The 288,358-nt window shown below is 37.6% G+C and overlaps 2 protein-coding genes across 6 annotated transcripts; one reads left to right on the forward strand and one right to left on the reverse strand.

Annotated features, from left to right (window-relative positions):
• Positions 1–20,979: 20,979 nt before the first annotated feature.
• On the reverse strand, positions 20,980–42,945 carry DDX1 (DEAD-box helicase 1). The gene is made up of 26 exons (XM_054822003.1): positions 42,848–42,945; positions 40,871–40,922; positions 39,850–39,913; positions 38,220–38,249; positions 37,864–37,960; positions 36,299–36,346; positions 36,062–36,145; positions 35,083–35,166; positions 34,568–34,644; positions 33,240–33,312; positions 33,048–33,124; positions 32,143–32,257; positions 31,459–31,597; positions 30,384–30,444; positions 29,146–29,244; positions 28,373–28,462; positions 26,600–26,788; positions 25,486–25,537; positions 24,887–25,033; positions 24,074–24,165; positions 23,446–23,518; positions 22,923–22,995; positions 22,752–22,794; positions 22,450–22,545; positions 21,563–21,683; positions 20,980–21,305 (listed from the first exon to the last, which is right to left on the reverse strand). Exons 1-26 carry the CDS (start codon positions 42,861–42,863, stop codon positions 21,175–21,177), a joined length of 2,223 nt encoding a protein of 740 aa, XP_054677978.1. The 5' UTR covers positions 42,864–42,945; the 3' UTR covers positions 20,980–21,174.
• A 3,133-nt stretch (positions 42,946–46,078) lies between these two features.
• NBAS (NBAS subunit of NRZ tethering complex) lies at positions 46,079–229,553 on the forward strand. 5 transcript variants are annotated; one of them, XM_054821998.1, is made up of 53 exons: positions 46,079–46,251; positions 50,518–50,572; positions 51,201–51,237; positions 52,861–52,938; positions 54,028–54,075; positions 55,231–55,274; positions 55,679–55,812; positions 56,578–56,711; positions 56,812–56,910; positions 65,368–65,506; positions 66,369–66,434; positions 69,973–70,101; positions 72,426–72,489; positions 73,919–74,112; positions 75,211–75,468; positions 76,616–76,741; positions 78,109–78,260; positions 79,154–79,288; positions 79,556–79,634; positions 80,390–80,494; positions 80,787–80,923; positions 95,524–95,607; positions 96,311–96,464; positions 97,509–97,694; positions 98,705–98,878; positions 99,812–99,945; positions 100,629–100,691; positions 101,259–101,381; positions 102,838–102,940; positions 105,237–105,460; positions 106,877–106,989; positions 109,766–109,879; positions 117,454–117,567; positions 119,956–120,113; positions 122,133–122,231; positions 129,450–129,617; positions 130,220–130,333; positions 130,581–130,704; positions 135,965–136,041; positions 136,589–136,726; positions 155,617–155,846; positions 161,935–162,045; positions 165,351–165,601; positions 167,377–167,711; positions 177,235–177,453; positions 177,701–177,903; positions 183,824–183,913; positions 186,148–186,343; positions 204,407–204,546; positions 207,421–207,441; positions 210,983–211,127; positions 217,530–217,658; positions 226,881–229,553. In XM_054821998.1, the coding sequence occupies exons 1-53, from the start codon at positions 46,108–46,110 to the stop codon at positions 227,154–227,156; spliced, it is 7,167 nt and encodes a 2,388-aa protein (XP_054677973.1). In that variant the 5' UTR covers positions 46,079–46,107; the 3' UTR covers positions 227,157–229,553. The 5 variants fall into 5 exon arrangements, with proteins under 5 accessions (XP_054677973.1, XP_054677974.1, XP_054677976.1 ...); XM_054821999.1 differs by lacking the exon at positions 207,421–207,441 and having other exon boundaries at positions 46,101–46,251; XM_054822001.1 differs by lacking the exon at positions 129,450–129,617 and having other exon boundaries at positions 46,101–46,251.
• Positions 229,554–288,358: the final 58,805 nt, after the last annotated feature.

Below are 288,358 nucleotides of genomic sequence, written 5' to 3' on the forward strand. Positions count from 1 at the left end.
TTGGTCAGCTGAATGGATTATTTTATCACTCTTCTCCTAGAAGTCCATGATCTCAGAAAACCCCAGTAGTCTGGGAAAGAGCAATGGCGAGAGCTTTAGCCCGACATGCAGCAATTGCAGAGGAAACCAGAACCTTCCTCACCATCCCAGTTCCTTAACTAGACCCTGAAACTCTGTAACAAGCTCATAATTGACTCACAGTGCCAACATGTTATGTCAGACGTAATTCATGGCTTCTGGAAAGAACTCACTTTTCCTGCCAGCCAATAGAAATGAACAGAATTGAAAAACTTTCTCCTAAGGAAAATTCAGAGCCATTAGACAATGATTTCAGTGGTCCAGATGGGTTAGTTCTCTGACAGAGCTTGAGCCCTTTATTTGAACCGAAGTCATAGAAATCTTAAAAACTCCTAAGCACTCTGAAATGAGCCCTCACCATATCTAGTAGCGAAACAACAAGTCCCACAGTTTCTGAGGTCCCAACATCTTCTCAAATTAATGCATCATCTGACTTGAGAGACACATACACGTGACAGTCAGTAAACAGCAGCAGTTATATTCTTGATTCCACTTTCCCTTCTTTTGACATCACCATTGAGAAGACGGCAGCATTCAAGATCCATCTCTGAGGAAAAATCTTTTGCTGCTCGGGGTCACGGGTGAGCAGCAGGGACCTTTCCTACAACCTCAGTACCACATTCCAACATCTTCACATATTTTGTTCTGATGGCAGTGCAGAAATAAGTGAAGTCCCACTGCACTGGACGCAATGAAAACCTAAGAACTCATGAAGGCACCGATTTCTGGGGCAGCAGTGCTACAATTGTTCACTAACGGTGCTTGAGACAATACAAAGCACTGGGACAGAAGCACCTTATACCTACCCTCAATATAGATTCCTTTGTCATTTGTCTATAGCCAGTCTTAATTTTCTCATTGCAGATATCTCAATATCTGAAACAAATTAATTGATAACAGCAACTGAAGTTTTCCTTATTTTTTTTTCCTCTGATTGATCTTTGCTACTGGGCATGGGGGAAAAACAGACAAAAGAAGGGTATTTTGGAAACACTGTTATGTGCAAGGAGAGAGCTGTTCTTTGTTTTTATAGGTGATATTCATTCCCATTGTTAGATTTATATAGGAGTTATATCCTTTACACTGATATGTGTTGGAGTCATCCACGTACAGCCTTAGCCATAGCTATAAACAAAGTGCATTTCCTAACTGTACAATTGTTCTTTCCATGTCTATAAATTCCAAGAAATATATCAGATTTCTACATTTAATATATATAATATATTTCATATATTTCCAAAACTTTTCTTGCTAAATTGAGTATACTACTATACTGTAAAAGCAGTAGAATTGAATATTTCTAAATAAATATAAAAAAAATCAGTAACAGAGGTTAATATCAGAATATTTACACTCAGTTAAGCTAACATAATGAAATGTTCTTATTCTTGTATCTAGACCAACCATGAATAATAGGTTTTAACCAGTCCTCACCAGTTTTAGCCAGCATTTAAAATTTTAGTCTGTCTTTTCCATAGTAAATAGCTATCAAATATTTCTCTGTGATGATTCATTTTAGTTGTATTCATTAATTGTTTAGATAATTGCAATTGTAAATGGAGTGCTTCACTGATTCTGTAATTAGGGAGTCTGAATTTGAAATAATTTATTAGGTCTTAATTTATGTGCTGTGAAATCTGTTAGATCATTTGCTAGTCAGTATGTTGTCTAGAATAAAGGCATTTCTACAAAGGGATTTTAGGGTGAGGGTCACCAGCATAATCAGAAACATACTCAGTCTGGCCTCCAGCTAAAGATTATATGCTTTTAAGTGTATTTCTGTTTTGCAAAATGGCCTTTTGAAGACTTAGCCATTTCAACAAAATTCCTTTTTCCTATATAAAAAGAGAAAGAGCAATTATTTTGCACTGTTGTTTGACTTACCACCACCACCCCCCTTTCCCCTAGATAGAGATGACCCAGCTGATCAAGTTAGAGAAGTACATAGCTCTCTGGACTGACTTGTCTGAACCTCTGGAATAAAATCTTCAAAGTGAGGAGCAAAAGTTGGCATTAAGATTAAATAGGGATTTGATTAAAGATTTGGATTTACCCGCACAATAAATTGAGCCAAACCAATTCTTGTCTCGTACAAAGGCACACTTATGTTTTTCACAATGTAGGGAAGGAAGTGACATTGGTTGGCTTTCAATTGTAATTTATTGTATTCATCCATACACTTATTATAACACAGAGGATTTGTCAGTATGTCCATTATACAAAGACGACTGGGGCTTTTTTGTTGCTGAGCTCAGCTGTTACAAATGATATTTGACTGAAGTCTCAAAGCTTGTCTGCTTGTACATGCTACTCTGAAATTGAAACCTTATACTTTGAATGTCTTTAGAAATGTACATGAAGGGGGCTTTAGGGAAAAAGGTGGGGCTGCTGAATATATTGCTTTGGGCAGTGTTTATCTGACCAAATATATATGTTTATATATCAATAGATATAGTAGAAGTCTATATTGTAGACTTATATAGATGTCCATATGTAGATGTCAGCATTTCAATTAATCAGGTCCTACATAACCAAAGAAGAAAGGAGGTGTGATTCATTTCAACTCAAAGACATCAACTGTAGAGCGAGATAAATTATGTTATAGGCACACATATGAGTACCTGTAAGAAGGGAATTAAAGGTGACCAAAATGTAGTCATCTAAGGCGAGGTGAGATGAATTTCACCCCCATCATTAAGGTAGACTGGAATGACCCAAAGTTTAATGCTCTCACGGTACTTCTTTTATCTCAGTAATGATGTGTTTAGGATTTTTTTCCCCCATTGTCAATGGCTTTTCTTTTTAATAGTCAAGGAGCTTATTCTCCATTAATCTCTTCTACAAATATTCTGCCTCTAGACAAGGATGGAACTTACCACATTTGGATCTATGACCAGGGTCTTGAAATGTGTGTATTCAGTTTCATTGTCTTTAGTATAAATAATATACTTAAAATACAGAACAGGGGCAAGAGTCTGAGACTTTCACTCTTTTTTTTCTTTCCAAAAATAGCTCTCCACATACTTACATTCATGACCTACTAAACCTTCTTTTACTCTATAGCATGTATTCAGAGGAAATTCCTAATGGACACCAACTATCCAGGAATATCAATGCTTCAATAAGAAGAAGTGATAAGCAGGTTGTTTTCTCTCAGGAGTCTTTTCCTTGAACATTGAGAAAGTTAAAAACAATTGTAGTGGAATATTAGGAAAAGGAAGAAAATGTTCGGAATAGTAATACAGTAGGGTAAAAACTAAAGTGAAAGTAACATATGTAGAACAATTTTAAATGGGAAAGATAAAGAATATATAAAAACATTTAATTGAATTTTATTTGTGCAGTCATTTAAAATTCCCTCAAATGCAATTCAGCTCCTGGTTACATTAATAGGTTCCACTGAAACCAGCGAGATAACAATGAAGAGCACAATTTCTCTCTCAGACTAAATGAGATGTTTTCAGTCTCAGTGCAATCTGCAAGCAGTGAACTCTTCTGCTGTAGGAGCTCTAAGATTAGTTATTAAAAGGATATCTGAGAAGGCAGGCACAGGAGAGACATTAATAAGTACAAAAGACATCATCAGATTCCAAAAGTTTACTTTATCAGAATAAGAAAAGCAAACAAAAAATAAAATGGGTTGTGGGTAGCAGTTGTCAGAAGTGTCCTTTTGGACCTTGTGAACCACAGGTGAATTTTACTCCATAATTTTACAAGTAATTCCTTAAAGACTTATTCTTTTGCCATTATGTCTCTTTTAATGTTACTTTCTTTAAGAACATCTAGGCAAAGCTATCAACACAGCACCAAAAGTTGAAGCAACAGTATGGTTTACCTCAGGGCCAATAAAACGCTTATCAGAAGACAAAAACCACCTTTATTATTTCTTTTATATGCTTGCTTTTATTCCCTACTTGACTTGCTGCTTTCTACTCTGTTACTATATTACCTGGATTCCCAGGAGTTTTCTAACTCGCAGCCAATAATCCTTACCGGGGAGGAGCAGGAGGAGGAGGAGGGAGTGTTACATGTCTGTGAGAACCTTTGCAGTTTGTTGCCACCAAGTGAATTGGAACAATTTAGCTTTGAGGAAGTGATTTATACACATACATCCATCACACATAACCTGCTCTGCTCTGTTAACTCTCTGTTTGATCTCTGGAGGGTTGAGTAGATTAGGGAGGGTCTTCACACGGAGGTTTCATTAACAGCCAATCGGTTAGCCTGGCATGACTCCTGGTTGTGCATTTGGATACTTTAAAGAGGGAAGAAAAGGGGAAAAAAAAATATTGTTAATTGGTATCATTATTTCCCAGTTCAGGAAACACCAATCATGCTGTTAGAGAGAATTTGCTTCCTATTTCCTTGATTTTTATTTTATTTTTTATTTTTAACCAGTGTAGAAAACAGAATTGAAAGTTACAATTTAAGTCATTCAAAACCGCTGATCACAATATGTGAATTCTGGCAGCTTGAAGGACATTGGTAATCAAAGAGCACATTAAATATCCACCCAAAAGCCACAAAAATTTGGATATTACAATCCAGTTTAATGAGATATGGAATGCAGGCCAAGCAGTTGCACTTTTTAAAGATACCAGATTAATGGGTCTCTGCTTAGTATCACTTGTTTGTCTGTTTGGAGGGGGAGGGAGGAATCTGATCAAGTCACATGGTTGATACAATTATAAAACAAAGTTAAAAAACAAAGTCTGTATCATATAACAATACAATAATATGACTATGATTGTTATCGATGGGAAATTTTGAGGTATTAGTAGCATATGGTTTTGGAACAGAAAAACCAGAGTTCCAGCAGTGACTCCCCATGCGAGCACAGTGCACCGTGTCTCTGTGGTTTACAGAACAGGGATATATTATTAATGAAAAGATTAAATTTATTACTTCATGATATCCTTAGAAACCAAATGGCTGGTTGCAAACCAGTGAGGTGCTTACAATAGTTTTACAGTTTATAAACTGATGAAAGTACGTAAAAATTGCTAGTTTCTTATTTGACTCAAGAACTTGGAATAAGATAAACAAGTATGAGTAATTTTGGGGAAATAAATGGAAAAAGTTGACACAGGAACCGTGTGGGCTTATTAGTTGTAACTACGGCAACAAGATGGAAAAAATTTGCAATGGTTATTGGTATTTATTTCAATAACGACACACAAAGGTCTGATTCTACCTTCTATACAAGCTGTCACAATCTTTGAATGTTTAAATATTTATCTGTTATTAATGAATACAAATAGTCCACTGTATCTCAGACTCTGTCCATCCCATACTCTCTCACTCCCCACCCCCCACATCCAGGAAACCAGATGTGCTCTGCTACATGCCCTGCTATTTAAATGATAACACACTGGTTAGTACAAAGTTTTGGAAAAGTACTCTCTTTCATATTCAGGTTACAATTCAAGCCTCAGTGGCATTTGCAAATGTGGTGATAACACACACGAGAGAGGGACTGCTGGAGGGAAAGACTAGATTTAGGGCTTCATGAATAAAAAGCAGCAAACTTAACTGCATACAGAATTTTATTGGTAGCAAGATGCTTTTCCTGCTGAATTGTTTCCTGTATTTCCTTTACCTTTCATTACCTTTCTCTTTTAAGCTTTTGCAAGAAACACATAACAGTGCTATCATCAGTTTCCCAAAATAAGCAGTCTCTTTTCCATGATGGCAAGGATATGAGCACAGCTACTGCCTTATCTGATCAAACTAGAGATTCTTCTAATCCAATAGAAAACAGAAAATGTTGTATCCATCACAATGTTTTTGTTATTGCTAGCAATCACATCCCTGGATGTATGTTTATTATCCATATACAGATATCCTATATATCCAAGTACTTTTCATGATACTTTGAATTTTTCTGTTTTCTATGCTGATGAATTCAGCACTGTCAGCAGCAACAGCCAGAATGCCCCTCCGCTGCTAACGTGCTGCCACTGTTCCTCTGATTTTTATGTCTTACATACTTTCTGCTGTCTTATATTAAAGTTACATCAAAACTCTGCGTACCTGGGGCTGACACTCTGTTCTGGACCAGCACACTACCTGGGACGAGAGGCTTTATCCTTTAGCAGGACACGGAGTGGCATGATGTAAGTTCATTTCCTTTTCGGTGAAAGTAAGTTGATTCCTGTGCTGGAAAACATGGAAAGAAAAAGGTTGTGATCTATGATTTCTATATTTAATTAATATCTCTTTTATAGCTTTGTATGAGATTGAAAGGCGTGTAGGGACGGGGAATTTAAAAATCTTAAAAAGTGATTTTTACTAGTCTTGTAAAAGGAGTATATTTCCCCTCATAGGGTCTTTCCCTGGTCATGTTGTTCACGTCTCCACGCTTTTTAATGTGCTTTGACTTCACGAAAAGCACTGTATAAACAGTATTTGTTTGTCTGTTTGTTTCCTGTACTGAAATTGAACTTTCCATGATGATTAACGTGAACAGAAGCTATGTAAATACCATGTCTTTGGAGATTTTATTACCAGAATAAGGAATGCCTCCTCTGACCTCTCCTGGCTGTAGCAGGCTTTGGATCTAGCCCCTTAGAAAGAGAAAGTACATCGCCATTAAATAATGGGGTTTATTTTCATTATGAAGTTACCAAAGTCAGACTCTGAATGGTATGTATTTCTGGTGAAATCTGAACCTTTTGTTACCTTGTTTTAACCCGAGATTTTATAGTGGTTTGTACAAGGATTACTATTGGAAGTTGAGCAGTAGGATGCATTGGCTTCTTAGGTTTACCTCTACCTGCGCATGATGCCGCAGTCTTAACAAAAAGGAACTGGGGAACAGACTGGAAGCTGGTAACCCAGCTGGGCAGACATAGCCAACAAAGAGAGAAAGTTACTGCCACAAAGTGATATAGCACGCACGTAATCTTCCGTCTGAAGCTAGGTGCACTCACCCTGGGCTTTTGCTTTGGAGATCAAAATAAAGACAGCATCCATTGTGTACAAAAGGCGGTATAAGATTTTGCTTTTGTTGTTTTTCAGACGGACACCCGCCTTCACCCCCAGCCAGCTCACACTGTGTTGAAACAGGGATTTATGCAGAGATGGAAACAATCAAGTGAAGCAACGAACGCTGCAGCCCATTTCAAAAGCATTCCTTTTCCAGGCCATCAGCCGCAGCAGCAGCGCGGGAAGCCTTCCCTGATTTTACCACTACTGAGCAGCAGCTTGATGGTGTTTATGCATTGCAGGACCCCACTGGCAAGGAGACCTGCAGCTCCGGAGCACCAGAAGTGATGTTAAGAGACATGGGCACAATTGACAATGGAGCTGTTCACGGCACTGAGACCGTGAGCCCATCAAGCATCCCCTCTATCATGTTTATTGCTCTTTACTCAGTTTCAAAGAGGCTTTTCTATCCTGGAAAATTTAACTGAAATATTTGCTTTTCTGATATCTTTCTTATTCAGCAAAAGAATATCAAGTTCGACAGACATCAGCGGGTCTAAGAGTTCACGGCTTACATTTATCTTAAAACCATGCTACAAGGCTTATGCAACGCTTCAACGCAGGCTGTCAAACATGCTTGTCCTCCCCATCACACTAACTAAAACTGTTATGCCACTGGGCACTTTGTGTCCCCTTTTCAGCTCTATTAGGAGTCCCTTATCCTATACTTTGCCTGTTATCCGATGCCAAAACCATAGAGAGACTTAATTCTTGTTTGTGGCCCCCAGGTGAGCCTATAACACCATAAACATAATGTTTACCTCAAAACTTCATCCTCTTTCACTCTTGTCCTCTGACATGGCAGCTCTAGTGCTAAGCCTGGGATGTTAGAGGGATTTCCATGGCAAATGGACGTCAAACACGGGAAAAGGGTTTTGCTTGATCCTGCGAGGAAGTGAGACTAGGAATCAGAAAATCTTTATCAAAAGATTAAGAAAAGATCTCTAACAGAAAAAAAAAAAAAAAATCAATAACAGTAGTGGAAAGGCAGAAGCTTTCCCCAAATATTTCCAAAATACATTAATGAAAAATGCCTCTCAGTATGTTCAGTTGATGATGACAAAATACTTTCCATTTTAATAGTATCTCAGAAAGATATTAAAAAATAGCTCCTAAAAGCACACATCTGCGTGTCCAAATAACTTCTATTTAAAGGTTTCAGAGACAGCTTGCAAAGGAACTCTCTGGGCCATTATCGTTGATTTTCAATACATTGTGGAACACTAGAGACATTGCAGAGAGCTGAAAGACAGCTAACATTGTGCCAATATTTTAAAAGGGCAAATAAGACTACTCGGGTAATTATAGGCCTGTCACACTGACATTGATCCTAAGCAAAATAGCTGGCTGATACAGGACTTGATTAATAAATTAAAGGAGGGTCATATAATTAATGCCAATCAACATGGGCTTGCATCAAGCTAAACTGATATCTTTTATGATGAAATTACAAGTTTAGTTAAAAAGGGAATCATGGAGAATCCATGTATTTAGACCTCTTTGCGTCATTGATTTGGTACTCCCTAATTTGTTTGTTTATTTATTTGTTAACTAAGAAAACATGGTGACACAAATACAGCATAGCACATATCAGTAAAACTGACTGACAGGTCTCCAATCATAACTGCAAATGGACATGCATCATTGAGAATGTAGGGGTTTTTTTGGATCCCCATAAGTTATTTGTATCAAAAACCTCAAAAAATACTTCATCTATAATTATATACTCATACTCACATAGGTATATGAATCCATCAGGGTTTGTAACTAATGAAGAGAATGACAAAGTGGTACAAGACACCTCATAATCTAGCCATAAGCAAGCACTTTGATCCTAAATATGGTCATATGTATAGTAGTACCTCTGAGAATAATCACTAATTCTAGGCTGCAACCTCAAGCAGTCTCTGAAAAAAAAAAAAAAATAGAGAGAGAGAGTAAGAAAGAAAAAGAATGAGAGAGAGAAGTATCAGTGAATTACGAGCTGAGCTCAAGTTTCCAGTATGATTCTCTACTTGAAAGGGCAAATACAATCACTGGGTACAGAAAGAGTGTGTTCAAATAGAAAGGGAGGTTGCATTAACTCTGTGCGTAGAAATTGTGCTGCTGAATTTGGAGCACTGCCCAGCACTGGTACCCAAAGGTAAAGAACCATCCTGGGGAATTAAGAGTTTAAATAGAAGTCACGAGAATGATGTGAGGATTAGAAAATTTACTTCTTTCTGAGGTACTCGAGAGCTCAGTTAAATAATTTATGGCACAGAAAGCAGACATGACCATACCATACTCTTTAGGTGCTTATTTAAGGAACAAAATTGAATAATAGAGGGCTTTTCAGTACAGATGAAGATTTAACAGGCTCCTATTTATGAGCTTAAGTTGGAGAGGTTAGACTAGCAATAAGCTAAAACTGAAAAAAAAAAACTTAGAGTAACTCATTGTTACGGAGTCCTTCCTTTTCTCTCTGTCTTCTCCCTCTGATAAATTAATCTTGAACTCTGTTCTGCACAATTGTGCAGGGAGGTGGTCGTGTTCTTCCCCAAAACTAGCCTACAGCTGATCAGGTGGTGTAGTCTCTTGGGACATAGGAGATAAGGATTGTGAGCCCTCTACACGGAAGGAGGGATGTGCCTTTCATTCTCCTGTACCCTGGCTAATGCTCTAGCCACCCACAGCTATAGGGCAAAAGCTATCATTGGTGATGATGCTGCTTTCTGAAGAGAAAGCAAAGCATGCTGCTACGTTTGATGTGGAACACGGTTCTCTAAGAATTTCCCTACTGGCTATTCTCTAAGAGCATCTGCAGATAATTTAGATGGAGAAGGAAGAAATATTTAATTTGTGGCTCTTGAATATGCACTGAACAGTCTCCGGTTTCTCCACAGTCCTGCCGATCCTCCCTTGGTTACTCACTGAAGGAAGACTTCAGGCTCCTGGAAACCTTGCAGTTCCATATGGAAATTATTTGCAGAACTGAGGCACCTTAGACTTAGCCATCACCTGAAAAATATTGTTCATGACATCAGGAACTTAACTTAAAAAGTAACCTGCATTTCACTGCTGTTCTAGATCTAGTCTAGAATCCCTTATGCTCTATCACGGGTGCAATTCTTACCTGGTAATCAATTCAGAAGTGTACTGAAGTTTTAAGTTTCTTTGCTTTTACATTTTAGTCAGAGCCTTAACTGTATTGAAATTTTTTTGATTGCATTCATAAAATATTTAAGTTTTAATATATACATCATGATTATCCTACACTATGAGAAGCATAAAAGCATGTGAAAGTAATAGCTTCCTTGACATACAAGAAGATTCATATGTATGAATTGAATTTTTCTGTATTCCATGAACTCACATTTCATGGGGAGACCAAATTTATAGATAGGGAAAATCCCTCATCCAGTTTCAACTTCATAGGAAGTTAACATAGAAACATGAGGTATGTGTGGTCCTAGTAGCACCTTTGCAAATTAAATTTCAATATGGAGATCATTAGAGAGTATTGCTTGCAGGAGTGATTTTTTTTTTTAATTTTATAATTTAAGTTTTAAACCTGAGAGGGTTTTGTGGTTTTTTTGGTGGTTTGTTTTTGGGTTTGGGTTTTTTTTCTGTGCTCTTTCAGAAAGTTGTAGTGCCTGTTATGGAATAAAGTGTTTTAGTGTTTTAGCAACACAGCCAGCAATTAGAGTTAAAGAATGACCACTTTTGGTGATCAGCATATTAGTATCTTCTAGACTTCTGTGACTTAAACTTTCCACTAAAAATGCACTGCTACAGACACAAGCATTTAAAATTGATTGTCATTAGCAACGTTAAAAAAATACACCATATTTGTAGAACAACAACAATACAAACTGCCAGTATTACACAGCCCTTTTGGGGTATCTTCATGATCCAAATGCCACCCATCTATAAAGTACAATAGTATGCAAAGACTATTTCAAAAGTGATCATACAGACTGGGTCTTACTGTCTGAAATAATTTTTAGAAGAGTTATTCCTGTATTTTTCTGCCGTGCTTATACAGAACAGCAACTGGATTGGTGTTGCTTTACTGCTCTCGCTCAGCATGTCAGCAAGAGAAGGGTTTTATTTGACTACAATTCCTTAACTAAGGAATAATTTCACTCAAATTAGATGACAGCAAGGTAATGTTGAGGTCAACTAAACTGTCCAAAGGCAATTTTTGAAATTTGCCATTTTGAAAACTTTGGCAAATATATATGGCTATAATTAAAAGTCAAATCCAGTAGAACAGCAGAAAATGGTGCCTAAAGAAGAGTGGTGGCTATAATTCTGCATGAGGGTCCCTCTCCCAGACATGCTGCAATGTCGTTCCCAGCTAACACATGGTAGCAGTCAAGCGTGTAATCTATCTGGGAGTCCTAGTGGCAATCCAAACAGGCTACGTCCTCCCACTCTTCTTTAATGACGTATCAATGTGCACTTAGTTAATAAAAATCAGCACTCCTCCAATTTCACCCCACCTCTCTGGGAGATTTTTTTATTTGGCGTGAAGCATGATCGATCCGGTTCGGACCCATCCAGGCTAATCTCTTGTTGCCAGTCTGTCAGTCTGGAGACACAATAAAACACCACTTGCTCACTCTGCCCTTGGTTGCTCCTTTTGAACCAGAGACCATGGGAAAGCGTGGAAAACAGTAAGTGTCAGAGAGAATATTTACTAGAACGGTAATACCTTCAAGAACATGAGTCAAAGCAAAGAGGTTCTGAATGCAGTTGCCTGCAGCTTCTTGGTTTGATCTCTGCTTCAGCGCTTGAACTGTAACGAGCTTCAGTTCAGAGCTAAGGCATTTGATCAAAGTTGTTCTTGAAAATTTGACCTTGAAAATAATACTTTCCTTAGTAGTTACACACCACATCTTTCATGACATTTGCATATTATAGTTAAGCTCTGGTCAAAGAAGAAAAGAAGAGGAAAAAAAGTTTTTTACCAACATCATAGTCATTCATTTAAAAACCCCAAACTCATAAGGTCTCAAAAAATTCAAGTGTGAAAACATTTCAAAACATCTCTTACCACTCATGTGTTTACTCCCTAACTTATGCACTAAGGAACACAAGTTACTTGGAGAAGAAAAAAAAAAAACAAAACACACAGATCAACCTTGCAACCTTTTTCTAGACCTTTACAACATACGAACTGCACAAATCTGACCTTTGCCGTAAGAGAAAGCATAAAACAAAATACAGCCCTTGGGCTAGTCCTTGGCTGTGTGGCAGACCACTCCTTCGCACGAGAAGGAATTTAGTGAGTCTTCCACACACACTGCAACCTCCCTCGGCTGCCACCGCACACGCAGCCAGCCAACTACCCTGCAATTTAGGTATTCCCATAAGTTGTTGTCTGTGTGCACAAGTAGTGTTATCACCTATAATTGACTACAGGAATTCAATTATGCTGGTAAATTTAGCAATAATTACACATCTTTGCCACCATTCAGGAATTACCTCTCAGGGCATGAAATCTGTTTATACTCACTTCCAACAAATTCAGAGTTCAGCGTGTTTGCTCAGCTACGCAGGTTCATTCAGCTGTAACGATCTTGTTCGTTACATGAAGTGCTCCATGAAAAAGTATCTTGATCCACTCCTTGGTTTCTCAAAGGAACCAGTGTATCTAAAGGACAGTTTGTTTGGCACGGAAAGAAAAACATCTCTGTCCTTCTGGCACAGCAGAACTTTCTCACACAAAAAACCAATTTCCATTGGCATAGGAAACGGGTTTTGTGGTGGATAGAGTAGCTGCTCAGAGAAATCTAGGATCATCTTGAATTCATTCCTTTCTTCATTAGGCTCATTACTTGTCTACCTCAACTTTCCTGCCTGTTCATTTAAAAGAACGTTTTGGAGCCTAAGAGCTCGTATAATTCCCTCCTTGCAAAGGCAGAGAGGAAAATGAGCCACTCTTGACAGGCATCACTTCACTTTGGGAGGGCACTCACATACCACAGTGGCAATACAAGAATTTTAGAAGAATAAAGCAAGCTGTGCCATGTGATTCCCCAATTTTTCTGCCCCCATCAAATCCAGAATGATTTACAGTAGCCTGCTGCTGCTGCTTTTAATTTCGCCCCTTTATTAGCTCTCACATTAGCAAGTTTCCCTGGAGGAAGGCTGTCCTGCCGTACCCCTGCTGCGCTCGTCCCCAGGCGTCTTCCCTCCTCCCTTCCGCACATCCCCTACACCACAGGAAAGGGAGAGCAACACCACAGCGCCTGGCACATGCAGATGAACCAACAGCAAGGAAATATGACCTATTAGCCAAAGGGAAGGCTGAAATAGGGTAATTCCTAGGCTAAATTGGAGGAACAGGGAGTGCTTACATGTACCACACAGACTGTGTAAAGGGCACTCCAGGTGAAAATTATTTCACATCACTGCATTAAACTAAGCCCAGCTGGGCTGCCCTTGCCCACTGCTATGTCCCATCTCCCCCTTCATTCCTTTTTTCTTAAGGGAATTGATTAAATTATTAAAACTAAAGCCAATTCCTGATATTTATTCCATAACATAACACATAAATAATCATCAAATAGTTTGGGTTGGAAGGAACCTTTAAAGGTCACCTAGTCTAACTCCCCTGTAATGAGCAGGGACATCTTCAACTAGGTCGGGTTGCTCAGAGCCAAGTCCAACCACACCTTGAATGTTTCCAGGGATGGGGCATCCACAACCTCTCTGGGCAACCTGTTCCAGTGCCTCACCACTCACACAGTAAAGAATTTCTTTCTAACATCTAATCTAAATCGACCCTCCTTCAGCTTAAACCCCTTACCCCTTGTCCTGTCACTACACTCCCTGATAAACAGTCCCTCACCATCTTTCCTGTAGGCCCCTTCAGGTACTGGAAAGCTGCAATTAGGTCTCCCTGGAGCCTTCTCTTCTGCAGGCTGAACAACCCCAACTCTCTCAGCCTGTCCTCATAGGAGAGGTGCTCCAGCCCTCTGATCAGCTTCGTGGCCCTCCTCTGGACTCTCTCCAACAGCTCCATGTCTCTCCTGTACTGGGGCCCCCAGAGCTGGACGCAGTACTCCAGGTGGGGTCTCACAAGAGCAGAGTAGAGGGGCAGGATCACCTCCCTCGACCTGCTGGTCACACCTCTTTTGATGCAGCCCAGGACACAGTTGGCTTTCTGGGCTGCAAGCGCACACTGCCGGCTCATGTTGAGCTTCTCATCCATCAATACCCCCAAGGGCTGCTTTCAATCCCTTCATCCCCCAGCCTGTATTGATACCAGGGGTTGCTTGATATATAATGCCTTTTGCTATAAAATCTTTGCGGAATAAAACCTTTTAAAGCCTGTCTGGCAAACAGAACATGAGTGCTTGCTGCTGGTATAACAAAAAGTATCTCACTACATGGCAAAGATAAGCTATGTTATGTAATAATGCAAATTGTTTCTCACTGCAGCAGCACCTTTGGAAATTAACTCATTCTTCTTAAAAACTTACTTTCTCCACATCAAACACTTGTCGGGAATGCTGCGGCTGCTCTCTTAGGAAACACAACCACCTCTGCAAGACCTAATTTCTCTCTGAAGGTTAATTAGTTTAATGCAGGAAATAGTCTAGTGGAGTTGGGGATTTCTTCGTCAAATAAATGAGTTAGAGACTTGAGTTTGGTAAATATTGGCAGAGAAAGCACAGCTTTTGAATGTAACGCTTCGCAGAACTGACCATCACTATATTAAAGGAGAGAGAATAACATCCCACAAGTTCTACCTGAGTTGGTAATTTGTTAAGTTTCTTATTAAACACTTACAAAAATGAGAATGGCCTCATTACGGGGTGGAATTGCTTCCTGCTTACTTCTGTTACACTCTATTTTGTTCAGTATAAACCTAATCTGAACCAGAACATAGCTGAGGTTGGGATTTCTGAATGAGTTGCAGAGCCTGACATCTTGCTGAGATACAGATGCTTTAGTGAGAGTATTTTTCATCATGGTATATCAAACAACATTATTTTAATTTGCTCTAGACAACAGCAGTATGCAAGAAAGTAAAGAGAATTTGTATTTGTTGCATATCGATTTGCATAGTCAAGATCACATACACTGAAGATTGTAAGACACTGATCTCTGACACTCATAACCTTAAAACCACAGCTTATTTGGGCATCACAAACTTAATTACCCCAAATCACGTCACTTATGGAAACACTTATTTAGAAGATTATTTTCAAACTGGCAATTGAGGTCTCAGTCAGGATTTGATTTGCATTCCTTCTTTAATTTTAGGGAGCTTATATTTCTTACCATGACACATTCCCCCCCCCAGCCCCTGGTTGACTTTTGAGACCTGTAAACTGAAAGCCACCGTGCAAACAATGCTGTTGATATAGGAGTAAAAGTTAACTCACTTTTCATCAGTAGGGTAACAGGAGAGGCAACTGGATACATACATGGTCTGACGAGTAGAAAGATCGCTTTACTGAATGTCTTCTCAGAGAAAAAAGATTACTTTTAAGGAGGTATTATATAGGCTTGTATTTCATATACAAACCCATATTACTGATTATTTTGGTAGCCTGTGCAGTGTTTATTTGTACAGTTTCCCAGGGAATTCCTGCTTTATTAAGGAGATCGCATCCTGGAGTGCGGCATTTACATAAGTTATCTACATGATTAAATAAGTAAAATACACGGAGGAAGCGTCTGATGCCATAGGCATTATATTGAAAAGAGACTAGTCGAATAGTGAAAGATTAACAACAAACTTTTTCCTTCTTTAGCTATAAAGACTATTTTTAAGCCATCAGGAAACATTGTTTGTACATACATACCAAAAAAAAGTTAAAATTTAGTGAGAAACTACAGAAAAATTCGGTGTATTTACCATATACTAAGAATTACTATGTTTTATAAACTGGGACTAAATGAAGACACTAGTGTAAAAGCACCACCTGGCAACAATGGCTGTTGGCTAAACTCCTGCCCAGAGTCTGGGCTGCTGACAAAAAACTTCAGATAATTCAAATTTAGTAAAAAATTTTGTAAAATTATCTTCTCACTGTTTTAGGACGTTAGAAGTACCAAAGATCAGTGCTTCCAGGTGAATAGACTTTTTCAAAAAACTTATTTCTTTTTAACCATTTCAGCCAAACACTGCTTAAAATCTTATTACAAGGGAATGAAGAGCAATTTAAGTGGGTGTTTTTTTTTTAAATGCTTAAACCCATCCCAAACCTATTACTGCATTTAGTACAGGAGTGCTTAAAGCATATACTACTGTATGCTAACAAATTCTCTACTTCCTGTTTTGAAGCACTTAATTTAAAAATACCATTATTTTTAAGAAACTGTCATAACCAAAAATTCATAACAATTATTACAATAGAACATATTGCTTAAAACCTAAATAACAGATAGCCATACATAATATTGATAATATACCAAATAGTCACAAATGTCAGCAAAAATGATTTGGATATGATTTCTACTGGGTTTTGTTATCCTTCATAACTCATACAATAATTTGAACTAATTCTAACACAATCAAAGCTGTAGTTGGTTCTCAAACAAACATCTGTAGAAGGATGGCTTTAAAAGCTACTGGCCAAATCACCCATTTTGAGGTTTGTGTATTGCAGCAATCAGAATAAAGTCCCCAGTGGACAACTCTGTAACACTTCAGAGCTTTTACTGGGTCAGAATATAGCAAACAAAGTGAGACTGCAGCGGCAACACACTTTATGAAATATGAGTAACAGGACACTTCCATACATGTTCCTTTTTGAATTAAACTTACAGACATAGGATGGTTCAAGTTGCCTAAACGTAAAGCGCTGATGCTGTTTAGATGCTTCAGGCTACCTGAATTTTCTGTACAGCACTGGCAGGTATAACATAGCACCTACAGCACGTGTCTTTCTGGAGTGGCAGAGTATCCTCTCACCCACAATGTTATTAGCTCAGCGTTAACTAGAATCAAGTGAATTCCAGTGATCAGTTCTCCACATATCAGTTAGTAGTTTGCTCTTATTTTTTCTGCCAAATATTAGATCAAGCAAATCCCTTCAGGACAAGGGACATATTCTGCTATCTGCCTTGGCCACACCAGTAAGCAGCGGTGCTCAGCAGACATAGGATGTGCTTCATGAATGTACCTTTTATGTTCCCCAATAATAACAACCATTATGAACAACTGTTTCATTCGTGTGCTGAGTATCATGAAACAGCCTTTAATATATCATTGCTGCAAAGAAATTATGGAAGATCTTGCCAGTCTTTGGCTGACATTCAGCTGATTACTACATCCCTTTACCTCAGTTTCTCCACCTGTGGATCCAGCCATATTTGTAAGAAACCAGGAACTACAGACAAAAAGCAAGATGCAAAGCGGTTTTTGAAAACATCTTAACAAGAAGTAATTAAGAGCTTGCTCACCATTCACAGAATGGGTTAGCATCTGCAACTAGTAGCAACTCTGCAGAGTAGCAACTGCTTCCAAGCAACTTGCCAAAGAAGTATTAAAGAGGATTCCTTACACAAGCCATAGATTTTCCTCTCCCTCACCCCTTGCATATCTTCACTTTGTCTGTTGGCAAGTGGTGGTGTAAATGCAATTATAAAGGGTTTCTTTAAGTGTCTCTAGTTTTTGCACTTTTCCCTATCTACAAACAGAGGTGCAAGGCAGAAGGGTACACACTCCTTGGTAAAGTTCACCCTTTGAACTCACCACCTAATTTTTCTCCTTTCTTACATTTATCTAATCTACTTGAGATGCAGTTATTTTACTAACTGGCCTAAGTAGGAGCCCAGCTTATTGCATTATACGGATATTCACATATGGAAGTGACCACAGGCCAATTACCTCTTCAAATAGACCAGGCGCGTTTATTTGTATGTGTGATTCCATAAACATGAGAAGACCAGAGTATAAGTTTGTGTTGCCAGCAGCAATTTTGTCTGCTTTCACAGTAGCAAAACAGAACCATACTTAAAGCGTAAGAGACCAGTGAACTCCTGCCTTTGGAGTATAGTAAAAGGGGCCCCCAGCTCAGCAGTTTGGACGTTGAGTGGCAAACACCATCTGTATCCTTTTCCCTTCCATAAAAGGAACCTTTATAGGAGTGTAAAGGAAAACAAAGAAAGATTACTACCAGTAGTTATAAATACTCAAATGAATAGTTAATCATCCAATAAGAATGTGAATTCTCTCAAGACATTGTACTAAAGCAAATTAGTCGAATACAAAGCTATTGAACAAGGGTGCTCCAATAAGCAAATGATAAAAAGCCAAACAAAAATCTCTCCCTATCCCAATCTTACAGCTATTATTAAAACATAGCTAGGGAAAAAAAAGAGCTTAAAACTAGAACTTTTATTTAATTCATTTTACTTGAGCTAATTTTCCCCTTTTGGTCAGAAAAGCTGAAGCAGAGCAAGCATGCCTACATGGGATTTGCTCACAGAGTTCCAAAGCCAATAAACTGCAACAAATACTGCTGGGGGCACTTATGAAAGCCTATTTTTTGGTGCTGTTTTCAGTTAGCCAGCCCTAGAAATCAACACTGAGAAGAAAAATAAACCCAGTTTTGACATGTACAGTAGCAAGAATTAGCGTTGTATCCAGACAAGGAACAAGTCATTTAGAACAGAAGTTAGTGGATTAACCATCCTAACAGCTTAAATTGCACGTTTATTCAAGCTGGGACAAGAAGTCAGCCAGTGAAGCAAGGGCCCTTCAATGTGAGTTCGTGCTCCACACAAACAGTTCTAACAGCTTTAAGTTCTTTTTTGTTTACAAGTTAGTTCTGAGGAGAAAAAAAATAATGGGGAGAATATAACTGACCCGGTGGGAAGCAGCAGACCGGTTTACTCGTGGCCTCTCTCGCCATACACGAAACATCAGCACCACCACGAGGCAGTCAATGGTTAGTCAGCTAACAAAAAGTAGCAAAAGAGCACATTATAACGTCCAACCCCCGCCATATACACGTAGTACACATATGCAGAACAGCCTACATGTATATAAAAAGATACCCAATTAGGTACCCTGACTGCGGATGGGAAAGCAAGTCAGTGCTCAGTTCAAGAAAGGTAGTTAAAGCTTCTAGCTGGAATCACGCCTCTCTAGCTACCCATGGCTTAGCACTTACTGTTACTAGGTGTAAAGGCATGTGCATTCTGAGATAAAAATAGTAAAAGACAGCGAACATCCAAGGACTTCATGCCATGGACAATTGTCTGAACTTAATTTGGTATAACTCCATTTAGCTTTATTTTTTTTTTAAATAACTTTTCTTCAGAAAACAATGTTTTCCAGAAAGTCCATCTTTTTAGTGTTTTAAGACAGCAGTAACTGAAAGTAATATTAAAACCCCAGACCAGATCCCTCCAAACAATAGCGCATAAACTACTTGCAATCTCATCTAAATACTGTTCCTAGAGATTACTCATTAGGGCAGCATGGATTTTCTGTTGTTCAGCACAAGATGCAGTTCAGTTCTTGACATCTCAGTCAACCTCTGAAGTTTCTCAAGCAGAAACTCTCTCCCCCTGTACCCCCCCGCTATGCTGCGGTTTGAAGGTACATCAGCAAAACCCTCCTGAAAACAAGTATACATTAGGCCATTTTAATAATTTCAGCTCCGACACCAAGGAAATACAATTTTTTAAGTATTGGCATGCCTAACGTTATAGGTGTAAAGTGACTTTCATTTTTAGGACTGGAAAAAGCCATGCTGAATAGTTGCAATTTGTAATCATTCACTGAAGTTTGGATACTCAATAGCTGATCTTGAAAGCTATGAGCAACTCGAACATGCAGCAGATTTAAAATATTACACTCACAAAAAGATCAATGCTGGTAAGATTTTGATTCCATGTACCCACCATTTTCCCCATGATTTAAAAGTGATCACCAAGTACACATAACATGTCCACTTTAAACTAAATGAAACTGTTTCCACTCTCAGCTTCAATTTGTAAACAGGCACAATCTGTTTTCTTCTCTAAAATTATTTTAGGCACTGCAATAAATTTATTTTGAATGAGAGATTTCCCTTGATGAGAAACCTATGTATTTTATTTTAACAGCTAGGACTCTCAATGTACCCTCTCTAGGTAACACTACACAAAAAAAAAAAAATCATTTCTTTGCTCAACCTGAGTTTAATCTGGTTTTCACTGTTTTCTGCAAGGCTTTGTGACTAGATGTCTTTGTGAGGAAGGCAAGAAGGTTACTTTCATTCTGGGATGTCAGGCATGCCCAATGACCTTTGATATTTTAGGTGACAATCTGCAGGCAAAGTCACTGATATTTCTAAGTATCATTAGAGGAGTCACTAGAGAATAAAGGAAGCTAAAAAAAAAAAATCTAAATCAGACTACAGTAACTTCATATGAACAAATTTAACCTGCCTAAAAAGCAGCACAAGAGGCATGAAGTAATTCAACCTATATTGCTGCATGAAAAAGCTTTTCCTGAAGATTTATGAACTGCTTTTGATACTAGCGTGTTACCTTCCTGTGAACTCAGAGTATTGTAGAATTCTTCGTAAAAGATCAATTTTAGAAATTTAAGACACCTTAACACATTAACTTTGAGAAGTCTAGCATTATAGAATCCAAACGCAGTTATCAGCCTAGATTTAGGGTTTCAGTATAAGCAAGAGCTTCAAATACATATTTCAGGAAGTTTTTTTTTCAAGATCTTAAACATCTGTCTGAATATGGATGCATCTTTAAAAAGCTCAGCATTAAAAAGGTACAGTACACAGCTAGTTAAGTAATTTTAACATATATTCTGCAAAGAAAAAAATTAAACTCTCCTTCTTCCAGATTTGCTGAACTACACTTGTATTTTCAACAAACCAAAAAGCTATGGCAAGAATGATTCTGCAAATTAACCCTCAAGCGAAGGCAAAAGAAGAGCAAGAGAAACCATTTCATCTTTGACTTGTTTTATTTTATCAAGACAACAGCTAACAGGGAGTTAACAATGCTGAACACAACTGTTCATCATGCAAGAAGTATATTCAATTTTAATCCTTTTCTAACTACTGCTACTCAAAGAGAGTATGGGATTTCTGTATTTGCAGGGTAGACCATTTAACTCAAGTCTCGTCAAGTGTGGCACAATCAGAATGTTCTGAACAGCTGGTTAGGAAGATAGCCAAGATGCAAGAAAGATGTCTGAGCCTCCTTTTCAAGGGCAGCCAACTCTTGTACTGTAGGTGCCAGAATATCCACATGGCCTTTATACAGTCCACCTGCCAAAAGAGACCCAATCTAAATAATGTGTTCAAAGCCATTTTTCAGCAGAACTAATAATGCTTAGCCACAGTCATTCAGAAAGTTAACGTAACTTTGTTAACTTGTTAAAAAAAAAAAAAAGCACAAAAACCCCACAATCAATTTAAAAACACAGGCATAAATACACTTCGGTCACTTGCATCCCATAGACTGCATGTAACCAAGAAACTGAGCATTGAGTAGCAAGGTAATTCAAGAGTAGCTCACTGCTTACCACCCAGAGCTCTTTTCTGCCCATATGTAACTTTCCCATCAAAATCATCTACTGGTACTTTTATGTCTGGTTCAACTTGGGCAATAGTGCAGTTTAAGTGTTCTTCAATCTCCCCCAGCAACTGAAAAAAAAGCCAAACAAAAAAAGTCTTAAAGTACTCTTATGGTCCAAGACTTCAGTCAGACTACCGTTCTCAACAGTCACATTCCAATATTTTCAACAGGAACAATACACAGAAAACAATTTGATTACAGACACCAAAGACTAACACCTTTTTTTCTCAAATGGACTATACAAGTTCATTTCCAATCTCAGTATGTTTTCACCCTACCTAGAAACCTTTATTTTACATACTACCCTACTTATGTGAATGGTGCTACTGTATAATAAAGAGCTCGCAGTCCAAGCTTATTTTACCACAGATGATATATCAGTCACCCTTTCACGTAGAAAGAAGTGAAGCACTGCGAATTTAACAGGCATCCATGGTTGGCATACAAATCCCAATGAAAATGCACTTAAGTGACACACTATTTCCAGGTTAGAACAACAACAGTTACAAGTTACAGTTTTGCAACAAACCATCTAAACAAAAATGTGTAACTAACATCCTGTAACCTCTTAGCAGCATTTGATTAGGAAGATTATAAGGAAGCTGAAAATAAGACTTCAACAGAATTGGCTGAGAATATTAAAATAAGCTTTTATAATTAAAGAAGTAACACAAAGTATAACTTGCAAAGTTTTCCAATTTCTTTTTCAAATGGAATCAAAGTTTATATATACCTCAAAACTAGCTTTGTACTTCAACTACATAGCTAAGAGAAGAACTGTATCGCACAGTCTTTTAGAGGAATTAGAACATTCTGGTTAAGCAAAATGTTTACCTGCATCTCATTGTACCATATGGTACAACCTCCTTCTTCCTTCAGTCTAGTATTATAACATCCTTTTCCACGACTACTGCATACATGATACCAAACCTAGCAATAAAGAAAAAACAAGTTTAGTACATTCATTTTTATTAATTATAGCATGAAAAAGAATTCAGATACCTATTTAAATTCCTTTTCAATTAAGCAAGAACAAACAGGCAGTTTTCCAACGTAGGATATTAAAGTCAGACATCAGCTGTGGATAGAACTTCAGTAAATAACGTCTGTTCAATTTTGCTTTGGAGTATAATTACCTTTTCTTTCTCTTTTGCCACAAGGGAGATTGCCAATCCCATCCTGACATATTAAGGGAGAAGGGAGAGAGAAAAATGTATTTCAATAACTATTGCCAACTTATGAAACAACAACAACAAAAAAAAAAAAAAATCAAGAAAACACGGCGACTACCTTGAATGCATACATACCTCTCAGCTCTGCCCACTCTCCCAATTCGATGGACATAGTTCTGTTTTTCATCAGGGAGTGTGACGTTGATAACTAAGATACACACAATCCACAGAGAATACAAGATGTTTTTTTAAAATATAAGAGCTAAGGTCACGGACCAGACACTTAAAATAAATACAATTTTGATTGCTGCAATCCTTCCCTTAGCCCGTATACATGCTTTATGTTCTATTACAACAGTTACAGGTATCATTACCTGCAAGACCTACACTGAAGGCTTCCACTATAAAACTACTTTCTCCATGATTACGTTCTGGTAAGAGTGGAAAAACAAAGAATCTCCAACAATGCAGAACATTGTCACGTATTTGAGAAGATATGGTGAACAATCAAATTAAAAGTTGCCTAGTTCAAGCCTTTACCATCTATAACTTTTTAAAATGAAGCTGTAAGTCATACCTGTCTCAACTTGTTGACAGGACTGCAAATATATTGAAGCTGTATGCAATTCAATAGCTTAGTTTAAAAGTTATGCCTTACCATATGGAACACCATGAATATCAATTCCTCTAGCAGCAACATCTGTGCAGATCAAGAAACGGACATCTCCTCTCTACAAAAACACAGTTGTAAAGAAGTGTTGTGCTAAATAAACCAAACAATCTCATGCAATGAAACAGCAGTCCTTTGCATTTACTTCAAGTGTTTCTGTACATTTAAGAACGCTTAAATAAAGCTCTTCCACAGTGCAACAGTGCCTTTTGAACATGAGTAACTTGGTCAATTTATATGCTTCTTTCTTTCCCCAAAGCATAAGGCAAGTATAAATTGATGAATGGCTTAGTCAAATCCAAAACTGTCTAATATTTCAATATTTTTTTAATATTCAAGAACCAAAAACTTTAAAAAACAATGTAATCTGTTACAGAGCTTAAATTTAGGTTTTATTTAAAAGTAAGCCCACCTATCCTCTCAATAAAAACTCACAAAAGTCATACTGAGTCACAGTATAGATTTCCAACTACAGAAATTGTGCCTCACAGAATTTTAGGAAGTAGGTCATAGAGCATTTGAACACATTTTAAATTGAGAACTAGCAACACAAATTAACATATGATTTCATATATTGAGAAGTGAAGGAAAAGACTTCAAGAATATGCTGCATCACCTTAAATCTTTCCAGGTTTTGCTTTCTTTCTTGAGGTTTTCTGTCACCATGCAGACAGACACATGAGAACTGATGTCCCTTCCTATCAGGCCCTGGAAGAGTTGCTATGCATTAATAATATCTATATATAAAATTATGACACAACACCATGTACAGCTGGGAAAAGAGTACATTTTATGGGCAAAAGTCTTGACTTGGGAATTTAGCTTATTACCAATTAACATAAACTTCTAATTACTGATACAGGCATTAGGGAAAAAACAAGACAAACAATTAAAGACACACCTTTCCTTCTCCCCACCCCAGAGGAGGTCTGTGCAGGCATGTCTCCTCACTCCTTCCTAGTTTAAACTTCCCGTTTCTCCAACTGTGTGTCTTCACCCTTCTCTTCACACGTCCCCTTTCAGTGTCCTCCTGCGTTTTCTCTCACCTTTCTCCTTCCCGGTCTCCTTGGGTGTACTTTTTGTACACACACACTTCTTCTCGTGTCTCCTACCCCTAGCAACTATCACTTTTTCTTATATGCATTTCAGCAGAGGCACCATACACTCTTTGCATTGGATCAAATGTTGGGTTGTTTCCAGCCATCTCACGATGCTGTCTGAACAGGTACAAGGCAGTTCATTGCCTCCTCCCACAAAGGGCACCCCTGCAGCTCCCTGCTACCACACCCTGACTTTTATGCTAGCCAAAAAACTCAAGCACAATTTTATTGGTGCAGTGTCCAAATATCGGTGTGCTCTATCATACAATTTTGGCTTTGAAAGAAACAAGAAAGTGAGCAGAATAAAGTTTTCATGAAAAATACATTACCTCCACCCTGTTGAATAAAGTACTGCTCCATATTATCACAATCTATTTTAGTCCTGCAGAAAATAATGGCTTGGTCCATCTTGTGTTCTTTGATTGCCCGAACGGTGTATTCTCCTTTTAGAATTTTAATAGCTTCAGACCACATTTCTACATAAAAGTAAAGAAGTTATTTCACTCAAATTGTTTACAAATATGAAAAGCCTTTTAACAGCATACATGTGAAGTTTTCTCTTGCCTTTCAGTAGACAGTTAAACTTTTATTAGCAGAGTAAGTGAGCGAGACCTTCAGTTTTCACTTCTCTCTGCCCATGCACCCCTGCTCCAAGGTAATATAATACAGAAAGAACAAAACTACTCAGGAGTTTTGGGTTACTTATACACACCAACAAAGACTTGTTATTTACATACCTGCAAAATACATATTCAAGTCTTTTTCTCTCCCCCCTAATTACAGAAACACAGTTCTCTTCACAACTACAAAAATGTAGAAATAAGAATTTGGAGGAACATGACTACTATCTCCTATAATTCAGCTTTACTTCATAACATTTACAAAGGACTATTTCACAAGCTACTACTTAACTAGCGTTGCTGATTACCTGGAGTGTTAGCACCAGGTCGTGTGTTGTCTTTTGCATGTACTTCATCAGTCTAGGAAAAAAACAAACAAACAAACCCCCCAAGTCATTAGTCCATACTTCACAGAGGAAAAACTTAACTCTATTAACTTATAATTAGCAAGAAATTAAAGTTTAAAAGTAATCTTAGCATTCTGTTCTCCCACCAGACAAACTACCTTTAGCTAAGGAAAAGTCTTGAGTGTAAGCACACAAAACTTGTTCATAAAAAAAGGACAATAAATTTATGTTGTTTTTTTAAATTCATCACTGGATAGAAACCACCTTTGAACAAAGTGATGAATTTAAAAAAACCACAACAACAAAACACCGAACCTGAAAACAATGCACTATCAACATGGCTAAATCATACACACACAGTTGTTCCTTATCTTTTTCCCTATGCTAGGCTGAATCAGATATATACCCAAGAAATAAATTCATGCTAAGACTTAATGAACAGGCTCTAACAGATCTAACAGAGGGAAGTTCCAGAGATAACAAAGGGTTAAGAAAACCTATTGACTGTAACTGCGTAAGAGTTGCTGAGAATGAAATACAGTCCCAGGTTATGCAGAAATCAAAAACTAAAGACTTTAACAACAACCACCACCATCTTCTCATATGAACAGGTGTCAGGTTAATGTAGAATTTTAACCAGTCTCAAATGTAGTCTGAGATGAAATCCATCCCTTTAAAAATTGCTCGTCTCACATAGGTTAGAGACAAAACTACTTTACAGAATGATCTATGCTGGAAGTTTTACTTCCTCCTGATCAGAAGGAGACAGATACTAATCACAGTTAGGCCACAGACCATTAGATGTGAAATGAGTGAAAAAGCAGTGAAGTGCTATTGTTCTCTAGTACGAATCAGAATGTTACTCTATCAAGATCTTCCTCAATCATGTTTATAAGACAGCTGTTCAGAAACAGTGTTATGACATCATCAATATCACGATGCTGATTACCATGAACCAAATAATTTCCAATACGCTAAGCTGTTTCAAAAATCCTACAACATTAGGCCCCAATTCTGAAGGTTAAATAAGTAAACATAAGCAAATAATCTTAATTTTCACTTGTAGGCCACTTACTCTGATATGATTCTTGCCGAGCCTTTCCCAGAGTTTGTCAGCTTTTGGATTTACAGGCACAACTACATGGTGTACAGTTTCAGGGACAGAATCTTCTCCTTTCAAATCAACCCAGGTAGGAAAATGCATGATCTTTTCAGATAGTTTTTTCACATCAAAAGAATGTAGTGTTGCAGAGCACACAATCACCTGAGCAGAAAAAAGCCATATAAATACCACTGAAGATCAGATTTTCCCAGCAAAAAAAGGTCAGAGTAGAACTGGAAGAATACTATGTAGTTGAATTGCATAATGTAGCACAAAGAAAGAGTCCCTGACAGCCCTTCTTCATCACAGGAACCACTAAGCTTACAAGAGTCAAGACACAAAATAAGTTACATAACTATTCTCTTACAAAAACCCAATCACTTAAGAAAGCAGAATTACTGAAAGCTGGTGAATCAAGATTATTAGAGCATTAGAAATCATAATGTACATAGTCACTTATTTTTCAGATATATTTATATCCAAATAACTTAAATACTGCTAAACACTGGGCTTCAAGATCTAGGATCCCGAAAACACATATTCACAGGCAATTACTGAAACCAATGAACTATCATAGAATCATAGAATGGTTTGGGTTGGAAGGGACCTCAGAGATCATCTAGTTCCAACCCCCCTGCCACAGGCAGGGACACCCTCCACTAGACCAGGTTGCCCAAAGCCTCATCCAACCTGGCCTTGAACACTTCCAGGGATGGGGCACCCACAGCCTCTCTGGGCAACCTGTTCCAGTGCCTCACCACTCTCACAGTAAAGAATTTCTTCCTAACATCTAATCTAAATCTACCCTCCTTCAGCTTAAACTCATTACCCCTGGTCCTAGCACTACACTCCCTGATAAACAGTCCCTCACCAGCTTTCCTGTAGGCCCCTTCAGGTACCGGAAGGCCGCAATTAGATCTCCCTGGAGCCTTCTCTTCTCCAGGCTGAACAAGCCCAACTCTCTCAGCCTGTCCTCACAGGAGAGGTGCTCCAGCCCTCTGATCAGCTTCGTGGCCCTCCTCTGGACTCTCTCCAACAGCTCCATGTCTCTCCTGTACTGGGGCCCCCAGAGCTGGATGCAGTACTCCAGGTGGGGTCTCACAAGAGCAGAGTAGAGGGACAGGATCACCTCCCTCGACCTGCTGGTCACACTTCTTTTGATGCAGCCCAGGACACGGTTGGCTTTCTGGGCTGCAAGCGCACACTGCCGGCTCATGTTGAGCTTCTCATCAATCAATACCCCCAAGTCCTTCTCCTCAGGGCTGCTCTCAATCCACTCCTTGCCCAGCCTATAGTTGTGCTTGGGATTGCGCCGACCCACGTGCAGGACCTTGCACTTGGCCTTATTGAACATCATGCGGTTTGCACGGGCCCACCTCTCCAGCCTGTCAAGGTCCCTCTGGATGGCATCCCTTCCCTCCAGCATGTCGACCGCACCACACAGCTTGGTGTCGTTGGCAAACTTGCTGAGGGTGCACTCGATCCCACTGTCCATGTCGCCAACAAAGATGTTAAACAGTGCCAGTCCCAGTACCGGCCCCTGAGGAACACCACTCATCACTGATCTCCACTTGGACACTGAGCTGTTGACCACAACTCTTTGAGTGCGAACATCCAGCCAATAATAGTAATGCTACGTAATAGTCAACAATTGAAAGCAGTGCATGCCACACGAAAACACTCCAAAGCAAACAAAAAAATCAGAACAAAACACACCACACAAAAAACCCCAAACAAATTTTATACCTGAAGTCTCTTTCCATCTGAAGTTATCTGAGGAATTTGACTGTGGATCCTGTTTATGAAATCTGAATAACCTTGGAGGAGAAGGCCATCCTACATGGGAATAAAATAAAAGAAATAAAGCTGCAATTCTTATTTCTCATTTCTCAGTCTATACGCTTAAGTTAAATAAGCAGTACACTTGTAGTTTCATAAGTTGTCTCTTTAAATTAGCTGGACAGGTCAATGCCTGGCTGGAATATTATTACTAAGGAGGAAAAAAAAAAGTACAATTTGGAGTATTTACAAGTACAGCTGCTATGCTTCACAAGAAATTGAACATCTGTCTCAGCAGCTTCTCCTAGCTAAAACCCTAAGGCACTCCATCTTTGTGAATATTCAGTTATACTGTAACAGATCAGAGAGGGGCACTCATTTCACAGCATATGGTCTACAACATTCATTGGGTTCAAGATCTAGGTAATCAAAAATGCTTCTCTCATCTTCATCCTTTCAAGTTCCCTATACAATGAGTGACAGGGACAGACGTCACTACCTTGTGAATACAGCCTGAAATATATTTCTCTATCAGGAAAAAAAAAAAAAAAAAAAAAACAACTTTACCAGAGAGTAGGTTACTATGGTTACAAATAACAAGATGATTAACCTGGAATAGCTAATTGTTGTTCCACTGAAGTACCAAATGCTATAGAACAATGTTGTTTCACTGACTCTTTTAGGAAATGTCATATTGCACTTAAGAACAGAACTTAAGTATAACTTAGTTCTTTACTTACAGCTTCATCCAGAACCAGGAATCTCACTTGAGATAAATTAAGCTTTCCTGTTGAGACCAGGTCATCCAGTCTTCCAGGAGTTCCAACAACAATATCCACCTATGAAATACACAAGAGTATGAACTGGTCCAATAACTAACTAGAGGCATTACCAGCTTTGTCTAAATTTAAGATTATGAGACGGTTATCAGTATGATGCCCTATTTTCTACTAATTGTAACTTCACAGAATCCTAGAGTAATTTGAGTTGGTGGGATCTCTTGAGGTCATCTGGTCTCCACTCCCATCATCACATGCAAATCAAGGACAATTTCCAAATTGCTTTAGGTAGTTGCCCAAAAAAATTTTCAGTATCTTCGAGAGAGATCCCCAAACTCCTCTGGCCAACCTGTATTTTGGTTCTACGTCCATTTCATCAGCAGAATCTGACTTAGGCAGGAAGCCCTCCCTTATTTAGGGAAGTGTTGTACCCCTGCTCCCTTCTCCCCTCCCCTCCCCCCCAAGCTGTGTAACTTTGATATCTGAAGCCAACAAACAGATTTGTTTTTAAATGGGGATAAAATAAATTCAACTTTTCTCACTGTGGAAGTATACATATCAAGTCTAGAAATAACTTTTTTTTGCCAGATGGAAGGGTTCACCATCATGAATTTAGCATTCACATGGAAGTCTAGCAATCTTCCAGTTCAAGCCTGTAATTTGCATTTTGGCAGCTAGAATCACTGCAAAACTTATCAATAGTGACGTGTCACTTCCAAAAGAGAGTCTGAAATAAAAAAAATTAGTATGTTATCCCTACAACATGACTGAATTAATCATACAGCCCATGCTGCTGAAGCTAGACTTACTCTTTTTATGTAGGACTGGTTTGTGGTGTAGGTTGACCCTGACAATTGCAGACCAGTTTTATTCACGTAAATGTGAAGCAGAAGTTAATAGGAAAACTGTCTGTTTTGTTAGTTAAGGACAAGCAGTAAAAATTACACAATTTAGAATTTTCAGAAGTACTCAGGCTTCAACAGAATTTAACCAACTACTGCAAGTATTTGTATTGACAACTGCCATGGAAGTAAAGCAACAAATGCCAGGCCAGTGCAACATGAGCTTGCTATCAACTGCACAATTTCTTTTTATCAGGTTTACAGGAGTTATAAGAAGTGCCATTGCCATCCTCTAGCAACATCATGAGTTATTCAGAACCCAGACTATTAAATCATATGAACAAAAATACAACTCACTCCTTGTTCCAGTATAGAGAGTTGATCTCTTGCAGCAACCCCACCAATAATCAACAGTTCCCTAAAATTACATCAACATATTTTAGACATTTTCTAAGTTATTAGATTCAGAAGATACATTAAGCATCTGGCTGAACATTGATTCTTTTATTAGTAGTTGACGATTAACAGCTCTGAACAGTAATTTAAAGAAAAATAGGAAAAAAATTAATTTTAGAATTTGTCCCTTCATATGTAGTGTACTGTATTTTAATTCAAGAAGTGAAAGTTTTGTTACCAAATTGTATTTGAATTTGATTATTTATTGCTGTTGTATTAAACACATTAACACCTTAACCAATTTCATCTTAAAAAAAGAATCTATTCCTTAAAAATCTCAAACATAAGTTAACTAAGTTTACTGTGTTCTTGAAAACTAGAAACGCAAATAACAGTACTCTAAAGGAGTCTTACATCATAGCTGCCACTCGCCATTGCTAATCCCCTGCAATTCTAGTAAAAGTACTCTTGTAAATTGGCTGCAGTTTAGGGTACTGAGACACTCGTTTAAGTTTTATAAGCACAGTCAAAAGAGAAACAACTTTAGACAATTCATTTTTCAGAATTGCATCGCCATGCTAATCACTGCAACATTTGTCCTGCGAGCACACTAATGTAAACAGAGCAGACCTTGTATGTAACTATTTGTTGGAGATGGAAACCAAACAAAATGAGGGCAGGAGGAGGTGGAGGGCATGGGAAGATACTCAGAAAATAAGGGCAGTAGGCAGAAAATGTGCTTTTCTTAATTAAAACATTAAGTATCATACACCTTTGATAAACTGAAGAAAAAAACCAAAGCAATGTCATACCAGAAAGATGTAGTCCATAGATAAAACACATCAAAAAAATCCCCTAACTGGTCTGACTGTGGCTGAAATGTCAGAAGGTTGGTAGGTAGCAGATACTACTGAGGCCATTATCAGTAGCACTGCAGATTAAGGCCCACTCAGCTACCAAGTGGAACACCCCTCATTCCACAAAGTCATGTCCATGGACACTACCACACATACAATTATAACAGATGCACTGTTACCTTAATTTGGGATTATCGACATATTTTTTGAACTGCTTGACATTGTTCAAAGTTTGTTCTGCCAGCTCTCTTGAAGGTTCTACAATCAATGCTTTTGGAGCATTTGGAAGGTTCTGTGTTTGAACCACTTGTGCATTTCCTAAGTGGAAAAAAATATGCCATTAAGACAAACTACATTCCTATCCTGGAATTTTTTTACTGGAAACAAATTTGGATTTTCTACTAATAATCTAAAACCTCATGATTCTAAATGCTCCATTAAAGGGTGATGTTACTGCTCACTCAATTATGAATAGCTTCAGACTAATATGCAGAGATTACAAGTGAATCTTGCCATGATAGTGGGTATACTGGCTATGGAGCATAATTAATTTTATTGCAGAGCTTAAAACACACACAAACTTATTTTTAAGACAACACTGTTGAATAACTTAGCTGAACTTCTCTTTTTATCTGATGCACTTCTAAATTCAAAATGTAAGACTATTTTTTGTTTAAGATAAAGAAAATGTGGAATACTTTAAAAAAACCAAACAACCAACTAACAACCACTAATATTGCTACCGGTAAAATCATTGTAAGACCTTGAATACAGTAGTAATGAAGTAATTGAAGCAATCAAAAGATGCTCTGTAACACAACCTGAATATAGAATAGAGAGAAGTTTAAAAAAATCTAACCTACCTGAGTGTTGTGATTTTACAACACTACCATCAGGAGCCTTACAAAGACCAATATAGCCATCTTTTGGTGGAAACTTGAAATCTTCTTCACCAAAATTGAATTTCAATTCAGCATTCTAGATTTCAACAAAGTTGTGTCATACAGACAGATTCAAGAGACCATGTAAAATGAGAAACATTCCATAATTAATTTCTCCATGAGAAGACAGCCAGATGAGGAGGACGTGATCTTACACATCCCCCTTTCCCAAGTGATCTAAAACCTGCCAGACATTTTGTGCGTGGTCCTAGCTCTTAAAACTCTTTTCTTCTGCATCAAAATATTCCCACATTTACAGATAGATGGAAATCTTTTTTAAAATTTTATGTTCCATTCATTTCCAATGACAAAAAAATAAACAAAACCCACATTTTTTGTACTTGTACATTGTACCACCAAAATGTTTTGCTAAAACCTTTACTCAGTAAGAGATCATCCCAGAGAGACTAACTCCAGAAAGACATACTACTATACTAGTGTAACATCAGAGTTGAGAATAAACGAAATGAGAATTTTGGCACTTTCAATTATTTGCTATGTCTGCTGAATCATAGTATACTGAAGTTTAATACAGGTAAGATAGCACTGGTATTAGGAATTAGTTATCCATGTTATTGTACCCTTACATTCAAGTTTAAGTATTTAAATTTTAACATTTGATATTTAACTTGAATGGTACTTGTCAAAGCTAACACACTGTGATGACCACTCCAGTAGTGAAATACTAGTAGACCAAAGGAAACGGAGAGTGTACAAGCACAACTACGGTAACTGTAGGTGGCTATGCAAATGTTATACATAAGTAGTTAGTTATCAAACTAGAACAATTTTCATGATCTTACACATCTGTGATATTCCTAAGTTACCTTCAGTACACAAGCTGCAAAAAGTGCTTGGTTCCTGATGTGTGGTGGGATTTCAAATGCAAGGCCGAGGTCCTTCCCTGAAAGCAGGGTTAGTTCAGTCAGACTCCACACGTGTGTGCGTTCATCCCCCTACCCTTCTCCCAATACAAGCATCCCAATAAAATTCCAAAGAAGAAAGCGAATAAAACTTACCGTTTTTGGAAAATTTTATTTGTCCTTTATCTATGTCTAGATAACACCCAGTTGTATCATGCATAGTGAATTCCTGTAACAAAAAGATGTTTGTGAAGCTAAGAGATTTTAGCATTCAATGTATTAAGAAAACTTAGTGCTTACATACTGTCAACTTTTAAAGTTCTCCCACTTCTCCCTACTAAATGCTAATGTTTGAGAGAAGCAAGTTAAATTTATTCCAATAATACAGCTGTAAATAGCATGCATATTTTTATTTGATTACAAATCTTCAGTAAACTGCCCAATTTATCTTAGATATTTAAACATTTATTGCTGCTCTAAATTTACCTTAAATCCAAACACATTGACAATGATAAATTTAACTCATTTACCAGGAATTATTTTGCATTACGAAAAAGTGCATTAATCATGCATTTACTAGCCAATGTAAACCTAAGCTTAGAGCACCAAACATGGTAACAGAAACCTATACTTAGACTATATAAAAAGACTAATTCTTGCAGGAGGTACTGTATGCATGTTATATATACACTTAAGTACTTCATTTAAATATATTGAAGTCTTTACAATGAAAAGATATTCAATAAATCTGTATTTTATAAAATGCTTCTATTTCAACAGCTCAGAAGTCACTAGTATAAAAAGGCTACACTACAATAGTCATAAAAGTTGCAAGTTTTATGGCATTGAGAGTTCATTAATACCACAAAACCACTTAAGTTTCTGAATTATTCACATTAAGCATAAATTATGCTTAAACAGCTGAACTCTTGACTGGCACACTGCACTAAAAACACCACAGATAATCCTGGTAGACATTTTCAGATGTGTACATTAAGGTAACAGTTCTAATGGCAAACCCAACTCAACAGCATGACCAACCACATCTTATTAGCATTTAAGTATGTGTTTTGACATATTAGACAGCTGAGTGATTTAAACAGGATACAATGACCTCAATTATTCACCAAGGTACACAGTTGGATTGGTGTTGTTCAGGCTAAGACTGAAATAAGTCAAGAAAGAAATCCGAGAGATCAGTCAGCCTCTAACCTGTATCACACACAAAAGATTTATCTTCTAAATAAGAGTCAATATATTTGTGGTCTAGCCACAGTCATAAGCTTCAAGCTGATAACTGCTTTTGTTAAATCTGTTAATATGCTTTCATCCAAAAATGCTTCAGTGTTTCATGGTACTTTTGCCCAGTGGCCTTCCCTTACAAGTTAGCACTACTACAAAAGAAAGTTGATTATTACAACACAGAAGCACAGAACCTATAAAACTTTTAATAATGTTTCTACCAATAAGCAAGTCAAGCTTACCTCACCATAGCTGTCAAATTGCTTGTTGTGAGATTTCTTACCAGTGCCACCAAAGCCAAAGCCAAATTTATCAGTACCTAAAGACAAGACAAAGTATAGCTTTTTATCTTTTGGTCAACAGGTTATATTTTTTCCTCTTTGTATTCATAACTGAAACTTCTAATACTACCACATAAAAAAATAATACAGTGCAAACTAAAGACATCTAGCTTTGATATACGCTAAACTAGTATTTTTGTACCTGTACATTTATTGATTTTACTAGTCTCCAGTCATCTTCATTAAAAAATTGGAATACAAGGGAAAAAGTCACAAGAGAAAAAAAAAAAAGCAAACATTGCCACCACCCAAGCAGACTTCCTCTTACAGGAAGAGCAACATTTGTACCAAAGTTTTCAACTCCCTGATATTGCTATCCTTCCCATGCAGCCCATTCTCTGCAAGACTAGAACAGGACTCTAGCCATTCCATGTGAATATGAAAACTATTGGATTCTTCTTTTGAAGGAAACTCACCCAAATCTAGTGAAGCCTGCATAGTTGACCAACCAACTCTGCACAAGCCTTGGTCATGACAAGAAACTTCATAGTAGTACTTCCCTTTAAAAGAGAAAGAAAGGATGTAAAACACCTAAATTTCAGTTTCATCAAGGTGGTTCAGTTTGGCTAGTTCCAAGACCATGCAAGCCTAATATTTCCACCCCTGCTGAAAGTGTCATAAACCTCCCTATTGTGTTAGTGTGAAAAGGTTCTGTAGGTACCTATGTATGTGATGAAGAAAGAGATAATCAAAGAGAGAAAAAGTACATGCTGAGAGGCAGTGCGCGAAAGACTTCAAAGGAGTCATAAGCTAGAGAGATTAGTGGTTCTACTGAATCCACAAGAACTGATAAAACTCAGAACACCAGGGGTCTGCCGAATCAACAACTGGTTGTGTAACTTGAACCACATCCAACTGGCTGCTACGTACAGACTGACTACAGGATTATCTGCACATGTGATGAAATGAGACTGTTTGAGGGTCTTTCTGAACACCCGCCGAGAACCACTGGAGTATCAGTATGACTCTGCTTCTGAGTAGAGTTGGGGTTGGCCTCTCAACTGCTGCTCCAACCATGTAACCATGAAATCTGTGCATGCATGTGTCTGTGTGAAGTGTGCTAGGAAACAACTGAAAGTACTGTGTGAGTAGCTACTTCCTATTAATAACATCTTAATATAAAATAAAATGTGTTCTAATGAATATTAGTTATGATTCTGTCTCCTCCGACTCAATCCCCTATCAGAGAAAAGGTAACTTCCAAAACAAGGAGAGGAACACAGAGGCATTTGTCATTCCAAAGTCTTCAGCTAGCAGTAAACTGAGTAATAGCACATTTGATCAGATGGATAATAAGTTTTAAAAGCAACCATCTACATTAACAATGAGTGACAAGTGGGCATTTCAGTTGAAACATCTAGAAAAGTCTCGAAAAAACATAATTTTTTTATCTACCTTTAGTCACACCTCTAGTTGCTCTGCATCCATGCCATTCCTTTACTTCTCTGCTTTGACAACACAAACCGTCTGATCCAATTGCTGAAAATTACAAGACAGTTTTAGTTAAAGAAATTGCCTCTCTAACTGCTTTTAAAAGAAACTTTCATGCATGCTTTCTTCTGGTTCATTCTTTTTTTTCTACCAAGTGAACATTTTCAAGTGAACATTTAAAGCAGCATTAGGACAACTCACCAAAAGCTGATCCTCTATCATATGGGTTCATTTGCCATTTATTGAGCACTAGGTTTGAAAGACAGCAAGAGAAAAAGTATTAAACCAACAAGGTAAGCCTGGAAAACTCTAATTAGAAGGTCACATTGGCTCTACAGCATTTGGCTTAATTTTCTGGGGAGACAGCTTTGTTCCAATGCAATTCATACGAGGTCAAAATGAAGGCCTATAACTTGAAGGAGGGGCACAGATACATAATGCAAAGGTATTCTATGAAAGTTTAGATTATTCCATTAAAGATAACACAGATTAAGTTACTCAAAAATAAAACTGAAAACAATGAAGACATTTATAAAAAGCCAGAGTTCCACATAATCACAATCAAATTCAGCATCCAAAACTACATTAAGAGCAATAAATTTGAAATGTATTTGCTATTTCTGTTCCAAGTTTACATTAAGATATTTTTCAGGGTATTAGTTAAATGTCATTACTGAAGAGCTAAGACACATGCACATATAGCACATAAAATTTCTGCCTTCATTTTTCATATGCTCAATAACATGTTGCAATAAAGTCTAGAAGTTCAACAATAGAAGCATTTTTTTGTAGAACTAGATGCTATTTCAATTAGGATTACTGAGTGTATTCACATTACATTCTTTCAAGAATTTTTTTTTCTTTTTAAGCTGAATGTACTGTCACCACTGTAGCAGTAGTTATAACAAAACTGAAAGATGAGAATTTCTGCAACATCTTCAGAGTGTTGTTTGTGCAACTACTGTCACTTACATAAGTTTTTATCTGTAAACACCTAACATGGTTACTAGCTTTCAAGTTGCAAGCTTAAACAGATGTATAATAGACCCTCAAATACTGCAAAAATATTATCATTGTTACAATCCATTCTGTATCAGTGGTTGCTGGCCCTGTGCATTTCCTGCTCAGTTCAATGTTTACTAGTTCAAATCTGCAGCAACTCAAGATGTCGTTACTCAGCTTCCAAATCTAGCTAGGTGCCAAAAAGAACATAACAGCTTTAGTCAGCACAGCAGAACTGAAAGACAGACTACCCAGCCACACAAAAGTTTGAGCCTAGAAGAGCCTTCTGCTCAAGCTCACTTAAGACACTCAGACCAATTATGTGGTGTCACTACTGGTATCTCATCTATCCCTGCAATTGGAAGATGATTTAACTCCACCCGCCCCCCCTGTTTTGTTTTTTTTTTTTTTTTTTTTTTTAAGCTGGACACTACTACTACTTCACATCTTGTAAAGCACCAAACTACTATGGCTTTCAAAAGAACGCTGAAGAGCGTGGTGTGGATCAGCCAGCCTTAAGCTGAAGACAATGAGCACTACTAAGAGACTGCAAATGCACCCCAGTTCTTTCCATTACTCCAACAGCAAATTTATATTCAGTTTTATAAAATCTGGGGTGATGATGTTCTATTTACGTTATCCCAAATTAAGGAAAAATACTGCTCTAATGGCAAGTTAGGTTAACTTTACTTTGGGAGGTAACAGAATCAACATGAATTAACAGTGTTCCAAACCTGAGGAGTGTGTGACACTTAAAAACTTACCTGCCCCACCAGTTTTAATAGTTGCTTTCCCTTTCTTGCCTTCCATCTGGTCCTTCAGTGTTTCATAAACAATCTGGATAACTGGAATGCTGAAAGCCTAAAATGGAAAGTTATTTTCATTCCACAATTTATACAGATATTTCCAGACACAGTCAGCCTAGTTTTCAGGTGCAACGCCCGGGGCCAGAAACACTTTAAAAGAAGCCTACACATATGTTTGTAAAGATTATTAATAAAACTACTTAAATACATATACAAACATATACGCATTCTCTCTGTATATATGCACAAACACGCACACCATCTCTCACCACTTAAAGAATTTTACTTCTGCTAATTTAAATTTGATTACTTACACCAGTTTTTCCACTTCCTGTTTCAGCAGCCTATAGAAGGAAAAATTTAGAGTTTAACCAGAGTTGCAACTTACACTGCAAGGACTGTTCTATTTTAATAAACTATAAACTGTTTACTTTTTCTTCTGCATAATACAGAAAATCTGAAAAGAGTAATGCCATTGCTTCACACAAATTGGATGTGAATACAAACATGGAAAATCTTTAAAATAGACTTAAAAAAAAAAGCAAAACCTCCCAGAGTCCACCAAAAGAAACGATCTATGTATGTCTGATTTCTGGAGGCGCTATGGAAGATCATAGCAAAGGTTACTTTGGTTATGGAATAAACTACACAGAGATCTGCAAAAGAAATGATGAATAAGGAGTCCTACTCTGCTATCTTCAACGCTATTGACACTGAAGCATTTGTTGAGACAGCATCAGTCATGTTCCATGCAGATCTATGTCAGGTATTTACGACAAAAAGGAGAGTAGATGCAATCAGATAGCTCTCATTCATGTGGCAGTGTCTGTCAAATAGTCAAAAAAATACAGCCTAAAATGAATGAATCCCATCTGCAATCTAGGAACACACCAGGAACTCAAAGAGGTTTTTAGCTGAAGAATACACTTTCTATTATTTCAAGTTTGACAATGACACCAAGCTGTGTGGTGGGGACGACATGCTGGAGGGAAGGGATGCCATCCAGAGGGACCTTGACAGGCTGGAGAGGTGGGCCCGTGTGAACCGCACGAAGTTCAACAAGGCCAAGTGCAAGGTCCTGCACGTGGGTCAGCGCAATCCCAAGCACAACTATAGGCTGGGCAAGGAATGGATTGAAAGCAGCCCCGAGGAGAAGGACTTGGGGGTATTGATTGAGGAGAAGCTCAACATGAGCCAGCAGTGTGCGCTTGCAGCCCAGAAAGCCAACCGTGTCCTGGGCTGCATCAAAAGAGGTGTGACCAGCAAGTCGAGGGAGGTGATCCTGTCCCTCTACTCTGCTCTCGTGAGACCCCACCTGGAGTACTGCGTCCAGCTCTGGGGGCCCCAGTACAGGAGAGACCTGGAGCTGTTGGAGAGAGTCCAGAGGAGGGCCACGAAGCTGATCAGAGGGCTGGAGCACCTCTCCTGTGAGGACAGGCTGAGAGAGTTGGGCTTGTTCAGCCTGGAGAAGAGAAGGCTCCAGGGAGATCTAATTGCGGCCTTCCGGTACCTGAAGGGGCCTACAGGAAAGATGGTGAGGGACTGTTTATCAGGGGGTGTAGTGACAGGACAAGGGGTAATGGGTTCAAGCTGTAGGAGGGTCGATTTAGATTAGATGTTAGAAAGAAATTCTTTACTGTGAGGGTGGTGAGGCACTGGAAGAGGTTGCCCAGAGAGGTTGTGGGTGCCCCATCCCTGGAAGTGTTCAAGGCCAGGTTGGATGAGGCTTTGGGCAACCTGGTCTAGTGGAGGGTGTCCCTGCCTGTGGCAGGGGAGTTGGAACTAGATGATGTTTGAGTCCCTTCCAACCCAAACCATTCTATGATTCTATTCTACTGAAGGAGGACATGTCTTTGATCCCTTCCATAAAGAAAGGAATTGACCACACAAATAACAATTAAAAGGCACAGGCTTTCTAGGAATTGGGCTGTACTGCATACATACCATAAGTACATCACCACCTCCCAGGATCAGTGGGATAGATTCTGCTTGGATATCTGTAGGTAGACTACAGGAAAGAACACATTAACAGAAACTGACATTATCAGTAGAAAAAAAGGATTTTTGCTTATATAGGAACTCACAGAAACCACGGTCATCTATAAGATGGGATATAACAGGTAAATGTTATTCTTCCTGGCTTGCAGCTAAGGAAGTGAAAAGGATTCCATCTACAAGAGCTTGGAATAGGAGATGTACCTTGACAGGAAGTGACTAGTGGGCTCAACTGCACCCTGACATGAGGGCTACATCTCACATCACTATGTGAAACTAGAAAAATAAATAGATTAATTATATATTCCCCGTTTTCCTTTCTTCAAATGAGTTTCACTTTTAAAGCCACTTACACAGCCCTGATTTACAAGATTCCTATTCAAAACCAGAAAAGAGAGTAAAGATAACTAAATGTAACCATCATTTTCAGACAATCACACACAGCTAATTAACACCATGCACATGAGAAAAGAACAACTACATACACTAACAATGTCCATCCTGGTAACATTCTGAATGACAATGTCAAGCTCCGAATCAAATACTTTAGCCAAACAAGTAACTAAAACCAGGAAGAATAACTTTTGTCGAAGACTGACACACAAGCATCAACTCTGCAGAACACAAATTCAGACCACAGTCTGGAAAATATTTACTAAACTAGCATCAAGGATGTGACAGCATTTCATCCAATAATCTCACAATACATAATAAACAAGCTAGAAGCACAGAGGCTTTTATCAAAGCCAGTTATGCTTTACTTGTCCAAGTTTAAATGTTACCACTGCAGTCGCAATTTGCATTCCTCAGTCATTCACACTAAAAAGGAGTGCATGAGATGCAATGACAGTTAAAGGAAGACATGTATCTGCTTTGCTTTAATGAGACAGCAGAGGTATTTTAAGAAGCATATCATGTATCGCTGAAAGGCAAATTAGATTTTGCCAAACCCAAACGCATGCCTACTTACAGCCAGTCCATCTCCTCCACTGCTTGAGCTATCTCAGGCATAACACCCATTTCTGTAAGACACAAAAAAAAGAACAAGTAGTGTTATTTACCTCAACAGAGTCTGTAACATTTCCTAGCATCAACGCTTCCAACTACAGACAAAAATAAACAAAAAACCATTCTTTTTGGCAACAGCACATGCAGCCCTCTCTACAGGGCTCAAGTGATAGATAAGAAACATTTTCCCCTCCCTACATACAGTTTTGACAGTTGTCCCCACTTATAGCAGACTAAGTCAGGCATATGTTAGGCATAAGGGCAGGTACTGACATAGCAGCAAAACAAACACACTTGGAACCGAGTACCACTTCAAGGGCAAGGTACTTATCTTCGCACATTTAAGGAAACTGCCTATGCAAACAACAGGGAAGACTTTGTTAATCACAAATATCCTGACTTTCTCTACGGTTCAGATGCAAACAGTTTTCAAAAAAAAAGAGAAAACCCCTGTATTATGTAAGGACTCAAATTGGAGATGCTTAAGTTTCTTTTCACCAAATCGTGCTTTACACATGTATATTAACTTGTCAATGCTTTGATTTTCATACATTTACTAATGACATCCAGCTTTAAAAGGTTTTTTTCCTTAGATACTCCTTCTGGCAAACTCTTAGCAAGGTCTGATAGCAATACCTTAGACACAAGTTAAATATGAATCCAATAATAACATTTGTATGTTGATAAACAAATTCTAGTTAAAAAAAAAAATAAAAAACCCCACCAAAACCCCCAAACCCTGCACCTATTCAATAAGAGCAAGAGGAATACAGTTCGTAATGAACCCAAACAATGGTATCGTACCATTGAAATAGCAATTTACCTGTTGGTCATCTTTTCAGGTGCACAGGGTTACTCTAAAACAATTTCTTTAAGTATAAATCTGCACCTTTCTAAAGGGAACTTTTACATGCTAGCCTTTACACTGTCACATGCTGGGTTTCACACATACCACACACATGTGCACACTTAGAGAGCTGGGCTGACTTATATGGATGCATGTAGCCAAAAAGTATTTTTCCATTTCCTATAATACAAATGCTAAGAAACATGTTTCATTTGTAACATAATTTCAGGAAACTTTAATATTTTCAAGTGTTAGCCTGTACTCCTACAAAATTAGGCAAGCCACATAAGCAAAAAGCTTTTTCCATAGAAATAAAACCAGCTATTGATTGCAAATTATGTATAAATCCCTACATTATTTTCCCCATTTTTAATATACTTCCAGTTCACATAGTTTAATACAATATACAGTACAAGGGTTTACTCAAACAATGGCATTATGACGTTTTCATTAACTACAACGAAATTAACCCTGCTGTCTAGCATCTAAACTCATCTCTACATCTACGGAAGAAGCTTCAGCTTTTTCTCTCACGATTAGATATAAAGAATTCAGTTAAAAGAAACAAATTAAAACCCTCATACACATTACAGTAACCGAATGAGTGCATATATACGTGCATGGTGGGACAAACAGTGATGTTTCCTCCTTCAACAGTAAGTTTTTAGATTATAGTTTACACACATATTTCAAACCCTATCACAGAATAAAGCTACTCCCATCAAGAAGTTATTATCCACTGCAATGCACAAAACAGCTACGATGAGCCTCTTGTTACAGAAAACAGCCCGAGGAAGGAGGCTGACACTAAAACCGCAAATCCATTTCGATAGCCACTTCTGAAGGCCTGCAAAAGCCCGAGGAGCCGGGAAGGGCACCTACATCCCCACAGGCCTCTCGCCCTTCAGCCTGCTACGTGGTAAGTCACGTACTACAGGGCAGGACGGGCGCTGACGGGGCCCGTCCGCCGCGGGGAGACCGGGAGCCGCCACCCCCGCAAGGTGCCAGCAGGACGAGAGGGGAGAGGTCCTCCCCGTGCCTCGCTGCCGGCGGCACAGCCAGCCGGCCCCCCGCCTGCCCAGCACCACGTACCCGAAAACGCCGCCATATTCGCTCCACGACCACCAAAAGCTGCAGAGCGCAGGCGCCGACCCGTCCGCAGCCTTTTGGGGCCGGGTGGGAGCAGGAGGCGCCGCGCCGCGCGTTCCGGCCCCGGCGCAGGGAAGCGGGTTGAAACGTGGCCCTACCAGTACTACAAACTCGGAGGAGGAGGAATTATTTTTGTTCTGTTTGCGGGTTTATAGGGTACATTCAGGTCGCTTGATCACGATGTTACTGTCACCGAAATTCGGGAATGAAAGAAAACTCCTTAACACCAATTTAGCATTAAGAAGCAGGCATTTCCTTTATTGCAGCGCTGGGTGTCAGGAGGATAGTTCCTCTAATCAGGCACACCTAATGCTGGTTCTCTTGTCATATTTATACAGAAATGTTACAAAGATTACAAAATGGTACACTCCCCGTTACAATAATTGGTTCATATTTCTTCCCTAGTACGCAAACTAGAACGCATGCTCAGTTCCTTTCTCCGCCTCTATCTTTTGAGTAGGTGGGATAATTTGGGTAGGGGGCTTATGAGTCGGTGGTCGTGGGGACCCTGGCCCAAATTACCTTTCCCCTAGTTTCTCAATATTTCGGTGTTGGTAATTGTTTGCTATACGCCTCAGCAAGATAAGGATGCTGCTGGAGGCAATTAATGTCCTCCCTTTCTGAAAAGTATGTACATAAGGACCTTGAAGTGTCTTGTAGCTCCTCCTTTTTCTCATGATGTGTAGCAGCTGCTCATTCTAAGAATCATTAGCCTTCTACCTAAAGTAATAATGAAGAGTTTCTTATCACCTATAATACAAGTAGGCCTTCATTACAGGCCTTTCTTCTTGGCTACGTTTTCTTATTATGTATAATATAAGCAGGCCTTCGTTACAGGCCTTTCTTTTTGGCTACGTTACCACGTTTGTGAAAGCCCGGAGTGTTTTCTTCCCCTGCAAATCGAAGCTCGAGCACGCCCGGTGCCAGGCCTCGCAGCTGCAGCTCCGAACAGACAGTAAAGTCATGACCACAGGTAGTCTAGGTAACACCTGGTGTAACTTATCTTTTAATCACAAAGTGTGTGTTCACAGTGGGAATCTGCTTTACATCTGCATGCAGCACCGTCATCTTTCCATTTTGCTGTAAGTTGTACACGTTTGCATAGTTTTCTGCAATAAACATGTTTGGCAGAAAGTAGTCAGGGTTTTATGTGAACAAAAATAACTTCACACATAGGTAACACACCACGTTATTTAGATATATGTTAATGAGGTTACATTCTTCTCCAGTTTTTACAGCAGTGACCCCAAATTCTGCACAATCTTTCTAAGATAACTTCTAGTGAAGTTAAATGCAAGAATTTCCGGACTGTTGTTATAAAAATAAAATTAGATTGCAAATGAAAAAAATGCAGCTTCTACAGTTACCCCACAAATCAATGGTCTGCAAAGTGGAAGGCACAGCAAAAATATTACCTACTGCTTTCTATCGTGAAATGCAACTTCAACCTTTTCTAAGGCAGTCCTCAGATACAGATGCATCTGGCTCAAAGGCCAAAGAAGCGACAGCATCTCTGACGCTGCGCTTCTCTTGACTACTGTGTTGCAATTTGAGTACTGGTTTTGTCCTGGAGGTTTATTTCAAGGCCTTTTTTAAAACTCTCCCTGAGCCCTATTGACTGTTACCTTATGCTGTAGAAACCAGGTGTCATGCAGAGAAAAATGCAGCAGGTATTTTATATCTTTAGTACCAGGCTGTTTGCATCATGATGGCTTCTCATGCATTAATAATTCCTTTGGGAGTACCTTCATTTGATGTGCCTCCTTTCTTTCACTATTATTTGCTATATCTGTCAATCATTATTTTGCTTGCTTTTGGATAAATGACAAATCTAATAATTTTTAAGGACACAGATATGAATAATCTACAGATTCAACTGTGATTCTGAGAAAATGTGTTTGTAGGCAAACCTCGATATCAATACGTAGTGCTGCTTGTTGGTGTGGAACCCAGGGTGTAATTTACTATAAATCTCCCACAATTCTTTGAAACTTTTGAACATGACATTACACTATTTGTCATTGCTTTACAAGCTACATTGTCAAATACAGCTAAAGAGATGATATTAAGTAGAGAGAGCCAGAAAGCATTTTTTTCTCAGTACTTGTTTCTTCCTGAAGTGTCTCCCAAGTATCCAACACAGCTTTCATATTGCCTTGAATCCCTAGTTTCAGAATTTTTTAGTTTAGCCTAATTCTAGGCTGCACAGTTGCCTACAAGACTAAGAGGCTACTAAATACGAGCTAAAATTAGAGTACAGGAGCACAAGTGGCAGGTAATTTTCAATTTTACAAATGCTTTGTAAAGTCGCTGGAGTCTCAAACCTTTGCTCTTTCATACTAATTTATAAACAGGCTTATTTTTATCTGCTTGAGAGAGCTGAACTCTATGAGTACAAGGGTTTGTAGGACTGAAATATTTATAACTTCTACATGGCATCATTAAAGTTGGAAGAATAATTTGTGAGAAATATGTAACTTCTGCTTTTTTCCTATTCAGTAAGAGTTTAATTAATACACTCAGACCTTGCCTACATTAGGTGTTCCTTACCCTAAATTTTCCACCACCTTTCTGGACCACCAACACCAGGCTGCAGCTGCAGGCATTCCCTGTTGAGAAGGCCGTGCCGGTGGGGCGGCCATGCCAGCAGCGTGGTCTTGATGGTGGCACCTTGCCGCCAGGCAGGGGTGGGTGCTGGAAAAAAGGCCTCTGGGGATCCCTGGGGCAGCTGACAAGCTGTGGATCTAAAGGCTCATTTGTATATGCTCTCTATAGGTGTACATCATATGTTATATTTGGTAGCCATCTCGATTCTTGTCCCAAAAGTGCATCCCACCTCTCATAACTTAGTGGGAAGGTTGAGGTCTCTGAAGCTGCAGCTGCCGCCCTTCAGAGGAGCCGCTGAGACAGTGAGGGCTCCCCTGAGGCAGTGAGGGCTCCTCGGCCCGGCTCCCTTGCCCTCAGCTTCGAGCTCCTCCCGGAGCAGACGCCCCTTCAGGCCTCCACCCTCGGGCAGTGAAGACAAGGACCTCTGGCCCCGCGGTGAGCCGAGGAACGGGGCGCGGCGCCAGGTGGGCCCGGCTGGCGGCAGCGCTGAAGAAGTTAAGGCCGGCCGCTCCGCGGCGCTGCCGGGCGCTACTGGTTTGGTCTCTGCCGGGCACCGTCGTCGCTTCTGCGGCGGTGGGTGGGCCGGTGGGACGAGCATGGCCGCCGCCGGCGGGGAGCGCGGCGGAGCTGCGCCGAGAGAGGAGGGGATGGCCGGTGCCGGCGAGGAGGAGGACGGGGAGGAGAATATCCTGTACGACCTGCTGGTTAACACCGAGTGGCCTCCGGAGACGGAGGTGCAGGTGCGTGTCGCCGCGGCATGGCCGGGGTGCGGGGGAGGGGATTGGCCACGTAGGCGCGGGTGGGGATGCGCCCCGCTGCCCCGGGGATGGGCGGCCCTGAGGGCCGTGGGGACGGGCCGTTGCCTCCAGGGAGGCTCGCCGGGCTGCCCGCCCTGTTTCTGACGGGCAGGAGAGCGGGGAGAGCTGCAGGGGCAAGCACAAAAGGTGTCTCTGCGGTCATCCTGCCCCTGCCATGGTCCCGTGTCACTTAACTCCCCTGTTGTCACTCCCGTTTTGCCGCCTGGGATGCCTTCAAGTCTTTCTGGCTCTTTACCTGTGAAGAATGTATGCCAGGCTTTACTGTTGAGCGGGCACGAGGGAAGCTGTGGTGAATTTCAGGTCTCATCTCCAGAAACAGCTGTAGGAGAGCGGTGGAAGCTGTCCCGGTGAAAAGCAGGCCTTCACCGAGCTTACCCGGCATGAGGCAAACCAGCTCCCTCTCCAGACTTGTGTATCAGAATGGTTGCATCTGCGTTTTCAGGAGCGGGTGAAAAGGGACAACTGTGTCACTTTGTGTCTGCAAGGCATACAGATAGATGTCAAAGTTTGAAAGATGGGAAAACATTGTACTTGTATGACAAATTTTTGCTTGCAAAAATTTTTGTTCTTCTCCGTGGGTCAGTGGGAAAGCTGAGATGCTCTTTCATCTTTGCTTTTTCATCTTTTCCTCTGCAATGTGCTGAGCTAGCTGCAATGTGCTTCTATTTATTTCTTAGATTAGGCTTTTAAGTCCACTGCAATTGTTAATGCATTTCATAAGAATTAGTTTATGGAAGTACTTGAACAAGGTTGTATGCCTAACAGAGGAAATGTAAAACTACCCCAAGTGGAAGAATGTACTTAGTAATAATTGCTAAAGCCATTCTCATAAAAATTTTTTTTTTTTTTTGCCAGAAAGACACTTTTATTTGTTTCTCTTGATCTGTAAATCCTCAGTTGCAGCAACAAGTGTGAGTGTTTGGAAAATATGATTGCAGTGTTACCAATTGATAACTTTATGAATTGCTCATATAGATGAGTAGACAGTTGCACCCATTTTTGTTTAACTATGTTTTGAGAGATGGTAAATAGTGTTTGTTTCTAGTAACATAGGAAGGAGATTTACATGCCTGCAAACCATGAGGAGGAGTTAGGTGTGGTGGCACATGAGACTCTGGTTCTGTGGGTGGTCACCCCAGTACTCATGTAGGTACCAAGGCTGAGTGAGGTGTGAGACCTCCCTTTAGTGGTAGTGTGCGGGTATGCCAATTTAAAGCAATTGTGGAACCACAGTCTGAGGGGCCTTATCCTCCCCGATCGTCAAAATTTCTAAGCATCCTAGAATTCTGCTTGTCAACGTCAGCAAATGGTACAAGCTATATTAAACTTGGTATTTCTTGCCTGTATACTTTATTTTCAAGATAATTCCCATTTTGAATGGCAGAAATAGGAAGGCTTGAAAATATTACTGTATGTAGTTTGTTTGGAATTACATTCTTTTTGAAGACTGTCAGTAGCCAAGGATACTTCTGATATTCTTTTTACAGTTTTAGTGGGAAATTGATTTTACACTGACATACACAGGGAAACAAATTGTTTGTCAGCATGGTTCAGTTTTTGCCTTAAGTTACCATACCAGTGATATTATTTAAGTGATTGTGACTTTTCCTTTGGAACCTCTGTCTTTTTTAATTCTAGTTTATTCACACTTTTCAGAAAAAGTTTCAAAACACTCCCTGCCTTACTTCTTGTAGAACTAATGGTTTGGAATGAGTGAGGTGAGGGACAGCAGAAAGGGAAAGGAAGTTGAATGCTGCACTGGGAAATCAAATTAAATATCTTCCTATGCAGTCATCTATGATACAAACAAGGCCTTGAAGCAAACTTTTCACAGGTATCTGTTAACTTTGCTTTATTTATCTCATTTGGCATGATTCCCTTTTCATTGTAGAGGGCTGGGCACTTACAACTGCAATTATGACTGTTGGAAGATGAATCCTGTGATGAACACACAAAGTGCTGTTAAATTGAAGACACTGATAAAACTGGCATAGATTTCTTAAGCTGGAACCCCGAATTAGCTTTAATTTTGGTTCTTGTTAGTATTCTCATTCACTTGTATTGAATTTTCCAATAATAATTTTTTTTTGGGGGGTGTATGTGTGGAAATAACAGATGTTTGTAAAGGACACATGCAAGGAATTGACAATGCCAGAGAACAGAGTGGTGTGGAAATTGAGGAGTCTGTATTCAGTGTAGTGATGTGATTGTATATATTGCACTGTTTGGGAACCCCAGAGTATATAACAAGAAGAAAAGGAAATACCGAGTAGCTGATCAGTGAAAATAGTGCATGAGGCAGTGGTTGTGGAGGAGGTTGCAGGACAGGACTCATGGAATCATTAGTGGCAATACAGGTAGACCGAACTTCTCCTTTTTTCCAGTAAGCACGTGCTGTCTATCTTCTGAAATGTATCAAATGCATCACTTGATTTTGTGAGGGTTTTTTTTTTTTTCATTGCCATCTAATGTTTTGAGATTTCCCCAACATCCACCCCTCCCTGCGCCCCCCAACTGTAAGCTTGCTGGGTGTGCAACAAAATCCAAAACTAAGTGGGTGTCTTGTCAATGAGGAAGTTACTTAGGTTTTATTTCTGGAATGTTCCAGTGAAGGAGGACCCGTTTTCCCAAATGGGAATGAATTAAAAAAAAAAGCAGATCTGATAGCCATTGCTGTTGCTGAGATGATAAGAATATGTTCTTATAAAAAGTAAAACTCAGGTCTTCAGTGTATAGTAATAAATCAGCTTTGTGAAGGGTTTAAGATATGTGGAATAGGAGCCTGTAGTTTAGGCTCAGGAGTGGATACTAAGAATATTCAAAAAAATTCTGAAGAGAGATAAACAATTTTTGGAAATGTTTTTATTGGGAACTTAATCCAAAAACTTTAACAGGCTCTGCTTTTAACTTCCCGAGGAAGTTGTAGCTCTCCCTGAGGTGCTGTGTTAGCTGTAAGAAGTAATCTATGCTCTCACTCATTTTACTGTAATGCCTTGTTATGTTCTGATTGATCAACCTGAATTTGTAATGTTATCTATTAGTATAGCTGTGTTGGCTTCTTACATGCAGTGAGAAGATAGCCTGATTATTCAAAAGACTGTTTCCAGATTGCAGTCTTTGCATAGCAAACTGCTAATCTTTACTTCAACAACTTAAATTAAGGAGCCCAGATCGTGGTGTTGTTTTTTTTTTTTTTTTTAACATTAGAATACTCTGGAATTTTGATACTTGTGTATGTTTCAGTGTTTGCTCTATAACTTGGAGTGAGAGGTTTGAATATTTTAGTTAACAAGTAATGATCTGCTCTATGTATTCTATATTGAAGGGAAGAGGAAATTCATTACTTACTGTAATGCTCAGTGTGTGGTGCTCTAATATTTTCACTAGAAAAGTGTAAGCATGACTATTTTGAAGATTTGTGTGTGATGCCTTCCTTATTAGTTATCTATCTTGTCTTCTCAGTTTAACCCCTTTTTCCTACTTCCTTTTTGGCAAATTAGCAACTAATTTTACCTCTTCTTATAGCTAAGCGTATACATCCTATATTGTTTTGAATTTCTTTTTTTCTGGAGAGTGATTTCATTTATATAGTGAGTGTAGTGTTTCCCCCCTCCTTAAATAGAGCAGGACTCCTGGAAAGGCTATGTGAGCAGAGGTGGTGAGCTGAATGGCTGTGTTTATCTCATACAAATTGACATAAAAAGAGTTTTACTTCAAAAGTTCTTTGTTTTTCTTAGTATTTCTGAAACTTTCATGAGCAGTCTTTATGTAACTTAGCAGTTATCTATTAGCATAATATACTGAACACCAATTTCTGTGACTTCTGGGCATTACAGTTCAATCTGGCATTCATTTGGCATAGAAAGAATGATTTATAATACGTTACAGGAGAACATAGAAGCCAATGTCTTTTGTTACTACCCAAAGATCAAGGCAAAGCTGAATCAATAGACAATCTGTAGTATGTTTTGTTTATTACAGCTTGGCACTTAAAATATTTGGCTTTATAGCCTGTTTTAGCTTATGCTGTTAAATTACTCACTATATGAAGTCACAAGTAATAGAAAATACATAAGGAACTTGTCGGCTAGAAGGCAACTTAAATTTAATCAGTGAATATATGTGAGAATGTTAAATTTAAGTTAAAATGTATAGCATAGTGTTTGACCATTATTGTTGTAATTGCAGCCAAGAGGCAACAGAAAACATGGTGCATCATTTATCATCACTAGAGCAATTACAGGTAAATACGACTTGTTCTTATGTTCATGACTCATAAGAGTGATGCGTGGATTGCTTGTAAAATTTACAATTTCTGCTCTTTGGGGTGGCTAGTGTAATAGAAATAGAATACAGGATGTGTTTTCAGGCAGATGTTTTCTGATTATCAATATCACTGTGTTATTTTTATGTCTTTTTTATGAGCTTTCTTGCCTCTACTAGCTTATTGGGACAAACTAATAAACCATACATCTAAGAAGTTTAGAAGCTCTGTTGTATTTTGCAAAATGTTGTTGAGTTGTTTCTTTTTCCTGTAGCAGCTCTTGCATTGGGCTGTTTGCTAGTTAGTTCTACAAGGAAGCTTTACATTATAGTCATATTACATTGCCGTTCAGCACTTGGTTTATGCAGTAATTGAATTGCATTTTCATCCAGTAGGAATTTCTCTTGGAATTTCCAGAGAAGTGTAGTGATTTTTTTGATCTGCCATTTGCATTTTCTCTAATGCAAGAATTCATTGGCCAAGGATAGAGAGTTTTTCCTTTAATACCTTTTTCCTTTGTGAGAATTTCTGAGATTCTGTGTGCAGTAAGCCAGAGAATGTTTTAAAACTACAGGAGACACAATTCTTGCTTCTTTTTCTGTTGCAGGTCCTGCATTGTTTTTGCTTCGGTACATCTGGTACAGGTAGGTTTGATGAATATATTGCTTAATCTTTTCATTTGGTAATATTTTTATAGCTTTTTGATTTGATGGAAAGTTATTTATTAAAAATTGAACACTTGTTTAGAATATGTCCAAACAATGCTTAGAATATTCTTTTTTCATAAGTTTAAGTTGTAACCACTTGAGTTGCAGCTAAAACCTATCTAGAAAAGAGCTGGTATATACTAGTTTGACTTTTCCCTTTTATCAGAAGCCTAAGTAAACTTGCAGTTGGAACATCATCTTTCTCAAAACATGTATTTGTTCTCCCCACTCCCAAATGAGATATTGCAAGTGAAGCTGGTTTTTCAATAAGCCTCAATGACATGTATGATGGCATGTCAGGATTTACTTTCTTTGGAGTAATAATTTGCTGCTTTTTTTTTTTTTTTTGACAATTTAAACAGTCATACCAAAGCTTAATAACTACTTGAGCAACACTCATGCCACTTACAAATTTAACTTCTGATTCAAAAGGCACTTGAATGGTCCCAGATACATATAAGGCTAAATACAGCATTCCTGGAGAATTTCAGCTCTATGGTTATACTACTCTGTTGATGCCCTTGACAGGTTTGAAGATACCAGTTCTCTCTTTTTAGGGGTATTCTGTTGTTTTTGATATATATGGAAAGAGACATTAATGTGACTCCCTGTGAAACCATACTATACTTGAATTCAGCAGGCAATGCTCTCTTCCCTGTTGCTGGTGTTCTACTTTATTTTGCCTCCTGTGGTTTTTGTTTGGTTTTTTTTTTGTTTGTTTGTTTGTTTTAAGTCATGTCTGTGGGCTCCATGCCATCGTGTAAGTCTGGTTGTAAAGATTCAGTTGCAGACAGAATTAACTTACTCCCCTGCCCCAGTAGTCATATTTAAAGTCTGATATCTAGCTTTTGTAATTGATTCTAGTTGCTATTTCAAAGTATTTATTAAAAGTGATTGGGAGGGAGCTCAGGAGGCCTCTAGTTTAAAGTCCTGCTAAAAGCAGGGAGAATATTCAATTTGGACTAGGTTCTTCAGGGCTCTCTTCAGCTGAGCCTTAAAAACCTTCAAGGATGGAGATCCCAAAGCCTCTCTGAGCAGCCTGTTCCAGTGCCTGACTGTCTTCATGGTGAAGAATTCTTTTCCTTACGTCAGCTTGGAACCTTCTCTATTTTAGATTGATCAGTTTCTTGTGCTCCTGCCATGCACCTCAGTGGCTTCTGTCTTCCTGGTAACAGCCTAGGTGTCAGAGAGCTGCTGTTTGGTCACCCTAAAGCCTTGCCTCCTTGCATGGCAAGCACTCCAGTTCCCTGACCGTGTTGGTGGCCTTCCAGTTTGTTGGTGTTCTTTTTGTAGTGGGGGGGCTCAAAACTGGCTGCTGACCAGATTATAAAGAGTGATGAGTAAATAATCAGTTTCCTTAATATGTAGATATTATCCTATTAAAACAAACAACAATGTTGTTAGCCTTCATGATTGGTAGTGTGCGGTGTTGATTCATGTTTAGTTGCTAAAACCTCCCAGGTGATTGATGGTTGCCTTAAAGCTAAGTTGTCTGGTATATGTATCTTGGGTACTGCTTTTGTTAGGTGTAGATTTAGCCTAATGTTTTTGTTATTTCAGCCCTGCAAAGTTTTCTCTGCCCACTGGACTGGTTCGTCTAGTTAATAAGCAGATCAACTGGCACCTAGTACTTGCAAGGTAACCACCTTACATGCTTTCCCTTCTTTGGCAGTAGTGAATGTATTAATGCTTCCTCTCTTTTCCCCGCCATCCCCGTTGGTAACAATGGTGAGTTAATATTATGCTAAAGTCACGTTATTCTTTTTGATCAAGAAAAATACCGGAGGCTTTCATAGGTAGCCTTGGGAAAGAAAGGTCAGTCTGCTACCTAAGGGCTTCCACGCTGCTTCCTTTGATTTAATGCATCTCTCACTCAGGTCTGAATGTCCTTCTAGCTTTTGAGGCAAAGTGCCTTGCAGTGCAATCTTTCTGTTGGGATTGTATTCAGGACTTGAGTTTGATCAGTTAAAGACCTATAACTTGGGAGGATATGTAATATAAATTGCTTATTTTAAAATTAGTGGAAAGTGAATGCATACTATCAAGACTTGTCTGCTATTGTATGTATAGAGAAGTGAGAGTTCCAAGGCCAGAACCAGATGTTCTGCAGTAATTTTAGCAGCATCAGTGAGATCACTGCCTTTAAACATAAGCATAAATATGTACAGAAAAATAGTTCAGTGACATGAAAGTAGTATGGAATGTTTTAGTTTGTTGTGTATTATCACTGAATATGATCAGTGGTTCAGCAAGAGCTGATTCTTTGAGGAAGCGATGATCTCTTCTGATGCACACCATGTCAGTTCCAATGTTGTATGTTAGGAACAAAGACAGGAGACCTGCTCCCAGGGAGATGATGTAACTCAATAAAGTATGATAGTTGTTTATTGCAGATAAAGCCATACATAGTTTTAGATATTGCTATTATAAAATTATCCATAAGCACCATCTGATTCTGACCATCCCTGCAGCAAGATTTTAGACGTTTTTTCTGTTTTCTTAGTGCTACTAGAAGAGAGTGACAGACACATTTCAGTGGCACGAACGGCCACTATTATAGCACTGATTTTTTTTGGTAGTATAAAAATTGGTATTTCCCAATTTGTTTTGATTTATGAAAGACAAAATTTATATCTAACCTTGCAGAAAAGCACCTAGAGCCTTGATGCACATTCCGTAAAGACTGAACTTTAAATGAAATTTGACATCTCTATTTTTTTCTTTCAGCAATGGTAAATTGTTGGCAGTTGTTCAAGACCAATGTGTAGAAATCAGGTAACTTAGTATTGTCTATTGCTTCATGACCACAGTTGTGGAGTTCTGAGAAAGTATTTCCAGTCACTTACTAACCATGCTTTTAAAGTTGTTTTTTTTTTTTTTAAGAATGTTATATACATTCTGAAAGTAATCTATGGAATAATCCTAAAATATATTATCACTTAGAAAGCAGAAGCCTTCTATTTCTTCTTAGTTCTTTGGTATTCCCCATTTGAAAACACACAACACCACCATTCCCCATCAAAGCCTCCCCCCCACCATTATAAATGTTATAGATAAATTTATGTAAGGATCTATCTGTATCTCTTTTTTTCTTCTTTTCTTTTTTTTTCCCAAGATATGAAAGAAAAAGAATCAAGATGCTTCAAAATACTGAACCCAAATCATGGTCTTTCTAACCTTTGCCTTTCCATGTCCCTTTAAAGTCATCACAAAAGAATAGATGTTCCCTCCTAATAAATGGTTTGAGGCGCTAGTATTCTGCTTCTCTGTAGAGTAGCTGGCATGTGCAATACTTCACCTTATTTTACAAGTAATGTGGATTGCCGTAAAGACTGATGCGTTCCCTTTTTCTTCTACTCTCTCACAACAAGCTCTCCTTTGCCAGTTCAAGAACACATTTAGCTGTAGAACGAATCTTGATTGAGTGTGTTTACTTGCTTCACAAAAATCCATTTGCCAGAAGGTCAGACCTTCTATTTATATGTAAAAGAAGCAAGTGTATGAAAATTGTTCAATCAGAAGTGGAGTGAACACCATAAATGTCAGCTTATAGACTATAAAATAAATCTTGTGTTTCAACTGTATTAGTGTAACTATATTCCTGCATTGTTTCTAAAATTGTAACCTAGAGAATACTGTTTTTTTTCCTAAAGTTACATGCTGAAGTTCGGAAATGCTGATATCCTATTTTGAACAGCATTACTACTAAATGAGGGATATTAGTATTTGTGTGTCAGGAGGAGGGGTTCTAAAATACTGTTCTTAGTTACTGTAGCTGCCTAAGAGCGAAGGCTACTATCTACCTTTTTCAACAAGTAGTTAAATACATTCAAGCACTTAAGAGTATTTTTATAGCGTTCTGTTTATTTTGGAAAATTGAATAGTGGGGTTTTTTTCTTATTTAAATCCATATGAGACTTTTTTCTGCAGGTCTGCAAAAGATGACTTTGGATCCATCATTGGAAAATGTCAAGGTATACAATATGGAAACCTTTACATAGTTACTTAGTGTCATCGTTGTTTATTACTCATGCATTACTAAATGGTGGTGTTGGTTTACTTTAAAGATAATATTGTAAGTTCTTAAATGCATTGGGAAGAATTTCTTAATTTTGCTTTGTGAATAGTTCCATTTCCCTCCCCCCGCCCCCTTCTTGATGATTAACATATAAAACCTGAATCTGAAATGAAATGATAGTTATAATTAATGGGTTTAGGAGACATAGTGGGTGTTGGAGGTGGTGAGGGTTTTTTTTTCTTCTCTGAAATACGCTGGTAACGATCATAGGCACCCTGCATTTTTTGATGCAGTTGACTTTCTGTTTTAAGGGATTATATTTATATTTCACTTCTTAATAACTTTCTTCCTTTTGCATAGTGCCAAAGGATCCTAACCCTCAGTGGAGGCGAGTGGCATGGAGTCATGATTGCACGTTACTTGCTTATGCTGAAAGCACTGGAACAGTGAGAGTGTTTGACCTAATGGGCAGTGAGCTTTTGGTCATTTCACCGGTAAGTGCTCCCTGAGGTTACATATGAATATAGTAGAACTTTTTTGTGAGGATAAAAGGTAATTTCCACTCTTTGGCTTTTGTTTAATCATGGCTTACTTTGCTGTAAAGACTTACAGTATCAATACCATGCACAAATGTACCATGAATTGTTTATCATATGATGGATGTATTATAGTTAAACTTAAGTCATGTAGCACTTGCAAAGCATATCCTTTGTGCTGTTGTATCTAGTCAGAATCCTCATCTTTCTTTTCTTTTTCTTAGAATTGTGGTAAATGTGCAGGTACATCAGATTGTGAAAGTATAGAATCACCTACTTAGTTTGTGTGCAAATAATTAAAATTTGTAGCAGTAGATTACAAATCTGCAGTTTATATGAGGAGTCACTTATAAATCAAGAAATATTGCTGATAGAGCAATGTGAGCTTTTTTTTTTCTTGGTATGAGAATAGATAATTGCTGCTGACTTGCCTCGCACAATATATTTTATATATTGCATATTCAAAGGTTGTATTAAACTAATTTGGGGAGGTGGCTCAAGTGTATTTCCTTAGCGTATTGTCTTTGCAGACTTTATAGTAATAAGATTTCTTTAAAATTGAGATAAAAGGAGTGTATTTTGTTAGTAATACAAACTATGAAACTTTATTTTTTTTAATACAATACAGTAAATTTAGCTTCCTGTTTATTTCAGTAACCAAGACTTTTTTTTTTTTTTAAATCTACTTTCTCTCTCAATGTCCATCTGCATTTCTGGGTAAAGACAGCAAGCTTTCCAGGAGATCTGAGTTACGCTATTGCTGGACTGATCTTTCTAGAATACAAAGCAAGTGCCCAATGGTCAGCCGAACTGCTTGTCGTTAATTATCGTGGAGAATTGAGAAGTTATCTTGTAAGGTAAGCATGAATTTTGACTTGCTTTGAGAAGGACCTTCAAAGGAATTCTTTCAAGAAAATAAATCTGAATAATAGATGTATTTTTTTTCCCCATACTTAGTGTTGGAACAAATCAAAGCTTTCAAGAAAGTCATAGTTTCAGCTTTAGCAGCCATTACACCTGTGGAATAACTACTGTCATTTATCATCCTGGTCACAGGTAAGTGTTCTGTTTGCTACCTGCCAGTAACACGGAAATGATGAACAAAAGCAGCAAAATAAACGTTGTGTTGCATAAGGAAGGGGAAAAAAAAATCTGTTTTAATATTGGTATTTAGTGAATCAGTAATAACAAGTCATATATCATTGCACCTATGAAAGAAACCCTAGCTGGTGATCTCACTTTACTAATTGAATAATGACAATCAAGTTGTGTCCTTTACTGTTAGAGTACCTTGCATAAGCAACATTTTTTAGAATGTCAGAAAAAGTTTCAAAAGACATTTCTGAATGTAATGGGAGGTAAGGGCTGATGCGTAGTTTGTTGGGGGATTTTTTTGGTTGTTGGGTTTTTTTGTTGGGTTTTTTTTTTTTATTTATTGCTGGAATCATTGGCCAGCCAATTTTCCCTAGTGTTCTGACTGAAACTGCCAAAACTGCCAGGCTTTTGGTATTTGGAGTTGTCTTGTGATGCGTTTTCTCTATTAGTAAGGTGTTGGGTACAGATACCAGACTTGAGAGGTGGGCTAATTGACTGCCTGCTCTTGAACCAGAGCTAGCTGGAATAGCCAATTACGTTAAAAATGCGTCTAGCTTTTCAATATCTCCTTGTTATATAGCAAGATAAACTCAGCAACTTATTTTTCTGTTTCCCTTCAGTTGTAGAAACTGAACTTCCTTCTAGATAATTTTCTTCTATTAGATCTACTAGGATTGAATTTGTCAGCACGACATATTATATCACTGTATTGTTTTAAACGGAAATTAGGCTTGGCTGTAAAACACCAGAAGAAAGTCACTGTTTAAAAACTTGTTCTCATTCTTCAGTGTTAAGTGAGCTGTCCTACCTATCTTCAAGAAAAAATGGTTATTAATGAGAAGTAATGTTCTTCTAGCTTATTACTTTGAAAGATTAATTTTGAGTATGATTTCTTCTTTCTACCTAGTTCATATCTAGTAATTCCACATAATTAATACTCAGTGTACTAAATTTAGAGTTTTGAGGTAGTAGCTGTGGGTTATGGAGCTTTGGTAGCACTATCTGACCAGACAGCAGAACCTGCTTGTTCTTTCCTTTGATCAGACTAGGGTTAATGGTTCTTGTCACTTGTTTCTAAAGTTATCTTTTCTGCTCCTAATATTAGGAAGTAGATTCATTATAACAGCGCATGTTGCAAAGAACATTGGTTAATATTCAAAGTATGGTCAAATAATTATTCTGACAATTATAATAGATGGATGTGCTTGTTTTTCATTTTTCGTGCATTTCTGAGCAAATGATGTCAGAACTGTTAAACTGTTGTAATGGATGAACCCATTAACAAGAAAATATGTAGACAATTAGTTGGCATAGTTCTCATCCCGATAGTATGGACATTGCTTTCTGTATGCTAATGGCAACTTATTGCCATAGAGGTTTAAAAGAGAAGGGGAGAGGGAAAGACAAAAATTTCAAGGTTTTTTTTCCTTCTTTTCTCCCACCTCCAAGAGAAGTAATAGCTTTGATTTTCCTACTATTCTTAAAAGATCTTAGGTTAACATTTTAAAAACTTGATATTAGTGTGAAGTAAAAGAGCAGGAGACCATGCTAGTTTTGTGCTTAGAACAATTTATTTAGAATATTAGTAATTAAAGATTTTTTTTTTTTTTTAATGGGAGCTTATGGCTGGCACTTTTTTTGTTGTTGTCTGTGTTACATATTTTCTAGGGAGAGAAATATCCTTTCCTCACATGAAAAGATGTGGTTATATCTGCTGCTGAAATAATAAGTTTGTGTAAAGTGTATGGCATACACTTTCAGGAATTCCTTGTTTTTACTACGAAATATTATGACTCATTCCATGAAAATAAAAACAGTCAAATGGAGCACCCTGTGATCATAGTACTTTCTGCTACGTGCAGCCAGTTGACTTGCTTAGTAAAGCTGTGTTGTGGTTTAACCCCAGCCGGCAGCTAAGCACCACACAGCTGCTTGCTCACTTCTCCTCCAGCAGGATGGTGGAGAGAATCAGAAGAGGTAAAAGTGAGAAAATTTGTGGGTTGAGATAAAGACAGTTTAATAGGTAAAGCAAAACAAGGAATTCATTCACCACTGCCCATTGGCAGGCAGGTCTTCAGCCATCTCCAGGAAAGCAGAGCCCTGTCACGTGTAACGGTGACTTGGAAAGACAAACGCCACCACTGAGAACGTCCCCCCCTTCCTCCTTCTTCCCCCAGCTTTATATGCTGAGCACGACGTCATATGGTATGGCATATCCCTTTGGTCAGTTGGGGTCAGCTGTGCCAGCTGTGTCCCCTCCCAACTCCTTGTGCACCCCCAGCCTACTCGCTGGTGGGGTGGTGTGAGGAGCAGCAAAGGCCTTGGCTCTGTGTAAGCACTGCTCAGCAGTAACAAAAACATCCCTGTGTTATCAGCACTGTTCTCAGCACAAATCCAAAACATAGCCTCATACTATCTACTATGAAAAAAAAATTAACTCTATCTCAGCCAAAACCAGCACAAGTTGAAAAATTGATACTTGAAAGAATGCACAGTTGGATGGAATGGATGGAAAGCAAAAAAAGCAGTGTTTTGCCCTTCGTATAGGCAAGTCTTTTTCTGTTTTGAATTTACTCTGTGGTAGAAAGCATCTACATTTGACATTAGAGAACTCTAAATTCATGAGCAGAGTCTCTTGCTGAAATTGTGTTGTTATCCAAAAAAACCCCAAGAGCTGAAGGGAGGCAGTTTTCTTAAATTGTGCATTAAAGAAAATTGTAGATACATATGAACACTTCAAAGTTTTCATTTCCAGTAATGTGAACTTTGATCACTTAGCACGAAGTGACAGTTGTACTCCTGTTTTCTTGCATTTCATTTAATTTCAGATGATGAAATTATACTGGTCTATCTCCACTGCTTGTAAGCCTTGACTTACTGCACTCTATATTGCTATGTATTTGCTCATTACCTATTACAGTGCAATAAAATAGCACTCAATAATTTAATGTGCTTAATTTTTTAAACTAGATGTAGGATAATTGCAAAGAGAGTATTTCAGTAGTGAATGTATCTGAATCTGTAGGAAAACTTGAAACAATAGCTTTGGGAAAAAGTCTAATAATGAGTTTCACTGCTTTTGGAAAGTGTTATATACCTTAATTTAGATGCCTATTGTTGGTCTTCTCATGTGATCCAGCTTTCATCTATGATGAAATTTATGGTGCACTTTAGTTGACAAAACTTATGTCTGCTTCAGTGTGAGCTCTCTGTAAGCTCTAATGGAAGGTTGAACACCTTGCCTATTTTGAGTATCTTACTCTGTAGCTGAATGTTGTGCTTCAAGCTTATCTGCAGTTGCTACAGAAAATGTTTGCTATTAGAGCCTAAAATGTGTGATGGCTATAGAAGGTGAAGGGTTTTAGATTCATCTGGAATTTGCTTGTTGTACTAAAATTGAGTGGGGAATTGTGTAGAAGTCTCAATGGAACTTGCTATTCTTGAAACTGGTATTGTAGTAGTAATCTTCAGCCCAACTTTGTAGTAACCTTTGACATAGAGTACAGTTGAGGTACTGCAGGGGCAGCCATTTTTTTTGAGACTGAAGGAACCTCTGGAGATCATCTAACCCGTTCCACTTCACAGCAGGGTCAACTAGAGCAGGTTGCTTGGACCTGTGTCCCTGCAGTCCAAGACCTGCACATCTGTATCCTCCCTTCGTAGCGTGGTCTGTGTCAAGGCCTCTGACCTGCTGGGGTAGCTGCTCCAGTGGGTGCTGGGGACTGAGCCTGGTGGCACATTACCACAGGTGCTGAGAACACATACACAGAGAGTTTCTGGCCCCATTTTCTGCAAACTGCTGCACAAAATGCTACATCCATTGGCTGCACTCTTGGCCTGGCACTTACATAGGTCTCTTTCTAGGACTTGTTGAGAGGGTTTCTGACCCTTGCTAATCAGGAGTCAGCTGGAACAAAAGCTCAAAGCACCCTTTGGTCAGGAACAGCCGGCAGACCTTGTTAAAAGCTTCTAGAGCTTGCTGGCTAGCTCTTCCTGGCAATGGCAGGCATTGTGAAGTTCCTCAAAGACTTCCCAGGAGTCCTCTGCTGATCACAGAAGTATGTAGAAGATAAAGAGGATCTAGAAATGGAGACCAGAAGCTGCTGCACAAACTGGAGCATTCTAGCTGTGCTCTGTGTAGAAAACGTATGCAAGAATAAAAATTATGCAAGATTTTAACATTTTAAGTACGAAAGGGTGTTGCATTGATCTTGATGTCCATAACAGTGTGATAGACAAACCTTTCGCTTCTAGGGAGTTACTATTAAGTGTCATATATTAAGTTAATGTTGCTTTGTGGCCCTTCTGGTGTGGCATAAAACTACAGCTGATATGGTGTGATATAAGAATCCAAGTATTTGACCAGGAAAAGTAGTTTTTCACGTTACTGGGACAAAAAAAAGTTGTTGGCATGGTATCTTCTTCCGATTGAGACTAGCTTAAAAAAAAAAAGTAAACAGGAGCAAAACCTCTCCTGTTGCTGTTCCCAGTCTACCTGTCAACTTGCTGTTTTGGAGTCATCTCCTGTCTAGTCTTGAAAAAATAATTGGTAAACAAGGCCAGATCTTTGCTGAGGCTCTCAGGAGTACTTTTCGCTTTCTTTTGATGCCAGTTGTGTTATTCATCTTAATAGTTTCTGTCCCTGCTGTTGCATTTTGCTCTCTGAAAAGCTTTTTAAAATTTTAAGTACGTGCTGCCATGATGAATTTCTCTGCAGTCCTGGGAGAATGCTTTTTGTCTTGAGATTGTGTGTTTCGTGTGTGTCTAAACTGATATGACATCGTCATTCCAGCTGTCATTGAGTTTCATTTATCCTAAAAGATATTTCAGAATTATAAATATGTTGCACTGTATGTGACAGTTTTTCTGAAATTTCTTTGGAAAGATTTATCTTGATGGAGTTTTTGAGAGCTAGTTCAGGCAGTTTTGGAGCTACTGCTGTCACGATTATTGACAATTCTTCTCTTGGTCTTTGTGCTACTATTTGTCTCTTAGTCACCTCTGGCACATTGCGGTCAATTGTAATTGAGTTTTAGTCACTGCTGCTGTTGAAATTTTTAGTTCAGTGGTATGTTGCAATAGAAGTTGGAGCTTATGGAAGAATTTAGGTGCCTACGGATGGACAAGACAATAGATAAATTAATCTTCCAGAGGATTGTGCCCCCTGTCTTTTGGTTATTAGGATTTCACAGCTGTGTTGTAGTGATTTCATAAAGTTTTTGTGTACTGATTTTTAATTTTATTTTTTGTAAAGCTTTCCTCATGAAAGGCTGTGAAAAAAACCATGTGAAACTTGCTTTCTGTGCTAAAAAAAGTTACAAAATTGATCACTTTATGCAGAATGATCTATGTAACATTGATCTGGCCAACATCTGTCTGAGTTTTAAGATGTGATTTCGTGATACTAGACTCTGTGCTCAGATGTTTGGGTACCCAAACACGTTTATTCTTGGCTAGCTAAAGTGGACGTAAACTGCATAATATACAACAGGGTTAATCAAGTATTTTGCCATAAAACCTGTTGGTGCTGGAAACGACTTTCATGTGGTGTGCTATGGTGCTATGTCTCTGCTGAAAGTTAATTTTATTGTGTCGGGTTTTTCGTTTGTTTGTTTTTATTTTGGTGGAGGTATGTGCTGCAAGATATTTGAAAACTTACTACTTCTTTGTTTTTTACTGAAGTCCCTCAGAAGAACTACATAGTCCGCCTAAAAGATGGCTTTTGTATGAGTTGGGGGCAGCTCTTACATTCTTTGATCAGTGGCAGTGTGTCAAGCTTCTCCGATAGAATGATTGCAGGCAGAGGAAGATTGCAGAAGGGAAGTGTCAGGGAGAAGGGAGATGAAAAAAAATATACAGAAAGGAAACAAACATGGATTAATTATTAGTACAATTCTTAATTGTATGACATTTAATCTGTGAAGTTTTTCTCTTACCAAGTACAATTTTCCCCCTGGTAATCAGCAGAAAATTTGATATAAAAATCTTTTGTGTATTTCTGAGAACTGTGTTGTTTATTGGTACCCAATGTGTTATTGCTTTCCATATTTCTGAAGGATTGATGTTCTTCTCTCCAAGTCTTCCTGGGTTAAAGTAACTTTCTTCATCAAAGAATAACAAACCATTCAAGTAGTTTCTAGCATTTGTTTATGTCCCAAAGTTGAATGAAATTAGACTTGCTATGTTGTCCTGCTTGTTGCTTCTGATTTCCTCAGTTGCTTGAGTATGGAATTGCTTAAATATTCTGTTTTTCAATGTCTGCATTTCCGCTGTTGTGATTTTAAACCAACTCCTATAGTCTTTGAGAGTCCTGGTACTAGAGACGTCTTTGGATTGAGCTAGTGCTCAGTATGTCTTGCATAACAAAGTACTCTTACTAGTATTTGGGGTTTAAGTGGTGTCTTGGTACGTTCCTCTGAGTTCCTGTCCAAATATTTACTTGAGAATTGTCCAACCAACTGACCAGAATGAACAATCGGTATCAAACCCAAACAGTTGGTGTTGATTAGAAACTGTTAAAATATAGAGCAACTTGGGTTCATTTAAGATGTAAAGTTTGTTGCATGCAAAGCTTAATGCAGTCTTTTATTACTAGCTTGTTCAGAAAAGAGGTATGCACTGCAGGAGTTCTTTGGTATTTTAACACTGGGATTGCTGGGCTCGCTGAGCAACAGTCATATCCTCTGTTTAACAAGTAGTACTCATGATGGAGGTTCTTTTGCAATCTACATAATGCTGAAGTACAGTCCTCCCTTGCTGCTGTGTCTGTGTTGGAGTTCTCTCACTGATTGTCTAATACCATGCTTTACTAATTGGTGTCATCTTCATAACCCAATTGCTTTGCTAAGGATCTACTGGAAAGCTATAATAGGTGAATTTTGTGCCTGCTTTTTTTCCTATGTTATCGCTACGAAAAGCGCATGCTAATTACTCAAGAAGTATGTTTGCTTCCACATCTATTCAGGTCCCAGTTTTAAGGAGTCTGAAATACAATCTGCACTACTCGTGGTAGACTTCCTTGACTCTGATAGGAATCAGTTTGTTCCTTAAATGATAACCTGGTTTCTTCTTGGCATACTACAGCAAGAAAACACTGCATCATGGATGCTCAGCCAGAAATTTTACATGTTCTCAAGTTAAACAGCACCTCTGTGAGGGAGAAGTAATGACTCTCAGCTGTGTTATGGTTTGCTTTCTGATCATAAGAACAATACAAAATTGCCCATTTTCCTGTTAATTCTGATGGTAGACTTGAGAGTCTCCTATTGTTGTTTTTATGGAAAATGGTTGGAGTTATTTCTGGTTTGTTGTCTTAGGCAACTCTTTACACCACAAAATAGCTAAAACTCTGAAGAACCTTAACAGACTGTAAGCATCCATGATATAAATCATCTTGCTGTATGTTTGTGAATAGCATGAGACCTGGGAATGTTAAATGTTTTACTGACCTCTTAAAGGGGATTAAGCGTAGAAGGATTTTTTTTCCTTTTATATTTTATTTCTTTCAGTTGACTCTTGAAGGAAATGTTTTCAAATACACTCAAATCACAGCTGAGAGTTATATGAGCATCAGCCGCTAGGTGGTAGAGCATTCCAAGAGTAATGCAGTCTTTGAAAATTGATAAAGGAGTGTTCTCCGGGCTGAACTTCAGGCTCTTCCAATCTGTGCTTTTTTTTTTTGCAGATGCTTTACTTTTTGATGGGTTGTTCACTAAAATGATGCTTCCAAACAAATTTAGACATGTGTTTTCAAAGCTTTCTTCAGAGTAATCATCAATTAAATATAAAACTGTTTGTTAATAAGGTGAAGGGGCTTCAAGGGAAGACATTTTGATACATTTTAGTGGTAATCAGCAATTATTGTAAGTTCCCTCAAAATTTTTAAAGTATCATCCACTGTGTGTAACAAAATTATTGCATGCACATAATTGGTAGAGTGACTTTGGAAAACAAAATTGAAAAACCTTGATGCATTCGCTTCTTAAATAAAAGAGAAGTAGCTTTTGTACCACATCTGAATAAATGGAAACCTAATGCTTAAACAGAATGACCAGAACTTTTCACAAGCTTAAGCTTTAACTGTTATAATTCTTTGAGGGTAGGGGAGAAACTCAGATTTGTAGCCAGACTTATTTTATTTTAAATGTTGGGAAATATGCCTTATTTAGAAAGCTGGAGATGAGAATGGGTAGGGATAATTGCCACAAATAACGAGTGTTACTCAAGTCATATTTAAATCTTTTTGCCTGTGAATAAAGACCCTGAAGTTTAAAGCTTATTGGGGCTGTTAGGTATCTTACTATATTTAGTCTTTTTGTTACTGCAAGCAAACTCCTATAGTTCTGACTTAAGACAATTAAAAAAAAAAACATTTGTGTGTCAGTATATGAAAGCATACTATGCCTCTATATTTTACAGACTTCTGCTTGTAGGAGGCTGTGAAACAGATGAAGATGGAGTATCTAAAGCAACTGGTTGTGGAATATCCGCTTGGAGAGTTCTGTCAGGCTCTCCCCATTATAAACAGGTCACTAGTTATGAAGATGACATTAAAACAGTAAGTATGTTTCTTCATTTTACTGGTTGAATATTGTCACTGTCAGAATTATCTAACTGGAAGTTCAATATGCATCTCTTCTTGAAAAAAGAATTTAATGCAGTGTTTTGCTATTTCATAAGCTATGATGTGAACTTCCCATAAGTTATTTCTTCCCCCCAGCATCTATTTTGCTTTTTCTGTAGTATCATAAGAACTTAAAAGTTCTTGATTATCACTTGTGATTTAAAAAAAAGAAAAAAAACCCCAAAAACAAAAAACCCAAACGACGAAACAACCAAATAAAACCCCAACAAACCAAAACAAGAATAAACAAACAAACAAAAGTTGTAGCAGAGAAGTGTACAACCTCCTTAGTTGCGTACTGGGGTATGTTACCTCTCTTTGTTGGAAAAAAAAAATCCTGTTATTTTTGTCTTTTTATTACTTCATAACAAAAGGCAGCACACCTGAAATAAGTGTTTCAGTTTAAGTTTGACTCTTGATTTCTTTTGCTTCTAGTAGAAATAAATGTTTGATTTGGTAGCAACTACTGTGTGGATATACCGAAATCAATTTATGGTATACTAGGATAAATTCGAGTGTTTACCATTACACAGGTATTGCTTAGTATTAAAAGTGAGCTGTTCATTTTAATGGAAATGAGTAGTGCTTTTCTGTGCATGCTACATACCTAACAAAATGGGTGAAGTTATACAAACTGCGTTTTATTATCCTTGCATTATTTTAAAATAGGCAGTCTTATGGAAGTTTAAAGAATCCTGCAGAGTTGTTTTAGTACTTTAGATATGACTTAGTTTTTGGTGCATAAAACAATGTATGAAATTGTCTTTCATTGTATGATGTGTTTCTGTTCTTACAGGCACAGAGAAGAGGATTATTAAGGATTATGAATTTAAGATTTTACAGCAGACGGGGAACAGAACAGGTATTAAGTCTAGGTCTACCTCAGAAATGTGTTTTACTAACATAATTGTCCATTAATGACTGCCTGAGAGACTGAAAATATTTTTAAATTTATGCAACTTAAGAATTAACATTTCTTTAAAAGTTATAAAAATAATAAGCTTTTAGTGTTAAATGGAGTAGCTTGGCATTTATTTGCCTTTTTTAAAAATCCAATTAGTTTATCTGCTGAAGCTTGAATCTGGGATTTTCAGCATACTGGCAGGAACAGGTCTGGAGATGTAGAGTTCAATATTAAATGTAAACTCTTAATCAAAAAAGAAGGTGTAAAAAGCCACTTAGTTATTTGTTAATGAGTGTAATGATCATAGCATGCTAGGTGCGTGATATATTCTACAAGAAGAGAGTATATTGTGACAATGTTTCTCAGTTATATGGTTGTGAGAGAAATGAGAGGAACTCCAAAATCCAGCCTTCTGTACTGCCCCACTCCCACTGGAAAACAAACAAACCCCCCCTCACCTTATATCCCAAAATTTACATACAGGATGGGGAAGGAAAAAATGAGTGCGTTCAAACTAATAATTCATGGCTTAAATAGGGCAGACACAAAGACTTGACTTCTCCTAGCAGGACACATGCGAACCTAATGAAACTGCTGATCAGAATCAACTTGTTCTTAACAAAACCTGGATGTGGGTCTTGTATTCTCCCCTCCCCTGAATGAGTGAGCGTTAAATCCTAAGTGTCATGCTGAGGTGTAGGTGTGTGCTTTCCATATTTCTAAGGGTTCGCACACAGCGCTTGTGGCTTTCTTCTACATGCCTTAGGAGCTACCCATGCGGTACTGCACCACCTTCTCCTATCTCGTCTAGTTGTGTGTAGCCTTTGCTTGATTCCTTTTTCTATCCCCCCTTCCCTTGTACAAAAAAAATGTTTTCCCTTCTTGTGCTTTACAAGGAAAGAACAGTAAAGAATCTGTCTACCACCCTCACTGTATCCTCCTGAGAGGAAAAATGGCTGGTCTGAAGTTATATGGACTTTGGAAATGACCTTAATAGATTTTTTTGGGACGTTTAGGTGACTGGTTAAAAGAAAAAAATGCATGCTTGATTGGAAGGGGAAAACAAATCTTTCTGAATCTCTCTCGAGGGTGGAATGGGGAGAAATTTTATTTCCTTCACTGAACACATAGAACTAAACTTTTTTACTGGAAGGCCAGTACTGAGTGTAGCTGTACTAAACTTCAGCTTTCACTGCACTTGCCAGTACTAAATTTACAAAGAAAAGCAGAGATTGTTATTCATCCTTGAATGTTTTAATCTGATTTCAGAGATTATGGTTTAAATATGTGAGGTATAGTTTATATTCTTAGTGGGAAATTGGCAGCGTTGTTAATGCATGACAGGCACAGCAGCTAGAGGACTTGTACATTAGAACTAGCTGTCTTGGGATTTGATTCTTAGTGTTGCTAACTTAAATGACACTTATAAAATGTGAAGTGCCAACCTGCTGAGGTTTTCAGCATCTTGTTCCGCAGTTCCCTTAAGTTGACAAGCTGTTTACTGAGGCCGCATTGCCTGCTTTGCCAGAGGACTGATTAATCTCTATAGATAACAATGCTCTGGTGGGAAATTTCAATGTGTTAGTGGCCACTCAACATCTAAATTCAACAACAACAGAATTATTACTGACTACTGAGTAAATGCTTAACCCCTGTTAAGATCCGTGATGTATACCACTGACCATTTATCTGAATGGTTATATATTTTGGCTATATGTTTCTAAGTCCTTTAACAGTCTTGTTCTTTGTCCTCTGCGTGCAGCTTGATTTGTAAGGACAGAATTGCCATTACTAGGCACGTACAATTCCTTGGCAAACTATCATAGAGATTGCAGTACTCTAGCTGCTTAGAATATAGTTGGAGAATACTTAAGAATTATTTATATTAGAAAAAAAATTCATAACTGGTTTAAAAAACCCCTTAATACTGCTCCCCTTTTCAATTAAAAACACATTTTAAGGTAGTATTTAAGCAGTATTCTCAATAGCTGCAAACCACTGTGCAACAGTGAGCAGATTACTTGATCATCATTGTTTCTGTGACATAGCTAGAATGTAAAACAGCCTAAGAAATAAAATAAAAATAATTAAAAAACCCCACAAACCCCAACAAACAACCGTAAAGGAATAGTTATCTTCAAATGATGCTTACCACTAATGTGCTATAGAGACTCCATTCAAACTTCTTAATCATATGGATGTCTAGTAACTTTTCTGTACTTCATTTATGTTGAAGTGTTTTCCAAGAGGGGAGGTGCTGGATAATCAATTTGGCAGACTTGGATAGTTCTAACATTACTGTAGGTTGAATCTTTATTAGAAAGTTTTAAAAAGTGAACTGCACCACCAAAGTGGTGTTTTATAAACAATGTAAGTTTTGGGAATCTACATCCTACTGTCTTTCAGTGAAGACTTGACTCTCTGAGAACCTAATGATCTTTCTGGAAACAGAAGTTGTGTTGAGGGAGGGGGGAGTAAATAGAAATTGTATTTTCAGAAACTGTTATGTATTACCAGTGACACTAAGTTTGACTTTAAAATTTGAGTGTATATTTAGAGGCTTTTGTCTTGTGGAAATAGTGTATAGATTCAGTTGTAATTGTGTGGGAGTTCATGAATCCCTAAGGAAATATTTCGTTTAAATTACGTTTTGTCTTTTAAAATATCCAGAGCTGAAGGAAAACTTCATCTAGGAGAATTTTTGTAGCCTTGATGTAGTTTACTTATTGAATTATTTCTTCTGTATGGACTTAACTTGATGTTCACTGTATTGCTGCTCAGTCTAATGTTACCAAGAGATTCGTAAATTCAGATCTAATGTCCTGTAATGAGCAATGTGCTGCTTCAAGATCTCATCTATGTATCTCTTGTATCCCCTTTGTTTTTAATTTTAATAATACCCACCCAGAAGTTTGTTTCCAGGGAGGAAGAGCTGTACTAAGAGCTGTGTTTGGGTAGCAGTCATCCTTGGGTGGACCTGAGGGGCGGGACAGCAGAAAACTGAGGCTGCTGGGCGTTTTCTCTGAGCAGATGATTTGAGAACAACCTGCAGTTCTTCCTCCAACTAGCTGTGCATTGCTCTCTGCAGTGTTCTCCTAGGAATGCCACACTTTCAGATTTTGTTTGATGTATGCTGGTGTGGTACAGAAGTTCATGTTCCTAAAGATTTGTTAGTATTATGGTAGTATTCTTGCTTTATACAGATTGTTTTTACTCTTCTATGCCACAGTTGATATTTCATGTTTATTCTGACTTTTAGCATAGATTTTTGGGGGGTTTTGTTTGTTGTTTTTTTTTTTTAAATATAAAGCATGTTAAATTTTCAGGATGTGGAAGATCATACAATTTTTTTTTTTCATAAAGTAGCAAAAATATTCTGGGGTTTTGGGTCAATGTGGTTGTGAGGTTGGTTGGTTGGGGTTTTTTTATTTCTTGATGTGTATGGGGGGGTTTGTTTGTTCGAGTTTTTTTACTTTGCTGACATAATGTTTGACAGGATGGAATTTTCAAGATGAATCTTTCTCCTGATGGAGCTCTTCTGGCAGCTATTCATTTTTCAGGAAAACTGACAATCTGGTCTATTCCATCTCTCAGACAACAAGGAGAATGGGACCAAACAGATCAGGTAAGGAGGATGTTTTCCTAGGAGATGAGAGTAGTTCAGATAACTGTGTTTTAGGTACATACTGTCTTTCCAGTCAAGTCCATATTTTTCAGGAGTGCTATATTTACTTTTACAATAATCTTTCTATGTTTTAACTATAAGCTTTATAGTTTAAGAAAAAGAACCAATTGTGTTGGAATGAATTTTTCATGAGGCATTTTGATGCCAAATGGGTAACACTGGTAGAGGTAGACTGAAGTGCTATTTTTAAAATGTTAGTGGAAGCCAACACAGGTAACTTTGTTTGAATGGTTGAAACTAAATTCCGCTGTATGTCTAATGTGTTCATCTATTCTTTTCTCAAAATTTACCTTACCTTTTGCTAGATAACACTCCAGAATAGTTTGTTCATCAGATTGGTATTAGTAAGTAACAAGCTTTCTACAGGAACTGTTTGCCGAAACTAAATAGGGGAACTTAAGTTAGGAATTGCGCGGACGCTGGCAAATTTTTACGTAACTAGTGTGAATTTAAACACTGGGAATTGAAAGCTAACTAGTTCTCAAAAAAAATTCCAGAAGGTTCCAAAATTTCAAATTTTTGTAGACTGTTTTAAATTCTTCACATTTATGTATTCATATGAAACACAGATGGCTTTTCCCACAATATATTGATTTTCTCTGCAGTTTATGCAATGTGCAGTAGGTACTGTAAGGTCCACAATGAAATGCTTCCTGCCATTAATATAGTACAGGTTTCTATAATGAGGAAGAGGACAAAATGAAGGCAGACATCTTCCCTTTGGGTATCATAATGACAATGAGGTTAAATGAAGGTTTTCAAAAAGAATTACAAAAAAGATAGGCTAAAAACTTTGACTGTAGAAAAGATTTAAATCAACAAACACCTGTACAGATAACAGTAGCCATGGCTCAGACTGGGTGGACATCGATCTGCTTGTGGATGGTGATGAATGATTGCCCTTGCATCGCTTGGTTTTTCTTTTTTATTCTGCTTTCCTTTGCTTCTTAGACTATCTTTGTCTTGACCCACGACTGTTTTTGCTTTTGCTCTTCCTATGCTCCCCTCTGTCACTGGGGAGGGGAGTGGTGTTCAGCTGCCAGCTGGGGTCAAACCACCACAGAAATGTAGTTCCGAGCTTATTTAGGAAAGTACTTTTAAAAACCAACCAAACAAAAAATCCTGCTGCAATGTTGGCAAAAGTGTTGTGTACGTATATGTGTGTATATACGCGTATCTGTCTATATATATTGCTCTATATTTTTAACATGCATTTCATTTTTTTGTGAGAATACAAATTTTGCTCGAGGATGTTTATAGTGAATCATTTCATTTTTTTCTTAATTTTTTAATGATAATGAATATGCATTCTGGACCAGTTTTTAGGACTTTATCATCTAGTGAGGGTGATATAAAGGAGTATTACAGTACTTGACTGTTTTCAAAATTATTTTTTATAAGTGAAATTGGTGTTCACATATAATGGATAATTTTCATGTGTGTGATTCCTACTTAATTGTCACCCAAACAAGTTAAAGTGGCTCCACGTTTAATTTTAATTATTAGACCCCTCTCTACTAAAAAATTAAGCCTGAAAATCACCTTCTGTATGACCCAAAACTGGTTTGGTTGTCTGAGCTGTATAATTTACCTGCAACTAGGGGCAGGATTACTGTCATCTATGTTTGCGTAGTTCCCATGTATTCTAACGTTACCAAATAAAGTCTAAAAAGACAACACAGCAAGAGCTTACCAATTCTAAATGCTACAGTGCATCATTAAATAATGTCATTAAATAATGTTGCTTCTCTTGATGCAGTAGTCTTGAAAGGGGTTTTACAATTATGAAAATAACCACAGTTAATACATACAGCACTGTACTAGACTGGTACTCAGGAGCACTACACAGAGCAAGCAGGAGGACTATTTTGGAGATTCTTCTTTTACATGTTGGCAGTCCTATGTATAGACATGAAAAAACAAACACTTGGTGGGCTTCTGTGTGCTTTATTTCAGAAATCTTTAGAGTACGATTACTGTTTAATGATGACTAGGCCACGTCTGATGGTATTCTTGTTTTCCAATACAATGTTTTAGGAATCCAGCAGTCTATTTTGCTATGTTTTTTGTTTTAATGTAACTGTTTAGAACAAAGTACAATGTCACTAAAGTAGCTGTATGTTTTATGCTCAGGCAAAGTTTGAATTTGTGGGAATGTTTTCATTGAAAAATGAGTGGGAGAGCAATAGATTAAATACATAGATTGTGTTACAAAGACTGACTTGCATATAATCTTTTTTTTTCTCTTGTACTGTTTTATTTAGCCAGGTTATGATGAGATCAACCCAGACTGGAGACTCTCTAGTGAAAAAAGAAAGAAAATAAAAGGTATGTGGTACCGTTAGATCATTATTTTATACCACCGTGTAGTTAAAAGTATTTATACAAATGTACAAAGATCTGAAATGGCTTAATTAAATCTCAATTAGAATAGTCACCAAAATTGTATGTATGATTTGAATTTGTAGCATGGCATAGCTAAATGAGTGTCACAATAGGGTTTTTTTTTTAAATCCTCTCTTAGGAATACTTTTGTAACCATAACAATAAATATAAAAGGATATTTCAGTTAGCACAGGACTTCATTTATTATTAATCATGGGATTAGGACTCTGTAGTATGCTGAACATTCAGCAGATGTCTCAGCTTGTATCAGAAGCCACTACATCATAATATCATAGGTAACACGCTATTAAAGTCCGCAGTTTAAAACCTAAAGTTTACCTTTTCTTTTTGTGAATGTCTAATAAATCTTGAAATAATTTAGAGATTAGTTTAAAATTCTGAAACAAAAAGGCTTTGTTTCCTCCAACTGGGTTTGCCTCGTGTCAGTCTCTGTTCTTTTCCCAAAATTCAGGCCACTGTGTGCAGCCATTGATCACTTGGTTATTACATGGCTCTTCCAAGAGTGCAGAGATCAATAGCTATTCCATGATCCATTCACTATTGCTTGTGTACATCTATATTATTAAAAGATCCCTGTTTCTTTCTACTATTTTTCTTGGTGATTCTGTCTCTGGGTTAACTCATCTGACCTTCATGAGTAGGCTGCTGACTAAGCACTGAGGTGGCAGAAGAGTGATGAGCTGATCTGTTTCTCAGTGCTGTTTGGGGAAAGATGGTTTTCACCAGAGAGGTGGGAAATGACACTGTAGTGAACAATCTGAGGTACTTCTGGTGAACATTTTGTCCCAAGATCCAGTTACCGTAATCAAAACAATCTTAAAAGTTACACAGCTTCCATCCTCGGTCATGGTGACTTTTGTGTTTGTTTGGTTTGTTGGTTTAATTTCTTAACAACCTCATCTTGTTGGCTGTTTCAGGAGCCTTGTTCATAGTTGTCACTTGTCCTCAAAAGCAGTGTAACCTTTTGTGACTTTCATCAGCGTTATGTTTGTTGCCAGGGAGATTTGGTCAAAAATGGGAAGTACTGAAGCACATCTTAATCAATATCTAAAATTTGTCATGTTTTGTGCACATAAATCAGTTTACTATAAATTAATTTACCAAATAATATTAAAAGAAATTAAGTCCAAAATTGTTTTTCCCTTTAACAGCTTTAGTTAATGCAGAACTGATTTAGTAAAATATAATTGATCTAAAATACAAACTTGGTAAACCAAGGATTCATATATCATAATAAAAGTTTGTTAAATTGGGCCATCAGATGAAATCTCTTAAGAACAGAAGTGACTTTGATTATTATCTGGTGTTTAAAGTTATCTTTCTTTGTATGGTGCTTTTTTATTTATTTTAGACAAAGAATCCTATTACCCATTGATAGATGTAAATTGGTGGGCAGATAATTCTGTGATCCTGGCTCGCTGCTCTGGTGCGTTGACTGTGTCATCAGTCAAGACGTTGAGAAACTTGCTGGGAAAGTCATGTGAGTGGTTTGAGAGTTCTCCTCAGGTCACTTCAGCTCATGATGGAGGATTTCTAAGTCTGGAGGTGAGGAATGTGCACAGGTAGAGAACTGAATGTAGAAACAGTTTGCTTTTCTATATGTAATCCTAAGGGTGTTACCTGTGTGTGGTATGGTCTAAAAAAATACAAATTATTATTACTAATAGGAAAAGTGATTCTGTTTGCTAATCTCTAGGTAGGTATTGCAGGGAAATTCTGAACTTGATGCAATTCCACTGTCTTAATAAAAAACTAATTGTCAAATAAGTTCTCAATAGCAGATGCAAAACTCCTAGAAGGCTGAGTCTTAATGAGAGGAATCTTGCTGCAGGAAACAGTTTGTGTCAACAGTTTTCACTGCTTTTGTATGTTAGTGCATTTGAAGCATACTGCAAGCAGCCCCCTCCCATTTTGAAACAGATGCCTCTTACAGAGGGACTATGTTCAAGAAAAATGAGTAACACATTTAAATTAAAGACCAAGCCATGAAAGAGATCTATTTTTGTTGATCTTTAGTAGGATTCCAGGAAGTAGAAGAACATGATTTTGGTTAAGAAGTTAACCAGGAATTTTATTTAAAGTGAAGAAAATAACTATTTCCTAAGGCTGATGATGAAATAGGTCTTAAATATCTTAAACGTTATTTTACATTTTTTTAATGAGAATATCTCAATATGTACCAAAGCCTGCATGTGTATTTTTGGAATTATTTGTATTATTCTGGAAATCAGATCTAGCCAGAGACCTGCATACAGAAAACCTTGCTTTTGATAGCTGAGTTGAAAACATTGTTGTATGCTGCAGTAAGCTATATAACAGTGTACTAAGATGTCTCCATAGCTCTGTGTTGTCCAGGGTGGTGTAGGACATTTAGTGTAGCAGTGGGTTACTACTAAGAAGCCTTCACCCTTGCTTCAGTAGGAAGGGATGAAGCCTCAGATCTAGGAGACAGACCCACACAGGGTTTGTGGAATATATTAAGTAAGCAGAGAAATAAAGGGTTGAGAGGAGAAGGGGAGGAAGGATCTTGATTCTGAAATTTGAAGTACTGGGAGTGGAAATATATTCCATTCTCACCAGACTAGTTGAGATGTAGTAGGTGGGTGCTTCATATTCTACCCTTAAGAATTGTTTTCTGTGCAGTGCGAGATAAAACTCGTTCCAAAAAGATTACGCCTGGAGAGCAGGCCTGGTGATGAAGATGAGGGTGAAGATGACTCTGAGTCAGATGATGAAACTTCTGCTAAGGACAGGTACTTCAGCTACCTAAAGCAAGGCCTGTACTTTGTGACAGAAATGGAACGATTTGCTCCTCCACGGAAACGTCCACGTACTATTACAAAGAATTTCCGCCTTGTCAGTTTGAGATCCACGACTCCAGAGGAACTGTACCAGAGAAAGGTGAGTATAAAAGGAAAGGTTGTATCTTTTAATGAGCTTTATTTCTAAATAAACTTTTTATTTTTATTCTTTAGTTAACATAGCACACCGTCGACTAAGAGACTCTTAGAACTATGTGCCTAGATTCTTCTGTTAATCTAAGGGATCATTGTTAAAACCAGCATTATAATAAATCAGATGAGGTGATGTTTGCAGGTCACTAAGGAGACACTGTGCATCATTAGTTTGGCCAGACTTGGAAGTGTACTCATGTGAGTGTTTACAAATATGAAAGACCTGGCAAATATGTTGAATGAAATTTTTTTTAGTCTGGAGAAAAGGAGGCTGAGGGGAGACCTTATTGCTCTCTACAACTACCCGAAAGGAGATTGCAGTGAGATGGGTGTTGGTCTCTTCTCCCAAGTAACAAGTGATAGGACAAAAGGAAATGGCCTCAGGTTGCACCAGGGAAGGTTTACATTGGAAGTTAGGAAAAATTTCTTCACCGAAAGGGCTGTCAAACAGTGGAACAGGCTCTCCTGTGGTTGAGTCACCATCCCTGGAGGTATTTAAAAGACGTGTAGATGTGGTGCTTAGGGACATGGTTTAGTGGCTGGACTTGGCAGTGTTAGGTTAATGGTTGGACTTGATGATCTTAAAGGTCTTTTCCGACCAAAACAATTGTATGATTCTAAATTAGTTGAGCTTGTTGTTGGCCAGGGAATGGGTTAACTTCTACTCTGATGTTAATGTAGTTTACTTAATGTTTTTTTTCAGGCATACATGAAATTAACCCTTTTACTCATTTTTACTGAAGAACAGATACTTCTTATTTTTTATGTCTACTCTACAGAGTACTTTGTCTAGGCAATTTTAATTGTTCTGATGGTAAACAAGCCCAGTCTGTAACTATTAGAGTTTCCAGGAAGTGCTGATGTCATATCAGTTACCTAAATAACTTCTTCCTTTTTCTTGAGGAAAACCCTCTGATTTTCTAGAGGTTTCTGATTTGAATCTTACTCATCCATATCTTGAGCCATTGTCTGACCTACCTGCTTAAGCATACCCACAGTAATTATCCCTCTACCTGTTTCAACACACAGAATTAATAATTGATTGTTTAATATGGAAATCAGATGACTTTCATTTTCATGTGTTTGGATTTTAGATCGATAATGAAGACTATGGGGAAGCTTTGTCTTTGGCTCAAGCATATGGCCTTGATTCTGATCTTGTGTATCAAAGACAGTGGAGGAAATCAGCTGTTAACGTCGCTTCAATTCAGGACTACTTGGTGGGTTTGTTTTTTGTGGCTTGTAGGCTTTCTTATCAGAATGACTGCATTATCTTCACAGGAATTGAATTCTCAGTTGCATTCTAATTTATGCAACATAAGTTGGTGGCAATTTGCAGAGCTGTCCTGCAAATTCCACTTCATGTGATGTGGAAGAGAGTGATCTTGTTCATTTAACTTGATGGCCTGATCCAGAGACCTTGGAAGTTAATGGAAATCTTTCCTTTGGAGTATCTTCTAATTTCCATTAACAGCAGCATGCTTTCTGTGATCTCTCCCCTGCATGCAGCAGTAGATTGTTGCATGGCAAATGAATAATAATAATTGGAAATACAAAGCATTTAAATAACTTCCAAGTATTTGAGAAAATTAAATGGGAAGGTGATGGTGGTATCAGTAGCTTCATAGCAAAGTTTGAATAAAAAAAGTTTATATTAAACTCTGCTACCTTTAACTGGAGTTTTTCAGTAGAATGCAACATGGGTTTTTTTGGCTTGGAGGAAATTCCTCAAACTCAGCAGACAAGCATTGTCAGAGATGCCCAACCTAATGGTTCTACAGTGTAAATTCTTCCAAGAGATCAAGAGAAATCTAACCTAATTTTTTGTTTCAAGTCAGATAATAATTTAATCTCAAAATAAGATTTTACATTTAGCCATTCTCCATGTGCTATGTAATCTCAACTGAAGATCAGCAGATAAGGCCAATAATTTTTTGTGACCTGGTGTGTCCTTTCTGTCACAGAATCCTATTGGCATGTGAAGAAGTTGATACTGAAAATTGCTTGATATTGTGGAATACCCTCGATCTGTAACAACTGCATTTTAGCCCAAAACTGTCACATTTTGTTTAGTGTGAGGAGGAGTGATACTAGTTAGGGAATACAAATAATAACTTCTGCTCCTGTTGTTGTGAAAGTTGTGCTAAATATTTTGGCATTTCTGTGCCCTTTTCTGCCACATGTACTCTGAGGGAATTATGCTTTTTTGCATACTTTGGTTCTCTTTCTGTTGGTGGGCTGTATGCTGTATGTGTTAGCTTCAGGTTGCAGCTTAGCTTTCTGCAGGTGGGAATCAGACTTCTCTTCTGCTAGTCCACAAAAAGTCATTAGCAGAGCACTGCAAAGAGGCTTAGTTCCATTACATTAACCAAATAAAATTAAGTCCATGTACTGATAAAGAGAACTGTAGGCTTACCATTTGTGGGGTAGTTTTCTCACCTCTTTTGTTGATGCACATTGCCAGTCATCAGATTAACTTGACATTTACTAAAGTGGAAGAAACACATTAGAAGACTGTAACATCTCTAGTTTTGTTGCTTTGGATTGAAGCATATAACATTGTGCCTATGCTCTTGTTCTTGGACAGAGCAAAATTAAGAAGCGCGCATGGGTTCTTCACGAGTGCTTGGAAAGAGTTCCAGAGAATGTGGATGCTGCTAAGAAACTGCTTCAATATGGCTTGAAAGGCACAGACTTAGAGGCTCTTGTGGCCATAGGAAAAGGAGAAGATGGTGGCAGGTTTGGGAAGAGTATTTTTTGTTTTCTTTTTAAAGAATGATGGATGAAGTCTTTTCTAATAATTTTGCAGTGTTGTTTTTTTTTTCCTTTTTTTTAATCAACCACTAATGGAATGTTAAGATGCTTTTGAAGGACACAGGAAGGTAATGCTTTGAATCAAGCTCTTCTAAGTATTTCCACAAGGTACCTGTTCGCATTTTACCTTTTACAAAGGTGAAATCACTGTTTATTTTGTACTGCACTTTCAGTCTTCTCTGGATGCTCTTTATTTTCTCCATCATAGAGAACTTTAGATGTCACGATTTTTCTATGAGAATCTGTTTCTCCTGCCTCTTCTGGAAGCTGCAGCTACTCCTATAAAGGGATTTTATTGTATGTCTTAATTGTTATAATGATCTTCTGTTGTTGAAGTGGGGAAGGGAACAAAGCAAATACAGTGGGTCAGTGAGGACATACATGTGGAGTCAATGCTCTTCAGTATTCAGTTCCTGGTGGTGAAAATACAACATGCTGTTCTTCCTTTGTGCAGTCATCTGTTACCATTGTATGTTGTAGAGATGCTGCCAATCCCAATAGTGCCTATGGAATTTAGAAACTTTTCACAAGCATCGTAGCTCTGTGGTTGGTGGGTTTTTTTGGTTTGTTTTTCTTTTTTTTTTTTTTTAATTTTGTATTATGGAGGGGGTGGAAACGAGATTATGCCTCTTGTTGGCTTGTGATTAGTTCGTGCTGCTTTACATCAGCAAAACTTACTATTATAATTTTCTATACGAGTTTAGATTTTTAGTCAACATAAATAGAAAGATATGTTAGTATGTTTATTCAATAATTTGTTCGTCATATTTTTGCTTGTTTGTATCCACACTGATTACATTGTTGGTTTTGTCCTCCAGATTTATCTTACCAGGGGAGGTGGACATTGAAATTCCCTATGAAGACTTTTTGTCAGCGGATGAAGAAATGGATGCTAGAAAGGAAAAAGAGGCCAAGAAGTGTCAAGAACTGCTATTATCAGTAAACTTCTCAAAGTAAATGAAATGTTAGGCCATGTTTTATTCGGAGTTACACATTTATTATAACTACACAGTTGCAAGAACATAATTACTCTCATGTATGTTATTCGTAATAGGAAAGTGGTTTAAATTTTAATTGGCATTATATTGTGTCAAAGTTCTTGGTTTTCTTTCTTGATATATTCTAGTGCACAAAGTCATTAAAATGTATAATCATTGTCTTCATATGCACATGATGTAAATTATCAACTGCAAGTGTGAAAATTCCTGTTTTGAACACAGGCTGACGCTGGAACAGAAAGAACTCTGCCGTAGCAGGCTGAAGCTGTTAACTTACCTTGATCGCCTTGGAACCTATGAGGTGAGGAAACTTTTTTTAACTCGCTGCAGTTCTTCTGAGTTCTCATTCTGTAGGTATTACTGTAACTTTTTCATTGCTTCATCGTATCTATTTTTGTTATATATTGTACTATTAATGTTTATAGTCTTCTTGAAATGCTGCAGCCTCTCACTTGAGAAAAGTAAGCTCTTTTCTGTTCAAGCTACCGTGTTTCTTCTGCTTCACTGTTGCAAATGGTTGGCTTCTAGTGTCCAGAGGTACAGTTGGGCAGAAGCCTGCTTTGAACATACTGTCTGCAGGGAATTCAGTTGTGTAACAACATGGGATGTGGAGTTGATGCAGGATTACTGTTACTTCCCTCTGTCACTCTAATTAGCAAGTTTTATTCAGATTCTCTAATTAATGTTTTTCTTCCAGGAGCTTACTGAAGTTAAAGTTTTTGGAATGCCAAACTCTGTTTTGCTTAGTTTTTTAACTTTAACTTTGCAGTTGGCACTAGTTATGTAATGGCTTTTACCACATCTCTTCATAACTAACGTTGTCTAAACCCTAATTAAATAAGGCAGAAAATTGTCTTAGCTTATCAATCAAAAATACGTCTGTGTTTTTCATACAGAAACAAAAAAAAAAGCAGCATGCTTTTCCACATGTATCTCGTACTAATTCATACCAAGATAAAAAACATGTAGGCTTTTTGATGCTTTTGTAAATCTTGTATAAAAAACAATCTTCTATAAGTGGGTGGGATTTTTTGGGTTTGTTTTTTGTTCTTTTAGGAAATCCTTGGAGGGCCTCATGCAGCTGAACAGCACTATGATGGCGAATTCTTCAAGAAGTTCAGAAATCAGAATATTGTGCTTTCAGCAAGAACTTATGCTCGGGTATTAATATTTGTTTTGCTAGAATGTAATTTTGTTTTGGGATTGCTGTTTTCACTTAAGTGCGTTTTTCCCCCTCTTTGAACTTGGTTGAATCTCAATGGAAATTTAAGAGGTGGAAGTGTGTATTTATTTGATTGTAAATAAATAAATGCAGTGACTTTGAGCTAATTTTCTTTATTGCTAAAGAAAATTTTAAAGTTAAATGTTTGTTGCATGACCTAAGCTTACATTTCTTGCTCACTTTCAGTCTAAATCAGTCTTAAGTTAGTTCTGCAACTGTTTTGCTCTTTAGGAAAGCAACGTCAGAGCCCTGGAAATTTTGTTCACGTTCCACGGATCAGCTTTACTTCCACACAGACAGGCAATTCTCTCCAATTTTCCAGAGACAACTTCACCACATGAATATGCTTTCTTGTTGCCTGAAGCTTGGTAAGAATGCATCAATGGATATTAACAAAAAAAAAAAAAAAAATCAGAATTTTTTTTACGTTAATGCTTAAATTAATTTCTGTATATTGCAGTCTACTGTTGGTTATTACCTGGAATCGAGAGCAGCTTTTTCTTTATGTACTTGACCAGGCTTCACTTTCTGCTTTACTTTGTGCCATTCGTGGAAGCTTCTTGGTCTCTTTTGGTTATTATCAGGAAAGTAAGGACTTTAAATGTTCTTGCCTTCATTACACATAAGAGGAAGCATGGCCTTTTCTGACCTGAAACTACCCAGATTTTCACAGGTGTAAGTAAAAGTCTGTAATTGGTTTGTAATAACAGCATGTGTTAGGAAATTAATAATACAAGCGTTTAGCTCCCAGGAAGCAATTACAATGTTTTGGATTTGTTTTGAAATGTAATTTAACACTTAAGCAGTCAGTAACTTCAAAATCATTAATCTTCTTGTTACTGATTCTTACGCAGCTTGGTAAGGTAGAATTATGAAAAGCTTTAAATCCAGACTTTCCTACTCTTTCATTGCAGCATAAAATGTTAGTTTACTGTCAATTTCGTGTAAATTTTCATGAGAGTCTTCCTTGAACACCATAATAATGTTCTGTGTATTAATTAAAAGAAAGTTGTGCTTCTACAGTGTTTTTCAAACGCTTTTGTTATGAAATTAGTTTCGAAGCATATTGTTCAGTGCCCATAAAGAATTGGGGAGATTGCGTTATTTAATATTTTACAATAGGACTTTGAAGTTTTACTTCAGAAGGATAGTTTTTGGAGTATCTAACAGAATTTTTTGGGGTAGTCTTCCAGCGTTATAGTTAAGTTTTTCACTTCAAAGTTTTAATAGTCCCATTTGGATAATTCTCCATGTAGAAAAGTTTTGTGGTTTTTTGTTTTTGGGGGTTTTTTCCCATCAAGTTATTCCCCTGACATTTTTCCTAGCTTGTAATACTTACTGCTTTGTCCTTTCTGAGCAGGTTAGCCATTATTTCATGATATCTAATACTTACCAGTGCCCTTTTTATTGTGTTGGTAGTATTAGGAACACATTTAGTTATTAGTTATGGTGTGAAACTTGTATTATTATTTTCTTCAAGGCAGCAGTTAGGACTATGAAGAGAAATTATTGCAGCATTTATTAAATTGGTAAAACATATTCCAATTTTTCTGTTTTGTTTTTGTAAGATTTATAATGCGAGAGGGAAGAATGCTCTTAAATGTGGTTATGATACTTTGTTACTGTTCATAAACAGGTTCCCCTTCTTTCTGAGGGGTTGGTTGTTCTTGGGTTTAGTTTTTTATTTTGTTGCGGTTGGTTTGTTTAAGAAACTGACTTATGTGCCAAGAGGCAAAATGACAGTTAAAACATTTCACCAGTGTTCTTTCTAGTAATAAAGATGTGAAGTTATGGGTTAAGAACTTAGTTTTGTCTGCTGCTGAAAAATGGAAGTATGTAGTTTGAATCTTTATTCCTGTGGCAGACAGAACTTTTCAGTCCTAGGATCAGGGATGTGCAGGTTCACGCTTTTTTTTTCAGGTTGCAGAACAGATAATACTTTATGTCTTTGAAATGTTTGTCTTTGGACAACTAGATAATGAGGATGAGAGCAAATCCTATATACACAAATCCCACATACTTATAAAAATGAACTGTATACTTGATCTAACCTTTTTCTAAAATTATTTCCCCGTTAAAAAACTGATTACTTGCATAGTATTGCTAAATACACTCCCATAAACTCTATTGATCTAATAGCATTAAATATGTATTGATGAAAATATCTCTTAATGAGAAAAATAACTAATCAAGTAGACGTAAGTTGTACAAAGTTACATTTTCTTATTAATTTAAAAAGTTTTGGTTTTCTTAATGGGGTGACTCTTCTCCCCAGTCCAAATAGCTTCAGATTCTGGCAATTCTTCTTTCATATGAATCAGAATGAATCCATGTGAATCAAAGAGAATTGAAGTTCTTGGTCGTTTTAAATGAGTTTATTAGAACTTTTAGTTCTAGCATTTATTCTTTAAATGGATATTAGTATGAATAGAATTACTGTCATTCTGTAGATATGTAGCTGTTATGAAATCCAGTTTAAATCAGTGTGCTGTCTAGTTTACTTCTCTATAGAACATAGTATGTAGACATAATTTGCCTTAAATTAACTGATTGAACAAGGTTATGATACAATTTACAAAACTATTTTGTTACCACATAATATTAAAAAGTTGCAAGTACTGACTAATTAATAAACTTCTTAACACTGCAAAAATATAACCCCCCATGTTTTAATTGGTAGAAAAAAAATCTGTAGCATTATAACTTAGTGTCTATTCAGCTTATGCAGCTTGTAATTACAGTGGTCATGGGATAAGGGGTGAGAATGATTCAATCTGTCTTCATGAACTTGGACTCTAGACAAATTTTAAAGGATTCAGAGTCAGGTAAATGACTCAGTCTGGTTTTCCTTTTTGAATTTCACACTGTTGCAGTTATGAAATAGAGTGCATGCTGGATATCAGAAGGATTTTCTACTTTCAGCTGCAAAAAAGACAGATCTCTTGTGATTTCTTTTAGCTCATTGTTTTTCTGAAAATTTAAGGCCATAATTGTCTGTACCAAGAGATTCCAACAGGGTAATTGGTTGCTGTGGTGCATGTGATGAGACCACTAACATGGACAAAGTGCATGATAGCACCCATGTTAAGAGTGCAGCCTGCCCTGGTGGCCTTGCTTAAAGAATGCCTTGTTCATGCCTTGTTGATTCCTCTGCAGCTGGGACCTCTTGCTGAGTAGTGTACAGCTCTGAAGGCAGAAAAGACTTTGGTGGAGGAAAAAAAACCCTTGTAGTTTGTCTTCTAGGTCTTCATATATGGCCCTGCGTGTGCGTTGGATGAAGTACTGCTGGGAGTTGACCATATTGTGTCTGTGTATATGGAGCACTTGATAAGAGGGTTGGTGCCCAGCTGGAGCTCTCTGAGGTGGCACCCATCCGTATGGAAATTCACCACATTGCTCTGTGTTCTCTTAGTTCCCCCATCTATAGCGGAATCTGGCTGAAGAAAAACTTGAGATTGTCTAGCAATTGCTGCCTTGTTTGTGCATGGAACTGGTGAGGTAGGACAAATAGGCACCTCTAGCTATTGCCAAGGCAAAAGCATTGAAATGCAATTGCTTGCTGTACACCACCAGCAACATGAATGCGCATAGAAGTGCTATATCTGAAGAATTTCATTACCTATGAGAAATGTTTTTGTAAAGGTTGCATTATAACTGCCATTTCCTTTCATATGGAGCCTCCAGTTCAGCTGCAGATAGTAAATTTTAAGTACCTAGTGAAAGAAAGGCTTGTTTTGCTAGTGCATTCTATAGATGTAAAGCAGTTGTTTTTCTTGTTACTGGTACATGTCATTTACATTATGATGGCCTGTGTCACAAAAATTTTAAGGTCTTATCAGTCAAGGAAGAGTTGGCATAACAAATGGGGGGAAAAATAGTAGAAGAATTTCTTCTGTCTTCTGGGCCAGGTTGCTAGGAAATATACTTTTTTTTTTTTTTTCCCCTGTATCTGCTTGTGAAAAGTCTCAAGTGGTAGATACCCTTTTGTTTCTTGTTTTTGGCTCGCATTTTGTAGCTTAGCATCTTTAGGGGTCGCTCTCAGAACTATTCAGGAGGAGGTTTGTTATGTCTGAGCAGAGGATTTATGTATTCATGAGGCTATTGAAAAGGACTACAAGTTATATAAGCTCCTGGAGTTGCGAAGGAATCTGAAATACTAAGATGCATCGGTGGCTCTACATGCCTGTTGGCTTCAAATTGGTATTGTGATAGACTGATGTTACTTAGTAACGTGTTTTTTGCAGAATTGTGATTGTAATGTTTTCCTACTTCTTTTTGTATTATTTCTCAGCTTCTTTTATAATGATGGCTCCTGAATCTCTGCTCTCTCTTAGTCATTGCGATTCATACTCCTTCTCAGAGATCCATCAGATGTATAGACTTCATCTGTTAAGACAACTAGAGTGAAGGTAAAAGTTTAGGTATTCAAAGGAGATGATAGCTCTTTCTAATCTCTATTTTAATAGCTACAGCAAGTGTTCTTAATCTATAGTTAAGACTGTCGCCCTCAGGTTTTCAAAGGTGATCTCAGAGGAAAATTAATGCTTTACCACCATTATAAATACATAACCAGAGTATTTTTCCTTTTCTTTTAATTTTCCTATCCTTTTTTCTACATTTGACTGCGATATTGCAACATTACCATTCACAGAAGCTGGGAAATTCAAATGGATGGTTCCCTCAACAGCCATAAGTCTGCTATATTGCACATTACACTAGCAGTAAAAATCTTTTCTCTAAGATATAAAAAGTTGCTATGTTTCTGCTTTTTCACTCCTTAACTTTCTCAAATACTGTTTTTCAGTCATGGCTTAAAGTGAATTTTTAGGGGAGAGTTGTGGATGAGCTCCATTTGCCTGATGGACTGGGGTGAGAGTTGAGATACCTTCTAAAAACTTCACGAAGCTTTTACAGCCTGAAAATTTCTACGTAGTAGACTTTCATCTATGAATAGATAAATACTGCACAGTTAAACTAAGAGGTTCATAAGCAGTTAACTTTGCCTTTCCATAATGATATCTTCTCCTGAACTAGGGTTTTAGTTATTGCCTGTGGCACTGCAGTTTCCATAAAGCTCTTACAGCTTCAGCTCATCTCTTCTTAGTATGTATATGTAAATAGGTTTGATGACTGCATGTGTGCAGAATGTCTAATATATAGTCCTTGTTTTTTCGTATTAGTTTTTCTTCTTCTTTCTGAAGCTGAACTGCTTTTGTTTTTAGTTCAGAAGTGTTCATGTTAAAAGAATTTATTTCCATGGTCAGTTCTTTTTGTTTGTTTGAATTCATTTGTATAGTGCTACAGTGAAATAAATAAGAAGGGCATAAGTCTTATATGCACTTCTTTTCCTTTGCACTAAGGGAAAGAAGAAAAACAGTTTAGAGGTAGAAGGGTCAATGTAGTTAATTGTAGTTTCCTTGTAGTTTCGAGGATGTGTTTGGGGGAAAAAAAATAAATCTCAGATCTTACCTTCCACTATGAAGTAGAAAAAGTAACTTTTGAGGGTAAGATTAACTTGTCATGATGGCACTTGTGTTTCTGTATGGATTGACTTTTGGTAGGAGTAGGGAAGGTTCTTGTGGTCCCTGTAAACGTTAAAAGCAGTGGCGTGGAGGAATAGAAGCTCTTACACAAACTGGCCTATGTGGGGATCTGGGAAAGCAGCAGGAGCAGCTCACTGAAGCCAGAAGGCTGCTGCAGAAAGTGAGCTGGCAAAAGCACCATAGGTATTAGTCGTGAGCAGTTTTTTGAAGAGGGGAATGAGAACTTGAAGCCATGAGGGAGTTGTGAGGAACATGAGCTGTCACCAAGGAAGGAGGGAAGTTTCAGAGGAGCTGCTATGCTGGAGCCAAGCTATCTGTCATTCAGAGGGACCTAGACGGGCTGGAGCAATGGGCCAGCAAGAGCCTTGGGTAGTTCAAGAAGGGCGAATACCAAGTCCTGTTCCTACAACTGAAGAAACTCTTGCAACAATGAAGGCTGGAGACTGACTGACTGACTGGGAAGTAGCTCTGTTGAAAAGGACCTGGAAGTCCTGGTGGGCACAAGGAGGACATGAACCAGCAGGGAAGGCCAGCAACATGTTGTCCTGCATGAACAGAAGCACAGCCAGGACACTAAGCAATCAGACTACCTACTGCACTTTCTCAACTGCATCTAGAATACTGGCCCCCAGTACAGGAAAGACATCAGTAAACTGGAGCGAGCTCAGCAGAGGGCCACCAAGGAGACTGGGGACTGACACAGCTCTCAGCCTTCAGGTGCTCATGTTCAGCATGGAGAAGGTTTCAGGCTGGCCAGTAGCAGCCTTCGCATACCTTCCTATAGCATGTGAGCTGAGCTATACCTGTGCTGTTTTTTCATAGAGCATTAACAGGATTTTCTTGGTATTTCTGACTTGTTCATGCCTGACTTCTCCCGTCTTCACCCACCATGTGTGTCTTTTGCCTGCATAATACTGAACTATACCTTGGCTTACCTTCTCCAGTCTTCTCATGAAAGTGTATTGCTGCCATTGTCTTATTTGTTTGTCACCTTTCTACAGGGTTTAGAACAAAATTTCTTCCATGAACATTCATTATGCTTTATAAAGGTACAGTTCTGAAAGACTATTTTCACTATATGGTGGCAGACAGCTTTCATCTTACTCAGAGTTCAGCTGTGTCTTTAAAATAGCCCATTTTGATTTTGTGAAAGCTATTGCTTCACAATTTTAATTGTATACATCAAGAAAAAAAAAACATAGCAAGCTTCTAAACTGTTGTTGTTTAATGTTGTTTGACTTTTCTGACGTTTAGATTATTCAGTCTAGGTTGTTTTAGGAGGGGAAAAAGTTCCCCTCTCCCCAAATTCTATTAAAGGTTAACGACATCATCAAAACAATGCTTGATTTGTTTATGGGAAATCAGATATAACTTTTCTCCTCTGGTGGCAGAGTTGCTTCAAAAGACCTGTCATCACAATGTGCACAGCAGGAATTCGGAAGGGTACTTAACTGTGACAGCCAAAAGCAGGTGAGATACCTTTTCCACTGGTGTATGCGGATCAGTTTTCCCAAAACATGTGGTGTTTCTGGCACTCCGTTTTAGGCACCAGCTGTACTTAGTCTTGATGAATTTGTCACATGTCCTATGGATATTCCTGGAAAATGAAGAGCTGCTCTGTCTGCCCGCTGCTTCTGTATCACGTATATTGAATAATTGGAAACCTACAAATATATGTAATCAGTTATGTAGTTGCATTTACTAATTCACTAGTAAACTGTTATAATGGTAGAAAATAATGTTTTCATGCAATATGAAAAATGCAATACATATCATAACTGTTTAAGACTACATGTCTGGGATGTGTTTCTTAGTATATTTCATCCTCAGTTACAGAATAATTGTGACATAATAAAACTCTTTCAGAGCCATAAGACTTGCAGAGCAACAGAAACTGGCATTGATTTCCCTATTGCTTTCTGAGAAGATACAGACTTTGGACTAATGAGATTCTGGATTAAATTAAAAAAGAATATTTTATAAAACTTCCCTTGCAGATCCTGCATTATACAACTATATTTATTATATATAGCCTACTTTTTTAATGCCTCCATATCTGTATGCAGTGGGATTATGGAAGTGCTAATTCGAATGTGAAGGTTAAAATAATTTACAATCCACCTACAGTAAAATATGGAAATAATAAATTCTGGTAAGTGTAAAAGTGTTACCAGGGGGAAACAATATTTGAAGGTTCAGGATTTTATATTCCTCTTACCACAAAACATAAATTTGAGATAATTTAAAAAATAAATTTAATAAAATTGGAATCAAGCACATTCTTCAAAAACATTTTGAGTGGATAACAAAACCATTTGATGGAAACACCATTTTTATAGTTCAGTAACTTTCATATATAGCTTTCTCACCTCTAACAGATCAATACTTGGCCTCTTACTTGAACAGTTCTGAACATAACACATTTTAGTATGTAACACAAGCTTTCAAATGCAGAATTAGTGTTTATAACATTATTTTTTGTGATAATGAGACATGATTAAAAAAAAAAGTAAAGATTCACCTACTCCCAAAATATTTTTAGAAAAAGCCCCAGACCTGTTTTTTTAAAATGTGCATGTCTTTCAGCAAAAATATATTGTTTCATAAATGTGTTGGGGCAAATTGCTTTTTGCCTTGGAGTCTGGATTCAATGTGCACAAGTTTACAAGATTCAAAAAAAATTAATTTTCTAATCCTCAACTAGATGAGTCTTGAAGACAAGCCTGCTGTATGAAATGCTTGAAGGGGAAAAAAAAAAAAAAACCAAACCACCACACAGTTGCCATTGGTAATAGAAATAATTGGACTCTGACCTTAAAACTGAATTAGACCTTCCTCTTTTGAAAGCCTGTCCTTGGAGAGAAAAATAATCTGCAGGTTTGAATAAATGCAGTTGGTAGGATACAGAAACTACAATAGCATGGACCTCTTTTGTCAAAGGAAAGAATGGGAAGAATTGCCAAGCCAGCGTAAACAATAGAGTGAAAAGAGCAATACAGGAAAAGTCAGCTCTTTTGGAAGAAACAGAGTTGAATACCTCCGTAATCTGTCAGTTTGCTGGGCTCCAATCATATTTATTCTACTGTTGAAAAGAAAAGACAGACAGGTAAAGGATGGGGATAGCAGTAGCTCAGGAAAAAAAACCAAAACAACAAACCTCTAGTATTTGTGTAGAGTTATGGTATGGCACAGCTGGTAGTTTCTTTTAATTGGAAAAGAAGGCCACCTGCCTTAGTGACTGTAGTGATCTGCCCCACGCCTGGAATTTCGGGTGACTACCCACCACATAGTAATGCAGATTTACCCTGCACATGTCTCTGACCTATGTGGGATTTCAGTTTCTGGAACAAGACCACAAAGTTGCATAGCATAAGCAGGGAGACTAATGAATTCTGGATGCAGTAGCATAGAATGCCTGTTGTGTATACGGCAAGCTACCTGTGCCTGCTGAATTCACCACTTCCAGCCCAGGTAGACTTAAATATCGTGTGCAGGACGTATGCAGTGGTCCTGATGTGCCCCAGGTCAGCTGGATTTGCTGCACAGATGTAGAAAAATGGAAGCCCTACCTTTTTGCATATGTGTGTTCATATCTGTATCTCTCTTTTCTTCTTGGTCTCATCTGCAGTTATGTTTTTGAGTTTGCAGACTGCAATGGTGTTTTGATGCCTGAAATCTTTCTCAACTGACTTGCTTCCACTTTAACAGCTACTTTTCCAACGTTCTGTTGCTCTCTGTTTCTGCATGAGTCACTGGAGTTACTGATAATGGAAACTTGAGGTAAAAAAATAATCCGTACTAAAACATAACTATCAGTTAAGAAAAAACCTTGCAATAAATGTTGAGATAAATACAGCGTTTTAATAATTTCTTTGCCTTTTTATAAAGGACTCGGGTACAGGATCTCCCATTCTTTGCTGGAGTCGAGACTGGTTCATTCCAGTTCTGGTGTTTGAATTCAAATACAAGGAGTTTTTCTGAACTCTTTAGAATGAGGAAAGAAAATAAGGACAGTTTGATGCAGTCATGTAGGGGGCAGGAGGGAGTTACAGATTTTTTTTTTTAGCACTGTTGAGAAGGTGAGTGGTGTGGGTTTTTTCTGGGTTTTTTTTTGTGAACTTAGCAAGAAACTTATCTGTTAAGACTGACTTTCTGTAATTGCTGATTTCTGATCGGATGAGATATTTTGCAGTTGTTGTCTTTTTGTGTTGTTTTCTTTAAGCATTTAGAGAAGATAGTTATTGAGTGCTGCTTGACTCTTGGTGAGAGCTTTAAAAATCTAAAATTCCCCTCTCAACTTAAATTCCCCTCTTAACTTATTCCTATGGTGAACCTGAAGACTTTTAAAATGGCAAATTGAGCCAGAGCAGAAAATACTTTTAAAAGAATTTTCCGTGACTTATCCATACACGTCACTGAAAGTATTTAACTTTTCCTGCTGTGAGAAGGGAAAAAAGATGGAGTAGACATTTTCCAGTCAAGATTGCACTGCATGACGATTCTTTCCTATGAACTGGAAAGTCTTCTCCTCTAGTATTTTGTGGTAAAGTCTGTTAATAAGCTTTTATGAAAAACTTTTGAAGTATACTTACAGTATTTCTTGAATTGATGTGTCTGGACAACTGTAGGTTTCATTCCTGCAAAATCTTGTGCTGAAACGTGAGATTGGTTTTGGTAGGTTTGGCCAGGAGGCAAATGGCCAACAGCAGTTGCCAAGGGAAAAAAATAAGTACAGGCAAGCACATTGCAACATTTACCTGAAATTTCTCAAGTATCTGTAATATGAGGCTCAAATATTTCTGAATTAGATATTTTCTAGATGTAGTAGACTGTCATGACACTTTATTCCAAGAATTCTTTTTATTTTTGAACCCAAATACATGGTGTTTTATCTTCTATGTCATGCAGTGAGTAGTTAATAGCTTAGTTGCATATGGTGTAAAAGAGTATCTGCTGCTGTTTATTTTAAATGAGGCCCTGCTAGTGTCATCAGTGTTTACAGTGTTGTAGGAAGTAAAAACAGTGAAATCTCATTTCCTATTTAAGAGAAACAAAAAACAAAACAATTTTATATCAATCTTAGCATATTGATTGTTTTCTTTCTTCTAGGATTCTTCAGTGTGCTCTGGCTTTCACAGAAAGGATGATCGCACACTTCTTACCTTTGGTCATTCACGTTGCTTGTCTCTGTACTTTTCAACCTTTTTCTATCATATTCTGTTGAGTAAGGTAGGCAGAGGGAGGCAGAGTTGCAGATTGCTTCCTCACTGGATGGATTTTGGAGGTGAGGGGAAAGGGGGAAGGAAAGCAACTGTCAAACAAAGAGAGCAAAACCTGGGAACTTGAATTGAGTGACATCTTTCTCAGCAAGCATTTTTTTTAAGCAATAAACTTTCAACTTTAGTTGAAATTATAAGCCATAGTGGGGTGTTGGAGAAGTTACTTTGAATGGAGTCTGTGCTTAATCCATGACTTCTGTTAGTTGGAAAGGATTCTATTTTAAAACGATTTTTTTAAAAAAATATTTGAAGTGGTTGGAATTTGAAGGCCAGACCCCAGTGTGGTTTGTGTTACAGGGAAGAAAATACCTACTTTTAGATGGGGAGAGGGAAATATAGATTATTTCATGAGTTGGGGAGAAGGGCCAGATAGGTGACTGCATCAGTCTGTGAAAAGAAGTGTTTTCTAGTAACTTTTGATTTTAGACTGGGTAGATTACTTCTGCTTGCATAAAAAATCAAACTTTACTCTCTAATAATTGTTTATCAGGGTCAGGAAAGTGACTCAACTCTGTTAAGAATAATTGGAGGGAAAAAACATAATTCATCCTGATATTCAGGTCAGTTAAGAAAATTTGCAAGTTTTGCCAACTTTACTTATAAACCTTTTGTGCTACTGAATTTGTTAAACAATTTCTTAACTGGAGCTGTAATTCCAGAATGTAACTTTGCCATATCTATGGCAAGTATGCAGGATGTGGCAGCTTAATTCAGAAAAACTTGTTCGATGTAGTATTTGGCAGTACAGGCTTGGACTGGTAGATATTTTTTTTTTTTTTTCTTTAGGCTTCATACTGAGGGATAGTAGCATTAGGAGAGTGTGTGAGTTTTGGAATGTCTTTGTTCCTTGTCATTCAGATCCCATATTCATGCATGGATGTCTTTAAATCTGTGTTCTAAACTTCTGCTGTCTTAACTTATTTCTAGTGATTTTCTCTCTTAATAATCTGTTAGCCAAAAGAGGGAAACTTTGAAGTTTAAATATCCATTAAATGTATGCGCCTTTTTCCTTACTGTTTTGCATGACTTCTTTCTCTTAATAACAACAAAAACAACCGGTGAAAGAATAGCCAAACCAAAGCAACTTTCCCCAAAGTTTCTCTTGGGGCTCTGAGATTATATGGGAAGAGTTATTCAGATGGGTTGCTGTTACTTGATAGAGCCATGAACAGTCTGCAAGTGACTACTTGGAACAGGAATTTGCTTTCAAAGTAAATACAATAAATGGTATCCGCTGTAATTTTCTAATGGATCTTGATAAAATTATTTACTTGTCATGTGTCCCCCCCTTATTGCTTACCCATCAGTTAGGTGTTTCAGAGACTCGTGCAAAACCCGAAGTTTGGAAGAGAGGGGTAGGGGCACAGTTGTGCTGTCTTTAATGGAATCATAGAATTGTTTAGGTTGGAAAAGACCCTTAAGATCGAGTCCAACTGTAAACCTTACAGTGCCAAGTCCATCACTCAACCATGTCCCGAAGTGCCACAACATGTCTTTTAAATACCTACAGGATGGTGGCTCAACCAATATGTTGTGTTAATAGGAGGTGGTTGAGAGAGAAGGACTGACAGAGAGGGGCTGACTTTGTTGTACAGGTTACTCGGGATTATTCGTGCTGTTCTTAGTAGAGCTATGGGAAGGAAACTAAGGGAAGGGCAAGATGTGGTGTAAGTGCTCCTCTCAGCTTGGCTTTGTGATTCTTCAGCTTCTGGAACTGCCCAAGCCCTTAGGCTCCTTTGAGAGCTTCCACTGCCAACTGGTCCTTGCCAATGACTGAATCTCTTTTTACCCCTGATGTTTATGAATAAAAGATTGTTAAAATTATTTGATGTAGTTAAGTGTTACAGGCACATATTGTATCTGAGTTATATATTTTTTTAATATGGTAAAATAACAAAATCATAACATTACAATTCTCAGAGGCAGAGCACTAGTTAAGGTATTAGTATGTGTAGCTGATGTTGGGGGAAATAAGCTATCTGTAATGTGAAATCAGAGTTGTTACCTGAAAAATCTTCTCTTAATTTTATTCTCTCATAGTAGTTCTGCCACAGTTTTGTAGACAGGATTTGAAACAGCTTCTTAAATGAAACCCTTGTCTGTCCTCTGCTGTATAAAAGCTGTTGTTTTCTCCCCCTCACCCCTTGTAAGAAGATGTGTTAATATAAAAAAAAAAAAAAACAAAACCAAAAAGCAACAAAAAACCCCCCAACAAACCAAACACACACACCACAAAAAAAGCCCAAAACACTCCCCAAACAAAACCAAACCCAAACCAACCAACCAATCCCCCCTGAAATGCTGTGTTAAGCCTACTGGGAAGTAAATGGAAAAATTCTACTGTGAAAAGAAATTGCCTTGGGTAATAAATTTTTGTCCGGTTTTCTTTTATGTTTAATAGAACATAGAAAGGGAGAGCATTATTGACCGTAACGGAAAGACCTGCTCATACTGTCTTCATTTTTTGAAAGAGAGTGTTAATCACACTTTGGCTTTTCTGTTATTTGACATTTCAACTGATAAAGAGACCTTTTTCACTACAAACTGGGCCTTCTGTAATAACATTCTCACGTATGACATTTGAAATATGACTTTATTAATTTAGCTTATGAACCTAGTTTTAAACATTAATATTTACAATTAATTGCTAAATTCTGTTATCTAAGACTTAAACAAACAACAGCCCTCCAATCCCCAAAATACATGGTCTGATGATCAATCTTTCCAAAATCAGAAAGTGACTTGATTCCTGGTGCTTATATGATAAATGTTAATTTGGAATTTTCTTTATTACTTTTCAGTGATGTTGCTGCGTGGTACCTAATTATAAAGGACCATTTTGTCCAGCTGAACTAGAATAGAACAGAGATGTAACTATAGCTGAGTCACAGCAGTTTTCCATCTTCTCCCCGCCTTTCTTGTGACTTTTATAGCCTGCAAATTTGTCTCTGCCAATTTATTGCTGGATTTCTACCGCATGTTTCACTTACAGAGTTGGAATTATTGTGCTAAAACATGAGGTATTATTTGTTAGTGCATAGAGGGGGGAAAGGAGGGGTGGCTGACCTTCTGGGAGAAATGCGTGTGTGTGTACAGGGCAGGGCAGTCAGCATGGACATGCTTTGCTTTGTTAAATGTGCTTAATGGCTGTTGCTAAATGAGATGGAGTCACCGATTTTTAGTTTGTTGTTTTGACTCTTACTGTATGGTGAAATTGATTTGTATGTTGGAATTTTGTTTCTTTTTAAGCTACTGAGTTACAGTCCTGCTCTTCAAGGAATGAGAAGGTTGCGTGGGTTGTTAATTTATAAATAGGGATTGTCCCTGTAGTATTGCTATTGCTGTTTATCATCAGGGTCAGGAGAAAATGAATGAGATTTAAAATAGCTTCTTGCTCCAGTATGCTGAAACTTCAATGTCTTTACTTTGTAACATGGTTTGTTTCTTATTTCTACAAATGTGAGAACCTATATGACTCTTCTCTGCCTCCTTAGTTTATGTTCTGCATAGCTTGACATGGTTTTATCGGATTCTATGCTGCTTAAACTGCTAGCCTACAACAGCAAGCCATAACTAATCATTGTAGTAATAGCTCATGGTGTTCTTAATCTGCATCTTAAACAGATTTTTTTTTTTTATTCAACCTCAATATTTAGAGAATACTTCACTGTGAAAGTTTGTAGTCAGAAAACCACGTTAAACTTAATTGAGAAGATCAGTACAGCAGGGTATATCGTTTCGTTTCAGTACAAGGATTTGTGCTAAACTTTGAAGAATTATTATTATTTTTTTTAAGCCGTGAAGATCATAGGTTTTTACTCTTTTCAGTCTTCCGTGACAGCATATGAAGTCAGAATACTTACTGTGAAGCAATAAAAGTTCTTAAAGCATGTAGTGAGTTTTTACTTTTTTTAGTGGATCTTTAATGGTACAGGTAGAATATGTGTTTGTACAGATATCATACAGGCATAATCATACTTGTAAAGCTGCATTAAGAAGTGATAAAAGAATTGATACTGTAATTGAATAATATGCTTATTATCAATTCACTGAAATAATTGTGTATGCTTTATATTCCATTAATTGAATGCCATCACAATTAAAAAAAAATAAATTGTGTAAAGCTTTAGTTTTCTGTTATACCAGTTACAAGCAGGGAACATTGAAAATTATTCCTTGGAACGAGCAGAAACATCGTGAAGAAGACTGGTGTGAAAAAGCAGAATGCAGGTAAGTATATAGAAAAAGCTAAAAATTTTTCTATATTTATGTACATTTCAGATAAAAAATTTACTTACTAATTCTTAAAATGTGCAAAATACCCAGTAAGACTCACTTCTTATTTTTGTACACACTGACTTGTTTTCAGCTTTCTTAATGAGACTGAGCAAACACTCTTTCATGTTACAGCATTACGTTCAGTGTGATTATGTGATGAGTAACTTTCAAAAATGCATGTGAGCAGGGGGAAGTTACTGTTGGAAATCCCGATGTATTTATTTTTTTTTTTTTTTTTTACCCTTCCACCCCATTACTTGTCAGCCATAACATTATCATAGCAGCATTAATGGATCACAGAACTGCCTTTCACTGTGTGAGGAACAGATGGAAAGCAGAGGTTGGGCATACTTGTGTCTTTAGTACAGAGGATTCTTTCTTTCATGATCTATCTCATGTTTGGACTCTCTTACTAGTTACTTTGCTAGACAAAAATCAATACTTGCTGTGATTGGCATTTGAATCTCATCAAATTATTGGTGTAATGGTAGGTTGATTGTTTCATTTTCTTTCAGAACAACCAGAAGTTTGAGAGTCATAGAATGGTTTGGACTGGAAGAGACCTTAAAGATCATCTAGTTCCATCCCCCCTGTCATGGGCAGGGACACCCTCCACTAAACATATACTTATTTTTTTCTGTTTTTTGTTTTAAAGGATGATTGTTGAACCAACTTTACAAGATGAAGGCGAATTTCTGTATGAAACGCAACCTGAGTTACAGAAGTACAGAACTACTGACCTTTCAGTAGATCTCGTTACCGATTGGTATTTGAGCAGAGCACAGGAAATTGAAAAATATGCGATGCAGGTGAGAATAGCAGTGAGGAAATGATGATGGCTGACTCGAGCTGATCAGCTTTCTTCAACAGAATCCTGTCTTAATGTGTATTGATGGGCTGATATATGCTGTGTCTCAATCTTCATTATGGCTTTTGAAGTATTTGTTTTTTTCTTTCGCAGTGTATTTATGCTTGCTTTAAAGTTTAGTAAGCCACGTAATTGATCCATAGGAATGAATAGGAAGGCAGTAGATTCCCTTTCACTTGGCTTACCATAGCAGACAGTAGCCCTTTCATAGTCCATGAAAAGTGTTTACCATTACGTTTTATGATTGTAACTAAGGGAGGGAATGTTGTGCACAGGGTATCAAGAAACGTGTTTTATTATCTGTCACGTGAAGTTGTGCCATATATATCAATATGTGGCAGTCACATGTGTCACTCATATGCCAGTATGTAGCACTGGCATGGTTTCTTCCTCGCAGGTTTATTGTGTATCTGTGGGACTCCTATGCAGCTTATTTTTGCTTTATTTTCTTCATATTTTAAAAACTTTTGAAGCTCTATGTGGTAGAGATAAGCATTGCAGGTAAGAATAGAGCTGATCACTGACATGCTCCGTTGTTTTATTGCTTCTCAAGCCATTTCATGGCCAATTAATGGTCAGCTAGAAAAGTCACGTTACATGCAGAGGCATGCATAACTTCAGTCAGTTATCTGATTATCTTAGTTTAAAGCAATCCTTCATATTGCATGCTGTGAGATGAGGTGATGTATCTGTGTGTGTGATCTCCAGAAGGAATAGTATTCTCCTAATTTACATGCATCAATAGGATGCATCTGGGTCAAAAGCCTATGATGACATTATCCACTAAGATTAAGCATTTTATTTGATCTTCATAAAGCTGAGAAGAGCAATCCATTTAGAAATACACAGTCCACAAAAACTTGTAGGAACTTAGAATTGCCTATTAAGCGAAAGGAACAGGGAAAGAAAAGACACACAAACAGGACACAGATTGGACTTGAAGTTGTTTTTTTGGCAGGTTGTTTTGGTTTTTTTTGTTTTTCAGGTGGACTGTGCTCTGTCCCTTGTTCGTCTTGGCATGGAGAGGAATATTCCTGGTCTGCAAGTGCTTTGTGACAATCTGATCACTCTTGAGACAGTAGTTTATGAGACTGATGGTGATCGAACCTTAACTTTGAAGGAACTTGTAGAGATGAAAGACATTGAAAAGCTGAGGTTGTTGATGAAGAATGTAAGTATTTTAAATAAATCAGTGAGTATACCTTGATTTCTAGTAATTCAGGTTACTCTAGATCCTATGTATATAAAGATACTGTTAGTGGCTGACATTTTTCTGAAGAACCTCCATCTTTAATTGAACCAGAATTCAACACTGTTACTGTTCCTTTGTTGTTGTGGTGATTTTTCTTTTCTCTTTGTTTCTTTGTTTTTAACAAAAGCTAAAATGGCTTCTCAAAGACCTGTTTCTTTGTCCTAGGCACAGGACTAAATATCAATAAATCCAGTCTTTTGAAAGCTGTGAATTGTTTTTTTTGTTTACTCTTTCTAAAGGATCTTCAGTGTAGCTGTTGATGCTGCAGATACAACAACATTGAACGTTTTCCTTGGATGTTTTTTGGTGTTTTTAAATATTGGCAAAAAATCTTAATATTTACCTCTGCAGCATATCTTTTTTTTTCATCTTTTCTGTGTTCAGCCTGTGCATGGCATTTCAGAATAGAAAAAGACCTTTTGGAAAGGTTGAAAAATACATGGATTGAACAGGGCTCTGAAATTCAGTCGAAGAATACGTAAGCACCAGAGGAGAATATTCGTGCACTTGAAGCTGCTTGGAATTTTCAAAATTCTGTAGGATGTATGTAACTACTCATCGTTTGTTTTTCTGTCTTGCATTCTTGCATACTGAAAGAATGCTACTTGCTACTCTGACACGAATGCAAGCCGATCTTTCACTCCTTCTGAAATTGCAGAAGGAAGACAGCTCAGCTTTCCTCGGGTAATCGGCTTTACTCCTGTACTGCTTGGTTTCCCCAAGCCATTGGGTAGCAGAAAGATGATGGATTGTTTCAGTGCTTCATGATGTAGTGATCTGTGCCGCAGTAGTGAATGTCAGGCTTTAGCTGTTGTTTACGATAGGTGAAAATACTGTTTCAGTTATATTGGTCAAAATATGTTCTGTTTGTTTTGGACAATGAAGCTGAACTTTTTTTTTTCCCCTCTCTAATTCATTGCCGTTTCTAGTCCTCTGATGAAAAATACGTGAAGAATGTTTATCAGTGGATGATCCCTTTCCTCCACCGCTGTGAAAATCAGTCCCCTGGTCTTGCAAATTCACTTTTTAAAGAATATTTAGTAACATTAGCAAAGGAAGACCTGACTCTACCTCTGAAGATATTTCAAAATTCAAAACCTGCTGTAAGTATAGAGCCCTGATGATTCTGCTGGTTTCTTTGGAAATTCTTGTCCTGAAGAGGTGAATTCATACATAGAGTTAGTTCATCTTCTAAATCAGGTCATCTCTCTGATTTTTTTTCCCCTCTTCTTGGACCCAGGATTTGTTATGTTGTAGAAAACGTTAATTAAAAAGTATTACAGCATGAGTTATGATGCAACTGAGTTGTCCTTGATGAGATTGTCAAAGTAACTTAGTTATGATCTTGACCTAGTAGAACAAAAATTATTGTAAAGATTCTTCTTTGAAGTAATCTTATGGTGACGTGTTTAAAGTAAATTCCTGGCATATTTGCTTTTTAAAAAATGGATACGAAAGAGTTTGATCTCACTAATGTTTTTTTCCTGAGGAATTTACTAACAGTAGATTTCAAGTTATTTCTCCCCCACACACTTCTCTTTCCATAACAAAATAATAAAATGGGGACCATTAGGATGGAGCCAAGACTTCAACGAGTAAGGGTTTGAAGCTACCTTCCGTATGAGTATTTCATGCTGCTTCTACAGTTTAAATAATTATTCCAGGGCACATAAGCACATTTTTGCATGCTATTGAATGTTCTAAGTGTATGGACAGAAATCAACCAGTGAAAGAAAACAACAGCTATTTTTTATATATATATATATACACACACACACACACACATATATATATGTATATGTTGTGCATATTAAATAAATCTGACAAATGTTTGCAGCAGTTGCCTTCCTCTGCCCTGCACCCTCTCCACTTCTCAAATTCAAAAAGGGTATAATAATGAACCACTGTTCTTCACGTGTCTGCAGTGTAGGAAACTAGGCAATTTATTTACTTGGAGTACATAATTTTTTGTATTCAGAAGAAACATACCTGTTGAATTAGAAGACTAAAACCAATGTGATTTCTTTTCTTGTTAGTGTCAGCAAAAAATTATTCCTGATCAAGACCAGCTTATGATTACAGCATTGGAGTGTATTTATAGTTGTGAACGAGATGACCAGCTCTCTCTCTGTTACGATATTTTGGAATGCCTTCCTCAAAGAGGATACGGGTAAACATTTTCAGCTAGTTATTTGTAAATATTTCAGATATGTTAAATGTAGTTATGAATTAATACTTTAAAAATAGTTGTTAAGTCACTAAAGGGTAGATGATGTTACTGGAATATTCTGTTCCTGTCTGAGTTGCCATGGTCATATGTCTATATGTACTCTACCAAGGCAACAAAACATGATTTAAAGTAGCAGCCTAGAACAAGGCTTCTCTGTTAGTTTCTTAGCCTTTTATATCCTGAATTGAGACCAAGTGTTAGTGCTTACTTGTTGGTCGTTTTACAGTTAATGGTGTCTTGCACTTAGCTTATAAGGAGCAATATGGCCCTGAGAGAGAGATCTCCATATGGAAGACCTATATGAAGGACAAGTAATTCTTGAGGAAGTGATACTTAAGGAGAAAATGTCAACTATTCTCCCAATACCTTTTACATGTAGGAAGGAGGAGCCTGAGAAATGTCTAGGGAAGAAGGAAAAGCTCAATTCTTGGGAGACTGAGGGAGTCTCCCAATTTTAGCTATCCTTCCAGCAAGAAGCCAACAGTATTATTCTTTTCAAGCAAACGTGTTTGACTTTCATCAAGGAATGTTTCAAACTGCTTATCTTTAATATGAATTACATGAAGAAATTACAATAAGTATGGATAGATATATTTAATGTTACTTGTATAATATCTTTGCAGGCCTGAAACAGATAAAACTGATACTCTTCATGACAAAGTAGATGAACTGGAACAAATTCTTAGGTATTTAATTTTGCTAAAATAAATAATACATTCTTACAGAACTCACTAGGCATAGCCAAGAACATTTTTATGGTAAGGAAGCAGCGAGAATATTTATCTTGTTTTTAGTGCTGTCAGCAAGATAATCTGTAAGTTTTTTGTATTCAGACTTTAGAAATTTTGAATGGTTTTAGTTATTAAATATTATAAAGCTGCACAGATATTTTCCTTGGAATAAAAGTTTTGGGGTTTTTTTTGGTTTTGTTGTTAGGGGTTTTTTTTGCGGGGGGGGGGGGGGGGGAGTTGAAGGGAGAAGAAGGTTACTTCTGAAATATCCAGGGAATTTGTTTTGATCTTGATACTCTGTAATGCTTTGAGTGATCAAAAACTAAAAAGCTGTGAAGATACATCATGAGATTATTGGTCATATGCATTTACCCTACAGTATTAACTTTTTTTGAGTAAATAATGTTACTTCATGGTGCCTGTTTTTGCCCTTGCAGTCCATTGAGACAGCTTTAAGACTGCTGCAGCAGAGGTAGCTGTACAACTGCACGGGATTCAAAAATGTTGACTATTCATTTACAGCGTTTCAGAGCTGTTGGAGAAACACGGACTTCAGAAACCCGTTTCCTTTGTGAAGGACACAAAGGGTAATGTGGAGGAGGCACGGAAGCTGATGATTAGGCTGACGAGGCACACCGGTCGCAAGTTAGTATTCAAAGGGGAATGGGAGATAAGGGGGAAAGGACAGTAAGGTAACAGTACTTAGTGTTCAAACTGAACAGGGTGTACATAAAACACATTTGTTAAACTGATGATTAACATGATTAGTGTTTTGGCTGCATTCTCCACATTCAAAAAAACTCTGTCTTGCTTCAGACCTGTTTCAATATGTTTGTGTTCAAGTAAACAAGCCTAAAAGGCATACTGGCTGCAAAATACTGCACGATAATGAACAGTAAAAGTTAACATATTGGAAATGAGGTCCTTTAAGACCTATTTAATTTTATTGAGAGTGTAGGATTTGTAAAATAATGCCTTTTTTTTTTTTTTGGCATGTTTTCATAGGAGCTCTTGTAATAGAGTAATTTATTGATTTTTGCGTATTGATTCTACCTCTTTATATTTCCAGTATAATTTTTCAATTTTTCTGTTTTAAGAGCTACTTCATTTAAATCATCTTCCAGCTGTAGATGAATTATTACACGGTTCTTGGCATAAGCAGATAAAAAGATTGAACCCTGGGAAAACCAGCCATCACTGTGGGTTATTGTTTTTTCTTATTTAAAGTAAACATGCACAACAGTTTATTGGTGGTGGTAGGGTAGTATTTAGCTTGGACATGCTTGAAAGCTTTTTAAGACTTCTAAAAACCTTTCCTTAGAAAGATCAAGTCAATGCCTCTGTAAGAAAAATGTTGATTTTTCACTTTTTGTAGAGACTTTTTGTTTTGCCAAAATGAAAGCTAATGCCACATGAAAAAGTCACTATTAGCTGGACTGGCTTGTGTAGCTTTAAAAAGTCTTTTTTAATTTGAAAGGCTCAAGATAATGTCAAAAAACCTTCATAGTGTTTTTACTAGTAAAAGTTTTGATAGAGCACATGAAATTATATAGGAAACTTTGTGGCTAAAGAGATTCATAGATGCAGAGGGTCAAGAATCTGAATACTGTTCCTATTAAGGAACAAAATAAACTTGCAACTCTATTCTCCTGTGATTGTGTGTGATTGATTAGTCCTTTGAGATTGCCTACAACTAACGGCACTTAATGATCCTCACTTGCTGTTACAAACTGTCTTTTACACTGCAGGAAGATAGCACTTCCAACTCTCTGATGTACTGTTGGAAGTTACCAAAACCTACTTGGGGGATCTTGATAAAGAGTCCTTAAATCCCTGTGTGATCGCACAGAAAACAAACAGGAAAAACACTTTGGGTACTGCATTGCTGTTGTCAAACAATTTTATCCCCCAGACACTGTTTTACTGTTAGCTAATGTTAAAGGCATTCTGTCTTTAAATCACTTTTGGTTAAAAGTCCAATTAAAGATTGAAATAGCCTTTGAGAAAATTAATGTTTTTGGTGATGGAACTGCAGTGTTATCTATTGCTTTTCTTTAAATTTGTGGAGCAAGAGAATGTTTAATTTCAAAAATATTTATAGGCAACCATCAGTCAGTGAGACACACTGGAAGGAATTGCTCCAGGATATGTTAGACATGCAGCAGAAAGTATATACATGCTTACATTCAGATACTTGCTATGAGGTGAGTTTTATGTTTTCTTACTGATTTATGTCCCAACTAAGCTACAAATTCTCATCTCGTATTGTTGCTCACAAATGTAAATACATTTTCATGTGTTGTGTCACGTGGTTGTCTACTGGCTCTTTTATGGTATTTTCATTCAAATCAGAAACTTACTGTGTTGATTTGTTTCATCAAAAGTCCCTGTAATAAATATCCTGTATATCTTTTACTAGAATTCAACTTTTTTTTTTGTTGAATCAGCTTCTTGAGACTTTGTAATTCTATGTACAAATGTGTTTAGTAATAAACACTTAAAACCAATGAAAATTATTTTCAGCCAAGCATTTCTTAAACATGAAGTTCTGGCTGGATAATATTATCCAAGATCATTATAGGATTATGGACTTTCTACTGCTTGCAGTTGAAATAAAATAATGTGAGATGAGAAATCTAATTTCATTGAAGAAAAACAAAATTTGCATGTGCATAAACCCCAAACCTATGTCATTAATATTTGCAAAGGACAACTACGAGACTGATGTGGAACTTGCTGTGACACATACTGTTGACCTACATTTTCACTTCAATATTCTGCACTTTATTACAGAAACAGTGCCATGTCTACTATAATCGGTCTTTAAATAGTCACATCTTTTAAAAGTTTGGGTGTTTTATTACAGTTTGCAGATTTAATTGCTTATGGCTACCAATCTGATTACCTCTTGCAGAAGTTTTGAAAGCAAATTAGAAAAAAAAAATTGAAGGGAAAAAGCAATGCTATTCAACCAATACATAAAAATGTCATTCTTGTCTGTAGTTGTACAGTTTGAAGTTGCTTAAAGAGAACTGCAATATATTTAATGTTCACATTTTGTGATAGGCTAAGCCTTAGTGTACTTTTTTAAGTGCATTTAAAAAAATGCACTGGAGTGCTCTGAAAATAATAGCATTTGCTTTGCTCTGATCTTAGTATAAGTTCTTATTAATATTAAATTATTTTTTTAACCTCTGTACCATATGATTAAACAAAACACAACAAAGGGTTTTGGAAAAATTATCTAGGAATGCTGAAAGTGCTTTGAAATGTAGTGCTGTTATATGCAAGTATACTTTAACTTCAGCCTTGAGAAATTGATGAGGTAGTAAAGATTTGCAGTCGCATGAGAGGTTTGTATTGGGATTTATTTTTTTAGCATGATGCTTACTCTGTTCTGCTTGCATGCAAAATGAATCCTGTTTTCTTGAAGAAGGACTTCATGTCCATAAATTTTGAGAGAGGTAAATTGTATGTATGTGATCTTCAAGGAAGAAGGGTCAGCTATCATACTTTGCCTCTTTCACTGTTCCTTGAGGATTAGTATATTGTGAAAAGGAAGATGATGCAATTGTATGATGTTTTTCTAAGAAGCACTGAACTGCATTCCTTTCCGGAGCATGAAATGGTTTGGAGAGATTCTTCCTAGTGAAGAAATACTTTAATTTCAAGATGATCTCATCTGTGCCCCCTTTCCCACGAAAGGTCAGACCAGATGATCTTTTGAGGTACCTTCCAACCTAGGCTCTTCTATGATTCATGGATTCTATTTAATTTTTTATTAAACTTAAAACCTTTGATAAAGGTCATATTGTTGCAGCTGTGATATTTTGTGAAATGATTAAATGCATATGTTGCTTTTCATTAGGACAATTCTGAATGTGTTTAAAAAAAAAAAATCAAAAAACAAACCAAAAACCAAACCCCACAGCAACTCATTCTTGTAAGGAATTGAGATTATTTTGAGTGTCCTAAAGGGGGCAAAACTTTGACCTGAAAATAAGTTAAGTGTTTTGTGGGACATGCAGCATTATATTAGTATGCATTCCTTGAAGATAGTCTTGATTGAAACTTAAAAAAAACATATTATATGCTCAGTTCTAAATACTTTTAATTTCTTTAGTGATACAAAATTTCTTTTCATATGTTGTTGATGTTAAGTTCTTAATACTGAACTGCCTTTTCAGATTCTTACATCCTATTAACAGCTCAGAATGTAGGTATAAATAATTTCTGATCTCTAAGTCATACTGTAAAAAGGCAGTTAATAAGCTTTTTTTTCTGCAGGAAGTAGAAGTAACTAGCTACTAGTTAATTTTAGCTTTGCATAAATAAATTGTGGATATACTCCCTTGGTAGAAGTTATATATTCTGCTGTGACTGAATATATCCTTTTAACTTCAAAGGCCCTTTTATTCAAAGGTCTTGGTTCCATACAATGCAGAGAAGCTTACTTGAAGCTGTGGCTGCAGATTATTAAACTATTATTCTTTCTTTTAGATTTTCACAGAAAGTCTTTTATGCTCAAGCAGTATAGACAATATCCACTTGGCTGGGCAAATGATGCATTGTAGTGTTTGGTCGGTGGATCTACCAAGTTCATCAAAAGGGAAGCCACAGTACAGAGTCAGCTATGCGAAAAGTATCGAACTAGTTTTGGCTGCTGGCAGAGAATATTTCAATTCTTCAACAAGTTTGACAGATAGCTGTATGGATTTGGCCAGGTATATTTACAATAATCATATACATAAATACATATTGCTTTTTAATTGAAACTTGAATTTTGTTTTCCCTGTAAGAAGATGTGAATCTTATGTGGGTATATTTCTCTTCATGTAAAATTATGTGGTAAATGGAAACAATATCTTTTGGCTTCTGTAAGATTACTTTGATTCTTTTTCGTAATTTTTTTCCCCTGCCTTGCTTTTTATCGTATGGATTTATGGTGATATTTCAAAATACACAGTTTATAGCTCAAATACTTGCTATGAGTTTGTGTTTATTCTGTTTGGCAAGATGTTTTGGTCCTTCTCTGACTTTTCTCCAATCAGTTGTTTCATGGTAACTTATTTCCGTGAGTGATTATCACCGTGTGTAGGTTTCCTAGTAACCTTCCTGTATGAGTTGTTTTAGGTGGAACGTATTTATCTTATATTTAGCTAGTTCTCTTTCCTTCCACTCCTATTTTAATCTCCACTCTGAAATGTTTGTCAGTTCTCCTGAAAAATGTGATGGGTTCAGAGGGGAATGTAGTTAACATACAATTTTATTTTTTTATCTAAACATTATTTCTTAATTAACATGTAGAGATAAAAGCCATATGACAAATTGCACAAAAAGAAAAATCTTTCACAATTTAATGTGCATGATGAATTAAGCCATTTTAAAGCACTGAGACTATTTTGCATGTGGATTTTTTCTTAAACCAGTATTACTACGTATGAACTTACTATACCAGAATGCAAATTCTATTTAAAGAAATTATCTAAAAGCTAATTATGCCAATATAATATTCATAAAACATGATTTTTTAAAAAGTTTATTTAAACTAATGTGTTATTAATATCTGTATGCATTAATTAATTTTCAGAGCAATTTTGTGGGGGTTTTTTTTGTGTTAATCAGCTTTGTTTTCATTTGCTGAACCTAGTTGAGGAAACACGAATTGTGATAATGGCACTAACATTTTGCTTTCAATCAACTTTTTACAGAATTTTGCTTTTTTCTTTTAGTATATGACAACACCAAAATGTAATAGTGAGATATATTTCCCTAAATAATTACATATTTAAGTACATATGTCTCCAGTGCCTTCCATTAAATTCATTGTGGGTCTAAAGTCAAGAGGGTTTAGGCGATGTTCTTATCATAACTAGGTGAAGAAGATTGCGACAATCCAAGAATAGAATTTTGTTAAAATGTTTAGCCAGTTATAACAGAGATACACTGCCAGAGTTTGGCACTGTATGTTACAGGAGCACAATAAATTACTGGGTTTGTGTTTTGTTTTTTGTGTTTCTGGGGGTTTTTGGGGGGTTTGTTTTGTGGTGTTTTTTTTTTCCTCACGGGAATTTTTCCCACAAATTTAACTTTGAATTTATTCAACAGTTTTTAGAAAAAGATGTTTCCTTCCTATTTAGGTGCTGTCTACAACTTATTGTAGACTGTCCAAGTGCTATTCAGGAGGAGCTAGATCTCATTCGTGCTCTTGGCTACCTTGAAGAATTTGGTGTGAAAGTATTACCATTACAAGGTAATGCATATTTTTATTCTTCATATGACTCCTTGAACCACATGTGTAAATATTTATGACAAACAGTTTGCTATTGTGTGAGCGTTGCATGAGTAAACTAAATGGTCCCTTCCCTGCCTCCAAACAGCTTGCAGGCACATACCAAAAAATGATTTTTTAAAAAACGTTTTTCAATTTATGTGAGCTAAAAAGATGTCTGCATATAGAGTCTGTGTTTTGGAACTTATTTGTAGCAGGGCTTTTCAATAATTAGAGTACTGAGTATCTGAAGCTCCTCATAACGTCAGCAGAAATAGTTTGAGCTCACCTTTTATTTGCAAAATAATCTCCACTTGCTGATGTGCTGATGAGCTTTAAAATAATGGGTGGGAGACAGATATTTCATACATAGGCAGTTTTCATGTCCCCACTGGGCTGTCTCGTTTTGAAGTATATAAAATCTAATGACAGCAGAAGTTAACTTTTACAAAGTATTTCTTCTGAAGACTTGTTTAAAACTTTAAATCTGTTTTGTACCTCTGGCTCTAATTCTACAGAAAGTTATTGGACAGATGTTGGGAAGAAAGGACAATTATGGACAATGAGATAAGGGGGAAAATGGAATATATTGCAGTATTTTTATTGCCTATAGATTGTGCCAAACTAACAAAGTTCATTGCTTTATTAACAAAACCCCCATTTTTCTAAATGAAAGAAATACAAGGGGGCTCATCTACCTGGCTTTCAGTGAAGCTTGAATGTATGGTATGTGGCAACTATGTGGAACTGGATGAACACTGGTATTGAAAGCGCTGAGAAGAGCACTGAGTACCAATGAAATGTACTTTTCTGTGGTGTTTTACTTCTGGCATTGTGCAGAGAAATGCTGGGATTTTTGGAAAGCACTTATGGATCTATGGAAAATAAAGTGGATATTCTTAGAGGCTGTTTTTACTTTACTTTGGTGTTCTCTCTGTCTTCTTTTTTTTTTCTTTTCTTTTCCAAGTATTCCTTCAAAGTGAGCTGATGCTCCCTACGTTATATGCAGGAATCTTACCATTTCTGACTGAGAATTAAGTGTGGTTGCACAGTTGACTTCTAGAGCAGAATTACTTTTTAGTCAGTTTGTTCAGCCTGTAGAAAAATACACACACATTTTCTTCATCTTTTTAAGTGTGGACATGAAGCTATCTCTCTCAAAAAAAAAAAAAAAACCAAAAAACCCCACCATAATATTTCATTAACAATATCTGTAATGCAACTGATCTAGATCAATTAGAATATTTGAAATCATGCCTGTAATTTCATTAATGATCCCGACTTATCCTTTCTTCAGTATTTTTCATGTAAATCAAATTAATCTAATAACTTTAAAATGTAATTTTAATCTTTTAATTAAAGCTCTTAGATGGTCAGTTACTTTGATAGAAAGTAATTAAAATAACATTAAGGATCAGTTATTCCTACAGCAAGAATTAGCAATAGACTTTTATTTGCACTTTTCAGTTTTCTGTAGTGCTTCCCTCCCTACTTGGATTTTTAGCAAACTCAACGGTTAAGGTTGTGAACTACTATTATGATGTATTTTAATATAATCTAGTTTGGAGACTCCTTACTAACATAAAAGGTGAAGAAAAGTCCATCTTTAATGAAAGTGTTTTACCCATGGTATTATTTCAGGTTACTTTCAATTATGTTAGATATTTCAAAAATCTTGCTTATGCAATCAGTGAATGAAAACATTTTACTGCTGCATACTAATATATGTATGTGTATGATAGAATATTAAAAATTAAATGGAAAGTGTAATCTTTTCCTGCTCCTCTGGTTTTAATTCGTTTTGGTGTAGTTTGATTTCCAGAATTTTATTAATAGAGTTTTCATTATGTGAGTGCTTCTTTGCTCTTACTGAGAGGCCTAATATCATATGTTTTAAGCCCAGTATGCTAATGAAGAGTTTATCCCCCATGCAGACATTAATGTCTTACTGAGTGTTAAGTGGAAGATCTGCATGCTGTTCCTCTGTGTTCTGAGAACTTGCATGGTATGAAAATGTTACCTTTTCAAAGCAGTAGCCTGAAGTTAGCCACCCACTAACTAGCTAAAAAGAGCACTGAAATTGGTTCATGATATTAAATTATACAATTAAGGTAATTGTTTAATTCTTGGTAAAATCTTTTTTGAAACACAGTACTAATTATAAGCTTCTCAAGATATGGTTAACGCAACCTCATGATTTGCAGGCTATTCCTCTACCTGCTCAGAAAATATTTATGTAAATTAAAACAGCCTGATGATTATGCCTATGACAGTTCTTTCAGTCTGTGTGATGTATCCTGTCCACCCTAAAATAAAATGTAGCGTGAAGTATTAGTTATTTAAAACATTCTGAATGAAAGTTAATGTCTGTTTTAGCAATCTTTCTGAGAATGTTGCAAAAATGATATTTAAAAAAAATTTATGAAGGCATATGGTTAGTCATATAAACTTAAGAACATTGAGCCTGAATACTTGAAACAAAAATAAGTTTTTGTTCAGATCAGTCTCCCTCTTCTTCCTTCCTCCCTTCCCAGCCTGACTCACTAGTGATTGGAGCTGCATATACCATAGTGTTATTTTAACTTTCTGTTGTTAAGTGTAATTGATGATCTGCATGCAAGTTACTTTGGGCTGGTTTTCAGATTGTGTTTGCATTCTCATAGTCCCTCGCACTCTTTCTGCATCTGCATTGTTTAGCCAGAAATACAGCAGTAGGTTCATTTGTACAGTCACTAACACCAGTTTCTCCTTTCAACAGTGCGTTTATGTTCGGATCGACTTAGTCTCATCAAGGACTGTCTTGCTCAGTTGTCAACGAACTATAAGCAGTCTGCTAAGCTCCTGGGACTTGCAAATTTGCTGAGGGTTGCAGGTAAGCTGTTAACAAGACACTGAATTGCAATGCAACATGCATTCATGTTATGCTTTAGGACATTTGAGTTGATCATTAGAATTTATGTTCAAGGATATCACTAAAAGTCATCTGGAAGAGCAGTCATTGGAGAGGAATGAAATATTGTACATGAATGAACTATTTTTTTCTGTAAAATAGCTGATATTGTCAGCTGCTCTGATGTTTCACTAATACCTAGAATAAAAACAGCCTTGTCTAATCTGGATTTTGAGTAAAAGCTCATTTCAGATTGGAGGAGTTGTGGCTGAGAATATTTTGTCTTACAGTTAATTGGTAATACTACAATTTCAGTAAAGCTTATTTTCTCTGTCAAAGTAGTTTGATTTAATAATAGTCTCACTTAAGTTGGAGAGGAGAAAAAAAAGTAATCTGTAATGCATAAACTTCAGCTGTTAGACTTTTGTCTATGCTTCGTGTATCTCCTTTATGCACTGAAAATAATGTGGTAGCTTCAGTATTCATTTGGAGATGAAATCTTTAAGGATTGAATCCTAAGGATATTAGATTTTTTTATTTTTTTTTTTATTTTTAAGATAGCCTGCCTAAAGTTTCTGGCAGACCTTTTCATTTTTGAAAAATACTTATCAATGCAACTGGAAATACAAACTGCTATATTTTTATGATGTAGAAATAGAATATAGAAATATAAAATAGAAATCCATATTTCATGCAGCGTGATATATAAAATCAGTGCATTCTGGCTTTGTCAGTGATGCTTGCCTGGCTAGTTCCTTTCTCTCTTTATTTGTTAAATAATTTAAAATGATGAAGATTATTAAGACGATAATTTCTTATGTTTTCAGGAAGCTTAGTATTAGCAATTTTTGCATAATATTATATATACGGAGGGAGATATTCAAGGGGGTTGGGTGAGGTTCTGAACAGAGGTATAGAAGTTAGGATGTTGACCTCCTGAGGTGCCAAGGTCCCAAGGAAAGGAATCACTGGGAAGGTTGTCGTGACCCCGGTAAGCTCAGTGCTCCTGTTGAGCACTGCTACTTAACAGAAGGCAGAGGATGGTACTACATCAAGGCAGCTGGATCCAATATATGTATTTGTTCATTCATGATCCTATGACTCTATGATTTTACATGTAATCTCCTGTTCTGCAGAAAACCTAGAATGACAGTCATATATTTTTTTTCTTTTTTTCCCCTTTGCTTGCAAGACTTTTGGGAAAGAAACCCCAGTCCTTATTGGTTCATAAGACAAAAATGCCGTGCTGTTCTTTCCCTCTCTCCTCTACTTCCTTTCACATCAAGTTAAAATCTATCAATTTTTTTGTTAATATTTTTGGGTTCTTTAGGCTAATGCTGCTGATTTTTGTTTTGCCTTCTTTTTGAATCTAAATGATTCACTTTTGTATGAGAGAAGGAAAAGCAAAATCCACAGTGATTCTGTGAAGCTTAAAACCACAAAGTATTTTGTCCAGTAGTGTTGTCCTAGTCCCTTTGTTGCAGGTCAGCACCTACAGTGCCCTGGTATGTACCTTTGAGCAGGGAAAACCTCCAGAGACTGAGAGATGAGAGGCAACATATATTAGGTAGGGAACTTTAGGGAATTCATATAGAGCTTATTGATATGGTAATGTCTGTGTGCTAGTGTTACAATCACAGTGGCACTTATTCAGACACCACTGAAAAGAGAGATTTAAAGAGATATTTAAAGCCAGATGATGAAATGGCCTCCTGATTTTCTCTTCCATGCGGTTACCAGGCTGGAGAAACCAGAAGATGAATGTGCAAGGTGGTTAATTTTTAAGCAGGTGAATGATTTAAAAACTACTACTTAGGCTGCAAATTACATATTTATTCTGAGAGAGTTGAGGTCTCTGACTTTAATGGTTAACTTTGGGAATAGCCCTAATGGTTGTTCGTGTGGTAAGTATGGAATTTTAGTAGTAAAGGTATATTGCAAGAGTGAATCTTGGCAAGGAATACACTACTTTGACACTTGCTTTCTTGTTTCTTATGCTGAATAATTAACTTGGTCACTTTCAAACTTAGTAACATTTAATTGAAAGGAAAAAGCATCAAGAAAACATTTTCAGTAGTGACTTTCTGTGGTGGGATTTTTTGGTGTTTTTTTCCTTTTTTGCTTGTTTGTAAGTAGGTAGTTTTAAGCTTTTGTGATTAAAAATTATTTCACTGTCACTGAGGGATGACTAGTCATATTACTTATATGGAAATACTGTTTTCTGTGCAGGATATTCATTTATAAGCAAGATATGGATTCAGTATGAGAATGCCATAGTTGTGAATTTTATCTAAACTATTTGTTTTAGGAGATAGCCTATGGAAAACAGGTTTCTTTTATTTTGAGAAACTCAGTATTTCTTTAATCTTTTTAGTTTTTTTTGACTTGAAAGCTATAAACAGCATTCCACTATTACTGCAGAATTTTTGTGCCTGACATTCCATCCCATTGATGACTATCCAGAAGAAAAACCAAAAGCATACAAAGGAAACATGATTGTCATCGCCATTTTAGGTCACGCATGCAAATGTAATATTTTTCTAACAGATTAAAGAAAATCTGTAGAGCTTTGCTCTTTAGTCCTCAATTACTGCTGTATGTGCTTTCAGTAAGTGCTGGAGTAGGTAACTTTACGCTGAATTTAAAGTTGCACATCATTTTAGTGGCTAGGTTAATAATACCTTTAAAAACAGATTTTAAGTGGAATTCTAGCGTAGCCTGAATCATAGCCTGTAAATGAAGAGTCTCATAAAATTTAATAATAGCTTTTAACAAAAAAATATTAAAGCAAGACATAGAAACACCATTCCTACATCTGTCAACTCATAATTTTAAGTTATTGAGTTACAATTAATTGTTAATATGATGAAGAGTTATTTTAGGACTCGGTAACCATAAGAATGATAACAAAGGCTAGTATAATTTATTCCACAAATTAGTTTCTAGTCAAAAGGGCAGCTCATGCATACAGATTTTAAGATTTGTGAATGAATATATTTTATTTTAAACTGAAGATTAGAAAAGGAAAACCTTCCTTGCAGTTTTAGCACAGATAATCTTTGTTAGCAGGTTTAAAACTACTGGGAAAGGGTAACTTGATTTCTAACAGCTTATGATGAAAGTGAATGATTTTATGGAGATATATTGGGATGAGTCTAGATATTGAAAAAGAATCTAGGGATTGAACTTTATGGACTTGCTTAATGAAGAATTAGATAAAGGGCTGCTCGAAGAAAGAATTGTTTTTCATCCCTAATTGGTTTTCACTACTTATGCAATTATCCTGATTTATGAGCCACCTTTGCTGTGAAAGAAGTTCTAACTTTGTCTTGTGGAACATACTTATGGTATTGGTTATGCATGTTCAAATTTTCAGTCCCTTCCGTTCCTCATCCACCATGTGTATCTAGCAGTAGAATGCTTTCTTATGCTTTATCAGATAACTGGAGGAATTTATTTTAGCATTTCCCCCTCTTGGCTCCCCCTGCCACCCCACCCTATATAATTACTGATTGTGAAAGACCTGCTTGCTACATCTATCCATACCTATATAAATTTTATACATAGTGTATATATAGAGTATATAGTATATGCTACATTATACTATATATAGCCTATAAAATACTATGAGCATATATAGTTCAATTTCAATTGTAAACGAATGCATTTGCTGTGTGTACAAGGGTAGAGTGTACACAGTCATCCTCAAGGAGCTTTGGGAGCTGTGTTCTCTGAATACAGCGTGTTTAGAGAGCAGCACTGAAAGTGAATAGTAGAATTTATATTCATACTTATCAAAGCTAAAATATTGCTTAGGTAATGATATATCAGCTAGTTTCTTAATTGCTTTAAAGTATTTGATTAACAACAGTAAACTCTACTTAAGCCTCACATCCGTACCTCTGTAAAGTAAGTACACAAGTGTAATTTCACAGATGGGCAAAGTGAGAGAGGGAGAATGTGCTCAGCATGACAGCCAGAAAATCTGCACCTGCTCAGGGAGCTGGAGCTATTCAATGTCTTGTGATCCTCACTTAATCCACACTCTTGGTTAAGAAAGGGTTTTCAAGAATTCACTTTATGCACTTACTTGCTTACAAAATAGAGGAGCAAAAAAACAGTTTAAAAAAAAAAAAGCTTATGTATCAGAAATTAAAAGCATCTTCTCTACTGTTACTGTTTATCAAAAAGATCTAATGAGCATTGCTCTTAATTTTTTTGAGTCAGGCTCTCTAGAAATGTTTTCTGTCAATTATTCTCTTTTCTCACAACTTTCTGTATTAATTTAGTTAATTTTAATATCCATAAACCAATTCTAGTAACTTTAAGCTTTGCACACATTCCTAAGTTAAAGCTTTATTTTTGAAATCTACCTTCCTTAACACTGACTTTCTTGCTTAATGCATGTGGAAGTAACCATACAGATGGTTTCTGATATCCTAAATATAGGTCACACAGAATTTCTGGAGTATACATACAATTTTGATACCATTTGACTTTTAAGGTTTTATGACTTGGTTTCACTTAAGATAATGTTGTTTCATCCACTCACAAATAGCATGCATCTTACCCAAAATGTTTCAATAAGGTTTTTTTTATTTATTTGACCGAAATTGGATCCAAACTTTTAAAAAATATTTGAACATCCTTTATGTCTTAAGAAAATATAATTTTCTATTATTTCTGAGCTTCCAATTTTTCCTCTCATCATTTGTAGTAGAATCATAGAATCATTTAGGTTGGAAAAGACCTTTAAGATCGAGTCCAACTGTAAACCTAACACTACCAAGTCCACCGCTAAACCATGCCCATAAGCACCACATCTATACATCTTTTAAATACTCCCTTTCAGGTATGATGCCATATCTGCTTGTTTCAATTTCTGTCTGAATGCTGAACGTCATAACAAAAAGATAGGGAAAACTCTGGAGACTTAAATCTTACTGGGTAGAGTAACCCTTAGAATGTGAATGTATTTTCCTTATGACATAAGGAGGCAGTAGTCTGAAGGAGCTGAACACACACAAACTTTCATAGATCACAGAAGGGAAACAGAAAGTAAGATATCCTTTACAGTTTCTGAACTGAGTCTGGATGTCAGACATTAACATGATGGCTTAATGCAGAATTACTATGTAGTATAATAAGGTCACCATTTTAATAGTTTTTCTCATTGAACCTTTCTTGGTTTCAAATCCTGGATGTCTGTCAAAATGAGAAGGGGAACAATTTAGAATTAAAAACTGTCACTTTTATAAGACTTTATTACTAAAGGTATCCTCAAATGAGGCATCACAAAGCTTAAGCAGTGATTTTTTTCATGTTTGAATAGAAGAACAAGACCATGCCTCTGAACTGCAGCGGGTAGTATTTTAAGTGACTGCGCTGTTGAGGCAATGAAAGCCACGTGAAAAAGGTATCGGGCTGTGCGTTGCAGGGGATTCACTAGGCGTGTTGGAGCTGATGACTGTTCTGTGGCATAACAGCGTGTGTCAAGACGATGGAAGTTAAATGAACAAGCAGTGGAGATAAGATGAGCAAGTATAGCCATGGACTGGAAGGAAAACGAGCCTTATATTTTATGCTTGCACTTTCCTAAAACACGTGGAGATGTGTCCTACTGCATCAAAACTAATGAGCTAAAACATTGGGGATGGAGGACCTGTCAGCATACGACTGCTCAAGCACAATTAAGAAGAAAACTTCTGAAGTTTTCCTTTCCAAGTGTTCCTCCTCTCTTCCCTCCAATCCCACTGATTTTTAAGTAGTAATAAATAGCAGTGATTATTTTGTCTAGCTGAAATCTGAGGGACAATGGTTTGATAATTTCTTTTGCCTTTTATTTGTGTCTGCTACTTACTCAGATCTCTGTATGTAGTAAAGCTGTCAGGGTGAAGTGGGCATTGGAAGGTGAGTGGCAAGTACGGATCTCTTGCTTACAGATATGACAGTTCACATTTAGCTTGTGTAGATAGAAGCACCTCTTTGTCATCTGTAATTGCTTTTACCCAGATGAGAAGTTGCCAGGTTCCACAGGGCAAAATATTGCAACGGAAGAGCCTTGGATGTGATTAATTTGCAACATCACGTGTTGGCAGTACACAGAGTAAGAGGCCAAAAGATAAAATGATGGGAAGCCAACCTGTTCTCCCAGCTCAGTTAGTTATGACGTGCCAGGATTAGGGGAATCTTGACTGAGTTCAATAATTAGGGTAACTTCACTTCCCTGAATGTCATTCTAGTGCAACTGCTTCATCTTTTCTTTTGAGAAAGCTTTAAAAAGAAATTTGCTTTGCCTGTATTGATGCATCTGCAAAGTAGAGTTAAAAATAACAACTATGTGATTTAAGACCATGTACTCTTTAAATGGTTTTTGGAACCGAATCCGTTTAACCTTCTGAAATATTTGCATTTCACATGTTGTAGTAATACAGTTTCATAAACCAGTGCCCTTTTCAAATGACTGTAACAGTAATAACTGCGTAAAATCACTTTTAATAAGAGGGGAGAAACATGAGCAAGAAGCTTGTATTGAAAAAATCCACTCATTTTTCTTCTCTTCTTGCCATCCTTCTTTCCTAAATTAAAATGAATAGCAAGGGATTATTTTTCCTGGGTATGTTTAATCACGTTCTCAGTGCGTGGACATACACAGTATTTTGAGCACAAGCCTGGACCAACTGGTGTCAGTAAAGTAAATAACTTTTATTCTCTTGTGTTCATTCTAAATTGGAAAAAGCTTAAAAAAAAAAAAAAAAAAGAGATGACTGGATGACTGGTAAACAGTGACAGGTATAAATGTTATTTATATTGACTCTAACTGGCTTTGAAAGGGAGATGAGTTGTCTGATTAGATTTTCATCTGTGAATGCTGCTGTATTAAAATTAAGGTTAGGACGTTTTTCAACAGAGATTCTTCATGAAACTTTAGTTGGAAGAGATCAATAGTATCCAAAGTGTTTCTTTTAACTCATAACTGGGGGAAGAGGCATTGTCCAGAAGGTCTGGTGACAAAGATGCGTGTGTGGTGTGAAAAAATAGTTTCAGTCCTACTTGCTAAATTTATTAGGGTAGGGTTTTTTAAATACCTGTATCTTCCACATCTCATGAATTAATTGGCTCCGTTAAGTGGAAGTTTAAACTGGGGCTTTGTATAATGTAACAAAACAATTAAAAATTTCAAAATTATTCTTCTATTACAGTTCACAGAAGTTTTTTTTCAATGTCAGGATTTCGATTTGTGTGTCCCTTATCCTAAATATCAGTTTTCATCTATGTCTTGGCCATCACATAAATACATTTTTCAAAATATTTTTTCAACCTAGGCATAACATGTTGTGTAGCTTATTTTAGCCAGTTATGATGCTAGTGTTTTTTAAAATACATAACTATTTTTATTGTTTCCTTCAGGAAAAGGCAGATAATTTTATTTCTGCTTCAGATTCAAGACAGGCTTTTCGTGTAGTGGCATATAGTTTTCTTAAGAGATAAAGTAGCAAGGTTAAGTCAACCATTAATTCCAATTAACTAATAAAAATGTTGAATTTTTCTTACAGGAGATGATCAGATGGAGAGAAAAGGTCAAGTTTTAATTCTCTTAGTGGAACAAGCTCTCAGTTTCCAGGACTACAAAGCAGCTAGTATGCATTGCCAGGAGCTCATGGCCACAGGTGAAGTGAATAAATGGGGGTGGCATGGGGTGATGGTGGTGGAAATCCCCAAGTTCTGACTCTCGGCTTACTGTGAAGTATGGTGCTTCGGATTGGTCCTTGTCCTTCAAAAGTCAGTTACATTTGGCTTGTGGAAGTCAACGGACATCAGCCTGTCAAATGTAGAAGGCAGGTGGTATGAAATGTGACAAATCCTGTTGTCATGGAGGAGGAACTCCATGCAGTCATGGAACTACAAAATACTTATGCCACAGTGACTTCTGGAGCAATGTTGTCTTTTTCTAAATCAGTTTAGTTCGCTGAGATATCTCAACTGAAGTCACATACTGTGATTCAGATAATCCCTTATTTTTTGCGTCAGAAGCTCAAAAATATATCCCAGTAGGGATTCTATTTCAATTGTCTCCTCAGTGCTTTTTTTCTTGTAAGAAAGCAAAGGGAAAAGTTTTAATTTGTTATATTGTTTAAATCCCATTTACTATGTTTTTCTATTATGTTTTTGTTCATGAATGTTTGTGTGTAACACTGTTGAGATTAAACATATATGTTGGTCCATAGACATTATCATTTACACATAGTCATGTTTCTTCTCTGTAAATTCTTTATGGAAACATGTTTCAGTATCTTTCTTAAGCTATATTTCAGTTTGCTAAAGTTCATTCACATAATGTAAAATCTTTCTCTGCAGTTGCTATACCACTTGTTCATAGAGTCATAGAATCATAGAATGGTTTGGGTTGGAAGGGACCTCAGAGATCATCTACTTCCAACCCCCCTGCCATGGGCAGGGACACCCTCCACTAGACCATGTTGCCCAAAGCCCCATCCAACCTGGTCTTGAACACTTCCAGGGATGGGGCCTCCACAGCCTCTCTGGGCAACCTGTTCCAGTGCCTCACCACGCTCAGAGTAAAGAATTTCTTCCTAATATCTAATCTAAATCGACCCTCCTTCAGCTTAAACCCATTACCCCTTGTCCCGTCACTACATGCCCTTGTAAACAGTCCCTCTCCACCTTTCCTGTAGGCCCCTTCAGGTACTGGAAAGCTGCAATTAGGTCTCCCTGGAGCCTTCTCTTCTCCAGGCTGAACAACCCCAACTCTCTCAGCCTGTCCTCATAGGAGAGGTGCTCCAGCCCTCTGATCAGCTTCGTGGCCCTCCTCTGGACTCTCTCCAACAGCTCCAGGTCTCTCTTGTACTGGGGCCCCCAGAGCTGAAATCCAGAGATTTTCATCTCTGGAAATAATTATAAGAAATAACATTTTGTTAGTCAACTGGGTAGGGAATCTTGTATTTAGTTTTCAATCTGAAAACAATATTACAGGCTGTAGTAATAAGTGCTGACTTTTATTTCTTACTAAGTTGTGTGCACATTATAAAAGACAGTTCAGGTATCTTTAAACAGGACCTGTACTTTTGGAGAGACATTTGCCAGGTGCATCTGGATAGCTCCAAACTAAACTTCCTGGCTGTCTGACAAAAGATGCATGTGATATATAGGAGCTGATGAGAGGAGGTGAGAGGCAGATTCCTATAACCTCCTCCTACTGCAGGAAAAATGGATCCTAGCTGTTAGTGATATTTCTCTTCAACACAAATACATGCAAATGTTTTTGCCCTTTGTAATGTACAAAAACATGGAAAGGAGGTGTATACAGCAAATACTATATGCAGTGAGACAGTTACCCAACTATTAGACTTTTAACCTGAAGGAGCTTTTTTTATATGTTTCTGGGAATTTCCTTGTTATTTCTACATTGTACCCCTGTCAAACAGGTGAAAATGGGACTGCAGCTAGTAGGAATGTGCAGGTGGTTTAGATGTCTACCTTTCCATAAAAGCTCCTAAAATATTTGTGCTAGTTATGTAATTTGTATATGTGAGGATGTGAGTAGAGGTAAATGATATATGTATGTCAAGATATTAAAGAAGATGGAATTTGTTTCTCTGGCTCTTTTTTCTGCCTCGAGGTTGAGAGCAAAAAAAATCTGAGATGAACTGAGGTTCTTTTAATATATCAAGTGATATATTAATTTATTTTTTTTACAGCCACTCCAGTGAGGTGTTTTATATCCTACTCTGAAGTAAATTCTGATTTTCTTACTGCAACATGTGAAAAATATACTCATAGTGTGTAGGCTTACAGATACCTGCTGTACTGATATTTACAATATATTTACAATAATGAATCTTGTCTGTATTTGGTCAGTCTAAAGTTGAGTTGTATCTCTGTTTTGTGGAGCCTTTATGGTTCCTTTCTCAGGGGATGTTGTATCAGCAGGAGTGCCACATGCCCTCCTTTATCTCATCCAATAAGAATTACGCAGCATCCTTGTATCACTTGTGAAGTTTACCAACCTCAGAGGTATGTTTTGTGTTCCCTTGTAGGTTATTCTAAAAGCTGGGAAGTATGTAGTCAGCTTGGGCAATCAGAAGGCTACCATGATTTGAGTATGCGTCAAGAGCTCATGGCTTTTGCTCTGACACACTGTCCCCCAAGTGCCATAGAAGCTTTGCTGGGAGTGAGCAGTTCGTTGCAAACCCAGGTAGGTGTTTCTGAAACTTCTTTCATACAAGTTCAGTGCTTACCAAACTAAAGGGGACTTGTGCTCATTTTTAAGTTTGTTCCCTTGAGTTCCACCCCCCAAGTTTGTATTTGTTCTACTGTATTTTTCTACTTTCACTGTTATATTTCAACAAATGAGGTGTCTTTATAATCATTTTTATATGATGAGTTGGCTTCTCAAGTAGAAGTGCAATTGTATTCTCTATCTTCATTTATTGCCTGATTTAAACATTTTATTTGTAAATGCAGTCAAATAATTTTTTAATGTTCTGTCACCTGTTTACACCTTGTAACGCAACTTCTTTAAATGCCCACATAAATGTCTATTCAATGTTTATTATTACACTTTTATGATCTCTACCCAATATACAATGAAATTCTTTTCTCACTGATTTCAACCATGTAATGGTTTTAACAGCTACAACAGACTTCATGTCTGAGCCATCTTTAACTCTGCAATGACTGACTTATTAATAGAATCAGATGTTAGATGTTCAGCTGATCATATTATATAAGTGAGAACACATACCTGGCATTCAAATACAAGTTATGGCAAGATGACATAGAAAACCTTTTGCAAAGTTTTATTTGAAACTGCTGTGCAGTAATTTAGGTTGTTAAAAATGTTAAGTTTCTATTAAGTGTCATAGTGGCTTGGCCTACATACTATTACTTGTTTAAGAGTTCATATTTGTCTTGGTTGTCTAAGAGTACACAATGTTCATAGGTTTATCTTTGTATAATAAAAAAATCTTAGAAGGCTTGCATTCTGTATCTGAAGAATGGGGGAGAAAGGAGCAATAGCTACTGTATGTATGCAGTCTAAGGCAGCTGCAAGTGTGTAGCCTTTTTCTTTACAAAATCGCTTGTATAGCAATGTGTATGGGAAATACAGGCAACATCTGAAGGCAGTCTGTACTGCTTCAGTAACAGGATAACATCAGAATGAAATGCTACAAAGAATTTGAAATACAGTCTAACCTCTGCAAGCTATTTACTGGTTTTTTCATCATGAAAGCACTCAAATTGGAGAGATAGGTAGAGTTATGAGCCTAAACAGAAGCAGAATCTTTGCAGAATTTACCTGTATGTTATAGAAATAAAAACTTGCTTCCCCCCCTTATGTGCCAATACCTGGAATTAGAATTTGAAGTCAAACAAACTTTTGGCGCTCTCATTCCTTCTAAAGGCTTCATGTCCTGTGAGTTGTAGTGCAGCTGCTCAGCCACTGGTTATTAACCCCTTGGATCCCACTTCTCCAAGGGAAGCGATTCTTTGTCTTCACAAAACTTGAGACTGAATTTGTTGCTCAGGTTTCTTTGTTAGTGCAATATTATTTGCAGCAAAACTGCAATGATGATTCACTTGGTGTTTGCCCCAGGAAACCAAACCCAAGTCATGATTTCTGTCAAAGCATTTTTAACCCATTTCTTCTGCAATTACTTTCTCTGTAAACTAAGCATAAGCTTTTCAGCTCTGTTCATTAATGGTCCTACATGTTCAGTTCAAGCACTCTGTCTCTGTGTGTAGATATATATATATATGCAAAAAATCTTTGCAGAAGGTCACGCTGACCAGGTGTTACATGTAAATGTTTTTTATGGACCTTCATCAGTTCTATGGCCTGCAGAAATTCTGCTTATGAAGCTATTATATTGTGTACCACTTGCTTCTGTGGCGTTGCCCAACATCTCAGAGGCACAGTTCAGATAATTGATGCTTTTCATGGAAGCTCTTTAGTCTACCTAGTACAGCAGGGTGTATATAACTTAAAAAAAAAAAGTTCTTACATTTTGTGAAAAACATTGCATAAAAATCACAGAGAAGGGAAGGTCATTTTGTCTAGGGACTACAGCAGTGAGAGGATGTCAAAGATATCTACGTGATGTTCTCCCTGTCTTCTCCTGCACCCTTATTTTTCTGTCATGGAAGCTTTTTTGTCATCATTTCTTGTGTTTCCTATGACTGGTAAGAAATTATATTTATTTTGTGTTTATAGATTCTTTATCAGGCTGTGAATTACCAGTTTTTTCCATCAGAAGGAAGTGAGAATATAAATGTCTCAGGACCTTCTTCGTTGATCAGTAAGGATACAGAGGTAAGCTTTGAAGAGTTTTTAAAGCAATAATGATTTTGTTTTGCATTATGCTGAAGAGCTGAATTTGAGTTTTTAGCAACATCTACCTGTTTACTAGAAAAAATGCACAACATTAAATACACCTACTAACTTCTGTTCTTTGATTGGTTTACCTTCAAGGTTTTGCTTATGTATTTATACTTAGTCTGTTCTGATTCTTTTGTTGCTTCTTTCTACACAGTCTTAGCACCATAGGAAAAAAAATCATAAACCCAGAGGCAGGAGAAGGTGAAAGGGCAACAAAACTTAACACAGTAAAATACATTATTGTTGGTTTGATTTTTTGATCTGTCCCAACTGCAAAGCAAGACATTTGAAAATAAATCTGAGCTATGTATTTAATTAAAAAAAAAAGTCTTGAATTAAGCTTATTTTCCCCTTTGTTCTGTGCATCATTAAGTTTATGACTTATCATTTTACAACTTTCATATCATAGAATGATTTGGGTTGGAAGGGACCTCAAAGATCATCTAGTTCCAACCCCCCTGCCATGGGCAGGGACACCCTCCACTAGACCAGGTTGCCCAAAGCCCCATCCAACCTGGCCTTGAACACTTCCAGGGAGGGGGCATCCACAGCCTCTCTGGGCAACCTGTTCCAGTACCTCACCACTCTCACAGTAAATAATTTCTTCCTAATATCTAATCTAAATCTACCCTCTTTTAGTTTAAAACCATTACCCCTCGTCCTGTATTCACATGCATATATTGCATGTGAAATTATTTTTGTGGTAAGATGAGAAGGAAGTTTGAGTGTTTTGTAGGAAATAGAGGCAGAGCAACAGGAAAAAAGTCTACTGTTACTCTTTCTACTTTTCATGTATTATTTTAACAAATTTAAGTGTGTACATGTACAATTGCAAGTACATTTCTGTCTTTAAAAGAAGATGTAATAACCTGTTTATGAAGGAAAGGAATGTTTTTTTCATCCTCTTCAGAGTGGAAAATTCTAAGTTTAATTTATTTTTTTTTCTCTGTTTTCTGTTTGAGTTTTTCTATAGGTGATAAACAGATCTTGGGGGAGGGGGCAAAAACCTTAAACAAATACAGGAAAGAATAGAGAAAGAAAGAAAAAAGGTGGCTCATGTTGCCTAGTCTGGCTTTTTGAGAAAAGTGTCTGAATTGCATCCTCCTTAATGTCATTATACCCTTGGGGAATTTTTATCAATGGCAACTGTAGATGGAACATGCTAGTCTTTGCCTTTGGTATATTTAACACCATGTGGCTTAAAAAAACCACACCTCTGCTTCATGTTATTCAAATGGGAACAGGCTACTTCTGTGTGTATCTCTGTATTTTGTGTATGCTTTTTATATATGTATAGGCATATGTACATACTTTGTATACATATATGCATATGTAAACATACATACACATATTTGCATATTTATAAAATGGGTAGGAAAGTAAAATAGCACTGAAAACAGCATTCAGAGGAAGAGAGCGAAACCTTTTATGTATCTGCTAGAATCATTGATATGAAGAACAGGTCTGTTCACAGGCACATATGCTTTTTATTTTCTGGAAAATGGTAAATGAATCTCTCCTGAGAGGAAGACGATTAACTAGATGTTAATAAAATTGTGGAACTTTCCAATGTGGGTGTGGATGCGTATTTTTACAATATTTTAATGTATATAACGAATTTGTCATGCATCACCTTTTGTATGCTGGAGTACTATTGACTGTATGTTGTGACAGAACAATTATGCATGCGTATAAATGATTCAGAAACTTATTCAAGGGTTTATCAGAGTTGAGTAAACTCACTAATTAACTTCATTATCAATTCAGTTTGGATATCTGAAGCAATTTTCATTATGCTCGGGAATTTGCAAACAGAAAATTATCCACTCTTGCTTTCTCCAATATATCTTTCATTTTTTTTCCCCCTTTAGTTGTGGTTGGTTGTCTGTTTAGAATTGGCAGTAGGCAGACAGTTGACCTGGCAAGTTTGTATGTTGCTGCATTGGTTTTTTTTCTTTCTGTTTTAATACAGCTTCTTGGCATGCCATATTTCAGACTGTTACACTATGAAATGAGTTCTGTATATTTGCTAATTCTGTCTTTTTGTTCTCTCCCAGTTGACTTAAATAGGGATTTATAACTTCTTTCATTTCCTGCAATGACACAGGAGGAAACATAGCCAAGAATTTAGTTTCTGTATAACCCTTCCTTTGTTACAGACATCTGAAATGTTAGAAAAGCAATATATTCAATAACTCAGTTTTTGTGACTTAACTGAATCCCATAACTGCAATCCCCATAGTTCCACTTCAGCTAATTCCTCATGCTTCACCTTCATTGTCTTGCACAGAATTTCACTTTCTTCAAAGGAAATACAAACCATAAGGGTTTTTTTCCCCTGTCTTTTTTTCTTTTTTCCTTATGTCCTGATTAACTTATAGCATCCTTTTCTCAAGAACTTGACAAATGTTCTTCTTTCTCACTTATTGATACCTTTTCAAATTGGTACTCTAAATGTAATTTTCCTTGACTTGACAGCTTCTTCTACCATACATGTGTTTGGGCATCCCTTTCTCTGTTGCATTAAAAATACCTATCTCTAAGTGTATCAATTTTCCCTTTCAAAGCTTTAGTGACCTTTTTCTATCTCTTGTTACCTTTATCTAGTATTGAATCATTAGTTGCCACTACCATATTTTTCATTTTATCAACCTACACCACCAGCTGGTCATACTTGTTAATCATTCTTCTCTTGATGAACTCCTCTCTAGAAATGTCTAAACTCATTTCATTTTTGTTGTTTCAAGTTTTTCCTTTGAAACTTTTTTTCCCATGAAACTTGCAGAAGTCTTGATAGCCACTGGCTACATATCTTCATAAATTGCATAGAATTGTGTCATTTAACATTGCTGTTGTATTGACTTCAGTATAACTTTTCTCCAAGTTTTTGGTGGTTCCTACTCTGAAGGAAGTTCCTGATTGCTATGGTAAAGATGCACACAATTATTCTGTAGGAGTTAATGCATTTGCACAAGAATGTACTTTATTACTTCAGTGCCAGCTTATCACTGTTGATTGAACTCATGGGATCTGTTGGAGAAATTATCCTCTGGAGGCTACAGTGATTCAAACATAGCAGATTATTTCTAAGTGAAATGTTAAGTTTCCCCAATCCCCACTCCAGCTGCTGTTTCAAATAGTTGTGATTTTTTTAAATTTATTTTACTTTTTATTTTGAGATTAACTGGAACTGTGTTTTGTGGTTTAGTAAATGTACTGGTTTTAATTCTGTAATAATGAAATTAGAATTCTTTTGACAGGAAGAGGTAGCAGTAATTCCTGAAGGAATTGTGCTCTTTTGCAGTGTCACTGAACTCTTGTGCAGAAAAGGAGAAAAATCTCAATGTGGAACTCTATATGTGCACTATTTAAACTCCTGTTGTAGTCAGTAGTGATCCAGTTAGTGGTGCATAGGGAATAATGCAGTTAATCAACCATTAGGTGCTTGATTTAGTTACTTCATGATAGATATCAACAATTTCAGATGCCCTGAGTTATCCTCCTGTCCTTTAGCTACTGACCCAAAAAGTCTGGGTCTTCTGTCAGATCTACAAGTGTTAAGCAGATATCTTAATTAATGCCATATATCTCAAACAGTCAGCTGCTTAAATATAGGCTTTGATGAATCAAATGCATTCTGTATACTTAAGGCTGGCTTACTGTTTCGGTTCCAGTGACATAGCCCTAATAAGAGCTTAGACATCCAGTGACACCTGAATTTGAGCGTTGGCATCTTGAGCTGAACCTTTTCCCTAGTCTCTCATCAAGGGTCTGTTTTTCCTTTGCAGGACTGGAGTTTTCATTTAAACAGGTTCATTAGCTGTAACATACATTACAAAAAAACCCAACCAACCAAAACCACATACCCAAAACTCTGCAAGGCACAAAACATAAATGTAGAATAAACATGAATGCTTCTGTAAAAGAGACTGCTTTAAATTCCTGTTTTCCAATGGGAGTACCAAAAAGGGAAAAAGAAAAGGGAAAGCTAGTATACTGTGTTCTGTCTTATGAACAGAATCTATTCCACCTCACTTTTTCTTTCATAATCTTAATGCATAATGATTCTTAATGCATAAGATGTATACAGTGTATGGTTTTTGCTTGTCTTGATCCTTGCACCTTGACTAATTTGTCATTAAAGATGAAAAAAAAAATCCGTGTTGCAGGTGTTCTAATTTATTACTCTCTCTTATGTGGCTTATTTGAAAAATAGTTGACTTTATTATTTGTCCTTGCATTAGACTATTTGGAATGATATATATGTGTAAGTATGAGCATATGTGTATAATTATATATACAAATATTTTAGCTGTTACTTTAGAGTATCTTGACAATTCAGAATTTGTTGGCTGACTTTTTTTACACCAGTTTAGATTCATACATATTTTTAACCTGCTAATTTAGGATTAGTAAATTGTTGTTGTTGTTATCATTTTTAATCAGAAGTACTTACTTTTAGAAAGGATATCAGGAAGAAATAATAGAAGAAAGTAATTCCCACCAAACACCCCTCAAAACCCCCAAACTGTAACTTCCTTCTGAAGATACAATTAAAGGATATATTTAAATTTGTCTTCTTAAAATGTGATCTCCAACAATCTTTAAGAAATAATTTATTTTATGAGAGATTGATTAAGGATAGCAAAAAGTTATAGCCTGAAATTGTTACTGTCCCAGGTACACAGAGGAATGGGGAATGGCTTTTCAGAAAACAGAATTATTTGTGCAGAAAACTCAGCCTGTCCTCATAGGAGAGGTGCTCCAGCCCTCTGATCAGCTTCGTGGCCCTCCTCTGGACTCTCTCCAACAGCTCCATGTCTCTCCTGTACTGGGGCCCCCAGAGCTGGACGCAGTACTCCAGGTGGGGTCTCACAAGAGCAGAGTAGAGGGGCAGGATCACCTCCCTCAACCTGCTGGTCACACTTCTTTTGATGCAGCCCAGGACGTGGTTGGCTTTCTGGGCTGCAAGCGCACACTGCTGGCTCATGTTGAGCTTCTCCTCAATCAATACCCCCAAGTCCTTCTCCTCGGGGCTGCTTTCAATCCATTCCTTGCCCAGCCTATAGTTGTGCTTGGGATTGCGCTGACCCACGTGCAGGACCTTGCACTTGGCCTTGTTGAACTTCATGCAGTTCGCACAGGCCCACCTCTCCAGCCTGCCAGGGTCCCTCTGGATGGCATCCCTTCCCTCCAGCGTGTTGACCCCACCACACAGCTTAGTGTCATCAGCAAACTTGCTGAGGGTGCACTCGATCCCACTGTCCATGTCGCTGACAAAGGTGTTAAACAGTGCCGGTCCCAGTACCGACCCCTGAGGCCACTCATACAGCTATAGAAGCGTACACACTGGCATACAAGTTAGCCCATTAGATTTCATGCTGCTGAAGGAGGTTTATTTAAAAAAAATGTGTTTTGCTCAAATGCAGTGGATAACTTGGGGGAGTGGGAGAATTTTTTCTTTTGTTTTGATTTGGTTTGGTTTTGTTTTCTTTTCTTTTTTCCTCATGAACAATTAGGTAGGTGTCCTGCATCATCAGCTTTAAAATGGAGGCAGAGAGAGAAATTAGTATTCTGTCATAACATTTAAAATAAATTACAGAAAGCTTTTGTACTAAGTACCAAAAGTGGTTTCTTGAAGAAACACACAAAGAAGAAATCCTCCCCCCCCGCCCAAGCCACCAGACCTAGGATCTTCTGTTGCTTTTTACCTCTCAGAAGAGTAAAAATTGTGACATATACTTAGCATGTTCTTTCTTCATTTGGTGAAGTAAGAGCTGAAATCTTCACTTTAGTCAGTCAGTTCATTAGTGGTGCATCTGTGAAATGCAGAATGTAATTTCAGAAAAGATTGCAAAAATGCTGTAGCTACAATGGAAAGAAGTTCTTAAGATGCATCTGATACTTCAGTGGTCATCTTGAGGCAGTGATTTACTGCATACTACAGTAAAAGGTATTATTAATAAGTTTGTCCACAGTGAAATTCTGCATTACTGAAGCTAATATGTTTTGTCACTGAAGTTATGGTGGGACAGAATTCACGTGAGCATAACTTGGCATCCTTTTGCTCTGATGTCTGAAATTTTGTCATGAGTTAGTAAGTTGTAAACTAATACCTCGCATTCAGTTATACAGGTAGAATTTTGCTATTTCAATACACTTCAGTGTATGGGGAAATTAATAACAGAGTTGTTAGGGAGAAGCTGTTGAAGTTTGCTATATGGAGGAAAATATTTATATTTTCTGTTGCTGAAGACAGTGTGTTTACATTATCATGCTAATTATATATATATATGCCAAATGTGTAAGCTTTGTAAAGCATGCAATTAACACAAACCTTTCAGGACTGGAATAGCACAGATCAACGAACATGGATGTTCTGAGTATTATTTATTGCTTTACATGAGGAAGAGCTGGTGCAGAAAGCTCCATTTGTGGAACATGTCTTCTACTTTTAAGAATTGACTTACATGTTAGTTTACTGGGACTTAGTGAAGACGTTTTGTGGGATAATGTGTAGACGTATGTATTGCAGAAGCAGTTTGGGATTGAGAAGAGGCTGGGGTCTCGATTCTTTCTTGCAGTCTTTTACGTTTGCTATATTCAGTACCTTGTAAGTGCTGACTGCAGAATTTCAAATCTTGATAATACTTTTTCACTTGGTGTGGAGATGAATGTTTATACCTCTTCACTATTTCCCCTACTGAGAATTCAACTTAATTAATGCTACCTCTGTACAAATACAAGATTGTTTCTACTATCGGCTTTCTTGAATTATTGAAGATTAATTTTAGCATGCTCAATCTCCTCATTTGTAGGGAGATCATTATTTTAACAGAAGCATTCAACAATTATGTAAAACATTATCATTATAAACTCTGGAATTAAAAACAGCTGGTGTCTGTGGAAACAAGATTCTAGTTGAATAAGGGGCAAAATGTTCTACTGATCATGCTACTCCAGATTGAAACTTCTAAATCACTTTTATCTTGTCTTTTGTTTGTTTTTATGACAGCTGTTGCTTAAATTAATTATCATTAAAATATGTTATTAACATAGTGTTCCTGATCTCTAATGCGTTTGGCTTTAGGTCATTAGCCTAATTAAAGCATGAGTCTAACAGTTGCCGTTGTGTGTTGAATATGCTCACAGGATGAAACCAATGTCTCCTCTAGCCAGTCTGCTGATTTGTTGTACTGGACGACATCAAAAACAATGAAGGTGTTGTCTAACACAACCATGACTACAAAAGCCATGCTGCATGCTGTCAGTGATGGACAGTGGTGGAAGAGATCATTAACTTATCTTCGACCATTACATGTAAGGGATTGCTGATGTGTCTGCAGATGTTTACACATTCACTGATACATTAGTATAAAAGCTGGGCTCCTTTGTAGGTGTCTGATAACTGAAGACCTCAAATCAATAAATGAAGTAAAGACATCAGGGGACTGTTTGCAAACAAATCCCAATGAAAGAGGGGGGGTCTAAAACTGTTTCCTTTTCTTGTTTTCTAATCTATTTTCTCCTTTTTTATCGTAGTGTGAGAAGGCATAGTTGAAATTTGGCAGAACTTCAGAACTTTGGGGGAGAAAGCACAGTGAAGCCCACTCATTAAATACTGTCATTTTATATTCAAAGCTGTTCTTTCCAGTTTCTCTCTTCTGCCTTCTCTAGTTCAGTGGATTTTCTATAATGTTTATGATACCAGTTTTTCTGATACTACCTCTGAGCATGATTCTCTGTCCTTTTTTAAGAATACTGACCTCATTCAGCATTGGTTTGTGTAAGAAGGCTCCTATCTTGCTCCTTACTGAATTCAATGATATTTTCATTTACAGTTGTTTCCCTTCTGAACAGCAGTTACAGACTTTTTAATGAGCTTTTTTACAACTAGATGCAACTATACTTATTTTTCCTAGGGCCAAGAATTTGGAGATGTATTAAGAAGTGGACCTGGAGAAAATGCCACTGTGGAAAAACAAGGCTGTCATCCGTTTTATGAGTCTCTAATTGCTGATCCATATGTTGCAGAAGTAAGTTTCTGTTACAGAATTCTGAAGTGTTAATTTTTTGTTGAGATCTTATAATTAAGTAATAATATGGATTTTGGATTATTTATGTCACTTGAAATTTAGTGCAATAGTAGGAAAAAAATCCTGAATGAAACAGAAGGGAAAGCAAATGCAGGAACCGAGGTAGCTAATTGCATGTGATGCAAGTGAGCTAAATATAACTGCAGGGTGTAGCGCGCATGTGTCAGTTACCGTATTTTACTTCTAGTCTGAAATCAGCTATGGAACATATGAGAACAATTCTTCGGAAAGCCTTGCAGAAGTGTTGCTGAGAACAGAGAAACTGACAGAAACAAAGAGTGAAGGAACAGACCTACTTCCAACTACAGAAGGTATGCGTATGTGTATATTCACTCCTGTATTTACTATATATAGTAAATATAGGAGAATCTATGGATGGGTTTAAATATGGAGAATTGCACTCAATGATTTGAACTGTTGTCTGGGTGTTTTGTATGAATTGTGATCTGGTTCAACATCTTATGTTGGTAAGTAGTCTGGATAGAAGTAGCTGCAGAAGTAGTATTTTTAAAAGGAGTTGCTCAGTAAAGATTAGAAATCTGAAATCAGAAAGTTAGCTTTAAATAAGCAGAAACTGATATTTGGGAGCTGAGAAAGATATGAACATTGTGGGGGGAAAAACTGTTCAGTTTCCTGAATGTTACCATGTACAGATATTTAAATGGAAATATTCAACCCAGTGTTAATGTTATTTGTATGTATGCCTGTATGTTCACCTGTTCAGATTCTGTGTCATTGTGTATACAGGTTTCAGTATTGCAGGGACATTACAGTATTTTATTTGCTAATTAAAGCCTAACTGCAGCTTCCAGAATCATTAGAACTTTTTGTCATCTTACGAAATTTCCACATTTTATAGGTTATAGTTAATAATTTGTTAACTGAAAGTTTCACTTTTTAAAAACAAAACAAAACCCAAACCAACAAACCACACAAAACCACCTATGACTGTCTTTCTCTTTTGGTTGTCTCCTGCTGGTTTAAGAAATGAACTGTTTAAATATTTAAATGCTGTTAGTGTCTTTTGAAGGAAGATATCTGTATTATATTTTACTCTGTGGTAAGTTCTGCCATGAGAAATGAGTATATTAAATCACTTGCAATATGAGAAAAGTTTCAAGTGAGACTTTCTTCATAAGCCACACAATTTTATTTCAACTCTTTAATGAAAACCATCATATTTGTTTTACAAGTATACGATTCAGTAGTTTGAGATATGTGATATTTTTACAGATAACCTGTACAGTTGTAATATAATATAATAACATTGTGAATTAGAAAAGGTCAGCATCAGCTTGTATAAATGGGATTGTATTCACTTTTTCTTCCTTTCATGTTCTCTTAATGCAAAATTAGTTTTAAATCAATACTTACGATCTCTTTTCTTGCATGCTGAAAGCCCATAGGCTTCTAGCTCTGATGCCTGTGTCTTAAAGGAGGGAGAGGCAAGGATTAAAAAGCATTCATTGCTTTCTTAGGGCAAGTGGCGTTAGTTTCCAGATCTTTGGTAATGCTTTCTGCTCCAGCTTGAGTAATTGGAAGTGGTTGTTTACAATTCAGTGGTGGCTTTGAGATGGAAATTTCAGTTTTGGGTATTTCTGCTTGAAGAAGAAAAGTTTTAGATTCCAGCTTTAGTTTTTGAGCCTCTATCTTCCTCCTCTTAAGTGGGCAGACTACTGTTTTTACCATTTTAATACTTGTGTTCTCTTCCACCACTCTTACTCTATAGCCAATCTGAATTTCACAGTCCTTTCAACTGTGCTATGTAACTGAGAGTTCTGTGTTTTCCTCTGGAAAACTGAGCTGTATTCGTTCTGTACTCAACAGTCCTGCTTTATGATTCTTTTTGGTAGTCAATAGACAGTGTTCTTACGCAGAAGTGTAACGTAGCTTTCTGTAAATGAATGGATTGTTAATGTGCTAATTGTAACGTTTTTAGCCTTGGATTAACAGTATTGGATCCCACCTCTTCCCCCTTCTTAACGCTTTGCTTTATCAATTCCTGTGAAAGTCCTTATGATGAGTTAACACTTTCAGGATTGTGGAGCTTGAAAATGTGCATATCAATAGCACACTGCCAAAATTTAAAATAAAAAAATCACGCAGATATGAACCCCATTTATTATTCTGTGTTTTTCCCCATATTTTCAGGCTTACTCTAAGGTTTTGGGAGAATTTGGCTATATGAAACTTGAAGGCTAATACGAGTTATTAGCTACTATACTAGTAACTAACAAACACAGCAGATTCCATTTGATTTTGCTGACAAGTTTGAATCCCAGTTGTTTCAGCTTTCTTCTAGGACAGCTACAGCAGCAGGTTTCAGCTGTGTTAGAAGAAGATGCAGTCTAGCAAAGAAATCCTCGTTGTACTTAGCACAGTCTCAGGAGAAGCTGAAGTATGCATCAAACTCTTTCTATTACTACAGCAGTATCATGCTCCAGGTGTGAGGGAATGACTAAACACTTTCCCCAGAGGCAGCGTGTATGATGAAACTCAAGATAACATTTGCTGCTTCTCTTGTGGATTTGATAGGGTCACAAGCCTTGGAACTTTGACTTTTCTTGTCCTTTCTATCTAGATGTAGGTGGTAGATTGAGCATTTTTTGGTGAAGTGGTAAAACCCATCACTTTGGGTCAAGTAAAACGCTCTTTCCTCAGTTGTGCCGTTATAGTGCGTCCAGACTTAGCGTGACCAAGGCAGTGTTGCATATCTGTGTTTAATTGTAGTTGTCTTTCTCCATAGCCCTTAGGGATTTGATGGGGAGGTTGAAGATGAGATCCGAATGGGATGTTACTACAATTGATGACTGCATTTTGTTGTAACTAGATTAGGTACTAAACTTGAAGTAAACCTAAGAAAGTCGGTCATACCTATTAATCCTCAGGAGTTTTAGAACGAAGAATAGCTTAATGTTTCCCATGATTTAGCAATTGCTTGCAGAAGTGGCTAAGTGCAATATATACTTTTAAGTTTAGTGAGATTTTATCACATGCTAAATGAACAATTGAAGACTTGAAGCAGTTTTTGCATTTTTTCTTTTTCAGAGGAAAAACATGGAAAAAGAGTTAAAACTTCCTAGGTATTGATAAATTTCAGTTTTCACAAATAAACCATTTTCTTCCCTACTTTGCCTTCCAAACAGGCTTGTGGCATAAAGAAAAGACCTGCACAGGAAATTAAAATTGTTCATAAAATCCATTTTTTGTGTGTGTATTTTCCTAAGGAAATATTGCTTGTGAGACAGCAGCATTGGCTCTTTGCTTGCCACTGCCTGTCCTCCCTGGTTTGCCAACCCTGTAATGTTTAATCCCTTTGGCAAATTTCAAATTTGGCAGTGGTCTGAAACGATACTAAGTTCTTGTAAATTTTGTGAAGATGTATGAGGGGACAGAATGGCATCCTGCTAATGTCCGTAGTCTGCGATTAGAGCTCAGACCTGTTAGACGTCAGAGAATTCCTATAGGGCTTCACTGGGAGACAGAAAACTGTATGAAATTACTCTTCGTGTATACACGTGTGTTTTTGTGTATGTAGAGTAGGTTTCTATATACGGATACATGAGCACACATCTGCACACAAGCACAGAGAAAATTTATATTTATTGAATTGGTACACAGGATTTTTTTTTCTCAGAAGGGGTGGCAGTGGAGGCAGGTCTTAAATACATTCTGGCAACTGAGATGCCTTTGCATGTAGCTTCATGCAAGAATACAGATAAAATCATACTGTTTTCTGGGCTTCTATTGGTGCTATGTTCTTCGTCATGATTGCTATCTGGACAGTGAAGATAAATTTTGGCTAGTGTGGCAGTTGTCATATTGGGGATGTTAAGTTGGAAGAGAACCCAGAATTTATGATGTATTCCCAAGTCTTTGCAATCATTAATTTTCCAGAGAAAGGGAGAAAAGGGCAGAGCCCAACTTCTTTCCCTCCTCCCGATTTTTTTCTTTTGTTTGGCTAGAGCTGGTTGTAAGAATATATAAACTAACTTTGCTTGTGCTCAGAGCAATTTTTTATTTTTTCAAACTAATTCATAAAGATTTTAGTACTAGATATTTCTAGAGTCATATTATCTTTGCTTGGACAGCGCACAGGTTATTTTGAATGTAGCAGAAACAAGCTGTCAGCAGCAAGAAACTATTGGTAAAAGCTATTTGAAGCACAGGTGCTGTTGGACAAGCTTGTATTTGCAGTAACTGTGACGTATTGCTATGTAGACAGCCTCGGTGATGACTTGTCACATAGAAATTTGGGGCTTGTATTCAGCTGAGGGCCAGCATGTAAATCCACTTCAGGCTGATGGCAAATTAATGATAATCTGAAAATTGTAATTGGTCATTCGAGCCTTTTATAAATCATTCTTTGGAACAAAGAATTCACTGGGGGGCTGTGTGTGTAAAGTAATCAGGTTTCTTGCCAGCATGCCCTCAAGTGTAGTTTGTGTAATGAGGGAATATAGGTATTTGAGACTTCCTTAAAATAAACGAAGAGCTAAGTTGCTGGAAGATGGCTTCTACTGATTGGAATAATAATAATATCTATATAAAAAAGGAAATAATAATGTTGTTTTCCTGGTATACTTACAATTACTATGCAATTTCTGGTCCAGGTTTCATAAGATTTTTAAAGGTGTCCCTGGAACTAATAATTTACATTCTGTACCCCCAAACCTGAATATTAAGTGTATCACGAGAATCTGTATTCTGTAATTGTTGGAACTTTCGTAGCAACTGCAGTGATGCTTGACTTTAGTACTGAAGGAGATAACTGCATGAAGGAGAGATCCTGTAATTAAATAACAATTTATTGAGCGCTCACATTGTGTCTGTATTGGTTCTCCTATTTGTGTAATGTAAAATATACTGGGTTTTTTTAAACAAAACAAAAAGCGTGATATCTATAATGTAGGAAAACCAGGTAATTTTTGCGTCAGTTTTACCAGAAGTATATATTTTTATAATCAGAATAATTATTCTTCAATGCATTAATTTTGACTGTGTCATTGTGCTGATATTTCTATTTGCAATATGTGGCAGGGCCCGTTTTTGGTGTTTCACTGATCTTATTTAAAATTCCTATGACACTTGCAGGGTTTTTTTGTTTTGTTTTTAATAAAGACAGGAATTTTTAATATAGTTTGTTGTGTTCAGTGATAAGTGAATTAGAACTCAGGCTTGAAGAGAAGACATTTTGTACTATCCGTCTGGTTGGTATCCTCAAATGCTTACAGCACTACATTACTGCCTTGGTTTTACAAGCAAGAGATTTACTTGTAAATCAGTACAGGTGATATTTTAGTGGCTTTGTTTAGCATCCGTTACTGCATAGTCTCACTCTTATTTGGTTAATGCATCAAATGCTTTGCCTGGAAGTCAAGGTAAAGCTGTGCTGCTGTTTAATTACATATTATCTGTTTCTGGATTGCACTGATAAGTGTTTAATTAAGTACATATAGAGTGCTTCAAGCTAGTGTCTAATAAAATATGGCTACATTGAAAAAATTTCATTTGCTGTCAAAGCTAAATGGGTCAGTAATCAAAGCTTTATTTCCGCTCTCTATGTTACAGTTCTACTACAACTGGCAAGTGATGCTTTACCAAATGATATGGCCTTGTCGCTTGCCTATCTACTTGCACTTCCACAGGTACGTTGATAGTGATTTTTGTTTGTATGTTTTTGCCAGGAAAGACTATTCATAGCATTTCAAAATTCCATAAGAAAACATAATTTCTGTACGGTTTTAAAATCGAAGTCTTTGAATCAGTTTACATACACATTTTTATAGATTGGGATGGTGGATTTAAAGGAAACTCTGAACGAATGCCATTGGACTGCCTTATGAGCATGGCACTGGCAAAAAGACTCATTTTCTTACTTAAAATAGTAGTTGGACCACCTGGCTGACAGTTCTAATGTAGGTCAGAAATATGGATAATAACTTTGTAGTATAGGAGCAGGAAAACTGTAGTTGGAAAGTCGTTTTGGTGTTTGTGCAAGAGGGGAAAAACATCATAGTGTAGAATTACCTGTGTGTGTATGTGTGTGTGGAGGTTACTGATTTATTTCTGTGCCAGAAAAACATAGTCAGAGCTATTTCTAAATCACAGCAAGTAGCTTTTTAGAAAGTTTGTGCACTTAATGTTGTATGCTTGCTAATTCTTTCATCTAAATAAATGCTCTCTTTCTCCTAGGTGGTAGATGCCAACAAATGCTTTGAAAAGCAATTACATTCTGCGTTATCTCTCCAGCTGGCAAGTTATTACTATAGCCTACAGATCTATGCTCGTTTGGCACCATGTTTCAAGGACAAATGCCACCCTCTCTACAGGGTTAGTACTCTTTCTTTTTAAAACCATATTCATTAATGTGCAGCATTAAAGCTATTCGAAAAAGCCAGTACGTGAGTTAAGCCTGTTAAGGAGCTGATCTGACTTACACTATGAGCAGCCTGTTAAGTTACACATAATTATTCTTCTACAGTGTTGTAAAAAGACAAGTACTTCACAATTTGCGGAAGAGTTTTTGAAGCACAATATTAAGTGTCTTTTATAGGCAATAGCACTATCAATCTTCAAAGTAGCTTATAAACACTGAGAAGTAATGAGCGTAGCCTATGCTGTCATTTGCAGTACTAATACAATATAGTACTTCCTAGGAAGAGTCAAATGTCCATTTCAACAAGAATGGTGCTATTCAAAGTTTCCATAGCCTTCCTTGGGGTGTGTTGTTTTGTATTTCAGTTTGCATATGGTGTTTTGAAAATTCATCCTCATTCACTGATGAATGTGTTCATTTCCTTTGACGAGTGTCTCTTTTTGAAATGGCACAGCTTTTGCTTATTATTCATCCCCTGTGATTAAAGCAATGGTAAACTCTGAACTAAATCGAAGAGGTGACATACAAAAGTTTAATAAGGCACCAATTGCCGTTCTTACTAAAGACTAAAAACTCTTTTTTTGCCATTCTAAGAGAGCCTTTCTGAATTTACACCTGTTCTTTCCTCGTGTACTGAAGCTCTCTGAACTGTTTGTTTTTCAGCCTAGCTCTGCATTACAGCTAAAAGAACACTTCTGGTCACAAGATTTCTGAAATAAGACCACTAATCACCACTGTGGCATGAGAGGAAATTTTTTTCCATGTTCAGAATGACTCCTGATTTACAGAGGAAAACCTGTTTTGATATTCACCCAGTTCTGCAATTAGGCAGCCTTTCATGTTCTGCTGAGATTTGTGTTCTACTAGCTTCTGTTTAGAAGCTAAAGGAAAACATAGCTCCCAACTGAAATTTGTGGGGCTTGCAAATGATGTTGGTTGTGAGGAATTCATTTGTGTTTGTTAAATAGCTTTCTCTGAGCCTAGGTCCACCTGCTGCAAGACACCTTTGATGAAAAAAAGATTTTTTTTTTTTTTTTTCTTTTTTTTAGTTTGGCTTTTTCAACAGTCTTATTTTATAGAAAGAGCTATGGAGCCTTTTGAAAGGGAAAGTTGTAAGAATAAGGACAGGGATGTTAAAGATTGAACTATTTCTACTCTAGTTGCCGTTTAATAAACAAAGTCTTAGCAATAGCACCATGTAGTTTATCTCTTTCTGATATGATCTTTGGCTAAATCTTTTGTTTCATCTTGGTGAGATACTGTATGTGTCTATGATAAGCAGTGGATTCTAAGTTGTTTGCTAAAAAAGAATATGTATTTTGTTTAAGTACTACTTTTAAATAGTAGCTTTTGAAACCAACTGTTTGAGAAGATCCTGAGTGAACAGCACACCAAGAAAAAGAAAAAGAGGAGACCTGAATAGCCAGTAAGAAAACAGCAGAAGAGAATACATTCATTGTTACTAATTCCAAGGCTATGCAGTGAGGGATGGAGGAAGTAGACAAGAAGAAATAGAAATGATGCTTGAGCAAAATAAGTACTTTCTCCCCCCTCCCCCCCCCAAAAAAAAACCCAACCCAACACCCCAGACTTAAATGCTGAGTTTCCTCTGCAAAACAGCCATTTGTTCAAATGTACATGTTAGATGTTGATAATAGTGGCTCTGCTTGCAAGTTGCTTTCCACACTGCCATACTGGTTGCTATCCAATGAGAACACATCTAGCCATGGTTTTTATTTTTGTGTTTCCTAAGAGCTCTGTGGGGGGAAAAAAAAAGATCTTAAACTTTTATGGTACAAACTTTTATGAAGATGATAAATTCAGTTGTAGATTGTTTTCCAGCTCATGCCACTGGTGTCTTGCATCATCTTTATCTTCTGACTTTTTCTCAAAACAGAAATGTGTCCCTAGGTCCTCTAACTGTATAATTCAAAGCTATGCATTATTCTTAGAAGATAACTGAGTGTGGTTTTGTGGCTCAAGGTATATAACCAATCCTTTTTTTTCCCCCTGTTCTAAACCTTTACTTATTCAGTAAAGATCTAAATCTAGCACTTCACCTACATGCTTAGAAGGTGGATCCTCAAGATCATAGAGCATATATTTCTGTTTAACAGCATCTGAGTCACAGTAGGTGTGATTTCTGTAGCCCATTGAATCAAGTATCCTGTCTGAAAACTCTAGCCGAATTTATCAGAAGCTGTATAGAAGCATGGAGAAGTCTACACTTCCTATGTTTACTTTAAAATAACATTGTATACATCTTTCAGAACAGAACACATGAGTATCTCTGGCATAATGGGAGAAATGATCTAAGAATAAAAATGACAGAAGCGTTATAAGGATGATAGGGAGCAGGGGGAAAGGGTTTCTGTTCCACTGGTTAAGACAGACTTTTAGGACTTGCTGGTTAGTCAGGAAAGACATTCTGAAGGAATGAATGGGTCTATTGAAGAAAGGCTTGACTTTTGTTTGTTTTTTTTTTTTTTACTGTGACGTGAAATACTGACAGCTACTATATGCACATCAAAACAGAATCATAAATTGCCAGAAATTCTCATTAACTTTTTGTGCTCTTGATGTCTGAAAGGAAGTCAGCTTGATAATTTCTGTTTCTGATGAAGTTATTACTTAGCTTTAAGGAGAAAAAAAGGGATTTGGGTGCTTTAGTTTTGTACCCAAGACAATTTTGAATTTTAGTTGGTATAATAATATAAAAATAATAGTTACAGTTTAGGGCATCTGAGCTACATTAGTTTCTTACCCTGAGGAAGACGTTAAAGGAGCTCTACAAGCAAATAAAACCCCAGATAAAGGTCTGTAAGGATTATGCCAGACAGAAGAGAACAAAATTTCCAGAAATGGACTGGCTGTGGAAAGCGTTGGTGTGAGGAGACTCATTTCCCTTTGAGAAGTTATCATTATTTTTGGTTTAGGTCTGTACAGGGCCTGGCAGGGATGGGGTTAACTTTCTTCATAGCAGCTCCTGTGGTGCTGTGCTTTGCATTTCTGGCTAGAGGCGTGGGTAACACAGTGGTGTTTTGGCCGCTGCTGAACCTTGCCTGCACTGCCACTCTGATTCACTGCTCGCTACTGCCCAGTCTCGATGGATGAGAAGAAAAGCAGTACAGCTGAAGCAAGAAATTTACTGGATAATTTTTGCTGTTAGCAGCTTATCTCCTCATTTGTCCTATCCTGGTGATCTGATAAGTGACCAGATTAAATATATCTGGGGGATTGTTTACTCAAGGAATGAAAAAGTTTAATTACCCTAAGGTTAATTAATATGTTATATTCCTGTCCTCATGCTAATAATCTAATGCTGAAATGTTTCCATGGTTTTGGAGAGGAGTATTTTACTGAACTTAGCTGTGGGACAAGCTTTTTCTTGGAGCATCAAGCAACAGCTCTAATGAACACTGCTAAGTTGCAGAGGGAAATGGGAATTTTGCATTTAATAGCAGATGAGGAAAGTTGCTGTTAGCAGAAAATTCTTAGGTATTTATTTTATTCCCTTACCTGTTACTTTTATTCAATAAAATGAATGTGATTCCTGTCCTTTTGTGCATTGCAACTGGCAACATGTTGAAACAGTAACCTTAGGAATTCTTCTTAATCATGCTTTTGATACAGCGTAGAGTTGATGGAGAAGTTGGGGGTTCAGTTCCACAGAGTTAAGTAGCCTGATATAAGTGGCTTTTGGGAAAGGATGCATTTATACAGTGAACTTGTGCTCTATACACTTAACCTGCTTCCTTTTCTGTTGCTTGCTGCTTGGGGAAGCCTCTATCAATCTCTCTGTTAGAGGCAGAATTAGGTCTGCTTTCATCTCACATAAATTCACTATCTACAAAGTAGGGTGTTTTTCTGGTTTTGTTTTTGGTTTTTCTCTCTGTTTGTATCACAACTGTTGTGTATTTTAGTTCCTGTGCTGTTTCTCTTTATTCCTGTCATTGTTAGACCATTGTTTCTGTCTATTCACATCTTCATTCGCAGGACTGTATTTAGGCTTTCTCTACTGCCCTCACCATGATGGCATCTATAGACTTTTAAAGTGCATTAACTGGCTGTGACAAATGTCATGTGTGTCTTATTGTCTCTCATCTCCTTTCCCATAGGAGAAAAACAGCATGTGGAACAGTTTTTAAATTGTTACATGCTGATATGTGTTTATCTTCTTTTGACCTTGCTTTCATTAATGCAGAAAAAGAGTGCTTTGAACTTGGGACTGATTATGTAGAAGTTTGTGTTGGTCTTTCGGGAGTTCATTCTGCAGGCTTGACCTTGCTTCAAAGGCAGTTCTGTTGCTTATTTGTATAAAGTTGACCTTAATTATAAATACAGTTATATTAAGCCAGAGAAGCAGAACTCCCAGCCATGGTCCTTCTGGTACAGCTTTAGGTAATATTCCAAATGTAGGATGTTGAAAATAAAGACTTCATTTGAACTGGAAATAAATACTATGTAAGAAGGCTGTATATGGGAGGAGGGAGAGAGGCAAATCTTATGGGCTACCAGATGTATTATGTTGTATGAGGTCTAATGGCTTTAACCTTATTACATGGCACTGTAGTGCAGCTAGAAGTTAAGTCTATACAAATGAGGTAATCTCTCATTGGAAATCAAATGCTCATTAAATGGTTGCCTGTTGGTTTGTGTTTAATAATAATATCCTGTCACATTCCTAAATTATGAACTTAACTTATGAGAAATAATATATACATTTTTAATCTCAAATTGGATTTGTGTACATGAAGTTTTACTGGAGTCTATTAACATTGACTGCAGTACTGACAAACTGTGTCAGACAGTCTTGTTTCATTCTGTCTCAACGTTCAACTTTTTATCTGTAAACTCAATGGCTAGCGGTAAGTCTGTTGTAGATGGTAAAATGGTAGTGCTCTTTATTGTTGGCTTATGATGGACTTATGACCTCCTTCACTTCTATTACTCTCTTGAGTTCTGATTCAAGCTATTGGATCCTCTTTGGCCCTTCTTTCTGTTTGGTTAGTGATACTGAAAACTAGCAAATTTCCTTTGGTAGGGTAATTTCTCCCCTTTGCCTCACTGTTTGAGTTTTCTGTTACATGTTCTGCATCAAGGTCAAGTGTCTTTGCTGGTCTTTAGGTTGCTCCACTTCCTTTTCATTCTGCTGTTCATGGCTAGCACTTATCTTTTTGTATACAAGGCTACTTGCTTGTACATGTTCAGATATTCATTAATACTTGGGGGGGGGGGGGGCATATCTGTCTCATTTGGTATACGCTTCTAAGTCCAGTGTGTATCTGATGGTTCCAAAAGCAAAACTGGGAAAGATGAAAGTATAACTCCTTGAATCTACGCTGTACTAGTCTCTGTCCCATTGACCTTCCTGCATGTGTGTGGAGTCCGTGATGGAGTGGAGAAACAGGGAGAGGAGAGGGCAGTGGGGGAAGGCACCATGAATGAGACATTGACTGGCAGACTAAGAACTGATCTTGGTAGAAGTTTTCTTTGTTTATTTTTCTTTGTTTTTTTTTTTTAATACTAAAGTAGGCCAAACACTGTAGTCTTGATATGTAGCATGACATTTGAATAATTCAAAGAGCTTATTATCATCAGAAAACTTAAATATTTATTGCTCATCCCTTCTTCAGGTCATTGATAAGAGATTCTGAATAAAAGTGGTCTCAAAACCTGCCCCTAGAGGACTTGCTGCTGGCTCTTCCCCTATCTGAAAAGCAATCACTAAGCTTTCACCAGGTTTCACTTCATAAAAAGACCTTTCTTTCAATCCCTTGGCAACTTTAAGTTTCTTGACTGGACTTTGGTGAGGAAACTTGTCAAGGAATTTTGGAAGATCTGTATATATTTTGCCACAGGATTCCCTTTGTCCATGTGCTCATTGACACCCTCGTAGCCCTCCAGCAAGGTAACAAGGTGGATTTTGCTTTACAGAGGCCATACTGATTGTTTCCCACCAAGCCTGTTAATGCCTGTACTCAGTGGTCTTATTCTTTGTTATAGAGTCTGCCATCTTACCAGGGATGGAAATTAGACTTGCTGATCTGTGATCCCTATGAAGATCCCCTTGAGATCCAGTTTTCAGATGGGACTTGCACTCTGGCACAGTGGGGTTTTTTGTAACATTCATTGATACACCTTAGCCTGCCATTTAATGTGATTTCATGTTTGAGTTCCTTGAGAACTGGGAGGTGAAGGCCATCTGGTCATGGTGGTGTGCAAGCACAGAACTTACCAAACTGGCCTGACACTTCCCAGATGTTTTCTTCAAACTTATCTAGCTCTTCTGACTTCTCTCCCCTACATCTTCAGCATTGAGGGCTGACCCAAAGATCTCATTGGTTTCCTCTGCTGTGGACGTATCCATGAGTGTTCCTTTGACACCTTGTCACCAAGTGATCCTACCACTTCTCTAGCTGGCTTCCAGATTTTGAGTGACTTTTCAGAACTTTTTGCTCTCAGGTTTACTGTTCTTTATAAGACACTTTGCAGGTATTTTTTAGACCTTTTAATCTCCTCTTTGGCCTATCACATTTTGTGAGTTTTCCTCATTTATTTGCTTATTCCTTGGTGATGTCTCAACAAATAAACACACATTTTTTAAACGAATTCATATCTAACCTAACAAAAATTGAGAGCTCACTAAGCACTACTGTATTTGAAGGCTTAAAGCTCAAGTAAACTTTCCTGAACTAGCAGTCATTGTGGATGTGTTTGAACATCTGGCATGATCCCTGAAATAGTAATCCAGCAATTAGTGACATTGCAGTCAGGTTGTGACAGCTATGTTCCTTTGGTTGAGATGTGTTTGATATAGACAAGCCAGTGTTTCACAGATCCCCATATTTCTTTGTTAAGCACACACCACTACAAAGCATTGCCATTCTTAGTTGGGACCAAATAATATTTAGGTGACTCGAAAAAGAGCTATTGTTAAATAGAATCATAGAATGGTTTGGGTTGGAAGGGACCTTTAAAGGTCATCTAGTCCAATGCCCCTGCAATGAGCAGGGACATCTTCAACTAGATCAGGTTACTCAGAGCCCTGTTGAACCTGACCTTGAATGTTTCCAGGGATGGGGCATCTACTGCCTGTCTGGGCAACCTGTGCCAGTGCTTCACCACCCTCATTGTAAAAATTCTTTTCTTTTTTTCTAGTCTGAATCTATCCTTCTTCAGCTTAAGACCGTTACCCCTTGTCCTGTCGCAACAGGCTCTACGAAAAAGTCTGTCCCCATCTTTCTTATAGGCCTCCTTAAAGTATTGGAAGGCTGCAATAAGGTCTCCTGGAGCCTTCTCTTCTCCAGGCTGAACAACCCCAACTCTCTCAGCCTGTCTTCACAGGAGAGGTGCTCCAGCCTGTTGATAATCTGACCCATGTGTGGTTTTTGTTTGTTTGTTTTGATTTTTGGGGTTGTTTTTCATCTTGGAGAGTTGAGGACAAATGCTAGATTGGCCTCTCCAAATTTAGCCTAAGCAGCTATTCATGAAAATATACATCATAATTATAGAAGGTAATCATGGAGAAATTCATGCTTCTAATTAGAAGTTCTAGCAGTGCTCCTGGATTAGGATGACAAAAATATTTGACTTCTGGCATTTTAATAACTACCAGGGAAGAGGAAATTATGTGTTTTGTTATGTCATGTAGTTCATGGAATATTTATTTTCAGGCTTTAAATTAGTAAGATATAGAAATATTTGCATGCATCCAGTCAAGTAACTGTATAAATTAAAAGGATACTGTGTTGTACTTAAACGGTATCATATTGTAATGAAGTTTTACAGTAGGAGTGTATGCTTGTCCCAGAGTCTGTATATGACTATGCTGTGGCCATATAGATCAAGATTAAAGACATATTCTAAAATAATATACAATAATGTAATTTATTCAGAAAGAAAGCACAATGATTTTTATTTTTTTTTTAGAGAAAAGAGAGATAGACAGAAGGTTAGGAGAGTTACCTAAACTCTGACATTATTTATTGCGAGTAATGCTGACCGCAAATGGGAAATGAATTGTACTATGAATTTAGTAGGCACTTCACTCAAAACTATGCATTAATTTTCTGTTTTCAGAGGTGTTCTTTCAGTTGACATTTTAACCTTTTATACATCATGTGTTAGTTCCACTAAACCAGCTGTCAGGTGAAATGATGAGATGAGATTTTTCTACCTAAACCTGACTTGCCAGTATCTTACTCAATAAGAGAGAGTCTGTAAGAGAAACAAGATAGAAAAGAAACTATGAAAACATTTTCTCTTGGGACAAATTATTCCTCACTCCTGCTGGAATAGCTGATTGAAAACAAAGTAAAAAAGCATTTAAAACAGAGCACTAGAGTAATTTGTTCAACTCTACAGGCACAAGTCATTTAACATAACTGTAGAAGTAACAGCCTGGACAACTTTTCAAATTATTTTTATGTTTTATTAGTTAACAGAATCCTCTTGCATTATTTTTTTTTTCCTGCAGCAGTACTAGCTACTGTATTGGAAACTATGTTGATTTAAATAATACCTGATGGCTTTGTTTGGGCTTGAAGTGGCTTAGTTGTCATTATTTCTACTCCTGCTGGCTATTAAAATATCATGTGTTACTTTTGTAACCAAGTTTCATCTGTTAGGAATTTACCTTAAAATATCTTCAGTAAAAATTGAAGGCAATTTCTGGACTAACATGCAGATATTAATATTCAATAGTCTATAAATACTGCAGATATCCCGGCTGACTATATGATTTAATTTTGTGGTGGATGGCTGTTTGACCTTAAAACAAAATGTATAGATGAATCAAATTCAAATTTTTTAACTGCATTTTCTTCCCAGTTTTGAGTATTCTGATAATTCTAGCCAGTGATTGTGGTGCCTCAGCAAATAGAGTTAAAAAAATCCCGCAGAACATGGTTTTCTATAATAGATGCTGTACACTGTTTAGCTCAATTCTAATACCATCTTTAGTGTAATTTTTGAAGCAGAAATAAAAACATCAGGTAACACTATTTTAAGGTTGTGTGCTAGCAACATCTGATTCATAATTCAAAACTAACAGCTTAACTCTCAGTCCTTTCATATTCAATCTCTTCTGGAGGCTTTGTTGGGAGAAAATATTCCCAGGATTCCACTTATATCATATCTTTAATCATACCAGCATCTTTGGCAACCATTTGTCCTTATACAGTTCAGTTAGTTTCCAGCATAATGATCTCGAAGTCGCAGTGGTGTATGCTGTCTTCCTATTCCAAGTGTTTCAGTTTTAAATCATTACATTTCAGCATTGCTTCTTCAAAAGACATAACATTCTTTCTATTAATAACAAACCAGAAAAACACAACCAAAAAACTGCAGCACAAAGAGATGATTTGTTCTTTTTTAGACTCCAGTTTTGAAAGATTATGATTTTCCAGCCTTTTGTAGATTTTTGTATTCCCAACGTATTTCTGTTCATGAAGCAACAAAGCATGTTTGCGTGAAAAGTCATTTACGATCGTTATGTTCGCAGTTTGAATTGTTATCATAGGTCCTTCTTGCCCGATAGTGAAAAAAAGCAGGACTTTGGAATTAAAATTAATTTGTTCATTGAAATTGCTAATGCTTATTTACAAACTGTTTACCTGTGTTTTTGTGTTCCTTGTGTAATTCAGCAACTCCTTCTGTTTTGGCTGGGGTTTTTGTCATGAATTAGTTTATTCTAAACTCGCTGCAAATGTGCATGTTTGCTTTTCACTCATTTCCTCGGGAATTCAAATAACCCCTTGAAGTTAGTACTAGCCTTAAACCTCCGAAGCAGACTAGGACTGTGAAGCCCTCAGTCACTCGTGTAATCTGCATTTTTTATAACAAGTTAAAAGTTGTGTCTGTGTAAGTTTGGGAGTGTTTTAAACTTGGCCACTTTAAGGGAGAGCTAATGGTCCTGCATTTTAAACTGTGATGCAAGAGCATTTGTTTTATACAGCCACTCATCTGGAACGAAATTTTAAATATCCAGACTCAGTTCTTGGAAAAAAGAGAAGCCTGGATGAAATCTGTGGTGAAGGTGAGAAGGGAAGCGAGGGAATTGGAGTCCATGGCTGCATTCCTGGGTCTACAAAATCCAGATCTGCATTTCTGAGTACAGTATGAAATTGCTTGTTTACGTCACGCATGTACGGTGCTGTGTTGACAAACATTTTTTAAGAGTATATACAGACTTTAAAATCATCATACTGTAATATTTCAGGTATATTTAACTATCTTACAAAAACTTCTGATGGATCATTTCAGATTATAAATCTGAAATAGAAAATTATTTTAATATTGTCTGAATGTCTAAGACCTACCTATAGGTTTGATAATTCAGGATTTATTGCTCAGCTCATCTCTATTAGATTTTTTTTGTTAGTTTGTGCAACTTTATTCTGATGCATCTTGTAGCTTCTAAAAGGTATTCTAGTACATATCCTTGTATGTTGACTTGGTGTGGTTTCACTGGTGGGTGATGGGATTTGCTGCTTCCTGTATCCATTTAAAAAACGGTTGTGGAAGCTGATCCTGAACAAATGAGTGTTGTCACCCAACAATATACATAGCCACAGCAGTGGGAGGACAAAGAAAGTTGAGGTGTCTCTGCACTTGAGTGATGTGAGAGTACAGGTTTTATTTCTGAGATGCTCTGGTCTTCCATCTCAGCCATACACTTTATCTTTTGCTTTGAGCAAATCAAATGTGAGACAGCTGCGATCTGCAAGGTAGACCACCCCAAATTTATGTGGTGCTGTGTCTAAGTCAATGTACTCTTGACTCACAGTGTGACAACAGACTCAGTAGAGGACAAGTGTCATTGACTTAATTAATGAAAAGCTGTCCTGTGGAGGGATGGATTTTACTTCTTGAGTGAACTATTTCTTTCCTGTAAATCTTTTTTTCCCGTTTTGGTATGTGAAGAAAAGTGTTGTCTATGCGTGCTTTGCTTCATTCTTTTTTTCTTTTTCCCTTGCCTCCCCCTCCATCAAATTTATAGCACATTGAATCTCTTGCTACAGGGATTGTGGCAGTTCCTACAAGGATTAGAGAGAGCTCTCCTCTTCTCCCTAAAATGTAAGTGCTTTCCAGAGGTGTAGTTTGGTTTCCTTAGAAGCGCTGGAGATGGGCAGCAACTTGGAGGCAGGATAGTGATCAAAGTACAACTGTCTCTGCAGCAGGAATTTTACACCCTGCTCCCTGGTGTCTCTTGCTTTGCTCATGTGTTGTCATCTCCTACTTGTGCTAACCATTAGGGTTTTGCTTGGTGTGTGTCTTCCTCTATGGCATCATCTTTTTCTTAGGATGACTTAACATGGTTTAGAACAAATCATAGAATCATAGAATGGCCTTAGTTGGAAGGGACCTAAAAGATCATTCAACCCCGCCCTGCCATGGGCTGGGACACCCTCCTCTAGACCAGGTTGCCCAAAGCCCCATCCAGCCTGGCCTTGAACACTTCCAGGGAGGGGGCATCCATCCTCTGGGCAACCTGTTCCAGTGTCTCATCACCCTCACGGTGAGGAATTTTTTCCTAATATCTAATCTAAATCTACCCTCTTTCAATTTAAGGCCAGTGCCCCTTGTCCTGTCACTACATGCCCTTTTGTAAACAGTCCCTCTCCAGCCTTTCCTGTAGGCCCCTTCAGGTACTGGAAGGCTGCTAATTAGGTCTCCCTGGAGCCTTCTCTTCTCCAGGCTGAACAACCCCAACTCTCTCAGCCTGTCCTCATAGGAGAGGTGCTCCAGCCCTCTGATCAGCTTCCTGGCCCTCCTCTGGACTCGCTCCAACAGCTCCCTGTACTTCTTATGTTGGGGCCCCCAGAGCTGAACACAGCACTGCAGGTGGGATCTCAGAGCAGAGTAGAGGAGAATCACCCCTCTCCTGCTGGTCACACTTCTTTTGATGCAGCCCAGGATACAGTTGGCTTTCTGGGCTGCATCTGGTGTTACAAGCATCCGGGCACAACTTACCGTGTTCTCTGCCTTCCCATTCTGATTTCTGTGGCTCACTGCAGTTGCAGCTTTTGACCATTACCGAAGGATTACAGTTCAAAATGTGATGGAAATGTTTTGCAACTTCAATCCAGAAAGGTCCACAACATCAGTTATGTGTTTGGGGTGATTATGAGCAGATTAACCTCAATGATCTAAGCATCTTTTCTCATCAGTGTTCCTAGTCGTTTTTACAGTCTGGAGGTCATTTACATAAAACAAAAAACACCCAACCCCAAAACCCCCAAACAAAAGAATAATATTCCTTTTTAGAACAATTGGAAAGATTCTTGATCTTAAGTAAACCAGCTAAATAGCCTTACAAGACTATAATATTATCTCAGTGATGCAGGAGAAGAACAGGAGAAAAACTGACTCAGATCCTTCTTTTTTTTTTTTTTCCCTGATTATGTACAGCTGAATTAAGTCTTTTAAAGAGATTTGAAAGAAAAAGGAAATAGTAACTTCCCAGGGGGAAAGAAAATAAATTGAAAATTGGTTGAGTCACCATCCCTGGAGGTATTTAAAAGATGTGTAAATGTGGCACTTAGGAACATAGTTTAGTGGTTGGACTTGGTAGTGCTAGGTTAACAGTTGGACTTGATGATCTTAAAGGTCTTTTCCAACCAAAACAATTTGGTTGAAACAATTTGATTCTGTTATTTTAGGGATCAGTGTGAAGAAATTCCAAGATCAAAACATCTTATCTCTTTTTAAAACCAGTTTTGCTTTTATAGTATCACAGTGACATACAGATTCTGAAGGGCTTCACTGGTGTGACTCCCAGAGGATGGTCAAAGAGAAATACTGCATTGAAACTTCTAGTCAGGTGGACCCTGATCCCCACCTGAGGCTTAAATGGTAATGGCTGGTCGTGCGATATTGATAGTAACTTGTCCTGATCTGTGCTGAGTAAATCACATCTAATAGCATGAAATTAAATTAACTTTATGCTGAACTGATGGATGCTTCTGTGTTTCCTCCTCGTTTCCTCTTTGTTTCCACCTCTTTTTTTTTTTTTCCCTTTTTTTCCCCAAGCAAATCCTATGCCAGATCATTTCACTATTGCCAAGACAACACCGTTACAGCACAAAACAGTGCTACTCCAATAGATAAGTAAAATACATTTTCGGGTAGTTCACAAGGGATTTCCCTTGGCACTGCTCGGGAGGCTTATGGGTTGAGGGTGAGCATGTGTGGCTTCTCTGGAAGCTTACCCTATGTTTGCTGCTGTGTTCGTATGTAAAATACCCTTCCTGAATGATTAGGGGGAGGAAGCCAAGTTTGAACATCTGTCTAGAAGTACTGGAGGAGATTTATCTGGCAAAGCAGAGAGTTGGACACCTAGGCACAATTTCTAAGTATCTGAAAGACTCTGAAAAGCCAACAGAGATAATAGTGTAGTAGCAGTTTGGGGTTTTTTGTGGGGTTTTTTTGACAGATAACATAAGAAAGAGAATGAGTTGAATATGACTTCTTATCAGTCTTACCTGTCAAAGTTTGTTTGTATTTACACAAATTGCTGTAGAGATTTATTTTGTGGGGGTTTTTTGGTTTGCAGGTTTTTTTGTTGGGTTGTTTTTTTTTTTTAAAGTGCTTGCTAAAATTTTAATCAAGTCAAAGAATTTGTAAACCCTATGAATGCTGAAGTAAGAGTCAGTCTTTGCTGATTTTGGTAATTTTCTTCATGGCCAGCTACTTTTACTAGCTAGTTATTATGGTCTTTTCAATTAAAAACTCTTAAGACTTTTTGGAATATTGGCAATACAGCTATAATGATCTTTCTTATTAGTGTTTGTTAGAACAAGCATCATGTCGAATTGAACTAGGTATTTATTGAGTGTAGAAATGTTTGTGCTTATCTTTTAAAAAACATTATTAAAATGAAGATGTTAAAGACTGTGTACTTAAAATTATGAAATACAACTTCTATGCACCTTGATACTGAACATGTTAGCTTTTTATATTTTTTTCATTGAGCTTATGTTGAACACCTAATAATTACTGCTCAGGCAGCACTGTTATTTAAGAAAACATTTTAAATCTATAGAAGGATGATGAATCGGAGAGAAGGAAAACTGTGTGTCATTCCAGTAAATGAGTTTTACAAACATATATATGTTAATTTACCAGCTATCAGGTCTCATACTTCTGTCTCCCAGATTGAAGAGTTTGATGCACTTTTTTGCCTTATGTATGTGTGTATTTACATACTTGGGTATTCATACAAGGTATGATTCTATTATTATCACAGAATCATAGAATGGTTTGGGTTGGAAGGAACCTCAAAGATCATCTAGTTCCAACCCCCTGCCATGGGCAGGGACACCCTCCACTAGACCATGTTGCCCAAAGCCCCATCCAACCTGGCCTTGAACACTTCCAGGGATGGGGCATCCACAACCTCTCTGGGCAACCTGTTCCAGTGCCTCACCACCCTCACAGTAAAGAATTTCTTTCTAACATCTAATCTAAATCGACCCTCCTTCAGCTTAAACCCATTACCCCTTGTCCTGTCACTGCACTCCCTCATAAACAGTCCCTCTCCAGCTTTCCTGTAGGCCCCTTCAGGTACTGGAAAGCTGCAATTAGGTCTCCCCGGAGCCTTCTCTTCTCCAGGCTGAACAACCCCAACTCTCTCAGCCTGTCCTCATAGGAGAGGTGCTCCAGCCCTCTGATCATCTTCATGGCCCTCCTCTGGACTCGCTCCAACAGCTCCATGTCTCTCCTGTACTGGGGCCCCCAGAGCTGGACGCAGTACTCCAGGTGGGGTCTCACAAGAGCGGAGTAGAGGGGCAGGATCACCTCCCTCGACTTGCTGGTCACCCTTCTTTTGATGCAGCCCAGGACACGGTTGGCTTTCTGGGCTGCAAGCGCACACTGCTGGCTCATGTTGAGCTTCTTCTCAATCAATACCCCCAAGCCCTTCTCCTCGGGGCTACTTTCAATCCATTCCTTGCCCAGCCTGTAGTCGTGCTTGGGATTGCGCTGACCCACATGCAGGACCTTGCACTTGGCCTTGTTGAACTTCATGCGGTTCACACGGGCCCACCTCTCCAGCCTGTCAAGGTCCCTCTGGATGGCATCCCTTCCCTCCAGCGTGTCGACTGCACCACACAGCTTGGTGTCGTCGGCAAACTTGCTGAGGGTGCACTCGATCCCACTGTCCATGTCACTGACAAAGGTGTTGAACAGTGCCGGTCCCAGTGCCGGTCCCTGAGGAACACCACTCGTGACTGGTCTCCACTTCGACATGGAGCCATTGACCTCAACTCTTTGAGCGTGACCATCCAGCCAATTCCTTATCCACCACGTGGTCCACCCATCGAATCCATGTCTCTCCAATTTAGAGACAAGGATGTCGTGCGGGACAGTGTCAAATGCCTTGCACAAGTCCAGGTAGATGACACCAGTTGCCCTTCCCTTATCCACCAATGCTGTAACCCCATCATAGAAGGCCACCAAATTTGTCAGGCATGATTTGCCCGTAGTGAAGCCGTTGTTGGCTGTCACCAATCACCTCCTTATTTTCCATGTGCCTGAGCATAGTCTCCAGGAGGATCTGCTCCATGATCTTGCGAGGCACAGAGGTGAGAACTCTATTGTTAATAAGCTCAGTAGACACTAAGACATTCTTTCTAAAGGCATTATTTTTATATTACTTAGAAGGTCTGTTTCTTAAATCCTTTAAACAATTTTTGTGATACTTTTCAGAGCCATCCATTTTATAACATTTCAGAACTTCAAAACCTAGAAGACAACCTAGTAGTGGGAATTAGTTACATTGGTGACAAACATCAGCGTAACTTTTTTGTTTCTCATTTCTTGTATCTGCATTCAAGGTTCACATTGATCCTTTAAACACCATGTACATCAGATTATTCCTCCACTTCTCTTTCCCTCCTTGTGACATTTTGTCATTGTTACGGAGAGGGACTGTTTACAAGGGCATGTAGTGACGGGACAAGGGGTAATGGCCTTAAGCCGAAGGAGGGTCGATTTAGATTAGATATTAGGAAGAAATTCTTTACTGTGAGGGTGGTGAAGCACTGGAACAGGTTGCCCAGAGAGGCTGTGGATGCCCCATCCCTGGAAGTGTTCAAGGCCAGGTTGGATGGGGCTTTGGGCAACATGGTCTAGTGGAGGGTGTCCCTGCCCATGGCAGGGGGGTTGGAACTAGATGGTCTTTGAGGTACCTTCCAATCCAAACCATTCTATGGTTCTGTGGTATTATTTGTTGTGGTACTACTGTATCACACAGTGGTCCTTGGTCCAGGGTGGTTTTTTTTTTTATTTTTATTATAGCTTAGTAGTGATACAAGCAGTAGAAGAGGTTCAGATAAGAAAAACAGTGAAACAGTACTGACCAATTTGATACGAGAGCAGTCCTGACAGAGCCGCACACTTATTATTTCTTCTTAGTAAGTAGCATTTGGCAAATGTATTAACAGGAAAATAATGAAGCTGATTAGATAGCTTTAAGGTGTTCCTTTGAAGCATAAACAGGCAGCATCAAAGATTGCACAAATTCTTTTAGGGAAATGTAACAAATGGTGAATAAAGGTTGGCACTAGTGATAGATGTCATTTGAGAGGGTGACAGCTTGGTCAGAGTATTATGATGGGAAATAAAGTGGCAGATTATTCTTTTAAAAAGGAATTTCACATTTAAAGATGATGATTGTCCAATGTATTGAAGACAACAGTGGACCAAAAATAAAATGGTTTTAATCTACCTGTCTTAGTAAGTAGTATTATTTTAAGCTATTGTTGTAAATACTCAAATTTACTTCTACCTCACAGTGAAAAATTATGTGCTATTCAGGAAACTTATTAAAAATGTTATATTTCCGTCTTCAGAAGTAATTTTTTGAGGAAGAGTTCTGGTGTATTTGTTTGAAAATACTTTCAAGATTGTCTTTGTGTACTTTATGAACAATCTAGTGGGCTGTGCGTGGAAGAAGAATGCCGACATAGGATTCTGCTCTCCTTAATGGAGAGAGGGGAAACCTAGCAAAAGAGAGCAAATTTACTCTCATAGGTTGCCAGAGAGACCTCCCTTTCTCAGTGAACCGTACAGAGGATTTAGGCAATTATGTTAAACAAGTTTCTTCATCTTGCTCTGACTTTCCCTGTCTCCGTGCTCTGTTTTCTAGTGTATCGCCTAAAATGAGATACCAGGGTACATAATAAGGAGTGGATTGGTTTCCAGCTGATATAATTGTATTGTAGAGGCACTGCTCTGCTTGCCTATCTCTTCTCTGAGGTTTTATTATTCTGTTGCCAATCTCCTAAGCAACCTTGAAAGAGCTACTGATGTTGTTTATAAAATCAATGAGTTTCCAATGTTTAGAGGGCTTCAGAAAAATATTGTGTGGAGAGGAAAAAGGATGCCCTGTAGCATTTAATGACTTGGTGAGCAGCCTGTCTGCCAAGACTTGAAAAGAGGAAAAAAAAAAAAAAATTAGAATGACCAGCGAATCACAGAAATATTCAGGCATGCCTCAAGGTTCAAACAGTTGGTGCATGTTTTACCCTACTGTGCACACTAGTTAATGTTCATAAGTTTAGCTTCTTATTTAGCAGAATCATTCTGTAATAAAAAGAAAGTGTATTTGTCCAATAAACTCAATGTTTTTGAGATCACGGCAGTTAAATCAGCCGTTTCTTTTAGAAAATATTTCAGCTACAGTTGGTATCCTCAGGTATTTCTGGTGACTCTTTTGGCAGCTACCTTATGGCATTGCGCTGCTCGTGGCCTCGTTTTTCATGGAAGAAAGAGGTCAAGATACTGAATGTGCTGAGTGATTACATATAGCTCACACAGCTGTGTTCAAGTGGAGGTGCCTACATATAGCCACTGCTTAGATCTTGAGATAATTGGGAACTCTCTACAGTACATGCATTCCTTTTCCATTTCAAACATGCAGACTGTATTTGTTTCATATTCAAAGTTACTGCTTTGCTATGTGGGTTTTTGACTACAGAAGTTAGTGGGTGATTAAATTTGCACTTGATGCATAATTTCTAATGCAGAAAAAATAAATTTTATTTGTGATGAAGGTATTTTGAAAACAAAGGTTTTCTTAGTCCATGGATGATCAATATTTAATTATTTGAAGGTTTCAGGGTGTAGGCAATGCCTTGTAATTTGCAGATCCTGCAATACTTCTCATTCTTTGAAAGTATCAGTGCTTGACACTTAAAATGCTGAGCTATTTCTTTTATCAATTCTGTATAATAGAAGTGTATCAGAAATTCAGTAACAAACAAAAAAACCCCAACAGTTTGCAATATTGCTTCCATTCTTATTTCTGAGAGAGATTCTGTGGTTTAGAGTAAACTTAATTGTAGTGTTTGTAATTGAGGAGAGATTTGGTAAGTTTGCTTTGATTTTTTGGAAGTGTTTTACCAATCAGTTGCCTAGTTTTGACATTAATAAGAATGAGGGTTTTAAAAACAAATAAATCCAGTCATAGTGAAGTAGTTGTTACTATTAATTTGGTTAGGTAAGTTTGTTTTAATTTTTGTGGCATAATATCCCAAAAGGATAAATTTTTTAACATCATAGCAAATAGCCCTTACAGAAAATTTGGAATTCTGTTGTACTTAAAACATCTCAGAAATGGAAACAAATATTTCAGTTCTGAACACAAGGATCAATCATAAAATGATATATTTAACGCTCTCAGTCATATGCTCTGATTCGGCTGGTCCTGTGTGGAGCCAGGAGTTGGACTCGGTGATCCTCATGGGTCCCTTCCAACTCAGGATATTCTATGATTCTATGATATTTTTTGCAGAAATTTACAGGGCTATTTTTAGTTTGTTGTCAATTATTTTCACAGGCTGATCCAAAAGAGTTGATTCAGATGGTCACAAAGCATGTTACTCAGTATGGCTCTACAGACTGGCCTGAAGAAATCGCAGCTTTGATAAATCAGCTGCATTACTACAATGAACGACTACTGGATTTCACTCAAGCTCAGATTCTTCAAGGACTTGGCAAAGGAGTGGATGTGCAGAGGTTTACAGCAGATGCACAGTACAAGAGAGAAACAATACTAGGATTGGCAGAGTAAGTAATGTCTATTATGTTTATTTTGTTTATTTTAATATGGAATTACTTTAAGCTTTAAATCAGGAAAGTAAATTGAAAGAAGTGCTGACCTTTAGAAGGGAGAAGTTACCAGTTGCTTTAGCTATTTACACTGTAATGCTGCTACAGCTGGAGCTTTTTCTATTGAACTATTCCACTTAAATGAAATGTCGCCCAAATAAATGGATCAATAACTTTTAATGGAAACTATAAGTCCTTGTTTATTAACTGCTAATATTAATCAGGGAATGAAATCACAGCATAGGTGGAGGTCTGATTTCTTACTTTCATCTCCTGTAAACCTGCCCTAGCAATCTGTTAGGGTATGCCCACACATCAAAGTTTGTAATGAACTATAGCTAAAAAAAAAAAAAAAAAGTTAGACCTGTATTTTCTTTTTAATAATTTAGTTAAAGCTACTGTATATTACAGTATTTTTGCCTGTAATCATTTGAAAGTACTGAAGCCTTCACTGCGTGTGTTCTGATATTTAGAATGCTTTTGTCTCACCTTTCAGTTATCCAGAATAGGAAAAAAGGAAAGATGTAGAATAGTACTGCCTTTTCATTTTAAAAATACCTTTAATTAACATCTGCAAGCAGGTACTTTAGGCTGTGAACAAGTCATGAATATACTTGACTCTGTATGTTTTGAAGACCATCAGAGTTGAATAGCTGCTAGACTGTCAAAGGAAGAGTTCTGTGCAATAAGCTTTCAATATAATTTTAAACCTAATTTTAAACTACTCCATGCATAAAGCTTTTGAAGAGCATGTTGATTTGTTTACAGTTTTCCACCTAAGTGTAGCTACTTATAGCTACAATTCCAATAAAAAATTGTTAGTAAAAAAACATTGCTAAGAAATGCTGAATAAGAATAGTAGTATAACCTCAGGTTTTGAACACTAAGCTGCTGCTTTGCATCTATAAAATCTATACCTGCATAGATTTTTGGCACTGCATTCATAAAAATAGCTTGTAAGCATCTTTTAATGTTTCCATTTGAGTTACCTGCTTTTTATATATTGTTCACTGAGTGCATGTCATATCAGTAGTGTGTCACTAGGTTACATCTTGATGATTATCTACAGTAACTTCAATACAAAAATATGTCTATTATTACAGCTATTTATTTTGGATGCAGCATGCTTACTTACGTTCTCATCTAAGAGTTCTTTAGGTACTGTCTTATTGTAAAAATAAAGTAAATATGAAGAGAAAGTTCCTTACAGTAAGTAGAGATCGAAACCCAATCTGAAAGGGTTAGTAAGGCTTCATACATAGCGTGTGGCTGACAGTGGTAGTTCCGTATTAGGCAGTTGCAAAGATCTAACTAATTACTTGCTCAGCTTGCAGCTTCCTTGCTTTAGTCTTCTCAGTTGACTCTTAATCTGCATTTCCTAATGAAAACGATGTGCAAATTCAATATAATTGTGTAGCATATTTTTTCTTATTTTTGAATTATCATTAAGTGCCTTATGTTTTTAATCTTCTGTGAAGTGCTGTTTGCAGGAACAACACCTGGAAGAGATGGTATCTTATTTACAAAACAGCTTTGTACTAGAATGAGCAATTTGCTAGAACTACTTAACAAATAGCTGTCAATTTTATCTTCCTTATTTGCTGTATTATCATTAGAGCTTATTATGCATTATTTATCAAGTACTTAAAGATCTTGGTGCCTCACAGACTTAATCAAGGTTAGTTCTCAAGCAGTTAACAGTTTCTTTGGGTAAAATAGAGCCAAAATGTATCTGGAAAGGAATTAGGGAAAGTAGAGTAAGACTGAATGGGAATTTTGAGTAATCAGGTGAAGTCCCATGTAGCTTCAGGCCAACTCTGGTGTATAAGGTTTCTAAGTTATTCTTTTACTTGAGGCCAGCTTTTGAGTGCCTTTTTTTTTTTTTTATTCACCTGTTCTGAGGTCTTCAGCCGTTCACTGCTTCTCTTAAAATGTTGAAATCAGAAGTTGATTTTAATGATTTAATACTAATTTCTTCCTTGTCTACATTACCAATCTGGAATACTTAGTTTAGATGTTTAGAAAAATTGTGCAATTATCAAGTAATCTGAATTTCATAACTTAGCTTGTGCTTATTGGGTTCTTGGAATGATTTTGGTGCATATGAACTAGGTCCCTTGCCAGAAGACTAAACCAGAGGGTCCTGTATAAAACCACTTTGAATGTGCTTCGGCTCTTATTAGTGACATTATTTTGTGAAACACTGTGTACGCTTTGCTGTTCTTTTCAGCTGTGTCGCCAGTGTAGACACAGCCTTTTCTCCCCGATGCATTGCTGCTGCAGAACTTAACAAACAGCCGTAGCCTTCCATCTCGTTTCCTTGCTTCAAAGATGAGGTGAAACTAAGACTCTTGGCTTAGATCTTCATTTCACTTCTCCAAGTTGGATTTTTTTTTTTATTATTTAAATATTTTTTGAGGATGAGTGACTTGAAAAGTGGATCTCATTTTCCTTTATTATGATTTAAGCCAGTGGTGGTCCTAATGTTTTGTAGCTGATTGATGCCAGCAGAAACTGTTAAAGACAGTGATGGAGAGGAAGCACATGCACATGTATGATATAACAGAGGTTTTGGAGAACAAGATAGAAAAAGCCCCAGTTAGGGCTGGGCATGAAAAGGGGTGTATAAGAGAAAGTTAAAAGGTCCTTTACAAAGTAATGACCATTTTTTCAGCTTTTCATTGTGTGACAACTACTTGTTCTTGTCAGTGTTATCTTGACAATGAATAGCTTGATACTGTTCTTCATTTATACAATATTATTTCCTTAAACCTTCATTGCCTTATGCTGCCACTGCATGCTGCTCTTAAGACAGCAAGGCAGGATTTTAGTGAGGTTTATAAAGTGCTGGGGGGAATGGATCCCACCAGCTCCAACAGCCACTCCTTATTTGCATGATTGACAGAGTTACTGTGTAACTAAAGCATTTGTATCATCTTCCTCTTTCACTGAATCATGGAGTCACAGAATGGTTGAGATTGGAAGGGACCTCTGGAGATCGTCTTGCCCAACCCCCTGGCTTGAGCGGGGCCACCTAGAGCCAGTTGCCAAGGTTCATGTCCGGGTGGCTTTTGAGTATCTCCAAGGATGGAGACTCCAGAGCCTCCCTGGGAAACCTGTCCCAGTGTTCAGTCACCTTCATGGTGCAAAACTGTTTCCTGATGTTCAGATGGAACCTCCCATGTTTCAGTTTGTGCCCATTGCCTCTGGTCCTGTCACTGGGCACCACTGGAAAGAGCCTGGCTCCGTCCTCTTTCACCCTCCCTTCAGGTATTTATGTACACTGAGGAGCTCCCCCCGAGCCTTCTCTTCTTCAGGCTGAACAGTCCCAGCTCTCTCACCCTTTCCTCATAGAAGAGATGTTCCATCCCTTAAGCATCATTGTGGTCCTTCATTGGACTCTCTCCAGTAGCTCCATGGTTCGTTTTAGAACTACTCATTTCATTTCAGAATTTGCTGTAGTATTTACTTTTTAAGCAGAGAGTTATTAGATCATTCCTAAAGATCATCTTTTCCTTCTGTCAAGATACTCTTTATCTGAATTGATGATACAAGGAAAGTAATATATTGTACTTTTTTTAATTAATGAAAGCATTGAGATCAGTGTTGAGGACTAGCCTGCAGAATACTGCCGTTAACCTCATCACCTCCAGTGTGCCTTTTCCCAAATATCCTGTTATCCTCCCCTTAGCCGGTGGCATACTCGCCATGTGGTTCTTGCATCAATCTTCACCTTCACTTTAACTAGTAATCCCCTTATTGACAGGACATCAAACGATTTCTGGAAAAGGCAAAGGAATGGAAGTTTAGATGTTTTGTGATTTGGCAACAGCTGCTGTGTATCCCTGGTTAAAAAAAGATCAGCTTTTATGTACTGAATGATAAACTGCACAAACTGTGGCTACTAATCTGGAATTTACAATGTAGTGTTGTCATGGTACTTCTCCTTAATATCGAAAAATAGAATAGAGCATCTGCCTCTAAAGATTAGATGACTCTTATTGAGTACTTTTGAAAAAGTTTAGATCATCATCATCTTATACATCATTGCTGGCTGGGTTAAAAGCTGTTCTTCTGTTTGCATTGAAGCATTGAGTCTAGTTTCAAGCGGGTGGGTGCAGGAAGCCTTGCTGTGCTGGAAAATCAGGGGAAAGGTGCCATGGCCATTGGAACAGAAGAGACAGGACAGTGTGGGGGGGGTTGTGCTTTTTTGTTTTCTTTTGTTTTACCACCACCTTAAATATATTTCAGTAAATGCTTTCATTTGTATCAAAACCTATTTCTTTTAATGCTTGTGTTCTGCCTTCTTTAATTTACATGCATTTTATTCAGTTAAAGTGCCTAATATTTTTCAGGGTTTGTTATTACTAAGACTTGTTTTATGTTGTTGCTTGTAGTTTGTGTGGGGTTTTTGTTTTGGTTTGGTTTGGTTTTTTAAACTATTGGGGCAAAGGCTATTCTGATAGCTGGTTGTGAAGCTTTTTCAGCATTATGTTCGTTCTTGGCATTTTGCTTTTCTTCTCTGTATACTAGATTTGACTTTAATTCTTCAGTATCTGTAGCAACTGTCACAGTAGCATGTAATGATATGTTGGACTGAGCATCTAAAAATCAGAATTAAGGTGTACGGATGTGTCAGCTGTTCACCAAGGGTGGAGACAAAATCATAGACTCCAGCAATAAGCTTGGTTTAGCATAGATCAAGATATGGTATAGATCTACATTTGTAAATGAGAAAAAAAGAACTAGGAGGATATGGTTTCTCACCTGGAGGTGTGTGTTCTGCTTTCCCTTTATTGTCGTACATGGATCATGATGAAAAGGTTGTTCTAAAGGTTATTGTTGCTTTGCTAAGTGTGTCCCTTGTTCCCCTGTCACCACCCCTCCAGTATTATAGAAAACAATGTAATGAGTCTAAGGGAGCTGTTAAGGTGTTAAACGTAATATGCTTAGGTCACTCAAGTTTATGGAGTAAACTCTTTTTAACATGAGTCTGTAAAAGAATGATGTTAATACAATTTTGTTAATATAATTTTATAAACTAATTTATTGACAGTTGCAATTGTATTTTGTAATAGTTCGTGTTTTTCAAGGCTTTTTTCCTTAGTTCTACATGACTTTTTAATTAAAGAATCTAAAACAATATGGTCGGCATTATTCACATTAAGTACGTTTTTTAAAGTTGTTCGCGTCAAGTCTATTAGGATGAAATTATAAACAGATAGTATTTTTCTTGGAATTATTCTGAAAAAAACCCAAACAAAACCAAACCAAAAAACAAAACCCCCAAAACCCAGCATCAGCCTTAATAGTTTTCTACTGCACCTGTACCAACATAAAACCAAAACTCATGTGTGTCTATTTGAGCCGTGCTAGCTTCGGTGAATTAGTAAAAATTAATGTGAAGCTAACTCCAGGCTTTTGTCACTTAACATTTTCCGTCTATTTTTTCTGTTAAAGGGATATACAGTAACAGAAAACCAGCTTTTAGTATTTCTTGGACATTTACAGAGCAGAGCTGGGCATTTTCACGATTTCTTTTAGTCTGCAAGTACTAAAAGTGTTTCTGTCTGGGAACTTGTAGGAAGAGCTTTGAGGACCTACACACCAGTTGAGCTAAAACACTGTAGGTTTTGCAACTAAATCACATAAATGCGAACTGCAACACATTACATCCTTTATCGCTTTGTAGTTGAAATGAAATGAAAACTGAGGGGTTTGCTTTAGCACAAAAGTTAAACAGAAATTGTCGTTGAGAACCAAAGTGTATGTGGAGCAGGTGCCTGTCTTTAGAATAAGTCTGTAGTTTAGTTTTTTTAATTTTTTGTCTATTTTTTATTTTTTTGTCCCAAATGCAGCGTTAATTATAAACAAATGCAGGAAGACACACTTTGTGGGTTTTTTATTTAGCTGTGATTCTAGTTTCTTCATTTATGGGGAAAAAAAAAAATGTTACTTTTCTAATGTAAATATTTATTTTCATAACATGTCTCTAGGGGCTTAGTGTATCTCTTCCTTGTTTTCTTTCATGTTTCTCCTCTACAAGAACACTTGAAGAGAATGTCTACAAGATTGCTGTTTCTTTGGCTCAGCGATACAATGTCCCACTTTGGGAAGTTTATATGACCCATCTGGAATTTTTGTTCACCGACAGTGGGTATGTTGGTTTGTGTTTTCATATTTCTTATGTTGTGATTATTCGGGCATTTTTGTCTTTTCCATGGGATGCTTTTGTAATCAGCCATGCAAATAGGTGTTACTAGCAAGGGTAAAAGTCCATGTGTGTCTTACTGTTCTTATAAGAATCCTAGGACTTTGTTTCAGTGTTTAGGTTTCCAGGGCTTTGAATGCTTAGTGCTCTCTTCTGATAGCAAATTACTTTGTAGTTATTTTTACAGTCCCTTGGAATAGGTCCTGAAGCTTGATAATTTTTATTTTTTTTTATTTTTTTAAATAGTTTTGCTATTTATTGATCTTTCTTCTACCTAATAGCAAAGGAAGTAAATATATTTGAGTTTCCTATTCACATTATTCACCTGTTGATCTCAGTTTCAGTTTTTTATAGAAGCTTTTTTTTGGTTTTTTTGTTTGGTTGGTTTGGTTTGGTTTTTTTGTTTTTTGTTTTGTTTTTTCCCCAGTATTTCCTTGGAACTGTTTCGGCCTACAAGATTATGGTAGACCAGACCTGGTATTGGTGGGGGCATGGAAGGAGGGATGTTCTACATTTCTATTCCAGAGTTGGTTCCAGGGCTATTTTTTTTTTTTTTTTATTTAAACTTTGTCATCTTGTCAGTCAGACAAGTATTTTTTGCCCACTGAAAGATGAATAAACCCATTCGATATAAAAACTAAGCTGCTTGCCTGAATAGTGCATTTGGATGACAGTGATGTAGAGCCCCCTGTGTAATACAGCAGGTCTTATCTGCTGTTCTGAGAGACATGATCAAATTAATCTAGTTTGTTTCAAATTTTAAGTTGTGAAAGCAGCTTTAGCTTGCAGCAGTATTTGTACCTCTCTTAACATTAACTATTAATTAAAAAGCGTTAAAATGTTTTATAAAACATGAGGCATAAAAAAAGCAAAGCCTGATAGATGTTGGTACAAGATCTGAGAAGATAAAATAACTCTGAAATTTTCTTTGCTTCTCCAGAAAACGGAGAAGTCATACTCTCTAAATTTTGATGCTGCTAAATAATTTAGTTCTTTAAACAAAATAGACAGGGTATATACATGGCAACACTAGGGTGAATGTGAAAGAGCCAGCTGACTTCTCTGGGACTAGAATATTACTGAAGGTATTTTGCAACAGTTTTCTATCATTTTCTTTATTCTTGTCCTCCATGAGTTAGTATTCATAGAATTCTGAAGCCACTGAAGTACAAAGTAACAACCTTTTCCCTAATGAAATTCAAAAAATCTTGAAAATTGATGTATAATAGCATAATATGCTGCTGTGCATGTTTTTGTTGTATCATAATCTCATTTTAAAGTTGATTGACAGCATATGGCCATTACAGTATATTTCAGTCTTGGGATTACGGCATTAATAATGCATGCCTCGTTATGCATTCATTCTGAACTGAAAGAAGTTTATTCTAAGACTTAATCTCTTTAACTAAATATAGAGTATTTCTATAAGCCAGTTTATGTAGGGAGAAGCTCAAAAGAAGTGCTTACATAGTTTCTATTAACTATTTCTTTGATTGCTCGATGGCAAATAAACATCATATTTTTTTCTGTTATGCTGTGAATTTGAATCCGATTAAAATTGTTTAGAATTACTTTTTTAAAAAAAATCAATAGAAACTTAATTGTTTCTTTTGAAGAATCCAAACACATTTGATGACCAAAAATCTATAAAATGTACTTTACGATTTCAGCAACAGGAAGCTGTATGTTTGCCTGTCACAGCATCTGTTATTGCAGGATCTTTCTGAACAGCATAATGAATCCTTCCTATCCACCACCAGCCCTTCCCCAAAAGCACACAGCAAACCTCTATAGATCCTGTCAATATAATTTAATGTCCATCTAGCCTTTAGTTTGAACTTTGGGTGCGGACAAAAAAATGTATTCAGATCACACTTTTGAAATAGATCAGTTCCAAGTGTCTGTTTTGTCTGATGAATTCACATCTGAAGAGTGAATGATGCTTTATTTCCATTAATATCGTGTTTATTTCCATTAATATGGTAGAACGCTTAACAAATAACAAGAATTTGGAGAATTAAAATAATGCTTACAACGCTAAAATGTGAAAATAACTCAGAAATATTTATTCTCCCTCAGAAATGAGAGAATCATTTTTAAACTGAGAGAAGGTTGTGTTTGTGGTATTTGCTGTAAGAAAATCATCTTCAGGAATGAAACTGAGGCATATTTTACATGGATATCAAAGGGCAACACTAACTTACATATGGCATTTATACTCAGGAGAAATTGATGTTGAAATTCTAATTTAATCAATTTTAAAGGTAGGAGAAAATCAAACGGGATTGGAAGACATCAGATTTCCAAATGAAATGTACTACCTAATGTGGCATATGACTGGACTCTGGGGAGAGTCAAGGTGGTAGTCATCTGTAAGTTACTTCTTTCCTCAGATTTTAGGTAAAACTTTCAGTTGAGAAAGGTATAAAGTTAAGATGAGACTTCCTTGATATGCACCCATTTTTCTCCCAGCTGAGGAAAAAAGGAGTGATTGCATTCAGCTATCTTTTATGTAGTCAGCTGGAGGTGTCTGAATTCATGCTGTGAAATAGCTAATGTATTCTTTTTAAAAGGGTCAGAAAAAAAATTTCCTGAAGCAGTGAGACTGGCTGAGGTCAACCCAAGACGTGCTGATATTTTCATAAGCTTTCACGGATGACAATTTGAGAAGCAACTTGATAAAACCGTCAAATGAAATATGCTAACCATGAATAATAGTGTCAAATAGATTAACTAGTGGGCAAGAGCCAATTTTCAGTGATAATATCTCTCAAAGCACGCACAGGTGTTCATCGACTACAGAAAATAGAATGTCATAGATTGGGAGAACTTATAATTGGGCAATAGGATTTTCTATCATCATTCAGCCACAGGGGTTTTGGGTTTTTTGGGTTTTTTAGGTTTTTTTTAAAGGCTTCCTGTACACATATTCTGGACATATGTCTACTTCTACATATAGCTCTACATAGAGATGTGAAATGCTGCTTTGAATTGCACTTCAGTATTCGTGACCTTTAATCTGCACATCCAACTCAACAGATATGTACAAGGAAATACAAGAACTCCTTAGCTTTTGTTTATGGAGAATAACAGCTATCTAAATATTTATGAATGAGTATTTACTCTTTTAAAATGTCTTACAAAGTTGAACCTTAAACAAAGGAAAGCATTGTCCTGTCCTCCAAGTGTGCAGCTGAAGAGTCTTTCATGGTACGCCCCGGCCTTAAAGCCAAACTTCTTTCTAAACACAGGTTATCAACGTTGCAAATAGAAGAAAGAGCACAAAGTCTTGGTCTCTTTGAGACTTTGAAAACCAGTCCTGAAACCTTACACGAACACATGGTTAAATATGTTTACCCAAGTATAGAAGGTAGAGATCACCAGCGGTTGCTTTATTATTTTACACTACTTGAAAGCTGCGGTTGCTCAGAAGTGGTGAAGCATGCTGTTAAACCTGAAACTCACATCCGACTCCTGAAAAAATTCAAAGCAGTTGCACCAGGTAGGAGAGTTCCTGTTTCTTTTCTTCATAGCTGTATTTATTCTTCTGTTAGGTGAGTGTTCACATGATTATGCTTATCTAGGTTATAATCTCCAGGTATTTTTTTTTTTTTTTTCAATGAGCATGTCAGATGAATGCAAGTAATTTAGTAGGCTAGTCATATCTTACAGGAGTAAGTTCCTTCTCTTTATATTACTGGAAATTCAATTTAATCTATCACAAATGGGTTTCTGTTGGTGATGCAGTTTTGGCAGTGGTTCATAGTGTATTTTTAAAGAAAAAAAATAAAACCTCCTAGAGCATAATTTTTAACACTGCAAGTTTAACATGAATATTCTTAAAGAACTTAAGACAGTTTACCTTGCAAATGTCTGAATTATGTAATATATCAGGAACTTTTAAACAAACAAACAAAATGCTTAAGGAAGGTAATTTTATTTAGTGTTTTATCCTTGACGTTACCTCTTGCTTTTGCAGAACTACAATGTTATTTGTCCTCCTACATTATCAGACAGTGCCTATGAATGTGAGCTGCTGGAAAGCACTCGGAAACTTAATTCTAATTTTAATTTGCTTGTTAGTCAGGTATTAGCAGTATTTTGAATTTCAGTTGAATAACTCCAAATCCAGTTTCAGAATGAAAAATATGCAGTGTATCGGATTACCTGCTGTGGGGCATGAATTAATTGTTCAATGCTGGAACCTCATGTGTATCAGACGCTAACTTTGCTGCAGAATTTGAAGAGATTGTGCACATGAAGTCATGTATTGCAGGAAGAAAAAAAGGCAATAATTTCTTGGGGAGGAGGGATTACCTTCAGTTTTTACTGACGTGTTTAAAATGTGTTTAAACACTCAAGTTCTATGGTGCTTGTCAAAGAAAAGTCTCAAGAAATTATTGTTTGTCTTACATTATTTTTAAAAGTTGCTCAAAAAAAAAGTCCTAGGACTGTACATCAGACATAAATTAGTCACTTTGTGTGGTAAGAAATTAAATGTATTGCATCTATTAACCGTAGTTAAAATTCTCAGTGTTCAGCATAGTTTATAGATAGTAGGTAAGGAGCAACATCAAGGTGTTTGTAGAGGTTACAGTCCCTAAGTATATGAAGAAAAATATGGCAATAGAAGTCAGTTGTCTTAGGAATAATCATGCATAGAGAATAAAGTAGTATTGTTGCTAGATATATTTTGTTGTTGCTAGAATAATGTGCATGTGTTTTCTTCATATAGGAACCAAAGGACTCTTGTATTACATAGATGTTCATGTAAATGGATCTGCGTTTGTCTCTAATTGACCTTACTTAGTTTACTTGTGGTTAGTGCCGTGCATTTTTGCTGAGATAGATAGTGCCAATTTTTCCATGATCAGAACACATCTTTTTTAATTAATGAAGACTTATGTCTTGAGGTGCCTGAGGTTTTCTATGCTTTATATTAAAAAAAATAGTAGCACGATTCTCTATATATTCTGGCTTCTTTGAGAATCTGGGGGTTTTATTTTGTTTTGATATGTAATGGTAAAATACATTCCAGAGACTGAGAGATTTTGCATGCATCAGGACATCATAAAATCACAGTGTTACCTGTATACAAACCTGTCTTTCTCCCTAGTCTCTCCGTATGTATGGTTGCAAAAGGAGATGGAGCAGAGTCTTTCTAGTTCTGCAGATACTGGTTTAGTATTGATTGTTTTACACATGAATGTAGAGTTTCAGTAGATTTAACTGTGAATAACTTTTATTTTGTTTGCCTCTTTCTCCTTCTGTAAATAGGTCTTAATTACAAAAAGCTAACAGATGAAAATGAAAACCCTCTGGAAACACTGGAGCCCGTCCTTACAAGTCAAAATATCTTATCTATTTCCAAACTGGCTCCCAAAATTCCTAAAAAAGATGGCAGCATGCTGTCACCAAGCTCTATTTATGCTGTCTGGTTACAAAAACTTTTTTGGAATGGTGATCACCATCTCATTAAAAAAATACCAGAAACTATGGATGAATGGCTACATGCATATGATATGTGTTCAAAGTACTTGGATAGACTTGATCCAGATGATATTGTCACTTTTATCGATGAAATTACCTTTTCTTCAAAAGCTGTCACAAAGGTAAGATATATTTGAAGAATTTCAGACCTCAAGTGAGACACAGTTGAATATAGTATCAAGGAGAAAGTCTCAGCAAATTTTTACATTTTTCATTTTACAGTTTTTAAAGATAAATTCATAAACCTACCTTCCTCTGCCTGCCTCTTCTTTTTATGACTGCCAGGATAAAAAAAGATTTTTATTCAGTTAGAGGAGTTAGCTGTGTGAATAAGAGAGGTTTCGATGGAACCCCAAAGTTTCTGTATTCTGGTTCAGCAGAGAATAAGATATTATTCTTGTGTATTTATTTATTTTACTTGTGCTCATCCTAAAATTCATGGTGCCGCAGGCTTGTGCTTAGTACCAGGCTTTTGCATCCTGAATAGGATGCTCTACAGAGAAGTGTTCTGGGCCAGTGCGTACGGTTTCTAGGCAATGTAATAACATAAATGATAAACTCTGTCATAATCTCCATCTGGCTGAAAGCCTGTTGTGGAAAGAACATGTTCTAATGCCTGTAATACATATTACCAGATCTGCAGTTTCTTTTTGCCCAGTGAAACCTACTTATAAAGCTGTTTCTAACATAAAGTTTTACCCATGCTTTCTTATGTAGCTTTATTGCCAAGCACAAAAATAGAGATGAGATTTCTTAGATACTTTCTTATTAAAAGATCTTGAGATGTCTTCACTAAGTTCATCTGAAATGAAAAGATGATAAAGAAGTTGTGTTTTGTGGGGGAGTTTGTGTTTTATCTTCTCTATTCTGGATTGTGTTTGTTTTCCAGAGATGTGTGTTTACCACGTTCAATGAGGTATCATTTGTTCCCTCTCTGGATATTGTTTTAGTGTTCCCACAATATTAGTATAAATTTATTAGAGCCCGTCTAACCTCTATCTGTACCAGAATTTGGTGGAAAAAAAAATTGCTATTCATTGAAATGCTAGGAAAATGAAAAGATTTGTCAGCACCAAATTTATGCTTTGATCTGTCATGCTAGACCAACATGTTTTATCACTACTTCCATCAGCATCTCTTAAGCCTGTTCAGCAGAACCACTGTCGTCTTTAGGTGTTTTGATCCTTTTTATCACATAATCGTACTGAATGTTTCATGTTTATCAGGAAAGACTGACACCCTGAGAACTCAGTTGCCAGGCCTGAGCCTGGACTGAGGTAGCCAGGAGATGACTGTGGTCTGATGAGAAGGAAATACCATCTTCACGTATGATCACTGCTGGTGACTACTTGAAACTCTTGCTGTTAATGTATCTTGGGTATTTCAAGATTATTTCTCATTTATTCCAGATGAATGATGCAGGGAGAGGATGAATAACCTCCGCTGTGTATCTGTTTTGAAACAGGTTTATTTTCATTTGTTTATTTCTGTTCAGGATTCTAATACAATTTCTCTATTCTCTTACAATGAGTAGGAGTAGCAGGAAGGAGTTGTTGACGGCAGGGTTATTGTCGGTGGCCAAGCAGAACTTCGTAGCAGAAGTCTGTTAGCTTTTTGGCCATGAAAGATACTAAAGAAATGTCTGAAACAGTTGGTCAAATCAGCTGATTTAGTGTGTCCCCTGCCCTGGGTTTGGAATGAAACAGCTGTTTAACCAGCTTGCAACTAGTTTTGCCTCAGGATCCCATGCAGTTTTCAAGTGGAAGTGTACAATGAAAAATTATCATTGTAGAACCTGAAAACTTATTTTTCAAAGATAACTTTTCTCTAACTTTGATGTGGAAAATGTTTCGTATATAAAAGCTGCCTTTTGGTGTGCACCTTTTACTTAAAATTTTATCCTGTTTTGAGGCTGCACTGGTCAGGCAGTCGCTCTTTTAATCTCTAATTCAGCACTTTCTTCCCGGCCTAGTTCTATGGCCAAGTACTATATTATATCAGTTTCCTATTCCTATAACAGATGCACATTTCTGTATTTCATGGAAGCACTGATATTAAATATACTTAAAGGACTGCAAAAAATCATAGTCATTACCATGAAGTAATCTCTGCTGTCACTGAGACAGGTGAGTTTTCTCACATACAGAAAATTTGGGGAGCTCTTTTAAGTGGACCTTGAGAGGAAGCTTAAAGTGAGATAGTGTGGGCAGGTTTTTAGGAGTGCTCAGAGGTGAATTGGTTTTGTTTTGTTTTGTTTTGCAAAGGGGGAAGGAACAAGAAAAAAGCAACTACTGTACGCACACACACACCCTACTCCCCTCCCACCCCATCAAAATTTCATAAGAGGAGGGAGGGAAAGGACAGAGAATAGTAGAGGGAGGTGACAAAATGCACTCCAATGTCATTGTGGAACAACATCTAAAAGCCCCTCTTGGTCAGAAATGATCAAGTTGTGAGTGATGAGGGGTAATGGGGGAGTAGGCTGCGTAGCAGTGTAAGCCACATGAGTTGAACTTCAAGGGTACCATTGCTGTTGTCACCACGTGGGAGCTTAGGAAGCAGACATCAGAATATCCCCCACTGTTTCAATATATCAACAGTAGTAAGGAGGGAGGCAGGTGATGGACCAGCAGAGCAATAGGAAACCTCTTCTGCTTGTGTGTCCCTTAGCATGACAGAGAACCTGGGAGCAGAATGCATAATTGTACAAAAAGGAATGAAACTCCAGGGATTTAGTGGTGACTTCTGCAACTCCTCTTACTGAGGAAGACAGGAATGTGCTGGGCTTTGACATGGGTCCTCCTCTTCGCCCATCCCCTTTCACTAGCTCTTCTTTTTACTTTATTTTTTAAAACCTCATGTTTTAGCTTGAGACACTTCATTTGTGTGTAATGTCACAATAGCTACAGCATGGAGTATGGGTTGGTAAGGAAGAGAGGGCAGCTGGAGATCTGATTTATTACAGAATCTTCCTCCTGGTCACATAGAAAAATAGTTTGTGTTTGCATCGCGTGAGGATGCTGTAGCTGCTAATTGCATTGTTGCTCCTTCTGTGCTACTAGTAAATGGACATCTGACAGGAAAGAGGTAGTACTGAAAATTGAAGGATAATTAACTTTATGATGAGTTGGGCCAGCAGTGACTGTATGAGTGGATGAATGAGCAGTGCTTGACTAGGCAAAGGAATTGAGAGAATGTCTAAATTGGAGAAATGGATGGGAGTTTGCACTTGTGAAAGCGCAACTAATATTGTAATGCTGGCATGTAGTTTAGGGTGTGACGAGGTTTTAGGTGCTCTTAGCTCTAGGAGCTCAGAGATTCTTTTCTCCCATATTTCTTGCAATCAGTAGAAATTAATTACTACCTAGAAGGTGAGATTCCGTTCCCCAACCTGAAGGGTTCAGAGAAGTGGTGACATTGGGTGGTGGGACTGTGTGAGCAGGGGTGCATCAGAGGGGGACTTTAATAAATCGTGGACCTAAAGTAATGTGGTTAGTGTACTGGATGTTCTGTATGAGACAGATCAGACTGCTTCCCAAAATTTAGTATTTTTTGATCTGCAGTGTATCCCATAGGATATATTTTATGATTTTTGAGGGGTTAAGGGTGACTTATAAATCCAGAGTAATCCTTGATTGCTCTAGTGGTTAATTATTTATTGTTCATTTTTTAAAAATGCCTTTCTTTGCTAAACTGAATTTATCTAGTTTTGAGACAAAATAGACCTTTTGTCTGCTATACTAAAGAGGTAGTCATCAAAGTTTGCTTCCACAGTCACACATTCAGTTGAGGCCACTTAAACTTGACTTTGATAAACAGAATGGACTGACCTTGGGAAGTTTTCTGGTCCTTTTTTTTTTTTTTTTTTTTTTTAATGTGTGCGGTGTGTTTTTTGTGGGGTTGTTTTGTTTTTTTGACAGAGTGGGGTTGTTTCATGTCTTTTTTTTTTTTCCCAGCTCTTCCATTATTTTTATAACTCCTCTTTGGACCCAGTATATCAGCATCTGTCTCCAACTGAAGAAGGTAGAGATTGATGCAATATTCCTGTTGTGTTTGTGGTAGATGAAATAGGTGAAGTTCTTTACTCTTCATCAGCACCCTCCTCACGCATTGAAGGACTGAAGTATTGATCCTTTGACCTCAGCAGGTCACTGCTGCAAGCAGTGAGAGGGTTCCTGCTTGTTGCACTTCCACTCAGAAATGCTTTTAATTCTGAATAACTCTTCAAGTTTTTCTGACTAAATAATTCAGTCCACCTCTGGATGGGTAAGCTTAGGCTATTTGCGTGTATGGAACAGATTTCTCCCTAAAAGGGAGATATTCCAAATATTCAGTGGAACTACTGCTTCTATTTTTGCGTGCATTTTGAGTCTGTCATCTTTTCTTCCAGCAGCTCTGCTTTTAAGTAATGCTGGCTTCATAGATTCTTAATTATAGTAATGATCACATCAACTTTTTTATCTTGATGATTTCCTGTTTATTCCCCTTTGTGTGATCTATGTGAAGCATTTTAGGTAATTTGGGTATTTTCTCTATTCCGTTGTTGCTGGCATTTTGTTTGTTGTGCTAGATGATCAGTTATGTCTTCAAAGAACTATGTTTCAGAGATCATAGGTCATTGTCCTGATGTTTGTTATTTACAGTACTCTGGGAAAAAAGCCCAACAAAACGAAAAAACAAAACCACAACTGAAAACAATTACTTTTTTGATCGCTGTGTTTTCATTATTGAGGACATGCTACAAATGGGGATGCTCACAATATGTTGATTAGGAAGAAAAGACTGCAGGTTTAGACAGCAAAAGTAGAATAAAAAGCAGTAGTATAATCCGTTACGTCTTCTGTAGAGAAAGAGAAGTTATTTTCCTTACACGGGTTCTTCCTCACAGCCTTCCATAGGCTTGGCCACATTCATTCAAACTGTAGCTGATGATATTTTTTGTTTACTATTCCGTCCTTTGTAACTTCTTTTCCAACTTCTGCTGCAAAGGAAGAACTTTGCTTGTGGCTTCATGTTTTTAATTGAAAGGTTGACTCTCTTTTCTCTAAGTCAGTAATGCTTTTTCGGCCATTTTCTTTTTGCTTAAGCAGGAATACCATGTCCGCATTTTGACCACACACCAAATGGGTGAGGAATGGGAACCTGTTACAACTGGATATTAACCTGCATAATTTTCTCTTTCACTTTTAATGACTTGAAATGCTATTTTTACTAATTGTATAAAAAGCTCAATTTAAAAAAAAAAACTCAAGAGTAATGTTCAGTATCTTTTGTCTGGCTGATTGACTTCTTAACACTGTATAAAACGCTAAGGACAAAGGGCATGACATTGCCTGAAGATATACAAGAAATGTGTTAATAGTGTTCTTACATAGCATGACTGCGTTCACATTACCTTCTGAATTACTTGGCTTCTTTTTAGCACTTTTTACCACTGTACTCCAGTCCATTTGTCTTGTCTGACCTTGTTTTCTTCACGGATATTGACATTACCTCTTTTTCTGATATCAGAACATTTTTAGATACCTTCTTGTGGCTTGCCATTAATATAGTTATTTTAATTAAATCTGCTTCAAGACTGCAGTGTCGTGAATAATGTCTTCACCTGGTTCCTTCCATGCATTAGAACTTTTACACTGATCTCCAGATGAACTGTACTGGGTCTGACAGGGATGGAGTTAACTTTCTTCATAGTAGCCCCTATGGGGCTGTGCTTTCGATTTGTGACTAAACCAGCGTTGATAACACACCAGCGTTTTGGCTGTTGCTGAGCACTGCTTGTGTAGTGTCAAAGCTTTCTTTTTTCCTCAGCACCCCAGCAGTGAGTAGGCTGCAGGCAGGCAAAAAGTGGGGAGGGCACACAGCCAGGACAGCTGTCCTGGGCTGACCAAAGGTGCGTTCTATGCCATACAATGTCATGCCCAGCAGTAACAAACAGGGTTGGAGGGTGTCTTCCAGGATGGTTATTGCTTGGAGATTGGCTGGGCATTTGTCTGCTTGTGGGAGGTGGTGAGATGCCTTTGCATCACTTAGTTTCAGTTTGCTCAATTTTTTTTCCCCTCTTTCCTTCAGATATTGAACTATCTATCTTCATCTACTAGTTGTCTTACTCTTCTTTTTCTCTCCCCCCATAGGAACTGGGAATCAGTTTTTGTTACTCTGTAACTATTTAACTTACTTCTGAATTAGCTAATGTAATTTGCTTTCCGTTCTAGTATATCTGGTTGGCTTGTAGCTACGTGACATTTGGTTGGTGGAACATGTAAAGTTGGGATTTAGTGGCAAACACGGGAACTGGATGAAATTGTTCCATCTGAACATCAACAAACATTTTTCATGATGAGGATGACCAATCACTGGCACAGGTTGCACAGAGAGGTTGTGGAGTCTCCCACGTTGGAGATATTTAAAAGCCACCTGAACATGGCCCTAGGCAGCTAGCTCTAGGTGTCCCTGCTCGAGCAGGAGGTTGGACCAGATGCCCTCCACAGGTCCCTTCCAACCTCAACCAGTCTGTGTTTCAATGTTGCTGGGATCCCAGGTTCCTGTGGCACTAAAAGGAGGAGAGCTGTTTCCGTCATCTCAAAGTTGCATGCTAATCATTGGCAATGAGAGAGGCAGGGTCAACATCTTCATGTGCAAGTGAATGTTACTTGTACAATACTTTATTAAGAAATACTTACATATTCTGAAAGAAATGGCTTTCTGAGATGAGTTTTTACCCTGAGGAGTGAAATCTGTTGAGCTGAAATAGTATGTGATGTTCCTTGGTTTGAAAATGGAAGAAAACAGATTTTTAGGATTTTTCATTGTGCATTATAGCCTATAGAATTAAAAATCTTTTTAAACTGTGAAAGCTTTTTAAAAAGAAAACTTCACTTCACATGCAAAGAAAGATTGAACTAGCCCCTAAGCTACTTGTTTTATAACTGGATATGATACCAAATCTCATTACTGAAGCTGACTAGAAGTATGGAGAATAGCCATTCATGTTTTAGAATAAAATAACCAGAGAAGTGATATGTTGGTAGTGCTGCATTTTGGCACTGTGCAAATATGAATGCAAAATTAAAATAGTTGTGGGAAGACCTGTATTCTCTTTTTTAATGTTCTGTGCTGTATATGCTTATGGCATCATGACCTCTAAACTAGCCATATATTCACACTGTTCTCTAGGATCTAACAGTTAGATGGAATGCTTAAATTGTTTGCCTTTTGTGCATCTCTCTTAAATGCATTTTGAACATTAGAATATACAGTAGAAGGGGAAAAGTGGTTGATGAGAAGCTCAACATGAGCCAGCAGTGTGCGCTTGCAGCCCAGAAAGCCAACCGTGTCCTGGGCTGCATCAAAAGAAGCGTGACCAGCAGGTCGAGGGAGGTGATCCTGTCCCTCTACTCCGCTCTTGTGAGACCCCACCTGGAGTACTGCGTCCAGCTCTGGGGCCCCAGTACAGGAGAGACATGGAGCTGTTGGAGAGAGTCCAGAGGAGGGCCATGAAGCTGATCAGAGGGCTGGAGCACCTCTCCTATGAGGACAGGCTGAGAGAGTTGGGGTTGTTCAGCCTGGAGAAGAGAAGGCTCCAGGGAGATCTAATTGCAGCTTTCCAGTACCTGAAAGGGCCTACAGGAAAGATGGTGAGGGACCGTTTATCAGGGGGTGTAGTGACAGGACAAGGGGTAATGGGTTTAAGCTGAAGGAGGGTAGATTTAAATTAGATGTTAGAAAGAAATTCTTTACTGTGAGAGTGGTGAGGCACTGGAACAGGTTGCCCAGAGAGGTGGTGGATGCCCCATCCCTGGAAGTGTTGAAGGCCAGGTTGGATGGGGCTTTGGGCAACCTGGTCTAGTGGAGGGTGTCCCTGCCCATGGCAGGGGGGTTGGAACTAGATGATCTCTGAGGTCCCTTCCAGACTAAACCATTTTATGATTCTGTGAAAAATGAAATTTGTAGCTGTTTTCATCTTTTATCAAGTTTACAAAATGGATATATAAATTCATCTGTGGTCATTGAATTTTAATGTGATAATGGAAGAGTATCACCTTTTCCCTGCTTATAGTAAACCCTGATATTGAGACCTTGTTCAAAGTAATAAAATCATACTTAATTTCTTTTGATGGGAATGGAACTGAGTTGAGTTTGGAACTGAATGGTAAAATAGCCTTTATTTTTACCCTGTTATTGCTGACAGGTTTTCTTTGCTCTTACGATAATGTCCACCCATTTTGCTTTTATCATTAAAAATGTCCAGTTGACCATTACTGTGGTTCACAGGAGCAGCACTAAAAAACAGGAGTAACCCCTACATCTTTCGCTCTGTATTTTTAGGCGGGGGTGGGGGAGGATGATAATTTAAATATATAAGGTGTAGAACGTTTCGCTAACTAATCCTTATCAACCTTTCTGTGTCTTTACAAGTAGATCATTTAATTCTATGATGTAAACACCAATTTGACTTTCTTATGATAACGCTATAGCAGTTTAAGTTTCTTCTTTTTGTGGTATTTCAGCATCTTTCCTATTCAGTGCATCATACAGATTCAAGCATGGTTTTCTATTTATTGTGTATTTCAGCTTGAAAATTAAGTATTTTTTTGTGTGTCTTTGTTCAGTATTCCAGTAACTAAAACACCTGATGTTAAAAGTACTTAGTGCTGTGAGTTTAGGCAGAGGACACCCCCACCTATTAGAAAATATATTGTAAGCATCCTGTACTTGAAGTTATAAACTAAGAAATTACATGTGACTTTTTAAAATCTTATTTCAGACTTTGTTTTGGACTTACAGCTGAAGCTGTGTCCTTCCTGACTTAAAAGCGCAACAGTTTGCTGCAAGTACTGTCTACAGTATTTCCATCTATATCCCTTTTCAAAAATACTCTTGGTATCTGGAAGCTTGGGAATCTGTGATCATTGCCCAGGCTCTGTTCTGAAGTCCTGAATTCCATTCTGACACACTGGAATGACCCTGTCATGCTAGATGGAGGAGCAGGGGAAAATGTCGTTTGGTACATGTATGACTCTGTTTAGAAATTCAAACCTATGAGAAGTTTAATGGAAAAAAACCAAACCCCAGACTTTCTTGTTTAAGTTTAATGGCTAAATACATCTAGTTGTACAGGTCTTTCAAAATAGTAACTTGCTGGTTTGTGTAATTTGTGCTTTAAATAGTTTGATTTAAAAGTTGTAGACCTCCTACTGGTTTTTTTTGCTTATGATTATAGTCTTAGGGATACTTTTTAAACAGTGATCTAAACCTAACTATTCTGAAGTTTATGTTCAGCATTTAGGATTTTCAGTTAATCTTGTAACATGATCCCTGGATGTTTCTCAATACAGAATTAAAAAACCAAAGATTAAAAGCCTACAAAAATCATGAATATTATTAGGGAAAATAAGTTTCATATGGTTTAATATGAGCCAGATTCAATATCAAGAAAAGAAAGGACAACAGAAGAATGTAAAGGAATACTGATCCTTTTAAAATAAATTACTAATAAGAAATAAGGTTGCTTCTCATAAAATAAATCATTTAGTTTTATGCTGTGCTGTACAACAGTGGAGCCACTTGACCTCTAGGCACTGCTGTAATACAAATTTTAGTGTACAGATGATGAGTGATTAAATATTGAATAATATTTTTCAGCTGCCAGTTGAAGCCAGGATAGAAGTGACAAAGAAGGCTATTAAGGCAGTAAAACATCTTTCTGAGAAATCAAGAAAAAAACCTTCTGAAAATGGCATGGAAGACGCTAAAAATCCATCTGTTGCTTATGAAGAAACTCTGAATCACTTGCAGCAATCTCTTGCTCATCTGGAAACACTCACTCATAGTTTTATCACTTACCTGAAAACCAGCGAGCAGGTAATGATTACTGATCAGATGCTTGTTTTGAGTGTTGCCATGACTAGCAATGATGGACATCAATCTTCTGTCACATTTTATTAATGTTTTGTAGCTTTGTTTTTGTTGACCTGGTCTTTGAAAATTCAATTCCATCAATTTTTTGTTTTTCGTAGTATATATTAAGTCTTGGTAGGAAGACTCTGAATGATACATCCCTGTAAATAAAGAGTACACTGATTTGTGTTCAAAAATTATCCGTTCACAGGATACACTACAGAAGTATGGCTATTTATATGATTTGTCAAGGTCGGAGAAAGAAAAAATCCATGACCAAGCAGTAGCTATGTGTATAGATGGACAACCCCTGGAGATGATACAGCAGTTGTTACAAGTGGCTGTTGGAGATCTCGGTCTTTCTCCCAAGGATATTGTCCAATATGCTATTAAAAAAATTGTATGCACATTAAGGTAAGTACAGTGCCACAGTTAAACCCCAAAACCTTTCTTCTGAGTTTTATGGGGGTATTTTTTGTTGTTGTTTTTTGTTGGTTGGTTTGATGTGGGGTTTGTTATTTGTTTGCTTGATCGTTTTTTGTAGTGAGTACTTGTTTGCTTTGGATATCTGGATTTTGCACCCTCAGTGCGATGGAATCCATGTGCCTGTCTTGATGTTCTCTGTCAGAACAACGTAACCAAGCAGCACAGTCCCCATTGCTGTTGGACTAGAGCTGAGATGTGAAATTCTCAAGACAGCAAGCAGAGAATGAAGTTCTGGGATTTTATATCTACATCCCTGTCAGTATTTGTGTTCCCAGGATGAAGAGAGCCCAAGATTTTTTTTTTTCTATCATTGTTGACAGAATATCAATGAGCTCTTAAGAATCCTTCTGTCCATGATGATTTTTCCTTCAGAGCAGCATAAAAGAATCACTTTGGCTGTTTTTCTGGAGTCAGGTGAAATTATTTCATCAGAGTTTTTTCATTTGAGGAAGCTCTCTTGGATTTAATGTTGCCGAGTGCTGCCTGTTGCATCTCCCTGGCTGGGTCTTTGATGTACTGAATTTCCAAATGAAATACCGCTGTATCTGTAACCTAGTGGTTTCAACAGAAATATTTTGTCCCCCTCACCATCTTTTTTCCTTTTTTTCTTTTTTTTGGGGGGGGGGTGGGGGGTGGGGTAATAATTTTATATCATGCATCGCAAATGAACAGATACTTCTCATTTAACTATTCATACAAAGCTCTCTTCTGAAGTTATTTCTGTTCCAAAGAGATACATGCAACAAGTACGTATGAGTATTCTGCTGTTAGATGGCTGCTAGACACTGTTTGTCACTTCTAAGACCACTTTAGATACATAAAACTTTGAGAATTTATCTTATTCTTCTCTATTTTATGTGGGCAAATTATGTGGACAGGATGATCTGAATGCACATACCAGAAATAGAGAAACAAGTCTAGCATGGAAAGTAGTCTATGGCTCTACCTTTTCTTCAGCATGTATGTGTATATTACAGGAGATTGAAGTGCCACAGATGAAAAGAAGGCAGCCTGTCAATGTGTCTGCAGTCCTCTTTGGCAGAAAATTGATTTCTCCTGTCACTCAGTTTAAGAGTGTTCATAGCATCCTCAGTGATGCAGCAGCATAAGTAATATTGTCTTTCTCGTCTGGGCTCGTCCATTTGATGAAGAATAATTTGGCTTCAGATAATCACTGTCCTGCTGTTTCTGATGGGAACATAGCAGTGTGATGCATCTGGATATAAAGCTCACAAAGTCCAGTTATTTCAACTGTAATGAGTCTCATTAATATGCAGACTGTGAAAAAACTATCAAAATTCTCCTTTCTACTCTGCTTCTTATCAAGAATTTTCTGTGAGCTGAATTATTTGTTCTTTATATGCATTGCAAGGCTGGAATGTCTGCAAGTTGATTTAAAGTTCTGGGGCAGAGACCATGACCAATAACTCTTACGCAGCACTTTCCAGTAAAGAAGGGAATGCCTGTCTCTCCGGTAGAGAAAACTGTAGTGGCAAAGATAGTAGAATTAGCTGGAGACTTCAGATAAACTCAGAAATTCACTCATTTAGTGATGTGACCTAATGTGATCAGTAGAAATTTTTTTCTTTTTTTTTCTTTTTTTTTTCTTTCTTTTTTCTTTCTTTTTTTCTTCTTTGGGGGGAAGGGGAAGGTCATTTCATATAATTCACGATAAATGAACAGACAGTGACCTATGGTTTGTCTACTATGGTGATAAAAAGCATGAAGTAAAAATCTAGCATAAAATAAAATAGAAAATACTTGAAATAATATCCTCCCTATTACGAAATTCAGTAAGAGGTTAATATTATAATCTAGTATCACTCTAAATATAGGGAGCAATTAAAAGAAAGGTTGTTGCCTGGCATCTCTTAAGGCTGCTGGTATTAATGTTGTTGCTGTGAATAAAATTGGATGCATCTCTATCCTACACGCTTTCAAGCTAGCCACGTTTTGTGTGATACTTGCATTTCAGGGTCAATAGGCAAAAACTACAGTGAAAGTAGTAGTCTTGCCTATCTACCTGGAGTGACAAACTACTATTCAATAAATGTAACGTTCCAAGGGAAGACTCTTCAGGTTTGTTTATTGGAGCTTCGTTATGTTATACGGTGATTTTATACAATACGTTATGTTATATGGTGATTTTATACAATAGTTTTGAAAGAGATCATGTTGGAAAAGTCATTCTTTGACAAACAACCTTCAAAGTAGCAGTTGTAAAGTTGTAACACTGAACTTGTGTCCAGATGGATGTAGCATTTCATGAGATTTTGGAAGTATTCACCAGGCAACGAGCAGGAAAGGTTTGGTGAAATGTTGAGTTCTTGTTTCATGGCCAGTGTTTTGTGAAGAAGGTAAAACCAGCTTTATTAGACTGAGTAGCTAACTTAGAAGGAAAAAACCCGGATTTTTTTACTGTCACGTCTCACTTGAGCAGGGGTCGTACAGAGTAATTTTGTAACTTGGATGTCATAATTTCATGGTATTTCTGATGGAAATGATGGTTTGGCATTATGACTTTTTTTCCCCAGCTTTGAATGATCACACCAACAATAGATTATTCTCTTATTTTCCTGATAGTTAGAGGAAGCACAAACAGGAAAAGGAAAATAAGATTGGAGAAATAAGATGATATCAAGCATTTTCAAGGAATACCATAATTAGGATAAAAGATTTAGATGATGTTAATTTATTTTCCTTTCAAGCATTCTTTGTACTTTATTGGGTTTGAGGAACTTGATTAAATATGCATCGCTTTTTCTGAAGCTGAACTGAAATCAAAATAAGCCTTTATCAGTGTAATTACACCAGGCTCATGCCTAGGAGTTTTGAGGTGAGCACCGAATCCTGTTCTGTTGTTTGAAACATGCATAAAATAGCATATAATCTGTGTGGAAGACTAATCCTTCATTAATTATATTTGTTTCTGTTAGTAGCTGCTTATTTTTAATCATTAGTTATTAAGAAAAAAACAAGGCAGCAATCTGTGGAAACTTGACACAATTATTTGTCTCGTGAGCTGTAATCTCTTTTTAGTTTCTCTAACCATTAGGCAGTAAAGAAAATACTAAGCTTAAAAAAACGCTAGCTTTCAATCTTTCTAGATTTCTTTTTAAGATACTTCCTTATTCTAGATAACTTACTGTTTAGATTCTCCTTTCCTCCTGTTTAGTAGAATAGTATCTGTCTGCGTATGACAAAGTTGAAGATTTCTGTAAGTGTTTGTGCGTCTACTGTACTTGAGAACCGGCTTCACAGATTTATTATCTGAAACAGCATTTTTCTGTTTTCTGAAATGCCCAGTAACTTTTGGGTACGTGTTTCTTTTGACCCAAGTTTTTTTGAGGTGCTCAGAGCCTGGTTGCGATAGGAACTAAAGACTTTCATTTCTGATGAGGGAGATGAAGGGCTTTTCAAGAGCAAGTGCTAGGACTGTTCAGAACCAGTCTCCAAAATAGAGGGTACCCAAAATAGAAGGTTTGCTGTTGGTTCTCCTTTGATATGAAAGTTACTTATGTACACTAAAAATAATTTAGGGTAAGTAGAGCTAGTACAATCTCCATTTCTGTAGTCCCAGTCCTTTTCTATTTCGGACAATCATCATTCTCTTCTTAGTGTGTAAGCTTTATAAACATTCCTGTAGTTTTCTTTAGATATGCCATGTTATTGCCCTTTGTTTGATGTCTTTTTATTACAAACTTAATTGGAAAAAAGAAAACAAACCAGAAAAAGCATAATATGGGAAAATTTAAATTTGGCCTGTAAACAGAATATTAATTAAGTGGCTTATAGCTGTCTTCACTCTGGGAATGTATCTGAAGTTTTCTCTGCTTTTTTTATTTTTAAACAACTTTTAAACCCTCTCCTAATGCATGCAGCTGCTTGTGTAAAAAGATTAATGCTGCTGTTCTTTTTAGCATTTCCACACTTCTGCAGTATTGGTGTAATATAAATGAGGAGGTTTTTTCTTTTTTTTTATTTTATTTTTAATGGAGCATTCAGTTCTTTTTCTTCTCCCTTTCTGTGAAAAATACACTTTTTTTGTTTTTTTTTTCCTCTGAGACTGATTTGTGTGTGTGTGTGTTTGCGTGTGTGTGAAAATAGATTTTATCTTTTGGACAGACATTATCTCTCTTTGGGAATATGAAATCCTGGATGCTTCTGTACCATAAATTACAAAAATTATAATTTGATTATTACCAGTTATTGTGAAGATGATTAGAAAAATATCTAGATTTAAACATCACTTTTCTAAAATTTATTTAGAAGCCATATGGTGTTATTGGTATTAGCAATCACATTTCTATCATACTCATATGTAACATTATTTTTTGAGGAAAAGGCTAGTGTTATGAGCTTTCTATTCCTACTTCAAACTTTTGAGTGCAGTATAGCAATATAAAATGCCTAAGGTAAACCAAGCTTTCATCATGCAACAAATTATCTTGCATCTGTTCTGAATGGAGTCACATGTTGATTTTAAATCTAGTGTTGATCGCTGAAGTGCTGGTCACCTATTAAGATAAAAATAAAAATAGAAAAGATGAAAGCTCTGAATACAGGAAGACATTAAAGGTTGTAAAAATTGATGTGTCTATGCCATATAATCATTTTTCAGGCAATAGATTTATCTTACTGAAGTAATAAATGACAAAATTATAAACACTCTCGTAATTCTTGACAAAAAATTGAGAAATACTGCAGTTCTTTTTATACATTAAAATCAGCTATACAGCATATTTTGGCTTTAGACAAAACAGTCGGAGTAGTCTGGACACGTCTTCATTTTTATTAAGAGATCCTATAGGAAGAGGCTGACATTTTTAGTAGCAGAAGAGCTTAGATATGCTGATGAGCTGTAGAGAAATACACTTTAGGTTTAGTAAACTAACTTTGGAACTATTTGCCTTTCTTTCTCTTTCTTCAGTGCAGTACTGACAAATTCTAAGGTAGGCAAAACTATTGTTTTTCTAGTTCAGTCCAGGCATCATTACCACTGCAGTGGTTCCATGAAGAGAGGGAGTGTAAAATCCCTCCCGCTTCCAGCACCAAGTTACATCTCAGGTTTGCTTTGCTGAAATTCTTAGCAGAAAATATCACTTCCATGACATTAGGAGCGAAGGCGTTTTTTTCCTAGTGATTTTTTTCCCAATATTTACTACCTTTTGACCTGTGGAAGAACACTGTATCATAACTGGAACGTTTGATGGGCAGCGTGATTCACCTTTCTCTTTTCCTACACATGCACAGCGGATGCTGTTTCATGGGTGGCTTAATCCTCCACTTTCCCACATGCTGTTCTTGACCAATGTTCCCTCCTTTTTAATTTTGTTGGTTCTGGTAAGCATCAGCCTGGTTGATCCAACTGAAAATGAATCTCAGAGGGGGTGGGGAAAGAAATCTGCTGAATCCGCAGATGGGATTCTTTTGACTCAGGTTGCAGTCCAGTTGGTTTAACCCAATAGTGATACTGCAAGATGATTTTTGAAAATAAAAGATGTTGGCATTTATGTGTAACATTTAATCTGTTTAGTCGATATTGATGAGATCTTTCAGGTAATGAGATTACATGTGTATATTTTGCTGACCTAATCTGTGTTACAAGTGCTAAATTTTAACTGTTATTTTTCTTTCAAGTTTCACTTAAGTATTTTAGTATTTCTTTTTCCAACTCTTTCCTTGTTGCTCCTTGAATTACTTTGACATAAAAATAAAGGTGCTAGTTAAGAGGGAAAGTGGAAATTTGCTGTAATTATTGAACAATTCATGTAAATCCTACAGGTGGATGGAATTAGATCAATATTAAGGACCTTTTTTATGGTAATTTTATGTCTTCCCTTAACAGTGGAAATGGTGGGTCATCTACATCAGTGAAAGATCCACTTGGAATCCTAGAAGGCATTGTTTCTGCAGTGCATGCAAGTGTTGAGAAAGGGTAAGAACTTACTGTATGGATTCTTTGGTTAAGACTTTGAAAGATACTTCTCGTGAAAGCATTGAAGGTATGATACTGAATGTGGATGATTTTTCTTCAAGAATATGTATATATGTAATGGATTTGTATTTAACTTTATTCTAGAGCAGGCTATCATTTATCAGGTTCAAAATCTGAGCCCTGACAGAAGCCTTTACCTGGTCATTTGGAAGAAAACAAGTCACTGAACCTAAAATTTAGATAACGATGTATTATGGTGATTTGAGAAAATGTTTTTTCTGCTGTGACTACTGCAGATTGAATATCTACCAGGAGTACTTCACTTCTTTTGTTTCAGTATAGTGGATAAATTACAAATAATAATGACTCGCTTTCAGATATCTGAATGTAGATACCTAAATTTGTCAATATTTGTAGAGTATAGTGCAGAAACAGTTTCACAAATGCCGTATAATGCTTCACCACATTTTTTTCTCCTCTTTTGGGGTTGTCCTTATTTCAGGTCACATAATGATCTGCGTGTCTCACTGACGTTTTCCATTGCATTTCTAGTAAAGACAAGGAAGGGAAAAAAAAATCAGGTTTTTTTTCCATATGTACAAACTAAGAACTCATATATGATAATAAAACCCCATACTCTGATAGCCAGCAAAAACAATTGTACTGTTATGTGGAGGCTTCTCCACTGACATTAAATTAGTTAAATATTGGATACTGAAGTAGACTGAATTGATGTCGAAATCTACAGTAAATCTTATTTGTGATATTACAAGGTAGACTGGGAGAGTCAGTAGTATTTTATTCTGAGATGCACTTTCTGGACTCTTTTATTTGTATGTGTCATCAACATTTAACTGCTGAAACAATAAGCTGGAGTGAAAGTCATTGTGATTACAGGAGATTGTTTACATTCATTTAAATACTTGTTCTTACTTATCTCCTTAAACCTCAGCTATTCAATTTGCAAAATATAAATCTTTCCCTCAGGAAAACGTATATAAACATCAGGTGTGAGCTCTACAAAACTCTTGAAATATTCCAGCAGGTCCTCTTAATTCCCAAACTTTTAATTTACAGTTTAAATGCCACCTGTTTGGCAGAGACATGTCTAATTTAACTGAAGTTCTGAGCTAACAGCATCATTCGGACAATATAAAGCCTAAGTAAAATTGAAATCCTTGTAATATGAAAACCTAAGCTGTCAATGTTTATTATTTCAGAGCTGCAAGACAGGTTAAATTGGTGTTTTCTGTCTGATATTACTTTCCCATCTGTCTTGTTAAGACGAATAAGGGAACATTAGTTATAAATCACACTCCACCTGGAACCACTTTCTTGATTTCAAGGAAAAAAAATAGCTTTAGTTTAAAATACTACTGAAAGATAGCAGAATAGTATTTTCTGATTTGTTACATGCTAGTTTATAGCCTGTAAGAGACATAACAGACTTTTCTGTCTGCAGCTTCTGCCTGGTTGGTGAGTTCATGGTAATCTGTGCACTATAAATGCTTTCAGACAGAATGTATTCAATATAATATACTTTTTGAATCAAATTATTTAATTAAGAGTTTTTCTAATTAGCCAAGTCAGGAAAAACCCAAAACTTAGGGGTTTTAACATCTCTTTTTTTTTTTTTTTTTTTTTTTCTTTCTTTCTAGGGGTTATGGGCATTCTGCAATCATTATCATGCTAGACCATACAATAATCAGGCTGGCTAGAGGTGGTACAGAAAAAAAATAAGAAATCACTAGACCTACAATCAGGAGAAACTAATTTGTGTATGTGGAGTGTAAAGAAGGAACTTGTAAGGAAAGAAAGAGAATATAGGGTAATATGCATAAGTTATCAGATGTAAAAATGTCATATTTAAAAGGCAATCAGTCAAGCTGATTTTCCATAAAGTCAGACAACATGGAAGTACAGGCATCAGTCAGGAGCAGACACCATGAAAAGGCTTGGATTTTTCAGTGCTGAAATCCAGCACCATTACAATAGGATTGGCAGTCAAGGTAGTATGTGGGAGAGTATGTAACTGTATAGATGGATTTCTGTGGTATTACCTGGTTATTTGAAGTTCACTAAAAAGTGCTAGTTTCTGTGCACCTTACAGGGGTGAGCTTTTCCATTGCGTATTTGTTATACATTGAATGTACTTGTTAACAGCTTTGAAAGTACACGTAGGTCTGTCATTAGGATTACCAAAGACTATTTAACACAGTATTGTTTAATTACAGGGAGAAAGTAGTTTCTTCAGATGACCTTCTGGAGTGGTTGAGACCTTTCTGTGGTGATGACTCCTTAGCAGTGAAGCCTCGCATCAGAGTATTGCAAATTCTGGAGCAAGCCTTCCATCTCAGTGATGAGGATAGCAGGCTACTTGTGTACTTCAGGACACAAGCTGTCCTCAGAGCTTGCTGGCCTGAAACAAAGGTATTAATATTAATCGCTATAAGTGATAGCATAAGACAGTTTTTATACAAGGATTATATGATGAAATGCTGGTTTGCAATATGTGGTTGCAATGCGTCCTGTTGGTATGAGAACTAATCCTACCTTTCTTTTGAATCAGGTTTCTAATACATTGTGATTCTTTGAAAAACTAGTTAAGTAAAGTTAATGGTCTCCTCAGCTTTTGTTTGGGATGAATACATAATACAGAACTTGATTAAACACTAATGATTTTCCTCCATGTCAAGCATTGACTTTGAAATTTTTGTGTATTCTTACTTTTCTGACCATTGTTTCTGTCAATTTTACCTTCCTTCTTTGTCTTCTATTTTGTGTGACAATATAGTCAGAATTAGAATGAGAATTACTGGCCACTGTCTCTTTTTTTCCTGGGGTCTTTACGTGTTATTCTGTGAATATGTAATAGGCACATTAAGGACACTCTCAAATGGGAAGACTTAATTTATACAGAATGCATTTAGCCATAGTTAGTCTGCTGCTGTCTCTCTTATGAGGCAGCACCTAACACTGACAGACAGTAGTTGCTTAAAAACAGCACATACTTTTAAATGCCCAAGTAATAATTTTAAGTCTTTTTCAATGTAAAGTCAGGAAAAAATAAAGTCAAGTCCTTGCTGACAGAAGTTACTCTTTGCTATTTATTTGTTTCTCACTGAGACAGAACTCTTCTAGTCCAAGTTTTCAAGCCTAAGACAAATTAAGTTTCCTTCTAAATTAAAGGGTGAGAAAATGCCTAGCTTTCGTTTTTTAAGTATGTGTAAAACTTGATGTAAGACTTGTAAGGATCTTCTAGTGAAAGTTTTTGGGAGTGAAAACACTTGAGTTTATCCAGTAGAATATTAAAAATTCCACATATACAAAATGTCTCTTGCTGGGTATTCATTAATATTTGAACTGTTTTATTTCATGACTCATTTTGGTGAAGTGCTTAATATCCAAGTACATATTTTTAGAGGTTCTACATTTAGTCTTCTAAGTACGATGAAAAATATACTAACGCTTAACAGGAAGAAATAGTCATGTCTTTGAAGCTTGTGCCATTTTGAAATCATGAGTATTAGTTGCTGCACGTAGAATTATTCGGAAGCAGAGTTATTTTTTGTGCGTTTTCTGAATGCCTCACCCCATGCCAAGGCCTTATGGAACTAAAATAGAACATTTCTGATAGTTCCTCAAAAAAATCTGTGCACAAAAATATTTTATATTCATATAAAACAAATGCAATATCTCAGTTTTGACTCACTGTGCTGAGATCATCCAAGGGAATAATCATAATAAAAATCATAAAAAGAAAAAGAAAATGCTTATCTCAGTTTCTTTAGAAATTACTTTTTCTCTTGCATTCACAATAATACCAGCACTTAATTCCTCAACTGCTCCTCAGGTGTCTGTCTATGATTGGATTCTTCATCTTTAGTTCAGTCCTTTGTCAATATTTGTGTTGCCTGTGACCCACTTTCCAATCCAAAAGCATTTCAAATCTAAAAGATTCAACTAGAGTGTGTTTTAAGAAAAAAGTTACAGATAGATAATAGCTTTCATGTCTGTAGAAGACAGAAGAAGAACCTGTATTTGACAGAAACCTTGTGAGACTCATTGCACTTGTTTGAGAAATACAAAAAATAAGATCATTTTTATTTTCTCCCATAATCTGGTAAGTCAAAATGTATATAACTTTACAACATGAGATTCGCATCCATTTGCTTTTTGTCTCGTGATGGTTTAGGAATTAATTGAATGCCTTGCATATGCTGCTGGCTCACGTGTAGCTCGCTGCCCACCAGGACCCCCACAGCCCTCTGAGCAGCAGATGTGGTGGATTTTTAGAATACTCCTTGTTTTGAGCAGGAAAACATGCCTGTTTCTTGTGAGGGAAGAAGTTTGTACTTACTCTATCCAGCAGTCCATTTGCTCATAACACAGAGTTGCTGATCACTTCAGTGCTCTGCTCTTTTGCTGATGTGTAAGCAAGTAGGGCTTGGAGCCATGTAGTGAAAAGCTTAAGTACTGTGCTAGATAAGCTCAAACCTTTCAGAGCTAATTGTATAAAAATGTGCGTACAATACTGTAATATAAAATTATTTGTATATAGTATTTATTATTTAGCTAAGTTCAAAAGTAGTTTTCATGTTTAGCAATAGTGAAAGCTGTACTTATCTATATATACATATGTGTATATATAAAAATCATTGGCTTTTCACCCCAATTCCTGCTATGGAGTGCAATTATGAGAGTCCTGTATGTAAAAATTATTCTAATTTTCATGTCAGTTCAAGCTAAATGTGATAGATGAGAACCCGTTGTTTTCATTAACTATTTTGTGCTAGGTAACTAACGTGTGATTCAGAGAGAAAAGTCATATTGGTTGTCTTTTAGGTATTGGTCATTGAAATTCAGAGTTCTTTACAAATGTCCAAGAAGACAAATGAGTGATCCACTATTTAAACTATTTTTTTTTCTTTTTTTTAATCTTCTGGTCAGCTGATGTCAAATGCTAGTCTACAAGCTGATATTAGAAAAAGCAAGTGGTGACCTTATTTGATGATTGTTGGCTTATTTTGTGAATTAACAAACAGGAAAAATAGCATAATAATATAGCATATTGAAAACTGTATTCTCTGTATTTTTGCTGGGTACGTTTCACAATCCTTCATGGTATGTTAATGAAATAAGAACACTGCAGAATTCAGTAGTTACATGTCTGCTGAAAAGTGGAGAGAGAGAGATTTGTATGTGAGCTTTTGGCAAAGCATTAAGCAAGTTCCTTATGCAGGTTAATGCTGCAGGTGCAAAGACCTTCAAAAGCAACCCCATTCTACGGAAGGGGCTGTTGAAGCACAATTTAAAAGTTTTATCAGGTTGCTGGGTAATCCTGGGTGAAGCAGGGTCAAAAAGTAGACGCAAGGAATTACATCTTTCAAATGTGTGCTCAGACTGCTATGTCAGTCTGCCTTATCTGTAGGTATCAATTTTCTAGCATGAATACACTTTTATTAATTTGGTCATCCTTTCTTATCCAGTGAAGTAATAGTAAACCCCTTGATCACATTTTGGGTTTTTTAAAAATGAACTTTAAATTGTTAATATTTCAAAAGTATATTCATTATCTTACTTCCAGATCGTTTTATCCTTACTCGCTTGACATTTCTTACATGCTTTTAGGGGATCCCTCTTTTCCTTTACCATTGCTTGGTACAAAAAAGGACAGCAGATATTGTAAAGGATGAATGTGGATTTGAGTAAAGATAAGTTTAATGATATTGCGGTGTTCAATTACCAGAAAATGTGTGAAAGCCACCCTCAGCGTGTCTACTAATCCTCTTAGTCAGACTTTGCATACATCAAGGAGGGACTTAATATTTAATTATGCTCTAGGTGCTGTAAGTAGTGGTCCCACAAATCAATGTGCTGCTGGGAAACAGGCCAGCTCTTACAAAATTAAAAATGTGCTTTATGGAAGCAGCTACCTATCAAACAGTCAGAAACACAGCAATTTCCAGTCCTCTAATGATTAGTTAACAAAATTAAAAATTCAGGGGTCCTCATTTTTCAAAGGCTTGAGAATCTTTAATTCACATTCCAGTAGCATCCCACACTACTGGAGGGAGGAGGCATGCGTTGTTTTAATCCCCTTGATGAATTTTATCTGAGCTCCTCAGGTTCTGTAATTTTCTAGTTAACTGGTGCATGAAAAATATGGGTCAAAATACTGAGTTTTTTATATATAAAAAAATGTTGGGGGGTGAGAAAAACATGGTTTAGAATGTTCAGATCAAATTATAGCTTCATCCATCTAAGATGGATATTCATGTAATATATGAAAACATAGCCTGTAATGACTCAGCACTGTCTAACTTATGTAAGGTATCAACTAACAGTTTATGTGTGTGTACATAATCGTTCAGTTCAGTGACCAGTTGCAAGGCATAAGTTACAGAAATAAGAGGGTTTTGCCCCAGGAAGTTACAGCAGCACTGACAAAGCTTCTGTAGGTAAACCAAGGGTTAGTTGAAGATAAGAAGTTAATAATTGTGAAGCTTCTATAAGACACACCTTGTCTTAAAAGGATTGTTTAATTATTATGCAAATGCAAAAAGTAATTACTGTTTGCATGCCACTTAAATGCAAATAGCTTTGTCATTTAGAGAAGGTAATCTCATTTAGCCTTTCCCCTCATATTGTTGTATTACAGTTTTTTTCATGATCTTGGGGTGAACAGCAGAGCTGGTGAGGGCTAAGCATTTTTTTGAAATTGGAAGGGATATCTAATATGAATTTAAGATTCTAACTTTAGGCACCTTTCTTATTTCATCTGTTTGTTTGTCTGTTGGCTTTTTTTCCCCTAGAGTTTAGCTTTGAAAAATGGCCAGATTAATTTGTACTTGTGTACATCCCACACACATCTGCCCTTCCTTCATATAGGCAATTTATGTATGCCACATTCAAGTTTTGTATGTCTCAGCAACCTTAGTAATGTCTACATTAACATAATGACTTTCTGAGAACTTGAGTATGGCTGTCAAGCCTCCATTGCTCTTTCATTCCTCTTCCCTCAGTGTATGAAAAATCTGTATCTGTTTACATCATATTTCTTCATATGACTTCATAAAGAAAGGTCTTAATGGGAATAAGTCAATGTCCAGCGGTTTTCAACTTTTTCCCATTGCCTCTACTTGTGTCAGAGAGATTTAAACATAAGGATTTGGAAAGCACAGTGAGATTTAAGCATTCCCAAGTCATTTTGCTGTAGTCATTTGTCAGGTAACAGTGGCCTGTATTTAGCTTGATCTGGCAAAATACAAGTGAAGGAGCTGTATCTGTTTAATCCTCAGCCATCTTTTATTTCTGAAAAATGCTTAATTAGAAGAAAGATTTATGGTCCTATCAACTTTGAGTAAATTTGTTATGATGTTGTTTGTAATTCTAGAGACATTGTTTCTCTACTGGTAATGCATAAAAATTAAGTTTAGGAAATTTAATTTAAGTTTTAATTAATATTTTAAAACACTAATTTCCGTTCCTTGAAGGTGCAATTTATCCATATGAGAACATGTGAAATGTACTTTTTCTGAGAACATAAATTGTAGCGTGTATGATTAATTAAATACTTTAAGATGCAAATGAAATATTTTCCATTAACTGCACAAATAAAAACGGATAAGACAAAGTGGAGAGCAAAGCAGTATAGCTTGAGTGAACATGAGGGTTTCGAATGCGAGCCCTGGGTACTACGGTATTCTGTGTCTAGCAGCAGTTGCTTCAGAGGAAGATAAGAGTGCTCTGGAGTGGATTCATGGGGGATAATTCCCCTTCTGTAATAGTTCTTTTGTAATGAAGGTATAAGTGGAGAATGGTTTAGACGTTGCATATTCTGCTTTTATCTCAGCTTCAGAAAAATTAAGAGCTCATTAGTGATGTATTCAGAGTTCTATTATTATGTTGCAAAGAAATTGGTGGGTGAACTGTGATTCAACCTTGGGTGTCTCTTGCTAAATTCTTGGCATTGGTACACCGTACAGCATTGAGTGCGAAACATGCTGAAGCTTTGTAGAAGGATTTATTTATTTTCTTTATTTACCTCTTTGTATGATTTGGTATGTGGTGTTGGTCTGTGTTTTATAGCGTAGTAAAATCCAGAAAACCAGAGTCCCTGCTCTGTTTTATGTACTTCATCACTTTTTCCTTATTCTGTTGTTTACTCAGTCACCTCACCCACAGTGTTCTCCATCTCTGTAACTATTCTCCCCCCTATCTGAGCCCACTGTGGAGAAGTGAATGTGATGTCCTTGTGGAAATTAATAGTCCATGCTTATGCAGCCCAACACCTTGATTGCTCTCTTGACTTCGAACAGTAACCAGAGGTCTCTGAATTTCATTCAGTGAGACTGAGACTCAGGTTCCTGTTTTGACTTGATGAGACTAATTTAGCGTATTTTAAAATGTGATGGCTTTACCATTCTTATGTTTTATTTGCCATCATACGGTCATTTACTTACCCTAGACTTTTTTTTTTTTCAAGTCAATTGAAGGTTTCTTTCTGCAGCATCCTTGACGAACATAAGCTAGCTTATTTGTGTGCAGTATTCAATGCTGTTCAATGCTTGCAGTCTCCAAAAACATCATTTAATTTATATAAGCAAAGAATCAGTCATAAAATCATGATAAATTCTACTTTTTACCTTTTACTATTTGATCATAAACTTCTTTTTTTGTTAGTGTTTTTGGTTTTATTTCTGTGAGCAGATCAAGTTCTTCAGTGGTTTGTAGTCAGGAATGTTATTAAAAGCCTTTTGAAAATACAAGTAAATTTAAAAACCTTTTCTTTAGGCATAGTTTTGTTAATATCTTAACAAAATATTTATTAACAACTGATGTTCAATTGATGCCATTTTTTTCCCCATTCTTATCTTATTCCATCAACCATCTTGCTAGCTGACACTTTTTATTTAGAGGTCTGTAAACTCTCTGTCATCTGAGAGTCCCCTCTCAGGTATTCTTAAAATAGTTCTTACTTCATAGTAGTTTCTGATAGTTCATGTTGATTGAGAGAGTGAGGGTTTTTTTTCCATATTGTTGCTGTTATTACATAGGGACTCAGCTATGACGACTGCAACTGCTAGCACTTTCACTACATCAAATCAAAAAGAAAACCAACAGCAGTGTTTATGTAATACTATTTGGTATGACAGCTGCATGATGCTGCCTACCACCTTCTGATTATTTCTATGGTTGCAACAGAGCTACTCATTATTTAAGCAGTAAAAACTGAAATAAATTTTGTGGTATCCATCTACTTGGTACTTTTAAGTGCTCCTCATCTGGGTCATAAATATGAATAAACAATGGAGGAATTTTGCCTTTTTTTTTTTTTTTTTACTGAAAATAGTAGTACTTAAATATTATTTAAAATTGGAGTCAACGTCAACAACCCGTTGTTCTTAAAGGAGAGTATCTTAGTTTATAGTGGGCTGTTTTTTCTAAAAACACATCTTTTACTTTGTGAGTTAAGCCTGTCTGAAGGATGACATTTTGGAAGGATAAATTTTGACAAGTTTTCATTTACATGAAAACAGCTTTTAAAATAATTTTTCCTCTATTAGCAAGAATTGCAGATTTGATGAACAAGACAGCAGTTATACAGCTGAATACTGGGAGCTTGTGCATGCACTGCTGCATCACTGGTAGTGATGATCAGAGAGGGTAAACTGAAGAGCCACTTGCATAAGGTATGGAGGGAAATGGCTGACGCTAATTTAACAGCTTAATGTTAAAAGTAATATTTAAGGATTAAAATTCTTTCATTGCTAGGCTGCGTCTTCCAATACTGTTCTAAATGTAGGCTATCTATATTATATATAGATTATGAAATATGAAACACTGATTAGTAGCTGGCATATACCAGTAAAATGACTTACATGTTTTTGAGTCCCTCATGTTGCACGGATGTTAGTTTTAGCCATGATTTACATAGATCTAAATTTTTACCTATTAACTGACGCCTAGTCAGTATACATTTTAAATTACGTGTATGTGAATCCTGTCTCCTTCAGTTCTAGCTAGCTAGGTATATAAATCTTTCAAACGCATAGTTTTTTCTTTATTTCCCCTTATCTCTCTATCAATATCTATGTACAGTCTTCAGAGGTTTTCTCTGTGCTGAAATGTATTTGCAGATTAGGACATAGTCTCCTGCAGAATATAAATGAATGGATTTTATTTTCTGCACGAGTTATGCATTTTTATGCATTAAGCAAGGCATTTGTGTTTATTGAATCTATATGCATTTGTTAGTGAGCTGCATATCAAGCAGATAAGGAATTAAACAATATATAAATCAGTTCAGAAGAAAAAAGTTTTTGGGTATTTCTACAAGACAGGCAACTCAACAGGTGCCTGAGCCTTTGTTTAATTCATCACCAGTAGGGTTCTGGTTGATTTGTTTTATAACTTCAATCCCCTAACTTGCTTATCCTGTTCACTGGCTTCAGGTTGAGCAGGATTTGACCTGTGAGATTATGTGCATCCCTTTAGTATCTGTGTGCACCAGGCTTTCATATGTGGTCAGCACTCATAATCATTTTTAATATGTGAAGCCCAGCTTTGGGGGAAAGTGCAAGAAAGCCTGACCTCAAAGTTCCCACTCCTTTGGGGTAGAAGATATGGGTTGTGAACACCGAGTTTGTCATGCCAAACTCTCGACTTCAGTTTTAATTTTGTATTGATTGCTCTAAGATTGTTGTTTTGATAGCAGACACTTCTTTCTGGTCGGTCAGGCAGTGGCTGTTTTTCCAAAGTTTAGGTCATAGCAGCCCAGCTTCTCTTTGTGAGTTCAGGACTTGGAATATGCTCCACTAAGAACTCCTGTCTCCTCGTTGGTCTTAAACGCAAATGAAGGGGAGATGTGAGGTAGGCCTTTGCATCACTGTCTCAGGTTATATTCCCCCTAGTAATGGAAACCAACAGTACTTTGAATGTGGTGGGTTTTTTTATTTTTTGTTTGTTGTTTTTTTTAAAGTGGATATTCCTTAATAAAGCTGTTGCTTTTTATTAACTGGGATAACTCCATAAGCATAGCTTCAAAAATGCTTCTTTCAAGCAAGGGAATTTAATGCCTGCAGCATTGGTCCAGGCTCCAAACTAGATCATGTTTTTCTACAGTGTTTTTTCATAAATTGGAACTAAATTCCATCATTATACGGTGGCATTTGTGAGCCCAATAGAACAGTTTTTAAAAAGTTACCATCTCTCAGCTGTGGCTGACTACCATGTAATACGTTTCCATTTACCAAGATCCAAAATGGATTGAAAGTAGGATTATCCACATATGAACTTGAGCAGGTGGAGAAAGTAAGTTTAAAACTGACAAGTTCCTCTGCCATGAGAGGAATGTATTTGGAATACATTTTTGAGAAGGTAAAACTCATCTGCGCTGAAGGGAAGCTGGACTTCTCAAATGACACGTCGTAAAAAAATTTTTATGGAACTTAGTGCTTGGGAAGACTTAGAACTTGCCAGGTTTACAATTTAGTTGTATGTGCTTTTTAAATGTGTATGTGCACTTCTCTTATCCAGCAGTGGTGTGTGTAAACTAACACTTTTATGTAATCTAAACTACAACTTTCTGTGGGTTTTCTCAAAAGTAAAAGTTTTTATCAGCTTTCCAAAAAAGGCTTTCCAAAAATAGGAAGTAAGAGCAGTACTAAGACTGAATGCTCCGTAAGGAAGCAGATTATGTCTGTGCCTCGTAGCAGTCATTTGGCAGTATTCCTTTTTCTAGGAAATCTTTTGAATTTAATTCTAAAACATTGTGAATATTTAAAGTATATAAAACTTAGTGCTGTATAAATGTGTTCTTACTTGCCTTTAACTCTGTACATGGCAATATGGTGCTAGGACATAGAGTGAAAGGTACTATATCACATTATTGTTTAAACTTCAAAATTTCAATAAATACTGGGGAAAGAACTTTAAAGGAACAGTTAAGTTTGAGATGACGTCTGTAAAATATATCTTTAAGAAGCAACTTCTGCTTGACCTCATTGATTCCTATTCAGCTACTTTGAGAAGAGGACACATTTCACATACTGAAAATATTAAGCTTACTTGAGTCCCTATGTTCCCTCGATTCTGCTTAGAAACTGCATATAACAAAATATTGTGGGCCCAGGGTGTTTTCATAACGTAAATTTTAATCTATGATTGCTCTGGCATGTGAAGGTCTTCAGTAAGATGCTTTAATATGTGCTTGTGGTTTTGCTTTGTTTCACAAGTATATAATGTGCCTAACATCAAGGTTGATAGGATGTCTAGCATCTTTAAACAGGTTGAAGAGAATGAAATAAATAATTGCCTTTAAAATCTTTGCAGGGTCAGTAGCTATACAATTTCAGGAACAGTTACACACTTTTGCAGTTTGTTTTTACTGCAAAACTGTGATTTTTCACAGTTGTGTTCATATTATGAGTAATTAACTTTTAAATATCTATTTAACTTAGTTTACAATTGTGTATGTCCTTTGTAACAAGCTTTTAACTTTGCAGCCTTGGCCTGGAAATACGTTTCAGTAACTTAATGTTGTGCAGACTTTTCAGTAGCCACAGAGATACCAGCAGATTAGGGAACAGTGGACTACAGGTTGACCCACAAAATGGGAAGATTAATTTCTTCAGTGCCCAGCCCTTTCTGGCCTCCATGTGTAGGAAAGGCAATATTTTCTTTGCTGATTTACCTAATTAGATTGTAAACTCCTTAAGGCCAGACTGTTGTATTTTTGTGCTGTGAATGGCACACCAAGATGGCAATTACAGAAATTCTATCAAATTGTTATCAATCTTTCAGTCATTGTTTATAAACCATGTTAAGCCCTGTCTAATCAGTGGAAGCAAGTTTTAGCATCAGCATCCCGTATCTCGAATCTGAATAAAATCTTTCATGTCAGATCTGCCTATTGTTTTAAAATGCAGCACAGATGAATTCTCTACCACTAGAGATTGGGGGGGATGAATAAAAATGTAGTGCATTTTACAAGGAAGTCCTAACAAATTGAAAATGTATCGTAGCAATAAGGGACTACTCAAATGCCTGCTTAGTGTTTCTATTTTCAATGCCATATTAATTCAAATTTATTCTGCAGTGATGAACATGAACATATTTTGAAATATTTACATTTACAATCTAGTAGATGTAATAAAATGAATTTTATAGTCACGTAAATCAGTAGGTTTTTGGTTGCAGGTCTTGGAAACCACAAATGTCTCTACCTTTAATATATGGAGTTGATTTTAAGTACGGATGTAGTTTTTCTCAATAAACAGGCAATTATAATGAAGGAAATCTTTTTCTGATTTCTACATCTTGATTCTCTGGTTACAAACACCCTTATCGATTATTTCCTTGGAACATTAGTAGTGAACAAAATCTGTTGATGACAACCATGGTTGCAGGGAGTAAAAATTGAACTTGCAGAACAGATTTCGTTGGGCAGAGGGAGGTGGGGGTCTGTCTGCATTAGTTTCCCTGCTCACCATTCTTGTATGTAAATAGGCAGCGTTTTGTGTTTTATCTCAGGGGAAGGAGAGGATTGGATTGGCTGGATCTTTTTATTGGCATTTCCATTTTTTAAACAAAACTCTAGATTATCAGCCAAGATGGTCAGCATCAGGTTCTCAAATTATATAGCTTTAGCAATAAAGCATTTACAACTCTATCGGATGTCTCTGTCCTTTAGGATCAGGAGAACATTATATAGTGGATATCTATGCCTCAGGGACAGAATTTAGATACAACAACATTCCACTGTTGCTGTAAATATTGATTTTAAAGTAACTTCAATTTCAAGAGTGAGATAACTTCCTGAACTAAACAACTGATCCTGTAGACTGCCACGTCAAAGGTTTTCTTTATCAGTCATGTGTGATGTCCACAGCTTTATTTAACCTTATCATTCTTTAAGTCTATCATCTTAAAGTTTGTATAACATACTAGGTTTCTAAAAGCTACAGAACAAACTTTTCAGGGAACTTTTCATATTTGGATTCCTTCACGTGTGTCACATGTGATGAGTATCTATAAAGCAATAATAAATCTATGGAACAACATGATGAGTCAAAACTTTGCGCGTTGAAAGTGGCTAAAGCATGTTATGTGGTTTCAACGTTTTAGGCACCTAATAGCATTTAATCTGTGAGGGAAGAGAACTATAAAAATGCTTGACAGATTTTATCATCAGGCAGATCAGTTTGGGGTTTTATTTGAGGAGGGATTGTAAGTGCATTAAGTTTTTATTTCAGCACTGGATATAAAGAACATGCCTTCCAAGTTTGCTCAGGATGGCTGAAGTCAGATAAAGGGTATGTTTGTGCTCGGATAATGTACTGCTGAAGAGATTACAAGTATCTCAACCAACTGCCAGATTCCTTTTATCATTTGTACCTCAGCAGTAAAAGCACCCATACCCATATGCTTCACGTGCTTTTTATATAAAACCAAATGTTTTAAAAAGCTTGTAGGAATCTTCTCTGATGTAACTTTCTACTAGCAAAATGATGTCAGAACTGAAATATTTTGGCCAATTGTTTGATAAATAAGTGGACTCCAGCAATAATTTTTTTCAGCAGTGTTTTAGTTTTCTGAAGATTTGCAAGTTACAGCAAGTTCACAACTGTCCCTGTAAGAGGATGGCTGATTGAACATGTGCTGTGTCAAGCCTCTGCTACTGGTAATCAGACCATAATTACTTGAGGAAAAATAGCTGCTTTGATGGCTAATATCATGTAAGACACGCAAAATAATGTATCTCAGATAAAAAGAAAATCTCACTTCTGTCTTCTGGCACGCTGTAGCTGCTACATGCTGTAGCTGCAGTTCGCACCCCACTAAATGTGGTTAATTTTCTGTCTTGATTAATAATTGAAAAAGGTGGACTGATTTTTGCCTTTATTAAGCAGTGATAATATGGGGTGAGTCAGAACTCTTTTATGGGCCATCCTAACCACTGCTAATTAATAACAGGAGAAACTGGGAACAGATGTAAAAGCAAAGTGCTCAGGAGGAGAACGTGATCAGGAGGAGTGTGCACTAGTTCGGACAGCTGGTAGTGTCTAATGCAGTTTTAAGCAACACTCGGTACTGTTTGTGTAGCCTATATTTTGCTTTGTTAATTTCATATACTTTTTTTTTAAGGAACATTAGCATCTGCAGACATTTGCATGTTCTTGATTTTAAACATACACAGTCCCTTGTTGATAATGAAATTGTGTATTTTAACAGTTTAAGATTTGGTTTTACATAATTTGTATTTTGTTTTATAATCTATCATGAGTATCATTTCTAAAATTAATTCCTCTAATTGACTTTCCCATTGTGGTAAATATTTGTGCAGCTTTTTATTTTCATGAAAAACATGAAGCCAGCTGTCTTCTACTGCCAAAGAGAAGACATAAAACTGAGGAAAATCAAGACAGAGTTGAGCAAATCTGTTGTTAAAGCTGAAAGTCCTTGCTTTCCTTTTCCTTGCTTTTGTTTTGTTTCTTTCCTATTCCTTTGGGACCATCTGAACTTCAAGCATACTCCTTACTGCCTTGCTGTCAGCCTCATTATTCTGTTTAGTGACAGATTCTTCTTTACAGGTACTCGTGCTATCAGGGCTCCGAGCAGTTCATGGCAGGTTATCTTTGCATTGCCTTCGAGTATTTTAGAAGGATTTTTTTTTTTGGGGGAGGGGGGTTTAAAAAAAAAAAGTGGGGGGAAGGGAAGCTGAGTTATAGTATCCCATTACCGTAGTTTAAAGATGATTATATTGGCAGAAATGCAGTGCCTTGTTGCATTGCAACATTCTGAGTCATCTGAATAGATCATTCAGAGTCACTACAAAGAGCGTTCAGTTAAAAGGGGAATTCTTAATCTTTTTGCTATGTTATTACAACAAAACAACAGGCTTAATTAACCATAGCAGCTTCATCTCAGCTAGCTTTCACCTCTGTTAAGGTGAAATTTCTACCTTTTAACACAGACCGTGCTCTGTTTCTGCTGTGTGAGGTGGCTGCTTCCTCACCATGCTCTCCCTCAGCCTTGGAAACAGGAGACAATACAGAGGAAAGCCTACGCTCTGTGAGTGTGTCTGTATATATGTGTGTATGTATATATATGTGTGTGGGGGGGTAAATATGAATAAAAACCCCCTCATTCCAATGTGCTGCTTGGTGGTTTGACCTTGGCTGGACACCAGGTGCCCACCAGGCCGTTCTGTCACTCCCCTCCTCAGCAGGAGAGAGAAGGGAGAAAATAAAATGGAAAAAAAACCCTTGTGGGAGAGGATAAAGGCAGTTGCATAAAGCAAAAGCAAAGGTTGCATATGGAAGCAAAGGGAAAGAAAAGATTTATTCTCTACTTCCTATCAGCAGGTGATGTCCGGCCACTTCCCAGGAAGCGGGGCTTCAGTAGGTGTAGCAGTTGCTCCAGAAGACAAACTTAAATAACAAATGCCCCCCTTCCTCCTCCTTTCTCTTAGCTCTTATTGCTGAGCAGACGTCATACGGTATGGAATATCCCTTTGGCCAGTGTGGATCAGCTGTCCTGGCTGTGTCCCCTCCCAAGATCTTGCCCACCCCCAGCCTACTGCTGAGGGGGGATGCTGGAGGGACAGCCTTGGTGTGTGCCAGCTCTGCTCAGCAGTAGCCAAAACACCGGTGTGTTACCAACACCTTGCTGGCTACCGGTACACAGCACAGCGCTGTGAGGGCTGCTGTGGGGAAAGGTAACTCCAGCTCAGCCAGAGACAGTACATGCTTCAAGTTATTGCTTTCTTGTAGCAAGAAGCTATCAACTCTTTTCATAGTTTGATTATAGCTTCTATTTCTGAAGAATTATAAGGAAAGAATTAGAGATGAGGCAAGGTATCTGTCATTCAAACTATAAAGCAGTGCGGAATCTCTTTCAGGCAAGTGCCTCAATTTACTTCATAACACTGATATTTAACTTAAAATGGACTCTTCTGTTTTATAGGAATAATATTAATACCTTGAAATGAAAGTTTTAAATGTTTTATTGTTGTCTCTGTTTCTGGTACATAGTGTTGATCTTCTCATTAGGATTTTTCTAGTGATGCTAGTGGGCACATCATGCATAGATTTCACAGAATCACAGAATGGTAGGGGTTGGAAGGGACCTCTGGACATCATCTAGTCCAACCTCCCTGCTAAAGCAGGATCACTTAGATACAGCAGGTTGCACAGGATGGCGTCCAGGTGGGTTTGAATATCTCCAGAGAAGCAGACTCCACAACCTCTCTGGGCAGCCTGTTCCAGTGCTCGGTCACCCTCAGAGTGAAGAAGTTTCTCCTCATATTGAGATGGAACTGCCTGTGTTCCAGTTTGTGCCCATTGCCCCTTGTCCTATCACTGGGCACCACTGAGAAGAGTCTGGCCCCTTCCTCTGGACACCCACCCTTTAGATATTTATAAGCGTTGAGGAGATCCCCTCTCAGTCTTCTCTTCTCCAGGCTAACCAGACCCAGCTCTCTCAGCCTTTCCTCACACAAGAGATGCTCCAGTCCCCTCACCATCCTTGTAGCCCTCCACTGGACTCTCTCCAGTAGTTCCGTATCATCTTGATTGTGTGAGGACATATACACACAAGTTAAATACAACCGCTTCTCAGAAGGTACAATTTTAGACATTGTGCAATCTTATTCAAACTAGTAAGACTACTTAGCAATGTTTAATGTGAAATGTGGACACAATCTTTGCAGAATCAGCATGTATTTGATGATGTTTCAGCTCAGGAATACTTTTGAAAAATATATCTGATACAGTCAACTGTGTGGCAATTTTCACACACAGTCAGGCATTCCCGTGTTAAAGCATGGGTTTACATCTGAATCTCAGCTTTTCTTTTTCAGAAGAAAGTTATTTTTAACATCCACATTGTTACAGGAGTGGAATAATGTTTAAAACATACTTGAAACACGCATGTATGTATGGAGTGTGGGGACAGCTGATAGATGCAACAGAAGCATAAGATACATTGAGGAAGGAAAAATAGCTAGGACTTAGAAGATGGAGGGGGTGGGGAGTTTAAGGTAGGATAAAACTAGTAATTTTTTTTTTTTTTAAAGTAATCATACGTGTCATCTACCTGTCAATACTTAAGTATTTTCTATTTGTTTCTCTTTCATTAACCTTCCATTTCCTTTTTCCTTGGTGCTGCATTTTAGATCACCACATACACTCTTAAAGCTCTGCATACTTATACACTATGTTGCTTCTTTCTAATCTCACCTGTTTCACAGTAAATGGAAGTAACATGCCTTTAAAATGCTGTATGAAAAGTGACTTTTCAATAGTTTTCTTAAAAATTATAAATAACTTACAGTGTAGAAAGTTCACTTTACTCTCAGTGGTAATGCAGGCAACTTGAAAAAGGCCATTGTAGGAAGAAATATTGCAGAAATGCATACCATGTTTAAGAGTAGAAGGGTGATTCTTCTGAGTTATTTTGATCGTATTAATATGTATTTTGTTGTAAGCAATCTTCTTGTAATGATCCAGCTGCCTAAAATACAAGATTATATTGTTAGTTTAATTAACCTCATGAAAAAAATGTAAACCCGAGTCTGTAAAGATGTGTTATTAGGCAGAATTATTGGAATTCAGTTCATGTTGAATAGGATGTCTTATCCACTCTCATCTACTTTCTGCTACTAATGGCTCAATTTCTGTGACAGCTTTTCTCATCTATTAATATTATCTGTGCCATTTCCTGCCATTTTTACAGTTATCGTTAGAGAGATCTGAACATTTAGTCAGTGTTTTGAAGTAACATGCTGTTTGTGCAAATATATTAAAATGTACTCAGTGGAGCATCCAGAATGCTACTTACTTGGTTTAAATATTTAAAGAGCTAGTTGTCTGAAAAAGGAGTCTGGGGACAGATAAAGCAACATGAGACCTTCTGTTGTCTAGATAGTATATAATTTGCTAAATTGCTAAATATCTTTGATCCTTAGAGGTTAGCATGTCTTATGTCCGTTTTACCCTTTCCTGCTCTTTTCCCTTCTCTTTTCAGCCTTGTGATTTAAATATTGAAGATTTTAATATTTTAAATTAACAGGTGGAAGTTAGGGATATTACAAGTGGGTAACTGATGTCTGCTCTGCGACATTTGCAGTACAGAGAAGTATTTTAAATGGACAGATCTCAGAAACATTTCTTCACTATCTAAAATGTTTCAGTATATGGTGCTTTCAGATGTACCCTGGAGACAGAAATGAACAGTTTTTCAGCACTAAATATTTTAAAGTCACAAATTATGTAGGCAACTCAATAAATGCATCAGTAATCTTTGTTTTCCAACCTCGTTTGAAAAATTTGCCCTTGATATATCAGAGTCACTTTGAAAAGATGGGAATGCGATATTTAATCTTTTAGAGTAGCTGTAGAGCTAAGGAAAACTTTATCCATGTTTGATGTCTTAGAACTACTTGGGCTGAAACAGAAAAGTTAACAGTTAATGCTCTGTATCTTCAGTGGAATTATAAGATGAAACTGAAGTGTTTGATATCCTGGAACTTTTCGAAGTTTGGAGAAAAAAGTTCAGTGTACCTTGTTATTGTAACAAATTATTTTTAAACTCCAAGAACTTTTGTATGTCAGGTAGACAGCGAATAGCTGTTCCATTTGTGAAAGCCCTCCTAGTGTGATAGTCAAACTTTTAAACAGAAGCTGCTTCTCATTTAGTACCAAGTTGGTTCTCATTTATAGCAACCTTCCTTCAACAGTCTTTTTACCTTGTACTTTTTTTTACCATGCAAACTGCAAGCAGTAATTATCTGTAAAAGAACCTGTCATCAAGTGAAGTGAATTCAAGTCCTGGCAGAAGCTGCAGGTTTTAAACTTAGACGGACACTTTTCCTGCGATAGAGTTGTCTGGTGGCTGGCTGATGGGCTGTGGGGTTTTGTTTTTCTTAGGTTCAAAAAACTGTACAGAGGAATATTACAGTACTTGTCAGCAAATGTTCTTCACTGGGTAAATTAATTTGGAATCATCTTTCAGGGCTCTTTCCTGTGGGACAAAAGATTAGATGCTGTAAATTCAGGTAAAACTATTGAATTTTCATAGGTGAGTGAGAGTAATAGATATTAGGGAAGCACTAGACACACCCATTCTTTATAAAATACATATATCTGTGTGTGTATATATGTCTATCAATTGAGAAAAGGAAACGTAAGGAATTTTTGGTTGTTTGAAGATCACAGAGATAAGATCCTCTGAACTAATCAATGAATGTACATGTGTGGGGTTACGTTGTTTTAGGAACGTACACCTAAGTAATTTCCAATTGCTGTGCGCGCTCCCTTTTTATTTGCATGTAATTGAAAATAAGAGGTAAGAAAATGGGTTTCTGGAAGAATTACTTTGTGTTCCTGGATTGTTTTACAACAGTGATGTCCTTCACAGATAGTTTGTTGATTGCTTTTAAATCATTGGTTTCTTAAAACAATTCTGGGGTTGGTTTGTTTGTTTTAGGTAGAGATAACAGATATTGAAACTGAGGAAAAAAGGTATGATCTCTTCCTGGGACTTCTGGAGTCTAGTCACCATCCGTCTGAGTTTCAGCACTTGATTTTACTCCTTCAAGCTTGGCCACCAATGGCCACGAGCAACAGGTAAGCATTTCTTCAAACAATCATGTAACAACGGAGTTCTAAGTCGTCTTGCTTGATAATATCATGTAGCTTTCAGTCAATGAATTCAAACATGATGAAGAGGAGTACGACCTTTGGAAAGGGTCATACTGGAAAAAATAAATGGTTTATTTAAAGCAGAATTGAATCAATCAATTTCTTTTAAAAACTATATATCCATATGTAGTATGTATCATGGAGGAGGCAGAAAATCATTTTATTGCCTGAACTGTTGCACGGGAGGGTTTTCTATCTACTTAAATTTAAGTTATGTATTTTGCTCTTATTTTGGCAGTATGTGCAAAATTCATAAAAAGGAATAGAAAGTTCTGACTGTTTTTTCCATTCAAAGTTGTACTTTGCACAAAAGCCTTTGAAAGTTAATGTTCAGATGGCTGAGGCAGACAGTCTGCAGGAGGTCTGTGAGGGTAATGGTGCAAGCAATGGTGCTTCTCTTTTCTAGATCCACTACCTATTATTTCTGTCTCTGAATAAAGTATCCAAAAGTACAGAATATATACTAGGGCAGACATATCCTAGCCCAACGATTTTAAATTATAATGATTTAAAACTTCAGCATCGTACCCATCAGAATGGGTGTTTACTGAAAGTGTTAATTTTGGAATCTCGACTACATTATTTTTTACCAATTCTTTGGGTTTTGTCTGTGTGGTGGGTTGACCCTGGCTGGTAGCCAGGTGCCCACCAGAGCAGCTCTATCACTCCCGTCGTTCACTAGACAGGGGAGAAAAGGTATAACGAAAGGCTTGTGTGTCAAGATAAGGACAGGGACACTAATTATCGTCATGAGCAAAGCAGACTGAACTGAGAGAGGAAATTAATTTAATTTATTACAAAGGAAAACAGAGTAGAGGAATGAGAAATAAAATCAACTCTTAAAACACCTCCCCCCACCCCTCCCATCTTCCCGGGCTCAACTTCACTCCCGGCTTCAACCTTCCCCCCCTCAGCGGAACAGGGGGACGGGGAATGGGGGTTACGGTCAGTTCATCTCACGGTGTTTCTGCCGCTTCTTCATCCTCAGGGGGAGGACTCCTCTTATCGTTCCCCTGCTCCAGCATGGAGTCCCTCTCATGGGAGACAGTCCTTCACGAACTTCTCCAATGTGAGTCTCTCCCACGGGCTACAGTCTTTCACGAACTGCTCCAGCGTGGTCTCTTCCATGGGGTGCAGACCTTCAGGAGCAGACTGCTCCAGTGTGGGTCCCCCACGGGGTCACAAGTCCTGCCAGCAAACCTGCTCTGGCGTGGGCTCCTCTCTCCATGGGGCCACCGGTCCTGCTAGGAGCTTGCTCCAGCGTGGGATTCCCACAGGCCACAGCCTCCTTCAGGTGCCTCCACCTGCTCTGGTGTGGGGTCCTCCACGGGCTGCAGGTGGAATCTCTACACCCCCTCATCCTTCCTCCATGGGCTGCAGGGGGACAGCCTGCTTCACCATGGCCTTCACCATGGGCTGCAGGGGGATCTCTGCTCCAGCGCCTGGAGCTCCTCCTCCCCCTCCATCTGCACTGACCTTGGTGTCTGCAGAGTTTCTTACATCTTCTCACTCCTCTCTCAGGCTGCAAAAGCGTTCTCTAAGTGTTTTTTTTCGTTCTTAAATATGTTATCACAGAGGCACTGATTGGCTTGGCCTTGGCCAGGGGTGGATCCATCTTGGAGCCGGCTGGCATTGGCTCTATCAGACACAGGGGAAGCTTCCAGCAGCTTCTCACAGAAGCCACCCGTGTAGCCCCCCCACTACCAAAACCTTGCTGTGCAAACCCAACACAGTCTGTGACTTTCTGTACACATTTAAAGGCAAAAATTTTAGTGATTCCATTCTATAATTGATGATCATTGCTAAGATATAAGGATGCATATAATCTTATGAGGCAAAAGTCACGTATCTTTCAAGGATAGCAATGATACTAACTTTTTGGCTAGCGAGTACAGTGTGTCGTGTTTTATCTGACGGTAGTTAGCTTAGAGACATTAAATGATGCTTTCGTTGGATTACTGTGGGATATTGATTACAACCCCAAACTGTTTATGTGCATTGATTTGTCAGAAAAATTAAGGCTTATCTTTTTATGAAAAGTAACTCTTTTGTGTATTTGTAGACAACTGGTCCATTAGAAGGTAATCTCTAAGGGTTATTCACCTTCAGGCCTGCAGTTTGTTTGCAATTTCTGGATGAGGATTAACCTAAAGTCCTTTATGACCATTTTATGAGCCAAAAAATGTCTTCAGTGCATTAAGAAGTACCGGGACTGCTCTGTGATCTGTCACAAATTCATATTCCAACTTTCCTTTCAGTTTTGTTGTAATTGTAATTGAAAATTGGATGCTTCACAGTTTGCAGGAACTGTCAAACTTTTTTTAAGGTGGTGTTTAGATTAAAAAAAAAAAGTGTTGAACTTACGGAGCAAAGGGTCAAGTGAAATATTGCTGCAGTTAGCAAAATTCTTTCTCCTTGGGTTGAACAGAAAGACTAAAGATTTTGTGAAAGTAGAACCCTTCTTCTATATAGACAGTTATTGTATACTGCTCTGTAGCAGAGGAAATTAAAAATTATTTAATTTTATCTCCAACTTGGTGTTCTGTTCCTTCAGCCTGACTTTCTAAAGTGAAGAAGAGAAAATAATGACTAAATGTGATTCGTAGTCAAAACTAACAGTGGATTAAATTTCAGAGATGGGATACCTCTTAATTCCAAGAGCTGTGAAGTCTGAAAATTTGCACAAAATACTTAGATCATCTGTATCATAGCTCATTTTTAATGATCTTTCAATTTTTTAAATTAATTTTATTAATTTGAATTATTTTGCCTTGTAAATCCTGGAATTATTCATGCCAGCCAGGAAGCAGAGATCGTGCTGTAAGTATGAGGCCCAACAGCAATAAAAAAAGTCTTTGGTACTTTCCACCTTCATTATCTGAACCTTCTGTCCTCTCTTTCCCCATTGTCATTGACAATCGTTATCATTCATGCGTCTCCACATCTTTGGGAAGGCGTGCTCTGCTCTGCGGCCTGCTCCTCCTCTTGCATTGCTCGTGCTTCCCTCTTCTGCCTCTGTTGCGTACTTCCATGTTAACAGCATTCAGTTAGGCTTACCAGCCCAGGGTGGGGTTTTTATAGATTTGTTCCTAAAATTGTGTTTCTGAAAAACCTATCTTGATGGCTGGGTTGGAGTAAGGAGCAGGAACTGTTTTGTTAGTGAGGTTTTCGAAAATCTCATTTTAAAGCAAGTTGCATTAAGAAATTCTTGAGCAAAGAGGAAAACTGAGCAGTTAAGCCAATTGTTTAGCCATATGTATTAAGATTTTTGTTTAATCTTTACTCGTTTTTTCCTCCTCTCCTTCAGAACAGGGTCATTGTTGCTAACTGATTGTTTGTTGCCAGTGTAATGATATGTGCAGGAACTGAGGAATTTAAGTCTGAGTCATCTGAATAGTTAGAGTTCTGCTTTTCAACTGAACAGTAAATATCTAATACTTAGAATTGAATGTAAAGCTAGAAAATACAATTTACATTCTGTAAAGGCTTAAAAGGAAGGAGAAGTAAAAGAACTGGTTTGGGTTTTTTTTAGTAACGTTTTACTTTTTTTTAAAGAATTTTTTGACCTCTCTGTTAATTAGTGTGTGCTTTTTAATGTTTTTTGGGGTTTTGTATTTTAAAACACACTAGCTAAAATAATGTTCGTTATTCACCTGCAAATATGATTCTCATCATATCATAACATGCTATGTTGACTGTGAGGAAACAGGTAGTTTGGTTGTTTGTCAGCACTCAAAACCATATACTTGTTAAAATTTTATTTTCACACTCTTGTTATGCATGCATGCTTTTCTGTCTAGCTGTCTCATATTCAGATGTCATTTTAAGCATTGCATAAAGAAGTCTTTTAAAAAAAACTATTGACAATACCTGAAGCTCTGCAGTCCTTTGGAACTTGCTGCCTACATTCAAAAGGCATTTTTAATACTTATTTTAAATGCTGATAAGGTGTTTGGCACTCAAGACCACCACCTTTTAGAGACTCAATAGCTTAGTTCACCTTTCCTTTTTTTTAACTTAATCCCAAATTTCCCTCTTTTGGTTCTGGGCAAAAATGTGTTCATGCTGAGTTTTTGAAATAATTAATTTTTTCATGTTGAGAAATAACTTTTATTTTAAACATGGTTGAACTAAGGTAAAATTCAGGTGAGAATAAAACTGAATTCTACCCGTAGGTGTCAGATTTTGGTAACTGAATCTTGTTTCTATTTAGAGATCTATTTGTAAATAGATCACACAAGTATTTCAAATAATCATAAGGAATTGCGTTGAGAAAAGTTTTATATATGCAGAGTATATATCTGATACTTTACTTAAATATTAATACCTGCATATGGCAAGCCTTGTGGCCTTGCATCTTCCTGGTTATTGCTAACTTCTGTGTTTTGTAGTGTGGTTTTTTGTGTGTGTGTTTTCTTTTTCTAATGGGAAATTCTTATAGGTTTTCTTAATGTACTCTGGAGGCAGCAGCTATAAAAATGGAAATTCATTATGGCTCTCCGTGCCTCTAAGCAAGAGATGGATCACAGAGCAGGAGCTATCAATTTAACCAGTGGCAAAGATGGAGTTGCAGGGTTTTTTTCTTCTTCTAACCTTACTGGGGGTTCATAGATTTAGTGCATCATGTTCTGCTTGTTGAATGAGCTGGCACCTTTGGGTTCGGCCCATCAGGTTGGAAGGAGAGGAGAGGAGCAGAGCTCAGCTCTGCAGTTCCCTGCCAGACTTGTGACAACTCTGTGCGCGGTGACTGTGACTGATGGAAAGGCTCAATTAAGTTGTCAGAAGGAATAAAGATAATGACTTCTATTTAGTTTGTAGTCAAAGTTACTAACTCCTAGAATCTCTGTCTGCTTTTCATCTTAGGATATAATGTCAGCTTCATGTGGAGCTGGATCTATTTGTTTACAGTCTGTCCTTTTGAAAGTGGAAGATGAGCAGGAGGGAGCTTGTATATGTGAAATGGTAGATATTGGTGGTTGTCCTCTCCAGAGCTGTCAGACCTATTCCTTGGTATATGTCAATCCAACAGACTCTCCTAATGGACTCCGTTTACAGTGGTATTAATATGTTACTTTCAACAATTGCTGCTAAATATTCTCTGTGAAAAGCAGCACTTTGACAGCACTTTACTACTCCTTCCCACATATGCTGGATGAGTATCTTAATTTACACTAAATTGTAAGACCAACCTGCCAGATTTGGTCTTACTGTGTTTTGGGGTTTTTTTCCCCTTCAAGCTAAAATGAAAAGTTTCCCATGTCTTTGAGTTGCTGATTAATGGCCAGAGAAATTGATGGGGGTGAGTTTTAAACCACCTTTCGTGCCTTCCTAAGTTTATGCACAGATGAACGTAGTGGTTGCATTACTGTGGCTTAATATAATCACGATCTAAGCTGTGATTGTGCATGATTTTAGCCCATTGTAGATAGGAATTGAAATGCATTAACTTAATTCACATTAGGAAAATAGCAGTGTGAATGTGTTCCAGTGTTACACGTCATTTAGAATCTCTGCTCTGCTACCCGTTTCTGTCAATACATCCAGTCCTAGCAAATATACCTGTCCCTAATAAAAGTAGCCAACCATCTCCATGATCTAGCAAATAACGACTGTAGGCCAAGAAATGTTCAAGCAACAAAAATGTATTGTAAACATTCATTTTGCCATCATGTGTGATAAAATTCACTTGTATCTACTGTCTGCTCTCTGTTTAAGTCTGACTGTAATGGTGACACAGCATGAAGTTCTGTGTCGAATGAAAAGAACATTTTAAATATGTAAAACAAGTGTATCTGCATCCATATGTACTAACGGATAAGTACAGATGCATGTTCTTTCACTCTCCTACCCTGTTTGGATGGGCTATAAAAACAAAGTTTATTTTTGTTTGTACTTGTTGGACCTGAAAATTAAAATGTGAAACTTGGAAATATTTTCTCCACTCAGAAGCAAGAGACAGATACTTGAGAGACAGATGCTGTTAGAATGTGATCAAAGCAAACAAAATTAGGAATGCTGGATTCCTGTCACCCCTCCCTTGATACCATTCTGCTTGGGAAATTAGTTGGTATAAAGCCAGGAGAAGCTGCTCCTATACTATTCCAATTTGATCAATCTTTATCTGGTGCATGATTCCTCAGGGATTGTAACAGCATATCGTAATTCAAAATACTTTAAGCTTCTTTGTTGCATTGAAAGAATGATGGCATCAGGATAGTAACTTGTCTCAAAACTTTTTCCTTTCTTTTATGAGATTGTACTTTGCTTCACAACAACAACAAAACAAACTACACCTACAGAAAATGATGGGGGGGTGTATGTATATTTATATTCTACATACATCTCTGTTTTTTCTTGGCAGATCGTGCATAGATGATAATCCCTGGGTGAAACTGGGGACAGTTATGCTACAGAGATGCCCACCTGAGGAAAAGGAGAACGCAGGAAATGAAATTTTGAAAATGTGCCGTTCTTTGTATGACACAAAGCACATGCTTCCTGTCAAGGTAGGTTTTAGATACCTCCAGGGATGGTGACTCAGCCACTTCCCTGGGAAGCCTGTTCCAGTGATTGATAACCCTTTCGGTGAAAAAATTCTTCCTAACGTCCAATCTAAACCTCCCCTGGTGCAACTTGAGGCTGTTTCCTCTTGTCCTATTGCTTGTTACTTGGGAGAGGAGACCAGCACCCACTACAAGCTCCTTTTGGGTAGTTGTAGAGGGCAATAAGGTGTCCCCTCAGCCTCCTTTTCTCCAGGCTAGACATACCCAATTCCCTCAACCACTTCTTATAAGACTTGTGCTCTAGACCCTTCACCAGCTTCGTTGCCCTTCTCTGGACACGCTCCAGCACCTCAATGTCTTTCTTGTCGTCAGGGGCCCAAAACTGAACACAGTACTTGAGGTGCAGCCTCACCAGTGCCGAGTACAGGGAGACAATCACTTCCCTAATCCTGCTGGCCACACTATTCCTGATACAAGCCAGGATGCTGTTGGCCTTCTTGGCCACCTGGGCACACTGTTGGCTCATATTCAGCTGGCTGTTGACCAACACCCCCAGGTCTTTTTCCACCAGGCAGCCTTCCAGCACTCTTCTTCAAGCCTGTAGCATTGCCTGGGGTTGTTGTGACCCAAGTGCAGGACCCAGCACTGAGCCTTGTTGAACCTCATGCAGTTGGCCTTGGCCCATCCATCCAGCCTGTCCAGATCCCTCTGTAGAGCCTTCCTACCCTCCAGCAGATCAACTCTTCCACCCATCAAAAACTCTCATTACGTACAAGGAAAACGTTTTTCACCATTAAAGTGGTGAAACATTGGAATAGGTGGATGCCTGGAAGAGACATGGAGTCTCTGTCCTTGGAGGTATTCAAAACTTGACTGGATCACATCACGGGCAATTAGATCTTCCTGGACTTGCTTTGAACGGGGTCTAGTTGGGTTAGCTGACCTTTAGAGATCTGTTCCAGTATAAATTATTCTTTGAAGTATTTATAGATAGTCCTTAATAGTGCATTGTCATTGACGTTAGTGGGACAAAAGCTGTTAATTAAATAATCAGTAATTTTCTCACTAATAAATATTTAGTGAGAAATCCTTGAAAAATGTGTTGGTGATGAAAAAAACAACCCACAAGTAATTGCTTTGTAATAATCATGATGTTTTGTCTTGCTTAACTATGTATGCATACTTCAATACAAGCATTTCTTAAGTATAAAATTATTGAAGCATTTTGTACGTAAACATTGTATTCTAATGAAGACAGATTTGAGAAATGCTTAAAAAACTTCACACAACTTTAGAGTAGTCGTGCATATTTTTAGTAGGTTGATTAATCCCGTATAATCATCTTCATGCAATCACGGTCTTTTATAGAAAACAGCTGTTGTTAAGACTAGAAGCAGAATAGAAACAACACATTCTGTTTAAAATACAGACAGGCGGTGTGTGTTTTTTTTAAATAGTCCAACAGACTGATTTAAGTCAAGTTCAAAATCTATGTAAAACATGATTCCAGAAGGTGTCAGTAAGCTGAAATGGTAAATACATTTATTATTTCATTCATCCCACCAAAAATTTTATAGGAAGGCAGATCTTCCTATCTGGCCTGGCATAAGTGTATGTAATTTTTCTTTACAAGGCGTAAACTCATGATCTTACTCATGCACAGGAGTAGTCAAACTTTGTCAAAACAGAATTTTGCTAACTCACCTCAGTGAACCAGGAAGACAGGTCCCACTGAAGATCGCTGTCGTACAGCAGTCAGTTTGCCAAGAGTTCTCCTCAAGAATGGGTTATGATTCGCTCAAGTCTCTTAACTGAGTAAACTTCTTGAATTCCATATCAAGTCCTTATTTACACATAGTTTTGGTATTGGTTGGCAGCTTTGGTTGGAAGTGCCTTCATTTTTTTTAATGGTACAGAGTGTTGGAAGAGCCCTCTATGTAGGTGTGAATATACATAATATGAAGATATTCTGGTCTTCAAGCATAAAATAGCTTTACCAATGCAAAATACCTTTTTTTTGTGACTAGAATGCTGTACAGCATCAGGAGTTGCACTAAAATGTGTAAGTATACAGTTACTGACAAACACAGGCTATATTGCTTTAAGTCACTACTTGGGAAGAGGCGGAATGACATGGATAAATCTAAGTAACTTATTTGTATGCACAGCTATGGTACTTAAGCGCACAAATTAGAGAGCTGAGATCGCGTGGCTGAGTAAGATGAAAATCTGATTACTGACAATTAACCTGTTTAGATGAGTTCACATTTCAATAAATACACTGATTAAGAAGACAGACCTAGAATGATGGTATTCTGAAACCTGAGAGATGAATGAATTCACCATGAATAACATTTGCAATTCTGAAGTCCAGAAGTTGGAAAAAACATTTAACTACAAGTCATGATGGTCTAGAAGTTAGAAAAACTGTTTCTTTGGATCAGAAAGGTTTCTCTCTACCTTTATTCCACCTCCTGCTGATCTTTCTAGTTTTTTACAGCTAAGTTCTTTTTTGGTGTTTTTGGGGAGTTGCATAGCTTTAATCTTTGTATCTCGGGGGGGGGGGGGGGAGTGTGTGTGTATTTTGTTATTCAGCGGATAGATTTTTCCATTCCTCTTAGTTCAAATAAGCATTGTTTTATTTGCTTGGAATGCACATGTGTTTGGACTGTCTGACATCACCTGTACTGCCTGATAAATCTCTTTAAAAAGGGGCATATCCTTCTCCCCTCAGTAAGTGTTAAAGTGTGACTCCTCTGAATATCTCAAGTTTTCCTATCAACCTATGGGTCATGTGTCAGTTAACATAAACACCTAAATGGGAGAATGCATCTAGTCTTTTATTTGTAATCTCCCTGGGGTCCTAGTGGCCATAAAATGCTTATCTGCTAGAATAATATAGCAGCCACTTGGTGTCCTTTTTTCTATTTTGTAGCTATTTATATATGAGTTCACGTTGTACGTTTTCCTTCATTCACAGTTGTTGCTGATCATTTTGTTCAGATAATTTTGAATTTAAATGCTGCTCTTCAGTCTGCTTTCAGCCTCTCCAGACATAATGCTGTTTGTACTCATTATCCAGTCCTTCAAGCCATCCATGAAAATACTGAATAATGCTGGACTCAAAACAGACTCCTATGAAATCCATTTTATATGCCTCACTGGTGTTACATTGAACCATTGATAGCTACATAACTAGATAGAAGACAAAACTCATCTTACAAAAGTTTCAGCTAAATCATGATAATCCAGATTTTGATTTAGGACATTCCTTGTCGCTCTCACAGCTTACATCATACCCCCTCTCACTGCAGGCAGGCAGACACTCAAATGCTTTCAAGTGCTTATTGCAGAAAAGAAAGCCACTTGTGTTGCTCTGAGAAGCACTGTGAGTGGTGGCTTGCTGCCCAGGGTTGGATTTCCGATTGCTGTCCAGAGCAGCAGTGCAGTCATTTGTGGAGGAGATAAGAGGAGGTATTTGTATCATTTGGACAGTCTGCTTGGCAAGTTGTCCAGTCCTTTTCTGTGGAAAAAGGGACGGAGGTATCTCCAAGGGTTTGGAAGTTGGACCACACTATCCTACACCATATTTCCCTGATGCCTCTGACAGTGTTTCATGTCACGTTTTCAAAGTGTTGCTAAACTTAAAATATCTCATAGCAATGGCCTTATTCTTAACTACAGAACCTGTTACAGGTACAAGTCATTTGACTGGTACCTACCTGAAATCTAATGACCTTTTAGCATCAAAATCTGCTAGTGTAAGATGAACAGAAGTTGATTAGATAGCTAAGCATGTGTTTTCTTGCGTGGATGCCTCTGCTCTGGTGAGACCCCACCTGGAGTACTGTGCCCAGCTCTGGGGGCCCCAGTACAGGAGAGACATGGAGCTGTTGGAGAGAGTCCAGAGGAGGGCCATGAAGCTGATCAGAGGGCTGGAGCACCTCTCCTGTGAGGACAGGCTGAGAGAGTTGGGGTGGTTCAGCCTGGAGAAGAGAAGGCTCTGGGGAGACCTTATTAGAGCCTTCCAGTACCTGAAGGGGCCTACAGGAAAGATGGTGAGGGGCTGTTTATGAGGGCATGGAGTGACAGGACAAGGGGTAATGGGTTTAAGGTGAAGGAGGGTCGATTTAGATTAGATGTTAGAAAGAAATTCTTTACTGTGAGGGTGGTGAGGCACTGGAACAGGTTGCCCAGAGAGGTTGTGGAGGCCCCCTCCCTGGAAGTGTTCAAGGCCAGGTTGGATGGGGCTTTGGGCAACCTGGTCTAGTGGAGGGTGTCCCTGCCCATGGCAGGGGGGTTGGAACTAGATGATCTCTGAGGTCCCTTCCAACCCAAACCATTCTATGCCTCTGCGATGAACAAAGCAGATTGTGTTGGAACACATCCCATTAGAATGTGTAGCCAGTGCTAGAATATAATTGTGAAGCATTTAAGAAAAAAAGAAAATATCATCTGAGTCAAATGTTAATGCTTTGAAAATAGCAATGTTAGTATCTGTATTGCATTTGCCAATTTGCTTAGTTTCCTTTTCTTCCACCCACAGCCCAAAAGTATGATTTGGGGTTCTTTTAGAGAGCCTTTTTATACTTATGGGTTATTCCTTATGGCACTGCTTCTCCATTTAGTTTTGAGAGGCTTTCAGACAGAAAAAGCAAGCATAGTAAAATTGCTGTTTTGTTCAGGTTATGTATGTTCTGACTCTCGGAATTTATTTTTCTGAACATAAGCTGCATTTATTGCTGTGGATACACCTTTTCAAGAACGGAGACACATAGTGTGAATCTCTAGCTTTACATTCAGTGAGTTTGCTGGTATAGCAGACGGACTTCTCAAAAGAAATACAATGGAATAGGAAATCATCAGAAGTTTAATAAGCATACGACTGATCAGACAAAGCTTAATGTATTTATTTAATCTTCTTATTCCTTGATCCTGTATCATATCCTTCACTGAAAACATCATCAGTAGCAGTACAGAATACAAGTTTAGAAGAACAAGTCTGGGTAAGGGCACAAGCCTTGCCTCAGTGACTCAGAGCTCAGTGTGATAGAATATATCTTGCTAGGTAGTGTTTCTTGCAGGTATAAATTTAGAATAGAGTGAGCAACATGCAGCCAGAGAGCTGCCTGTGCCAAGCAAGCCAGGTGTCTCTGCAGTACGTTACAGTTTAAGCATTTAACGTCTCTTCATCTTCAAATAATTCTTAGACTTTTAGTTTCACAGCTACTAAAACCGAGCAGCTGCTAAAAGTATAGTTGTATTTTGGTCATCAAGTAGTTACGCTTGCCATTAAACTTCAAAAGGTGCAAAAAAAAAAAAACCCCAAACATTATGGCTTGCATTCTTCCAACTTAATATTTAGATGATGAGCTCTTTTGACAATAGCTTTCTAAATGTTGGTGTGAAACAGAGAGCACCTCTAAGAGCTGGATACCATTTTCAAGGTGACAGTTATAGAATACCCAGAGCACTCAGTATAAGTTGTCCTGGAATACGGGACTTCTCTCATTGGGTTCATTGGGAAGTGGTTGTAGCAAATGACCAAAATTCTTGAAAAATGACAAAAAGGGAAGTTATAATTTGATTTATGACATAATTTGTTAGTTGAAATACTTTTTAATGTATAAATGAATAAATCACTGCAACATTGAGGGAAAAAGAAAAAGCCACGAGTTACATGTAGAAGGTTTTGGGTTTTTTAACTAAAGGCCAAGATAAAGATTTGGAAATGCACAGTGGGTTTATTGGGGGGTTTTGGGGTGTTCGTTTTGTTTTGTTTTGTTTTTAAAACCCTATTTCTCTGGCCAGTTTCTTCTTGCAGAAGATTTATGATGCTCTATGTGTGCTTTAGTATAAAATATGAGAAATTAGATGAATGAGGGAAAGTTAATTTGCTAAGCTTTAATTACATACAGAAATCTCTATGAAACTTGAAAAGATTTTGCAACAGAGCTTTATGATGATGAACTCTGATATGTACTGTTATTTCCTCTTCATTTTGTTCTACTTTTATGATTGCATAATTGAGTCACAGAAGTGTCACAGGTGCCTGTTAAGTTTTTTCCTGTGCTCTGCAGTATTTTAGTAAGCACAAATATATTAGTCCCACAGAGAGCTGTGATTGCTCTGTTGTTCTTTCAGTAAAACTCTGGGTTGTAACGATGATTCAGTACCTGCCTTGTCTTAATATAACAAATGGTGCACTTATAACCTTGTATTCCACATTTTTTTAAAAAATTTGTCCCTTCAAGTTTCTGAAGAGTTATTTCCAACAAGGAGTTCATTTGTTTTAAAAGTTTGTTTTCATTTTGCATTTGATGTAGAATTTTCATAAATTTCAGTGTGAATGATGATGTTAGTATCTCCAGAGATCTCACCGAATTAGTTTTCTTTTATTTTCAGTGTATAAAAGAATTATGTTTGTTGCTGCTTAACCAGTCCCTCCTGCTGCCATCCCTGAAACTGCTGGTAGAAAGCAAAGATCAAGATCTTCACACTGTGGCACTGGAGCAGATAACAGCTGTGGCTAAGGTATGAGCAGTTGAATTAACCACCTTTCAGAGTTTGAGGTAATAAATTAGCTCTTTTATCTTCATATAGTAAGCAGAGACTCTTGAAACCCTTATCATTATTAAGATTTTCCACGTCTATTGTGTCCACAGTGAGCACTAACATGGGGCTGGTAAGATCTTTTATGTATGCTTAAGGTGATTAAAACTCATAGCACTTCCTTTAAATTATCTAGTACGCTATTTTAAGTCTGTGTGGTGGAACAGGAACTGTTCTGTTATATAGATTGTTATCTCTGTGTTCATATTCTGGCACTTTGTGGTTTTTATAAGTGATAATAATACATCAGATGAGTTAGCTTATTTCTGACGAAGATGGCAGTCCGTTCATAGACGCGCGGAGAGTTGTTACGTCACTGGTTTTGTTATAGAAAGGTTAAAATGCAAGATGGTATGTTTGCAGACTTTCATGCAATTCTAAATAGGTTTTATTCGATACTGCAGCAACGTTTCTGGAGAAAAAACCCTTAATACTGTCTTTTTTTCTTTGTGCAAGAACTGAGAGACATTACTGTATATTTTTCAATTGTTATGTAACGTTACATTGCTCTCTTTTTCCCCGTGTATTTGCTTTTCAGTTAAGAAGGAACACCTAAAAAGATGAAAGTTAATCTCCTAGACAAAAGCATTATATGATTATCTTTTATCTTTTTTTTTTCTGAAAACTGAGGTGGGTTTTAAACCTTCTTCAAGCTTTTAATTGAACTTGTGCATGTATAGCCTGACTTTCTTGGATTTTGTGTTAGCTCTGGACTACCATCTAGCACTCTGCCACAAAAGAGAAGGGAAGTATTGTTTCAGACCTTTATATGAAAGGGAATGGTTTTCCTGTCTGGGTGAATTAACTGCATTGAACATTTCCAGAATTATAATATTTAGGTACAAAAGTCACATCTCTAATATTTCCAAAGGCTGCACCATATCTTATGGAGCTCTTGGTCGTGTATTACAATATAAAATAATAATTGCTGGTAAATTTCCCATGTGCTACTTCAAAATGAAACTGCCTGCATGGAAACAGAAATGGAACTGTGCTTATCTTCAGAAAATAAGGATCCACAAAACACAAAAGTTTTAAAAATGTGATTTATAGGATTCAAATTGAAATTATAACTTTTTTCTGAGATACACAAAGTAGGCAAACATTCCCTTGTTTCTGCAGGAGCCTTCTAGGGCAGGCCTCCTGCTCTGGTTATATTAATTGCAACAAATTTTTCATATTCCTTGGTTGTAACAAGCAGTGCAATCCTATTCCCTACTTTCACACCATCCTTTGTTCCCTAGGAAAGATTTTCTGCATCCTGCTCTTACCAGGATTCTCCCCAAAGTCTTCTCCCCTCACTTACTTCTCCTCACACGCTGTGTCTTTCCTTCTTATACTGCACGCTGTATTCCAGAAGCTTTCTCTTTTTGCATCCACTGGATAGCTTGAGAAAGGATTTATCTCCTTCCCCTTCAGGAGGACTCCAGGACACAGTGGTGAAGACCAGTCAGAGGAGCATAGGCTCAATCTCAAATGTTGCTAGTTTTCCTTCAAAAGGACTTGGTTACCAAAATGGGTGAAGCACCAGCGTTTTTAACCTGTTCTCTATGAACATTTAAAATGTTTGCATGGAAGGTGGCAGGGCATGAGATAGGTAATACACATCTGCTTGTATCAAAATTCCAGTGTCATAGTTAGCATCCAGGATGAATTTGGAGTATTTCCTAGTTGAGTTTGGCATAATAAGCAAAGAACCACAGTTTTTTATGAAGGTGTTCCTGTTCCCTTTTCGTTATACAAATAACCCACAAATTTTCTGAATTTTCTACAAAAGGTAATTTTACCGAAACAATAGTAGATTATCTTTAGTATATTGATAGTTTTGTGTTTTGTTACTTTTTAACCACCTGCCGTTTTAGATTTTGTGTCTGCAAAGCAAAGTGTTTTTAAACAAGATGATCTCAGAGAAAAGTAATCAGGGATCTGATATATGCATGCACTTTCTCATCTATATGTTCTTGTTAACCTTTTAAAATTGACTTTTTTGTTAACAGATGAAAGCTGCTGTGTGAGTAGCTCTGAAGCTTGCCAGCAGGAATTTGTGTCCAAATACATTTTATTTAACTATTTTTAAAGCACAGTGCTGTGCAGTAGCACTTTCTGAATGGCTGATAATTGTATTGCTCTCTTAGCTGGCCTTTTCTTTCTAGTGTGCTACGGCTTTCGATTTTCTGCACTCTAGGTTGATTACATTATATTGAAGTTTTAGGGCCAGGAACCATATTATCTTCTTATTAATATAAAGCACTTTGTACACCTGTGCATGCCTAAAACAATATTCTTTTTGGCCTTCTTATGCAGGAGGCAGCTTGATAAGCTGTTTCTAATTTTTCCTTCTAAACTCAGTATTCATTTGAGCACATAGTTCTGTAAGAGTGCTGCATAACCGAGAATTTTCAGTGCATTTAGCTTTGGCCTAATGTTTCGTCTTAAGTCAATGAAAATTTAACCGTTGAGTTCATTACACCAGGCATAGAGTTTATCCAGTTCCTTGAATGTGACATTCCACTGCCAGTGTTGGAAAAGCAACTAGCACAGACGAGTGCCACGCTAAATTTAAAAGCTGTTCTCATATTGTTTAGAAAGTATCTCTTACTCCTTGTTTTATATGCATCTCTCATGATTACGTTAGTTGCTGCTGTACTAAAAGTGCCTATATTGCTTAGCTATGTCAGTGTTGTTTATTCAGTATAATTTTGTATGCGTACTTTTTGCTTTTTAAAAACAGTATTTGGACTGTTAATGCTTTATATAGAATTCTTAATGAATTTTTCATTGGAAGCCCATTTCTGCTTACATTAAACAGGAAAAGGACAAATAACATCTGGCAAAGGGAAATCATAGCTATTGATTCTCTGACATAGTGCTAACACAGCTCACAAACATGGCTGTGAGAAAAATACAGCACTTGCTTGCTGATACGATGTATTAGTTAGCCATTTGTTGTATGTTGCTGACAGCTTTATGGATGTTTACAGTTAAGGATGATGCTGAAGTGCTGATACTAGGAATTGTATAGCTTTTGCCTGTAATAAAACAACCAAGATTTTGTGTAAGCTCTTTTGAAATTGCAGACCTCTCTTTTTATTGTGTAGCTTTTTATAAACTGCCACTTGTCTTTTTTGGATGACAGAAATAACTATTCTTCCTCTGTGTTGTGGGGTGTGTGAATAAATTTTAAAAATCAGCTTACTTAAATAAACTTATTACTGCCAATAGGACTCAGAGTTTGCCCTTAAGAGAGAGATTGTTTTTGAGAATGGTTTCAGTGTTGTCTGCTTACTTGGTTATCTCTCAAAGATTGAGGCTGATATTTATACTTTTGACAGAGCAAGTAAATACTCTGTTACATGTTGGTAGTTACTTTGTTTAAACTCCCAACAAATGGTAGTTAATATAATCAGTGCAAATACTTCTTCAGCCAAGGCGTTAACAGAAACTAGAAAATATTTTTAGTTCATCTAAAGTAATACCCAGCTCAGTTTACATACTATACTTTCAGTGATGAAGTACAGAGACTACCTTTGCAATGATTTATTGAAAAATGTAATATGAAAAATCATACAGAATGTGTGAAATAATGGATTTTCCAGTTGTCTCCAGTGTCTTATGCCATTTATGGCTACTCACTTGGTGTAGCTTCCTTTTAAAAGAAATCTTGTCAAATTATGTGTATATAAGCTAGCAATGATTATGGTAAAATATCTCCTTCTAGTTTAGTTTTCCAGGGTTTTTTAATATCTCTTTGTTTTCTTCTCCCCTTATTTATTTGTCCTATAGCTAGAGAGTCCATTCAAGAATAGAATGAGAAGTGTTTTTTCCTCCAGTAGTAGTGGAGAGCTAATACTCTGGGAAATAGCAGGTTCCGTTCTTTTCTGCTGTTACATCAGCAGCAGCTCTTATCTTTCCATTAGTATCCATATTTCATAATGCATGGATTTCATAATGCATGTTATGCATGAAATATTGCCTATTGCTAATACCAGAACCTCTAGACATCTGCACAAACAACGCTGACAGGGAATTACCCAGAGCCTGACTTGCCCTTTAGTTGGGCAAAAGATACCGCCTGACCTGCTCTTGCTTATCTGAAATTCTCACTACAAGAGATAATTTTTTTTTTTTTTTTTAGATACACTGCATCATAGCAAGTACAGGTACAATGTCTATGTAGAGGCTCTGTTAGGAACCAGAAAAAATACTGGGTGCTGATCTAAAATGTGTCCTTGGTCTTGGAGAGCAGATCCACAAAATTCTTGCTTTCATGGTTGCATGAATTTGTGGAGGCCTCAGTGATTTATCAGTAAAGCCTTCTAGCTGCCTCAAGTTCCTCTTCTGAGTACATCAGAAGAGGTGCCACCTGTGGCAAAGCTGATCTTCACCCACTTATTTCACACACAAGCTTTCTTAAGACTTGCAGGCTCCCTGTGTCTGCTTGCCCAGGGGACCCGCTGCCTTGGCAGAGCTGAGTGCCTCCAGCCTGAGCCCATTTGCAGTTTGCAACGTTAGCGTGCTGACGGCGAAGCCTCAGGCAGGCGTGCTTAACCCTGACTAATTATGCACTGACAGCACTGAGTTCAGCGTGAGACGCAAACTGCCGTTCCGATTCAGAAATACAGCAGTCAGCGTAGGGGTGAGTACAGGTTGTACAACTGCTTCGTGTTTGGATCGTTTGCGAAGGGTGTTAGGGAAACGGCTTGAATCTCATGTCTTCTCTAAGAGCGGCGCTTGGTAGTCTGGGGTAAGGCTCCCACCCATCCTGCTGAGGATGTGCGGAAAGAGTTCAGGACTTGTGCACACAGAGTGCAAGTGGGTCCTCACTTGTGTACCCATTGAGGGGAGCCTTGCTGAGCTGTGGTTTTCCCTCTGTAGATGCAGATCCGTTTATAAATTCTGCATTAAAGAGACATTTGATAAAATGCACAAGCCCTGTTTGAAGCAGAGTGCAATAGCACTGCTTCAGTGGAAGTTACGAGTGCATCTGTTGCAATTCTGTTTCTATCCTGTCTCACTTTCTAGATGAATATGCATGTCTAGCAGGGAAGGGTGCCGATCATCACAGTGTAAAGGCATGAGCTAGTCATCAGAGATAGCACTTGAATGCATACATCTTGAAAGCAGATTTCAGCCAATACCTAAGTAGGTACGTAAGTAAAAAAAAAAAAAAAGTCAGGATTTCCTCTCCTTAGCATAATTATTGCCATTAGTTCTTTTACTTGTACGTGTATGTGTGCATTGTGCGTAGGCACCACACTAAATCTGCGTTGTCACATCCTACTGAAGGAGAAGTGGATATGAAAAAGTACTCTCCCATTTAAGCCTTCCAGAAGTAACGGGTTTTACACTAATGAAAAATTTAGCACCCTCAATATGGAAGCCTAGATAGGCATAATGATTTTTCTCCATCTTGTATACTCCGAGTTTGTCATTATTGTGGTTTATAGCGTATTCACACGTTCACACAATATGGAAAGTGATTGTGTATTCATTTGCGCAAGAAGATACCTGCACCTCTGAGACTTGCTTAAACTGCAGTCAGCTGCACCCCATATCGCTGGAACAGTGTTTCTGGGATCAGCGATAAACTTTGCTGGAGCCAGTGTTGTTAGACTTAGGATCTTGGGATAGTAAGGGCTCTGCACGTCAGAAGTGCCTCAGTCATAAGATCCGGTCTCTGCTCTCTGCCCAGAAACAGCAGGTTTTTAACACTGGGATAGTAAGGGTGCATTTTAGTAATTATCTTAATCGGGTTTTGCTCTCTTGTTTACAAGTCTTGTCAAAAGAGTGATTTTGAAAAAGAAAATGTAATGGCATTTAGAGAATCTGTCTGCTGTAGGCTAATAATCAGTATGCATACTAGAAGTATATACTTGCAGCCAATCTGTGCTAATTTAAACAGCATATCAAATATGATTGAAATCATTGACAAACAAAAATAACCCTGAAGGTTGTGTTGAATCAATATTTTTAAAAAGGTAAAATTTTGAGGATCAAAAGTCCATCTGGAACAGTATCCTGGCTTCAACAGAGGGAAGAATTACAGGTCTAGCAAGGAGTAAAAATAGGGCAAATGTATAGGCTCTCTTTCTGAACTAGTGCTCTCCCAGCTTCCAGGTGTTTTCAGCTGTATGTATTTATGTACCAAGTAACTGCCGGTGGTTTTCTTCCTCGGTTTTGTCCTGTTTCTCCTTAAACTTGGATGAGCTTTTACATTCTGCAGTATCATTTGCCAGAGAGCTCAACAGTGTAAAAAACCAACTACTTCATTTTATTTACTCTGAATTTCATCCTGCTAGATTCATTGATGATTCAGAATTCTTTTTTTAATGAAAGACTGTGTTTAATCAATCCCTGCATACTCTAATGATGTTTTTATCTGCTCTATACCCTCTAAGGTGCCTCTTTTCTAGATTGAGGAGTCCTGGTTTTGCTGAGTCATTTCTTGCACAGACTTCATATTATACTCTCAATGGTATATTTTTACTTTTAAATATACGCAGTCTGTGTTTACACTTACATTTTAGTATTTTTTTGCTTTAATGCTTGTTCTAATTTAAAATTAATTTTAAATACATGTAGTCTTAAGGTACATTTAAATTTATTTAATTTAAAAAAAATCTTACAGTTTAAGCATCACTGCTCAGCGCATAAGCTGTCTTAATTAAGGTTTTAAAATATACATTCATTTATTGACAATCTGTACAGGTGTTGGTAAGGAATTTTGGGGTGTGCATTTGTTTTTATCTAAACTAATGACTGTCTCTTCATATGCAACTCATACCCGAAACATTGGCATGATCTGGAGTTGCAAAACTGGCAAATGGCTAATCTAACTTTCTCAGCTGCCTATTTTTATACGGATTTCTCATTAAACCTTGACTTCTCTGTGATCTTCCCACACCGGTCAGACTCCTCTTAGATTGACCAAAGCCTTGCAGAATAGACAGTGGCCTTAGCCGCGTGAAATGCGCTCACAGGGTCTGGTTGCCATCTTGTGTCTCCATCCAGCTGCCTGGAGACAATTACATTACAAAGGTTTCCTCTTTCTGACCAGGTCTTCAGACAGCCTTGAAGTTAGAAAATGGAAAATGTTAATAAATTGAAACCCACAGGACTGTTTGAGCTTAAGGGTGAGCTGTCAGACACAACCAAGAGCCTTTTGTGTGCTCTTTCGTTATGTGTAAAGACACAATGATCTCATTTATGCATGAGTATAGACAGGTTGCTCTGCTTCCATGTTGCATGCAGGCATCTTCGTCCCTGTAGTATAACTCAGATGTTTCATGGTTTTATGCTAGAAAAGCTCTTTTACTTTCAGACTTGTGTCTCTCCAATTTGTAGATTTTTGGCATGAGAAATTGCACTAATTCTGTAGGACTTTGTTAACTGAATAATAGCCTAAAAATCTAATTTAAATCAGACCTCCCATCTGCTGTTAATCTCATTACTGTAATTACTGTTTGCGTTTTGTGTTCATAAAATCAAACCCTGAAGCCCTGCGTAAAGTTGCATCCGACATACAGGTCAGGAACCGATGACAGGGAGCTCAGAGCTGGGGCAGAGCATCCCTCCAGCCTCCCGTTTCAGAAGGGGTCAGAGCTCTTTGGATAATGGCTTAGCGTGCTGCATGGTATGCTACAAGATGCCAGCACTAGGAATTTTTTTTAATCATCAGCCTGTCTTCAGCAGGAAAACATGTCAGTAATTAACATATGACAGTTTAGAGGAATTATTGAATAATTAAAGACTTAAAGAGTAGATAGCCTAAATACTAAACATCTCTACTGTTCTTAGAACTGTTTAGTAAGCTGGACCTAGAACTGCTGTGCGCTATTACATTAGCTGCGTAGTCCACGATAGATTTGTGTAACTAAGTATGACAATGTTGACAACTTGAAGGAAATCAAGTTTATTTTTAAGATTTCAATGGAAAGAAAAATACAAATATCTAAATGAAGTAATGGAAGAAGTAGCATGAGGGTGAAACAGCAAACTCTCTTCCTAGTTAACATGATAAAGCCATTCTGTTTTTCTGGAAAGCTTCTGAAATTCCAAAGGAAGTGAAAATAGTAAATTGAAAGTAATGATTATGTGTTATTAATGGTAAATTGGAGGTGATAAAAAGAGTTATTTGGAGAACAGCTTCACCTGGAGTCTATTATCTAAGGATTTACGCTTGATAAAGTATAGCAACTTTTCATGCTACAGTATTTCATGTTCTCTCTTTTTCCTTTTTTAATTATATTTTATATTGCATAAAGTGCATCTTCCGAAATAGAGCAACCAATAATTGATAGGATGCAGTCACTGAAAATTGACTATTGTCTGCTCCCTCCTTTGACTGTTTGTTTTGTTCTGTTTTTTGTTATATGGTTTTGATTTTAGTGCATTTCTTAAAGTGGTAAGACACCTAAGCTGATTAAAACAACACTGCATTTCAAGGAACCTAGGAAATACATGTCAAAATTAACCAAAATAGAATTTGGAGTATTCTGTAGTGTTATTTGTAAAACTATAGACAAGATTTTCAAGAGAATATATGCTCTCAAATATCAAGTTACCACATTTTTCTAAGGCATCCAGGATGTCTCACAGAGGTAGCAGCTCTGTGTTCCAAATCTTTTAAAATATAAGTTGTATTTTTCTGCAAATCTTATCTTTGCTGTGAGTGCTGAAACTCTGGAAAATCTGATTGAGTCTGAGAATGTTGGCTATTATATTAATAGGTGAAATGTAACATATCATACTAATAAAAGTGACCAAAATTTAATATATTCTGCTCTGACCTGCCTCTGGCTGTTATTCGTGATATGGAGGGTAGATGCTGTGGTCCGTTCTGCACGGAGGCTGAGAACCTGTGAAAGTCTATAAAGCTGTTCATGTAATCCTAGCCAGGTTGTTAAGCATCCTTATTCCTTAACTTCGTGCAGGTCAAATATTTATATTAATGTGATAGAGACTATCACATAAAGACAGACCTTTATGTATTCTGACATATGCAAAGTGTGTATCCCCGTTGTTAATCCATACAGAATACTCATCTTGCTTCCAAGGTCACGCTGTGCGGTTAGAACAGTCACGACATGTTCTAGTTGATGGATGTATCTGGTAATTAATTTTTAATTACTTTTTTTTTTATAGGTTGATGATTCCAGTTGTGACGCTGAAATACTTTCTTTGCTCCTCAATGCCAAGTTAGTGGTGAAGTGCGTATCTACTGCCTTCTATCCTCGCCTTATCGACCACTTACTGGCTAACCAGGGAGAAGGAGGCTGGGATGTAGAGGAAATAGCAAAACAACTTAAAGAAGCAGGGTTCAACGCAGAGGCCGGGTCCCTCCTGATGTCTCACCGAGGTACTCATCCTGCACTCAGGACTTTTACTACTGCCCTCCAGGCTATCCAGCATTGGATCTAAAAATGTTGGATTTATGCATCTGTCTGCCTTTTTGCTGGAGACCTTACACAAAAGGGAGAAATTGTTGTTCTAGTGAAGTAACAAAGTTAGTTATTACCTACATTTTGTAGAAAATACAAACAGCACACTTACAGTGAATTCCCATATACTTCTAATTGTTTAAAAAAACCATTGGTGCGGACCATATGAATCTGTTGTATCACTAGCAAGGCATTGAATTTAATAATCCCTTTCAGATCAAAGTGTTAAAAGGTTACACTCTGTGACATATAAATGAAACATAGTAAGCTGGCAGGTTATATACAATTTGTCTTAATTTCTGTAAGTAATTTAGTCTTGTCATTATGTAAAACTAATGTAAAAATATTATTATAAAGATATATGGAGCAAAATAAAAATCACAATGAAGAGTAATTTCTGAAAATTTCAAAACCTTAAAATCTGGTATTGTGCAATGTTGTTACCACAGCTTTTGTTTGCAATAAGTAAAATATTTTGCATTTATTGTAGTCTCTTTTTTCCGTCTTTTAGACAGATAAGAAAAATATTTTCTTTCCTCAGCCACTTTTTCTGAAACTCCTGTCTCTCCTCAGTCAGGTTTATTCATAAGGACAAGCTGAACTTTTCTGTGCTTGCAGATAGTTCTAGTCTTTGAGGTATTTTTCTCTGCAATTTGGGAAGCCCCATCTCAAATCCTAAACATGTATTGCTACTTTTTGTGAATGCACTTTCAAAGTATTTTACTTATGTTTTACCTGAGTTCTGGAAAATTAAATATGTGTGTTTATTTCCAAATGCCTTTCTGTCTTAAGGCAAAGTATTTCTGATTGTTTTCTGAGATATTTTAACAAGGGGACTGTCTGTTTATTACACTGCATTACCAGAAAGTTTTGATGTTTCCATATATTTATAGGAATTTGTTGTTAAAATTAATCTGTAAATCTTCTGCCTAATCTTGTGTTTAGTTGTAATTTTGATTAAATAATGTGCAGAAACATTACACACGATAAGATCATAGGATAATACAGGTTTGAAGCGATCTGTAGAGATAATGTAGTCCAACCTCCTCCTCAGGGCAGAGTTCCTTTAATGTTGGAGCAGGTTCCTCGGGGCTGTATTCAGTTGGGTCTTCAAAACCTCCAAGGATGGGTGTCCCACTGCTTGACTGTGCCTGTGTTGAAAAGCTTTTTGCCTATATCCTCTTGTTTGAACCTGTCTCATTGCAGCTTCTGCCAGGTGTCTCTCATCCTTCTACCATGTATGCTGTGAAGAGCCTGGCTCCCTTGTCTTAATAACCTTCCTGTATGTTTTGGGTCCTCCATAGCCTTCTCTCCTCAAAAGAAACAAAATGCAAATGAAGAAGAAAAAAAATGCTAGTGTGGCAATTGCAGTTCATAGGTGAGTTAGCTGGCTGTACCATGCCTACAGTGTAGACACTGGTGATGGATTCCATTAACACTGGTAGTAGTCAAAATTTGGCAACAGAGGGATCCAGTTCAGGTGCAGTTGTTCGGTGCTTCAGTAATAACACTCTTATCTGAGCTTTCTGCTGTTTGGGATAGCCAGCCCCTTTATTATGCAATATAGTAACAAGCTGACTATTACTGAAACAGTAGTTTCTAAAATCCTTTTTTCTAAATGTCAGCCTGAATCATAAAGAAGGAGGAAGAGTGGGTTAAAAGCTCGAAGTAGGTATTTCATTACAAACCTGTATTACTGAGTTCTTTCCTGGGCTTCAGGATTTAGAAATGGGTGATGGCATTTGCGGAACCAAAACTGACTCTTATTAGCATCGTCTTTGACTTGGGATCTGCTTTGTTTTATCAGCTTTTACTGACTGAAAATTGCTCAGATGTTAGCCTTACTTCCCACCTTACTTAGGATTTTTAACAAGATTTTTAACAATGCTTTAATTCTGTAGATTGTTAACATTTTTTGTACTTGCTGGTCGCAGCTGCCCTTCAGTATTTTACAGGAGGTTATCTCATTCATGTGTCTGACGTACAAATCAAATTCAAATTTATATCATTCAGCTATATTGCCTTAATTCTGTTCTCTTATGTTAGCAGTCCAAGAACCCCAGACTAGTAAAGCAAAGTATATTGGAATTGCAGAGAAAAGAAAGGAAAAATTTAGAAAAGGTAATGTAACTGGAAATCAGTAGATGCAGGCAAACCACAAGGCATATTTCCAACAAGAAAAACTTGGATTATTCTGTAGAAGATATTTCTATACTTTACGATGGAGCATTTTGATCTGTCCGCGTGTTTTGTTCTCAGGTTAGTAAGCCCAGTAAGCCCAGTGTAGATTTTCTGAACATTCTCATTCAGGATCATGAAAAGTTTGTGTTTAGTGTCACTTTAGAGCTGAGCTGTATATAAAGCTCTAATGAGTGTTACTGATCTTCTAGCCATATTCTGTTTTGCTGGCATTACAAATCCATGATAAATGTTTTCTTTGCAGCCAGGACTACTCCTGATTTATTCTATATTCAGAGCTTTCATCTATAAGAAACAGTTTTAGTATATACATCCAAAATGATCAGCCTATATTAGTGTATGTTCCAAATAAAATTTAAGAAAAAAAAAAGTCAGAGAGGCACATAACAAGGATATGTGTATCCCAGCGCCAGCCTTTTAGTATCTTCTGTATGGTAGAATAACATTTGGGGCTCTGGGAGTGACCAAGATATGCTAGCAAATGCTGTTATGTTGGTTTTGGATTTGATTTTGGTTTGTTTTCTTTTTAAAGGGTAAGAAACTCACGTTGGTATCATTAATAGTACTTAATAAGACACTGAACTGGCACTTGAGACAGTTTGGTTCTGTCATTTTGTTTATATGCAGTTGGGATCTGTTCAGAAAACAGCATGAGCTGACTTTTTTTTTAACCAAAACAAGTCCACGCTCTGGAGATGCTTGTGCTCCCAAAAGCAGGTGTATGAAGAGTTCAGTTGTGTCTCCAGGAGCAATGCTTCCTAGGGCAATTTAATCCTCTTGGGCCTGGAAAACACTGATAGTATTTGCATCTTTGAGGAGTTATTTGCTGCCTGGTAGATGCACCAAAGTAGCAAAATATATCACCTTTCTTTTGGATAAGTAGAACCAGAGATTAGGGAAGAAAGATCATTACTCACAATTTCTTTCTCTGCTGGAAATCATAAGTGGAGACAGTACGTCATTGTAACAGATGCAGAGTAGACACTTTTGTATTTACAGAATCACAGAACTGTTTGGGTTGGAAGGGACCTTAAAGATCATCTAGTTCCACCCCCCCTGCCATGGGCAGGGACACCCTCCACTAGACCACGTTGCCCAAAGCCCCATCCAACCTGGCCTTGAACACTTCCAGGGATGGGGCATCCACAGTTTCTCTGGGCAACCTGTTCCAGTGCCTCACCACCCTCACAGTAAAGAATTTCTTCTTAATAGCTAATCTAAATCGACCCTCCTTCAGCTTAAGGCCATTACCCCTCGTCCTATCCTATATATAAACAAAACAGTGCAGTCCAATGAGCGGGGTGTGCTACGTATGATTCAGATGTTTTCCTTGTATAATATTTTTTTCTGGGATTTATTATTTTTGACATCCTGCACTGTGAAAAGACAGTTTGAGAGGATGGCCATAGAATATGCCTACTTTCATCATAGGAGTAAGAATTCCTACACTTGCAAAAACATAATCATTTTTCAAGTTTGTTTTATTTACCTCTGCTTTCCCTTCAAAACCCAGCAAACGGGGCAAGTACTCTGTGTAAGGTCAGATTTCACAAAACAGTATGCAGTCACCATGCCTCTGTTACCCACAAAACAAGGGGTGCTAGGTGAAACCTTGGGCCGTTTGCTCCTGAGAACGATGGTGGGTTACCACCCAGGCAGCTCTTCTCCCAAAGACTGTGTTGTTTATGCAGAAGCACAGGATGACAGCAGACCACATGGGAACTGAAGATTTTTACCTTTCATCTGTCAGCAGGTGAGTACTAAACAAGAAGGATCTAGCTGGAGAGCAAATCAAGGGCAGGGCAACATCAAAACAGCCACAGCAATTGAAGTAAGTGAAAAAAGAGGCCAAGACAAGGATTTTGCTAGGGTTATGTTTCACTGCATAACACACAGCAAGTAACATCTAACACCTTGCGGGTTTATCATACTGATTGATGACGGACAAAGATTCCAAAGAAAGGGAATGAACACAAAACTGGAAGTGTTCCACCTTCAGAAAGGATTTGTTATTATAGTGTTGTCCACCTTGTCTGCCACCTTTCCTACTTAAAAATTTCCAGGTTCCTCAGTTCTCGTATTTTGAAAAGAGAGTACACATTTTCGGTAAAGCCAAGACTTGTCTCACTTCCAAGGTTGTATGACTTGATCTGTATGCCCAACTTGTCATCAACTTGTCTATCAGAAGAGCTACCTCCATTATTTATGTGGTTTCATCTTCCATTTGTTTCAAATGATGTCCCTACTTGTTATATCAGAAAAAAACATGGAAAACTAAATCACTGTTCACTCTTTCCGTTTTTATGGACTTCTAATATACTCAGTCTTCGTTGTGCTTTTTCCAACCTGTTGAGTTCTAGTGTACTTAGTTATTTCTCTGTACCCTCTGGTCATCCTCTTTCTGTCTGTATCTTTTTTAGTTTTTTGAGACATGGAAGGGAGGAGCAGAGCCATGCCTTGTATCAAATGTTGCAGACACACCAAAAGTTCATTTAATGTCATAGAAATGTTTTTCAATGTCATTCTTTTAACTGTTACTGAGCACTTGAGGTAGTGTTAGCATAGGATTATTTGGTTTGACCCTGAGCTCTCTTTCCACATTGGTAGCAGTCATCTGAGATTACATTACTTTATACATTTTTATAATTTAAGGTTACTTTTCTCGTGTACCTCATCATAGTTACAGATTGAGGTCTACTCACCAGTTGATCACCCAGACAGTACTTTTCATTAAGACTTCCAACAGTTTTTCATCCAGCCCTCCTCCTTACTCAGAAACTTGTCTTCATCAGCACTCTTTGACACCTTTACTGCTAGTCCCCTTTTGTAGACAGAGAAAATAGTAAACTTGAGTCTCTTTAGCAACTGTCTGCACTTGAAAACAGCTAGCTCATTTTGCTGAAGATGAAGCATGTACATAAAAACAGAAAGTAGGTAAAGGTCCTATGGATGGTCAGAAACAGGCTTGCTCTTTTAGCTTGGTGAAATCAGCTGCTGACATGGTTCCATTCCCCACAAGAGCTCAGTGCCTTAAACTTTCATATGTCCGTCCTCAGTGATGCTCTGTTGCACTAAATGGAGATGGAGTACTGAGTTTTCAGAGCAAATGAGCATCCCATCATAGAGCAGAAAGACTTTAGCAACACAGGTACAGAGCCTCATCTTTCTTAGTGCTTAGGAGAGTTGGTTTTTAACTGCAACCAGTATTTTCAGTAGGTAATTACAACACCTAAGACTTTATAGAAAAAAACCTCCATCTCTAAGCCTCTCTGACTACCATGACATTCAGAAACATAAAAATATTATTTACTTTGATTTCTTCCTATAGTGATAAATTTCACCTGTCCTTTTTCTTCACTTGCTTTGGGATTGGCTAACAAAGGGGATGGCTCGGTGCCCATACTAATGACTATGCTATTTGAACAAAGCGGGGTATTTTATCATGTTGACTGAACCTTCATAGGATACGCTAAGCTGTGCAAACAGAAGATAAAGTTTGAGGTTGTGTCCAGCTCAGTCATAGCTAGATCTGACAACCTGGTCAGCATTTCTACCTAAAAATAGAGACTGTGCCTTCTGAAGCTGCCTGGGAGGAGAATGCAGAGATCCCAGCAGCTTCCCTGTTGCAGCGCCATGTCAGTACCAAACCCCAGCTTCCTGTATCGCTTGTCAATACCAGATACATCACAGTTAGTAGAAATTTTTTATCTATAATCAATTTATATGTGGTTGTTACTGAAATAGCTGTAGAAGCTGAAATATCTGATTTAGTCGCTGGTCAGCATGCCTAATTCCAGCAAAGCTGAGTATTAAACTGAGATTCATTCTTCTGAAGGTATGAAATGCTAGAACATGTCCTGAGAGCAGCTGATGCAAGTCAGCCTCTCTTCTTGAGGCACAAAGGTAATAAAATACTTGACTCGGGGTACTATTTATGAGGAAAAATGGGAAACAGTTAGTTAGTGGTAATCTCCAAGGGAAATAGGACTTAATGGTGAAAGTCAGTGTATATATAAACCTTAACATAAAAAAATGTGATTACCATTAAGACTGAATTGTCTACTTAATGTGTATTCCTCTCCCTCTGAAATCGGCATCTTCTGCCAAGCTGTGCTGACACGCTGTCACTGAACGTCCTCTTAGCCTGCCCTCCTAGGCTTCCCTTGCCTGCAAGGCATGGTAACGGGGCCACCAGCTTCAGGCAGAGCTCTGATTTATCATCCAACGTCCTTTGCAAACCCGATACAGAAAACTGCATGACGGCCTTTTTCTGTGAGAATCTTTCTCTACATAATGTGCGTGTAAAATATTTATTCTAATGAATAAAGCAGATGTATGCTGTTTAAAAATAAAAAGTAATGCTTGAATACAAATAAGCAGAAGGAGTTTAGTCTAAATGGGAGAACAATACAGAACACAAACTGCGAAAGAAACCGGGGAGGGGTGGTGATTTTAATTAATCTGGTAGTACCATCTGCGCTGGTTCTGGCTGTAGAGGAAAAAAGACACAACAGTATCCGAATGCGACTTTCATTAGTAGGTACGTGAAATATATATAGGTAGCATGCTATATAATTTCCAAAAGGGGAATGGTAGTGCAATCTAAGGTCCGGTTCTGAAAGTGTTTCTTTTGTGACCTCTTCCACGCATTTAAGCATTTAATGAATGTTTGTCGTAGTGCTGCTTTAAATGTTATTTCTGGTAAAGACATTGCAGAGAAAAATGGAGCAAAAACTATCCTGGGCCATTTTGGACTTTGGAGCTATAAATGCTGCAGCTGTTCGGTAACTAAAATCTTCCTAAGACAGGATCTTTTCCAGTCTTTGGCACTTTCTTAAACTGTTCAAAATTGCTGGACGTAAGTGATTGTGAGATATGGCTTCCCATATGAAGTAAGGTCCAGTTTGAGATGATTCAAGATATTTAGAGTTAAGTTTGGGGTTGTTGTTAGCTTCATATCCAAGTATAATCTATATGTCTTCAATGACTTGATAGATCTCCAGAGGAAGGAAACTCCTGGGTAAATATTTAAGTGGCGTAGTTAGTTCTATTTTGTTGTTGTTGTTGTTGTTGTTCATAATGATGGAAGAACAACTGGCATGAGCATGCCAAACAGCTCAGACTAATTGTGGGATTTTCTAAAATATTTTAACACATACAGTTCAGGAGTTTGAGGGTGTTGGTCTGGAGAGGAATGAAAGTAGTGTATCTTGCTTATAGAGATGAGCAAAGGTAAATGAAAGAAGGGGACTACAAGCCACCATTTGTAATTGGAGCACTAGGGGTTTTAATTAGCTGTTGATTCCTTCACATCACCTTGTTTTAGAGGGCAGTGTTTATTATGGTGATAGTCCCTGCAGGCCCCAGTAAAGGCTCACACTGTGAAAGCACTGCACCCGTATGCAACAGAATATTTACATTATGTGTTAAGGATGATGCGCTTAGTGAAAATAAGCAGCAAAGACATAGCGATAACATGATCTTTGCATAGATTCTGCTCAACATCTGCTTGGCCTTACCAACATGAACCATACCAGGTTGAAGACATCCTTTTCATTTTGTTCACCAAAATGAAATTCTTTCGTTCACCACCTTTACCTAATGGTTCTTAGCTCAAACAAAAGTTTGCTCTTATGTGCCAATTAGCAGGGAAAAGTACTACAGGCTAGGAAGGATACACTGCCTCTGGCTAAATGTCAGTGTTCTGTTCATTCCCTGGATCTGGGCAATCTGACCCTCTCTTCCTTTCAAAGAAAAGGAGGGGATATCAGTGACAGCTTTAAGAGCATCTCTTATGAAATGAACAGGAAGTTCTTTTGGAACTTCTTTTCTCAGTGGCTTTCAGAAGAGGATGTGGAAAATGAGGTGTTTATTCAGATTTCAGAAAACATCAAGCAATATTTTAGGAGCAAAAACAGAGGAAAAGACTTGGTTTTGACTCATAAGATTAATTTGTAGAAGTCATAGTGAAGCCATCAGCCCTCTCCGAAGCCAGAAAGAGTAGTTCCTTCTTTTTCTTATCATTCCATAATGGTATTTATGTATAAAATTGGCAGTATTGAAAAAAAGAAAGGGTAAAGGAAAAATAACTTCTGCACTTAGCACTTTACTAGCTGCAGGAGCTTTTTAACACATTTACATCTAATTTTATGAAATGCCAATGAAACACTTTTCAGTTGCCCACATGAGGCCTCTAAAAATAGTTGGTATTTTTGATAACTTCTCTGTATTGCAAGATCCTGCTTTAAACGTGTTGAGTATTATTGACTTAAAAAGTTGGGGTTTTTCCATCCTGTAAGCTGAAAAGTCAGAGAAGTAAGGAAAGAGAGCACTGGTGGTGCTTATGCCAAATGTCTTAGTTTTGGCTTTATTGTAGAGTAAGGCCCCTGAATGAAAACTGAAAGGCTGATACACACAGCAAAGTCCAAGTAGCTGTGGCTCAGTCTGCTAAACTTCAGACTTGAAATGCAGAGAGCACCTTCTGAAGTGTTTCCTTGTTCGCTCGGATGCTCACTGATCTCAGTGTATCCAGCAGCCATTGGAAAAGGCTCAAGGTCCTTAGGATCATCCACAGAGGAACGAAAGGGGGAGCAGAATCACCTCTCTTTTAAAATCCCCGTTATTGCTGTGACTGAAGATGCTGGCAATGTTCTGCATCCTTCTTGTTTGTTTTTCATGTTATTTTCTGACATTTGAGATTTTTATCAAGGGTTTAATGCTGTTCTGTGCTGTTGGGAGAGGCCTCTGATGGTACGGAGTAAATATTCTTATTCTTCCTGGCTTGCAATACCAGTTTGATCTACTGTCCTATGGATTTAATCTGGCCTGAGAGAAAAGCAAATGGTACTAACAACTGACTTATTTGGGAAGATCTCCTTTCATTACCATGTTACTTATTGCAGCTGTTAGTTTCAGCTTCTGGTTTTAATCACAGTTCAGTAGTTCAGGACTAAATCTGCAGGAGACCAGAAAGCTGGATTTTGTAATCCTAAAACACCTCTATGCTCCACCAAATTTCAAAACTACAAACGCTTAACCAGAGGAATATCCACAGACAAAGCAGCATCATAATTGTGGGGAAAAGTGTGGTATAATTCCTGTTATGCCTAGGATAAGTTTGAATAACACAACCTCCAGTGTTTACAGAGCTGCCACTGAAGATTACTGAGAAGTGTCACACAACCATACATGGGAGGTGGTGGTTGACCGCCAACATCACAAAGCCCAGCTTTACTGATGAGATTAGCTTAACCCTAGGCCTGAGAGCTCTCCCCTTTGTTAAAGAACAGTATTTAGCATTGCTGTGGAAAATAACATTTTGGAGGTGTTTGATGTCAAGAGTGTTCGCTGTCAGTTCTTGCAGCTGGTGGCTTTTCCAGCTCCTAGGAGCTGCAGATCAGTTTGCATTGCTTAATACATTTGTAACTCTGAGATGTTGACCTTACAGGATGAAATTTCCTTTGCCTGTCCTTTGCAGTTAGTTGTTTGCATGGTGAACTATAAACAGCAAACTGTGGGGCAGAGGAAGGAGGACTTTGTGGTTGCTTGTTCTCTTGCAGTCTGCCAAGATTTTTCATCGTTGGCCTGGAGAATTTTAACACTTGTTATTACTTCTCTAGCCCCAGGGATTGTCACAGTCACAGCTTCTGACATTACCAAAAATTAAGCAATCTGAAGTTAGCCAAACTCTTTCTATCAAAACTGTAAGTTCATTGATGTATTTTTGAAACATCCGCTTGGGAGTTACTTAATTCTACAGCCTAGTGAAGAGGATACGTAGCTCTAAGACTGAACCAACCAAGATTTGAATCGTGTTCTCTCTTTCCAGTGTCTCTATAGAACACCTCATGGATGTCATTTTTGCTAAGACTACGCTGTGTGCACCTTCCTATTTGTAGAGTTTATGAGTGAAAACAAGGCGTTTGTCCAGAGGTGTCCAGAGACGACTTCTTCTTGGCCAGCGTGCTCCTCTCTTTTAGAGCAGCCCCTGGGAAATGTACCGCCAGCCAGATCCTGGATGCTCCCTCCAGAGATGTGCCAGGAGGAAGAGCAGGGTCTTTGGCTCATCTTTTTACCTCTTTCTAAGAAGTTAGAGCATAAAGTGGAGAGCAGATGTATTAAAGATAGGTAAATTATTTTTGTGTAAATATTACCTTTAATTTATGAGTGGTCGTATGGTTACTTCATTTATGGGTACTTAACCCAGTTCTCCTTTGCTGTTTAACCACAGCATCAGTGTAAACCATCTGAGGGCTTCGAACATTATGGTCCTGAAAGAAAAGAAAGTTTCTCTTTTTAAGAGCTCTTCCAGCCATTTGTGATGGAAAATTAAATGAATGAATGTAGCCTGGTTTTCCTGTTTGAATTACTTGCAGATAAGCTTAGATTTTTACTGATTTTTCTTATTTCAAATATTTCAGTGGCTATTTTTAAGCATGAATTTTATTCTCCAGACTGCTTACCAAAACCTGTTACTTTGTTGAACTTCAAGTATTTTTAGAAATCTAATCATTTGGCTAACAGGATTTAAAAGCCCAATATATGCTATTGTTTTGCTCCTGGATTACTTAGCTAAAGGTCTTCTAATTTTATGTAAGAGGAAGACAAGATGGTGATAGAAGTGCATCACAATCTGAGATATGTAAATTATTTAGATAGCCCTGTGTATAGCAGCAAAAATCTCCTTTACAGATGTTTAGAATAAAATGGCTGAAAAGAGCTTCAGACCCCAGTGCTATGAATTCATGGCTTGTATCCTAAAGCGTGTTTCTGAATCGTTTATGACTCGGCCTGGGAGAACACTGTGAAATAATCTATCTGCCAATAATTAGATGATGTTACACAGATGCATTAGCTTTGTGCTTTGATTTGGCAATGATTTCTGTCTGGCCTGCAACTAACTCCATATGGTGTTTTTTCTTAACCTGTTCAAAGTGATAGGGTTTGTCCAGCCTTCTGTAGGTAGGAGCCAGCGTGAGAAAGGATGAGTTAAAGCTCCTTCGCTTGAAAGAGTGGACAGAGTGTCTGATGTTCCTGTGGAAAGGTAGAGGTCAACAAAACACTGTCCTGACTTGTAATTTCCTACCTACATCTGGTGATTTCTGTAAGTGAAGTCGCAGGTCTGAATGGTCCGAGGGAGAGAGCTGAGGCTCAGCAAGAGGGAGAGTGGCTCAGGCCCCAAAACGTGTTGCCCAGCGGCACGGCGCTGAAATGCCCCCTTTCCCCCTCTCTCACCTTGAGCCTGGAGCTGCAGCTGGAGGGCAGCCCAGGAGAGGCTGCCTGGGGAAGAGGCAGGCAGCAGAGTTATTCCTGGAGAACATTTTCATTTGGACCACCTGAGGATCTACAACTAAAGTTCAGTGTCCTGGTTTTGGCTGGGATAGAATTAATTTTCTTCCTAGTAGCTGGTATAATGCTGTGTTTTGGATTTAGTATCAAAATAACATTGATAACATACTAATGTTTAGTTGTTGCTAAGCAGTGTTTAACAATTAAGTCAAGGACTTTTCGGCTTCCCAGCCTTGCCAGCGAGGAGATGTGAGCCTTCTGCAGGAAGTGCACAAGAAGCTGGGAGGTGACACAGCTGGGACAGCTGAGCCAAACTGGCCGAAGGGATATTCCCTACCGTATGACGTCATGCTCAGTATACAAGCTGAGGAGAGTTGGCTGGGGAGGGCTGTGGCTCGGGAACTAGCTGGGCATTGGTCAGCAGGTGGTGAGCAATTGTGCTGTGCATCACTTGTTTTGTATATTCTATTACTATTACAGTTATTATTATCTTCCTTTTCTGCCCTATTAAGCTGTTTTTATCTCAGCTTATGAGTTTTACTTTTTTTCCATTCTCTTCCCCATCCTGCCGGTGGGGTGGGGGGAGTGAGCGAACAGCTGTGTGGTTGTTTTAGCTGCTGGCCAGGTCAAACCATGATACAGCCAGGCCCTTGGGTATGCTGGTGGTCAAGAGTAGGGTTAGGAGAGAGACAAAGCCTAGAGCCTCCAGTTACAGTGCGACTCCAGAGAGTTTCAAAGGATGTACTGACTACTGTAAGATTTCTCCCCTGAGATTTTTCAGCTGAGCCAGAGCTGGGGGTCTTCGGACATAGAATCAGCCCATGCCTTAGGTTTAGCTTTTTCTTTTGGGCTACTGATGTGGCTTATTGGTTAATATCCTTTCAAGCTTAGCCCCACACTATTATGGTTAGACAGCTTTCAACCTGGTTGGTTTCCCAAAATGCAGGCAGAAAGGACATCCAGCGTCAGCTCGTGCCCCATTATAAAATATTACGAAGCCCTGTACGCTATGGAAGACAAAACGGTGGGCAGGGAGTTCCCTGGGGTTTTGCCTCGCTTCAGGTGTGTACATTCCCTAATCCTGTTAGCTATCCAGCTCCCCTCCCACAGTCGTCATCATCATCTTGCTAGAAACTTTGTAGCTCAATTTCCAGTGCCAAGCAGTTCCCTATTTTTTGCCCTGTTTGTTTTTGCAAAATGTGGGGAAAACCTTTTCCTATTTAATACCTTATGCATCATGAACTCTACGATGCATGTCTGCTAAGTGAGCCTTTTCCTCATATCTACACCTGGACTTGGAGGGATTATTTTTTGTGACTTCAAATCCAAGTTTTCACGGATATTCTGGTATCTTATTTGACATAACAGTGCAAAATGCTTAGGTGAGGTAATGAAATCTGCAATGTAGAATGCAAAATCTTGGAAAAACAATGCCCTTTTTAACTCCAGAGGAAGTGTCACGCTGTACCTACTACCACTCTGCTGCTGTGCTATTTTCAGAGTTAACGTGGGAAGAACTCAAACTCTGATGCATTTAGCAAATAGCCAATCCTTGCCCCTAAAGTTTGTTATTTTAAAAATATCTCTCACATCCTCTTGTAAGTAAGGAAGAGCAAATATAGAGTACAAATAAATTTCCTGCAGAGATCAATCCTTTTTCATCCCCGTCGTTACCCAAAGGGAAACCAGGTCAAACATCTTCAACGCTGAGGAAGGTCAGTCCGTGACAACAGACAGAAACTAGGCTCGGCATTATTGGGTATTTATCCTGCCGCTCTGTTTCAAGCAGTGATTTGACAGTAATAGAGGCGAAATGAGAAGCTGTGCTAGGTACTCTCCACAGATAATTAGTGCTAGTACTTAGTTGTTAGCATGTTGAAAAGCTTTGTTTTGTTTAATTTTCCTAAAAAAAGAAAAATAACCCTTTCTCAAATTTACTGTTAGCATCTCGGAGAATGTTGCCTCCTTTGTTATTACAACCTTTTGTATTTTGAAAGGCTTTTTAAAAAATATTCTCTAGTTTACACAAATATAATTCTTTGGGTTTTTTCTATCTTCCCCCCCCCTCCCCCTTACTTTTTAGAACATCTCCTTTGGTTTTTCCTTGATTTGTCAAATTTCATTTGAAATATAGTACCATAGTTATGGCCTTGTCAAGACTTTGCAGAATGGAATAGCTATTTTCATGGCCTTCATGTGGTGCTCCTCTACCTTCATTCTAGAATTACTTTTGTTCTGTATTCATGTTATAACTTGTTTTGTTTGTGGTTTACTGTAACCCCAGCTACATTTCTGCAGTGGTGTTCTATAAATTGTTATTCTCATTTTTTGTATGTACAGCTTTAATTCTTCTTTCCTAGGTGTATCATCTTTTTGGTTAAACTTCATGGCATTTTTTTGATACGAGTTTTTAACCATGTCCTTGAGAATCTTTAAGGCATTTGCAGCATCCACAAATTGTTTCTGCTCTATCAACCGTATCAGTACTGGAAATTCAGAATATAATTCAAAACCTATGACAGATCTTCCATTTCATCTCCCACCTTTTCAGGGTAAAAGTAACTATTAATAACTATTCTATGAACATGTTTTCTTATTATTTTCATTTGGCTGTGCAGGCTTTTAATATTAACTTCACCTAAATGATATATCCTTAATTTTCCTATGTAAATGTCAAATGCCAGTAGCTTTATTAAAGACAAGATGTATGTGTTAAACTTCTTCCCACTAGTCTGGTAGCCTTGTCAGGGAAGTAGATTTTATTAGTGTGACACCATGTATTTTAGACAATCTGTTTTTATATTTCTTGTCATGTTAATATCATCTACTACCTTACAAAATAATTGTTTCATATTTTTTCCACTTTCTTTCAGACATCAGACTTTGATCTTCAGTTCCCTAGTGACTGATGTATTTTTACTTCTTTTCTTTTAAAGGCAGGTACTTTTTTACTCTGTAATATCTCTTACCTTCCTTGAGCTCTTGGAGGTAATTGTTAATGGTTTGGAGGCTGCTTTACTTTGTTTCTTAAATATATAGTGTAAATTTTCATGAGGCTTAGCTGCCTTGACTGATCTCACTTACCTTTAAGGAAGCCTTTCATTGTTTTGGCTTGTTTTACTATTGCCAGTTACAAATGCTAATTCTGTTGAGTATCTGGTCACAACTAATTTTCTTAAGGAAAACTGGAGCAAAAAGGCACTGAATATTTCAGTTCTCCTCATCATCTGTTATTTACTTTCCTTTGCCAATGGATATTTGTTGGGGTTTTTTGTCTTGTAAAATTATTTGCCTCTTACGGTTTTGCTCCCCTCTTTGTTCTTTGCTACCAAACCAATCTTCTTTTTGCCTCTGTCACGTGTAAAATCCACAGCCCTGCACATGGGCTATTCCCCATTTTTTTTTTTTAATCAGCTTTGTTGACTCAAATTGCCATTTGAATCAAATTGCCATTTCTTTTGTTCCCTAATGGAATCTTCCTCCTGATTAGTAATATCTAATTCACAGTCCATCACTATGAATGGATACATTGATTCATATTTCTCAGAACTCAATTTTACTTGCCATTATATCACCAGTTGCTCAGTATTACAAGATTCTCCTGCGGCTTTTCACATTCAGGATTTTAGTACTCTGAAAATTCTGCTATGTTATGATGATCTTGCCTGGATCGTTCAGGGTACGATAAAGATCCTGGTGTAAGTTCCTAGACTGCAAAGACCGACCCCTGTGTTGAGATAACTGACCACTTACTCATGCCTATTGTTTTATTTTTTATGTTATTTCCCTTCCCTTTCGCTAGCTAATTGATGAGACAATTTGCTTTCTTACAACTTACCTTTTTCAGGAATCGGAATTGATTACATCAACCAAATCTCTGTGTCCATACACTTTTTGACTCTTGCAAAGAACTGAACAGATTTTTGAGGGCTGCCCTCTCTTCATGGCGTATTCATTTCACCCAACATTAGACATCTACTGCACAGATATCTATATGTGACGAAATCATCCTGTTCTTCCACAGAGACTAATAAAAAATATTGGGGTGTAATTCAATTTAACAACATGAGTAAAATTCTGGTATTTATTCAGATATTGTCATCTTTCCCAATACTTGATATATATCTGTATGTCTGTTAACTACGTTGTTCCAGACAGTTTCAGTTGTGCAATTTGTGTGATACGAACACTAGCCTTCCTGGTCTGTTGTTCCTTGAAACCTCCGTTTCCTCCCTGATTTCTTTTGTGATGAACACAGTTAGAAGGAACTTGTGTAGCTTTTCTGCTATGGCTGTATCTTTTCTGAGTAGGTTTTTTTTTCACCTTGATCATCTAGTAGCCCTAGAGACACTCTTGTCAGATTTTCTACTGGCTTTCTACCTCTTCTTTGAAAGAATAGTTACTATTTGTTTTTTATGCCTTAAGCAGCATTTTCGTCAGCTTATTTTTGCTTGCCTTAATTTTTCTTTCAGAGTTTGTTTTCTACTTCCTCGTTTGGTCATAACTCTAAACACCATCTCATTTCTAGCAGCTTCCCTAACCTTGTGCTTCATCCCTGTCAGCCATCTACTCTTTGTTTCTGTTTGAGGAATGGCTGGTTATCTTTTCAGCCTTTAGGATGGTGTATTTAAACAATCTCTGTTGTAGCTGCAAAAGGTAATCTTTTGGCTTTCATTTGTAATCTGCAAATAACAATCTTTCTTATTTTTATGCAGTGTCCCTTTTGAGATGGTGCTTCATAATGGATTTGCGGAAGAGGTGATTTTTTTTAATATACTCATTAAGTGAATGCATGTATGAAAACCAAGCATGTCAGCTATTATAGCTGTGATTTTGGTTTTGGTGGGGATTTTCTTTGTTGATTTGGTTTGGGGTTTTTTTGTTTGTTTGTGTTTTTTTAAGTTTTCTAATCTCTGTGTAGTTCTGTGTGCATACTTCCTCCAGTTCCCCAAATTTTCAAGTGCTATTTAAAGGATACTCTCTTTGTTCAAGTCTGGGCAAAATGTTTTCCTATTTGAGTTTTTGCCATTCTCTGTTCTATTCTTTATTTGAAGGTACACAGATATTATGACTTCATCTAATTTTTCAGCTTTGCATTATGATTTCGCCTTCTGGCCACTTACTCACTAAGGGGTAAAATCAGAGGATGCTGTCACAGAGTTCCTGGTCTTTAATGCCCCATGCAGTAACTTCCATTTTGCCTCCAGAACCTCTCTCTTACCGTTCTCTAGGTCACGGTCATGTCAGTGTATCATAACTGTTGTCTTCTCCCTGGATTTCCTCTTAAGGTGCTTTACAAAACTGCCCTTTTCCCCAGTCAGAAAAGTCACCAGAAGGCTCTTTTTAGTATCACAAACCTTGTCATCGATGTTCTTGATAACTGAATCTTCCACCTCTATAACCTACCTCTCCTTGCTTTGTGAAGGTAAATGTATTGCAGGGCAGTACGTGGCCATTGTGTGGAGGAGCCATCATCATGTATGGGATTGCAAATATCATGAGCTTCTGAGACTTCTCGTTGCATTGTGAGCCTGCAGTGAGACCACTCTACATCATTGCTGGACAGCATTCTTCGTTTTACTCATAAACTCTACAAATAGGAAGTTGCATAGATAAATATAGTCTTAATAAAAATGTCATTGATAATGCATCCTACAGAGTCACTGGAGAGAGAAACCAATTCAAATCTTGGTTCAGTCAATCTTAGAGCTATGCATCCTTCTCACTTGACCATAGAGAAAATTTAGGGTGCCAGCAGTCCTCAGACAGGCAAGGTGAGAATGAGGTACCCCAGTTCCAATGATGTGAATGTGAATTAAGTGCTCAGCCTGTTCAGGAGCTGGGCAAATCCCACCAGCTGCAGTTTCAGTACTCTAAATGCCTTTGAAAATCGGATCCATCAGACTTATATTGTGCTGCACATAGATGAATGAGCTCTTATTCTGGGAAAGGCTGGTCCATGTGTTATATGAGTGGGACACTTGATGTTCAAATGATTTTTGGCACAAGAGAACTAGAACAATGCAAGGCAATCCAAGAGGTCCTGATTACCACATCAATTTTTGAACTGTTCTTTTTCTTCTGTCGTTTCTTCTGAACTCAGTGACCTGTAATAGATTTTATTTCTGTTTCAGTGCCCTCTGGTGTTTGTATTTTTATTTTGTTTAGTTCTGTTTTCTTCTTCCTTTTTCTGGCATACTTATACACTGAGATGTCTTTCAGCTAAATCCCTTTGTCCCCTGCAATGTTCTTTCTGACAGATCACATTTAACAATACTATTCTGTCTTCCTTTCAAAAGTGTTTGCAATGCCCTTGGTTTGTGATATTTATTTCACTCTGTGTCTTCTTTTCCTTTCTTCCTTATTTTTTTTTTGTAAACTCTAAAAATCTGGGTTTATTATTCCTTGGACCATGCACCTGCAGTGGTTTCCATGGCAACACGATTCCGCAGCCCCCAGCTGTTTCATTCCTGATTCTTATTAGCGGTTTGCTGGATGCTAGCAAAAATGCTGTTGGTTTGGAGAGGCAACCTTGCAGCTGATATTAAACAAGTGTTTAATTACTTTGAAACTGCTTGTCTGGTTGCAAGTCCAGTCCCTTTGCCTGGGATGAGAACATAAGTCAGCTATGACTACTTAGTAATCTCTTCTCATTAGTTGTGCTTTCTTATCTTTGCAATTACATGCTTAAGTTGGTAGCTCATACTTGGTCCAATTATTTCTAATGATCTAAGCATATTCAGATTTCTCTGGTTCTTCCTGTGTCTTTCAGGAAGCCTGAAAAATAACTGCATTCCTTTAAATAAAGTGTTTAAACAACTTTCTGTAGACAAGTAGAAGCTGGGCTGTCAAACCTTGTAAGTACCTTCACAAAAATACCTCCATCATGTCCCTGAAGGTGAAGTCCATATTACTTTGAGATGGAGTTTTGAGCAGAGATTGCACTGAAATATAGTGGTCTCTGTCTGCAAATCTGTCTTAGTTTTCTGCCCCTCATCACGGTGCAATCTGAATGTCTAATGAAGAGAAATGATCAGTGAGGATTCAAGAAGAAAATCTTTTACTTAGGTCCTGCCTAGTTTCCACTGGTAAAAGTCTGGTGGATTGAGACCTATTGTATTATTGCCAGTAAAAGCTATAGTATTGTAATGACAATGGCTTCGATTTGGCTATGCTTATTTGTTTTATTACTCCCACAAAACTAAATGCAAAATAAATGCTGGCACTATGAAAAATATAAATAGCCTATTCTGATTTATTTGTAACTAATTTTTGTAATCTCATAAAATGACATATATGAAATTATGTGACTAAACAAACATACAAACGCACACCAATTTTAAGCACCAGTAACATGAAAGGTAGGTTATAGCTAAGAGAGGAATATTTCTGCCAGTCAAACAAAAAGGAGAAAAACCCACACCATAAAAACCCTGGTGTCAGACTTTGAAGAATCAAGTTATAAGAGAAAGCAACAGAGAGAAACAGCCTGGGAAACTGGGAATTTTAAAATGGCTTGGTAGAAGTTTTTTGAAATCTAGACAGATGCCAGACAAAGCTAGCTAGCTGAGCCACATTTTTACCTTAGCATGAAATACTAATTCATTGAAATAGAAACTTTTCCTTGAAAAGGGTTGTTTTGATGAGTCTTTTAAATAATCTTTAAAATAGTTTAAAAAGCTTTAAGCTTTATTTCAAAATGGCTTTACAAAATGAATTATTTTGGTTACTTTTATGTCAAATTCAAATTATAAAAATTATGCAAATGAGCTAGTATCAATGATACAAAAAACTTTACTACAATTATTGTTTTGTTTTGGTTAGAATTTGAATTTGTTTCTGCTCAGCTCCACAAAATTATTTGAGATAGGACAGAACTCCAATCTCCTGGTTTTAGATATGTTTATGAATTTGTAGGTTTGTTGTTTTTTTTTTCTTATAAACTGTAAAATAGATGGATTAAATTTGTATTTTACACGAAGAAATTATATTCTGTGTACTCTAAAAAAAATAAGTGAGGGAGTCTGAAGGATCAATTTCCATCATTCTTAATGTGAAGGTAAAACTTAGTAAAGTTTTTGATATTTTCCACTTTGCTTTTCTCCACCTGCTGGAATGATGATATGATTTTTAATTAAGGATTTTTTCCCTTCCTGTTTTTAGTAAGATTCTTAATGGGTTTTTTTAACACAGTAAAGTGGTTTTTATTAGGTCAGATAAAATCATTAAAAATTGTTCTCTAATATTGCCCTTGCATTTCATTCTATATTCATCACGCCTTGGGCTTCCAGTTGATAAAACCCTTTGCGTCCACTCATTTCTGCAGAGATAAGCTCTGGTGTTTCGCAACATTCAATGTGTTGTTAGTTGCTATTTATAGTAACATATATTTCTGTATTCCTGCAAACGTTGAAACAAAAGGCTGGATCTGGCTGAAACGTAGGTGGTGTTAACAGCTTCAGCATCACTCAATTTTTACAGGTGCCATAAAGGTGTGCAAGAGCAAATGTCTTTCCAGTTTTCACTAAGCAACCAGAAAAAATGTTACTGCTCTCTTCTAACCCACAAACCAAGCCAGGATCTGCAAGCCCAGCTTGATTCTCCTCTCGTTTTGCTTGGTGACCTGTAAGAACATTCAGCACCTCAAGCACACAATACTGTGCGGTTTTATTGTTTTGGGATTGCGTTTGCTGCCCCACAGACACAGTTTTGTAGTCACAGCCTCTTCAAGTGAATCCTTGGGTATATCTGTGTATCGGTGTAACCCAACAGAAAAAAAAAAGTGTTCTGAACAAGTCTTGCTAAAGACATCCTACGAAGTTTTTTGTCGAGAGGTGTTTAAAAAAGAAAACCTGAGAACTGTCTACAACATGTGGCCAATGTAGGAGTTTTCTAGGTTTTAGGTATGCAACTGAGATATATGAATGATTGGAAATCTTTATTCTGTTTTGTGTATGTACCTATATACACACTTACAATAGAATTAGAGGTCCATAAGCACAATTTTTGACAAGTCTCAGTTTTCTTGGTGTTCTGAGGCAACTGTAAAAGCCTGCCAGTGATCTTGAGTGGGAGGTGTCCACTACAAAAGTGAGTGTCTGGGTAGGTTTAGTGAGTGTTTTCTCCGGAAGGCTGAACGCAGGGGTCAGGCTGGATGGCTGCAGCCAAGGCTGAGGCTGTGAGCACAGCGTGGCTCAGAGGGTGCGTGGAGCTCTGCAGGGAACGATGGGCGGCTGCTGCCCAAGGAGAAGTGGTCACAGGCCGGAGGGGAGAAAGCGTGGTTTTTAAAGCACGGATACACCTTGCTGGATCTGTGTTTCTTGGGATTGCCTCGCTGTTCCTGTGAACTCCATTGTGAGTGGAAAGTCGTATCTGTGTGCTATTGTGAATGGATAGATCTATCTGGCCGCTTTTTGAGTCAATGTTTATTCACTGAAATTAATTTTGTTTTCAGAAGGATGTAGTGGGTGATTTGCTTCCCCTCTGGTCATAGGGCTAAACAGTGTCAGCTTGCATCCACTAGAGCTTTCTGTGGTTCAACAGCATCTCTTTTTTTTTTTTTTAAAAGGATTGTCCAATAGAATGGACACAAGACCTGGACAAGTAATTAATTAATTATCCTAAAATTAATTCAGGAGAAGCTCTGCAAGTTTTAGTATATTGCCTCTATTTCTGCCCCAGTACAGAACAGTATAGCTAGAATGTATTGAAAACCATGTAGTTAATGTTGCTGAACCTTTTTGAGGCCAAACCTAACCCCTTACTAGTTATGAAGAGTAGTGATATGTGTATATATTTCTATGTGGAGTATGATGGTTTATCTATTGGAGTAACTTTGCACAATCTGGTAAATACAGGATTCAAAAGTTCAGCACTTGCAAAGAAAAAAAAATTACATGTATTGAATCCCCTTTTGCATCTTTAAAACCCATTAACATTAGATTAACAGATGTTGTATGAGAAGCATGCCTTTTTTTTTTTTTTTTGTCTGCCATCAGATTGGAAAGAGTCACACAAGTCAGAAAAGACAAGTGTGGATCAGCCATCCATAAACACCACCTTCTTCCCTGCTGTCACCTGCAATGTCAGCCTGCTGTTGGTGAATAAATTGCCTCTTCCAGGGAGGAGCAATTAGAATGTGTGTGACAAAGAAGTTGTGGTTCAGCATTTGGCTTCTTAATGGTGAATTTTTATTGTTAATGGAAAGGGATCCTACCAACAGTGCTTGCAGAATTCAGGCCTTCTGCTGGAAAGGAGAGAAATAATAGCTATAAACTGACAAAGTAGGCTCTGAAATAGTCACACTACTGCTTTATATGAACATACTTCTACAGATTTTTTTTTTTTTTTTAAATGAGCAGAAGCATAGAAAAAAGTGGCAGGAAGGACTTTGGTCCTGCTGTTATTGGAGATGAAAGATGATCAGATATGATCAGAGGGCCACGAAGATTATCAAAGGGCTGGAGCACCTCTGCCATGAAGACAGGCTGAGAGAGTTGGGGTTGTTCAGCCTGGAGAAGAGAAGGCTCTGGGGAGACCTTATTAGAGCCTTCCAGTACCGAAAGGGCCTACAGGAAAGATGGTGAGGGGCTGTTTATGAGGGCATGGAGTGACAGGACAAGGGGTAATGGGTTTAAGCTGAAGGAGGGTCGATTTAGATTAGATGTTAGAAAGAAATTCTTCGCTGTGAGGGTGGTGAGGCACTGGAACAGGTTGCCCAGAGAGGTTGTGGAGGCCCCATCCCTGGAAGTGTTCAAGGCCAGGTTGGATGAGGCTTTGGGCAACCTGGTCTAGTGGAGGGTGTCCCTGCCTGTGTCAGGGGGGTTGGAACTAGATGATCTTTGAGGTCCCTTCCAACCCAAACCATTGTATGAATGAAACTAAAAAAGGCCACTGACATCTTCAGGGATCTTTGTGACTTTTTGATGCCACTGCATCTCTGTCTGCACTCTGAACTCACCTGTACTACAAAGTTTTCTGTGGCTATTTTTTTTTTTTTTATTCTGCTGCCGTAAGTGCCACCTGCTGTGTGTACAGAGCACCAGACTTATCTGCCAAAGGAAGAATGATGCTCTGTATGCAACGCACACGCTTCACTCAATGTGGAGAGATCACGTGGCCAACGTGCTGATGGGTGTCGTCACAGGCAGGCCCTGACAGAACCGTCAAACCAAAGAAAACCCCAGGGACTTGCTGAACATTGTGGAATAGTTGTAGAACCATATGCGAGAGGAACAAAAGCAGTTACAAGTTAATTGGTTTAATTGGTTTGGTGAAATAGGAAGGAAATGCCGAGTAGCATGCTAAGAGGCTGCCAGCGATGTGTGCACCGCCGGGGGTGAGGAAGCAGTGACTTCAGCTGGCCATAGCTATCTGTCACTCTCAAACTTTTCTCCCTTGTCAGCTGGGCACCTCAGTACAACAGGTAGTTTGGCTTTGCGCTTCTTTGATGGTAAGCATTTTCAAAAACTTCCACCAGAGGTGCAAAATTAAAGAAAAGGGTAGCTGTGTAGTAAACGTCCACGCTCACAGAGGCTGTCCTCATAGAAACAGGAGATTTGCGTGACTTAGCTATGGGAGCACAGAAAGTGCTCTCTGAAACCTCTCCCCAGTTCTGGTTATAACACAAGTTCGTTCACATTCACAAAAACTCTTCAGACTTACTGAAACAACTCGTCTGTCCCAATAGATAGCAGTGCTGCATTAAGCAGGACCTACTTATCTTGATTTCAGATTTGGATGAGGATTAGATTTATAAAACTCTGTGCTGTCTTGGCAGGAGTGCTTCTAAAACCAGAGCTTTTAATATCTGAGACTAGAGCCTGCTTGTCCCCAAGCACAAGGCGATGTCCCATGCAGGGGAATAACCTGCTCTTCTGAATACAGAGCTAGCAGCTACGTTTCTCATCAGATTGCTGTCACTGTGATTTACATGAATTTGGACAGGTTGTTAGGGAAGTCAAAAGTCGTGCGAAACGTGTTTAGTTGAACAAACTAGTTAGAAGTGCTGATGCTTCTGGAAAGAAAGTTCCTTTTTATTGTCCATTGAACACCTAGTGAGATTCAGGGTAACAGCTACCCTTGTGAAAGAGAAGATGAAATAAAAGATGATTTTATTACCTGATAAACAGCCTTACTTCAGTCTTACCTTTCCGTAGTGGCATATAAACCTTCTGTATGTCTTGGCACTAGAAGCGTATAACAACGAGTAGTTTTTGTTGTTGCGTTTTTTGGAGAGACCATCTGTGCAATGCATTGTAGAACTGCAGGAATGCTTACATTGTGGAAAATAGAACTGGGAAATGGAGTTGAACTTTACAAACAGTTGGGTTTAATCTACATATAGCAATTACTTTTGCTGTCAGCTGTTTAAATTTACCAGTTCAGAAAGGTTTAAGAGAATCAGATTTCTTCTTTTAAGATGAAGTATAAGCTACATATAAATGGGGTTGTGCTGCCCAAAAGCTCGCCTTTAGTTCAACCACGTAAGACAGGCTTGCAGGGACTTTTTATTAATTACCTGACTGTGGCTGTGGTGGGAGGTCCCAGCAGAGCCTGAAGGTCCATCATACTGGCTTTATGAACAAATACATCATCTGCTGCTATCTGTGCCACGAGAAAATAATTCAAGGTAGGCAGGACAGACAGAGAAGTCAAGTCAGTCGCAAGGATTCTTTTGCAGGAGGAAAAAAATTGCAATTGGAGATGTGCCCTGCACATGTACCATTTACTCCTTATTTGTATTTACTAGCGATAGCACCCAGTGTGCTTGGCTCATAAAGTCAGAAGGAACAGGGTGGGACAGCACCCTCAACACACTCAGGGTGGGAATGGGCCCATTGAAAGTGTTGTAAAATCCAGTCTGGATCTGGATAAAATCTGGGCCTCAAGACTTAAAATGGATTTAATTGCCACTAAGCACATTGCTCTTCAATAAAAGGTCAGCATTACTTTACCGCATGTGGTATATGAGATAGGAAGAGTGCAAAATTTACTATTTTGAATGCACAATACATGCATAATAATAAACCCCCCAAACGTCTGACACCATTATAAATGATTATCGAGTAGGCCTAAAAAAAAGTCACTGATATTTCTGTAAAGTTGACATATCTAAGTAAAGATTCTCTTGGAAGAGCAAGAAGAAAAAGTCTATTCCCTATAAAGAGAACTCAGTGGAAAAGTATGCAGCAAGAATCTGATTTACTGTTATATTGCACATTTGTCTTAAGTGTAGTGCAAGTGAAATTGTGCAAGGCACCTTTGTAAGCTCAAGTTGCCATCTGTAGTAACAAAAAAAAAGTCTTATGCTGGAACTAATTACATGACTTCAGGGATCTTGCAAAAGGAATATCCAGGGGATCCTCTTGGTGATCCATTCTTTCTCACAAGTCAGAGAAGGTGGAAAAAAGAAAATCCTGGAGCCAAGCCAGCAGTTATATGAATGATTTAAAACTAAATGCCTTTTTTTTTGAAAAAAGAGCAGTGCCCTGGTCTGGTGCTTCAGCCAAAAATGGTTGTAAAATTGCAATTGTTCATCTTCCCTTGAGGGCACTAATTCTGTCAGCCAGCAACTATCTGGGACAGCCACAAGTGTCTTGAAATAGCAGCATGAAAGCAGACAAAGTAAGTGTTAGACAAACTTAGTCTTCCATGAATAAGTTGAACAAAGAATCATTTGGCTGGAAGTTCCTGTTTCCAGGGCTGAGGAGTTTATTACGTGGAATAAAGCCAAGCAAGGCAGCAGAGTTTTCTTCCACACAGTTAATACATATATTTGCTATGGATATAACAAACCTGAAATATATTTAAAAGTCTTCCATTTTTCAAGTTTCTAGTAACATGTTTTGTCACATGAAATGTTCAATTTTTCACTAAATGAAGTGTTTCCAGTTTTCCTCAGGCACTTCTAAGAGCAACAATTGAAATGAAGCATTCGATTCACAAAACAGAGCTTCTCCCCAGCCTTCATCCAACAGGGAAGTGGTGACAGTACTCTGGTGGAATCAACGCCTTCCTCTTTCTAGGCTGTGAAAAATGTTTTGCCACAGACTACTTTGAATAGTATCTTTAAAAGAAGATTTAGAGGCAAGTAATCTCCACCATCAGTCATTTGTTGGGAGGGAGTTTTCAGGTAAATCCAATGCTGCATTTATTTCCAGACAAAAATATTTGAAAACATTGTCTCAAATTTAAAAATCCTTTGAGAATCTGACATAAGTCTTAGTAAACGCGATACTTGCTGAATCAACTTTCTAGTGCTGTTGCGCACATCTATGTACTGGTATCTAAATGTAGATATCTTAGTCTTGAACCGAGTCATGATTCTAGCTGGTGTATATGTATATATCTATATATAAAGCAATGTTTGGGTGTCACAACCTAGAGCTAAATCCCACCTATAAGGCCACTCTAAAAGTTGATGTTCTTAGAAGGCAGCGCTGATGAAGGGACAGCAGTTTATTAGCGTTTTGACAGGACCTTGCAGTGCAACGTGCTGAGGTGGAAAGGGCTAACTTCATCCTTGGGTGCTGGATAAGGATAGTAGCAAGTAGGATAAGAAGGTAATTTTGGTCTGGCATTGCTGAGTCAATGGATTTGTCACTTAGGTCTTCACAAATACAGTAAGATTTGGAAGAACATGGTACTGATTTATAACTATAAAAATGTCTTACGGTGAGAGACTTAAGCAGCTGAAGACTCTGTAAAAGAAGACTGTAAGGTGATTTGGTTGTTAGGGGTAGGACTCTTCTCAGTAGAGAACAGGGAGGGCTGAAGAGGTTTTGGTTTTGCAGAGAAGGGTAGAAACATCAATACTTCAAAGGGTTTAGCTTAGTCACGTAGATTTCGTTTTTAACAGTAGATATAATTAACCACTTGAACAAATATTTAGAAAAAGGTGATTTCTTTAATAATTTAGTATTTTTATTGGTCTTCTCTCAGATGACAAACCTTTAGTAAAACTAAGATACAAGTTTCTGCAATAAATGCAAAGAGTAACAGGTAACATCTTGTCAGATAAGCTGATCTCCAAAATTCTTACCTCTAGACCCTAAATCTAATTTAATGTCATCTCAGACTCAATGCATTTCTATGCATAGGTGTAGATCTAGGCATATAGACATCATTCTACACTACCAGGCACTGTTACTCACATAAAGTCAGGTAGATGTTCATTGTTCTAGCACAATATCTCTCCTATCTTAATTTATATGGACAGTTATCAAAGCTACTTTTTGAATTATTTTCTCTACTTGCTATGATTTTCATCTGAAATAAAAACCATCATGCTTTCAGGTTATATCACTGTACTCATGTGATTTATTTACATACTTGTCTCCAGTTAGAGATTTCACTGCTCACTAAAATCAGGCTGTGTTATTGCAGCTTTATAACTGAGAGAGGTCCAGAATATAAGATTTACTTTGGGATGTGAGCTAAGAAACAGAAAAATACTATTACCACCATAACTTCAAGAAATGCATTTGTTAATATTTACTAGAAATAGCCCCTTTTTTTTTGATGCAGCAGCAAACCTATAGCCTTTATGTCTGACCATGGAGAGTCCCTATATTGGAAGGCTACTTAGAAAAGGCTTTTCTGTCCCTTGAGGCTGAATTCTATTTTGTTCTTCACAACTGTGACCCTGCTGTCACCCAGTAGAACTATCCTGGAGGAAAAACCTCTGACCGTAACAGGAGAGCAGAGTTGTAAGCATCATAAGTCATCCCTGAGAAAGTGAGCAGGGAGGAATAATGAAAGCCCTGGCTCCTTTCCTTTCGTATACTTGAGGTCCAGACACATTGTGTAACGTGTGTCTTGTAAGTCACAAAAAGCAATCATTGATCCAGAGGTTAAGTAGATGAGAGAAAGGAGAAGAAAGATGTAATTACACCGAGGGATTAAATGATTCACCTGCTCTGAAACCTGACAGAGGAGGAGCGCTGCCTTTCCTCTGCTCCCGAGACCTCTGCAGGGGCATTCGGTGTTAGCAGCACTATACTGGCATCTGTATGGGAGGGAGAAGATAGCACCAGTTTGATTTGCATGTCTAGTTTATAATATTTCAGCATATTTCTGTTAAAGATAGCTGTGTTGTAAAGGTGAGAGAGCTGTAATAGTTATAAACATGTTGGGAAAAGGTTTTAAAACCCAGCTAGTTTGCTTAAACTTGCCTGCCTAGCAAGGCAGGAGCCTTGGAGGGAAGAGCACACAAGCAAGAAGGATAAAGATTGTTTCAAAAGAAGAGGAGTCTGTCTAAAAAGCTGGTTTTTTGTGGCATTTACTGTGTGAATCTTGTAGGTAATTTCATGCGTTATGAAAGAATTACAACTGTTGCTGGGCTTCTGTGAGAGGAGGCACAGCAGACTGAAACCGGGATGTTTGCAGAGCAAGCTGGCTGACAGAGCAGCAGACCTGTCTGCATCAGGGTCTGAAGCCTTGAACACTTCTCCTGGGTCAGCCCACTTACCAAGCATCAGCATTATCATTATTTAGGTTGGGGTACATTTCACAGGACCATCCTCTTTAGGGTAACAGACTGAGTTGAGGAAATCCATATTGTTGCATCAGTAAACATTACCAGGAATAAGAGGCAGACTTGCTCTGAAGTGGCCAATATCATGTGATTAATTATCTTTGCCTCTTGAATTATTTTGGATTTCCAGTTTGCTATGGTGTTGTGCTGACATTTTCTCTCCTTTGCCTTTCCTAAGCATATAAATACCTGTTTGCAAAATCCAGAGGACAGCATGTACAGATAATCCCCTCCTTTTCTGTTTATTTTTAAGAAGGAGCTCCTGGAAATGAGAACTGGGAAACTGTTGCCACTCGCTGTATGCCAGCATGGAGGCTGACCATCTGGAAAGGAATTTTGCAGAAAAGGATCTGGGGGTTCTGGTGGACACCAGGTTGAACGTGAGTGAACAATGTGCCTTGCAGCAAAGGCGGCAAATGGTATCCTGGGGTGCATTAGGAGGAGTGCTGCCAGTAGGCTGAGGGAGGGGACCATTCCCCTCTACTCATCACTGGTGAGGCCACACCTGAAAACCTGTGTCCAGTTATGTGCTCCCCAGTACAAGAGAGATAAGAACATACTGGAGAGAATTCAATAAAGGGTGACAAAGAGAAGGCTCAGGGGGATCCATGTGTATAAATACTCGAAGTAAGACCACCAAGAGGACAGAGCCAGGCTCTTTTCAGTGGTACCCAGTGACAGGACCAGAGGCAATGGGCACAAACTGAAACACAGGACGGTGCGTCTGAACATCAGGAAACAGTGTTTCACTGTGAGGGTGACTGAACACTGGGACAAGTTGCCAGGGAGGTGGTGGAGTCTCCATCCTTGGATATATTCAAAAGCCATCTGGACGTGGTCCCAGACAACAGGCTTTAGGTGAGCCTCCTTGAGCTGGAAGGGAGGGCAAGATGACCTCCATAGGTCCTTTCCAAGCTCAACCAATCTGTTATTCAGTGATGAGACCTAGGTACGTACAATCATTTTCTGTCCTCTTGCTGACACCTTTCATCTATTGTATAGCTACCAGTGACCATCACAGTCCTATCTGCAGGCACATGCATTCCCACCCAGGTGCAGATAGACATTGAATTGGCCAGCTCATTCTCCAGGCTGGCCAGACTCCCTTTCAGATTGGGTGTGCAAGCATTTTGATCATTTCTGCATGGTGCAGTTCCTCAGGTAATGTGTCAGACTCTTAGCGGGATGTTTTAACCTGATTATGGTGCTATGTGCCCTGCTTCCTGAAGCAGATCTAGGAAATGGTTGGAGTTCAGGCAGTGGAAGGATATAGACCTACCAGAACAGAAAAGTCCTTGATCTTCTTGGTCTGTGTTTTAACCTCTAATGGTAACTAGTTGTGTGATGGATGTTTTCACTTGTGTGTGCAATTTGTTAATTCCTGAGGTGAGAAACGTCTTCACAGTACCTTCAAAACTAGTGTTATGCTTTTAAAAACCTTAGGAGTATTAAAGAAAAATAAGAAAGAAAAACATGAGGATTCTGCTTTTGGAAGCTTATTCTGTGGCTGGAAGGAAATTGGATCATCCGTTGCATATGTGCTTAACCAAATCTGTATGAGCCTTCTGAAAATAAAGTAAAATGTTCTTTTTCTGTATGAAAAGTACTTCAGTAAAGCCAGTTAGTGTGACTATTATGATTTTATTGGGATTCAAGCAAAATCTTTTCATGCTAGAGAAATTATTTTTGGCAGTATTTGAAAAGTGACAGAGGAGATGGTGTTTATAATGCAGCATCAGAGGACATGAGAGTTTGAAAGGAAAAGCAGTTGGTGTCCTCCTCCCCTTTGCTTGTCTAGTGCTGTTGTGTTCCATAGAATTAATAACAATAATATTGGCTCCCTGGTAAAATGACTATATTCAATTTTGTGGATCAATAATAAACAATATAGTATATATCAAATGTATGATAGCATATTTGTGTAGGCATTATTTAGACTCAAGCAAATTAAATTCAAGGTCTTGGTTCTAGCAAGTTGCCTGGTAAATTGAAGCTGTTAAAAAGCATCTTTTCAAATACTTTAGGAACTGTGGATGAGAAATATTGTAAGATCTAAGTATTTTCATTGTAATTATTTATGTTCCATCTTCAAATTTTTGCTTGGGATAGACTTGAAAAAATACGCATTAAATACTATAGCCAATTAATTCCACTTTGCAGTTAATTTCAATTTGTTTGCAAATGAGTATTCAATAATTTCTATTAATAATTCTTAATCTGCAAATTTCTGAAAAAAATGTTTTTAAAGGATTCTGCAGGCAGTGGTGAGCTGTTTTATTTTTAATATGACATAAATATTTTGAACATTACTAGATTTTTTATTTTCTCTTTTTTAAAAACAAACAAAATTGCTTTCTCAAATATTCTCTTCCTACAAACTTGCCCTTGCTACAGATATTAGGTAGGTTAGCATATCAAATCAATACCAATGATGCAGGGATATAAAAAATTAAGCCAATAATTTTTCTTTTTAATTGAAACCAGTATTCCAAGAGAGTGTTATAATTGCAGTTTCCCTTTACCTCGTTGCTTAAGCTGAATTTTGATCTGTTGAGCACACAATCTTAATACTGCTGTGAGTTTTTATTTTCAGAGCATGTTCCACTGGAACCTCCAGGGGAGGTTTTGTACTTTTTTTAGAATGAAGTGGGTCCCACTTCATCTGTGAAATGCAGCAGACCTAGATGCTCATAGCTAAATCAGCTGGAGAAGAAAAGCCAGAAATCTTAAACCTCTAATATTATCATAAATTACTAAAATAAAGGAAGATTTCCAGCAAAACTAGAAAATATAGCAGGTGTTTTCCCAAAATGTTAACTAGCCAGGAATCTGAAATATTTCATGCTGAGCATTTCAGAAGTAAACAATTTATACTGCAAATAGTGGCATCATCCTATGACAGCAGGACTTGTACAAATTGAAACCTGTGTTGTGCGCAGTAATCTTGCATTAAAATAGTTATTTATCATAGCTTATACACACATATCATTAAAGATTTCATTCCAAAGGAATGTGATGGCAGAATAGTGGCCATCTTCTTGTCTCGTGTATGCATTACAATGTGTAACTCTAGTTTGGTTCTGCTTTTGCTGTAGCAAGAGTAATATCAAAGAATAAAACCAAACTTGTTGATAATGCGAGGATATGTTAAAGAACCATGGGCAATGGAAGCTATGCCCTAGGCTTACCTGTTTCAGAGGTAAATTTGGTAGGTTTATTTCTGACATTATTCTTAAATGGAAAAATATAAACCAAATAGATGATTACTACAGAAGTCTGCAACTACTGTAAAAGCACACGCCAGAAGGATGTTGTTGAACTTCCCCAGATGTTGAATCTCTTCTCCATCTGTCAATACATCACCATTTTGCTGGAAGAGGAGCAGGGCAGCCATGACCTTGGGGCTGGGTACAATCTATGGCTGCCAATTCATGCACCTTTCCGAGTGTGTGATTTTTTTAATTTTTTTTTTAATGTCATTGTAAGGCAAAACTAATGATTCATGGCTGCCAAAAGTGTTTGAAAATGAAAGTTCCTTATTCTTGGGGTTTTTCTTGCAGTTTGGTGGTCTCAGAGTATGCTTTTATCTTCCCACACAAAACTGTGGATTCTGATTGTGTTAGCTGACCTGAACCTACCTGAAGATGACAACATAATGGAGAATGGTACGTTTAACTGCGCTCAGCAAATGTGATGGCAAATATATCCACTCATGTAACAGCCATCGACTACACTGTGTGGAAAAACATGAATTTTGAAATCTGTGAGCACAAAGTAGCTCTGCAATGCAAGCAAGCCCCGTACTTCCAGAGAGGTCCTGCAGAGCCTCAGTGAGCTGCACTCCTTCCTCACCTTTCCCAAACCAAGAGTGCAACTTTCTGCAATATGCCTCAGCTCTGCACGCGTCCTCCTCAGGGCTCTGTATGTCACATGCTTGCTTCGTTCAGGCATTGCTACTGGATGGCTTTGGTTCTGCTTCTACTGTGTTTTAAAGCATTGGTAATGTCAGACCCAGGTACATTTTTGAAATGTGTAACAGCATATATTGGCATTGTGAAGTCCCAGAATGTGCAAAATTAACTTTTTCCTGCTTTATTCACTCTGGCACCTCTTCAGTTTCCCTGATGTTCAATTAAAAAAAAAAAAAAAATCTGCTGAAGACAACTTAGAAATGCCATAGAACAGTTATATTTTTTCCTTTCTTTGGCCGTAGACTTCTAGTTGCATCTGGTCCCAAAATGTCATAACCAAATCACACAAACTACTTCAAAGGACATCACAAAACCATTGGTAATACCATCATGAAGTATGGTTTTCACTATGAACTCTGGTAGAAGAGCTGAATATTTCCAGAATCTATGGGGGTTTTGCATTTATTCAGTTTTTCTTGTGAACCTCAGCTTATCTGGTCCTCACTTCTAGCAGCACCAAAGGGAAGTGAACCAAATCACTAAAAGTGATTCAGCTCACTGGAGAAATGGAAGGTCTTCTAGCTTCCAGGCAGCATAGTTTGAAATAGTGATGCATGACTATGACGATTCAGGGTCACTGCCATTTCTTAACCCTTTTCAAAGACTTAATTTTGCATCATATATATTTTTATTTTGTGAAATCTGTTTTACTATTTAATACTATGTATCACCTATGCCAGGATGATGAAAGGGAACAGCTCTCACCTTCTTGGGCTGGAGGCACAGCCTTACCCAGCTCGTGATGCAGCCTGAGATCTCAATAGCTGCTGCATCAGAGTGAGAAGAGCTCCCTCAAAAAGCAGTTAAAAGTGTTACTTTGCAGATTGCTGCACCCATACTCAAATCGTAACTCTGTCCTCATGCTTGCACTGCAGAGATTTGTCTTCTGTGGGTAGAGGATGAAGAGACTCTGTCAAGGCCATTGAGACAGTTTTCTCTCTTGTGCACATAGAGATCTTTCATTTGAAAGGCTGTATTGGATAAGTTTGTTTTGTCTATAAACTCTGAGGCACAGTCTGGGGTTTTTTGTGGTTGTGTGTGTGTGGTTTATTTAGTTTTATGCTAAATTTTATGCTTGTGGTTGGGTTTTTTTTATGTTTTATTCAGTTTAGCATTTTATGCTAACAAGCTAGTTAGAACATCTTCTGTCTTGTTCTTCAGAAGCTTTCAGAAATTTTAACTAAAGATGGAGTCTGTCAGAAAAAATATGAAAAAAAAAAAACCCAAAACCTGGAAATTAAAAACTTTAAATGGAAGATTTTATGTTTAGCAATCAACAGTAGGCTTCATTAGTTTTGCCCCTTTTTAAAGACACAATAGAATTGTGCTATAGAATATTAAAGCAAACCAATTTGACTGAAAGAACAAAAACTAAATAAAACTTGGATGAAAATATCCAGGAGTAAATTCAGACAACAGAAAAGGAATGGAACAGTTTTGAAAACCAAAACATGCCCTCACCCCACTAGAACAAAACTCCAGTTTTCTTTTTCTTTAAAAATTCAGTGAAGAATTTTCTTTCTAGGATATCCGTGTTGAGTTTCTTTGTTGTATTTGTGATGTTGTTTAAACTGAAATAAAATAAAATGTCTGCTACTAAAAAAAACCCTTCAACAGTCAAAGAATTTGGCTCAAGCACAGGGCAATTCTCACTCCCACGATGCTTTAAGGAATTAAGCCCAGTTTAACAGTATTCCTCTATATGGGCTATAGTGAAATAGGAAAGAAATTGAAAGTATGATATAGCCTAACTTAATGTTGCTTCCAGAACGTAATCTGCTGTTTCTAGCCAGCATCTGTTTTATTTCTATTAGCGTATGTAGATCTCTTTCTGGTCACAGATATGTTGATGGAGGTTGAATCTATTACAACAGTCATGGCAAGGACTGGGTGTAATTCGCAAGTTAGTTTACATGAAATATGCCCCCCTTCTTCCCATCACAGAAGATATAAATCTTTTACATCTTCTGCATGTACAGCCTGATTCATTAGCTCAGACTGCTCATGTTCTCTCCTTTCAAAGACTCTTATGGCAGTGAAGCAGGCAATCATCCCGTAAACAATGTCATTTACTAGTATTTAAGAGGATCTAATACTTCTTTTCTCTGCAAGTTTTTTACTATTTGCTGAGAAATAATCCACCAGCCTCAGTTGTGCCAAGAGGATTAATATTTGCATGCAAGATCAATATTACACTGTAAAGCAGTAATTCCTGCCCATGTCATGCACAGTGCCCTTAATTTAGCCTTTTTTTCTGCTGCTTAAGCCGTTGAAAACGAACAGACCTTTCTGAGTCTAATTTCAGGGAATTTGCACGATACCTATAGAAACATATGTATTGAATAACGAACAATGCTCTCAAATTGTCCATTTCTTCTTTTAAAGACTGATCTTATAAACTACTGTTTTTACTTTTTATGGTAAATTGGAAGCTATTTTCCCCACATTTGCTTTACATATTCTCCTAATTAAGGTAGAATAAAATGCATTTTGGACCTGCAATAAGCTATTTCTTTTGTGCAATCTGCATTTATAAATTGACTTAGTACATTTCAATCAACTGCACCCTCTAATTTAAAACTGTCAGCATAAACCATAATCACAAAAGATATCTCAATAAGCAGGCTCTGATAATCTAATTCCTAAGGTGACATTTCAGAGTTAGCATACTTTGTTTCACTCTCTTTTTTTCTCAAGAAATATTTGAATATAGGCTTCTACAAGTGAAACTTTACAAGAGAAAGACCAAAACTCTTTGGAAAAAGAAGATACTTTTTTCTTTTAAAATTGACCATCTTGTATGCACTTTCAAGTAAGCAAATAAAACAATTGGTCTTACCATGCTCCATAGGTTGGCTTCAACAAGTAAATGCTCAAACTAATACAGCTGCAGTTCAGAGAGCTTCAGTTGCTCACACCATTGTTGACTTGATCTTTATCTGCTATGAAACTAGACCTTCATGAAAGTAACTGCATATTTTGGTAAGAGGTGTTGCATTTAACTTGGTTTGGGATCTTCAGAGTTTGCGTGTTCTGTCTCAGACAGAAAGGCTGCCAAATCATCCCTATAGTCCTCAGGGGCTAAAGCCATCTGTGATAAAAGTAATCAAGCTTGGGGTTTCTGGTTCGGGTTTACTGCTGTTCCAGGAATGAAGACAGTTCCATGCTCCAACATTTCATGCTAGGTATTGTCCTGTTTCTTGGCAGATGAAGTAAAAGTAGTCCTCAATCCATTTTAGAAGCCGAATGCTTAGAATCCAGAACCTTGCAATATTCATTCAATCTTCCTTGCCCTGTCTCCAAGCAGAAGTAGATAAGAATAAAGACATGACTATGGTCACTTCCCCAACCGTGTCTCAAGTATAAAAGCATTATTACATAATTTCGGTTGGAGGATGCCTTTGGAGTTAGAATCATAGAATCATTAAGGTTGGAAAAGACCCCTAAGATCATCAAGTTCAACCATCAAAGTTCATCTAGTTCAATCCCCTGCTCAAAGCAGAGCCATTTCCAAACTGGGTCAGTTTGGGGCCTTCTCCAGCTGAGATATGTATATTTCCAGAAACATTGATTCCACAGCCTTTAGGGGAATTATCCTAGTGCTCAGCCACTCTCATTGTGAAAAACATTGCCTTAAATTTAAGCTGTATATTAGAAGTGGCTTAAGATGTATTTTGTTCTCTGATTTAGAGTTATTCAGGAATTTCAGAATCCAGACCAGAGGAACTGCAGTCTAGGATTAGGGTTTTTAAATGTTATGGGACTGTAAATTTACCTCAAAACTGGACTATGGCCTGTTCTAATACACATTTTGACTGCATTTGTCAAAGCCTATTTCTTGATTTCCAGTCCACTGATGTATCCTGACTCCTTTTCTGCCATGTCCTCTGCTGAATTAAGTAGTCTTGCCTGGTCCTGTACCTTCTCCAAAGAAATAACACAACAGGGAGGTAAGCAATGGAGATATACCTTGCTACAGAAAGTGCTCAGGCTGTCCGTTGTTTTGGTATATGGGAGGTCAGTTCCCAGATTTAAAATCAAATGAGGAGGTAAAGAGTGTAGCGGATGACTAACTAGCCAGAGAGTACGTGGACCTGAAAACAGAAGTTATAAAATCTGAAGGTGGGAAAACGTGAGGAGAAGGAGAAAGTGAGCTGGGGAACAATGCCAAAAAGAAGATTAAATGGAGAAAAATAAGAGTGGTTTGTTCTTGTCACAAAGAATCATAAAATAGATGTATACTTGATTTCATAAGCAGGTGGTTTCACTTTGTGTAGCACATTCTATAACAAACGAGAAGTGCTTTAAAATACGGTCAGGTAATTTTAAAATATAAATACAAAGGGTGTAGCATTGACGTGCTTTAAATATGTGACTTTGAAATTGTGATTCTGCCAAATCTGAGAAATATAAATCTTCATGCAGCATGGCATATTATAATCCAAATATTTTGACTGAAATGGGATATATGCCTCCCTCCTCCTGCAGCAGTGTTAAGTAAATGTGTTACTGAAGGCATAAGATGATGGTATTTGACTTTCTTCCTGGCCAGTCTCTGTTACAGTTTTTCACTAGGTTTATAGCACCGCACTTCGTAGTTCCCGTAAGGACCGTACTTGAAGTTTGTACAGCCAGGCACCTCTCTGCAGCGTGGAAGAGAAATGAAAGGCAGAGTTTTTTTATGATAATTTGGATTTAGCAGTCAGCCAGTGATGCTAAGATAGAGAAAAATATTGGAAATAGAGTTACAGAATGAGGTTTATGATAATCCTGTAAAAATATACAGATGACAAAACTTTCCATCCTCTGACTTAAAAACACAGTGTTTTCCATAAACTCAATTTCATGTTTTATCTCTCAGTTAAAGCAATGGAAAATGGAGTATGAGTAAATTGTGAAGCAAAGAGAACTAGAACTAGATTTGGTTTTAAAATAGGATAATTCTAATTTTAAAGGAAACAACAGGAAAAAGAAAATGGTATTTTTTTCCAGATGAAATACCATAACCTTGATTCTCTAATATTTTTTTTAAAATTTTTTTATGGATCATTAATTTTTTTGCCACATAATAGTTAAAAAGTGACAATGTTAAAATAACTGCCTAAACTGTTGAAAAATTACATATTTTTTCAATATGTAATTGTTTTAAAAATATTATTATAATTATATATTAGACTGTTAATTCTAGCATAAATTTGATGAATTTATCATTGCAGGTTAAGTGACTTTTTAGCCAAATCTTTGCTGACTGTAAACAAGATTTAAAGAAATTGATATTTTTTATTGTTTTTATCAGTGCTTGATACATTAAAAACACTCTTCATTTATCTTTTTTGTGTAATGTAAAAGCAGGTACATGAATATATAAAACAGAACAAAAGGTGCTCATCAGCTCTTCTGAAGAGGGCTATTGTGGTTTTATTATCATTTTTGTTATTTTGTACCTTTATTTCCACTATTCTCTGATAAAAATCTTATATAGAAAGTAAGAAATTTCGGACACTAGGCTTTTCTTTGTTCTTAGGATGGATTTTTTTTTTCAATTCAGAGCAATATACTGGGAGAGGAGAGATGATGAAGAGACATATCTGAACTAAGAATGGCTGTAGTGCAGGGAAGTACATTATATTTATTGATGGTGAAGATTCCCACAGTTATTTATAGTAAAATGTGTTAAGTGGCAACTGGATACTTAGGAAACAACTTTCAAAAAGTTGTATCACCTTGAGGGAGATGACAGAGAAGCACCTGCACCTCTATCTGGCATTTTTTAATGTCTTTGCTTTGGTTTTGCTGCCAGGTAATTCAGCAGTGAATGAAACTTAGGTAATCAGGTAATGTTTCACTTACACATGATGAAAACCGTGCTAATTAGAACTAACAAAAAACTGAATTGTGGGAGCTCTGGGTTTTGGGTCTGAGTTCTAGTGACATTGGCTCCTTGGCCATATTTTATAAAATTTCTATCTAATAAAAATTTATTCTTCACTAGAAATTCAATAAAATATATTAATTTATATTAAAAATAAATTACATTATATAAATTTAATTCTACATTATACCCTTTCTCTATTCTAACAATTTTTTCCAAGCATTTCTATTAATATTTTTTAGCCAGATAATAATTTGTTGTCAAAAAATATTTATATTTCTTAAGGAGAGACCTGTCTCTTCTATTACTGTTTATACGTTATTAAAAAAAGCAGACAAAAAAAAATCACCAACACAGTCTTAGGTCTAAAGATTAAAGAAAATTTGGAGGCAGTTTTCTTCTGTGATTTACTACATCCTTCTGGCTTACTATACATTGATTTAGTTACAGTTGTGCACACTTTATTGACCTGTAGAATTTGACTGAGCCTTGTACATGGAGTTGTATTGTGTTTGTGTGGCAAGGTTTTGGTAGCGGGGGGGCTACAAGGGTGGCTTCTGTGAGAAGCTGCTAGAAGCTTCCCCTGTGTCTGACAGAGCCAATGCCAGCCAGCTCCAAGACGGGCCCGCCGCTGGCCAAGGCCAAGCCAATCAGCGCCTCTGTGATAACATATTTAAGAAGAAGAAAAACAGTTAGAGAGAGAGAGCTTTTGCAGCCGGAGAGAGGAGTGAGAAGATGTAAGAAACTCTGCAGACACCAAGGTCAGTGCAGATGGAGGGGGAGGAGGAGCTCCAGGCGCCGGAGCAGAGATCCCCCTGCAGCCCGTGGTGAAGGCCATGGTGAAGCAGGCTGTCCCCCTGCAGCCCATGGAGGAAGGATGAGGGGGTGTAGAGATTCCACCTGCAGCCCGTGGAGGACCCCACGCCGGAGCAGGTGGAGGCACCTGAAGGAGGCTGTGACCCCGTGGGAAGCCCACGCTGGGGCAAGTTCCTGGCAGGACCTGTGGCTCCATGGAGAGGGGAGCCCACGCCAGGGCAGGTTTGCTGGCAGGACTTGTGACCCCATGGGGGACCCATGCTGGAGCAGTTCATGAAGAACTGCAGCCCACGGGAAGGACTCATGGTGGAGAAATTTGTGAAGGACTGTCTCTCATGGAAGGGATCCCAGGCTGGAGCAGAGGCAGAGTGTGAGGAGTCCTCCCCCTGAGGAGGAAGAAGCGGCAGAGACACTGTGTGATGAACTGACCACAACCCCCATTCCCCCTCCCCCTGTGCCACTGGGGGGGAGGAGGGGGAGAAATGGGGAGTGAAGTTAAGCCCAGGAAGAAGGGAGGGGTGGGTGAGATGTTTTTAAGATTTTATTTTATTTCTCATTATCCTGCTCTGATTTGATTGGCAACAAATTAAATTAATTTCCCGGAGTCAAGTCTGTTTTGCCTATGATGGTAATTGGTGAGTGATCTCTCCCTGTCCTTACCTGGACCCAGGAGCCTTTCGTTATATTTTCTTTCCCGTGTCCAGCGGAGGATGGGAGTGATAGAGCGGCTTTGGTGAGCACCTGGCCTCCAGCCAGGGTCAATCCACCACAAGAGTCTAAAATGTTTGTAAGAAAATTACAAACTTTATTAAACATTTCACTGTGCAAGTTAATAAAAGGGCTCTTTTGCAGTCCAGGACAAATTTCACGTGCAGCTTAAGGCTGTGTAATTCTCATCTTCCGCAACAGTGCACACACCACCGTGTTTGCATATCTCCTATTTCCTTGTGGACTTCCATCATGAAGCTTTACTACGGCAGTTTAAAATGCCTGTGCTCAGCTTCCAAGATCCTGTTGCCCAGGATGGGCTTTACTGAAGCTTTCCTATTTTTTGTTTCTAAGGCGAATTGAATAGAAAAGATCTCCAACGTCAGCTGTGTAAAAAAATAAAAATTTATACACAAACATGTACTTCATGATGTCCCCCTTAAAGCCCACGGGGTCTGTAAGAGGATGGCAAAGTGTGTTTCACTTTGAGATCAGTATTAGGTATTTCACTGGCTGGAACTGGGGAAGCCTCACCTCTCATGAGTACCTACAAGCGCCGCTGTAGACCGATGACCTGCCATTAGCTGGATTTGAGCTCGTGACCTTGACATAAAAGCCTATATATCTGAAAATCAATCTCCAGATTCAACTGGTTCTTGACACTTCTTCTCTTTATCGCCTGTGCTTTTCCTCCGCTGAGAAAATGCCGGGGTCATTCAGATGTCAGGAAGTCCTGGTCCCGTGCATGCAGCTCCCACACGTTTTTGCAGAGCTCTTAACACCCCTGGCAGCGGCCGCAGAGTCTGTCGTGCCGGCTGCTCATCTGCAGGTGGCAGCAGGACAACTCCGTGTGCCCGGTGCCCGCCGGGCCCGGGGCTCATCCTGCCGGCCCGGCTCTGGTGCGGAGCTCTTGCATTCCCTGGCGCTTTCTCCTTCAAATGCCAATCTCTGTCTTACTTTGCAATTATGAAAATTGTTTTAATACCTCGTTCGTGGGTAGGTGAGCTGTTCTTTTGCTTTCTTAAGTGCTGTTAGCAGTTTTAGAGCATTTCTGCTATGGTAATATCTTACATAGAATTCTATCTTTATAGAATACAGCAAATTACTTTTGTACCCCTGCGAGTTCAGTGGCTTAGAAAAACACTTCATCCTCTCCATGCCTTCTGCGGTGGTATGAACATTTGAATTTTTTTGGATTTGTCAGACTATGTCAGGAAAGAAACTTTCAAGGTAACACTCAACTGATTTTAGATTAAATACAGTTTCATAGCTATTTCCTGAGTGTGAAGTAAACAGAAGGACAAAGTGCTCTTGAGATAATGCGTGTGGGATGTGATGATCTAAAAGGAAAATTTTAGTTATGTGCTGTGGTCTAACACATAAAGCACATGGCTTGGTGGTCCTGACTTTCCTAAAGAGGCTTCTCTTAGGTCTAGTTCTAGGTCTGTTTACCTCTGTTGAGGAAATGAAGCCTTCTCTGTGTCCTTTCAAGGAAGAAACGTGGAGGAATCCCACTATCGATCACATTTTCACATGCGTTTTCCTCTATAAACTAGCAGCTATAGCTAGACTGATAAATAAAATGATACAGGGGCGGCTCTCTGGCCTGCGGCCAACCGGCACGACACAGGTCACATCCCTCCAGCTGGGTACCCCCAAAACAGGTTGCCTGCATAAAAAGTGTCTGTTGGGGCTCAGCTAACCCCCAAACTATGCCCGGGCACTGGGGGGAAGCCTGCACCGATGTTCCGACATGGAGCTCACTAGATGTCAAACAGTATGGACAATTGCGGGCCAGTGCTTGGGCCTGTGCCCTCATCCTTTCATTTCCTGCAGTAGATGTGGCTAATTTGGATGATCACACCCATCTCACCCCAAATAATCCTTTTTCATTTTAAGATATCATGTAATAAGAATTATATTGATTCAGTCCTAGATTAAGGATCAAATACGTAAGTTTTAGTAATAATATTTTTTCAGCATAATTTGTCTTTCTCCCTTTTGTTTTATGAAAAAAAACCCCACAACCCCCCTCACAACCCTTCCCCCCCAAAACAACCAAGCTGTTACCAGCCAGTCTGCAGAAAGAACAGATTTCTAGCATTGCTTAACAGTTATTTTTGCCAATTAGTCCATTTCAGAGCGGCTTCAGCTAACAGGTCCATTGAGTTCAGTGTGACTGCCTTCATGCTCTCAAGGAAAAGGACAGCTACGGATGTTTCTGAATTAGACTTTGGAAAAAAGATAAATCTAGGTCTGTTGCCTAGCTGTCTGTGTGATTGAAAGCCAGTCCTGCAGAGGCTGATGCGAAGAGAGTGCTTGTGCTTGGGAATTATGTGTGTGTCTGAACAAAGAGATGGAAATCAGTGAAAGAAACACTAATTAGCTCTTATGAATGTTTTTGTTTTTAATTACCTCTCGAGAAAAAAAATTATCTTTCCCTAGATTATAATTAAGCTAAAGAATAAACACATCTCATTTCAGATGTTAAGGAACTTGTGGAATTTCTCTTGATATTGCATATAGAGAAAGTTAATATGTGTCTGATAAGGAAATATCAATCCTGTGTCTGTGCACATGTGTATAGACAAGGATTTGAGCAGTCACATTCTAAGAGTAACCAACAGTTGTTTATATGATATAGCATGTAGATGATGTCATTTAGGTTTTCTCCAGTATGCCAGGCAGGATATAAATATAATATGTAATGTCTCTATCCATCTTTACAGCTGTAAAACATGACTGAAGAGGAAATAAAGAAAATAAAACCCCATGGTTTTAATGTTATTTTCTACATGCCTACCCATCTTTGAGCTTAAATTTTAATAAAGCCATTTTACATGAGTAAATTATTAAAGCCTTCAGACCTAGTCAGAACAAAGACATGTCAAAGTGAGGTTTTGATTTCAAGCTTTGTCAGTTTTGAATGTAACACTCAGGCTTTGTTCTGTGTCATTAGTCAATTTTATCATAGATTCTCCGTCAGAAAATTCACCGGTGTTACTTATCTGCTGTAAAACAGATTTGGGTCCTCATTCCCTGGCTGAGGCTTGTTTAAAAGAGAAATTAGTGTACAGTAAGGTAGGCTGTGCAGTCACAGTATCCAGCTAGTCTGCATTAACTCCCCACCAGGCTCTGCTTGGCTCTGCAGCAGTAAACCAAGCACCCGCAGGGGACAGACCTTGAACACTGGTGTGTGATCGCACTGGTAAACTGTTATCATGTTCCCTAGTATGTTTTTGGCCAATGTCAATCAGAAATGTCCCAAACAATGTGTGGTCATGGCTTAGCAGTTTGCAGAGGTGGGGGGGCAATTCCCATTCACAGTCTGTGCGTGCCCCCCTCATTTGGGTGGGAACAAGTTCACCTCTACCCTGCCATCCACAGAGCATAAGAACAGAGACTTATTTTTTTTATTTCCTTGTGTACATGTACCTGCTCACTCTGCGCTAAATGTGAGCTAGGTTCCTCCACTTTTACAGTAAACCAATGTATTTCGTAAGAGACTTAGGCGCTGGACATGTTTGCAGGAGGAAGCAGTGCAGCATAGTGGCTTTGCTGTATAAAACATATTCCTGATTGCTGAACTGGTAGGTGAAGAGAAGCCCTTAAAAGGTAAAAGCCAAGAATGATTTTCTTAAATGTAAAAAGGCTGTTTTATTAGCCAGTTAAACAGAATAAGATACTTTACTTTTTAATTGGGATGTTTTGATAAGAAGTTCCAATCAGCAGTGATAATCCATAACCATATGGTTATATCATATTGTGGGCAGCACAAATTCTGTGTTTCACTACTTAATTGTGAATTTTCTTTTTTTTTTTTTTTACCTCAGCAAAAAGTGGATTCCTTGTCAGTTCCCCGTATTGATTATGCATGTACTTTTCTGCTGAGTTTCTGTGATAATCAAGTGGAGATCCTATTTCCTGTGAACACAAATCTGAATTATCTTTCTGCACATGAAATCCTGCAAGTGTTTGAAAGCCGGTGGCTGATTTTCTAACCCTCTGTCTTGCATTTCTGAATCTCGTACTCACTAACAAAATCTGCTGAATATCTTGTCTTGCTGTGCTAACTCACTGCTGTGTTATCCCCTGTCTTGCTGTGATAACTCACTGCTGTGTTATCCCAGGGTTACCTTTGTCTGCAAAACTTTGTTCCTGGTATTTCCCACAGTCCATGTTATTAACTCACAGGAGGAACTGATCGAATTTAGTTTGAAGATTTCGAGCTGACAAGTCCTCAGGTGTCCACGTCTTTTCTTTTCTCTCTCTGTGTTTCCTGACACTGAAGGTGAAAGCTAGGGCGAGAAAAAAAGATCTCTGCTAGAATGTGATATTTTGCTTTTTTAGCTGTCTTCAAGTTTTGTGTCAGGAAGACTTTTCCTATTAAACTACACTTGATGATTAAAGGAGAAAAACAAAGGATGGTTCTGTAAAATATTAAACTATCCTGTTCCATTACAAGTATATTCTAAAGGTGGGATCATCCTGCCTGACTTAGAATGTTCTATTGCAGGACTCACTCTGGGTTCTCATTTTAGTTATTGAGATCCAGATGATCTGATTTAGACTTATAGCAGGAAAAGAATTCCTCAAGTCAAAAATAACGTGACAACTGTGGACAGCATGACGAAAAAATGCCAAAGAATCTTGTCTGGTGCATAGGCTGCTGTGTGGGCTTCTTTGATGGTGGGCAGTAGAGAATTGACATACGAGAGTGCCCATTTGAGTATTCTTAATTTTGAGAAAAAGTACAATCACAGCATCAGTCAACAACAGGCATAAATCCAGACAAACCAGGCTTCATCAATGCCTGTGATCATGGAACTGTTTGTTTCGTAGAGCAAAGTCTGCATTTCAGATGAACAGAAAATGAAATGTTGAAAATTAAACAGCGCGGTTTAAAATGTGCTTGTTCAGTTCTGCTATCAGGTTTGGAATAGAACAGGATACAATTCTATGAACACAACATTTCATTTAACTCATTTTTTTTTCCCCTGATTTTTTCCTGTGTTCCATCATATTTTCTGTGTAGCCCAAATTGCAAGTGGAGAGTTCCATAGGAGCCACTGTGGTCCTGACATGCTGTTATGATCAGCACCTAACTGTCACAAAATAGGAATTAAGCCCATCTGTCCTGGAATGTAGTGCTACAGAACTGAGGCATATACTGTGGCTGTGGATGGGGTTTTTTGGGGTTTTTTTGGGGGGTGGGGGGGTTGTTGGGGTTTTTGTTTGGTTGGTTGGTTGGTTTTTTTTGTTTTGATATTGACCATAACAAAATAATTAGGACCTTGGAGAACTCTTTCATCATAGGATTTGTCAAGCACTGGCTGAGGCAATTTCAGAAAAGTTCTCATTGATAATTTCTGAAAGGTATATGAAATACCAGAAGGCTAAAACCAGGCAAATACAGTGTGCATCTTTGAAGAGATAGGAAAGTGAAAAGGAGAAGGGGTTTCTAAACCAGACACTTATCTTAAATTTCCTCAATAATTCTGGAAGGTAAGAGATCTCTCTACAGAAATAAATTGTAGATACCATATATCTTAGCTTTAGAAAGGCTTTTGGCACCATTTCACCCAGTTTACTTATAATCCAGCTATTGAGATGTTCTTGAGAAAAGTACTATGGCGTGGGTGCAAAAGTGGTTGTACAAATATACAGAGAGAGTAGTTTTTACTGATTTTTTTTTTTTTCCAAAATGGAAATGTAAGGCATCTGGATCTTGTGTTATTAAAAACTTTTATTAACCACTTGAATTACTGCTGTTTCAGACTACCTGAAACCAGGAGAGAAGTAAATTATTTTGGAGGAAGGATTAGAATTCAACAGGTCTTAGCAGATTAGAGATATGATATGAAAATAATACAAAGCTCTTCAAGACAACACAAGGTATTGTAATTTAGCGGGAACAACCGACTACAGATATGGATCTGTAAAGTGATATGACCACACTGTCTCATACTGGAAAGCCTTTCACAGGAGTGCTGTGTTTTCTTCTGGGCACTGAATGAACTTCAGGAAAGATACAGACCAACAGGAGATGGTTGAGACAACGTAACATAAAAAAATGACTGAGGCTGTGAATGTTTACCGGACTTAAGAGATATTTAATAGGGACATGATTACTGCCTGGAGTCGCACAACTGTGTTGTAAAGAAGAAGAGGTGACCTTTCCTACAGGTTCGGGGCAGATAAGACAAGAAATAATTTGTCTGAATTACAGCAAGAAAAATTCAGTTTACACATTTGGAAAAATATTTGAACCATAAGCATGATGTAGTACTGGAATAAATCTCCTGGGAACATTGTAGGTTCCCTGCCATTGAGTAGCTTTAATAAGAGAAAACTTCTGAAAGCTTTCAGATTAGAATAGTTTTTGAGGTCTGCTTTTGCACCAATTTTACTGAAGTCTGTGAATTTGGTGGATTGTGTTTTCTGTGGGAAGCATAACTTGAATATTTGCTGAGTATGTTTGAATTGCATGGCTTCATTACTGGCTGAACGTAACTTTTGGCATTGGTCTATTTTCTCTCCATATTTGCCCATAGAAAAGACAAGATATTAATAGCTGTGGGTACGATCTTTTTAAAAAAATGATTTTGGTTTTTTTATCTACTATTTTGATGAGTAATATTGAAAAAAAAATACAGAGTGGTTGTAAGATCCCATGTCATAGTTCTTAACTGGAATATGTTTCTTGGCCCAAGCCAACGATTTACATTAGCTGAATAACAAGCTGGGTTTTGAAAATGCTCATTTGTTGCATACAAGGTAGCAGGTGGTTGACTTGTTACTAGTCTGTCCCTTCACTTTAAATTTCAGGGTCATTGCTTATATCCTGCTATCTTCCCTAATACAGTATTTTTTATCAGCTCCTTGTAGGCTGGAAATCACCTATGGCTTAGAATTATCTTCAGAGAAAGTAAATGTATTTTTTGACTTAAAAAAGTTTTTACTGCTTCACTAGCACAGGGAGTAAGTAAAACGAAATATGAAGAATGCAGGATGGAGGAAATACAGCTCAAAATTAATAAAATAAATGATAAGTGGTACATATTTGATGGGATAAGAAGGATCTATCTGTTAAGAGTTAAAGCACATTTTGAAGAACATTTCGCATATATTTATGTGCTCATAGAGCTATATCCTTATTAGCCCTTTGTACTGATCCTCAGTATGGCTACAGACCTTTGTTCCAATATAGGCTACTGCTGTTCTCCGTTGCAACTGAGACTGGGAAGAGCAGACTGTTTTTCTGCCTATTTCAATTAAATATATGTTACAACAGGATGGTTGGGGTTTTTTGTTAAGAACAACTGTGATGTTTTTAGTATATTTTCTTTTGTTATGGGCCCATAATAAAGAAAGAAGTTGACCAACTCATGGATGAAGACTCTCAGTCCTGGTTCTCTTCTGTGCCTTTACATATCCTTCACATGTCCGTAAAACTTTGTAGATGTTGATCAGAGTTTTTTTTTCTTCTTTTCTTTTTTTTTTTTTTATGGCTAGCTATGGAAGATACAGCTGCTCAGCACCTCACCACAGGCAATAAAATGAAGTCATTAAGTAAGGCAGACAACCTGATTTTCATAATGAAATTGAGCTGCACTTTGAAGTTTAATCTAATTTGAATCTTTAGAGCAGAAACAAGGAAATTTAATACTTACCTCTATTTATTTTTTATTTAACAATTTAAGTTAGGTTTCTGTGCATTTTTATATTTCTTATTTATAATTCTTTTTATATTTCTTATCTATATTTATTTTTTATATTTCTTATTTATATTTATTTTTTATATTTATTTATATTTCTTATATATATTTTGGTGACTCTCTAAAACCTTTCATGTGTTAAATGATTATTTGAACTTTTGACATTTGTAAGGGAGAAAGCTCTCCAGCTTTATTTCTATACCTTTTGTCATATGTATTTTAATTGCTTTGCTTTAATTTATGCACCTTTAAAAATTGGGATTTCCATCCTCAGCTGCATTTTCTAGGAAAGGTTTAGCAGTGTAATGAAACAATAGTGAAAAGTGTGACGAGGTGAAAACCAGGTAGGCCAGGCTGCCTTCTTGAATCTGTTCCTGAAGTTCACGCAGCTCCAGCTTCTCTTCTGGAGGTTGTAAGGGAGCAACATTTTTTCATCATAGCAGAAACTCCTTGAAACTGGATCAGGTTCCGTAATCATAGCTGGAACTAGAACCACATCCTCTCTTTAGGTTAACAGCCTCCTTGCCACAGGTTGAAGAGGTGGAAATTGTAAAGTCAAATAGTAAAAAAATAAGAAAATGAACATATCTATTTGGCCATTTCCCAGTGTCAAGTCAGAAGCTCTGTGCATATAGAGCCGTGTTATTGGTGTGTAAATATACACTTACGAGTTGTTGGGTTTTCTTTTTTCTTTTTTTTTCCTCTGCCACAGAATGCCTGTCTCACTCAATGAAAAGAGTAGAAATGCAAAGGGAAAGAACTGAGATTGTGCAAGCTAATACAAATCCGACATTTGCTTTTTACTCACCTGAGAATCCAAATTGATTTTCATTAACATTAACTTTAGGTAAGTAAACAAGCATATACGCATAAGCAAAAAAGTAACTGTACAGAAAAAAGTCGGTACAGGGGACATATTAATGTACAAGGGATTTATGGGTTACCTTTGACAGCTGTTGTAGACTGTGACTTCTTGTGTAGGTTTTTCCCAAAGTGAAACACATTTTTCTTTCCTGCTTCTTTGCTTATTTACCCTGTTCCCAGAAAAGAAAATGGCATACTGCATCTAGGATACAAAGTCTTCACCATTCTTAGGTCTTATATCTCTTTAATTTTAGGTTGTACGGTTCTGGGGCTTGATTCCTTTTCTGTCTTATGTACAGTGTAAAAGAACAGCATAAAGAAGCAAACTGGAGACTTTGTGTGACTCATAAATATTTATGTGTCTAATAAACAGTTGAGCTTCAGGTTTGACACACCTCATCCATAACTATGTGAAAGAATGAAATCGATCACAGTAAACTACTGATGGAGAAGAGGATCTGTTTAAAAAGTACAAGTTTACAAAGGTGTGAGATGTGCTTTTGGATGAGAGAGAGAATACCACCTGATTTTTCACACATATTTTCTACATGGGTTACAAGTCCACTGGGAAATGAACTGAGACTTCACATAGAGACTGAGACTTACTCACTGAGACTTACTTACATAAGTAATCGGATGTTTTTAACAAAGATTTTTAGTCTAGCTCTGAAACAGAGATTTCAGAGAGAAAGGGTTCATGTCCCATCAATCTCCTGATATTATATCCAACTTGTAGCTCAATGGGAGTTTTGTTCAGTTTTGATAATCATTAATTTTTGTGAGAGTTGTTGGTTAGTCTTGTTCTCTCTCTCTCTTTTTTTTTTTTCCCCCTTCCCTCCTCCCCCCTTTTTTTTTTCCTAGGCTTGGTTTGGAAAAGATAATGAGGTACAGCAGGGAGAGTTATTAATCTATTTAAGAGGAAATGAATTTGACATGAAGTGCCTTTGTTTAGAAGAGCACAACTGTGTTGTCCTGCATGCTGTGGGCTTTGTGCTTTGAAAATTTATTCTTTTGACAAGATTTAATTACAGTCAATTCCACATACACTTGAATGTTTTACAATTTCACAACAAACTGTATCATTACCAGTGGCTGCAATTTTTGTCATGTAATTGCCTTTATGATATTATAAAGAGGAGCCTATGACTTCCCACTATAAGCCAGAAGGAGGAGGAGGTAAAGATTTGATTATATGACAGAGAGAGAGGAAGCTTTATCTCTTGAAAGTGCCATTTTAATACTGAACAAACTTGGGACAAGAAGTACAAGAAAATCTATTCACAAACAATTTGAATGAATATGCAATCAATACCTTCTCTGATGCTTTTATCTCTTTCAAGAGTGATTTTTTTTTTTATTTCAATGTAAGTCAGCTGTTAAAGATGTGTACCTTAAAATATCTGTGCAAATTTACCCAGTGATGTTCCTAAATATCCAGTCTACTTTGGTTAGGACCGCACCAGAATATGATGTTGCAGCAGAATTGAAACAATACTATATCCACATTTTGGTGAAGTAAAAGGTTACTGATTAAATTCAGGGCTAAATGAATAATTTGTAATGGATATTAATGAATTTTTCTGACCGGGTAGTTTCAGCTGTAACTTAAAATCTCTAGGAGCTATTGCTCTCAAATGTCAGTGTTGGGCCTCTTCTTTATGTTATTACCTGGGTCACCCTCCCAGCTGCCGCTGATGGTCCCTGAGCCCCCAGCACCGCCCTTGTGGCGACATCCAGCCTCCTCTGGAGGGACATCCACTGCTCCCTGTTCCCTCGCAGAACTGGCCTGGGCCTCACCTCCAGCAAAGCTGGCGCTGGCCTCGGTGCAGAACACTCCTCTTACAAATGTCACAGTCCAACTTCCAATGTTTCTCTGTATCTTCCCACAGAGTAGGTTACTTTCTACTCTCCCACCCAAACTTCTTCCATAACGTGTCCAGACCAGATTTGAAGAGGACCGACAGTTTGCTCTAACCATTGCCTACGTGTATCTCCTCTGCGGCCCTGTTTCCAGCAGTTCCCCTGATTCCCGCAGCCTCTTTCGGTCTTGCCCCAAAACTGTTTTCCTCTAGCTGGTGAGCCTGGACTGCTTACAGCAGAAAAAGAGAAGTAACCTTTCTGATGTCATCTCACCATGCCAGAGAGTGGGTGGAGGAACCGGCGATGAATCAATGCTGCTTTTGTCTTTACTCCCATCTTTGCCCCGGTGCCTGTGGACTCTAGGTAAATACTGGGCTCTTCCTGGGGCAGTCACAGGGTCGAGAACTTCCAGTGAACGGAGTGATCAAGCAAGAGAGAGATGACATAGGAAAGAGCGGAGATGAGTGTTGGACAGAGTTTTCTTGGAGTTTCTCACAGTTTGGAGAGGAATCAACTCCCACTTCAGAACTTTGAAATATTCTTATGGAAAGATGGTCTATCTAAACGATAGCTGTCATAGTTTAGGGGAATTAGAAGGACTGTTTGAGGTACACAGAACCCAGATTGAGAAGGGAATTTTTCAGGCATACTACATTTCTTTTCCTATGTTTTAAAAAGTAAGAGATCTGGAGTTTGACATGAGCATTTGAGATAATTATCTGAGTAATGAACACACTAGGATGAAGAAGGTGATTTATGACATGGTGTCTACCAGCCTGCAGTGGTCTGGTGTGTAACCAGGAAGTCTGTGCCAGAATGAAAGCATCACAGCAAGCTAAAATCTAGAAAGAAAATGTTGTTTGTTTGTTTTTTTTTTCATTCCATTTAGTGACTGTCTGGTTAGTGGAAGAGTCCAAATTTAAAGATAACTCTAATTTTTAAATGACTACAATATTTATCAGGATGAAATATTATTTGCTTTGTTAAGATACATGCATGTAATACATAGTGTTTCTGGTTTGTTGATACTTGTTCATTACAAGTAACTTCATATTAAGTGTATCTACAGAGATTACAGAAACATCAAGAATATTTTTGTGGATGTCACAGTCCATTTCACATTTCTAAATCCCAAAAGCACTTGAGAAAATAATAGGTGTTATTTTTCTCTCTTTTATACCTGTAGAAAATAAGCTGCAGTGAATCCTACGCAGATTTCACAAACTGTCAAGACAAGGCTGGGATGAGAATCCAGCTTTCTACTCCAGTGATCTATACTTTGGACTATGGGTCCTTATTTTCAAAGACATGTACACTGTACAAACAGGATGAAATTTTATATTCCTTACAAATTCAATATTTGTATTGAAACAACTGAAAGCAAGGAAGAAGGCAGAGATGAAGGCTTGGACTTGAACAAGAATTGCAGGATAAAATCTATTAATTGCAATTTGAGGTTCTTTCCTGGTTCCTGTAAAATGTAGCAGGTAGTTGTTAAAAAGAACAATTTGTAGCTATCCTATATAGTTTCAAATACAAATTCCTGTTCACACAAAAGCCAAACCGTAACTAATTTGCTCTACATCAACTTAAATAAATTAATTAGGATGCAACAAAAGAAATAACAATGAAATGATACTTTATAGATGAAGTGAAGGTGTCCTTTCCCATTAACATGATTATTGTCTTGAAGGACAATTTGCTACATTTGGGAAAAGGGTCACATACATTAGTTCCTAGAAAAACAGAGGCGCTTCAAAGAAAGAATCAGTCTTTCTAAGAGACTATCTGAACTGAAAGTGTAATCAAAATATTCTTGAATATAGTTTTGTATCCTACAATGTCCATATTACAAAATAAGAATTGCACATATAAAATTACATTTGAAGAAGTTGTAATTATCCATGTATTGGAGTATTTGAAGAACTTGTGCTGTTGCTTGACACTGAGCAACAAGATACTGGATTTGTCAAACCCATGACTAATATCATAAGAACATGGATCTTTAAACTTCATAGCAGTGCAGCCAGAAGGAAAGCAAAGAATTGTAATACATTTGCAGATTAAAACATAAAGTTGAGCTGACTAATTTCCTTTGGCGAGTGTGAGAATTGCAAATCTCTGCCTTAAACTACACAAAGCTTTCTGTCTTTGTTCTTTGCCCAGCATTTCTGATATGGCTCATACCTAATTATAATGTGTATTTTCCTTTAATCAGTGATGTATAATTTATTTTGTCATGCTCAGAAATGTACTTTTCAGGCATGTTTATTGAAATACATACAAAACATCTTTCTATAAAACAAATTATTCAGGCTTTGATGATATAAATGTTTATAGAATTCAAACAAAAATAGTTATAGCTTTGTTAACAGTATTTTCAATTCTTAATAGTGTGCCTCAAAAGCACAGCAGAAACCTTTTAAATCCTTAAATGCAATGTATGAAAGAAAATCCATAAAAGTAACAGAAAACTCAAGAGATTTCTGCCCTATGTGCATTTAGAGATGCAAATCTGATAACTATAATGACAAAACCCATATATTTTTTCTAATTTTCCTTGATTGTATTGGAGGCCTCTCACACCAAAGATGGAGTAGGAAGCCAACAATCTTATATAACAAATGGAAACACCGGTTAGGTATCACACCCAGGGCATCATTAGAGGCTTTAAATCTGAAAGTGGTGTTGCTAAGGAAATTAATGCTAAACATTACTACAGCGAAATTAAGGCTACATATTTTATGTATTCCTTTATTTTTTATATAAATATAAAAGTTACATCTATACCATTAAGCCTAACAAGGCCAGGACATTGGCCCAGCATTGGCATGGGACTGCTCATACTATTTAATCATTAGTGCACTCCTTGGCACATTTTTAGTTTTTGCTGATTAGTACTAGTGCAAACAATGTCATTTTTGGAGTTAATATACATCAGGGACCTTTCATAAAAGATGGGTGAAGCCACCTTATTTTAGGAAGAAGGGAATTGGTCTGTATGTAATGAACTAAACTGCACTGCTTGGTCTCAGGATGAACAAACGGACCATCACGTATTTTATTTACCAGTACAGATATAGCCGAAGTCACATCCCCAGACAACCATGAGCTCTTTAACGTACAAACCACATGAGAGAATCACTGAATAACAAAATTATTAAGGTTGGAAGGGACCTCCGGAGGTCATCTTGCCCAACGCCCCTGCTCAAGCAGGGCCACCTAAAGCCATTTGCTCAGGACCACGTCCGGCTGGCTTTTGAATATATCCGTGGAGGGAGACTCCACCACCTCCCTGGGCAACCTGTCCCAGTGCTCAGTCACCCTCACAGTGAAAAACTGTTTCCTGATGTTCAGACGCACCGTCCTGTGTTTCAGTTTGTGCCCATTGCCTCTGGTCCTGTCACTGGGCACCACTGAAAAGAGCCTGGCTCCGTCCTCTTTCACTCTCCCTTCAGGTATGTACATGCATCGATGAGCTCCCCCGAGCCTTCTCTTCTCTAGACTGAACAAACAGTCCCAGGTCTGTCAGTCTTTCCTCATAGGAGAGGTGATCCAGTCCCTTAATCACCTTAGGATTCCTTCACTGGACTTTCTCCAGTTGTCCATGTCTCTCTTGTATTGGGGAGCCCATAAGTGGACGCAGTATTCCGGGTCTGGCATTACCACCGCTGAGTAGAGGGGAGAGCATGTTGTCTTTCTCATTGTGAGCTCCAATCTCTAGATAAGAGTTTATGTGCTCTCACAAAAATCCTAATTTTCTAATCTTTATCTAGTCTTTATCTGCCCCTCTTTGGAAGAACTATAGATTTTGACATTTATCTAATTCAGGATTCAGCCAAAAAATAGAAAGTTCATATTTTCTGTGAGATAGTCTGCTACTCGCCAGTTCTGGGCTCTGCCACTGTCACAATTGTTTCATCAGTGTAACAGTGACAGCTTACTTAGGCACTGCTGTGGCTAACTCTTAGGTTGCTTCTCTCAGCACTGCAATCCACACCTGGATCGAGCTGTATGGTTTCCTGAACCACAGACGGGAAGAAAATTTATGTTTCAGACTGAGTTCCAGGAAAAGTGGCAGACTGAGCAGGCAGCCTGCTGAGGATGAAGATGAATCCCAAATCTTGCTCCTTTTTGCATTCAAATGCCTTGGTCATTGCTTCTTTCCAGATTCTTTCCAGTCATGAGCTGAAGTCTTCTATTTAAAATGTATGTATATTTTAAAAAAGAAAAAAATATTAAAAAAGCAATTATGGATATATATTTTTGAAGGGCTGATGATATCGTTCTGCTTGGATTTTAGTGCATGCTAGGAGATGGAAGACATTCCTAGTCTTTCTGAAGAAGCGTGACGTAAGAAGCAAGGACATTGGCCATGTGGGTATTGCAGGTCTCCTGCCGGACCTTAATGTAGCCCATTTAAAGCAGGCTTGGCTCTGCACTGTCTTCATGGGAGCCATCTAAACGTTACGCATCTGTCTAAACTGTCATCTGGACACAATGGTTCTGTGGAGAGAAAAAAAAAATCACCTCTGAAGAGCAATCATCTCCACATTGATGAGGAAACATAGATGACTAGTTTAATTTAGACCTTAATTAACAATCTTGCCAAGTTCTCTGTTTCCTAAAAGGGAAAGCACCAGATATATTTACAGTCCAATTTAGCCAAACACAGCACATATTTAAAGCAATCCCTATTCAGACTCTTATGCATGTGCTGAAGTCACACAATATAATGAAATCTGTTTATGTATGAAGCTAAGCGAATGCTTAAAGATGCTTTTGAACAGTGGCTCAGTCAGGAACCTTATGAGATTCAGCTCACTGCTTTTCTAGCCATATATAGAAAAATGAGCTGAATAGACGTAGGATTTTGCCAGGAATCTTGCTCTATTCCGTCTAACTACTTGTTTAAGATATTACTTTATCTATCATTACACAATGTGCTGGGTTTCCAGTTTTCAAGGACAGACTTTTTAAAAAAAATTATTTTTTGTAGGATAGTTTATTTCTGCAAACCATATAATCAATAATAACTGCTAACTACCTATTCAAATTCCTCTTCATACAAGTATTCAGACTTTAACAATGTGTTTTTTAAGGTGAAGTTTCTTCAAGCAGTTTCAAATCAGAAACTTCTTTTGCTGACTGCTTTTTCATTGTCTTATACTTTATCTGAAATGCAGTCATCTTGAACTTAGATGATGGCAATGAATAAGGTAACCTTGTTCCTCCTAATTCTGTCCTTTCTTCACATTAGATGCTGCCAACAATTATTTTATTCATAGTTATACTATTATCCTCACAACCCTTCCTCCTGCTCACTTCTCGAGCAAATCAATTTACTAATATATTTCTATAAATGCCAATTCAGAATTACTTAGCTCAAGACTCTGATCATGAGCCAAACTTATTTAATGGATGAGTCCTTTAATTTACTTTTTATTATAATAATTTGGTCTATTTTTGGGCCAGACAGTTTAAAGGAAACTATCATTTTTTTTGACTGCCAAGAATATTTCTTCTGTAATTAAAAACCTAATCAAACCTAAGAAAGTACTACACTTATTTTGCTTAGATCTCAGCCAAAGAAATGCCTTCCCAATTCCTAATCTCAGTCTGTCTTTCCCAGAAAATGCCAGAAATTCCAGAAGATATAGTATAAGTCTTTGATAATTTTGTCACCCTTAACAATGTTTCTAATTTTAGCAGTCTGAAACAATCTTCTTAAATTTGAGCAACAGATAGAAAAAAGTGGAAAACACGTTGCTTTGTTTTTTAAGAAAATGCATGCATCACTCAAGTGTGTAAGTCTTCAACATTTGGAAACCTTCAGTTTTCATGATTTACAAAAATCCAAATGCAAAGATGACGTTATCACAGGCAACAACAGTGTAATATCCTGAAAGACTAGCAGGCGTCTGAAGAAAAAGCAGGATGGTGGTAGTGGTGAGGACTGTTACTCCATGTCTGCGATAAATGCGGCAAGCTTAGCCCATGAAGGAGGTATGACTGGATCCTCTGGCAGACGTTTCCAAAAAGCAAGTTATTGCAGACAGTGGGAAATGAAGTTTTCACTTTCTATGAGATTAGATTTTGTAAACATATGGATGTTCACAGAAAAAAACCCCATAGTTATTAATCTAAAAATGACTCTCGAACTTTTACTTTTGAATCTTTATTAGGCTATAGCAAGCAGGCAGAGGCTAGGAATGGTGCTAGTAAAGACACAGAAGCTTCTTAAAGAAGAAAAGAAAACTTTCTGGATTGTCCACTGCTTTACTATATTGCATTACAATGCACAAGCATAGGGAATGAGAAAATAAAGCTTTCACGAGAGGAAAGTAAGAAAGAATACATCTTTTTATTTACAAACACATAGAGAGGGTCATACCTTTGTATGGTTACCTTTCCATGGGAAAAGGGTAAAGGACAACACAGTAACCAACTTATCTGACAAAGCCAAGAAAAAGTTTATTTTAAGTGGAGAAAGAGCAGCCAGGGAGTAGGAGAGTCAGAAGATGATTAAGGTATGAAGATGTAAACTGGAATGTTCACAGTTTTACTGGTTTTGTTATCAAATGATAACATCCCACTTCTAGATCAGCCTGGTCTGCATCTGCCAGTTTGAGAGGTTGTACTGAAGGCATCAGGAGAGAACAGTATGTCCTACCACACTAAAACACAAATGCAGTCATCCCTCTGGAATGGCAGCTGGAGGCCGGGCAAGATAACATATAGCTCTTAAAATGAAAACTGATGAACATGCTGGGGTAATTCAATCTTGCTCAGGGGTTGATATGCATAGAATATTTAAGTTTGTCTTATAATCATTGAACTGGTAACTTTCCCTCACTGTATACTGGTGTTTGGGTGCCTTTTACCATGCCCCAAATCACTTTGGAACAGGCTGGTTGATGCCACTGGGTTGCCTTCCTCTTCTCTGCCTTTTTTATCCCCCCAGGAATTTATCCCTCTTCGAATTAGTATTTTTCCACTTAGATTCTAAAACAAATTCTATCATCTCAGCGATTACCCCCCCGTGTTTTCACTCATCCTGTGTTGCAGAGTCACAGTTCACACACTTTCTCACAACTTTGCAACCATTTTTTTCTTAGTGAGGCTGAGCCAATGCTGTGCAGCTGCGCTGCACCGTGCCACCTCACGGCAGCTCACTCCTGGGCTGAGAGCCACCAGCTCGTCCTCCAGTTGCTGATGAGCCCAGTGCTCTTTCGGCACCCCTGGCTGTATCGACTAGATATTCTTCAGCTGTAATGGGAGCTTAGATACTTTGGCCATGTATAACTCCCCTGGGTAGATATCCTGGCCTTGAATAGGATCTATTTGCCTATTCAGTCTCTTTCTATCCAGTTCTTAACTGCAGCCTTGTCCTAGGGATCTGATTATAGTCACACATACGCTGTTTCTTTCTGGCGCTCTTTAGTACAGTGCTAAGATTATTTATGTAGAATCCACAATGCCAGCATTACAAAGAGGGTCACTAAGCACCACTCTCGTCTTCATTAATTATGGAGTTTTATTGTTGGTTTTCCAATTAAGGAAAAAATAATTTTTTATTGTTGGTTTTCCTATTAAGGGCTTTCTAGGACAATCCTAACAAGTTTCATGTATTGAGAAATATGGATAATTTTTATTTGGCTAGAATAAGTTCATTCTCCTTTCCAGTTTACAGTTAATTTCTTGTACCTGTTCAATTTCCTTCCAGATGTTTTGAGCTGTTTCTACCAAGGTATTCTGAACATAGTATTTATACCTGCTCAGACACTGTAATTTGCATTTTCTATACCTCCCTAATGAAACCGATTGATATATTTTACAATTTAAATGTATTTAATTTTTATATTTCTTTTTAATTTAATGCTATAATGATTAGAGGAGGTCCCTGATGACCCAAGAGGATGTTTGGGAATGGCCAGCATATTTTTACCATGGGCAAATTTGCCTGACTAATGTCATTGATTTCTGATGAAGTGCTTCTGGTGTGAACTCCCATGGCATCTCTACAGCCAAATTGGGGAGATATAGTTTGGGTATATGGAATGTAAGGTGGGCAGAAGACTCACTGGTGAGTACAGGAGAGGACATGGGTAATGAAACATAAGCTGCTAAGAACTCGGTCCCCACTTTGGGGACGTTAGCTTTGATGAGCTCTCGTCTGACCCAGGGACCGTATGCCTCTTAATGACAGGAGCACAGTCAGCATTGCTGAAATGCACCTTCCAGTTTTGTTTCATCTGAGAAGACTGAAGTTTGCCTGAACAGCAAGTGGGGACAATTTGGAGACTAGCTTGAAAAAGCTCACTTTTGATCTGAGCAAAAACAATATACAGAGTTATGTCATGCTGGGCAGTACCTAAAAGGGACCTACAGGAAAGCTGGAGAGGGACTTTTTACAAGGGCAGGGAGTGATAGGACAAGGGGTAATGGCTTTAAACTGAAGAAGGGTAGATTTAGATTAGATATTAGGACGAAATTCTTTACTAATCTACTAAATAGGTTGTCCAGAGAAGCTGTGGATGCCCCCTTCCTGGAAGTGTTCAAGGCCAGGTTGGATGGGGCTTTGGGCAACCTGGTCTAGTGGAGGGTGTCCCTGCCCATGGCAGGAGGGTTGTAACTGGATGATCTTTGAGGTCCCTTCCAACCCAAACCATTCTATGATTCTATGAAACTGGAAAAATCTTCTCTTAAGAAGAATTTGTTTTCTGAAGACACCAAGTCCTTGGACTTGCATGTGTCATCAATCTGGTTCAAAAAAGCATATAACAATATTAGTCTTGTTTTTCATTCATTAGTTCCTTCTCCCCAGAGTTTTGGGGAGTTTGTTTGTTTGGGGTTTCTTTAACCTGGAGGTTTTGTGGCTGTAAGGTTTTGGGGTTGGTTTTGGTTTGTTTTCCAAAGATAACATGAAATTGTTAGGTGCTAGGAGTCACATCACAAGCAACATGGATTGAACACTACTCTGTAACTTCGCTAGGGATGTATTGTGGGACTGATGTATTAGAAAAAATAGTAAAAATCGTTTAACATTACAGCTCAGGACACAGACATCTGTAAACCTATTCTGTTTCTCATGAGACCTCTGAGAAAACAAAACATTGGGAGCCACTGAGTAGTAGAAGCAGGGTAGAAAGAACATTTATTTAATATCACAGGTTTTATTTGGTCAGTTAGAAAACTAGTGCATGTGGCACAACTTTAAAGTGCTTTGAAGTAGTGTGATATGCTGATAGATAGCTATCCAGTTCCTCTGTAAAAAGATACTCACTAGGGATAAAAAGAGCTAGGAATGTTATACTTGTGATTTTTGTTTTCTGAAATAATTGTCCTTTTTTTTTTTTTTTTACACCAAACAGTATATTTCTCTTAAGAATGCTCTGTTGTTTTATATTATACTTTGCTGATCAACTGTTCCTACATTAGAAGTGTGCTTCAGTACTTTAAATGTCTTCTTTTGAGGGGAGGTGGAGAACAGGGGAATATGAGGGAGAGGATGTGGTTTTTCCTGGAAAAATAAAATATGTTAAAGAAAATTATATTTATTTCAAATAATATTTCTAAAGTAAGGTTAGACATTATCTGTAAATCTTTCCTCTGAATCTGAAGAAAATTACCATTTGTTTGTACTCATCTTAGAGAAGATAAAGGATATCCTACGTAGGCAATCTAAGATATCATTAACTGTGCAAAGATTCAATAATTGTGTTTTTTTCTTAAAATTATTCCATTAATTTATGTGCAAAAGCTCTCTTCCTCAAATGAAGGACAAGCAGCCACCTTATAATTGTTCAGTAGGTCAACATTTTATCAGCACTTAAAATTTGAGAGGAAAAACAGGGGACAAGTTAAAGTTTTCAGGCAAGTATTAAATATGCCATTGGTGCTAATACAGAACCTTGTTATCCACTTCCTCTCACCATTAATATTTGACCATTTTTTCCTGGTTCTTTCAGTTCTGGAAACAATTTGTTACACACAAGAATTCTTAATCTATTCATTTTCTTTAACAATGAGGAATATTGCCAATGATTAACTGAAAGTTCAAAGAAGTAATAAATGAAAGTTCAAGCAATTCCCCCTGTATCTTTCTTGATACCTATAAAAATCATGATTTATCAAAGAAGCAAGATTTTTCATTTTAGAGACTGGGCTGGTTGTTCCTGTTACACCATGTTCATTTAGAAATTTTTCTACTTTTAATGATTATTTTAATCAATGCTTCTGAAACTCAGTAAGATATAATTCAGAGATCAGTTATGTTCCCTCACTTTTAAAACTAGTTCTCTTTAAGGTAAAATACTGGCTTTAGTTTTGATAGCTATAAGCTATCACGACCTTCACAAGCACTTTTTGGAGTTTAATCTCTACTCCCTCTAAATTTTGAAAATTAGACGGTTTTTAGCTTGTTAGCACTTTTGGGTTTACACAAAAGCTACGAGAGTGGATACCTCCCTGGGTCTGAAACTCTCCTGTTTGAGAGATGATAATTCTTTCTCATGAAAACTAAGTATTCTTAGAAAATGTTATTAAGTTTAGTGTAGTAATCAGCACTGATGATGGTGATAGGAGGAATAAAATTAATTAGATTTTATTTTTTACATATATATGTATCTGTATGTGTGCATATATACATATTTATAAATTTGCATCCACAGGATATGCTCTGGTGGGAACTTTAAATATTTAAAATGTTGAATGAGTTACATATTTCTTCTCCTTATTGGCCAGGTTACCTCTCTGATCACTGAGAGGAACTTTACCAAAAAGTGGATGGAGAAGTATTTTTATTACACAAACTGCATAGGCAAAGTGGAATGGGGGGGGCGGGGGGGAAGTGTAAGAATTTCTTTCTTGCAAATGAAATACAAAGGCACAAAAACCTGCTGAATATCACAGGAAATGCTTTGTGGATATCTGAGAACAGAATCTTTCAGTCTGGTTCCATGCTTACAAGACTATCAATGCCTGCACTTTCAAGGCTGTACTGTATGTTTCTTTGATAATCATTGTAAGACTATCATAATGTCTTATTGGAAAATAAAGTCTTGGGTGTCACATTTTCTCAAAATTAAACAAAACAGTAGAAAGGAAATTATCAGGATAAAATCTTTAGATTAGTATTTTTCTTAGAATGTGCAATACTGTACCTTAAAGTTTATTGATTTATGTTCCATTGTGTAACATTAAGAGAGTTTGTAGTTATGGAAGATACATTTTTTTTTTATTTTTATGAGGATTATAGTCCTAATTGAAGACATGTAAAATAGGATTATTTTTCATAAAAATGTAATATAAAAAATAATAAATAGAAGACTGAAGAAGACTAACCAG

This window comes from Grus americana, chromosome 3, assembly GCF_028858705.1.
Source record: "Grus americana isolate bGruAme1 chromosome 3, bGruAme1.mat, whole genome shotgun sequence".
Taxonomy (NCBI): Eukaryota; Metazoa; Chordata; class Aves; order Gruiformes; family Gruidae; genus Grus; species Grus americana.

Coding starts and splice junctions, on each gene's coding strand:
- NBAS (XM_054821998.1), top strand. CDS start 46,108: ATGGCCGCCGCCGGCGGGGAGCGCGGCGGAGCTGCGCCGAGAGAGGAG. Junction 117,568..119,955: donor CCAGGAGCTCATGGCCACAG/GTGAAGTGAATA, acceptor GTTCCCTTGTAG/GTTATTCTAAAAGCTGGGAA. Junction 204,547..207,420: donor CCAATGGCCACGAGCAACAG/GTAAGCATTTCT, acceptor TATTCATGCCAG/CCAGGAAGCAGAGATCGTGC.
- DDX1 (XM_054822003.1), bottom strand. Junction 33,313..34,567: donor AATTTGACAGCTATGGTGAG/GTAAGCTTGACT, acceptor TTTTTGTTACAG/GAATTCACTATGCATGATAC. Junction 28,463..29,145: donor TCCTGGTTCTGGATGAAGCT/GTAAGTAAAGAA, acceptor ATTCCCATGTAG/GATGGCCTTCTCCTCCAAGG.